Source organism: Cnephaeus nilssonii (genome assembly GCF_951640355.1).
Source record: "Cnephaeus nilssonii genome assembly, chromosome: 18".
NCBI classification, from domain to species: domain Eukaryota; kingdom Metazoa; phylum Chordata; class Mammalia; order Chiroptera; family Vespertilionidae; genus Cnephaeus; species Cnephaeus nilssonii.
Genome location: NC_137089.1, coordinates 51,030,303 through 51,249,954, shown reverse-complemented (window position 1 = coordinate 51,249,954; position 219,652 = coordinate 51,030,303). Strand labels below are relative to the sequence as shown.

The following is a 219,652-nucleotide window of genomic DNA, read 5'->3' as shown; positions in this document are numbered from 1 at the left end:
GATTTCTGCTTAATTTTAAAAAAATATTTTTTTATTGATTTCAGAGAGGAAGAGAGAGATAGAAACATCAGTGATGAGAAAGAACCATTCATCAGCTGCCTCCTGCACACCCCACATCAGGCATTGAGCCAGCAACCCAGGCATGTGCCCTGACCAGGAATTGAACCATGACCACCTGGTTCATGGGTTGACTCTCAACCACTGAGCCACACTGGCCGGGCTCTGCTTAATTTTTAAAGAAACTTCCAAACCGTTTGCACTCCCACCAACAGTGTATGGGAGTTCCAGTTCCACATCTTCACTAACTAGTGGGTGTGTAGTACTATCTGGGTCCCTGATGGCCAATAATGTTGAGCTTCTTTTCATGTGTTTATTGGCCATTTATATATCTTCTTTCTCAAGTACCTATATAAATTGTCCATTTTAAAGTTTATTTTCTTTTTAGTGTGCTGCAAGAGTTCCTTGTACTCTAGATACAAGACCTTAATCAAATATGAGTTGCAAATATTATCTCTGTGGTTTTTCTTTTCACTTTTTAAATGGTGTTTTTTAAGCATGAAATGTTTAATTTTGGTGAAGTTCAATTAATGAAGTTTCTTCTTTTATTGCTTGTGCTTTTTTCATGGTATCTGTGAAGATGCTAAGAGTTTATAATTTTTGCTTTTACATTTAGATAGATGATTCATTTGGAGTTAAACTTGATTGTGATGGGAGAGAAGAATTTAAAGATATCTTTTTGCAAATGGATATCCAATTATCCCAGCACCTTTTGTTGAAGACTATCCTCTCCCTACTGAATTGCCTTGGCACCTTTGTTGAAATTCAATTGAGCATAAATGTAAGAGCCTTTAATATGTTAACGATGTTGTGACTCTCCAACAGGGAGGATACAGAATGTTTCCCAAAATGTTTTTAACAAGGAATCCTACTCTCCCCTCCCCCTCCCCGCCCCCTTTAAAACAGAGGTTCTCCCTGAGCACACTTAGGGAAAGCTTCTCTAACTGCTCAGGACTCTAACCCTTGATTGCAACTTTACTGCTTGCTTTTAGAGCCTGAGCGGCTGAGTGTTGTATTTGAAACTGCAACACCAAAGACATAATTTCTAATAATATGCTTATAATCAACAGAATAAGAAATGCATGTAAGGGCTGTGGAAAATATTTGTTATCGAATTAGGTCTCTCTCTCTCTCTCTCTCTCTCTCTCTCTCTCTCTCTCTCTCACACACACACACACACACACACACACACACACACGGAAGTTTTCTTATGGGCTTAGTGGGTGAAACTTTGGAAGTATGGAGAATTCTGCAATGGTGTTTTTTAAATTTTTAGGGCAATGTGTCTTGCTTGATCATGACATCTGAAAGTATCAGTAGTAAGGTGTTACAATAAAGAATACTTACTTGCACACACTTTATCACATATATGCACACACATATATATACATATATACACGTGTTGGTGATATAGTTTTCGTTTTTAAAGGATTTTGTCTTAATATTCTTATTTAACCAAATATAATGCAAAATGCTGGATAACTGCTTAAACGACCTTGCAAAAATGACAATACTCTGCCTTTAGCATATTACAACAGAAAAAAACTCAGTACAAAAACAAAAAGCGAAATCAAAATGAGTGTCTCTTTATCACAGTATTTATCTGCAGAGGACGAAAAATATAAAGGTCCATGATGGGGGGGGGGGGAGCGGAGACAGCAAAAGTGCATTGTCTGCGCGGAGCCTGGTGCCTGGGTGACCCAATGACAGGCACAGGAGGTCCTAGAAAACAACAAAAAAACAACGCGTAATGCTGCTTTCTGAATATTTCAGGTGGCACTCTCCCACCTTACCTATGAGAAGTGACGGCAGCCCTGGCCGGGCAGCTCAGTTGGTTGGAGCATCCTCCCTGAACCCCAAGGTTGTGGGCTCCATCCAGGTCAGGGCACATACACGAAGCCACTAGTGAATGCCCGAATAGGTGGAACAACAAGTCCATGTTTCTCTCTCTCCAAAGTCCATAAATAACAAAATTTAAAAAGAGAAGTGACTGCATACACAAGTTCCCAAACAGAAAACGACAGTCTTTTGATTTCGACGCCAAACAGACTGTGGAGCGGGAATTGTATTTCCCTGAGAAACGTCAGCGTGTTTAGGGCAGGATTTGGGATGTAAGGTCCCCCTGCCCCATACACACCTTGGTCAGTGTTGGCATTCCTCTAGTTTGAGGCCAGGGCCCTCGTCCATCTCTAGCCTCGCCATACTTTTTAAGGGCCTGGAGTGCTCATCCGAGTTTAAATCGCAACCCTTTTTCGCGAATGGGCTGCAGTAATTAGCTAGTTTAGGAAAATGTACTCGTCCCCTCGGGCCTCGTCTATCGTTCGTTACCTGAAACCAGGCTGGAGGTGCGCTCAGCACCGAGGGCTGTTTCCCCAGGATGGCTGGGTGCTCCGGGCCACTCCCCGCAGAAAGGCCGTTTGCAGAGGTGGTTTCTGACGGTTTGTCTTTGGCCTGCGTGCGTGGGCTCGTGTTTTCTCCCCGGGGCCTGTCACGCTTCCCTGCAAGGCCCGTTCCTCGAGGCAGAGGCGCGAGGCGAGGCCCGCACCTAGTTAAACAGCCGCCGCGCGGCCCCCGTGACCCTGGCAACCGCGCGGTGGGCGGGGCCGGTGACGTCACGGCCAGCTGCGCTGCCGGCCGACCTCCGGGTCTCGCGAGGGCTGGCGGGTTGCGGAGGGATGGAGAGGGCCTGCGTGCCGCGCCAATACCGGGCACCCACGTTACTGTCCCGCGCGCGGGTGGCGGGAGCCTCTCTCTCCAGCCCCGCGCAGTTGTGCGCCGCTGGACAGTTGCAGGATGGATGGGGCAGGGGGCCGATGGAGCCGGATGCAAACGGGAAGCCGCTCCCGCGAGGGCCCGGGACGCACAGCTTTCCCAGGAGAATCCGGGTCTGGCAGAGCCTCCGCCGCCCTAAATGGAACTAGGGAGGCTCCCTCCCGGAGCGGCCCGCCATCTGGAGAGCTCGGAGGGCAGGGGAAGAGGAACCCGTGCAGTGGTGGGACGATGCAGTTGTCCACCGGGCTCAGCTTATTCCAGGCGAGAAGACCGATAGGAAAGCAACGTATTTGCAGTCATACGGAAACCAGCTGTTGGGAGACGCTTTTTGTAAAACCGCAGCGTCGGTTCCAGCATCGGCACACCAGTTCCTCCTTTTGTCTGTAAAGCTCTGATGCAAACCACCTACGGGGTGGTTACAGATAAACTCCCACATCACTGCCAGTGACCACTAGGCTGTTTCTCAGCCTGTTAACCTCAGGGCTGCTACACCTTGCACATGAAATAACAAATGTAGTTGGTGAGGGATGACATGGGTAGGAAATGACCCGCAAATCTGGAAATTCCAGCCAAGTGATTATATATCCCTACTTAATGACTTGCATTCTTCACATGTCCATTCCTTCTATTGACTTTGCAAAGACAAACGCCCTTTGAACCCAAACATTTATTGACCCCAGTCCCAGACAAGTCACGGAAGAGGCCAGAAGGGATGCAAACCATCTACTTCCAGCCCAAGTACAATTGCAGGGACTGGCTGCTCAGTTTGCCGCCCCTCCCTCCCCGCCCCCAAACCCTAGTCAGATCTGATTGAAAACCGTCTTCATACAGCCATTCCAACTATAAGTACAGATATATTTACCAAAGTGAATGTGATTTTTCAGCTGCTCACACCACTGCTTCCTGTAGGTTGACTTTAATTACCTTAATACATTCATTCATTTTGATTAAATTAAAAAGAGGGGAGAAGAGGTAGGTTGTGAAATGACCCGAAATAGACACCTATCCTCAAAGTGTCCATATACTCTGGGAAATTTTCCAGAGGAAGACAGTGTTAGTTAAAGCAGGAAAGGTTCCCATGCTGGGTTAACTTAGACTATGTTGTTCATTTGCTTAGAGATATCAGAGGTGGGACACATTTCCCCCATTTATTTAAAACCAACTTCTAGATACTTCTTGTGAATTATAACCTGTTCTTTTTTTAAACATTTTTTTTCAGAAGTGTGGACAGAAACACCTTTACTGTTTAGAAAATGAATTTTATTTTCTAGGAAAGTAGAGAATGTGAGAGCACTTACAAAGGAAGGTTCATTGTCATAAAACTTGGATGTCAGAGTGTTGTTTGAAGGGCAATATTGCCATGTACCCACGTGTCCATCATTTTAGAATCACTGGCAGTCTGTCTGAACCAGCTCTTCCCCTCAGTGTTGCACTGCTTTGGGGAAACATCACACTTTTTATACTCCAGGAACGTAAGTTTATTTCAGAGAATGGTAAACAGGGTTTGAAACCCTGCACAGAAACTAAAAGGAACTCGTGTGTGGTGTGTGAGAAACTGTGGCGGATCAAGGATGGCTGCAAATTCTTTGTCACCACCTCCCCCTGCGTCCCCCCGACTTTCCCAAGGTGGAATTTATTTCCTCTCCCCTTGAATATGGGTGGCTCTGGGCCTGCTGAATTAGTAGAAAGCCTGGGAGGTGGTGGGGTGCCCCTCAGGGTCTAAGGCTTAAGACGGCCTGGAGGTTTTCATTTTCTGTCTTTTGGGGAGCCCCAAACTCCCACACCGAGGGGCCCCCTGCCCTGCCTGGAGGGGGAGGAGTGGGCTGCAGCCCAGCCACCCTGTGGAAGGCACCAGGGGAAACCAGCAGCGCCACCGGCTGAGCTGTCAACCCACAGAAGCTAGAAAGCAAACAAAGTGGTTGTCATCGTAAGCCACTAAGTTTGGGGTAATTTGTTTCTTAGCAAGAAATAACCAAAATAGAAAGCAAACCACTCACTGGCACCATCTCTTGGTTAACAGGGAATAGCTTTGCTTTATTGGAAAGACAGCTAGACTGCTTCTATGGATTGAGTTTTGGCTGATGATTTCTTGTGAGTTACAGAGGGTTCAGGCAAGGGTTCCTGTAATTAGCAGGGGGTGGGGAGGAGAGATGGACTGAGAAAAGACCGAGGGAGTAGGGGGCAAGGAGTGACCGTGGGGCCTGGGCTGCTGGTGGCAGAAAGGAGGAACCAAATGAATGCTGTGAATAAAACCAGTGACCCCGAGGCAGTGTTGAGAGGAGTGGGGAGGAGTGATAAAAATAAATGCATGCTTATTCAAATACACATGTTTCTTCGTATGCCACATCAAATTACCTTCTCCACTGCATTGTGGGAAATGCTGCCTAGAAGGAACACCCTTTTTATACCTCCTGGCTCCTTTTAAGAAGTCCTTCCGAAGAAAGTAAGTACATAGGGATTTTCTCATTAAAAAACCCCCAAACTGGGACATGTTTTCTTGCACAATGGAATTCAGATCTTTCTTCATTGCTCCATGTGACATCTGGCCCCATCAACACGATTACACAGACACATTCACACAGAGAAACACACACACACACACACACACACACACACACACACACACACACACTCTCACAGACCCACACTCTAACAGGATGTTGTTCAAACTGGCAAACATGAAGAAAAATTTTCAACTTTTATATTTACGGAGTTTATTTGATACAAATGTTTTGGTATATTTGAAGGAAATTATTTTATTCACGTTTTCCAACATGTAAGAATAAAACCATAAAATTAAAATTACATCTTTGATTTGTATAATTATCTTCGCATTTAACTATAAAATTGAGATTTTTGTTATTAACCTTTCTTTAAAAATCAAAAAGAAAGTATGCTCCTTGGGTAAAAGTAAAGCTTCTCTTGATTTTGAAAAATTCCAGTTTTTCCACCTCTGGGAGGCTTGGGTTATGGCCCCGTGAGCACGAATTTCCGTCCCCGGGTCTTCCTTCATAAAAGGACGGATCCCTGTATGGAGCTTCCGAAGCTGCAGAGGGGGGATCGCTCGGCTGTGTCTTAAAGGTGGAATAGGTTGAGTTGCACATAATTTTAAAAATAACTTATTGTTGCAATTGTTTCTTTCCTTACCCAGGAGTTACAAAAGCACTTTCTTTCTTTTTTAAAAAGATTATATTTTATTGATGTCAGAGAGGAAGGTAGAGGGAGAGAGCAATAGGAACATCAATGATGAGAGAGAATCATCGATTGACTGCCTCCTGCACACCCCCTGCACACACTGGCCCAGCACAAAAGCATTTTCTTAAAATTCCTAAGCAGTTAATTATTTGGGCTATTTTTTAAAATGCCTGGATTTTAAAAAATTGCATTTAGTTAGAGGACTTCCTAGATACCCCTTGTGGTTTATTTTTTATTGAGAAACATTGATCCATTGCCTCCGACTAGAGATTGAACCTGAAACCTGGGCTTGTGCCCTGACCAGGAATTGAACTATGACCTTTCAGTGCAGGGGACGATGCCCAGCCAGCTGAGCCACACTGGCCAGGTGCCCCTTTTGTGTTTTAGAGAGAGCAAAAGGGAAGGGGGAAAGAGAGAAACATTGATGTGATAGAGACATATCAATTAGTTTCCTCCCATAGGCACCCCGACTAGGGCTAGGATCAAATCTGCAACCCAGGTATGTGCCCTTGATCAGGAGTCAAACCCAAGACCCTTCGGTGCATGGGATGATACTCTAACCACTGGGCCACCGACCAGGGCCATTTAGTGTTATTTTTAAAGGAACGGGGTTGAATAGCAGTTACCATGGGACAAGGAAAGAAGCTTGTTAGGGAATCTGGAAGCCAAGGTGTGCGGGGTTAGAATGTGATGGGGAGACTGCCTGCCTAGCCCACATCAGGCCCTTTCCCCGGGAGGGACCTGGCTTCCCATTTAAATCAGCTTCTGACGCAGATGACTGGCTCAGGGACACCACGTTGAGTGACATCAGGCCCATTTTCACCCTGTGTCTGGAGAGGAGGTCAGAGATGGCCAGTGTGTGGTGCTCCCTGTGTAAGGTGATCTGAACCACGCCCTTCTGTGACCTCGCCGGCCACGTGTCCAGAGGAGCCGCAGAGCTGGTCACAGAGGTGACAAGGTAGGCGGCTTCAGGAAGGGAAATAGAGGCAAAAGGCAGAAATGGGGGGGGGGGGGGCTGCCTTGCTCCTGGGGCCAGGCTGCACGCAGCGTGCTCACCTCCAGGGCCCCTCCAGTAAACGGGTGAGCATCCTGAGGCATCCAACCGAAAGCGGCAGGAACATGCTCGCCTAGTGGCGGCTAACGAGGAGGCTCAGTAAAGAAAATGTCCTTGGCCCAGAAGTTGGGTTCTTAGGCAGCAGAAGGAAGGTGAACCCCGACTCTGGCAGCCGCACAGGGTCCTTGCACAAGCTGGCCCACGCCTGCTCCCCCTCCCCTCTCGGCTCCTCCAGGTTGGCTCCGTAACCAGCATCCCCGGTCCCAGGCCCTCATCCCTGACTTTTCCTTCAGGCTATAAAGAAACTCACTAATGATTTCAAATCAGCACACTTCATAAAACACGGATTTTCAAGTAGATTTCATAGTAACAGTACCCTTTATCTTTATTTCAAGATTCCACTAGTCAATTAGCTAAGAAATGTTCTCTCCTTTCTCCTTCACTTCACCTGCTGAGCCAGGATCACCCCAGCTCCACCAGGCTCACACTTCTGGTTCCGAGCCGAAAGCTGCAGCCAGTCCTGGAAGTTCTGAGCGTCCAGAGCCTAGGAGTCAGCCTCTGCTGTCTCCCGATCCAGGTGCGAGAGGCGGGTCTCCAGGGGTTCCCCCCCCCCCGCCCCCCAGCAGGAAAAGCCGCCGCGCCCAGCTGCAGGCCTCTTCCAGTGACCCTGGTATCAGAGCAGCAGGCAGGGCGCTCCATCTGGCTGAAATGGGGTGTCCATGGGCACTGGTGTTTGGGAGTTGGGGGGGTTCCCCTCCACCCCACTCATGGATCACCATGATGGAAGGATGAAGAGGAAGAATGGAGAGGGAATCCCACCTTCACCCTTTATGATCTGGGGTCAGTCCTTCGGCCTCTCCACTTCCCCCACTACAGGTGGGCCTCGCAGGGCTGTGTGCGGAGTGCGGAGGGTGTGTCTAACCCTACCGCCCGCAGAACATCAGCTGGTCTTCGTATCCAGGCAGAAGGCCTGTTGGACACCTCAGCCTGTCACTCTTGTCCCCGTTCAGCTTCTCTGCCAGCATCGCCCTCATCCCAAGTCCTGTCTCCTCTTCCACTAAATGACGTGTCCTGCGGACACTTGTTTTCTCACGTGGCAGTCAGGAGTCCTGCTTTATACGGCCCCTTTTTCTTTTTTTTTTTAAAAAAATATTTTATTGATTTTTTACAGAGAGGAAGGGAGAGGGAAAGAGAGTTAGAAACATCGATCAGCTGCCTCCTGTACATCCCCTACTGGGGATGTGCCCGTAACCAAGGTACATGCCCTTGACCGGAATCGAACCCGGGACCCTTGAGTCTGCAGGCCGACGCTCTACTCACTGAGCCAAACTGGTCGGGCGGCCCCTTTTTCTGTTCCTAATGCTAATGAGGTCCAGATATAGTGTTGCAGCTTTTATTTTTCTAAGAAGATATATTGCTTCCTTTCTGTGTAAACAGTACACGTGCTTAGAATTATTTGGTGATCAATACTAATTAGGTATTCTGTTCAGTGGATGCTTAAAGTTTTCATTCCAGACTTCCACCTAGTCACTTTGGATTAGTTAACCCAAACTCTGTATTGATTAAATTGTCATCTTCTTGTTTGACCTCCTTTGTAAGAAAAAACAAAAGCATTCAGTTGTATTCCTTTAAATGTCAGACTTAAAAATCAAACTGTGGGCATAAAAAAGAAAAAGCAAGGCATGCAATTATGTTACAGCAAAATGCTGCTTATAAATTCAATTAAAATGAACTTTTGTTGAGACCAAAACTAGAATCCTATGAAAAATAGTTAGAGCCTCTCTTTATCTTTCTCTCTCTCTCTCCCTCCCCCCATTCCTTCATTCTTATTTTCTAATAAATCTTACTCAGACTGGGACCCCACTGGGAAATTTTACTTTTAGTTTGGGGAAATGTCAAATACCAGTGGTGGGAATATCAGCATGATTAAGTAACATTGTGAATGATCGCTTCTCTGTCACATGTGTTAAAAATAGTCCAGGGTATTTTTCCCCCTCTAAATTCTGTAAAAGGAAAAAAACTACCTTTGGACTAAAGTAAGGAGGGAGTGCTTTCCTAAGGGGAAACGCAGGGCGGTGAGCCTCAGCAGGCAGGGCACGTGCCCCTCCCCCAGCTCTCGGGGCCTTGGGACCCGCACACAGGCCGCCAGGGACAGTGGCTCTGGAGGGGCAAAGGCCCTTCGGTTTTCAGTGGGAGAGTAAGTCCTGCTCTCTGGAACTTTCTGGGGGCCTCGCCTCTGGGGCAGGGGTCTCACCCTGTCCCCAGTAAGGCAGCTGAAATTCAAACTTGACCCCTCAGCCGAGTCTGAAAAAACAGCTCTTCGCTTTAGTTCTCAGCCTAAAAGATGGGTCTCATCACCCGTAGTGGTTCCCGCCCATCTTCCCATCTGCCCCCCTCCCTGAGCACCCTGACCTGCAGCCCAGCACTGGGGACCCTGCATAGGGAAACAGTAGCCTGTTGCCCACTTTGGTCCCAAAAGCTCCACTCTTGTGTTTTCAGCACTCCTTCCGCCCCGAGCTGAGTCAGCGGAAGGACTATAGGACTGATTCAGACAGAACAGCGGGGAAAGATGCAGGCCAAAGATTTCCGGGCAGGGTGATTCTAATGATCTATTCCTAGAGGCCAAATTCAGCAGGAAACTCTCAGCCCTCACTTGACTTGGCAGGTGCAAACCGACAGCAGGTGCTGCTTAGTCTGTGCCTCCTAACTTGCAGGTGCCCAAGACTTAAAGGTAATAAAGAAACTAGTCAAAATATAAGCAACAGGACAACCCCAACCCCAGGAGGCAACGGATCGATGTTCCTCTCCCTCTCGCTCTCCTTTCCTCTCTCTCTCAAATAACATAACATAACATATCCTCAGGTGAGGATTAAAAAAAAAAAGGTATATACAAGTTAAAAAGTAAGATGGGTTATCACTGAATTCAGAATATGTATTTTTAAATATTGCCAGAACTCTAAATACTCATGTGAACATACAGGAACAACTTGTGCTGAGTAGATTTGGGCCTGGCAGGTTGCTGTTTTCTGTATTTCTAAAGTTTACAATATTGCATAAAAATTTATTATGGGAAAACTGAAAAAATAGGAAAGTAATGACTCATACATAAATTCACGTCTACACAATGCCACAAAAACTGGAGGATATCGAGAAATTCAGTTAATCTGTAAGCGTATTTGACCCACAGTTAATTCAGAGCTATTCTAGGTAAGACATAAGGGAGGCCCCATCCTGTGGGAGGTGAGGTCACGGAGCAAAGGACCTTGCTCAGTGATGGCTGCTTTGGGGTCTTCATTCCTGCAGCCCTGCCCGCTGACTGCTGCTGTGCGAATCTGGGCAGGTTGTAGGTCCTCTCTAAGCCTCGGTTTCTTCATCCATAAAATGGGATAATACTGTATTAGTATTTGCCTTCTAAGTTGAGTAAATTTAAGTAAAATGCTAATATCTATAAATTTGCCGAGAATAATGCCTGGAATGCCGTGAGCCCTCAAGAAGTCCCACATCAGCTGGCCGGGCGGCAGAGACTGGGCCATTCATTTCGTGTCCAAGCAAGGGAGCATTTACAGCTTTATAGATGCAGTGGGACCTTCACCTACGTTTTCCATCTTTTCTCTTCTTTTTGGTCAACGATAGAGTTGAAACCAGATGGGATGTCATATAATTACAAACCTACAGCTTTCCTGTTGCTTTTAGATTGGTACCTAATTTGGGAGTGTGTGGGTAGATGAGACCAAAAAGCATTCCTTTGAGTAATACCTGCAAACAGGAATTAGAGATTACAATTTTCAGAACAAAAGACAAAGCGAAAGCCCTGGTTCTACACAGAGAAATCCTGCTTTAAAACTTAGAGGATGCTTTGACCTTTACTTTATGAAAAACGGACGGACAATCTTACATTCGTTTGGCCTATTTTCTGCTGGGTGTGTGTGTGTTTTTTTAAACCAAGTCCCCGGCCTGAAAGCTTAGCCTATTTATGGCGAGCACTGTTTTTTCAATTAGGTTTATTTCCATTTTCCCATAGGCCATGTGAGCTGAGAACGTCCACAAGTTTATTTTTCTTTCCCTTTTCCTTGCTGTAATAATTTTAAAATAAAATATACAGCACTTAAATCTACTGGCTTTCTTTTGAAACCCTAAGTGTGAAATTGTTTGTTCTCACACATTTAGGGGTGTGGTCTCGTCCAAGTTTGTGGGGAGCCCGCCCAGTGCCACCATCACCCCGTTTTGCCCACTTCGTGAGGTGCCCTGTGAGCCGATGCCAAGCAGATGGCCCCGCAGAACCACGATGAGTTTGTTAGTTGGCTTTTCCCAGAAACTTCTGGACATCAGATAATATTGCTTCAGTTCCCAAGCTCAGAGTGGGCAAAACGTCTTCTCCACGGCCCCTCATTTTTGGGGGGAGAGGGTGGGATTAAGACCAAAACCCTCACCCCCTTTCCGAGAGTCCGGCCACAGAAGGGAGGCTCTGGCCGGAGTGGAGCGGGCGCGGGTCCGGCCGGCAGTCGGGGCCCGGAGCCCGCGGGGGCGGGCGGCGCGCAGCTGCAGAGCGGACTCCAGTCCCCGCGCGCCCGCGGCTCCGCCCAGCGGCGGTCACCCGCGGGCCACCGCGTCCCCGCCCGGCCGCCGGCTCCCGCGCCGCCTCCCTCCCCGGGGACCTGGGGCCGGATGGCCGCCCACTCCCGCCGGGGGCGCGGTGCCCCGGAGGGCGGAGCAGGGCGGAGCAGGGCGGAGCCGGGCGGCCGGCGCGCCCTCCTCCAGATCGCGCCCTCCGCCCAGCCTCCCGTCCCTCGCGTCCCTGCCGGCCCTCCTCCCTCCCGCTCAGGCTCCCTGCCCCCCACCTACGCTCCCGCCCGCTTCCCTCCTTCCTCCCGGTCCCCCTCCTCCCTCCAGGTCCCTTCCTTTCCTCCTCCGGGTTCCTCCAGACCCCCTCCTCCCGCAGCCCCCTCCGCCAGGCCCCTCCTTCCCGCCTCCGCACACCCCTCCCCCCTCGCCCCTGGGCCCCGCCTCCCCTCCCCCCGGCTCCCCGGCTCGCGGGGCTCCCACGCGGTTGCTATGGAGGCGCCCGCGGCCGCCTGGCGGGAGCTGCCCTGGGGCCCGGGGACAGCGGTGGCTCTGTCCGCGGCCGCCGCCTCGCCCCCTCGGGCCCGGGAACAAAGCGCGCCCTCCCCCGCTCGGGAGCGTCTGTGGGCCGCCTGCGCCCCGGCCCGCGGCTGAAGGCCGCCGCGAATCGCCGGCCCCAACCCCTGTGCGCAGGACCCCTGGGGTCGGGGTGGCAGCTGCGCGCCACCGAGCTACCTTCCCGGCCCCCCAAGGTCGCCCCCGCTTCTCCCCATCCCCACCCCCATCCCGGAGGTGCCACTGGGGCCGGGGACGGCCAGACGGTCCCCTTTAACGGGACTGTCCCTTTCTGTTGGGGGCTGGAGCCACGTCCCGGCCCATTTGCGGAGGAAAATGGGGTTTGTGTCCCCAGTTCAGTGCCGTGCCCCACAGCTGACGGCTCTCCTGTCCGGACCCCGCAGCGTCCGTCTAAGCGGCTTTCTGTGTGCGGCCGTGCGCGTGCGGTGGGATTGGTGGGACCGGGCAGCTCTGAGGTCGGGCTCGGAGAAACGCCGCGTGCGCACCGGCAACGATCCGCCCGGGGCCGCGCCTCGCCCCGCCCCGGGAGCCGTCTGCCCTGGACCTGGGCCGCTCGGTTTCGGGACGCAGAGCTTATCACTGAACCAGAGCGCCACGCAGCCTGGATCGGAGGGCGGTTCCGAGATCCTTACCGTGCACACTTGGATCTTTGGTCTGCTTGTAAAAATGGGGAGGCTACACGTAAAAAGAGGCAATAAAGAGGGCCGGTGGGACTTAAAAACTATTGATGAAAGATCTGATCTAGTTCTTGTGATTAAACCCTTTAACTCGGCCGGTGTGAGTCCGCAGCTGGCAGAAAGCGGTCGTCAGTTTAAAATCAGTAGCTTAAGGCGTGTATTTAAATGACAGTGTCAGGACAGGGAGGAACTTCATTCCAGAGAGGAGGTTCAGTGATCTCCCCAAGATCAGACGCTCTGGAATTTATGATCCCCATTGTGCGGATCCATGAAAGGTGGGCGCTTTCCAACACTAGATTCAGGAGCCTGGGAAATACCTTAACCAGGAAGGTCTGTACCCGCTCCACCAGCCGCTGGAGCCACCAGCAGGTCACTCCCTAGAAGACAGGGAGGGAGAGGAATTTTTCTCCTCAGCCTTTATATGTACGTTCATTAACTTTAGCTCTATCGGAGCCAGTTCTGGCCCCTAGAATCTTCCAGAACCCTGAACTGGAACTGGTGACTTTGTGTCCAACAGAGCAGGTGCTGTGTGACAAGATGGAAAACGCATGGTTAGGATTTGTGGGAAACAGGAAATCAAAGCTGGGCTGGAACCCTGTCATGTCGTGTGTGTGTGTGTGTGTGTGTGTGTTTTGTGTGTGTGTTTTGTTTGCTTTTTTTTTCTTTTCAGGTGAGAGGACAAGTGAGTATGACGGAACCTGCACTCACCTTTTAGAAGGTAGGGTGGCTAATTTGGAAAGGCTTTGAGCTCCACAAAACACCTCTGGCTATCTTTATCGCCAATGAAAAGAATCCTTTCCTGCTCAGTGCTTGAGTGTTGACCTATGAACCAGGAGGTCACAGTTTGATTCCCCGGTCAGGGCACATGCCCAGGGTGCGGGTTGCGGGCTCAATCCTCAGTGGGGGGTGTGCAGGAGGCAGCCGATCAATGATTCTCTCCCATCATTGATGTTTTTATCTCTCTCTCCTTCTCCCTTCCTCTCTGAAATCAATTAATAAATATATATATATATTTTAAAAATCCTTGAAATGGGTCTCCTTCCTGGGAGTGTGTTGCAAGAATTCTATTGGCTAAACCCTCGGCCTTTAAGCCCTAAGCGAGTTTGTGGTAAATTAGGGAGGATTTGTGAGAGCTGGAGCAGCCACAGGGTGCCACCCTGAAAGAGAATGAGAACTCACACACAGGACCTCAAACATGAGAAAGAGCAAGAATGTAAACTGGACAGGAAGTGGAAATAGGGTTCATTTCAGTTCTGCCTCTCAAACCAGATAAACTCAGTGAGTTTTTTCTGCCCCCCACTTTGCTTGGACTCATAGAACTAGGATAACAGTGCCAACTGGGTGATGAGGGCGTTAGGTAATCAACACAGAAACTTGCAATTCTTGGAAAGGAGAGTTTTTAGAAGCACTAATAATGTGTTACATATTTAAAATAACTGTATACAAGGAAATTATTCTAAACTAGAGGCCCAGGGCACGAATTTGTGCACCAATGGGGTCCCTGGGCCTGGCCTTCGAGATTAGGCCGAAACTGCTCTCTGACATCCCCCAAGGGGTCCTGGATTGCAAGAGGGTGCAGGCCAGGCTGAGGGACCCCAACGGTGCAGGGCCAGGGAGGGGCACAGGAGGTTGGCCAGCCAAGGAGGGACTGCAGAAGGGCTCCAGGGCGTGTCTGGCCCATCTCGCTCAGTCCCGATGGGCCAGACCCCAGCAGCAAGCTAACCTACCGGTCGAAACGTCTGCCCCCTGGTGGTCAGTGCACATGATAGCCAGCGGTTGAGTGGCCTTAGTATATCATTAGCATATTATGCTTTGATTAGTTGAATGGCCGACCAGTCGACCGGACACTTACCATATTAGGCTTTTATTATATAGGATGGACTCCCCACCACTACCACACACACATACTGCTTTCTCCCCCTTTACTGCTCTTTAGCTCTTGTATTGGTGAGTTATTGAGGTGTTACAAGCAACCCCAAATCTCAACACCAAGACAAGTCATCTATTATAGCTCATGCATCTGGGGTCAGCAGGTCAGCTGACCTCAGCGGGGCACCTGGCTGACAGCTTATTCGGGCATCTCAGGGGCTCCTGAGGCGCTGCCTTGGACTGAGCTGGCCGGGAAGCTCGGCTGGCACCTCTCTCCACGTCTTCTCTCCTCCTCCTGGGACCAGAGGACCAGCCGGGGCACAGTCTCCTCGCGGCAGCAAGAGGGGCATCGGCATCACCCAGCTCTGAGGTGTATGTGTCAATCAATAGTCAGGAGCTGACACACTGGCATCTCGACCTCATGCTGTTGGCTGAACTGGGTCACGTGGCTGAGCTCCAAGTCAAGGAGAAGAGATGAAGCCCAGCTCCCATAAAAAACAAAAACAAAAAACAAAAAACATGGAAGAGGAGTGGGTAGAGGGGCCATTGATGCCATCAAGCACAGCCTTATTTTCCTTGGAAGTTCCCTCTCCGCCTGCTAGGCCGGGAGCTCTGTGTGGGGAGGGGTTCTGGGGGTTGCTTACTGCTCTCCTCAGGATCCAGACGGCAGCACACGATAAATGCTTCCTAAACACTGACGAGTCCTGTAGGGGGATCACATCAGTTATGTTTAAAGCCCGAATTCCCTGCCATAGAACATAGTTTCATTAGTTCATCTTCGTCATCTGATTGAAAGAGCATTGTTCACGTTTGCTGACTGCAGACACTGCTGCTGTTTAGGATAAACATTACTTCTCAGACTTTAAAAACTTGCTAGATTTCAAAATAGCTGACCATTCCTCTAGAACATATCAACAGGTACCATGTAAATGTAGATTATTCGATAAGCAGAAATCAGCAGGAGGGAGAGATGGGTTTCACATATATTTTGGCAGAGAATATATTGCTTCTTATTGGGGGATAATATGGATATAAATCTCAAATTTCCAAAATTTGACTCTAAGAAGTTCTGAAGACCTTTGGATTTGAACTGTTCCAGGCAGTACCGACCCAAACTACCGTTATTTGGCTTTGGGTCCACAGACACACAACCGTTTCTCTCCCCTCCACCCCACTGAATCCTGAAGACCAAGGGCAAAGGGGTTTTATTGAGGTCAGGCTTGTAAGGGGAACTCCTGTGCTGTCTCTGTTATTTAATCCCTTGAAGTTCAAATTTGGGCTGCTAGTTCCTGACGGTGACGGATGACGAGGTGGGAGATAAAGTAGGCGTAATGCCCAGTTGCACAGGGAACTTTGCATCTGTCCCTCCCAGCAGCAGGCTGATCCGGGACTCAGGAGGCAGCCAGGGCGTGGACACTGCAGTGAGTACCGGAGGTTTCATCATCCAAGCGACTAACTCCAGATGGGCAGCTTGATTCCAGGTGGATATCTTATTTTGGATAGAGAGGAATCTGGAAAGTTAGAAGCCTAGAGACATCCTGAATTATTGTCATCTTCTCTCTCTCTCTCTCTCTCTCTCTCTCTCTCTCTCTCTCTCTCTCTCACACACACACACACACACACACACACACACACACACACAAAATGACTATTACAAGTTATAAATGTAAAATGTTGCAAACATTCCTCAGAAAGGTTTCATCTACAAATGTATACAAACACGTTTGCCTTATTATTAGTGAGACCCTAAAAGCGCTCAGTGAGTCTAGTTGAACTCTCAGTCTATTGTGTTGGGAGTTTGGAGGTTTAGAGGGTCTGCGGGGTGCAAACCCTTGGCTCTAGGGAGCTTGACATCTGGGGGGGGGATGACCTGCATGTTGGACAATTTCAGCACAGGGGGATAGAGGGTGTGATTGGGAAAAGGGGGGGGGGTTCTGAGGAGGGGTACCAAGGACAATGAGGGGACACCGCAAAAGCAAACTAACCTTGGTAATTGCATCATGCCTTCCCATTGGCAGGAGTCCTTTGACATTCATTGTCCCTTCCCCACCTGTCAGTTTCCCTACCTGCAGGCTCAGGCCGGCATTATTTCCCTGATAACCAGCAGAGGAGACAGCTGAAGGGTGTACAGCATCAAGGTCAAGCACACTTTGTGGCATGGACCCTGCATCCCCCGTGGGTCTCTCTGCAGGGCTGATCCTTCCTGGTCTCATCACCTCTCCCTTTCTGGGCCAGGCTTGGGTGACTTTCAGCTGAGTGGATGGTCCAGGCTCCCGGGCCTTCGTTTCTCAAGTGTAAAATGAGGACATTGTCCAGGGGACCCTAAGATCGGAGCCTCTGATGGTCTATGATTCCAAGAATCCCAGCTTCTCCAGTCCGTATGAGGAAGTGGGGTGTGAACGCAGAGTCCGTTTTTATTCATGTTTTGTAGAACCCTGTGGCAGGCCGGTCTTCAGTTCTTACAAATGTCTGTTTCAAGATGAAGAATTGAGGAACCAGGGTCCCGCCACGTCTCTGAGGCCCCAGTCTCCGGGCAGGGTCCGCACGTACACTTCTGCCTCCTGAGTTGCTGATTCTTGTTCCTCTGTGTGAAATGTCTTTCCGAGGACCTTTCTCTTTCTCTTTTAAATATAAGTTTCAGGTGTACAACATTATAATTACACATTTGTACACACTACAAAGTAATCACCCCCCAAAGTTTAGTTACTATCCATCGCCTACCCCCACCCACCTTCCCATCTGGTAACCATGATCTGTTCTCCGTATCTGAGTTTGATTTTGTTTTGTTTGCTCATTTAAAAAAAATTTTAAAATTTTTTGTTAATCCTCACCCAAGGATATTTTCTCATTGATTTTTAGGGAGAGTGGAAGAGAGAGGGAAAGACAGAAAGAAATATTGATGGGAGAGAAACACATCGATTGGTTGCCTTCTGCACGAGCCCCTACCAGAGGAGGATTCTGCAACCAAGATACGTGCCCTTGACGGGAATCAAACCCGGGACCCATTGTTTCACAGGCTGATGCTCTATCCACCTAGCAAAACTGGCTAGGGCCTTTTGTTGGGGGGTAATATTCCACATGAGTGAAATCAAACAATTTTTGTCTTTCTCCTGACTCATTTCACTCAGGTCCATCCATGTTGTCACAAATGGCAAGATTTTATTCTTTCCTGTGGCCGAGCAGCATTCCATTGTATATATGCACCACTTCTTCTTTATACAGTCATCCATCGCTGGACATTCAGGTTGTTTTCATATCTGGGCTATTTTATTTTATTTATTTAATTTTTGTTATAGCTTTATTTTATTATTATTATTGAAAAATCTTTATTGTTGAAAGTATTACGTATGTACCTTTTCCCCCCCCATTGACCCCCTCCAGCCTGGTGCCCCCCCGCTCCCCCCCGTCTCAGGCTTTCACCACCCTGTGTCCATGGGTCATGCATATATGCATACAAGGTCTTTGGTTGATCACCTCCCACCACCCACCTCCCACCTCCCCTGCCTTCCCTCTGAGACTCCACACTCTATTCCATGCTTCCAAGTCTCTGGATCCACTCTGTTCATCAGTTTATTTTGTTACTTAGATTCCACCTATGAGTGAGATCATGTGATAACTGACTTTCTCATTTCACTTAGCATGATACTCTCCAGGTCCCTCCATGCTGTCTCTAAGAGATCCTTCTTTTTTACTGCTGCATAGTATTCCATGGTATAAATGTACCACAGCTTTTTTATCTACTCACTAGAGGTCCAGTGCATGATTCAATCATGCACGTGTAGGCTGTCTGTCCGCTGGTCAGGACCCGGTGTGGCCGGCAGCTCCGAAGTCCCTGGGCCCCTAGGGCGAGGCGGGGCGGGGGCATGGTCCTCCTGCGGCCGAAGCCCAGGCCGGGGTCTTGCCTTCGCCTCCCACCCAGAAATGCTGGGGCCGCCGCCGCCTCCTCTGCGGACACCGGGACACCAGGACACCGCCGCTTGCTCCTGCGGCCCAACTGCTGCCAGACTCCTCCCCCTGGAGCCGTGCAGCCCGCCCACCCGCGCCGCCTCCAAACCTCCAAAACGCCGGCTCGCTGCCCCAGAGGCCCGTCTGTGCTGCAGCACAGCCATGGTGCAGACACTGAGCTCGCGTCGCCGCTGGCAACGCGAGCTCAGCGTTCTGCCGGCCCAATCACCACCCCAGCCACCCCGAGTCCCGCCCCCTGTGTCTCCTGCTGGCCCAATCGTGGGCGTAGCAGAGTGATGGTAATTTGCATATTACCATTTTATTAGGTATGATCTACTTACTGATGGGCACTTGGGCTGTTTCCAGATCTTAGCTATTGTTAATTGTGCTGCTATGAACATAGAGATGCATACATTCTCTCCAATTGGTGCTTCCAGTTTCTTAGGATATATTCCTAGAAGTGGGATCACAGTGTCAAATGGCAATTCCATATTTAATTTTTTGAGGAAATGCCATACTGTTTTCCATAATGGCTGCACCAGTCTGCATTCCCACCAGCAGTGTACTAGGGTTCCCTTTTCTCCACATCCTCACCAGCACTTTCATTTGTTGATTTCTTGATGGTAGTCATTCTGACAGGTGTGAGGTGAAACCTCATTGTCATTATAATTTGCATCTCTCTGATGATCAATGAGTTTGAGCATCTTTTCATATGTCTCTTGGTCATCTGTGTGTCCTCGTTGGAGAAATGTCTATTTGGGTCCTTTGCCCACTTTTTGATTGGATTGGTTGTCTTCCTTTAGTTACATTGTATGAGTTCCTTATATATTTTGGATATTAATCCTTTATCAAATGTATCATTGCCAAATATATCCTCCCATACAGTGGGCTCTGTTTTCGTTTTGTTGATGGTTTCTATTGCTGTGCAGAAACTTTTTATTTTGATGTAGTCCCATTTGTTTATTTTCTCCTTTGTTGTTTTTGCCCTAGGAGATGTATCCATAAACATATTGCTACCAGAGATGTGGCTAGGACTTCCAGTACTATCTATGCTAATAATAGCCTAGGTGGTCATCACGCCCTCACGACATGATGCCCTCACGCCGTCACAAGGAGGCTGCGCGTGCAGCCGGTGCACACAGGTGGGCGGGGCCCGGCGGCTCTGCGTGGTGAGGCCTGGGGGGTGGGGGAGGACAGTGGTCTTGGGAACGCAAGTGCTGCCCTTGCAGCTGGTAGCCAATAGAATAGGACAGGCTCCATGGGAGGGAACGCAGAGCGGAGCTGGTCACAGTCAGGCGCAGCAGCTCCTCTGCAGGTGTGACAGGCTTCAGCGGCCTGGCTGAGAGGGAAGGGGTGAGCGTGGTGCTCTGAGTGCAGTCACCATGGACCGCCCGGAAGAGGGGCCTCTGCCAAGGCCTGCCGCCTAAGCAGCTTGGAGCCCTCTTAAGACGACATGGCACCGCTGCCACCTCTGCCACCACCACCACCGCACGTGTGACCGCTCCTGCCTCCACCGGAGCAGCGCCCAAGGCTCCGGGAGGAAACGGAGGCGGCACAGGTGCTGGCTGACACGAGGGGGTGGGATTGGGCCCCACTCTGCCCCTGCTGCCTCCTCGATGTCATTCTGGAGGAGGGGGAGTGCGCTCGTACTTCACCCTGGGTGCCGGGTGTTCCTACTGGGATCCTGATTTCGGGTCTGGGTATGGGAGGCGCCCCTCCCACGGAGAGCCTGGAAACTCTCTCCTGAGGAGGTGGCTGGGGGAAGCCTGGAGATCGACATTCCGGTTACCAAGCCCGAGCCGGAGCCGGAGCCGAGCAGCTTTGGTGGAGAGGCCCTAGATACCTGTAGCATAGGGGGACGGGAGTACCAGGTGTTAGCCGGTCTACAGGGGAAGGAAGAGGCCATTATCGTAGTGGAAAATGATGAGGAGGAGGTGAAGGAGAATGTGAGGAAGAAGAGAAGGAGGTGGAGGAGGAAGCAGAGGAAGAGGCCTGGAGGGCCCAAGGCTCCTGTGGCACAGAGGTGGGGCCTGCGACTCTGGTCTACCTCTTTGGGGCAATCCATCAAGGATCCCCGGGGTCCCGGGTCTTGTGCGATTTCACGTACTGGGTCACTGGTCTATATATATAAAAGCCTAAGCGACCTTTACGTCTGATTGACTGGTCGACCGGTCGCTATAGCACACACTGGCCACCAAGGGGCAGATGCTCAATGGTGGTCAGTGCGCTCCCATAGCCAACCTCCCTGGCTGGCCAACCTCCCGCAGCCCCGATCAGCCCCGATCAGGACTGGGTGAGACGGCCCTGATCACTGGTCAGGCTGAGGGACCCCACCAGTGCACGAATTCATGTGCCAGAACTCTAGTGTTGAATAAGAGTCGGGAGAGCAGACATCTATATTTTGTTCCTGTTCTTATGGGAAATGGTTTTAGTTTTTGTCCATTGAGTATGATGTTCACTGTAGGTTTGACATATATGGCCTTTATCATGTTGAGATATGCTCCCTCCATTCCCACTTTGCTGAGAATTTTTTATCAAAAATGCATGTTGGATTTTATCAAATGCTTTTTCTGAGTCTATTGGTATGATCATGTGATTTTTGTCTTTCAATTTGTATATGTGATATGTCACGTTTATTGATTTGCGAATATTGTACCAGCCTTGCATTCCTGGAATAAATCTTGAGGATTTTAGCATCTGTGTTCATCAGGGATATTGGCCTGTAATTCTTCCTTTGTAGTGTCTGTATCTGGTTTTGGAATTCGGGTGATGCTGGCTTCATAAACAGAGCTTGGAGGTGCTCCTTTCTCTTGGAAGCCCATCGCTGAGCCTCTGCCAACCCCGTCCCGTCCTCATCACTCGCATCCTGATCGTCCCCTAATTCCCGGGGCCCTGCAGACATGTGTGTTCGCACCGCTCACCTCAAGTGCTTGCACACTAGATGTCCGGCCCCCACAGCAGGCAGCTGCTGGACCCGGTGGAGGAAGGCATCTCACCTGCAGCGTGAGGGTGAAGGTGGGTGGAGTCAGACAACCTGAGGCCTGAGCAGAAAACACCAGCCAGGAGAGAGGCTTGGCAGTGGCTGGGCTATTTGTTTTCTGGACAACAAACAACAAATAAAACAGGGGAACCAGAGCAGATGCAGAAGAGGTAGAACAAGAGGGCTTCTTGTAGGACAGAGGCACAGAGGTGGCAAACGGAAGAAAGACATGAAATGGAGAAGATGAGCAAATCCCTGATTTGTGTCTGTCAGGGGGTTAGCTTGCTCGAGAGCGGTGGCGGGGAGAGGCCATCCAACCCAAGACCCCACCGCACTGCCTGGCCGGGGCGGAGCTGAATGTGGGTGTGGCTGCTCAGCACACGCTCCTGGGAGCACAAAGCATATCACTTCTTTCTGGGTATAATTGTAGTGTTTTAATGGAACGTGTGCCCCTGGGTATTGAAAAGCAGTTTGCGAGTATAGCAGCATTTCTTTCCCGTTTCCTGTGGGCCTCCTGGTCCCACAGCAGTTATGGGAGGACTGCAGAGTGGGCACCGGAACAGAGGGGTCACTGCTCTCGCCTCCCAGGTGCAGGGGTCACTGCTCTCATAATCGCAGCGTGTGGTCTGGGCTTGGAGCTTGGCTGCGTGCGCGCCTAGCAGAGGGTGAGCATCTGTTTGAACAGGTTTCTTGGAGGCATCGGCAGAGCACACCATTCTGGCCCCCTCCTCCAAGCCTGAGGGAAGATTGCACTTGCCGTTGCGTGGAGTTCAGGTGCGCCCTGGGACCCTGGGACTTCCTTTGATGAAACGGTTTAGAGGAGATTTGAGTCGCATCGAGAAGCTGCTGGGCGACGGAAGCCAGGGGGAGCATGTTGAGTTAACTTGGCCTGTCGAGCTTGGTGTCCTGGGTGACTCGGATGAGCAGACACACCCTCCTGCCCTTTCCCGCCCCCCCCCCGCTCCCCCGCCCCCCGCCCCCCCCCCCCCCCCCCCCCCCCCCGCCGCCAATCTGCACAGAATGCACAAGGAGTGACCCTCTGTGTGCTCGGGCGCTCTTGCCGCTGTGACTGCTGCTAGCCTCCCTGTCCTGACTATTCCAGGGGCAAGGACAGTGGAAGGACTGGCTGCTCTCCATCGGAGCCCAGGTCTAGACGGGAGCCCCGTGGAGAGAGAAGTTGAGCTGGAAGCTGAAGAGAACTCAGCGTGGGTGACTGTCAGAGCGGCTTGTCCTAAGTGACAAAGAGGTGCTGAAATCAGGAGGGGACCGTGCCCCCCGCCCCCCTTCTCTCGGGCCGCAGCTGTGGCGTCTCCGGCCTGGGGTGAGGAGAGGATTTTTCCAGGCCTGGGTATTTCCACTCCGTGAGCAGCGGGGGCAGGTACGACACCCGGCAGAGAGCGCAGGAGCAGAGAACAAGGGTGGGTTTGTGACGGGCAGCGGGACATCACCCTGGAGACGCCCAGAAATAGCCGAGCCGGGCAGAGCGGCTGAGGCCTGACGTTACCCCCGCGGCCAGGAGCCACTGTCACTTGGAATTAATGTTAATGGGACCTCGTGTGTATGTAAGGACAGGCTTGGGAGGTGTGGGGACAGTGAGTCAGAAAAGGAGTCAGCTGCTTTGGTTCTGTCGGGCCTGCAGCTCGGCTGCAAATGGTTGCTCTCGACCCGACAGCTCTTTCCGACCCAGTACCAACCCCTCTCACCTGGCCCTGAGGATCAGGTACAGTCTCTCCTGCGGTCACACTGAGCGTATGAGCTATTCATTCTTGAGGAAGAAAATAGAAATATAATATTTTAAAAAATAGTGTTGTTTAAACCACTTTGATCTCTAGACTTCATTACAGGACCAATTTGCTTTGTTCTTTTTTTGTTGTTGTTTTCTTAATCCTCACATGAGGATAGTTTTTCCATTGCTTTTCAGAGTGTGGAAGGGAAGGAGGAGGGGAAACGAGAGAAACATAGATGTGAGAGAGACACATCCACTGGTTACCCCCTCATGCACCCTGACTCGGGGCAGGGAGCAAACCTACAACCCAGGTAAGTGCCCGTGACCGGGAATCGAACCCATGACACTGGTGTGCCGGCCAACACGCCAACCACTGGGCAGCACCGGCTAAGGGCCTTTGTTCTTTTTATGAAATAACTTTCCTTTGATTTTGAGGAGAGAGCCACACCGCACCGACCTTGTCTGAAATGACTGACGAAGCCACACGCCTCCCAAGTAGGGTTCATGGGGGTGAGAGCTTTTCCAAGGAAGAAATACGAGCCGAGCCGCGTGAAGCACCGCACTCAGCTCCCGGTGTGAGTCTCAATACACAGAGACCATTTTATTATAATTAAACCTAAATGGGGTTGGAGGAGTTCCATTTTTAAAAAAATATATATATTTTATTGATTTCTTACAGAGAAGAAGGTAGAGAGATAGAGAGCTAGAAACATCGATGAGAGAGAACCATCGATCAGCTGCCTCCTGCACACCCCCCACTGGGGATGTGCCCGCAACCAAGGTACATGCCTTTGACCGGAATCGAACCTGGGACCCTTCAGTCTGCAGGCCGACGCTCTATCCACTGAGCCAAACCGGTTTCGGCCAGGTGTTCCATTTTAACACCCCTTACAAACCACAGCTTCAGTCCCACTCACTAGGGAATGTTACTAAAATCCTGCATTCACCTCAGGGCATCTGACTCCAGAGGCACCCCGAGAGAATTCTCTCTCTCTCTCTCTCTCTCTCTCTCTCTCTCTCTCTCTCTCCTGTCTTCAGGCAGTGCTGTGGAATTTCCTGGGCATACCTGTAGGGAGTACCTGGCTTTGAGGATCTTTCATTTTCTGTATCTTCCTCTCCCCCCCCCCCTCCCCACTAGTGTACACAGCAGAGCCACCTTCCTCTTGTCCTATATTGTGCACTTCTGGGACAATGACAATGTGGAAAATAGCATTTATTCTCTTCGCTAGAGGCCCAATGCACGAAATTCATGCAAGGGGCTCTGCCCTCGAAGCCCCGGCTGCCTCACAGCCCTGCCCGCTGGTCCTTCCGGAGGGTGGTTCCGTCGTCTGGTCTAATTAGCATATTAGCTCTTTATTGTATAGGATAGTCAATGGCGGATTGTTATCTTTGTTAATAATGTCACATTTCTTTCAAATATTCTAACATAAAACTTCGAACGGCCTTTCTAATAAGTCAACACAATTCCTCACCCCCACATGGTGAAGTAAGTCCTGGCTCCAGGTCACCAATTGGTAGCAGTGCTGGAACTCAGCTCAGGACTTCACGCTCCCTGCCCGGCCCCGCGCCCTCACCTGGGGGCATTGCTAACTAATGAGGGGGCTGGAAAGAACTTAGATCCAAGCAGATATCTGGGCTCTGACAATTCAGGATAAAAAAAAAATTAAAAGAAAGTAAACAGTTGCCTGCACATTACTTAACCCAAACCTCTCCTGGTTGCTTCTAGAGAGAATTACGGTGATAAGCTACCGGCAGCACCGTCTCCTGGGCGGCTGTGCTGGGCCCCCTGGCTGTGAGGAGCTGCGCCGAGCAGGCGGCCAGCCCAGGGCGGGCAGCACGCGGCGGCTGCGCCTCCACGGGACACCACTGACTCCGCTCATCCCCGAGGAAACCTCATTTCCAAAAAAGATTCTCCACAAATTGAAAAACATCTCACCCAACCCAGGAGCAAGCTGAAGAAGCCGAGAGAGCCATGCCTCAGCCCCGCTCTGTTTATCGGAGCCTGGCTTCCGTGGGGACGTGTCCATTTTATCCGTTTCCCCGGAAAGTTAGTTTGCTTTGCAGCAAGGCCTCGGAGTGTGTGTGCGAGGCCCGGCCTGCCTTCAGCCAGGCATTCGCACGATGTAGAGGGAACCACGGCGGGTTAAGACGCAGCGCTATGGAGAAAAGCTCGCCATTTAATCCATTATCTTTCCAGCTTCAGGGTCCTGACCCCTGGGGTTGCTGAAAGGAGTGGCAGGATTGATAGAGGAAAGGGGAGGCAGCAGCCCGGAGAGTCACTGGCGCTCTGATGCCTCCCGACTGCCCCTGCCAACGGGAGATTCATTAAAGGAAACTCTTAGCGAAATGGAAGCTCTCCTGGCCGTCTCCCCCTCCAGATGTCCACATGACGGCCAGGTTGTGGGTGATCAGGGGAAACGTGTCTCATAGGGGGATGGCCAGAGCACTGGGAAATATTTTATTTACTTTTAACTCAAAATGACAGAAACAGCTGGCAGATGGATGATGCTGTGTCAGGACCCTCAAGGAGACACAGTGCTTTCCCAGTGGAGCCAGCACTCAGCAGGTCAGATGGGATGTTCCTGAAGCCACAGGAGGCTGCGGTCCCTGGGGGAGGGGCCAAGAGAATGGCAGCAGGGACAGGGGGAGGGGCCTAGAGAGTGGCAGCAGGGACAGGGGAGGGGCCTAGAGAGTGGCAGCAGGGACAGGGGGAGGGGCCTAGAGAGTGGCAGCAGGGACAGGGGGAGGGGCCTAGAGAGTGGCAGCAGGGACAGGGGGAGGGGCCTAGAGAGTGGCAGCAGGGACAGGGGGAGGGGCCTAGAGAGTGGCAGCAGGGACAGGGGGAGGGGCCTAGAGAGTGGCAGCAGGGACAGGGGGAGGGGCCTAGAGAGTGGCAGCAGGGACAGGGGGAGGGGCCTAGAGAGTGGCAGCTGGGACAGTGGGAGGGGCCTAGAGAGTGGCAGCAGGGACAGTGGGAGGGGCCTAGAGAATGGCAGCAGGGACAGGGGGAGGGGCCTAGAGAATGGCAGCAGGGACAGGGGGAGGGGCCTAGAGAGTGGCAGCAGGGACAGTGGGAGGGGCCTAGAGAATGGCAGCAGGGACAGGGGGAGGGGCCTAGAGAATGGCAGCAGGGACAGGGGGAGGGGCCTAGAGAGTGGCAGCAGGGACAGTGGGAGGGGCCTAGAGAGTGGCAGCAGGGACAGTGGGAGGGGCCTAGAGAATGGCAGCAGGGACAGGGGGAGGGGCCTAGAGAATGGCAGCAGGGACAGGGGGAGGGGCCTAGAGGGTGGCAGCAGGGACAGGGGGAGGGGCCTAGAGGGTGGCAGCAGGGACAGGGGGAGGGGCCTAGAGGGTGGCAGCAGGGACAGTGGGAGGGGCCTAGGAAGTGGCAGCAGGGACAGTGGGAGGGGCCTAGAGAATGGCAGCAGGGACAGGGGGAGGGGCCTAGAGGGTGGCAGCAGGGACAGTGGGAGGGGCCTAGAGGGTGGCAGCAGGGACAGGGGGAGGGGCCTAGAGAGTGGCAGCAGGGACAGTGGGAGGGGCCTAGGAAGTGGCAGCAGGGACAGTGGGAGGGGCCTAGAGAATGGCAGCAGGGACAGGGGGAGGGGCCTAGAGGGTGGCAGCAGGGACAGGGGGAGGGGCCTAGAGGGTGGCAGCAGGGACAGGGGGAGGGGCCTAGAGGGTGGCAGCAGGGACAGGGGGAGGGGCCTAGAGGGTGGCAGCAGGGACAGGGGGAGGGGCCTAGAGGGTGGCAGCAGGGACAGTGGGAGGGGCCTAGAGGGTGGCAGCAGGGACAGTGGGAGGGGCCTAGAGGGTGGCAGCAGGGACAGGGGGAGGGGCCTAGAGGGTGGCAGCAGGGACAGGGGGAGGGGCCTAGAGGGTGGCAGCAGGGACAGGGGGAGGGGCCTAGAGGGTGGCAGCAGGGACAGGGGGAGGGGCCTAGAGAGTGGCTGCTCAGACAGGTCACGCCCCTTGGTGAAAGGCAGCTTTTTCTAGACTGAAGGTCCTGGTGCAGCAGCCCCTCCCCTGGGCCCCTCAGCTTCCGGAAGGTGGCAGGAGACACACTCCTGTCTTCTTGCTTGCTGCCCTTTGAGAGCTTCAGAGGATGCGAATGGTCAGGGGCTGAGTGACAGCCCCCAGCTGGCAGGCGGGGCTGTGTCTGCAGGGAGACAGCGTGGGTGTCCCGCCTGGTGTTTGGCTCTAATTCTGAGGTGAGTTTAGAGCGTCACCTAAACCCTGGGAGTCAAAGTAGCATTGAGTTGCTTCAATTTTTTACTGGATCATAAGCTCGGAAAAGCAGGGATGGGACTCGGTTAACTAATCCCCGACTTCTAGTGCGGGACTTGGCCCATGAGAAGAACGTAAATATTTGAATGAGTGAATAAATGAACGTGGTGAGGCCTGATGTGAACATGGAAGAGGCCCCCGTTTTTACGTTCTTTGAGGGGCTGCAGTCAGACAGGGGACGAGTCCTCACTCTTAGGGACCAAGTGTGTCCCGGGGTGCTCAGGGGGAGGGACGTGGAGGGCAGCTTGCTCCCCAGCTCAGGGCTGGGGGCACATGGTTCTTGCAGTGTTAAATTTGTCTTACAGCTGACCTGGGGCTGATACTCCAACTCAGAGCTCTCAACCTTCGCTGCACCTTGCAGACTACTGGGAGTATTTAACAATTCTCGGCTCTGGGACGTGTTAGGATCATGCGTGAACGTTCAAATGTGTAAATACCTGGCTCCACTTCCAGGGTCCAGGTTAGGCTCACACTTCTGTATTGACACGGGGTTTTACTGTAAAAAAATACATTTTTTATTGATGAGAGAGAGAGAAGAAGGGATATATATATATATATATATATATATATATATATATAGAGAGAGAGAGAGAGAGAGAGAGAGAGAGAGAGAGAAACATCAATGATGAGAGAGAATCATCGATCGGCTGCCTCCTGCACACCTCCTACTAGGGATCGAGGTCGAAACCCCGGGCATATGCCCTGACTAGGAATCAAACCGTGACCTTCTGGTTCATGGTAGATGCTCAACCACAAAGCCACACTGGCTGGGCGTTGACATGAGGGTTTTAAAGAATATCAAGGATGGAGAGAACTCTTTGGCTCAGGGCTTCGTCTTTCAAAGAACAATCTGGGTGCTTGCTAAGAACACAGATTCCTGAGTCCTCCTGCACCTTCTGAGCGGACGCTCTGAGAGGGGCGTGGGGACTCGCAGTTTAAAAGTGCTCCAGGTGATTCCCAAACATGGGCCAGACCAGAGTGTGTGGAACACGCAGAATCTCAGGCCACGCCCAGACCTAAGAAGTCAGAATCTGCATTTTAAAAGAATCCCGGCTCATTTTTCTGCCCATTAAAGTTTGGGGATCCCTGCTTATTGCCCCAACCCATATCCCTTTGCTTCGGAAATAGATAAATGAAAAGCTCTTTTAATGAGAAGCAGAATCCAAAGTCAGTCATGTGTCTCCCTTTAAAAACAGAAGTAGCTTTAGCTAAAGAGAACCTATGAATTACCCTAATATAATTATGCTGGAGTAAAGGATTCAAGTAAATCAAATGTAAAGATCTTCTCACCCTCTCCTGTATTCCTTTTTCTGTCCATAGTGTTTCCTAAGCGTCTGTCAAATTTTCATGGAATCTGTCAAATTACTTTACTCCAGAGCCTGATTTTACTTCTTTGGAATAGAAATTTGTGTTGTGTTGCCGAAACCGGTTTGGCTCAGTGGATAGAGCATTGGTCTTCGGACTGAAAGGTCCCAGGTTTGATTCCGGTCAAGGGCATGTACCTTGGTTGCGGGCACATCCCCAGTAGGGGGTGTGCAAGAGGCAGCTGATTGATGTTTCTCTCTCATCGATGTTTCTAACTCTCTATCCCTCTCCCTTCTTCTCTGTAAAAAATCAATAAAATATATTAAAAAAAAGAAATTTGTGTTGTGTATATATTACATGTACATATACATACACATATATACATGTGATGGTATAAGCCAGGGTTCTCCAGAGATTCTATCTATCTATCTATCTATCTATATCTATCTATCTATCTATCCATCCATCCACCCATCTATCTGTCTATCCACCTATTCATCCATCTATCCATCCATCTACCTCCCTAGAGGACGGGTACTTTAAGGGCCTGGTGGACACAATCCGAGGCTGGCAAGTCCAAATTCTGCAGGGCAGTCTGGCAGCAAGAGTTGATGTAACAGACTTGACTTTGAAGGGAGCCTGGGGGTTGAACTCCCTCCTTCCTGGAGGAGGGTTTGGGAGGATTGCTTAAGGCTGTGCACTGGTTGGTAAGGCCCACCCACATCATGGAGGGAATCTGCTTTGCTCAGAGTCCACTGATGTAGCTGCTCAGAAACAGCCAGACAGTGTTTGGTGAAACAACTGGGCAACATAGTCAAGCCAAGTTGACGAAATTAACCATTTATAATTATGAAACAGATATTTGAAAGTTCCAGGAAGTCAGAGAATAGGATCAGAATCAGAGCTGGTGATAATTTATAAAGTGCATCTATTATTACTTATGTAATTGAATTCTTTGAGTTTTTTCTTTTGTCGCTTCCTCTCCCAACTCCCGCCTCCTAAGGTCACACTGATACTCGCTACTCCATGGGGTTCAAGCTGGCTCCAGTGTCCTTAAAGTAGCTACTTATTTGACCAATCTCCCATCACCTCTCTGTCTCCTCCCAGCAGGACACCTCCTCCTCCGGCCAGTCAGTCTTCCCACCCTTGGCGCTGCCTCTGTCCCCCTGAAGGGACGCCCTCTCCACTCTGCTTGGGCTCTAAAACTCCTCTGAATGCGGCCCTAACCCTACGCAGGGTGTCCTTTGACCTTTCCTAGGTTCTGACCTCACTTTCTGGGAAATCCTTTTGCATGGACAGAAGGTTTCTTTTAAGCAAGAAAACAAGTGGTTTTAGAAAGACCTGCTTCCTGGGCCTTTTGTCTTAAGAGCAATCATCATGAAGCATGGGCCAGCACAGGGCCACCGGGACCTGCAGGGGGGCACGCTAGACAGCTCTGCAGCCACGAGACCACCGGAGAGCGAACGCCAAGCACCGCACAATTTCTATGCAAATGAGCTTCTGGTGGCTATTTTGTTCCTGGAGACCAAGGCCTAAGCGGGCTGCTTGTGCAACACGCCTTTGATGTGGTCTGTGAGAGCACAGCCCCCTCTCCCAGGTGGGTCTCGCTGTGTCAAGGCCCACGTGTGGGGTAGACAAAGTCAGAGATGGCTGCTTAGCTGCGCTGAAAAGGCCGTGAGCGGAAGCCCCGCACACAGCTTCCCGACAGACCCCAGGAGGCTTCTGTGACGCCCAGGCTCGCAGAGGTGCTGGGAGCACAGGGCAGGCCACAGCCGGGCTGCTGAGCTCCGGGGCCGTGACCTTACTCCTAGGACTGGTTGTGAGGGCTGGGGCCGGGATGCCCAGATGGCCAGTTAAATATTATTGGGGGGGTGCCTGTGAGGTGTGTCTGGAGGAAACATTTGAACTGGTAGCCTGAATGGAGAAGAAGCCCTCCCCAGTGTGGGTGGGCCTCACTGAATCTGCTGAAGGGCTCCATGGACAAAGAGGGAGGGAGCTGGACTCTCCCTGCCTGACTGCTGGGCCGGCCGAACGCTGGGCTTCTCCACCGTCAGCTCCCCCGGGGCTCAGCTTGCAGATAGACTGTGGACTTCTCAGCCGCCATGATCATGTGCGCCAGTGTTTTATAAGAAATCTTATAGTACATTTAAATGCATCTAGGAGACTACACATAAATGATGAACATATAATCTATTGGTTCTCTTTCTCTGGAAATTCCCGATGAATGCACATGGTGTTCCATGAGCGAGTTTTGACTGGATTTGAGGATCCATGTGAGACGTGGAAGAATAATTAAGCCAGATATTTGGAGGGGAAGATGTTACTGAGGGCAAGGGGGCAGCATGGGACAGACACACGTCCAGGGCAGCCCGAGACGGAGGACAGGGCTGCGTTTGGGGCTTCCGGACAAGCCAGGGAAGGGGTAGGAGTGAGCTGGCACCGGCCCGGGAGGAAGCGCTTTCTTCTGAGGAAGAGTACAGGCGCGGCCTAAGCACAGACAGGATTCAGTGTCCTGAGAGGCAGCTCATTTTTTAAATAAAATTATTTTTAAAAAATCCCTAAAACACTTTAACACTTTGTTGCAGTTCAGAAACAAATACTGTGTGTGTGTATGTGTGTGTATGTGTATGTGTGTATGTGTGTATATGTGTGTGTGAGTGTGTATGTATGTGCGTATATATGTGTGTATGTGTGTGTGTGAGTTAGTGTATGTGTATGTGAGTGTGTGTGTGTGAGTGTGTGTATGTATGTGCGTATATGTGTGTGTGAGTATGTGTGTGTGTGAGTTAGTGTATGTGTGTGTGTGTGTATATGTGTATGTGTGTGTGAGTGTGTGTGTGTGAGTGTGTGTGTGAGTGTGTGTGTGTATATGTGTATGTGTGTGTGTGAGTGTGTGTGTGAGTGTGTGTGTGTGAGTATGTGTGTGTGAGTGTGTGTATGTGTGTGTGTATATGTGTATGTGTGTGTGTGTGAGTGTGTGTGTGAGTGTGTGTATGTGTGTATATGTGTGTGTGTGTGAGTGTGTGTGTGTGATTGTGTGCATGTGTGTATATGTGTATGTGTGTGTGTGAGTGTGTGTGTGTGTGTGTGAGTGTGTGTGAGTGTGTGTGTGTATATGTGTGTGTGTATGTGTATGTGTGTGTGAGTGTGTGTGAGTGTGTGTGTGTGAGTGTTGGGTGGAGGCGGTGGAGGTGGCACCTGCCAGAACAGATCCTGGGAGAAGAGAGGCCAGAGGGTCAGGCGAGGCGCCCGGCTGCGGGGCTGGTGCTCCTGGGGACCCACGTCACTTCAGGGGAGTGGGCGCAGGCGATGTCAGACAACAAGTGGAAGGGAGGGTTTTAAACGAAAGGACAGTGGCCTGTTAGTTTGGAACTGACATAAAGGACAATGAGAAGGTATGGCTACCAGACAGCCAGAAACTTTGTTTTACAAACTTTGTTTAAAAATTACTAATATTTTTGCTGAAGAAGTACAGAGTAAAAATCTTAATTACAGATTCCAGTTACAACCCCTTCATTGCAATTAAGCGCTGACAGCTAAAGATACAGGAGATGTCGAAGTGTTTGTTCTCAGAGAACATCCTGGCGAGTGGGTGCAACAAGGTCGTTTGAACGGCTGAAGGGCGCGCCCGATGAACAGAGCCGCCAAGGAGGCCACGCGTGAGCCGGGCACCAAGAATTAGGGATTTTAGATGCGATGGGCAGCCTTCACCCTCTCACAAAGCCCTATCTGGCAGGAGGCTATGTTTGTTTTCTTTTCCCCATTTCGCACGGTTATTTTTTCTGCAGCAGAGATGCTGATGTTTGATTGTGGGCGGCCTCTGAGCTGCTCTCCAGACGTTGTGTTGTCTGCGCCTTAGAAACAGCCTTTCAAGATTCTCCTTAACATCTCTTCCCCCTGGCCCTCAATTCTGGCCGAAAGCAGGCGTTTCTGCTCTCTCAGGATTGCGCTCCAAGACGGGGTGCGGACGGAGCCTGCCTGGGAATGAGCAGAAACCCAGGGTAGCGTGCCGTGTGCCTCCCCGTTCCCTCCTGCCCGCTTTTAGGATTCTGCTCCTTTGTCTTCGTTTAGAGCTCAGTGGCGAACTCCCCAGTGAGAAAAAGAATTCTTTCCCATCCAGAAAACTTTCCCATCCAGAAATAGGAAATCCTTTTAGACGTCTATTAATACAGCGGCTGGCGCTGGCCCAGCTCCCGCTGCTCCCCCCGGGCCTGCTGCCACCTGGGGCCGCACCTGCCTGTGTCTCGGCGTGGCCATCCGGGGCCGTCCTGTGAGGCCTCTAGCACACGCCATGTAAGACGGGAACGCAATAGGGTATCCTATTCTATAGGGAGCATGCACTGAGTGACCTTGTACATGATACAGTGAGTGAGGTAAAATAACCCACTTCCTGGCATTCTTTTAAAACTTCGTAACCCTGCACGACAACGGTGATGGTGGTCATTGTCAAAGACCCGGAACCTCCAGGTGACCTTGCCATTGCCCTGTGCTCATTTCCCTCCCAGGGACCCTGGGCAGGTTTGTGCTCTCTGCTGCTGGGTGCGGGGCCACGCCAGTGGGGCTCCCCATTCTCCTGGAGCCCCCAGAGCAGGCCCATGTCCCGCATCTCCGGGTCTTACCTGGTGGCATCCGCATCCAGGTGAGCGGCACAGCGCCTCCCTGGGCTGACCATCTCACAGCAGCGTGGAGGGAGCAGGCCTCGGACTCACCCGGCAGAGTGCACGTTCCTCTCCACAGATTGCCTCTTACCTCTTCTCTCTCCCAACAAATCCAAACTCCGAGAACACCCACATGCTCAAATTTGGCTGCCGCTTGACCTCCCAAGAGCAAATTCAGAAGATGAGAAACCTTTGTTCTCCCGGGAAACTTTGTAAAACCTATGAATTATTTAGTCTTTAACCCATATAGAGTCTTCAGACATTTTATTTATTATTACTTTAAAAATATATTTTATTGATTTCAGAGAGGAAGGGAGAGGTAGATAGAGATAGAAACATCAATAATGAGAGAGAATCATTGATCGGCTTCCTCCTGTACCCCCCCTACTGGGGATCGAGCCTGCAACATGAGCATGTATCCTGGACTGGAATCGAACCTAGGACCCTCCAGTCCGCAGGCTGATGCTCTATCCACTGAACCAAACCGACGAGGGTTTATTTTTTATTATTATATAACTAGAGGCCCCGTGCAGTGCACTGGTGGGGTCCTTCAGCCTGGCCTGCACCCTCTTGCAATCCGGGACCCCCAAGGGATGTAGTAGTGCCCGAAGCAGCAGGTGGCTGGGAGGAGCCCGAGCCCCAGCTGGGCGCCGGCCTCTCCCACTCATCCTGGCCCCGCTGCTGTGCCTGCCTGCTGCTGCCTGCCCGGCTGTGACAGAAGCAGGAGAGGCTAGAGCCACTACAGCTGCGCTTGCCAGCCACGAGCCTGGCGTCTGGTGTCCGTCGGTTAGCTGAGTGGCACTCCCACTGTGGGAGCACGCTGACCACCAGGGGCAGTTCCTGTGTTGAGCGTCTGCCCCTTGGTGGTCAGTGCGCATCATAGCGACCAGTGGACCGGTTGTTCGGTTATTCAGTTGTTGGGTTGCTTAGGCTTTTATATGTATAGATAACCAATGTTTATTGCAGATGAATTAGGAAAAATGTGTGAGTTCCCGTAAGTGAAATAAAACCCTAATAAATAATTTCAATATCCAGGATTTGTCCTGTTGGCATATTAATGCATGGACTTCTGTATTTTCTCACACAGTCCAGTTTTGTGGGTGGGATATGGTACATCTGACATATTTTAACCTGAATTTTTAAAGATTAATTGAACATATTTTGAAAATCTTTGCTTGTTAAGCAACAAAATCAGATGGAATCCTGACCTTGAGGTTCATTCATAGATGGGAGGGCTCCAGGTAGAACCTTAAATACACAAACCACCGCAGGGGAGAGGCCACGCCCTGGTTAGCCCCTGCCTTTCTCTCCATAACCTGATCATCACTTGACTATTTTTACTGGTGTGTATTGCTTGTGGTTGTCCCACCTCCCCACCCGAACATAAGCTTCGTGAGAGCAGAGATGTTAGTTTATTGTTATACTAGAGGCCCAGTGCACGAAATTCGTGCACGGAGGGGGGTTGTCCCTCAGCCCAGCCTGTAACCTCTCCAATCTGGGACCCCTCAAGGGATGTCCGACTGCCCGTTTAGGCCCGATCCCGGTGGGCAGTCGGATCCCTAAACGGGCAGTCAGACATCCCTCTCACAATCCAGGACTGCTGGCTCCCAACTGCTTGCCTGCCTGCCTTCCTGATTGCCCCTAACCGCTTCTGCCTGCCAGCCTGATCACCCCCTAACCACTCTGCTGCCAGCCTGTTTGCCCCCAACTTCCCTCCTCTGTCGGCCTGGTTACCCCTAACTGCCCTCTCCTGCAGGGTTGATCACCTCCAACTGCCCTCCCTTGCAGGCCTGGTCCCTCTCAACTGCCCTCCCTTGCAGGCCGGGTGCCTCCCAACTGCCCTCTCCTGCTGGCCATCTTGTGGTGGCCATCTTGTGTCCACATGGGGGCAGGATCTTTGACCACATGGGGGCAGCTATATTGTGTGTTGCAGTGATGATCAATCTGCATATTACTCTTTTATTAGATAGGATAGAGGCCTGGTACAGGGGTGGGGGCCAGCTGGTTTGCCCTGAAGGGTGTCCCTGATCAGGGTGGGGTTCCCTTGGGGCGTGGGGCGGCCTGAGCGAGGGGCCTGTGGTGGTTTGCAGGCGGGCCACGCCCCCTGGCAACGCAAGCGGAGGCCCTGGTATCTGGAATTTATTTTCCTTCTACAATTGAAACTTTGTAGCCTGGAGTGGAGCCAAGCCTAGGGCTCCCTCCGAGGCCGGTAGCCATTTGTGTTGGGGCTATAATTGAAACTTTGTTGCCTTAAGCGGGTGGGCCCAGCCAGGGTGTGCGGAAAGCTTCGCTTCCCCTGTTGCCGGCGGCAACCCTGGCCTGCTCTCTCAAGCTCCATTCTGCCGCCATTTGTTTGAATTTGTTTACCTTCTATAATTGAAACTTTGTAGCTTGAGTGGAGGCTTAGGCCTGCAATGGCTGGCGGAAAGCTTGGCTTCCTCTGTTACCTAGGAAACCTTGCTCTCTGTGGCTGTAGCCATCTTGGTTTGGGTTAATTTGCATACTCGCTCTGATTGGATGGTGGGCGTGGCTTGTGGGCGTGGGGCTTGTTGGTGTGTCGGAGGTATGGTCAATTTGCATATTTGTCTATTATTAGATAGGATCTCTGGCATTAGAACTCCATTGGATACAAAGCCAGCACACAGCTCACATTCACTGAATGAATTAATGAATAATTCACACCATAGCCTGTGATTATCTTCTTGTTCATTTATTTGCTGTCATGTTTATTGTTCCTCATTCTCCTCCAAGATTGGTTTGCTTGAGTCAATCATTTACCTATTTCAGAGGTTCTTAACTTTCTTGGTTCCTGGTTATGGTAAACTCAGACATTAAACCTTAGATTATTAAGTAGTTAGGTTACACAAACTGACTGGCAGTAATTTGTATGGCATTGTCGTATTTCCTTCAAAAATGGAAAACATCCCTCAGGGCTCACCTGGTTCGCTGTGTTGAGTTGGCATCTGTGCACACATAGTTAGAAAACTGTAGACCTTTGATTTAATACTTGTGAGGACTTGAGGAACATTATCTTCTCAGATCTTTTGAGAAGTTCATAGCCTTTCAAGAGCTTCTGTCTCGTAGCGACATCAGAACATCTACTGCCAACAGAGCAAAAGCTGTAAATGGAGTTTCATGTGAAATTTGGAGCATTGTGACCATCGTTCTGCATATTTCACTTTCATTAAAAGAAGCAGTCACCCACCTCAAAGGAGCCAGAAACGCAGAAGTGGGTAAAGAAAGCCTCTTCAGTAAAGGGCGCTGGGAAACTGGGAAGCCACACGCAAAAGAATGAGACTGGGTGAGAGCTGGTCCCCGTGTAAAAAGTTAATTCAAACCGGATCAAAGACCTACACATAAGACCGGAACAATAGTTACACAGAAGAAAACACAGGCCTCAACCCTATGGACCTTCGCTGCAGAGGACATTTTATGGCCTTGACCCCAAAGGCACGGGGAGTAAAGGCAGAAATAAACGAATGGGACTATATCAAACGAAAAGAATTCCGCCCAGCCAAAGAGACTGACAACAACACAAAGAGGCAGCCGGCCGAATGGGAGATGATATTTGCAAACAATAGCTCTGACAGAGATTTTAATTTCCAAAATATATAAAGAACTCATAAAACTCAACACCCAACAAACAAGCACCCCAATAAAAACAATGGGCAGAGGACCTGAAAATACACCTCTCCCAAGAAGACAAACAGCCAACAGATCTATGGAAAGATGTTCAACCTCACTAGCAATTAGGGAAATGCAAGACTACAATGGGATACCACCTCACACCTGTTAGAGTGCCTATTATCAACACGGCAAGTAATAAAGGTTGGAGAGGTTGTGGAGAAAAGAAAACCCTTATTCACTGCTGGTGGGAATGCAGACTGGTACAGCCACTGTGGAAAACAGGCTGGCGATTCCTCAAAAATTTAAGAACAGGCCCGAACCGGTTTGGCTCAGTGGATAGAGTGTCGGCCTATAGACTGAAGGGTCCCAGGTTCGATTCTGGTTAAGGGCATGTACCTTGGTTTCGGGCACATCCCCAGTAGGGGGTGTGCAGGAGGCAGCTGATTGATGTTTCTCTTTTATCGATGTTTCTAGCTCTCTATCCCTCTCCCTTCCTCTCTGTAAAAAATCAATAAAATATATATTAAAAATTTAAGAATAGAATTACCATATGACCCAGCAATCCCTCTCCTGAGCATATATCTGAAAAACTAGAAAACATGTATTCCCAGAGATATATGCACCCCAAGGTTTATTGTAGCATTATTCATGGTGGTCACGACATCAAAACAACCAAAGTGTCCTTTGATAGATGGTTGGATAAAGATGTGTACATATATACAATGGAATACTGCTCAGCCATAGAAAGGATGAAATATTGCCAATTGTGACAACATAGATGGATCTTGAGATTTATGCTAAGTGAAATAAGTCAGGCAGAAAAAGCTAAGAACCATATAATTTCATTCATATGTGGGATATAACATCGAAACTCATGCCCACAAACAGCAGTGCGGTGGCCGTCAGAGTTTTGATGTTTTCCTTGTGAAATCTCCCCCAGCCCTTCAATAAAATGAAACCAACCTCCCAGCATCCGGGGCGGTGGCTCCAGAGAAACTTCTACTCACCCACAGCGTCTCCGTCAGGGCTCTTCACCCCAGATGCTCAGGAGAGTCACCCAGGGAGGCCTTTGGGTGCCAGAGCCCGGCCCTGACCAATCAAATCAGCTTTAGGAGGAGGGGCCTGAGCATCAGGAATTTAAAAATCTCCTGAGGGGACAGGATGAGTAGCCAGGGCTGGGCACCCTTGGCTAGAGGAGGCTGATCTGAGAAACGAGTGGGGGTGAGGGCGGGGGGACTGAACTCGGACCTCTGCCTGGCCCACCAGCAGGTTCAGGGACTAGAGCCCTGGGCCTGGGGCCCTCTTACCACGAAGCATAGAAATAAAGCCAATGTGAGCTGCCAGCTGAGACATGAGAAGACTCCAAGCCGATGGCATCACCTGAGCTTCCCCTGTGTTTCCCACCTCTTTTTGCTTCTGCCAGGATGGCGTGGGTTTTTCCTTTGCAAAGGGATTGAGCGGAGGGCTATGCGCACGGCTATGACTTCTTACCCGCTCTGTTCCGCCAAAGCCTGGGGCCCTGTGTAAGGGACCTGGTTTTCGTTTTGGTTGGCAGGGCGGCTCATTGCGTCCCAGTATCTGCTCTTGCTCTCCTCTGTGTAATATCTAGCTGAGCTGCCTAGGAAAACAAAGACGACAATTCTTAACTTCCGTTGTAGCCGTGGCCGTAAGATGAGTGTTGACCAGTAAGGTACAAGCAGAAAGAGAATGGGGTAGCATCGAGAATCCTTAAAGGACAGCAAGAACTGGCCCTCTTCTCCATCCTCCCTCGATTTGGCCATCCGAAACGTGGGTATCATCATCTTCGACTCGAGGACGAGGTCACACCTGGGGAATGGGGTGGGTGGGGAGCTTGGGTCCCGGGAATTGGGGGCAGCAGAGCCAGCACACTGGCCGTGGCTGGCACTTCCAGACTTCACTTCTGGGAATGAGAATGCATTGCCCTCTGTCTGAGCCAATGCTATTTTGGGTTTCTCGTCACTAGAAGCTGAATTAATCCTAATGACTGTCGCCTATAAAGTTTCCTGTTGATAGGTTTGGGCTCTCACTCTGGTCTTCGGGCACCGATGTCCCCACCCAGTGCCTCTGCCCGTCAGCCCTCCGTCATTGGTTAACGAGATGAGATCGGTGTGCCATCCGTGCCTCCCTCCCTCCCTCCCTCCCTCCCTCCCTCCCTCCCTCCCTCCCAGCCTTTACTAAGCACAGAGCCAGGAGAGGGAGACAGCAGCCTGCTGCCTGGACGCAGAGCTCTCTCTCTCTCTCTCTCTCTCTCTCTCTCTCTCTCTCTCTCTCTCTCGGGTCCTGACGCTCTGCCCGTCTTGCCTTCGGACACGGGTGCGGGTTGGTGTGGAGGGAAAATGAGGAGCGTCAGGCACAGATCAGTGGGGCTCTAACTTTCAGGAGTATCTGGGCCCCCAGAGGGCTGTGGAGACAGGTGGCTGGGCCTCATTGCTGGTTCAGTACTGGGGTGAGGCCAGGCATTGGCGTCCCTAACAAATCCCAGGTGATGCTGGGACCGACGTCTCCAGTGTGTTCCCGGATGTGGGGTGTGCCCAGCTGGCTCATGGTTTCTTCTTGCTCCACTAACATCTGTGCTGCAGGTAGGGTTCTTGCATATTCTTCACCAAGAAAGTAGAAGCCACTGGACAGGCCCCCCTCCCCCTCCTCAGGCACAGGGGCCGTCTGCCTCCCCCGCGCCGACCTGGCCGGTCTCATCCTGGAGGCCGCACTGGGTGCCCCTCCTCTTGGAGCCCCTCACTCCTCCCCACAGGGACTTGCTTTCCGTAGCCAACGTGCTTTTTTAAATGTATTTTATTGATTTTCTACAGAGAGGAAGAGAGAGGGATAGAGAGCTAGAAACATCGATCAGCTGCCTCCTGCACACCCCCCACCGGAGACGCGCCCGCAACCAAGGTACATGCCCTGGACAGGAATCGAACCTGGGACCCTTGAGTCCGCAGGCCGATGCTCTATCCACTGAGCCAAACCGGTCTCGGCACCAACGTGCTTTTCAATATGCTTCCTCCTGCATAGTTCACCTTCCGGGAAAAAGCTTGCCTGGAGTCGCCACAGCCTTGGGCTCAGAGGCCCACGCTCGGCACAATGTCCTGCTGTGGGCAGTTGAGCGTCCTGGTGACTTTGGAGAGAGGGCTCCCCATTCCCTTCGTGCCGGTCTGTTTCTGTTTTTGTTTGTTTGTTTGTTTGTTTGTTTTCCTCTCTCCTTTCGGGTTAAGCAGAAACCGTGTGAAGTAGTCTTCACCCACGAATTCTCTAAAAGGCCACGCTGTCTAATCACACACGTTAGTGTATGAAACAGTAAGGTTGCTGGCACGAGGCACCCCCCCACACACAAACACACACCACCAGGTGAGATTCTCCCAGCGAGGAGACGTGAGCAGGAGAAGGAGCGGATCGGGTATTTGGAAAAGTCTGACCCAGTGAGGTAGACATTCCGGCCAAGGCGCCTCCCTGAGATCGGGGGAGAAGCCGGGAAGGTGACGGGGTGGGGAGAAGGTGACGGGGTGGGGAGAAGGTGACGGGGTGGGGAGAAGGTGACGGGTGGGGAGAAGGTGACGGGGTGGGGAGAAGGTGACGGGTGGGGAGAAGGTGACGGGTGGGGAGAAGGTGACGGGTGGGGAGAAGGTGACGGTTGGGGAGAAGGTGACGGGGTGGGGAGAAGGTGACGGGTGGGGAGAAGGTGACGGGGTGGGGAGCGTAAGCGGAGAGAGAGCTTAGGAGAGAGGCGATACTCCGGAGACTGAGTGTGAAACTGCTGGAAGCCCAGGCTGGGGAGGTGGGTGATGGGGTGGAGCCGGGAACTTCAATTCTCTCCAAGTGACTCCTGCTTTAACTCTAGGATGTGCAAACCAAGCTCTCCAAACAGCAGGGGTTTCCTGTGGTATTTACTCTGCTTTTGTCCTTTTAAATGGGCCCCCTGGGGAGCGCGGAGGGCCGGCTGCGAGAGGGAGAGGAGAAGCCGGGTAGCTGAGCTGGGCGCGAGGTTGTCAAGGTGACCTTGGGGAACCGGCTGAGCTCAGCTGGGTTCTCACCCCCAACCCGGACCCCGAGGGCCGCTCCGCGAGGGTGACCTCATCAGCCCGCCCTGCCCAGCAAAGGGACAGTCAGGCCGGCTGTTGGGGCAGCAGGGCTCGGGTACGGCGCTTGCAAAGGTCGGCGGAGTCGGGCCTGCTGTGAGAACCGCAGGTGCTGAGAGTTTAAATGTATTTTTCTAACCGTCGTCTTTGATGGGTGGATGTCAAAGCCCGGTGACAGATGACAGGGCACAGCGGGGCCCGGGGCAGGATTCGGCCCAGGCCCTGGAAGGGTGCTGGTGCCTGCTGTTTCTCTCCCCCATTTGCAGGGACCAGGCTGAGAATTGCCCTGTGGATGTCTGAGCAAAGCCTCCCACTTCTCAAGGGGGGAGTTATACTGTGGACGCAGATGTGACCTGGCTGGGGAAGGGGAATTTTTAAAGCTCAGAGAACTTGGCAGCGTGTGGTGCGTGTGTGCGTGTGTGTGTGTGTGTGTGTGTGTGTGTGTGCGTGTGTGTGTCCTGGGTTCTGTTGAACTAAGTGATGAATGGCTTCAGCGGATGAGGCAGAGGCTTGCAAGAGGGAGCCCGTGTGTCCGGAGCAAGGACCCCCAGCCCCGGCGGGCCACTGCTTTCTTGCTAAAATGCCCGTACACTGTGAAAGTTACTCCTCTTTTAAGCTCTGCCTTAACCATCCTAAAACCCAGAGCAGGGCTGCTGACATCTGATTTTTAAATGATTGTACAGATCTACACCGTTCTAGAATCAACTTCTATGAATTAGTATGCATTTAAACATTTCGGGGGGTATTTGCATGATTTTTTGGAGAGGTGTTTGTGGGAATCAAACCAGCAACCTTTCAGTGCACGGATGATATTCAACCAACTAAGCCACACCAGGGAGACTGGAAATCTATTTTTAACAGGTCTTTCTGAATAGTCCACTAGAGGCAGCATTTGATAAGGGTTAGATAGAAATCTACATCAACAGTGTAATTTGTAGACATCACAGCCGTTTAATTTGTTTTATTAACAATGAAAACAGTCAGAAGTCCTTATCTCGCTTCCATCAGCCCAACTAAAGGAAGCTCCGCAGGCCCGGCCTCCTACCTGGGGCAAATCGCTCTGAAAGCAGGTATCCTACCTTGGAAAGGGCGTGCTTGTTTACAGCTTTCAAGATGAAAAAAGCCATCAAAGGCGCTGAAGCAATGTAGGCAGTTCTTTACAACCCCGGGCTGATCCCACTGGTTTGCTAGAAAGGAGTCTGGTTGTTTTATCTCAGTTTCCAACACACCGTGTTCCCCCTGAAACTGTCCCCATTTGGCTGCATTCCGCCCAGCAGGACCGCGCCGGGTCAGGGCCGGCTGAGGTTTGCCTGAGGTGGGCCAACAGCAGGAAGCCAGGCTGCAGGCTGGTGTCCTGGGGCAGCAACGTCACAGCCACACGTGGGCGCAGCGGGGGGAGGTAGCAGGACAGACACCTGCCCGCCTCAGACGGAGTCTGTAAACGTTGGTTTCTCCTTTGTTTACTTGCTATGCAATTATCTCCAGACTTGTGGTGTTGCTAATCCTTTATCTGTTGTATCTACAACCTAAAACATTAAGGAAATACATGCATGTGGCAAACAGACCATGTAAGACATGCACGATCAAAACGGCTTTCCGACCCCTGGTATTAGCAATACCAGGCTCTCCAGAGGTAACCAGCGACGACGTCTCACCCACACATTTTCATTCAAACAGGAGCGTGCTATCCAGGCACTAGTCTATGTCATGATTGCTTATTTATTTATCTATCCATTTATTTATTTTTCCTAATATATTTATTGGATTGAGAGAGAGACATCAATTTGTTGTTCTACTTATTTAGGCATTCATTGTTTGATTTTGAAAAAAAATTTTTTTGTTGATTTCAGAGAGGGAGGGAGAGGGACAAAGAGATAGAACCATCAATGATGAGAGAGAATCATTGATCGGCTGCCTCCTGCACGCCCCCTACTGGGGATCAACCTGGGCATGTGCCTTTGACCAAAATAGAACCTGTGACTCTTCAGTCCACAGGCCGACATTCTATCCACTAAGCCAAGCCGGCTAGGGCTATATCATGCTTTTTAAAATTGTTGTTGTTCAACAATGCATCTTGGAAATCTTTCACATCTTATTGCTTAACTTTTCAATGGTAGCAAATTCACTTTTTTTCTTTCTCCTTTGCCTCAGTGTCAGAGAGAGAGAGAGAGAGAGAGAGAGAGAGAGAGAGAGAGAGCGCATAATCAACACACTACGTGTTTCATGGCCGTTCTTGGATTCGTTGGCTGCCATGCCAGCCTGCTGCTGGCCAGGTGGGGCATGGAAGGAGGGAGGGGCAGGGTCCATTGAGGAATTTGTTTTGTTCATCCCCCCAAAACCAAGAACTGGGAAGAGCACATTGGGTCCGTGGGTCTAGTGCTTTTCTTAGCCCCGGGGACTTGAAATTCACTGCAAAAGCCGGGCATCCTTCCGCCTGTGGTTATCCCCGCTCCGTTGACTTGTCGTCAGCAGTGAGCTGTGCCTTTGGGTTGGCAGGTGTTGATAAGGCCATTATTATTATTTTTAAATATATTTTTATTGATTTCAGAGAGGAAGGAAGAGGGAGAGAGAGACAGAAACATCCATGATGATGTTTCTTGCAAGTCCCCCACTCGGGATCGAGCCCACAACCTGGGCATGTGCCCTTGACTGGAATCGAACCTGGGACCTTTCAGTTCACAAGCTGACGCTCTATCCACTGAGCACACCTGCTAGGGCCCCTAAAGCCATTATTGCTGACGGGCTGCTCTGTGACGGCAGGCCCGCAGGGACCTGCAGAAGCCGAAGACGGGGTTCACAGAGGCTCGAGCTCCACGCAGCGATGGCGGCCTTCCTCCCTGTCCTCGCCCCAGGCCTTCATGGAAGGTTGTGTATTAGGAGAGTTGGACTCACAGACAACGCTGTGGGTACTTGTAACCGTGGCCTGTGAGAGTGACAAATGTCCGGTCTAACGGGGAGGCACGTGTGGAAGGGGCTGGAGGAACGTGACCGTCTAGAGTCCCCAGACTGACTGTCCTGGGGTGGAAAGCCATGGAGGAGGGCCGTGCCGGGACGATCGGAGCATGGCGACCGTGTGGATCCAGACAGGAGTGGAAGGCATCCGGGAGGGGCGGGGCCGGGGAAGAGTGACGTGGGTCTTGCACATCCTGGGTTAGGGGGCATCCCAGGTCGCTCACTGGGGACTTCGGATAAGCTTTCGGGAGGTCAGAGGGGTCAGGAATGGGGTGTGTGAGTGAAAGTTAACAAAGCATTTTGTCCTGCTTTCTGTAACACACACACACACACACACACACACACACACACACACACACGCAGACCTTGAGTTAACTCTCTAGCTCTGTGGTCTGGAAAGCGGACCGAGTGAATGCTGGCTGGGTTACCAGGCAACGCAGCGTCCGGGAGGCCTGACCCGTGATGGCGGGCTGCAGGTGGGCTGGGAGAACCAGGCATGGCCATGGCTGCCTGGTGAGAAGGCACAGTTTGGGCTTGCTGAGTGGGTGACATCCGGGCGCCCCTGCTGGGACCCGGCAGCCCTGCTGGGACTGTGACAGTGAAGGCGGTTCTTGATGTTTGGGGCATCGCACCCACCTGTCTGTCCTCAGGCTCTCCTCTCTGCCCTGCGGTGGAGACCTCCCATCTGAGCAGGTTCACCGCGTACTTAGGTGGTGGCTGGTGTGCAACCCTGGGGTAGAGCTTTTTCCTTCGGCAAAGCTCCCTGGCTCTTGTCCTTGGATTAAGGACTGATGTAGTGAAAACGCCCAGTTCTCATTGGCAGACCTGCTCAGTGAGAAATCAGTCGAGTCCCAGGTGGGACTTAAACACACACACACACACACACACACACACACACACACACACACACACACGAAACAAACATCCTTCCCCTCCTCCTCTGTCCCTTGATAATCCGATTTAAAAATGAGCAAAGGACCTGATTAGACATTTTCCCAAAGAAGTCATACCAAAGGTCAGCAGGGGTACGAAAGGTGCTCAACACCCCAAATCACCAGGGACATGCCAATCAAGCCACAGTGACCTCACCTCACACTCTGGGGTGGCTGTTGTGAAAAAGCCAGGAGACAGCACGGCTGGTGGGCGGGGGGGTGGGGGGGGTGGGGGTGGAGTGCTGCTGGGAATGTTAGTTGGTGAAGCTGCCATGGAACACGGAAGGGAGTTTTCCAAACAACTACAAATAGAATTACCATGTGATCTATCGACTCCACTTTTGAGTGTAATTCCAAAGGATGTGAAATCAGTGCCACGAAGAGATAGCTGCCCTCCCATGTTCATGCAGCAGGATCCACCGTAGACAATACGGGGAAGCAGCCTCGTGTCTGGTGCGGGCTGAGTGGATAAAGAAGGCATGCTACATCCACACAGTGGGATCGTACCAACCAGGAGAAAGAAAGCAGGCCTGCCACTGTGACAACATGGATGGAGGGCATCGTGCTAAGGAAGAGAAGCCGGACAGAAAGACAAATACTGTGTGATCTCCCTTACATGAGGGATGTTAAAAAAACAGGTGAGCTATAGAAACAGAAGGTGGAGAGGAGAATGGTGGGCGCAGGGCCAGTAGGAGGAGGAAATGGGGAGGCACTACTGTGTTGTTAGATACTTGAAATTTGGTAAGAGAGCAGATCTTAAGCAATCTCACCACCACCCCCCGAAAAAGAGGTAAAAACACACAAACAATCCAAATGCGGGACCTGAAGTTGGAAATGAGTGCCTACTATATTTCAGGTAACACTCGGCTGGGTGACTCTTTAGGGGAAGACTTTGTAAACTATGTAAATGCCTAACCACTGTGCTGCACACCTGCAACTAATATAATCTTGAATGTCAACTGTAATTGAAAAATTTATAGAAGGAAAAAAAAAAGAGTGGACAATGGGGTGATAGTGGCGGGAAGTGCAAAGGCCAGATGGAATGACGCTGACCTCAGCCGAAGACAGCATGGGGCTTTGTGGGCCCACGGACTGTGCTCCCGTCCCCTGGCCGACCAGGGCCCAGAGCCCACCGGAAAAGGAGGGAGAGATAACTGGGAAGAATGAGCTTAATCTGGAACGAAGGACTTTGAGCAGATGCTACTATCCCAACAATTCAGTGATGAATGGCCTTGCAGACCTGGAAGACTGGCTGAGGTCAGCAGTAGGGAGACTGGGACAATTAGCCAGATATTTGGGGAGGAAAAGTACATTCCAGCTTTTCCTATGCCAACATGTTCTGGATAGTAAGAAAAAAAATAGTGTAAATAAAAGCAGAAAGAAAATACAAGGGAATGTTTTCTGATTGAATGTGAGGAGTGTAAGATGTGACATTTTAAAGGAAAACGTGGACAGATTTAATGATACAAAGATGAAAAGATCTGCATGCAAAAATGTCCATGACTGAATTTAAGATGCACATCGGTTGGGAAAACTATTCCAGCAAGTGAGACAGAAGCTGGCAAATAAAGAACTCCTAATACATGAGAACATACCGCCATTGTTATTTTTTAAATATATTTTTATTGACTTTTATTGATTTCAGAGAGGAAGAAAGAGGGAGAGAGAGATAGAAGCATCCATGATGAGAGAGAATCATGGTGGATCGGCTGCCTCCTGCAAGTCCCCCACTGGGGATCGAGCCCACAAGAGTTAATATCTCAAAAGATAAGTAAGCTAAGGACAGGAATAGATGGGGTCTAAGTAGAAAGTATCAGTGGTTGACAGAAAAATGCTTGATATCATTAGCTAGTATTCAGAAAATAGAAACAAGCCGGGAATGCCTATCAACTTAGGGAAGAGTTAAAAAATGATAAAACTCATTTCAGGTGAACACACAGCAAGACACTCATTCACTTTGTTGTTAGGAGAGCAAACTGAGTCGAATTATTTGGACAGTAATTTGGAAACCTCTAGCAAGTGTTTAAAAGCGTTTAAAATCGGACACAGCCTCTGTTTTCCAGAGAGGGGACCGTTTCAGGAAATCATGTTTACCCACAAACTGTTATTATACAGGCACTGAGATGGAGGCATTCAGAAATATTTACGCATATGCTATGATGTTAAGTGGCTAAAAGCAACATGCCTCCCATGTGACCTTTGACCCACCCCTCCCCACAGCCTGGCTGATGGAGCAGGAGCTGCGTTTGGAGTCAGTGTGCCCAGATTCTAACCCTCCCTTGACCGCCCGCGCTGAGTTCAACGTGGGCCTCTCTGGCCATTGTCCACGGGCTGGGAAGCAGGGGCAGCTCCGCGGAGGGGGCAGGAAAACGACTCATGGGGCGCAGAGGACCTGGCCCGCAGCCTGGGAGGCGGCTGGGGGGCGGGGCTGGGCAGAGGGTGAGCAATTGTCTTATTTCCAGATCTTGGTTCTAGAACTCCACAAGGCCCGGCAACATTATCTGACCCGGGGTCCCGCAAGACACCCGTGCTTTCAATAACTCCTCACGTGCGTTTGCTTTATCTAGCTTGAGTGGGACTATTACTTGCTACCAACCGTGCAAGACTCGAGCTGCTGTGGGTCTGAATGAGATGATCCAGCCCAGGGCACCGCCTAGCCCCTGGGAACAAAGGTAATCTGTCCTCCGTCCCACTGTGTCTCAGGAAGGGTCAAAGGGCTCCAGGTCCCCTGTGCTGAACAGAAGGCGGTCATGGAGGTGGGCCCGCCGGGGCTGGCTGGGCTGGGGTGGGTGGGAGGAGGCTGTGGGTGCCACTGCATCAGCCTCCAGTTCCCACACAGGCTGAGCTCTACACCGTCCCCGCTGCTCGGTCTGTTAGTGGATGATATCACTGTGGCCAGGAGTCACCAAGAAAACATTCGGGTGTGTGTGCAAGCGGCAGGCCATCCTTATTACAGAGAATCCTCTCATAAAGCTGAAGGGAGAACGTTCTGCGATTTGAAGGCCTGCATTCTGGACATCGGAGGGTCCCAGTGGTTGAGTGGTTTGGCTTTCGTTTGGGAGTCCTTCTCTGTGCATTTCCAGTCATCCCCACAACAGCCCTGGGCACAGGGAGGTCTCTGACCCAGGCAATAGGTCGAGTCCGCGAGCTCCCCACCCCTGCTGAGGCGGATTGACGAGGACTAAAGACACTGTCCAAGCCAGACTAATGAGCTCCCCTCTCTCCTGACCATTCCCGTTATAAAGACAAGATTTATCAAGGTTGGACCACTTGCCCAGCTACCTATCTCGCCAGAGGCAAAGCTTGGTGTGTGCCCGAGTCTGCCTGCTGCCATGCTGCGCAGACCGCTGGGCTCTGGCCGGTGCCGGTGGACGTCGCCTTGGCCTCGGGCCGGTCTCCAGGCCGGCTTGACACCTGGATGGACATTGCCTTCTCTCTGCCAGGTGTGTTACGCACCTGGGGCCACAGGACCAGCAGCACAGCGTGACCAGGGAATGGGCTTGAGCTGGGACCACCCGGCTGACCTCGACGGCCTTGCAGTTGACAGGGGAAGACCTGGCTGTGAATGATTTTTACCACTCCAGGTAACAACCTCACCCCCTCAACCCCAGGGGGCTCTCTTGGGTGTACCGTACGTTAGTTGCCCTTTACTTAAATAAACAGCCCCCAAGAGAAGCAGGTACACAAAAACGTTTATTAAGGAGAAGTCAGGCCTCCTGGAGTTAACCAGTTACAAGTGCATTTAAATTCGTGTGTGTGGACGCCGCGGCCATCAGGCTGGTCTGGTGGCAGCCGGGCTCTGGCTCAGCGTGCCCGCAGCCAACAGGCTCAGACCAGCCTGGCAACACCAGCTCCTCGTTCCACGAGGGGCTGCAGACATGAGACTCCGAAGACCAGACGACTATTACTAACGTGATTCTTGCTACAAACCTTTACTTCTACTTAAATGCTTCCACAGGACCGTCCTCGCCGAGGGGACAGCACGCAAAGGGGCCACCGAAGCTGTAAACACGCATGGCCGCCCGCTGTGCCCCGGGGGCACGCCGCTTAGTTTAACAGGCGCGAACACTTGTACAGCCTCACTCTGCCATCTCCCTTCTGTTTCAATTAGCACCAGTTTATTTGAAATATTTTTCCTGGTGTTAAGTATTTAGGAAACAAATTTTAAAAAACCCACACACAAAGTCCCAAACAATGGAAAGCAAAAAACATTCAAAAAAGTTGTAGAGAACAGCATTTAGAAAAACAACGTCATTAAACATTCAACAAATCTATGTACAGTGTACCAAAGCTGGCGAGGAGCGTGGCTGGAACGGCCACGGAAGGTGTACAAACTCCACAGGCTGTGTGGACAGTCGGCTAGGCATTCAGAAATGTAGCATCAGAGCTTCTGCATTTGGCTAAAAACCACGTAAAAAGACACATCCCCCCAGGACTTCTGCACAGGTAGCACACGTGTCCAGGCCGACAGCCGTGAGGACAGGTTACAGCGCGTTTCCCCGCCGTTTACATACAAACGGCGGCCACTGAAGGGAAGCGGGGGTGGGGGGTGGGGGGAGGGGGGTGGGGAGAGAAAGGGGCTTCTGTGCTCAGGCCGAGTACCAGGGCAAAGCCTTGATTAAGGACCAAGGCCAGTCATTGGTGGAAGAGTTTTCATGAAAATGCAAAATAACAAGAGGGCTGAAAAAACGAGCATATTCTATGTGAACTTCCCCAAAATAGAAGTAGTCATCTCCATTTGATTTTGAAAAAAGATCAGTGATTTGCTTTGCAGGGCAATGTTTTATTTTTTATATAATTTATTGGGGTGACATTGGTTTAATTATGTAGGTTTTAGGTGTACCATTCCACAGTACACCATCTGTGTATTGTATTGTGTGTTCACCACACCAAGGGACAATGTTTTTTATATTCCACTCGTTGAAACTGTACACCCTAAACCCTTTGATGAATATTTTTTTCTTAGATGGAGAATGAAACACACCAGACTCAACCCACACTGTAATTATCCACCGCGACCCTCATGAACTCCATGCAATGCTGATGGAGCGTTAATCCGTGTGACCGGGACGCATGCCTTCCAAGACCGGGGCCCGGCATGTGATAACCAACGTGCCCCTTTTCTGTTTGAGCCTAGAGTACCAGCCCTTTCCTGGTCAGTCACCGAGTGGCTGGGCTTGTTACAGCCTCAGGTGTCAATGCACCGTCTTAAAACACACCAGCTGGAGAATGCCGACGGGCGTCCCACCGCCCCTAGCAACACGCGCTCCAGTTCACCTTGAATACTTTGTGGTTGTGGTGAGCCTCTATGAAAAGGGTTTACTTGGATTTAACACAAAATAAACATTACTCTTTGAAAATGCATAGTTTGTAACTTTCATACATCCATTCACTAACATGAACGACGTCCGTAAGCACGCACTCACCTCCAATTGGTGCTAACGTTGTGTTTGAAAAGATCTCCAGAATCGGAGGGCCACGCCACTGCTGTGGAACCCGTGCCGGCGCAGGTCCCCCCACGCAGGCGGCTCCGCGGACCCCGCCTCCTCGCCTGGTTTCACAAGCACCAGAGCCACGCTTTCTACGCACAGGTTCCCACCGACCACCCCATACCAGCGCGTTCGGGTTTCAGCCCAATAGTCCGGATTTGATGTAGAAGACGATTGGAAAGATGGCTTAGTTTTTTCTAGCGCAGACTTTTAAAACCTGCTCGTGGACCAAGGACACGGAGGCTCTGTGATAGCTGCGGCGCCTGACTGCGCAGCCTCTCATCGGAAGGTGCCCGCAGGCCGCGCCCTGTGCCCTCGCTGGCCACGGACCCTTTGGACGTAGTGATCGCTTCTCTCCCGAGTCCTCCTCCTAAGGACGTAGATTTGGAAACTTCCCTAGTGCCTGCTTACTCCAGAGAGCACATGTTTAAGTGGCTGACCATCGCCCAACCATTAATGACAAAAATAGGAATTTTAGGGCGCATTGTAGGAAAATACTGATAAATGGCATTTTTAATATATATCACCCACATTCCTAGGTTCTTTACGCCCAGGGCATTTGCAGTTATTTAAGTCACAAGTATATTTGGGGGTGTTGAGCTCTTCCCTAAAAATCGAATTCTATTCTAAGCTTCCCACCAGCGGTGACCAGGCTCCCCAGACACAGGGGAGACTCCGGAGAAGGGACTTTCCTATCGTCAGAGGCTTGGCCAAGTCTCAGTCACTGATGTCCACTCAGCAGTCTAGGAAAAAGGTTTAAAGAGCAAAGCCAGGGTTGTCACCTGCAGGAGGTGCATCCTTATCTCGGGGGCGGGAGTTGGATGAAGCCACACGGCTGACCTGAGGGGTCAGGCCAACGCTGGCAGCGGCCACTGGCCCAGAGTTCTTCCTCTTCCCTCTCCGTCTGTCCCTCCATCTGGGCTCCAAACCGGCAGGGACAAGGGCTTCGTGGATGGAGCTGGTGCTTTCTACATCCACGGACATGAAGTTAAAACAATGACACACGGCAGGAGCCACTTCCTTTCACATTTTAGAAACCATTGTTTCCATGCTGGGGGATGTGGGCAGAGGTCGCCTGGGTAGTCAGGCGAAGCCCTCTCCCCTGCCCTCCCTCCATGCTCAGTCCACGCGGGAGGGCTGAGGCGGGGCCTGGGGGCAGAGGGAGAGGATGCCCACCTGCCTGTCCTTTGCCAGGGCCGAGCCCGTCCTTTGTGGTGAGTGTGGCGGGCTGTGCGCGGCCAGGCCGCTCTCCGCGGCAGCTCCCCACGCTGCCCACTGGGAATTCTTCCCCGGACAGAGCCTCACTGTCACGCGAGCTTTGTTGCTGGGACCTTGGTGCGAGGGAGAAGCCGCAGCCCAGAGGCCCAGGGTGCAGCCGGGACATGGGGAGGGAACGCACAGAGCAGCGGTGTGGCGGGGGGGGGGGGGGGGGGGGGGGGCGGCTCTGTCCTGCAGCTCAGACCCCCCTCGGGCAGGTGCAGAACAGGAGAAAGCAGATGAGCAACCTTTTACAATTTATTTAAAGGTCAGTTTTAATGACAGCGCGCTTCCCTCCTCCAGGAGAGAGCTTTCTGAATGAAAAGTTTGGGGAAGCGACCCCGCTTTCGAGGGTGCCCCCGGCCACCGGCTTTCCCGAAAGCCTGCGCTGGAAGGAGCGCGAGGAGGACCCGCTTCCACGGAAAAGCCTTTACCTTAGGGGCGGAGGCCTCCGAGCTGCCGTCGGTTTACAGGCTTCTTAAGACCACTCCGCCTTCGGATCGCGGGGGAGCCTGTCAACTGGCCTTGAGATTTTTAATGTTTTCACATACAAACGAAGGCCGTCTTTTCTTTGGAAGGTGGCAGTGAATTACATGGATGGCGCCCGAGAGGAAAGAACATGTTTTAAAAACAGGGACTACAATTTAAGCTTTGAGTTCACCGTCTCCACCTTCTCTCAAAACCCGCCCCCACCCCCCTTTGGAGGGGCTGCTTTCTCCTCGCCCCTCCAGCGCGCCCCAGCTCCTGCCACAGGCCGGCGATGGCCCCAAGCTCAGCACCGGGGCGCCCCCAGCCGAGGAGGAAAGACCCCAGACCCCCACCCGCCCCCATGTGCTGCTACTTTAGAAACATTTACCAAAAGGCCTGTCCATCCAAATGAAGGAAGCGGCGTCCCATTCCCCCGACACTTTCATCCGTTTTGTCTTTGTCCTCAGGTAAAGCTGCCGGGATGTTCTGTGTGGACAAATTCCACTCTGAGTTCAGTGACCACCAAAACACCCAGGTCCCTACGGTTTTTTAAGCGAGGATTCTGCCATCTGAGAGGCGAAACCACGGAATAGTACCCCGGGGCCAAAGGCACGAGGCAGGAGGAGGGACAGGAGCGCGCAGGGGCTGGCAAAGGGCTTCGGCTCGCGGAGGCCACGTGCGCCGTCTCAGCCTGCGGGGCCCCCGCTGCCCTCCGAAGGCACGAGGCTGCTTTGCCAACCCCTCAGCACAGTGGTCACGGCGGCGAGACAGGAAGGAGGTCAGGGTGACAGTTGTTGGATGGCCTGGGGCGCGGCCTGCCGGGGAGCAGAGGGAGAGCTGGGGAATACTTTGATCAGGCGCAGAGCTAGTCTAGGGACAGCATGTCTCCATATCCAAGGCTTCCGTGAGAACGGACCTCTTTCCCTCCTTCCTTTAGCTGCCCACTTAGTGCCGGGGGTGGGGGGGTGACGGAGGACCTGGACCGAGGGCCTGGGATCCGGGGCCAAAGGCGGCCTCTGCTTCCCACAGGCTCTCTGGTCTGCACAGGGTCGGCCAAGAGCCTGAGCTCGGCGTGTCCGGGAAAGCCCTACTTCCAGGTCAGAAGGCCTAGCCGCCCGGGCCTGATTTCTGCCCGTCCCGATTGTCTGCAGCTGGGCCCCCTCCAAGGGGGGTGTTTTCCCTCATTGGCCACGATCGCCACTACTCTCCAGTGTCCGTCCTCTGCCAGATCTGAATCACTGTTCACTCACAACCGGCCTGGCCCTTCGGAAACATCTGCTCTACACCTTTAAGAAGCTTCTCCTTAGAGACGAGGCCGACTTGCTTGGTTCAAAACCATTCATCAGCAAATGCTTCTTGGGGACTTTGATGCTGACCACGGAGACGCTCCAAGCAAGGGAGAGAGACGTGCAGACCACCGCAGCCCGGCAGCAGCAGGCGGACCGTCCACGTGGCGCCCTCTCTGCGCGCGAGTCGTACAGGTTCTAAAGCCCCTTTGAAAGCAGGGCCCGAGTGGCCCTCTGGCCACCCCACAGAAGTTGCCCAACGGGTGCATGATGTTCTACCCCAGCCTCTCTGTTGATGTTATCTGCATAGTTGGCTGATCAGTCTAGCTTCTGGATGACTAAAATCTTAGAAAGAAACGATGCTTTATTGCTTCAGCAGTGAGTGGGCTAGAAACACTGCACAGCCCTAGGAGTGGATTGGCGACGCTCAGAACTACGTGTGAGGTAAGAGCTCTCCGCGCTTCCTTCCGCACTGCCCGGCTCTTGGGAACACAGTGCCTTTCTGATCTCAACCTGGCGTGTCTGCGAATTCTCACAATCAACCACTTGTTCTGATCAGGAAATGAAAGGTATGGAGTAGGTGCTGAGGGCAACATTATCTTAAACACCTCGGACGACCTAAGCATTCTACCTTTGGGCTTGCATCCATGATTTTAGAAATTCCTGCCAAATGATACCAGCTAGTTAAATGCAGGTTTGTGATTCTGGAAGGTGGATTGGTAAGCTTGTCTTTGTGGCAGAATCTATCCTTTTACACTAAAAAAAATGACAAGAATCTCTCTCCCATGGCCTATAGGCATATCTATACCATTTTTTAGATTTAAGATACATAGGGTGATTCCTAGTGTCCCCCTCCCCCCCCCGCCCCCACTCCCCCCCCCACCCCAAACCTTTGAAAACACACGGGAAATGATCGAAGGAGTCGCTGTTGCCATCCTCGTCCTCTGGTACTAATCTCTCCATCTGATGTACATTTCTGCCCTGTCGCAGAGGGTTAGCTAAAAAAACATGCATCAAAACGCTTGCTTCAAAGAGGCATAGCCCTTAGTTCAGAGACAGGAACGGCTTATAATATTAACACTTCCTGTCCAGTAAAATATTGTATTTTAAAAAAGAAGCTACAGTGTATAAAACCGGGGTCATTTCCCACAAAATGTTCATGTTCTTTGTGATTACAAAACACTGCATCTTGGAAAATATCTCCGGTTCTGTTAACTTGAGACGTTAAGTACGAGTGCTTGCTACAAACGTGGTCTGTCTCCTAGGATTATAGAGGCCTGAGCAGCAGAGTTCTTGTCTTATTTGGAAAATCAAGTAACAATTGCCATCGTATTTCCCATTACATTCTGACACAACACACTAGCATTGTGATTCTCAGACCCACAAGAGAAGTTATAAAATAGGAGATTGTCTTAAAAAAAAGAAAGGAACTATTTACAGATCAGGACCTACTTTGATGGCTGGTCCTGTGACAGATACGCCTTCTAAAGCACCCAGACCAGCGATTTCCAACCAGTGAGCGGCGGCGATTGTTAGAACGTGCAGCACCTGGCGGTGCAGTCAGGCCACTGGCCTCCTTTCCCTCAGATTGTCAGATAAAAAACGACAACAGCCAGCACAATAGCCATCTGGTGTCAATGAATTAAAATTATACTTACTTTTTTGGTCAAATCAACAACAAACATATTGGGCGTGCTGCAGAATTTTCATAATTAGTTGATGTGCCGCGAGGTGAAGAAGGTTGAAGATCGCTGCTCTAGACCATGGACGACGGGCTTTTTTCCAAGTCAGTCACAATGGAACACGCTGTATATTTTCATTGCTGGGTTGGTGATACGGTTGGTACCCAGCGTGCTAATCTCATTGATTTCCTGGCTCGCGGTTTGACTAGTCACAATGGAACAGACACAAGGAAACAGTTCCCACAGGGAGGACCCCCAGGCCTGAGGAGCGGGCAGGAGCAGGGAGACCTGTGGGGCCGGGAGGGTAGTTTTCTTAGAGAAACAGAATTTTCAGTTGCCCGGTGTGCCCGGGGCATTTTCCAAAATGGTCCCCACACCCACTCCCACTAGAGAAGCTGGTGTTGGCACCATTTGCGCGCTAGGACCCCTCCTCCCACCACTCCCCTCGTGCGGCGGTGACGTGGTGACAGGGTCAGAGGAAAAGCCGCGCCTTGTCCAGGAAAGTCCGGGAAGGTCGCTCCTTGCCTTCCAGCGCAGCAATGTGCCCAGCTTTCCCGCGGCTTCGGCTCAGCCCAGAGCCGGCCTTCCGGGTGGAGGGACACCAAGGCTGCTCTCACCGTGGCCCTGGGAGGAGGCCGCCGGGGACACCGCCGGGGACGCTGCGGCCCACCGGCCGGCCTCCACGCAGCTCAGCCGCTGAGAAACGCTCCCTCCTCCCCCAGTGTCCCCTCTCCAAAAGGGCAGTCATGTAAGTTTGTCTTGAAACGATATCATGTCCCTAAGACACCCCAGCTTTTCTGACTAGGAGACGCTAGCGGTAACAAGTCTTTCCAGCCTTCAGCTCCTCCAGTTCTATCTCACACGCCCTTGCCCTGTCCCTGAGGAATGAACGTTAGTGGAGTATTTTGCTGCTGCTCTCAGGACGCCGCTCTAGCCGTGCCAGTCTGCCCCTCTCCCCTAAGCTCCTCCAGCGAAAGCTGCGTGCCCTTTCCCTACCGAGTCTGGGAAGGAGGCCACGGGCTGGTTCAGAGGCGGGACCCCTGGCTCGGAAGGAGGGCGCTCTCTGCTCGCTGCAGGTGGCCGCGCCCTCCAGGGGCCAGGGACAGCGCGGGGGAGGGCTGAGCAGCACTTCGGAGTGGGAGCCACAGGCCTCCCGTTTCCTCTTGGGGCCCCAAGAGGGGGCCCCTTGCTTCTTCCTCCACGTTGTCCCGCTGCCCCCCAACGTGGTGCATGTCCTCGTCCTCGGGGAGTCCCGCCCAGCGAGAGCCTCTTTCTGTGCAGCCCCGGAGAGCGCCTGTCCGTCACTGCGCACCGCCTTCTCTGGGGAGATGAGAAACCTCCGGGAGGAGGGGGACTCAGAGAGAGGAAAGTCAAGGCAAAGACGAGCCTTACTTAGAAACACGTTGGGACCAGCGTCCCCGCACTGCATGCCTCGTACAGACAGGCCTCTGCGGTCCCCATGATGGATGGGGCCCTGGGACACCCCTTCCCACCCACCTCCCTCCGCCCTCCGCCAATGAGGACAGAGAGGAACGTGGTGCCCCGGAGATGGCGTAAATGAATGTCGGGCTTAATTTGGCACTTCGTTTAGTTCCAAAGTATAACAAAATAGCTCTACATTTTAAAAATTTAGCTTTTACAATCAGTGTTGTATATTGCAACTCATAGCTTTTTGGGTGGCCTGCAAGAAATTGAATTCCTTGTTTTCAAGGCCAGCCAGGCAAAGATGGGTGGTCCCCTAGTTACCAGGTGCCTGGGTACAGGGAAGGGGTGTCCGCGTGTGCAGGGCGGTACTGAGGCTCTGTGCACGCCTGGCTGGAGCAAGGAGCCCCCGGGGGCGGGAGACGTGTGTAAAGAAGGTGCCAGAAAGGCAAAGATCTCCTAGGGAAGGGCCCTCCGCTCCACCTCCTGCTGTGCCTGTGGTTTGGCTAACAGCCAGGCCAGAGCCCAGAACCACGCGTGCCCTGTGTCTCCAGGAGCTGGTGCAGGGATGCCCTCAGCACCGTGTCTCCCTCGCGTCCCAAAGCTCTGTGTGGGTGGGTGGGTGATGGTGGATTAAGCCCCTCATCACTTTAATCATTTGTGATTAGTGACTTAGCCCCAGGATCAAGAGCCAGGGGTGCCGAGGGGAAGCCTCTGCACCAGGTAGTACCCCCACCACCTCAGTGTGTGGGAACCTGATCAGATGTTGTCTAGCCCTGGATCACGGGGGCCTCCCTACCCCAGCCCAGGCGCCGGCACCAGCCAGAGCACCGGCTCACAGCGAGGGCGCCTCGGGGAAGCGGCAGGCCGGGGAGGAGTAAAGGCCGCCCGGGCAGGGCGTGCAAAGCCACGTCTGCACTGAAAACACGCCCTTTCTCGGCCGACCCCGTCTGCGCGGAGCTCACGTTCCAGCTGATGCCCTGTGCGCGCGGAGGGAGCTTCCTGACGTGATGTTAAATGAAGCTCTGCTCCTGCTCTCTTGAAATAAGTGTTTTTAAAGAAAAAAACATAAACGAAGGGGAAAAACAGGACTTCTTCTACGGAATAATGCTTACAAAGTCATATGAGAACTTAAAAAATCAAATTGCCAAAATATAAGAATGCAGATTGTGGATGTCACACCACAGAACCTCCTCATGTATAAAAAGAGTAACTATTATTCTACACGACTTCTTTCTACTCTTTACAAAAGGCGTATGTCAATCTCTAGACATATATTAAACTTTCCTCTGTGCAATTTCCTTTCACATTCCTACGCTGATCCCAGGCTCCCGGCTCACACTCATCCGTAAGGTGCTCGTACCTCTTTGCATAGGGAGAGGGGAAGTAACTCCTTCCAGGGCCATCGAGAGGGGGAGGCATCTATAGGGCGCAACGACTCCCCTCTCCCCACACCACCACCACCACCACCACCACCACCACCACCACCACCACCACCAACCACCACCACCACCACCACCACCACCCACCCACCCAACCCACCGCCAGGCCAGAGAGCCTGGAAACCGAACACAGTGCAAGCCGCCCTACGAAACGAGAGCGCCTACAGTGCACGTTCCTTTGGTGTCTCTAGGTTCCCTTCTGAGTCAATTCCTGACGAACAGCTCCACTATTTTTACAAGCAAAACCAAGGTTTGGATCTTCCCTTTTACCCATAAAGCGCTTAGGCTGCTCATGAACCCGCCCCCCAGACACGCTAAAGCATAAACCCTACCAAAGTGCACTCAGAACCGGTCGGCCCGGAGGCTGTGCTCTGCCGTCCAGAGCAAACCGCGGGGCCCGCTCGAGTTCTGGACCTTTTCTCAGACAGACAGTGCGAACGGTGGCCCGCAGCCCCAGCCGCACATCCTGGAAGGAGCGCCAGGCTCCCGGGCCTCCCCGCCGCCGGGTCGGGCTGAGCTGAGCCGTAGGGGAGCCGGAAAGGGCCCTCCAGGTCCCCGGAAGACTTCCAGGTGTCCCCTTGGTGACAGCTGCGGTCAGCTGGTGATCCCACCCGCCATCGGGCCTGCGGGCCCACACTCCACCAAGCGGGGCCATTCTTCAAAACAAAACAAACAGGAAAGACACGGAAAAGATGCCGGAGCTGCCCAGGAAGTCCAGTGGGAATGGGGAAGACCCAGGAAAGCAAGTCTTGACCTTTACACAAATGCCACAGAGTCACCTGCAGCTTTCCCCGGGCCTCACCCCACCCGCAACGGCATTTTTCAGGAAGCTCATCAAAACATGCCTCCTGCTAGGGACATGGCTCCGTGGTCCCAGTGCTACGGAGACCCCAGCTCCAGACCTGACACCGGCAGAGGAAGGGGCTCCCTCTCGCGCACGGGAAGCGCGGGGCCGGCGCCAGGCGGCTCTGAGCGCACCGGGGACCGTGTGGCCTTTGTTCTTCTGAAATTCCACCAAGGCTCCTGGACGCGCTTTTCCTGGGCTCCAGGTGCGTCTGTTGAAGGAAGAGTGCTTTCCCAAAGCTGCCCTGGAGGCAAGGGCGGGTGGCCCCGTGGCCGCAGCCGCACCCCTCACTCCAGGAGGCGCTGGCAGGCCTTCTTCCAGCGGCAGGCCCTGCACCACAGTCCCGGTGGCCGCGACCTGGTGGCCATGACCTGGTGGCTGTGACCTGATGGCCATGACCCAGTGGCTGCGACCTGATGGCTGAGCCCCTCAGTCCAGGAAGCGCTGGCACGCCTTCTTCCAGCGGCAGGCGGTGCACCACAGGTCCCGGTTCTCCATGCCGTACACCTTCCGGCACTTCTTGCCCTCTCCCCGAGGCTTCCTGCAGAAGGGAGGGGGCGTGGTCAGCGGGAGGGACTCAAGGGGCACCGCTCGGAGGGCTGGACACCCTTCGGAAGATGGAGAAGAGCCAGGAAACAGCAGGGCTCTCTGCGGGTCGGGCCTTCCCGTGTGCTGGGTGGCTCCGTGGCCACTGCCCGCATCCCTAAGGTCCTATCTGCCCGCCTGCGGACATGACATTGGCCATCTGCAGAGCACCGAGGCAAACACGTGCAGAGAAATGCCAGCAGAGAGCATTCCTCTTCTGAGGTTGGAAAGAGGTACTTTCAAGTGCTCTCCTGTTCTCAAGTGTGTGGCATCCTGGTTAAGGGGCTCCTGGCTCTGGGCAGAAAGTCTACCCTGTGGTTCATTCACTACAGGGGTCAGTGCACCGGGCGCTGGGTGACCCAGGCGTCCCCTCGGCCTGTTCTGTAGGAGAACTGACGGTGAACTGTCACAACAATAACAACAACAAGGCAACGTGTTCTCACTCAAAGTGAATGGGCGGGGAGAGCCCTGGGAATAAAAGAAAGGGCGAGTCATCCACTACGGGGACATTCCACGGGAGACCCTGTCTCTGGTTTCTCTGTTTCTCGCGGTTCTTCTGCGTTTCAGTTACTCCCTGGAGGCGAGGCGTGTGGGCATCCTACCTCAGGCCGACCGTCCCCCTGGGTGGGGAGGACAAGACCGCGGGGCCGTGCTGTCGCTGCTCTCCTGCGCCCCCGGGGTGGTGGTGTGTCGGCGACACCTGGAAGGACAGGAGGACAGAGCTGATGGCCAGGTTCTCCGTGCCCCCCCTTTGGGAGCCTCTGCGGGGCGGGCCGTGGTCCCCGATCGGTAGACGTGGAGGTGAAGTGCCCGTCACTGAGACCACGCCTTAGAACGGATGGGGTGGTGCTCACGGCAGAAGGTAAATGCCTCTCCCTCAGAAAGACCAGCAGCAATGCCTTCCACCCCCTCCCGGCTTCGCCTTGGGCGTCCCACTTGGCCCTGGGTCACATGTTTTCTTTTGAATCATGTTTTAATGTCTATTGCCAGTCCGCGCCTCATGGTCTCCCTTTTTAAGGAAGAGAAAAGCTAGTCAGTGGCCACGACACCACGTGGGGCTCGGCCTCTGTGACCTGCAGAAGGGGTCCAGCCGGCCCTGGGCCCCGGCTCCCAGTGATGCCAGCGCCCTGCCCCTGCTCCTGCTCCACGCACGACAACAATGTGGGCCCTCTCCCCACCCGTGTCCATCCATGAAGCCCAGCCAAGCACTCCTTTGTCCATTTCTCCCAACAGTCTCCACTTTTCCATTTTCATTGGCTTTATCTCGTAACCGTTTCTAAGTTCTATTGTGGGGCATGTTTTATAAAGTGTGTCAGGCTGCCTGGTGCTGTTTCTAAACAGATGGAGCTATTGGGTGATAGGCTTGTAATCTGTCTGCTCATTAGGCGGAGGCCCAGAAGCTGACCGGGCAGGGAGAGACCATGATCACAAACTACAGCCCGATAGTTCTCCCGCCGGCTGAGGGGAGCTGGTCCCACGAGTCACTCCCAAATAGGGGGGCTCACGTTCCCTGAGACACGTCACAGGTGCCGCGATGGCGCGTGCTCCGCCATGGCAGTGCCAGGCTGTGCTCATCGTGGCGACTCTGCTGGGCTGCGCTGGAGGTGAGGGCGCTGCTTAGCAGGCCGTGACCTGCGCGAGGGCACGGTGCAGCCCCGGAGCCGGAGTCAGGAGCCTGCGTCTGAGCCTCGCACCAGGGCAGAAGCAGGGGGTTGTGGCAGTTAAAGACCCTTGTCTTGGTTTTAACCTTTTATACTATTTCTCTTTCCAGGTGTGAAAAACAAAACCAGCGAAACCGTGAACCAGCACGTAGGACAGCATCAGGCCTGGGCCTCCGGGCCGGCCCCAGGACAGCAGGCTGGTCGGCTCCTAATGCTTGCCTGGGCTTTTTATAGACTGAATGTTTGTGTTTCCCCAGATGTGTATGTTAAAACCCAAATTCCCAGGACTGGGAGATGGCCTTTAAGGAAGTAATTAAGGCTAAATGAGGCCCAAAGGGTAGAGCCCTGGTCCTCTAGGGTTGGTGTCCTTTTAAGGAGAGACACCTGCCCGGCCGGCATGGCTCAATGGTTGAGGGTCAACCTACGAACCAGGAGGTCACAGTTTGATAGTCAGTCAGGGCACATGCTGGGTTTTGGGCTTGATTCCCAGTGGGGGGTGTGCTGGAGGCAGCCAATCAATGATTCTCTCTCATCATTGATAATTCTCTCTCCGTCTCTCTTCCTCTCTGAAATCAATAAAAAATATATTTTTAAAAAAAGAAGAGACACCAAATCTCTCATTTCTCCCCAAACCCTTTAAGAGAAAAGGCCGTGCGAGGACACAGCGAGAAGGGGCTCTCACCAGTAAGCGGCCCTCGCCAGGAGCGAATCGGCCAGCACCTCGGTCTGGGACTTCCAGCTTCCAGAACCATGAGAACATAATTTCAGCTGGTAAAAGCGCCCCCCCCCCCACCGTCTATGGCATTCTGTTAGTGCCATCTGAGTAGACTTGTGTCATGAAAAGACAGAAAGAGGAATGGAGATAATAATAAGAAAAGGCGAGTCACTTGGGGAAAAACAGGTCAAAGAAAGCTGTCATTAATAAAGATCCTCTCCCCACCCCGTGTCTGTCAATGAAGGTCCTCTCCCCACCCTGTGTCTATCAATGAAGGTCTTCTCACCCATGTCCATTCATGAAGGTCCTCTCCCCACCTGTGTCCATTCATGAAGGGCCTCTCCCCATCCGTGTCCATTCATGAAGATCCTCTCTCCACCCCCTTGTCCATTCATAAGGTCCTCTTCCCACCCCCTTGTCCATTCATGAAGGTCCTCTCCCCACCCCCGTGTCCATTCATGAAGGTCCTCTCCCCACCTGTGTCCATTCATGAAGGGCCTCTCCCCACCCCCGTGTCCATTCATGAAGGGCCTCTCCCCACCTGTGTCCATTCATGAAGGTCCTCTCCCCACCCCCGTGTCCATTCATGAAGGGCCTCTCCCCATCCGTGTCCATTCATGAAGATCCTCTCCCCACCCCCGTGTCCATTCATGAAGGTCCTCTCCCCACCCCCGTGTCCATTCATGAAGGTCCTCTCCACCCCCGTGTCCATTCATGAAGGTCCTCTCCCCACCTGTGTCTGTCAATGAAGGTCCTCCCCCAGCCCCCCGTGTCTATTCATGAAGGTCCTCTACCCACCCCTGTGTCTATCAATGAAGGTCCGCTCCTCACCCATGTCCATTCATGAAGGTCCTCTCCCCACCTGTGTCCATTCATGAAGGGCCTCTCCCCATCCGTGTCCATTCATGAAGATCCTCTCTCCACCCCCTTGTCCATTCATAAGGTCCTCTCCCCACCCCCTTGTCCATTCATGAAGGTCCTCTCCCCACCCCTGTGTAAGACGTGGAGAAACTTGGGAGAGCATATCCCTCAGAGTTATCTCTGTACTTCAGAAGGAAGTGCTTTAATCGGAGGGACAAAGGGGGAGGAAGGGGGAGATCTGCAATACTCTAACAATAAAATCCTATATAATAAAAGGCTAATATGCAAATTGACCGAATGGTAAAACGACTGGTAGCTATGACATGCACTGACCACCAGGGGCAGACGCTCAACGCAGGAGTGCTCCCACAGGGGGAGCGCTGCTCAGCCAGAAGCCGGGCTCACGGCTGGAGAGCACAGTGGCGGTGGCAGGAGCCTATCCTGCCCCCACAGCAGCGCTAAGGATGTCCGAATAACGACTTAGGCCCGCTCCCCACGGACATCCCCTGAGGGCTCCTGGACTGTGAGAGGGTGTAGGTTGGGCTGAGGGATCACCTTCCCCACACCCACCGAGTTCACCAATTTCATGCACTGGGCCTCTAGTAAATAAATAAAACGTAGGGGGAAATTCCATTTGAAAGTGGTCTGGACTGGGCAGTTCCTTCTACATGCTATGCGTGGTTTTACACAAGCTGAACAAGAGGGTATCTGCCCTTGAAAATCCTCCTCAAGTCAAAGACAAGATGGACAGATGAGCATAACAGGTCTCCGGAATGCCGACATGGTAGCGGCCTTTCCAGGTTAGAAGAGTTGTTGTGAGTGTGACACAGAGACACTCTGGGCCCTTTTAGTGTCTAACAAAAACAGTCACCAACAGGACTGATTGCTAACCTCGACACCCACCTTAGCAGATCACAGTTCTTGCCAGAAAGGACTCTAACACCTGATGTCTAAGTCGTTTTCTCCCGCCTGCTCGCTCGTCCCTGGTGGCCGTCCGGCCTCTCAGAGCGACCAGCAGTGCTCACCCTTCCATGAAGCAGGCAGCTTTCAGGATTACTCCAGATCCACACTATTGTCTAAACGTGGAATCCAGGGGCATTTTCTGGAAGCCACAAATTCCCAAACTGTTGCCAGCAGTTTGCTTTTTATCCTTGGCTAGTCCTCCAGAGATTCAATACGTATTCATTGGCCAGAGCAGCAGCACTGATTGAGCCACTTTCGTTAGTATGCACTCTGCAGGAGGTCTTAGTATTTGCTGGCAACCTCTGGGAGTTTCCAGGGGTTGGTAATAAGAATCTTTTGGGAGGTCCTTGGGGAGAGAGGTGGAAAGGAGAAAATATGAATATCCATTATCATAAGCTACTCTCTGGATCTTACTAGGAGGCAGAGACCGCTGTGAGCGCCAGTGGTATGGGGGTCTATGGATGTTCTGTATAACCTATAAAGACCCAATATGTATTTTATTTGTTTATTTATTATTTAAAAAATATATATTTTTATTGATTTTAGAGAGGAAGGGAAAGGGAGAGACCGAAACATCAATGATGAGACAGAATCACTGATCGGCTGCCTCCTATTGGGGATCGAGCCTGCAACCTAGGTATGTGCCCTTGACCGGAATCGAACCTGGGACTCTTCAGTCTGCAGGCCGACACTCTATCCACTGAGCCAAACGAGGAAGGGCCCAATATATTTTTAAGTGAATGCTTAGGAATCAGGTTAATTCATGGCAATTTATCAGACAGGAATCATATAATATGTCAAATCAATTCTTATATAATGCTTAAACCTGATGGCATATTTTAGCATTCATTTATTTTCAAATTACACATCCATATGGATGGATTATTCAGGCTTTGGGTGCAAAAAGTGACTTTAATTTTTTTTTATTTTTTTTGAACCATCAAGATGACATACTGGCAAACAATAATTTTGAAGTCATAAATATTATGAATGTATTCATAATGATAAATGTCACTTATGTACAAGGTGTTTTTTTAATGCTCAGGATCTGAGCTCAGAGATGATTTTATAAAGCCTTTTGGAAACATGTAAATATCCCACCAACAGAAAACCTTGATCTACATCTGACATGTTTATCAACAGCTGAAACGCTCTTCTATCTGACAGAGCGGCCGGCCTGTCGGAGCCACAGAAGCCTTGCTCAGGAGTTTACAAAATCCACGCAAGAAGCAGGGGCTTCCATCTTTCTGGTCTATGTTTTTCTGTTGCACGTGTGTAAATGTGTTCTCTAACTTACATGTGTAAATGTGTTCTCTAACTTACGTGTGTAAATGTGTTCTCTAACTTACATGTCTACAGCTTGTTCTCTAACTTACGTGTGTAAATGTGTTCTCTAACTTACGTGTCTACAGCTTGTTCTCTAACTTCACGTTTGGCGTTTTGTATTTTACTCACTGGAATGCCTGTGAAGGTAACTGGAGGAGACTGCCAGGAGACACTGAAGCTGCTGCCATTGGGGGTGAACTTGGCCGATCCTGGGATGGTCACGGGGGGCGTGGCCTGTTACGGAGCAAACAGAGATGGTCAGGGGGCGTGGCACAGTACAGAGAACACTAAGAAAGGTTTCTCCTCAATCTTAGCTGTCATTTATCAAGGCGGGCCTCAGAAATGATCTCAGCTGTATTAATAATTAGACTAATTATCTGATAGGAAGAGATGAAACATGGTCAAAGAGTAGTGGAAAGAAACTCTTTATATATCTAAGCAATCTATCTAATGTATCTAAGGAGATGGTTTTTGACTAGTGATTTCTGAATTTTACGACAGCTGTGAGATATAATTTCTCACTAACAAATTTGGAAATAAACACTTTTATACAGGGGTGGTGGGGCGTAATTGGTACAACATTTGGGAGGGTAATTAGGCAATATATATGTAAACATTTTTAGAATTCTGTATATTAGCTATTCTACTGCTAGAATTCATTCTAAGGAATGGATACAAGGATGTTCATTGTATTATATTTTAAAACATTGGAAACACAAATATCTAGTAATGGGGAAATGGGGAAATAAATCATGATATACCAACTGAGCCATTACAAATGATGTTGTTGAAGAATACTCAATGACATGCAAAGACATTCATGAGCCCTGGCCCATGTGACTAAGCAGTTATAGCATCTGCATGGAAGGGTCTCGAGTTCAACTCAAGGTCAAGGCCACATACCTGGGTTACAGGTTTGCTTCTGGGCCCTGGTCTGGGTGCATTCGGGAGGCAACCAATCAATGTATATCTCTTACACTGATGTTTCTTCCTCTCTTCCCCTCTCTCCTCTCCCTTCCCCTCCCCCCAGCTTCTACTCTTTCTAAAAACCAATGGAAAAAATATCCTTGGGTGAGGATTTAACAGAAAAACACCACATTCATGATATATTCAGTGGAAAAAAAACAAAGCATAGTAAAAACAGTACTTCAATACTATTATTATTATATGTATACGTATATGTATTAGTTTTTTATACATATACACATAGGAGAAAGTCTTGAAAGACATACCAAAAATATTAACCAAGAGGCTTTCTTGTCATTGGGATTAAGGATACATTTTCTCTCTCTGCTTTGGTTTTTAGCATTTTCTATGATTAACATTTATAATATCTACAGACAGAGAAATCCCAAATATTATGAATACAGGGTTCAGGAAGATCGAGTATGTGTTCCAACCCACTTTACAGATTAACAAAATAATTTCATTAAGTTGGTTCAAGCTCATGATTTTGGACCTAAATGCAATCATGAACAAAGGAATGAGTTACTCTTTTTGACCCACATAACGAGTCAGGAGTAAAACTTATTGCACATCCAATCTAATAATTTGCTCTTGAGCTTCAGTCTGCTAAATAAGTGGTGTAGCTTTTCGAAGGATAAGTGTAGTTGTGATGGCGGTGGCTTTGTTTGGCACCACGGAAGCATTTGGGCAATGCTTAGCAGCAGTATCCTGTTCAGGCTGCATCCTCTGACTCAATAATTACTCTTCTGTGCCTTCAAAGGGAAAAAAGCTACAGGCACAGAGATGTTCATAGTAGTTATTAATGAAGAAACTGGGTAGACTAGTACCTAACAATGAGAGAATATTGGAGACAATTTGATTGAACTTCATGATGAAAATGAACTCAGCTATGGGGTTACTGTGTGGGATGCTGTTTTTCTATTCCTAGGTCAGAACGCACTGCTTTAGGTCAGGGGCAAAGTGTCATCCAGGGTCGTGCACGGCACCTGGTAAGCGTGGTCGGTGTGCACGAGGTAGAGGGTGGTCGGGGCCGAGCGGCTCAAGGGCGTCATCAGTTTCGTCTCGGCTTTGGCACCAGGGCTTTCTGTTCTGCTTGAATCCGGGATGGGGAAGGTGGGAGGTGAAGCCAGGGACTGGGAGGGCGAAGCCGGGGCCAGGCTGCCCAGCCCGTCGGCCACCGCGTCTGTGTTGAGCTTGATCTCCGTGTAGTAGAAGTCCTCTTCACCGTCGCTGTAATCAGAGTCCCCAACACGCCTAATGCAAAGGACAGCAAAACAGTCAGATGGTGCCTCGCGCGCAGGCTGTGCCCTCTGTCTGGAATGCTCTTCCTTCTCGTGTCTGCCTGGAAAACGCTTACTCATCCTGCAACACCCAACTGTCCACTTCCAGGGAAGACCTCCTGACCTCTTAGAGGACTTTATTCAAACAATCAACCGAGCAATTACTTATTCAACAATGATTTGAGAATCTGCTCTGTGTAGGCACTCTCCTAGGGTCTCATGGTATCATGGTGACCAAGTCGTGGATGGATTCTGCCCTGATGGAAGTTACAGCTAGTGGGAGAGGCACAAATAAACAGGTATTTATTGCATCGGGGAGAAATGAGTCCCAGAAAGAAAAATTAAGCGGCATAAGAGTGCCCGTAGCAGGTCAGTGAAGAGGGTGTATTTTAAACTGAGCTCAGGGGAGGTGATGTGAACAAGACCTGGATGAGGTGAGGGGAACCGAAGCCTGGCCACGGGAAGAATACACAGTGAGGAGCAGCAGGGCCGGGTGGGGTGGGGGTGCTTGGTGTCTTCCACCAAGGGCAGAGGGGAGGGCGGGAGGCAGGGTCAGAGGGCGGAGGCAGGGTCAGAGGGCGGAGGCAGGGTCAGAGGGCTCTGCAGCCGCAGGAACGCTCTGAATGTGACGGAAGCCGCGGAGGCTTTGAGGAGTCTCAGTGTTTTTGTTTCTTCTTTTTTTTACATTTTGAAATTGTCATTTTATTTTTATTTATCTTATTGTTGAAAGTATTTCAGATGTCCCCCTTTCCTCCCCCATGGACCCTGGCCCCCAGGCCTTCACCACACTATTGTCTGTGTCTATGGGTATGCGTACATGCATGTAAGGTCTTTGGTTACCACCCCCGCCCCCGCCCCCGAGATTAAAGGGATCGCTCAACATGGACGACCCCATGAGCCCCGACAGTGGGAGGGGAGGGGAGTGAGGTGAACCCGATCTGGGATGTATGCTGATTATCAGGATAAGGACTTCACTCCTCAATGTGCCCCCTGGCGGGGTTCACTTTATTTAATTCGCGTTATTAAATTACTTCGCACATTTCTGTAAGTTTTTACCTCTGCTGCCTCCTGACAACATTCTCTAGGGCTTTGCTGTCCACAACCAACACCCACTGTCCCACTGTCCTATCGTCACGACAGGTCACTCAGCTCAGGGTCTAAGGCAAAGGCGTCCTCTCCCCAGTGAACCCCGGGGTCCTGGGGGTGCCGGCAGGCTGCGAAGCCCAGTCCCAGGGCCTCCGTAGAGCACAGAGCACCAAGGGAGCCCGGGAAGCAATGAACTTCGCCGCCGTGAGGGCGCCCGGGGCTCAAAGGGAACGGCTGGCGCCACCTACTCCGCAGGCTCCAACGGGCGGACGGGCCCGGCTTCTGCCCGGCGCTGGACAGGGTGCGATTCTCTGGGCAGGTGGGCTTGACAACAGACGCCTACATCCTGAGCGTGGCTTCGGGAGGTTCTCTCTGGACCTTTAAAGACGCTGAGCTATTCCCGTCGAGGTCGTCCTGACATGAGGTCAGGGAGACACGCCCGACTTCCTCCCTGGCATTCTCAGGAGCAGGACTGGGCGGCTGCCCAGAGGGTGCGGGCGACCCTGAGCCACGCCCACTGGGTGACCTGCACGCTGTGCTCTGGGAGGGATGGGCTACGTCGCAGACATCAGCCCCATGATGGGGAGGAGGTCCCTTCTCCTCCTCACCCACGCAGGTCAGCAAAATCCCGCTAGAGCCCTGGCTATTTCCTTCTTGTACCGCTGCTGGGGTGCTGCACGTCCCCCACTGGTGCCTTGCTGGGCAGAGCGACTGGTGTCCATCTCTCATCTTGTGGAGAGGACTCCTCTGGCCCAGGCACCTGGGGCTCGGCATGTGTCTGGGTTTGCCATCCGCACCCCGGTCAGCACGTGCAGCTTCTCAAGGGCCCCTTTCAGTCCCAGGTCCCTGGACAAGAGGGGCCCAGAGCCCCCAGGCCAAGACGGGGAACCACCGCTGCCTGGGAGGGGCCTCACCGATGGGCCCCAAGCTTTGGTTTATTTTCCTGAGGAAGGTTTTTATAAAACACAAGGGAAACAGAGAGGCAGGTCGCCAGAGATCACGGCCACAGCAAGAGCAGCTCTGATGGGCACAGTGGTGCCTTAACCCTTTTCAGGCTCAAAGTCACAAATACTCTCCATCAGGAAAAAAAGTACATTTACATTTACAGACATCCTCAGGGGGTGCGACCCTGCCCTGGTGCTGTATTTTTACACATGGCTCTCACCACGTGTTATTTTTCACCGTCACATGTGACCCCTGCAGGGCTGACTGTATTGTTAACCTCATCTTCAGAGGGAACCGGGGCGCAGAGCAGTCACTAACACCCCTCAGTGCAGTGCAACTTGCGGTAAAGGCCTCTGTTATCTGCCCCCCTCCCCTCCTCCCCCCCCCCCCCCCCCCCGTGCCCAGGCCCTGCCTGCACTCAGCCCGGGCACTTCTGAGGCACAGGTGCTGGCTGGGGCCCGAGGGCAGGCGGCCCGGCGGCACGGAGCCCGCGCCCAGCGGGAGGGTGGGGCCTCACCCGAGGTGGACGCCGCGGATGTGCTTCTGGATGCCGGCCGCGGTGCTCAGCACCTTCCCGCAGTTCTTCCAGAGGCACTTGAACATCACCTTCATGGAGTTCTGCAGAGGGGAGGGCGGGAGAGTAAAGGGAAATGAGCCTGCCAATGCTGTCGGCCAACACGCTGCGTCCTTCCTCCTCACTCGAAGCTCATCCCGACCTCACAGCACGGGGGGCAGATCCCACGCCCGCGAGGAGGCTCTCTGCCTGTGTCTCAACAAGGAAGCCATGCTGCTCAAATCTACCTCCACCTGCTGTGCCCGAGGCTGACCTCGTGTGCCCGAGGCCCTGCCCGTGGTCTCAGGCTGGGCCTGGCCCCGGCAGGCAGGGGGCCATGGACTCCCAGCCCCTTTCTGCCTGGCCAGCTGGGCGTGGCTGCCTTCCTCCTCCGAAAACCACCTCTTCCGTTGGTATTTCAGAGTTCTGGTAACTTTACGGGTTCTGGAAACTCCTCTCTTTACTTGTCCCTTCAGGCTTAGGGCTGGTGAGGGCCTTGCCCTATAGTTAGCTCTTGGGATCCTGGGCTACCACCCCACCCCAACCCTGTCTACACCTTTGCAAAGAGCCCCTTCAAACTCTTTTTAAATTTTTAAACAAAGTTATTGATTTGAGAGAGAGAGGAAAGGAGAGGAGAGAGAGAGAGTTCCTGTTCCACCGTCCATACATTAATTGGTTGATTCTTGTATGTGCCCCAGCCCAGCAATCGAATCCACCACCTTGGTGTGTCAGGACAACGCTCTCACCACCTGCGCCACCTGGCCAGGGCCGCCCAGCTCTGTTTACCCGCTGAGCACATCACCCACTTCCAGCCAGGACCTGGAGGGTGCGGGAAAAGTAGGGTATGAAGGAATATGAGCGCCGTGATCTTTTTGGGGGTGGTATGAGATGCAAACACACATGCCTTCCTGCGTGGTGAAGTGCTGGGGAGGGGCCGCTTACTCAGACATGAGTTTCCAAATACAAAAATCACCCTGTTTTTAATGTTAAAAAGGTATTTCTTTGTAAGTGGAGGTCCCCCTATAATATCTGCAGGACTAACTTTGGAGAATAAGAGCACATCAGTGGATGAGCTCAACTTTAATAGAATCAGCGGTCTCTGTTCATAGGCGAGGCGTTCCTCGTCACCAGAAGGCCCCTTGCCAATGTCCCGACTACACCCACGGAACAATCCTCCCGTGCGACAGAGCCACTCATTTAAAAAATAAAAATAAAAATATTTTAACTGATTTCAGAGAGGGCGAGATAGAAACATGAGAGAGAATCATCGATAAGCTGCCTCCTGCATGCCTCTCACTGGGGATCGAGCCCACAACCCGGGCATGTGCCCTTGACCGGAATTAAAGCCAGGACCCTTCAGTATGCAAGCTGATGCTCTATCCACTGAGCCAAACCGGCCAGGGCCAGAGAGCCACTCTTACACGGCAGGAAAGCAAGCCCTGCAGGAGGAGACCGGATACAATGCTTAACATGGCCCAGCCCGCCCCACGGGCCCCAGCTCTGCCAGGGCAGCCAAACCAAGCCCAGCTGCAGGCACAAGCGCAGCCGCCGATCTGACCAGGACCATCTGCGCTCGAACCCTGGCTTCTTCTGGCAGCTGCACCGACATTCACGAGGCTGAAGGCCCTGTGGGCCAGGCCACATGGGCTGGGACCGCCCCTGTGCCCACAGGCGTGCCTGGTCTGACACGGCCACGCCCGGGGCAGCTGGTTGGGAGGGATCAGCAGGCCCTGCAGACCCACCAGCTCGGGCTGTACCCGGGACCGGGAGGGTCTCCGTCCCTGACGCTGCCGTGTGGGCTGAGGGGCCAGGCTGCCTCGCTCTCTCCCCTGAAGCCTCCGCCTGGTGTGAGCTGTCACCCACGCGGGATTCCTGGAGTGGCTTCCACTTCCCGACAGAACCCCGGCTAACACACAGGCCTGGCAAAGGCCAAGGTCCCTCCAGTTCCCAGGGGGTGGGCCCACCTGCATCCTGACGGTCCAGACTCATCCCTGGGCCAGTCCGCTCAGAGCGGCCAGGATCACCCGCCCCGGCCCATCCCCAGGTGCCTTTCCCTCAGGTGTGTGCACACGGTGATGAGGGTGTGTGTGCGTGTGTGTACGTGTGAACATGTGTGCTGGGGCGGAGGCTCGGACAGGAGGACCCGGGCTCGGAGGAAGGAGCACAGGGGAGCTCACGGCACCGTCCTCAGCGGCTCGGGCGGGAGGCCCGCCCTGTGGGCAGAGGCTCAGTGGCCGCCCTCTCCTTTCTCCTCCGGCTCTGGCTGGCGGGCGGTCATCACCGGACACCGACCAGGAGGGACGGAGCTGCCTTCTTGGCAGCCGCCTGGTCCTGCCTGACGGGCCCATTCCCGGGCAGCGGGTTTTCCTGCCCACGCGCTGCACTCAGCGGGCGTTAGGAGCGCAGTCAGCCGACAGGTGCTCGCTCGTGCGCGGGCCTCGCCGTCTCTCCCACTTCAGAGCGAGTCCTGCTTTCCGGGTGTGAAGACTGAGCGTGATTCGCTCACCGATTGCTCCTGAGCAGCGGCAGTTAACGTGGCGCTCTTCCCTGACTCCAGGACCTCCCGAGTGCACGGGTGAAGCGGCCCACGGCCACGACGCCTGCGAGGGGGGTGGAAGGAAGCGTCATCGTCAGACCAGGGATGCGCCTCCCCTCTGTGAGGGGCCTGACGTGTCATTACCACGTGTCCGCTCCGGGGGCGGGTTTCAGGGCCTACAGTGACCTGTGTACGCATGGTCACTGGATCTTCATGCTGTCCCGGGCGAGGGAGGTAACTGCCGTTTGCTTGTGTTGCAGATGAAGAAGCCGATGGTCAGAGAAGGGAGATGATTTTCTGAAGTTTGCAGGGTAGCAAAGCTGAGCTGAGCCTGGGGCTCCTGTGACTTCTGATCAGGGCCCCTTCCTGTCCCACGGCTCGAGCTCTCTCCCCACGCTTTTTGCCCACGGGCCACAGTCGCTGCCTAGGCACAGCACGTACGCGAGTGAACAAGCGAGACAGAAGCGCCGAGAAACAAGGCCCCGATCGCGCACGACGCACCGGATTCTGTCCAGTTCAAGAACCAAGTGCTACCTATTCTCAGCTCATTAAGCTGCTTTCAGCAGGGCACTGCGCAAGCACGGGTCCCTGCGCTGAGTCCCGGCCACCACGCCGCCACCTCTGATGGCAGCCGGGGACACACACTCATGACCCCGGAGAAAACGTGCGCAGCCTGACGCACCAGGATGGCCCTTCAGTCCCCACCGCTGTCCGGTAGTTCACCGACTGGTCAGGAGAACACGGATGCCTTGCAAGCCCAGCCCCTGCCCGCAGCATCTTCATGCCCCGCCTCCGGAAGGCAGGAGCTCCTTTCTCCCCAGCTCTCTGGGTAGCGAGCCCGCAGCCTCCACAGCGGCACATGCAGCGGATGGAGCGGAGACGGAGGGAAGGGCAGGGCTGGGTCAAGGCAGGCTGCGAGTTTTCCTCTTTGAAATCAATCGGGGGGAAGAGGTTGCATGGCAGTCCTCAGGGTTTTGCTTTGTGAATAGTGATTCCTAATGAAGCTACTGAGAACAACTTAAAGGACCAACATATACAGTAGCAGCCTCACATGGACATGGCCATCAAAACCAACGTGAAAAGCCGAAACCGGTTTGGCTCAGTGGATAGAGCGTCGGCCTTCGGACTCAAGGGTCCCAGGTTCGATTCCGGTCAAGGGCATGTACCTTGGTTGCGGGCACATCCCCAGTAGGGGGTGTGCAAGAGGCAGCTGGTCGATGTTTCTCTCTCATCGATGTTTCTAACTCTCTATCCCTCTCTCTTCCTCTCTGTAAGAAATCAATAAAATATATATTAAAAAAAAACAAAAAACCAACGTGAAAAGGTACTCGAGATGCAGCAGCAGATTGCTTCATCCTACAAAGGGAAACCCTCTGGGAAAAGTGTGAGTGGCCACGACAGTGTGAATACACACACAGAGGAAGGAAGGAATAGGAGCTTCAGGTTCGGGTCTGGCCCTTCCATCCTCAGGACAGGGCAAGCTCAACGTCGAATCTCCCCCATCCTCCATGGCCTCATATCAAGTTGGGAGAATGATGCCTACCGGCTCTGGCAGGTTTGCTCAGTGGTTAGAGTGTCGGCCCTCGCGCCGAAGGGTCTTGGGTTCAATTCCCAGTCAAGGGCACGTACCTGGGTTGCAGGTTCTGCAGCCCTGGTCGGGGCACATGTGGGAGGCAACCAACTGATGTGTCTTTCTCACATCAATGTTTCTCTCTCTCTCCCTCCATTCCACTCTCTCTAGAAATCAATGGAAAAAACATTCTCTGGTGAGAATGAAAAAAAATAAATAAATAAGATACTTACCAGACAGGACAACTGTGAAGATTAAATAAATGTGTTATCAATGTATTAAATCAATTTATTAGAGCCCCCTTTTCAGTTTTAGTTTAGCAAACCTACAGTTTTTGGTCTGTAAGTACATACATGCGTTTATGTGTCAGCTTTCTTCTTTTTTTTTTTTATCCTCACCTGAGGACATGCTTAGAGAAACATCGATGTGAGAGAGAAACAGCTATCAGCTGCCTTCCGAATGCTCCCCTATCGGGGATCAAACCCCTACCCCAGGCATGTGCCCTGACTGGGAATGGAACCAGCAACCTTCAGTGCATGGGAGGAGCATACCAACCTGGCCGGGCTGGGCCAGCTTTCTGCATGTGTCACAGCCGCTTTTATAAAAATAAGATGCAAAAATTCTTCCAATATGTTTTTGAAGCAGAAAATAGGAAAGGGTGTTTGTTTTTATTTTACAGGTGAAAAAGTGGAGTCCCAGGAAGAGAGTGAGTTGGGCACCAACCCAAGCCTGACATGCACTTTTGTAGCTTCCAAACCCGGGTCAACGCTGGGCACCTCTGTCCACGCGGCACCAGGCGGCAGAGGGTGTGAGCTCACACTGGCTGGCTCTGCCCTGATCAGGCCCTGGGTGTCTGCTGAACCCTCAAAGAAGGAGCGGGAGGAGAGGCTGACCTTTCTCTTCCTGGGGATGGGCTCGTCGAAGAGCAGGCTGCCGGCCTCGGCCTCGTCGATGCCGTCGTCGGGCGCGGGGCTGCGGAAGGGCTTGGCGCAGTCGGCGGACAGCGGCGGCGACGGTGTGGACGGGTTGGACTGGTCGCTGGGGGCGCTCCAGCTCCAGTAGCCGCTGCTGCAGCTGCTGGACGGGGCACCGCCCTCCTTCCAGGATCCGCTCATGTTCTCTGCGAGCCAGACAACCAGCGTCAGTGCGGCGGGGTGCAGGGGCCGGGGACGCGGACACAGGGCGGGCCTGGACCCTACTAAGCACATGCAGTCAACCTCCTCCCTCCCCCACCCAGAAATGTGCAACAGCTGGGAGTGCACTATGCATGCCTCGGGAAAAGAGTTGCATTACTCTTTATGAACACTGAGCTATTTTAGCCACACGACAGGCTTTCCTAACAGCTTTCTGATGTGGGTGGTTTGGGGCACGTCGTGCCTTGGGATGACAGTGGAGGGGCACGGGAACAAGAAAGAAAAGATGCCCTTGTTCACTAAGTTTGGGGCGCTCCGAGTTTACTGGTGTTTCTAAGAGGGAAGTCATTTGCAATATTGTCCCTCTCCCCCACCCCGTATTTCTCACGGGTCTGAGACCTTTGGAACAGGTTTACGGAAAAAGTGAGTCCCAGATGTAAGCGTCTAAGAGAAAGAATGATTTCCGGATAGTTATCCAAGGCCACTGACATGATGAGAAGTAACAGTGCCTTGCATTTGTTGTTTTCCATCTCACAAAACTCATTCACACAGTCCCCTGCATTCTCACATCTGTCTCTCGGAGCAAGGACTCCATGTGGGTTTTACAGACGAGGACCTGAGGCACAGGGAGTCGTGACTCGCCAGGTAGCCAGGAGTGGACCAGGCCCAAACCCTGGTCTACCAGTTGGCTTCTTTCTCCTTCATGGCATGGGTCTCGTGTGGTAGGAATCCTCCTCTCTTTCCAACCACGCTGAGATCAGAGGAGAATTTATGGGCAACGTTTACTGATAAGATGGCTGTTGAGTTCTTCCTTTGCACTTGTGGGGAAACAGGAAGTGTTTGCTGAGGTGGATAGATCTTTGTCCAGTTAGAACGCCTTGGGAGGCTCCTTAGAGACTTGACCTTCTTTTTGGATAATTTCTCCTCCATATTTATGTGCATTTTGAATACATTAAAACTATATTTTAAGTTCAAGGGGCGGGATCCCAAAATGTCTCCTTATGCTGTTAACATTGGTGTAATTAGTAACGAAGTGAAGACACGCAATGGACCAGCATTCGTGGGAAAATGACGACCTTCACCCAATCACAGATTTCCAGCATATTCCTCAACCGTGTCAAGCACAACATTCAGTTAGAGGAATGAAGTTGTTTTTTTTAAAATATATTTTATTGATTTTTTACAGAGAGAAAGGGAGAAGGATAGAGAGTTAGAAACATCGATGGGAGAGAAACAGCGATCAGCTGCCTCCTGCACACCTCCCACAGGGGATGTGCCCGCAACCAAGGTACATGCCCCTGACTGGAATCGAACCCGGGACCTTTCAGTCCGCAGGCCGACGCTCTATCCACCGAGCCAAACCAGTTAGGGCTGAAGTTTTAAGTTGAAATCGTGGAAGAAAGTTACCCATCTCATTAAGACAAAGCTCTACCCAATCAAGTGGTCATTTCTGCAGGATCAAGCCTTTCTGGTACCAACAAAACCAAATTAGCATCTCACTCCCTGCAGTCCACCGGACAGTGCTCACCTGAGAGCCTTTCTGAACGAGACAGCTGCGTTCTGCAGGTCCTTTGGGGGGGCGTCCGGGGGCATGCTCGGTGGGACACACTCCTTGGCAGGTTCAGGAGGCTTATGATACAGCACAGCACAGCTCGTAAAGTAAGTGTGTGGTGCCAGCGGGGTGATCAGGGTAAGTGACTACGCGGAGCAGGGGAGGTGATTGGGGCCTGAATTGATTTTGAAAAGCAACAACTTATTTCGAAAAGCAGTGAGTCGCATTGCCTCATGTCAATGCCCAAAGTTCAGTTGTTGACTTGGGAATGACATTTCCTTTAAGAAACACTATTCAATGAGAAGGACAATGTGACATAGAAATGAATTTTTCAGAAAAAGTCAGAACCAATTGGAGATACATACACTGAGTGGCCAGATTATTATGATCTCTGAACGCATAATAATCTGGCTACTCAGTGTGTGTGTGTGTGTGTGTGTGTGTGTGTGTGTGTGTGTGTATATATATATATATATATATATATATATATATATATATATATATATTAGAGGCCTGGTGCATGAATCATGCATGGGTGGGGTCTAGCCAGCCTGGCCAGGGGGAGGGGACATGGGCTGTTGGCCGGCCTGCCTGCTGGTCGAACTCCTGGTCGAGGGGACAATTTGCATACTAGCCTTTTATTAGATAGAATATACACTGAGTGGCCAGATTATTATGCGTTCAGAGATCATAATAATCTGGCCACTCAGTGTATATAGCCATGTCTCCTTCCCTGACGCACGCATTTGGTAAAATGCACACAGGCCTTGCTGGAAGCTCACCCTCTTTGCAGACCCACTTCCTGACAAAATGATCCTTTCTGGGCACAAAAAGAATCACAACAGTTTAAAAAAATTCACTGATAGACAATAATTCTGGACATAAATTAACCAACACCTTCATTATCATTAACTGCTTTCCCTGCCTGTTGCAGACTTAACGAGCTAGCAGACAATTTGGGATTATAAACCGGGTAGTTATTTTTTGAAATCATAACCAACAGTGAATTCCTTTCTGTATAACTATGCTAATAACGGTTTGTGTTGCAGAAGCAAACGGTTTATTTTGATTCTAACCTTTCAAGACAAAGGAGCATTAAAAATGTCCTCAATTAAAGAAGAAGGCATGTAAAATACCGATTGCGTTAAAATGTACTTTCTTCTCTGAGGATTCTTTGACATTCTGTAGTTCCTTTTTTTTCCTTTTCTGTAAAACAATGAGAATCTACAATTTATTTGCATTTGGTGGCCCAGCGTGGGACAAGCACTTGTCTGTAACCTTGAGGAATCTTTTCTCTATGAACTCTTCAACCTTTTATGCAACTCCTTTCCCCTGGGATTAGTTTGGGGGTGTCTTCAGTTTTGCCTTCAATACAGTCTTCCTCAGGGGCCTCGCCACACTGAGCAGCGGGAGCCGGGAGGCCGGTTAGAGGCCCGGCAGAGAGGGTGTCCCTCAGCAGCAATGCCAGGCTCCCTCCCAGCACCGCCCCGCTCCGTGGGCTGCGGTGGCAACACCGCGTGTGGTGGTCGTGACGGGGTGGGGCACTACTGTGGACGGTATGGATTTGACTTCCCGGCACCTCAGTCGTTCTTCGCACCGGCAACTGGAGTGGAGTGCGTTTTGGTGAGGACTCACTGGATGTTCAACAAATTTATTTTCACACCTGGTGCTTGCCTCCAACTTATGTGTGGGCCATAGCTCAGTCTCCTAACCGGCCAGGCTGGCTTTTGAGAGAAGGGGTCCCCTTGCAGTAACTTCCACTCCGGGGTCTCATGTTCATTTCAGCCCACTCCCGCCCCGGTTGTCCACCGTGCGCTCTTGCCAGAAATCAGTGCCTTCGTCTGGATGCGGAACTCAGCCTGTTTCATGCTTGAGCTTCTGAAGCATCAGACGTCTGTCCTTGAACATCGCTTTTCCCTCGGCTTCCAGGAACCCACGTTCTCCCCCTCTCCTCACTGCTGGTCCCCCTCAGGCTCTTCCCTCTGGGTCCCCGAAGTCCCCTCCCGTCTTCGTTCCCCGCCTCCACACGACTCTCAGTGATCTCACCTACCCTCATGGCTTCTGCACGGCAGCCCAGACCTCCCCAGCCGCTGCCCTTGAATGAGCCTCAGTACTGCCCATGACACACGCTTCCTCCTGGGCCTGTCGTCGTCTTCAGTGACCCCAGCTCCTGCCCAAACACTCACTGACAGACGTGCTCCCCCAACTTACTGGTATGTGTGGACCATCTCAGGGGCAGGCCTCCGTGCTGAGGCCCCCGACTGCCCGGAGGGCACCCTGGCACTCCTCCTCCTCCTCCCCTTTTGTCCATCACCACGTCCTGTTGACTCCTCCTTCCTCACATTTCTCGGTTAATGTCCTATCCGTCCCCTCTGGGACCACCAAGGTTCAGGACAGCCGTAGGGTTTGTTGTTGTTGCTGTTTCTTTTTGTTTTTGTCTGTAAGCCCAGCTGAAACTGTCCAGTGCCGAAGCCACGTCGTAGCTCTCCTGCAGCCTCAGACTAACGTCCGTGCTCCTGGCCAGCCTCCGTCACCGCCTACTGCTTTCCTGATTCCTCACAGTGAGTGAGTGAGCCCTCAGTAGCCATGACCAAGATGGCAGACCCGGGGCCGGAGGATGCAGGGGAGAATTTCAGCTTTGCTATTTACAAGTCAATTAATCCCATGTGCCTCCGTCCACTCATCTGTAAAATAGCGACGATGACAGCCACAGGGCTGTGAGAACGACGTGAGATCGAGGGAGCACGGGCTCAGGAAGTGCTGCCCTGGACGAGGCTGTGACTGGGAGCCTTTCCCCACGACACCGAGCACTGCACGGGAATATGGGCACTGCTCGCCACGACGCACCCACACCACCTAGCACAGCACCTACTAAGTCCACACTGAGCGGTGAACGGACTGACTCATGGTGTTTGACTGAGGAGTCTGGGATAATGCCTTTGCAAACGTCTTCAGAGTCTTTGACCCAACTACCTCTCCTGTGGAACAGAAGCGATGCTGGGAAAGAGCTCCATTTACCTGGGAAGGGACAGGGCGCTGCGGGCAGGTGCCCTGGACACGGGATGTGCGGGGAGCGGATGGAGGGGTGACTGTGGCGTCTGGGAAGATGAGGAAGCTGGCCCTGGGGTCTCCATTTCTCCCACATTGCCCCTGCTCCTGCTCGCGGTGAGGCTCAATCGCTCATTTCATTTGACAGGAATGAGACCCCCCAAAGGGGGCTGTGCTCATGGTGCCCTCCCTACGCCCATCCCGCCCGCGCTCCCCTCACCCCCAGCTCACCATTCGGCCGCACAGGAGGGCTTCGAACCAAAGGGCTCGTGGACAGGCTGGTGAGTACCATTGCTGCTGTCACCTTGTCCATGTCCAGTTCCTCCGAGGATTTCCTGGAAAACAGGAGGGCCACTGTCAGGGGTGCTCGCTCGGCATGGCCTGGGGCCCTGCCGCCTGCCATCACAGACGGACGGGAGAGGCGGGAGGCGCGCCCCCAGCACTCTGCAGGGGGGACAGGACGGAGCAGCGATTCCCAGTGGCGGAGTGGAGACTGCCATCCCTCACCGAGACGGACACGCACGGAGACGGACAGGTCACGCTGGCTCGTGAATTTTGCCCGGTTAACCCCACATAAAGGCTCATACGACCATGGCCGTTGTGGACAGCAGTCAGCTTACCTGGGCTGGTTTCCATAAAGGAGTTGATATCGAAAATGCATGCAGTACACCGGCGTCAGATAACCGGCACCGCCTCCCGGCACGAGCATTCCCGAGGGGCAGTGCCGGGGCACGCAGGGGTGAACACCGTGTGCGCGGTGAGCGGTCACACTGACAAACGCGGCTTTCATCCCAGCCGCGCCGGCTGACTCGTAAAAGCAATGAAGTAGCAGAGAAAAGTCAAATTGTTCCCGGTCCTGGGGGTGGGGCTGCTCAGTTAATTTCACGACAAACTTATGAAAAGTTCACGATTTGGCTCTCCAGCGTGCACCAGGACGCTCAATCACAAAGCAAAGCTGCTCGTCCAGTCCTAGCGGGGAACTGGCGATCTCCGTCTGTAGCTCTCCTCAAAGCTCCTTGCTCTCTTTCTTGGAAAACTGTTCGAGTCCAAGACTAATTCCTTTTTTCAGAGACTGGCAATGAAAGATGCTTCCAGAAGGCGAGTTTGCGGGCACACAGCGAAATGTACTCTGCAGGGGTTCTCAGGACAACCTGGCACAGCGGGGAAAGCTGCTCGGTCCCATGGCACACCCTGGGAAGGCCACAGCACCCACAGGTCACGAGGTCTTGGACTTGGGAGCAAAGGTGAGGCCAGCTTCCTGCAGAAACGGGAGCAGCGCGGAAAGGACTTAGAGCACCTTCAGGTCACTGGTGCTCACGTCCCCCACCCCACCCCATGCAGGCGTGTGGGTGTCACGAGGGCCGCCCAGGAGAAAGGCTTGCTGGACACACTGCGTCCGCTGGCTGCCGCCAGAGCCCAGCCGTCACCATGGCTCCCCACGCGGTGGGGACAGGCGCAGGCCACGGTCATCTGTCCCAGACGGAATTACTGCAGCTGCTGGCTGCTCTTTCCCACTCCGTCTTCTCTTTTTAACAAAAGGGCTGAGAGCCGGGATCAGGGGCCCGGGAGCTGGGCACTGGGCAATGGCAGGTCCCCAATTCCTACAGGGACACACTCTGCGGCCACACTTTTTCCTGGTCCTTGGTTTCAGGGGCCTCCATTTCCCCTCCTGTAATCTGCTTTGTATCATTTAAAATTTTTCACATCTAAGGTCTGTTTTAGAGGTCTAGTTGATAATTAACTTAAAAGCTGGTCTATGTGTTTTTTTTTTTAATATGAAGATCAATAGCCAGGCCGGTGCTGACAAGACTGTTGTTTCTGTCACTATAAAATAGGCATTTTTTGCATTGCCAAGGTCTGCCACGACCTTTCGGCATCATGATCAGAAAGCAGGTTCCCAACGAAGAGCAGAAAGCGGAACAGACGTCAGCATCATCGGCGTTTTGTGTTTGGCCACCTTTAGCTTCCTGCGGGCACGGAGGTCACGAGGACGCCCCACGGCCCGCTGCTCACCCTCGGCGAGCTGTGGTCTCGGGCAGTGTATCACGCCGCCTGGAACACGGAGGCGCGGCCCTGGGCTGAGCTGTGTTTCTGTTTTTTTATCCTTGTTTATTTTGTTTCTGTTTTTTTATCCTTGTTTATTTCTTTTGGTACATTGCTATCTAATTACTGATTAATTGGTTCTGCAAATGCAAATCCTTGTAATTAAATGCGAAGAGATGATGCGCCACGTGGGACTTGTTACACTTAGAGAAAGCGTTGCTGAAGCCGACTGGTAGACGTGGGGCTGTTGGAGGAAAAGACCACTCACCAGGTGATACTGAGAGTTTTCTCTGATGGGAAAGGGATTTGGACCCCCTGGGGAGGGCGGCCCAATCCCACGTTCACAACAGGCGGAGAGCTTGTCCAAACAACCTTTCTTCCCAGACCTGGTTGAGTATTACGGAACTTTAGAATCAGTTCTTAAAAATAGTCCTACGCCTTGTCATTCTGTAGGCGCTTTGTCGCTCAGCTGAGCGGGCTTTGATGGATGAGCAGGATTTCCAGATGTGAGAGTCACATTTCAGGCGAGGAAGCAGGCGAGTCCGTGGCTGGCAAACTGCTTGGGCTTCCTGGTTGGAGGATGTGGTGGGAGAGGAGAGGGCACGGGCCTGGCTGGGTCTCGGGCCTCACGGGCCAGGCCAGGTGGATTTTCATGTTCTCATAAGCAGAGAGAGAGAGCCACTGAACATACATGAACCTGGGAGAGAGGTAGCTCATCAACCTGGATTTTAGAAACAGATTAAAACACCAACAGGAACGGAAAGGGAGACCGGAGGCGTGCTCTGTAGCTATTTTAGTTAACTCTCCATTCAAACGCAAAGTGCTGGCCTAAGACCACTGCTCCTCCCTGCACAGGCGGTAACCAGCCTGCACGCACAGAGCTCCCTCGATGCGGCCAAGGATCGGTCGCTGGGAGAAAAGAGAGTGCAGGCTCCGCAATGAGTTACATCGTGCGGCTTCAAATCCGCTCTTCGCCACGACTGGCTGTGTGACTCTGGGGAAATTACTTAACCTCTCTGAGTCTCTGTTTCTTCATTTGTAAAAGGAGGATAAATATAGATCTGTTGAGATGATTCAACGAGAAAACACATGTGAGCACCAGCAGAGCCTCACCCACAGCCAGGATTCCACGGACGTGAGCTCTTACCTTCATGTTCACGGACCCACCCATTACATGTGTCCCACACGCGAGAGGGGCCCAGTCGGGGACTCTCCTCGCTCTTCTGACGGGCACCAGCACTAGCAGGTGTTGCTTTCCATTTTGGGGGAGGGGCGCTGCCAGTGGTGTTTTTCATAAAGAACCAAACTGTTCCAATTCCACAGGCGTTGCCCGGTGAGAGGTGACAATCGGCACAGGAAGTGGCAGCTGCTGAGCCCTCCCTGGGCTCGCGGTGCCCGGGCCAGGATCCAGCGCGTGACGTGGTGGCCCTGGGGCACGGGCCACACAGCCAGAGCCCGGGGCGGGTCTGGGTTATGCCCCGAGTTCCTGGTTTCAGCCCTCTCTTGAGGACCAGCTCTGAGCCGGGGCGCTGCTGGACACTGCAGAGAGAGCCTCAGAGAAAACCCGTGGGCCTGGCCACCCGAATCCCCCCCCCCCCCCAAAACCGGAAACCTACGCATGTCACAAAGCCAGGAGGTGGCACGGCCTTGGGGAGGACCTACGTAGGTGCCCAGCTAAGGGAGCCTGGCGGTGGGCACTGGCCTTGTTGGGTGAGGCGGGGGGCGAGGGGAGGGGAGGCTGGGGCGGGCAGTGCCGGCGTGGCCAGACTGCCCTGAGACGGCACAGGACGCTCAGCGCGGTGTGCCGGGCAGGGGGACAGGGACAGGCCCCGGAGCACGGAGGTGTTTCGTGTGGACAGGCTTCAGAGGTCAGGTCCGGTTAGGGAGATGCCCTCAGACTGGCTTTTCAAAACGTTCAGTCTGGCTGCCGGGTGGAAAATGAGTTTCTTGGGTTTGACAAGTGATCTTTTATCGGCCAAACTGACTGCTTGGGGGCTGTGGCAGCGGGTGGAGGGTGACGTCATCTGTGACAGCGAGGTCCTCAGGCGTGCCACGGTGTCGGCAGGCACAGCACCGACAGGCGTGGCGGGCACGGCAGGCACAGCGTCGGCACGAGGCGGGCACGGCCGCAGCCCCGGTGGGCGGTGGCGCCGCAGGTCTGGCCCCCTTGGCTGTGGCCGGTGCTGAAAGGCTGTGTTTCTGTCACAGAAGCTCTTTCTTCTTTTGAGCCACTTCACGCCTGAAGGCCATCTGCTGGGCGCACGTGTCCACACACTGTCCCCGCTAACCTAGCAGCCAGGAGACACGCGCTTACGGCCGAGAGCCGCGAAGGACATTTACCTGCAACTAGCGTGCTGCAGTAACAGATGGAAATGAAAAGGCAGAGCACGCCCTGGGTCAGCACTAATCCTCTCCTCAGCAACTACTGGAATCGGCGGTCTAGACCAAGTCCAATCCCTTTGAAGACGGACAGTGACCCTCAAACCAGGAAAAGGCCTGGCAGTGAGCTCTTCCCTGGAAAGACACAGCCACACCCCAGGCTTGAATGTGGGGACAGCCTTCGCTAAGAGTGGGCACACGGATCCGGTGACTCCACAGTGGCCACGCAGAAGGAGCACTCTGCTTCCTTTCTGAAGGAATCTCGTGGCAAAGGCGGTCACTGTTAGCGCTCCACAGTCATTCGAGGTGTGGCCTTTTTTAAGGCCACAGGGAAGATGTGTGTTTGTGCATGGAGAAGGACAGGAGGGCGTTGGAGGGGACCGTGCCCCGGGCCCCGTGTTCTGCCCATGGTGGCCAGCCTCTGTCCGGGTCGGCCACGTCCTTGCTGACGTCTCCAGCCCTCGAAGGAGCTCCCGCGCCTCCGCAGTGGCCGAAGCAATGGTCACACCGTCGGGAAGAGCTCGCTGTTTCCGCTGGACTCCTGGGGGCGCGGTCGGGCAGGGCCGGCGTGTGTGCGGGGCAGGGCGGGGGCCAGGCGGGCGGGTGGAGGTGCCCTGAGTGGCAGTCAGTCTGCCGGTTAACAGGGCACCTGGTAAGTGCCACCGCTGTCCTCGGGCAGAAAACTGTAATCAAACTGCATCTCTCACTCTGACATTGATTTGTGTCCAACTCGGGCCACTGCAGGCTGTGTGTGTGTGTGTGTGTGTGTGTGTGTGTGTGTGTGTGTGAATGACCTCAGTGCCCAGAGGCCTCGAAGCCACATAATGGAAAGAACCTCCAGCCACATTCTGTGGTGATAACAGCGATCTCCTGAGGGCGCTGGGAAAAGATGAGTCCAGTGTTTTCTGGTTTGCCAATTAAAGAAAAACAAGGGGGCTTTTGCGTAGATTTAAAAACCAGGCAGAGAAGACTGTGTTACTTATCCCCGTGACCTCCTTTTCCTGAAATAACAACATTCTATGTTGGCACAGACCTACAGGTGGGCTCGCAGCTGTAGCCATTGTATGTCATTGTTTCTGCAGAGAGAGGACTCCTACTGCTCCGCCAGGCTGCCCAGGAGTGAGAGGGCACAGGTGACAGAGAGGGAGCAGCTGGCACGGCACCAGTCCCTGCTCTGAGAGCCAGGCCTGCCCTCCGGGGCGGCCACTCGCTGGTGGAGGTGTTGGCTTCGTCCTGTGCTAATTCGCTCTCGCTCTAGGCTGGGGAGTGGGGGTTGGGGAGGGGGATAGGGACTTTTATTCTAGTTGTAAGTTTTGGTTTAGTTCATGCTGAGTTGTCTGGGACCCGTCTGCTGATTTCAGCTCGCTGGGGGCAGAGCACAGTGGACGAAGCCCCTGCCTCACCTGGCTTGTGCTCTGAAGAGGGGACCCACGGGTACGCGTTGTAGACAGAATTAATCCCTTTTAAATCTGTTTAAGTTTCAGATTTGGTTTTAGAAAATGTAATCTTTCCCCCCCAAAAAAAAACTGCATCTTCTTTCTCATAACAACTAATATTTACTTAGCATTCCCAGTGCCGGAGGCTTTACACATGCTGTTTAAATGCCACCGTGGCCTGATGTTACTAACACCCCATTTACAAATGCCTTCCGAGGGCGCTGGGCCGCCAGCCAGGCCTGCTTAATTCTAGCGGCCCCAGGGGGGTCTTCAAACCACACACCAATGCTGTTTGCACGACCACCTCCATAACCTTGATTTAAATTTGAGATGTACTTGTCCTCTTCTCTCATTGAACTATATTTGTGAACTAAATGCAACCTGTGTACACATTTTTCCTGTGCTACATTTACAAACATCTTATCATGAAAAGGATTTCTTTTATACACATGGGTGATTGATTCCACATTCACAGGAACATAGCATGTACATGTTCAAGTTGACCCAATGGATTAAATTATAGGCTCTTACTCCTATTGAAAAAGTGTTTTGCTTTTAAAAGGATTCTTTAAATAGAATTTAAATTAAATAAATTTTCTTTAAATAGAATTCTTATAATGTGATTAAAATGTTGTGATTAGATTTCAATTCAGCTAATTTACCCAAATTTTAACCTCTACATCAATACCTGTTTTATTGGTTGAACCACATGAAATTGCTAATACTCACTATTTTTTACCTGCAGAAGTGGCAGTTTCATACGGTTTGTATGACATGTACTTTTATGAAACATTTATCTTCAGTTTCACCGGCTTTTATTGAAGATAATCTCCTACAGTATAGTTCACACAAGCTTCAATTCAACATCTACTACGTGCAAAGTATTGCTCTGGGAGGAATGCCTGGCCCCCCAGCTTGTCCGAGGCCACGTGAGGCCTGGGGACACGAGCTCCTGAGCGGGGGTGGAGGCATCCATGTGCCCCCGGCGGATCCTCACCCACAACATGACTGCTCAGTTGCCTGAGTTCTTTCAGTACATGTCACCATGTTACCGGCATGTGTCCGTCAGTTCATACAGCCATGGTTGGACGACCGATCAACTCAAACCGTCGAATGGGATCCTGTCCGTGGAAAATGGTAATCCATCGTGCTCAAACCTGCGCACCACTCTACCATCTCAGGGCTATGAAACCACGCCTGTGTGCTGAGCACCCAGCGGCTGGCAACTGCACAGTGCGTGTGTCTGCTCAGTGCAGGGAACATGACCTCCCTGAGGGACAGCGGGAGGAAGCGACAGAGTCAGGAACACAATGCAAAGTTACTGCTGGGCATGGCGGGTCAGGGCCGGCGGCGTGGCTCCTGGCCAGGGCACCTCCGGTTTCCTGCCACAAGAGGCGGTGAACAGCGGCCAGCAATGCCACGCGGGGCGTGGCTGCAGCAGGGACAGCCTGCAGTCCAGGGAAGCAGAGCACAGGCACTGCTGTTTCACACTCCTGAAAACAACACCTCCGGCTCAGAGCTGGGATACGGCGTTCGTATCTAAGGTAAAGCGTATCACCTGACACGGGAGTGCGCTCGGGCATGAACAACAATTCCCACCTCTGCCTGCAATACTTCCTTTATTTAGGTTGTCACACGAGTGTGGTCCCGGCTTATAGGTGCACTTACCATAATGGCTCGCTGATTGAACTGTGGTGGGATGACCCATGCAATCTACCTTCCAATTCTGTGCTATGAAGAAATTCTAAATATTTCAAATGCAAATGGCTTCTATTAGTCAACAGCTCACCGGTTACCGGTCTTCCTTTTCCTTTTGAGTCATTATCACCTGCCTTTCTACAGACTGAAAGGAGCCCAGGAGCTTCTGGTAAGGAATTCACAAGCATACAGGCACACAGGGTTTACTGGAGACCTGAGGAGAAGGTGAGCCACTTAAACACAGCTACAGAAGTCTGGAGAAGAAAGCCCTTTCGGGATGGCCCCGCACTGACTCCATGGAGAGGGCTCTTCCCCGTGGTGTGCTGTGTCCAGGAAGCGTCACGCAGCACAGGGAGAAACGAGCACCTGCTGTCACGGGTCGGCGGGCGGAGGTTTCAGGAGTTGAGAGGGTAGTCACAGCGGCTGTGTCGGTCTGACACCTCCATGGAGCAGCCACTGAGACAAGAGCCACGCTGTACGTGACGTCCTGGGGAGGACGTCTGGGGAGGAGGAGGGGGAGGGGGAGGGGGAGCCCCGGGGTGGGCGAGCCTGCGTGCCCCCAGGCGGCGAGGCGGCTGCAGACGAGCGAGGGAAGCAGCACGGGGTAGGAAGGGCTTGGGAGCGGTTCCAAGAGTCTCAGCACAAGCTGCTGGGGCGTCCTGAGCAGGTGCCTGTGAAGAGTCCCGGGTCAGACATAACGGCCACTCGCCCAGCCCTGCCGCGTGGGGTTCGAGGAGGGGAGGGTCCTGTCACCAGAGCCATCTGCAGAGCACTCCGATATTTGCCCTAGAGTCACCTTTATTATAACGCCTTCAGGTCACAGTCCTTCGGGCCAAACCCTGGGTACCAGCCACCTCCTTAGATACATCGTAACAGTTAACACTCACGCAGCATTTGCGCCCTCTACCCCCGCCACTGCTTAGCCGTGACTTCCATGAACTCAGTGGGTCCTCAGGATACGGCTAGAGGTCAACGCTGTTCCGAGTCCTACTCTCAGGGCTGAGAGAACGGAGGGACCGAGAGGCAGAGCCACGTGGTGGAGGCTGGATCCCCACCCAGGCAGGCGGACTCCACAGCAGTGTGTGCGGACTGGATGTGTGTGTCCTCCTAAAATCCACACGTGAAGGCCACCCACCACGCGATGGCACTAGGAGGTAAGCAGGCTCAGGTGAGGTGGCGAGGGTGGAGGCCCAGGATGGGGTTGGTGCCCTTATGAGAAGAGGCGACACCAGACGAGAGGGCAGCGCCTGCCAGGGAAGAGGGCCCTCCGAGAACCCAACCGCTGGCCCCTGCGTCTCCGACTCCAGCCCCCAGGACTGTGCGCGAGAAAGGCCTGTTGTGAGGCCGCCCGTCCGATCCTTTATAACGGCAGCGGAGCCGAGGCTGTCCCCGGGGCCAGGGAGAGAGGTGGCGGGAGCCAGGCAGGTGGGTGGGGCCGGCCCAGCCCTGTGAGTGCGGCTTCCCCACGGAGGCCAGGGCGCCCCCGGGGGACCAGCTGGGCCAGCTTCTGCCAGGGAGGGCCGGGCTCACCTCACTGCGGGGCCCAGGCCCGTCCAACTCTTCAGACAACACCCGGGGAGGCGGGAGGCGGGGTGCGGGGGGGATTCTGGTGCATTGCGGCCACCGCCCGAACTGCTTCCACAGCCGGGCACGCCCCAGGCTGCTAGCCACAGGTGCCAGGGACGACCTCTGAGCAGCAACGGGAAAGAGGACCGTGACAGCTGTGAGGGCAGCGGGGGCGGTGGACGCGAAGGGCAGCAAACTGCGACCGTCACGCGGACACGGGACCAGGGGCCACAGACAGGAGACTAGAGAAACACTGTGAATGGCATGGGCATGCAGGTGCAGCCTCTGAGTCCAGAGAGAAACATGGACACACCCTGCACACGGATGTTGTGAACTGTTTCAGTGGGGGGGTGGATTCCTTGACACAGATCCGCAGCCTCTGGCAGATCAAACACTCGGTGTTTTATTTATTTTTTAAAATTAATTTATTTATTTTAAAGGTGAGTTTCCTTCTTTTTAAAATCTTTTTAAAAATATATTTTTATTGATTTCAGAGAGGATGAGAGAGGGAGATAGAGATAGAAACATCAATGAAGAGAGAATCATTGATCAGCTGCCTCCTGCACGCCCCTTACTGGGGATCAAGCCCGAAACCCGAGCATGTGCCCTTGACTGGAATAGAACCCAGGACTCTCCAGTCCACAGGCCAATGCTCTATCCACTGAGCCACACCAGCTAGGGCAACACTCGGTGTTTTAAAGAAACCTCAGGGGAGCCTGGGCGCGCCAGCTGCAGGCCCACCTCCAGGCGCCCCGTGTGGCGGGCAGACACCCCGGAAGCGGTTGTACAAGCCGCTTCAGCCTCCCACCACAGCGAGGCTCAGAGTCTTGCCTTGTACGCTGGTGAATGAGAAGTGACACAAAGGGCACTGACCCATTGGTCCCAGCCTTTCAGGGGAGACAGGTCCGCCTCCACCCCCGACCACGTGCAGGTGCGGCACGCGGCCCCACCAGGTCCCGTGGTGGCAGACGGGGCGGGGCGCTGAAGATGTCCCCTTTAGTCTCTGCAAACACCCCTAATAACCACTTTACAGACAGACAGAACCGGCGGAAATGAATGGGCTCTTGTCTGGATGGAGACAGCCAGCCACCGAGTCCCCATGAAACTGCGGCCTGGGACCATTTTACAAAGGATCGAAACACGTTCAGATCTGCTGACGGTCCGACTTCCAGGTGATAAAGATGGACTGATTTCAGGAGCTATCTTAAGAATCTACTAAGTGAGCAGAAATGTTGTTCCGTGTTCATGTGAGAGTGTGCAAGGTGACAAGTCATTAGGAAGAGAAAGGATCACTCTCTCCCAGCATAGGAGACCTGGGGGATGGGTTACGACCCAGGAGCGCTTCCTGCGTAAGTGATAGGACCCACTAACAGGAAAGCCAGCTCGGGGTCGGCCAGGGCACCCGTCACCCGTCATCCGAAGCCGCTGCCCTCCCACTGCCGCCTTCCCACATGCTCACGGACCCCGCGCTCCCACGGGACACACGCCCCACCCTCAGAGGCAGCCCGCCTCCCTCACACATTTCAGAGTTAGAAGTTCTCCTCCGTCTTGAGGCCCAGGCCGCCACTTCCACATGGAGCTCAGTGTTTCAGGACAACAGAGGGCAGTTCTCATCCCTCTTCACAGGAATGTCACCCATATTTCAAAAACTTGAATGTTCCCTGTAAGTCCTCAAAATTTTTTTAAATTGATTTTTAAAGAGAGAGGGAGAAGGCGAGAGAGAGAGAAACATCGATCCTCCTGCACATCCCCTACCAGGGACGGAGCCCACATGTGCCCTGACTGGGAATCGAACCTACAACCACTCTGTGCATGGGACAGCACTCAATCAACTGAGCCACACTGGCCAGGGCAAGTCTTTTCCTTTTAAAATACACTGAGTGGCCAGATTATTATGACCACCTGACGTTTGTAGGCAAATTAGCCGTACACTGCATCGTATGGGATATGGAAGCCAAAGGCCTGTTCAAACACCTTTGCTGTCTGCAGTTACCAAGATAAAACGTCTCCAATTCACACAGGAACACAAGGATTGGACAGTCGAGCATTGGAAAAAAGTCATGTGGTCCAATGAATCACGTTTCCAGTTGCATCATGCAGATGCAGAGTGAGAATTTCGCGGAAACAGCATGAAAGCATGCACTCCACATGCATGAGTACGACCCTTCAAGCTGGTGGGGGCAGTGTTATGGTTTGGGGCATGTTTTCCTGGCATGATTTGGGCCCTTTAATTCCTGTGGAACAACGTCTGAATAGCACAACATACCTAAGTATCGTTGCTGATCAAGTTCATCCTATCATGTTGATGGCGTATCCCAATGGAGATGGCTTCTTCCAACAAGACAATGTGCCATGCCATGGTGCTCGTATTGCAGGAGTGGGTTCAAGAACATGAGGGAGACTTTACCTTGCTTAGGTGGCCCCCACAATCACCAGATTTCAATCCAATTGAGCATTTGTGGGACGAAGTTAAAAGAGCCATCAGGCAGCTGGTTCCACAACCATCAAATCTCACAGAACTGGACAGTGCTATTCATCAGGCATGGTGTCAGATTCCTCGCATCACCTTTCAACATCTCGTGGAGTCAATGCCAAGAAGAATCGCCGCAGTATTGAAGGCAAAAGGTGGCCCAACGAAGTACTGGTGGGGTGGTCATAATAATCTGGCCACTCAGTGTAGATTAAACATCACACACGTATTCGATGTTTTGCTCCAAACAGTCCAAATGTCCTAATTTCCATGGTGAGATAAGCTCGCACTTCCATCTGTCCCAGGCCCAGGGCTGAATTCAGCATTTCAGGCCTGATGTGGCCAGTGCTCTGTGAAGGGGGACCTAGTTCTGGGAACTCATTTTTTTTCTTTTAAATAAGCTTCATTAAGTTATAGTTCATATACCTCCCTCCCCCCAATCATGCTTTTAAAGTATGTAGCCATTGGGTGTGAGTATGTTTACAGAGATGAGCAGCCATCAGCACTTCTGGAACATTTCATGCTCCCCAAAGAAATCCCATCACCATTAACAGTCATACCTTCTCACCAGCTCCTGCCAACATTCATCTACTTTCTGTCTCCAGAGATTTGTCTGTTCTGGACATTTCACATAAAATGGATCAGGCGACATGTGTCATTTTGTGACTGGCTTCTTTCACTTGCATGTTTTCAAGATTCATCCACATTGTAGCATGCATCAGGATTTTATTTCTCTTTGTTGCTGAATAATATTCCATTGTAAGACTAATCCCATTTTATTTATCCATTCATCAGCTGATGGACTTTTATGTTGATTCTATCCTTTTGGCGATTATGAATAATGTTTTTTTGAATATTCACATGCAGGTTTTTGTGTGGCTGTGTATTTGCAATTCTCTTTGGGATATACTTAGGAGCGGAATTGCTCTGGCTCACATGGTAACTCTGTGTTTAACCTTTTGAGGAACTGGCAAACTCTTTTCCATGGTGGCTGCATCATGTGACAATTCTACTAGTAATGCATGAAGGCTCCGAGTCCTTCGAGACCTCGCCAACACTTGAATTGTTCATCTTGTTGATAACAGCCGTCATACTGGGTGTGAAATCACTTTGACTGGCATTGCCCTACGAACTAATGATGTTGCATATCTTTGCCTGTGCTTGTTTTCTGTTTGTATATCTTCTTTAGAAAAAGGTCTGTTCAAGTCCTTTGCCCCTTTTCATTGGGTTAGTTGTCCTTTTATTATTGGGTTGTAAGAGTTTTTGTATATTCTGCATATTAGACCAATACCAGATATATGACTTGCAAACATTTTCTCCCATTCTGTGGGCTTTCTTTTGACGAAGCCCAATTTAGCTCTTTTCCCTTTCCTCACTTGTCCTTTTGTTGTCAGATCTAAGAAACCACTGCCTAACCCAAGGTCATGGGCTCCATTCCTGTTTTCTTCTAAGCGTTTTATAGTTTTACCCTTTGAACTTATGTCTTTGATATATTTTGAGTTGATTTTTTTGTATGGTTGAGGTAGAGGACTAACTTCATTCTTTCGCACACCGATATTCCAATAGTCTTAGCACCATTTGTTAGCAAGACAATTCTTGAGTTGAGTTGGTCCCCTCATTGAAAATCAATTGACTACGACGGAGGACTCACTTCTCATAACGATACTGGACATTTGCATTTCATAGTGCTGACTCATACTGAGTTTATTACCAACTGTTGGGTCCGAGTCCCTCTGCCAGAGCCTGGACCTCCTTGGACACTGGGCATTAGAAGATGGAGAAGACATGAGAAGTTGTGGGTATATAAGAGAGCCCTTATTGGAGTCCAAGTAGCCATTGCTAATAGGGTAGTCCACAAAGCAGCTCTTGATAATATAGTAGCAAACACAGGAGCCATTGCTAACAAAGTAGCCTGACCAGGCAGCCAAGCACTGGCTGGTCAGTAACACATCTTCTCCATAATGCAGCCCCATACTGGCTGGTTAGTGGCAACTTATATATAAGCTCAAACAAGCTCAAACAGAAGAGGCTTTATGCCAAATAGTGACCTCAGTATTTGGGCTACAGAAAGGCATGCCTGCCTGCGCAGTGTATAGCTTGCCGCATCCTTGTTTTTGCACCTGTGTATAGCAAATTAGCCTTGAACACCCTGATTAGGATTCCCACACTCAGAGTGGCCTTGAGCATCTGGCATACTCTGAACAGGGTACCTACACCAACCAAGTCCTCAAAGTGTTTTATAGGCCTTGCTGTTAAGCCAAATCTCCCCCATCCTGCCCTTGTGCAAATGGAAACGGGGGCCCCAGAGAACAGACCTCATCTTTATTGCTCTTAAATGCCAGCTGGTCATTGCACTAAGTTGAGAGCTTTGGGATGCGAAATCCGATGTCTCTCTAGTTTTGTATTATCTAGATCATCAGTTTTTCAGATCAGTCATGAAACATTTAGTAAGCTTCATATCAGGCAACTGGTCTAAGTATTGGTGAATAAGATGAGGTCCCTCCCTTATGGAGGAGGCATAGAGAAGACAGATAATACAGAAGTCAGCTAGTACACAGATAATTCCAAATCGTGAGCTTCTTTAGTAAGAGGTCATTTAGGGAAATCCCTTTTCTCTATAACTGGAGGCCGATGCACGAAAATTCATGCAAGAGTAGGCCTTCCTTCCCCCGGCTGCCGGCACCGACTTCCCCTCTGGCACCCAGGACCCAGGCTGCCCGCAGGCACCCGGGACCCGGGCTGGCTTCCCTCTGGCCCCAGCTTCATCAGGAAGGACATCCGGAAGACGTCCAGTCTAATTAGCATATTACCCTTTTATTACGTATAGATTGTTTCTAATTGCAATTATGTCATTACTATCATCTAAGAAACCAGGCATGTCTCAATGTCGTTGCTAAGATTCAGTTCAGTGAGTGGTGGGCTTTGAGAAGCAGCCTCCTTGTATCTGATGCTGACATTAAGGAGAACACCCTGTTTGGTACCACTCAGGGGGGTTCCCCACAGGGATGGCTGGGCTACGGCCCTCACCCAACAGAGTCTTGCTTTCGGTTCTAGAAGAATATATCGCCATCCTAAAAAGGACTCCTTCCGTTTGGTCCATCAGAGGCTGGACAACACCGCTGCCACTTTCCCTGGATGAATCACACAGTCGTTTGGAGTACAGGCCAGACCCCCTCACCAGCGGCCACAGCCCTAGGCAGACGCGTGTTCTTCCTCTCTGTGAAGACTGCCATCGGGCAGGAAGTTTGGAGGGTCCAAGGAGGATAATAAAGGAGAAAGTCCAACGGAAGCTCATGGAAACGAAACGTACCAAACCTCCATCACCTCCGAGATGAAAGTCCATCCGTGTGGGTGAAAAACATCCTTATCCCCCGAGCCGAACACAGTGCCAGGCATGCCCAACAAATACTGAACGAATGAGCGACACGAGGAAAAATTCGGCACCAGTCAAAACGTCAGTCAGCCTCTTCTGCAGGTCCTCTTGTTCCTGAGGCTTTTCAAGTTCATCTGAGTATCAAACGTCTGGGTTTGGTTTTGTTTGTTCAACTTTGGTTTTTAATTCCTTCTTGATCGATGAACCATCGAGGACTCCCAAGGCTCTGAGGAGGGACTGCTGGCTGCCTGGAAGCTCCTGGCTCCTGGAGGGGCTACTGGGCGCCGCCAGTGACCTCAGCTCACCGGCTCCTCCACCGGCCTTTGACCTCTTCCTTCCTGGCCTCACATATTTAGATCAGCAGTTTCTTCAACAAAAAAGTGCTCCACGATGGAGTTTCTCCTAGCAACCACTGGTTCCCGTTTGATCGCTAAGTCATCTGGAGTTGCATTGAGTGCAACTGTGAGTGACGTATAGGTCCCGTTACAGGTTGTGTAGAGGGGCGGCGGCAGGAGGTGACAGGGCCAGGACTGGGCTGTTTCAGCATAAACATTTTGCCCAGCACACAATCCCTCTACTGTCACTGATCTTTCTTTTCTGCCATTTTGCCTCCATGCACACAAGGAGAACTCAGATTTAATATTCATCGATTCAACTGATTCCATGGAAACAATAGTGATTTCTAAGATGAAAAAGAATTATGGATGCATGCGAATCATATTCTTGGCTGCAAAAAAAAAATCAAAATTCTGACTCATCAAATGAAATGACTCATTAAAACACAGGCCATCAAAGGACACTCGGCATTCAGGTCCTGCCGGCTATCAGATGAGCCAGGGAATGAGGTAATACTGCGAAACAGTAATCGGCTCCCCGGTTCTCGTGGGCAGAAATCTGGGGCGCATTTCTAGGATCGCTGTGAGTTTATGAAGCCCACACAGGATGTGCGCCAAACTGCCCTTGGGCTGTGTTTTCAGCAAGACTATCTGAGCTGCGTTTCTTTCTTCTCCCAAAGGAAGCCGCTTCTTCTTTTTCCCACGAGAGGTTCAGAACAGGGCCCAGCACTCGGGCGGCCACTCATTTGTGGCTGTGCTTTTGCTATTCGGATGAGACCTGCACTGTGGCTTCCGACTTCTGATTTGGGGATGTGGGGGATAGAGGGGAGCATGAGGCCCGAGTTGGGGGTTGGTGAGGGCAGGGTGCCTCCACACACATCTTTCAGAGATCTGCTTGAAAGATTGGTCTAATCCTGCATTCCCCACACCTTCCTGCACCTTGGACTCCTTTGAAGACCAGTTAAAAATAATACAGATGCCCCGCTGGGCCCCGGACGGATGAACTCAGAATCTCTGGGGTGGGCCTGGGACACTGATATTTTAGGAACTTCCCAGGAGGCTGCACAACGACTGGGTCTGGTCCAGAGGTTGGCAGGAGGGGACGCCCTCATGACAAGGCCTGGAGACTCCGACCAACTCCTTCAGGGGTTCTCCTGATGTCATTCAATTTCTTTCATCTTTCATTTTAAACACGGGACAGGAACCTTAAAGCAGGTCACATGGCAGGCAGGGTTACGGGAGTTTGACTTCAAAGGCTTGATGTTTACAGTCAGGAGACTTTAGGATTCTCTCCAGTACTTAACAGGATCCGTGTCCACGAACCCGGCCCGCCTTCTAGAACACTTCTTTCCCAGTCAGGGTCAGAAGCCAGATCACTTAGAAGGCAATCAGCAGCCCACAGACAGAAACTAGGTTCACCTGAGTCCTCTGTCCGCAGACATCATTCCTCAGCCTCCCAGCACCCGGAGTGTTGGGGCGACACGCCGGCTCAGTGGCCGCAACTGATCCTGGCTGCTCACGGGAGACATATCATGTCAGGACTGGCCCACAGGAGGAGTTTTTGGACAGATGTCTAACTTTCCAGAAAACTCCAACTAACCCCTTTGAGTCATTTAAACTGCTTTTTTGTTTTTGTTCATAATTTAGCCATTTCAAGCAAAATGGTTACATTTTTGGCACGTTCTGTATCTTTAAGATTGCATGTTTATTCCTAAACTCTGACAACAAGACCCCAGGAGTCTATTCAAACTGGGATCACAATTTCATCAGCCGTGTCTACTGAGGAGCCTCGAACTAAATTCTCCACGAAGCTTGTGCGGTCAGGAGCAGACCGATCAGCAAGCCCCGTTCCTTGCCGCCGCTCGCTGTCAGCTTCCTCCCCGGCTGGGCTTCCCGCGGCAGGGGGACCAGGCCAGGCCAGCGACAGCACCGCTCACATTCCCACACTCCATTTGTAAGTGGCAAAGGCATTGCGTACTCTTTAAATAACTGTGGTGGTTAAAGCCTCGCCGTCCCTTTTAGCTAATGTAAGAGCCTCCTGGGCAGGAATATTTTAAGGCGAAAAAATGTGTGAAATGTCTTCTAGTCCAGCGGTCGCCAACCTTTCGGACCTCACGGACCACCACTAGAATCTAGTCCACCCACCACTCCCTAAATCTTGTCCGCTGTGTCTTGTCACTGTGAGGAGACTCTCAAGTATCCCACTGCCCGTCACAAGCCCACGCGTGCACCGAGCAGCCTCGCTTGCACATGGAGTGACTTCTTGGGAAATTGTTCACTGGTTCCTGCTCTGAGGTTTGTGCCAGGCATGAGATCACAATGGGAAACCGGACAGCTGAACTCTCGAGGCTCCAACATGAGCAGGGATGGAGGGCACAGGGACTCCGCAGCCCACAAGACTGGGTTAAAGGTTTTGTTTTCTCCGTAGCAGTGAACAGATCCATAGCAATGAACTAGCAATACCTGCTCCGTGGGACCTTGTGAGACTTGCGAGATACTGTGCACAACACCGCCGCCTTGCCCTCTTCCTCTCTTAGCCTGGGCCCCATCCAGCTTCTTTTGATTCTATTTCTGCAGATCCTAACGCATTCCTTCTTTTTAGACCCTCTTTCTGAATTACTGTTTTCTTACTGGGATTATTACTGGTTGGCTGGCTGGTCTGTCTTCTACTCTAGCTTCTCTCTCCTCCCCTTTTGGCCTCCATCTTCCATCAAGTTTGTAAATGGCCTCTTAAGTGAGCTTGCTGAACTCTACTGATCATGACCTTGCCCCTTCTCCAAATCAGAACCCTCCAATGCCGCCACATGACCTGCTGAATGACAGCTCCCACCCATCCCCGCATGACATCCAAGGCCATTCACGAGCTGACTCCAATCTAGAACTGTCTCCTCACATATTTACGGACTGAACCTGCGTGAAAATATTTGTTTATGTCCGTGGTTCTAGGATAAAGCTTCAGAGCATTCAACAGATCCATCAAACAAACCCAAGATGTTGACGAGCTGACCAATGGTACCTGCCTGGTCTTTGCATCCACCTTCCAATGACCCGCTGCTCCGGGGCCCCAGCCACCCCAGATTTCAATGCCTTCCTAAAGTCAGTGCTGTCGAGAATTTTCTTTATGGAGTTTCCTGTCCCTGGAATGCCCAACCCCCAACTTGGCTTAAGTTCTACCCACTGTTTAAGGTTATCTCAAATTCAAGCAAGTGATAATGATTCCCTAGTTAGAATGAATTGCTCTCTTTATTACACCCCCAGTGCTGTGAACTTGGTTATATTACTATGGTAGTCACATCACGCTCCCCAGTCCCCACGCACACCGGTCACTGGATGAGTTGACACTGCAGTTCCTTTGTCTAGAGGTGGGGGCTCTCCTCACCCCATCGTTTTTGAGTGTGCTGTGGTACCTGCTTTGGCCAGGGAGCGGGGAGCCATAGTGGTGTGCCAGCTCTGGATCTGGGCCTCAGGGAGCATCATGGGCTTCTGCTTGTCCCTCTTGCCCCTTGGCCATCACCTTGAGGTGGACGTGCTCTGACTAGCTTGCCAACCCAATGAGAGCGAGCCACATGGAGTGAACTTGGACGCCCAGCCAGGCCACATCTAATCTAGATGGACTGGCCCCAAGCCAACCAGCCTGCAAATGAGCGAGAATGTAGAACGTGTCTTAGTCATCGACTACGGGATGGTCTGCTACTCAGCATGGCTGTGCCAATATCTACCTGGCACAATTTTTGTACAGTTTTGTATTTTAGCTTTCCTTGTACACAAGTCTATTCCTTCACAGTCTTCATCTTTCTTTTTTTCACCCTCACCTGAGGATATGTTTTTATTGATTTTAGAGAGAGAAGAGGGAGAGACAGAGAAACATCACTATGAGGGAGAAGCATCAATTGGTTGCCTCCCAAACACTCTCCGACTGGGGATCAAACCCTCAGCCTAGGTATGTGTCCTGACCGGGAACAGAACCTGCCACCTTTTGGTGCTTGGGACAACAGTCCAACCAACGGAGCCTCTGGCCGGGCGACAGTCTTCATCTTCATGTTCCTTAGTGACACAGTCCATTGTTTGCACAGTGGGCATGCCATACTTTTTGTTAGTTTTGATTGGATAACAAACTATTTACGAAGGTATAACATCAGCACAAGGAGTCCTTAGTTAGCCATGTCTTGGTTATCATGAGAGACTACCTAGTGAGCTGGGTACCAAACAATGGCAAGCTCCATGAATGCTCCCAGGGAAGATCAAAGTAGCAATGATCACTATTAGCTGCGGGGCCAATTAGGGCGGGGCTACCCTTTTCAACCCGTGACAGAGGCCAATCGTCACAAAGCTTTAAAGAGCGGACAGCAGGAGCTGCCTGGTCTTGCAGAGTAGATTTGGGATGTTTAACTTGCACTCACAAATCCTCCTGGGGGCATTTTCTTCTTTCTCACCGGACATTGCTAACTCATGGAGTTTAACTTAAAAGAGATTTGCTTATCACTCTGTTTTGGGGAGCTGAGGACCGATCCCAGTGCAGTTGGCAGAGGGGGGTCCTGAGTCCATCAGAGTGGGTGACTCCAAGAGACCAGGGTCAACCTTCAGCCCTGGACTGGCTTCCACGTGTCCCATGCGTGACCTCAGGGAATCCCTCAGGCTACGCGCATGATGTGGTGCGGTCGCTGGTCTGGGTTCATTTCGTCGTCACAGCAGCACCATGGGAGAAGGGAAGGGCCTTCAAGATGTTGATTTGCCCAAGGTCACACAGCTCTTCAAGGGCATAGCCGGGGTCTAAATGCAAGTCCTTCTGTCTGCCTCTCACCCAGCCTTTTCCCAGGACACCAGGCTGCCTTCACCGCCCAGGTGTGACTGCTTGATGTCAGCCCGAGTCTGAGGTGGGCAAGCTCTGCTATATTTGCATATCAACATACAGGGATTTCCATCCCTGTGCCCTGCCCCGAAGCCAGCTCTGCTCCTTCCTTGTCCCCACGTGCTCCCGAACCCGCAGCCAAGGTCATGCAGGTTATGAGAGAGCTTCTGGACTCTTCTTTCATCCACGTCTGAACGTAGGAAATGCTAAGTTATGAGGTGAATTTTCAAGACTGGTTTATGGAGCCGTCTTCATGTCGAAGCCACAGGAACTTCCTCTACAAACTTGCTGTCTTCCAGAATATTCCATTTCGGTAATTCAGCGTGGAGGAGGCTCAGCATCTGGTGAGGAAAGGACTCAGACTCCTGACGATGTCAGTCTTTTCCTTTTAACCAATAAGAGCTGCCGAAGCCCTGGGGCGGGGGTGGGGGGGGGAGGAGAGGAAGCTGTCGCCATCCTCGGGGGTGAGCAGAAAGCCTGGAGGAACCAAGTCCATGGGCCCCGCAGTGCATCCCAAGAGAGACCCGGAAGCTGCACCCAGCCCTGCCCTGAGCCATCCAGGAGGCTAAGGAGCCGCTGCCCTCCAGTAGTCCCATCCATGCCAGTCCGCAGCAGGGCCCTCCCAGGCGCTCCCCCGCTGTCGCTCACCCACGTGGTGTCACTCATCCTGGGGCAGAATCAGAGATTTGAAACGAAGTGCTGAATCCTGAGAAAAGGAACTGCATTTTGGAGGGAGTAACTTACGGAGGAGGCCGGAGGAGCCTATGTAAAAAGGAAGAACTATGTGGCGTCCGTCTTCACAGCTGCGATGCGCTCATGAGAGGGGATTGGGACGGTGCGGGGACCCACGGGGTCACAGGTTTGTATCAGAAGGTGCACGGGGCTTAATTGTCTGCCTAATGAAAATACTGATATTTACACGGTTAACCATACTCTGGCTTGCCACAGGTACTGTGAGAATTTTTCCCCTAAGGCACATGAAAAGGAGAGCGACAGATAACATATTTGGTTTGAAATGAGAACTTGTTCAGTTGTTTAAAACTTTTTAGTATCCATTTTCATCCTGTATTCAGTGATTATGTTTTAATACCAAACTGACTAAGCAGTTTCTGGACACTAAAGGCACCCGCCTCGCTCCTGACTTGCAGCTTCTAGAGCGATGACTGCCTAACGCTGATGGTCCAGTGAAGACCTCAACTCACTGGCTTGGTCAGTTCATCAAAAAAGTATTATCAAAGAGGAAAATCATAAAAAGGATACGTATGGGTCTTACATTTTATTTTTAATTCCAAATGGGAAGAAAAAGGAGGCCACATGGCAGGCCTGACTAGTTCAGTGGCCAAAAGTAGCCACGGATGCTCTGACCGCGGATTCCTCCCTGGGCAGGTCACGGCAGCTGTCACGTCGCAGGCATGCAGCTTCCTCAGCAAAGGTCAGTCTTTACCTGAAGGGGCTGGTCCCCGTGGTTACACATCTAAGATAACAAGCCTTTGAAAGGTCAGTCGTCTCCTTCTCCAGCCCCTGGGGGCACCCCGGCCACCCAGAGCAGAGACCACACAATCCTCATTGCTGTCCTGTTCCCACACACCACCTCTCTGTGCTGTGAATGTCAACTACCCTGTACCCACCACCAGAAAAGAGGTACGCGCCTGTTTCACTCTTTATCGGACCCTGGAGGTTTCCCCGCTCTGCTTTCTCCCGCCTCCCTCATTTACCACCAAGGGCTTTCATGCACTCCCTCTCCACCATGTTTTCTCCTTGGACTCTAAATGCATAAAATAAGCTACAAAACCGCCATTCGCCGGAGCATTTTCTCAGTCTATTGAGATCTTGCTTCTGGGCATGTCCTCAGTTTTTATTTGCTTGTTTTTTTTTTTTTTGTTTGTTTTGTTTTGTTTTTGTTTTTTTTGGCTCAAGTAAAATCTAGTAACATTTTTCTACAGGTCTGGATGTTCCTTTGTTGACAAGAATCAGATCTTAGAGTGGAGAGTTACTTATTAAGAACCCAGACTTGAGTACCACCACCTGGCGTGTCACTTAGCAGCTGTGTGACCTCCACCTGGTTACCGTCCCTGGTCTCAGTGTCCTCATCTGTGAAATGGGCGTGTAGGCGGCCTAACTCTCGGGGCTGCTGTGAGGTTTAATTAATGAATGCACACAGTTCATCAGGAAGACCCCGGCACACGGTGACCTCTCCATCAGTGCTCATGACTGTCACATAAATCACAAATTATATAAAATATTCAGCTGTGATGTAAAGGGGACAATAATTTAAAAACATTTATCAAGCAAGAGGAGTGCAGAGCTTAAAGAGTTTTCCAGTCTTCTGGAATGTTTTGTAGTAGCCACTGCGTCATCAATCTTCAAAGCAACTTGCCTTTTTCAAAGCAATCAACTTTGTTTGTATAGGAATAATTTATTACATGCTTCCACTTGTCCGTCCACTTTTAACAGTGTTCTCTCCTATAACCGATGGGAGGGCGTATCTTCGGTTGGAGAGAGTGGGTTCACATCCCCAGCCACCCTCTCCCACGTCATGGAGAAAGGCAACCTCCAATCCAGCCTCTGTAAACTGCCCAGTGAGGTCAGACCACCAGGTGGCACTGAGGAGTCCATGAGAGTTGGTGTCATAAAAAGTGGTGACCGTGAGTATTGGATACAAAAAAGTCCTTCTGCAATTCCATCAGTTTCCACTTCTTTGGTTTCAAGAAAAGTGAAGAAGAATCTAATGAAGTTAAACATAGTTGTTGAGCCCTGGCCGGAGTGGCTCATGGGCTGGGTGTGGTCCCATGCATGGAAAGGTTGCCAGTTCGATTCCGGGTCAGGGCACATGCCCGGTTGTGGACTCGATCCCCAGTAGGGAACGTGCAGGAGGCAGCTGATCGATGTTCTTTCTCCTCTCTTTCTTTCTCTCTTTCTCTCTATCCCTCTCTCTCTCTAAAAAAATTAAAAAATATTTAAGAGACTAGTTGTTGATGATATACCATGTAATATTTGGCATTTATCTCTCTTGAAAGAAGTTCAAGTAATTGTGACATTGATAATAACAAAACCCTTTCCTTTCCATCTTCCTATGTGAACATGTTTTTTTCCCATTGCTCACATTAAAAACAAACAAACAATAAAGGAATAAACTGATGTCAAATAGTGTCTGGTTCTCTATGTAATATCATCCAAAGATACATACATTTAAAACATCTATCTCATTAAGAGATGTGTTTTTTAATAAAATAAAATTTTTATATTTATTGCTTACCAATTTATTTACTTATTTTATCTTATTTTTTTTGTAATCCTCACCTGAGGACGTTTTTCCATTGATTTTCAGAAAGAGTGGAAGAGAGGGGGAGACAGAGAGAAACATCAATGTGAGAGAGACACATTGATTGGTTGCCTCCTGCACACACCTCAACCAGGGCCAGGGATCAAGGGGCCAAGGATTAAGCCTGCGACTGAGGACATGCCCTTGAGCAGAAATGATCCCGTGGACTGATGCTCTACCCACTGAGCCAAACCGGCTAGGGCTGCTTACCAAATTTTTGATGGCTATATGTTGTGTTGGTCAAATGTGCACGACTAAAAAATACAATAATATTCAGACCAGAAAAACACACACCTGTTAAGCACACAGAATACGATGGTCACAGAAATGTAAAATGTTTTAATTTAAATTTATAAATACGTTTTTATTGAAAAAACTATGGAGTAACCAATAAAACCTTTAATGCATTAATATATTACATTAGGATAAAGTTCTGTGGAGAAAGCAGAATGAAAAAGAGTTAAAAAGAAAAGCCAGACGTAAAATTTCTGCCAATTAAAAAAGAGTTTATGTATTTTAAAAAGTGGGTGGTCCTGGACGGTGTGGTTCAGTAGTTAGAGTATTGGCCCGGGCAGTGAAGGGTCTTGGGTTCGATTCCTGGTCAAGGGTACCTACCTGGGTTTCAGGTTCAATCCCTGGCCATGGTTGGGGCGAGTGCGGGAGGCAACTGATCGATGTGTCTCTCTCACATTGATGTATCTCTCTCTCTCTCTCTTCCTCTCTCTCTCTCTCTCTCTCTCTCTCTCTCTCTCTCTCTCTCTCTTTCTCTCCCTCCCTCCCCTTGACTCTCTCAAAAATCAACGGGAAAAGATATCCTTGGTGAGGATTAAAAAAAAAGTGGGTGATGGCAGGTATCAAATTTCTATGGCATTTAGATTCCATCGGATACTTTAAAAGTGATGCTATTTTTTAAAAATTAAAATATCACTCACTATTATTATTTAAATTTCTATTTAAATACAATATCACTATTGAAACCCATAATGTAAGATTTAAGAGGTCAACTTTAAAATGTGTGAGGGGGAGTATAGTTTGCAAAATTCCTGAAGAGAATTCATGAGCAAAAGTGTGAAGACCTGGCCCGGACCACAGCCTAGCAGCTCTGAGTTTCAAGCATCAGAATGAAGGCACTAGCTAACCAGGGGTCGGGCACAGTGCTCACTGTTCTGGTTCCCACAGCCGTTTATCGTCATCACTTCGTCATGCGTGAGGGACCAGCAGAGTGGAGTGATCGCTGGTGCCACCTGCTTCCCACCACCACACCATCACCAGCCTTTCGGGGGGCTGGCTTATATTCACGCACGTTCATCAAAGGGGCTGCTCCGGAGAGTCTTAGAAGGAATTACTTTTTTATAATATTTTATCATCATCAATAATTATTTTGCCATGCTGGAATTTTCATTTTTTTTCTGTCCCATGCAATTCAAAGTAGTTATGGACTGTTTTCGGTCGGTCTTTCACAGAGCCTGCTGAAACAGGCAGGCGGTGGCCAGGCAGGGCGGGGGCTCAGAGTGGGGTCAGCTCAGCCAGTAAGACCCCCGGCTGCACTTCTCTTCTAAGCTCAGGCTGATGTTTGGGCTCCGTCTACCACGTGGAAACTTGTACATTTACACATGTTCAGGACAGATATGCACATGCGCAAGTGACAGATGCAGATACATCTGCGTATGGCCCTTGTCAGGCCCCTCTACACGATTCCACACGCTCTGCCTGGCTGGCTTCCTCATCGTCACGGCCTGAATGTCAGTCCTCGCTGCTGCGTCCCCCAAGCCGCTCTCCAGCCCGGACCTCCAGACGCGGATCCCCGGCAGCCCCTGGGAGCCGTGGTCCAAACTGCTGTAAGAGCCAGGAGCCTGGCGTGTGCAGGCCGCATCCCTCTCCACCTCTGATGCACAACTGATCCGAAATTCAGTTGATTTTGCTCAGAAATAACCTAGAGCCCCCTCTCCCCTTCCCACCTGACCACCACGGCTAACTCCGGCCGGCTTCCTCTTGCTGAGCCCATCCTCCCAGGACAACAGCCTGGCGGTCCCTGCAGCCGCCTCCGGGCATGGCCGTCCTCACCGTCCAAGCGCCCTCTTCCCAGGGAGGGGAATCTCGCCACTGCGACCACCACACTCGTTTCCCAGTGTGGCTGGCAGCCTCCGCCTGCCCTCACCTCGGCCCCCCGGGTCCTGCTTTCCCCGACACGTGCACATCCACCCACCCAGCTCTCTGTCCAGCTTCGCAATGCCAGGCAGTCCACGCCCAGGACAGACTGTCCACGCCCGGGCAGATAGTCCACGCCCGGGCAGACAGTCCACTCCCGGGCAGACAGTCCACGCCCGGGCCAGGCAGTCCACGCCCGGGCCAGGCAGTCCACGCCCGGGCCAGGCAGTCCACGCCCGGGCCAGGCAGCCCACGCCCAGGACAGACAGTCCACGCCCGGGACAGGCAGCCCACGCCCAGGACAGACAGTCCACGCCCGGGCCAGGCAGTCCACGCCCGGGCCAGGCAGCCCACGCCCGGGCCAGGCAGTCCACGCCCGGGCCAGGCAGTCCACGCCCGGGCCAGGCAGTCCACGCCCGGGCCAGGCAGTCCACGCCCGGGCCAGGCAGCCCACGCCCGGGCCAGGCAGCCCACGCCCGGGCCAGGCAGTCCACGCCCGGGCAGACAGTCCCCGCCCGGGCCAGGCAGCCCACGCCCGGGCCAGGCAGCCCACGCCCGGGCAGACAGTCCACGCCCGGGCAGACAGTCCCCGCCCGGGCCAGGCAGCCCACGCCCGGGCCAGGCAGTCCACGCCCGGACCAGGCAGCCCACGCCCGGGCCAGGCAGTCCACGCCCGGACCAGGCAGTCCACGCCCGGGACAGGCAGCCCACGCCGGGCCAGGCAGCCCACGCCCGGGCAGATAGTCCACGCCCGGGCAGACAGTCCCCGCCCGGGCCAGGCAGTCCACGCCCGGGCCAGGCAGTCCACGCCCGGACCAGGCAGTCCACGCCCGGGCCAGGCAGTTCACGCCCGGGCAGACAGTCCACGCCCAGGCCAGGCAGTTCACGCCCGGGCAGGCAGTCCACGCCCGGGCCAGGCAGTCCACGCCCGGGCCAGGCAGTCCACGCCCGGGCAGACAGTCCACGCCCGGGCCAGGCAGTCCACGCCCGGGCAGACAGTCCACGCCCGGGCCAGGCAGCCCACGCCCGGGCCAGGCAGTCCACGCCCGGGCAGACAGTCCACCCCCAGGCCAGGCAGCCCACGCCCGGGCCAGGCAGCCCACGCCCGGGCCAGGCAGTCCACGCCCGGGCCAGGCAGTCCACGCCCGGGCCAGGCAGGTGAGGCAGTCTCTGCCTCCACAGGTCACCTCTGGGCTTGGCCACAGCCCGTTCCTCTGCGCCTGCCCTTTCCTGCCTGGAGTGCCGTTCCCACCCTCACCTGTCCGGCAAACCCACTCCACCTCAGCACTGGCCTGCTCCCCGACATCTTGTCCCTCACCGTGCAGCTGGCATTCCTTCCTTAGGAAACAAAGCCCAGGAGGCACCTTTCCCTGGGCCTGGCTGCACGCTCCGTGCCTAGAGCAGGGCCTGGCAGACGATGGGCTTTTAATAAATATTTATCAAGTAAGTCACACCTCCACAAATACCTACTCAGCTATGCTTCTATCTTCAGACCACGAGCTGAGTTCCTGATGGCCAGAAACTCGCCTCATGCCTCTCTCCACCTCCACACGTGCTGCATGCGGGGCTGGCAACCAAGTAAATCCTTCTGGCCTATATCCACGGAAAACCCAAACCACAGACCCACTAGGGAAACGGTGGTGATGGGTGAGCGTTAGCTGGCCCTGCAGGGGGATGGGGGAGTGGGCGCAAGTTCAGAACTCTAGGAATAAGATGTGGTGTTTGTGTTATTAGGCGGGGGTGGGGGAGCACATATTCATATGACTAACTTAAAAATATTGGGGTGCTTATGTATCTGATTAGAGGTTCCAGCAAAATGCCGTGGTAGCAGGGTGGGTGGAGGGAAGCCGGAGGGCTCCCTGGAAGAAGAGCCACGCCTTGGAGGTTTCATTGGCAGATAAGACCAGGGCTCCCAGTTAAATTGGCATTGCACATAAACTGAGAATAACGTTTTTGTGTAAGTATGACCCATGCAAGATTTGAGATATGCTGATACTAAATATGTATTCAGTGCTCATCTAAAATGCAAATTTAATTGGGCCTCCCGTATTTTTTACTTACCAAATTTGGGGGAAAGAGGAAATGAGGGCGGGGGGTGGGGGGTGCCTACTGGGAGGTAAGCAATGGGGCCCCGATCACAGAGGCTTTGAATGACCTTGACCTGTCAAAGAATGTGATGTCATCCTGGGAACTTACGTTCAGCAATGAAACAGAGACGCTATCCTTTATGAAAAATAGAGTGTACACGTAAGTTTTATGGACATAACTCAGACCCCCCTGGGACTTAGTGTAACACTGATTTGAGTGCTAAACACACTGGGAGCCATTCAGAGCTTGTCCTTAAGTAGGAAGATTGTTTTTTTTGAAAGTTAAAATGTTTACATGTAACCAGCAGATAAATAAGATTTTAAAATCATATGTTTAGATAATGAGCACACAAATATACTGTCCATCTGAATCAGATATGAAAGTAATGATAAAAAATAACACACTTATTACCCAGTTACCCTAGCCAGCACAAAACCTCTTACTTTAAAATAAATCATTCAGAATAGCAATTGACAAAAACAAATTAGCAATCTGTTTTTTTCTACTGCCTAAACATCAATATCTGTGTTTTGTAATGTTTAAAATTTTGCTCTGAAAAAGCAAGAATTGATATGGAATATTTAGAATTCCCCTTTTTAAAAAATGCTAAGCATTGGAAAATACTTTCTGCTATTTAAAAAAGTATAAAAAGTTATTATTGAAAAATTGGGGAAATTTGAGTATGGGCTGGAGGTTATAAGGAATTATTTTAATAAGGAATTATTTTAAAGATGGCCACTGCTTTTTTTTTTTTGTATTATACTGCTTGAATAGTTTTGTGTTTTATCATTGTTTTTATTTGCACAATTTATTTCAGCAGGATGCTCATTTGTACCCATTCTAACAGTGCTGCTGATCTCTACATAAAGGATTATTTACATCCCTGTGTAGAAGCAGGCACCCCCCAGGCAACGCCTCTAAGGTATTTTTTAAGGCTTTTATGTATCTGTATATGTTATACGGTACTAGTGGCCTGGTGCACAGATTCGTGCACATTGAAAGGAAATTAATTACAAGAAATATTTTAATATCACTCTTCGCCCTTTCTCTATAATAGAAGTGTCAACCATATTCACGATCGACAATGACAGATCAAAACACACACGTGCGACTGGCACTAGCAAGAGCTTCATATGATTCATGCATGCGTGAGTCAACTTAGCCTTTTATATATATAGGATAATAACTGTGGTTGAATTAAAAATAAAGTCCTTTTCGGTTTTAGGTACATACTGAGGATTGTGGTTGCAATGATGCAATGTCTGGAATTTGCCCCTAACTACTCCACGAAAAGGGGGTGGGGGGGTAGATGAAACAAAAGTTGCCCAAATGCTGATGATTGTTGAAGTGGGTGATGGGTATGTGGGGGCTTCAGTATATGATTCTACTTCAGTGTATGTTTGAAAATTTCCATAATAAAAAGTAAAACTCAAACAGGCCTTTTTCATGAGTAAATAATTTCCTCAAAGTATTTATCTATAATAATAAAAGCATAATATGCAAATCAACTGAATGACCGAACAGCAGAATGACCATCTGGACGAACTTCCGGATGACCATGCTATGACACGCATTGGCGGCAGACCAGCCAAGGTGGGTGAGATGCGATTGGTCAGGGGACCTCGCCATCGCCCCATGATCGCCCCGCAGAGGGAGGCCCGGGCCACCGGCCAGGATGCTGTGGTGGGTGTATGGGGCCGGCCAGTGATCGCCCCGCAGAGGGAGGCACAGGCCACCGGCCAGGATGCTGTGGTGGGTGTATGGGGCCGGCCAGCGATTGCCCCGCAGAGGGAGGCCCAGGCTAGCCAAGCGATCACACCCCAAGCCTGTCGTCCGCAGAGGGAGGCGGCCAGTGGTGGGGGAGGGGCAATGGTGCCCCACAGATGGCCAGCAGTGGTAGCGGCGGGGGCGGTGCCAGCTGCTGGAAGCCAGGGGAAGGAAAACCCCGATAGGCCTTGATTGATGGCCAGGCCTAGGAACCCTACCTGAGGGGTCCCAGATTGTGAGAGGACACAGACCAGGCCGAGGGACCCCACCAGTGCGTGAATCCGTGCACCAGGCCTCTGATATTATATATAACATACATCCTCCATCCAATTCACATTTGAAAATACATATATATTGACATCTACATTTGACCCATATTCTCTTGCTGTGACTGGTTCACGAAGCAGTTGAGTGTGTATCTTCCATGATCGCTCACATTTATGGGCCAGGCATGTGCCTAGCATTACATCCAATACTGATTTAATGTCTGCAACTCTTTTTCGATCTGGGCTGCCCACCCCCACTTTACAGCTGGGAAACAGGCCTTAGGGTGCAATTCTCAGCGTCATGAAGACCGCACACGTGTCTGCGTCAGGACCCAGACTCTTAAAGTCCGTGTGTTTAACCATTTCCGATCCGGCCAGGTAGACAACACAGACTATCAGGAAAAGAATGTGGGGGCCGTCACACTCTCTCTCTTGCCCCAGCCCCGGCTCAGGGCCAGCCCGAGGTCAGCTCAGACCCGCTGGGTCAGGCCCACCCACCGGGTCAGGCCATGGAGCTGTGGTCCGAGCAGGAAAGGGGAAGCTGCTCTCAGACAAGGACGGCAGCGAGCTGAAGGCTTCTCAGTGGCCACGGGGGCTGTGCGCTGCCTACCGACTTCTTAGCAACCCCAGCACTAGCATGCATGGGGGCCTCCTCACGCTGCTTTCCAGTCATTCATGCGCAGAGCTCAGCGGGGTGCAGGGCTGCGGCGGGTGGGGGATAGGGTCAGGGGAGCTGGAGGACGCACAGCTCCCGGGAGGGGCTGGCGCAGCTGCAGCCGCCCCGCCCCATGAGCTCACCCCTGGCAGTGCACCCAGGGTGACATCATGCGGCCCTGCAGCCCTGCAGTGAGCAGGGACAATCAGCCTGGCTATTTCTAGCTGCTCCCGAATCGTGCGTGCTATTCACAGGGGCTGGAATGGAACACCGTGCCTGCCCGCTATCAGCTGCTGCGGGAGAGGCAAACAGAGCTTATCAGTGAATAGTCACTGATTACCGCCCTTATCAACAGGCCCTTTAGAATGGCAGGAGCTGGTGTGTGTGTGTGTGTGTGTGTGTGTGTGTGTGTGTGTGTGACTTCAAAGTAGTTTAGCCCAAGAATATATAAAAGACCCACCGTGACAACAATTACTATTATTTCTTTAGCTCTTACTGTGTGCTAGGAAATATACATTATCTAATGGAATCCCTATTACAACCTTGCAAAATAGGCATCACCTCTCCCCCGACACACACACTCATACATACACACTCTTCCGGTGAGGAAGCTGAGGCCTGAGAGAGAGGTACTTTGCAAGGTCAGACAGCAGCAAAGCCCACACTGGCAGGCACTGGTCTGCGGCCAGAGGGATGGCCAGCTCAGTAAGGACTCAACGGAACACCAACAAGGGCTGTTTCCACCAAGAAACCTCAGCACCAAAGCTGGGCTACTGGCCACGCCTGGCGTCTCTCACCTCACTAGACCCCGATCTTGTAAAGGGAAAGGGTGTGGAGAGCAGTATTTATGAAGAACCTGTGGTGAAATGATAGAGAAGCTGCAGACTGGTTTCTGCCCCAGTTCCTGCAGCGGGCACTTCCTAGGGCAGGGGTCGGCAAACTGCGGCTCTGTTGACTAATGAGTTTGCCGACCACTGGGATAGGGGCTTAATCACAAGGAACAACAACAGCCTGTAATTATTCGAATCGAGAGTCTAGGTCAGTGGTCGGCAAACTCATTAGTCAACAGAGCGGCACACCGCGGCTCGCGAGTTGCAGTTTGCCGACCACTGTCCTAGGTGATAGGAGCAGCGTTTGTTCTAATATTTGGTCTTTGATCCTGGCACCCCTGGAATTTCCTTCCCGACAGTCCACGCGCCACACCAGCTCAGTGGTGCTGCCCCAGGACTCGGTCTGCCAAGGGGACGATCACCAAGGCCGTGCTCGACGATGCCCATCAAACTCGGTCACTCCGGAGTCCAAAGTCAGGCACCGACCTTCGGCGGACGGTGCTGGGCCCGCTGCGCCCGGGATGGCAGGCCGCGCCAGAGCCCACCCGGGGAGAGGCCGGCTCCGGAGGTTAAAGCCTGCCCTGGGTCACGCAGGACAGGACAGCGCCTCCACGCTCATCACAGGCTCGGTGCTGTCAGCATGAAGTAGGCAGACCTTTCTTTTGGTGAAATAAAGCTTATTGAAACAAATGGGGCCCTAGCCATGTGGCTCAGTGGATAGAGCGCCGGCCTGCGGACTGAAGGGTCCCAGGTTCGATTCCAGCCAAGGGCACATGCCTGGGTTTCAGGCTCAATCCCCAGTGGGGGGCGTGCAGGAGGCAGCCGATGGATGATTCTCTCTCATCATTGATGTTTCTATCTCTCCCTTCCTCTCTGAAATCAATAAAAACATATATTTTTTAAAAAGGGTAGTTTATTTCACCTAGATGCTAATTCTCTTGGTGCATATGCAGCACCGCTGCTTCGGTGCTTACACTTGCCGGAGAACAGGAGACACAACAGGAAGGAGGGCCCAGCTCAGCCCGTGCACCAGGGAAGCGTCAGCCGCCCCGGGACCGCAGTCCATGCAGAGCTTGCTTGCTGCCATGTGGCTGGCGGCCAGGCTGATAAACCAGCTCCTGTGGGTGGAAGATGGACTCGGTCCCTCCGGAGGAGGCTACATAATCCTGTGCTACTTCACTGAACAGTTTTTGAACCTTTTTTTTTCCCAACACATTTTCCCCAAGACATAAAGTCAGTCCTTTCTTGCATGGCCGACACCCAGATGGCTGGGGCGGGGGTGGGGGTCCCGCACTCTGCTTTAACTGGAACACTCAGGCGCGGCCTGAGAGGAACGCCTCACGCCCGCTCTCCACCCTCCGACCTGTCCTGTTTGCTGTGGGGATGGACGCAGGCAGCAAGCAGTTCAAAGGCAAGAGCTGGCTCGGATACGGTCCACGTGCCAACAGACTCTACAAGACGCTACTCCATCAGATCGGCTCCTGCAGAACATGGCCCTTCTTCAGCCTTTAGCTGGAGGGGATGTCAGGAACTCGCCTGCTTTCCCTCCCCTCGTTCACAGCTCCGCCCCGGAGCAGCTCAGAAGGGGGAGGTTTGTCCCTCACCATGTGGGCAGCTGGCAGACCCGGGCCCAGATCCTGACTCAGCCTCCCCATCAAACCCTCTGGGGAGCACGGACCCAGGAGTTACAAACACGCTTACGGATGTCTCTGTGACGTTAGCGGGTAAGTATCCTCACACGTCCCCACTGAATACATATGAACTGATGCTCCGCCTGGAGTCTCCAGTGCCCCGAGGGTGCGACAGGGGTGGGGGTGGGGAGGTCCAGCCTGCTCCCCACAAGGCCTCACACGGGTGAGCCAATCTCTCCGTATCTCCATTCCCATGGGTAACAGAGCTGCCATGCCTACCTGCTCAGGGTCGTGGGCGTTCATGAGATGAGTTAGTGGAACATGCTTGTCAGCACAGCGGATGTTTGGCACGTACTGGCTTTTCTAATGACCAAACTCCCCTTTCCAATAATCTGAAGACCGGAGGACAGTGAAATGTCACTCCCAGTTAAGAAAAACAGTCAAGAATCTTCATGACAAAATCACGTGAGGGGTCTCCGCGCTTGAGATAGGGAGACACCTGGAGACTTGGAGGGTGGCTCGTCTGAGTTGAATGTGTTGTAAGCGTAAAAGGCATGCCGGATTTGGGATACTTATTTTGAAAAAAAGAATCTAAAATATCTCATTAATAATGTTAAAATATTGATTATATACTTGTTGATATAACACCTTGGGTATGTTGGGTTGGATAAAATGTATTATTAAAGTTAACGTCACCTGCCTCGTCTCCCCTTTTAAAATGTGGCTCCTGAAAACAACACTATTTAGATGTCTTGCTCTGTATTTTTTTGGACCATGCTATTCTAGAACACAGGTCACAGGGAGAAGTTCACTGAGCTCCATCCTGGGGCCAGGACAGAGGTAAGGTGTCTCCCTAAGGTGCTGCATGACAGTAACTGGATCGCCCTGACCGGTTTGGCTCAGTGGATAGAGCGTCAGCCTGCGGACTGAAAGGTCCCAGGTTCGATTCTGGTCAACGGCATGTACCTTGGTTACGGAAACATCCCCAGTAGGAGGTGTGCAGGAGGCAGCTGATCGATGTTTCTCTCTCATTGATGTTTCTAGCTCTCTATCCCTCTCCCTTCCTCTCTGTAAAAAATCAATAAAATATATTTTTTAAAAAAGAAAAAAAAGTAACTGGACCACAAGGGAAGAACACAGCCAAAGATGTCACAGACCGCTAACCGCACGGTTACCCAGTCTCCCTGCTGCCCTGTGCAGTCACATGGAAAGCTCAAATGTCCATTCAGCGATCTCCACATCCTCCCTGCCACGTGCCATGTCTGTCACAGCCTCCTCCGGCTGCAGGTTAGTGCGTGACATTTTTCTCACCATCCACAAATACACTGACTGATGCACAGAGCCTGGGGAAGGGTGAGCTCTGCTTAAAATCATGTGCTTAGCTCATGGGCCGACCCTTTCCATTGGGGAGGCCACAAGTAATGGGAAGACATCCCTGAACCAACCAATAGTCCAACAGCTCATTACACGGTTTATTTAAACCGGGACAGCGATTTCCACTTAAAACAGGCGACATCTGACTATTTAGTCAGGGGCACTGACCTCTTCCCCCTTGGATTATCAAATAATAAAATGACGAGCCAACACAATAAGAGCTGTCTGGTGTGAATGAATCAGAATTCTACCTACTTTCCTTTTTTGTCAGATCGCAAAAAAGGTATTTCTTGGTGTGTCAGATGATCAGAATTTTAGTGATTAGTTAATGTGTGCCATGGGGTGAAAGGGTTTAAAGGCAACCGAACCAGAGGATAAGCAGTGAGAGGAGACCCATCCCTCCATGCCAGCCACATCACGCAGCATTCCGTAGCATTTCCTTAGTTTTCCATAATAGGTACCATCTCAATATACTTGACAGAAAAAAACCTGGAATTCCCAAATGCATAGTTAAGAAATTAAGTAATTTTACTTCTTTTTGAGGACCTATGGAGTTTCAAAGCTATGCTGGGGTATATTTCTTATGGCAGCCCCTACCTCTGCAATGCTATTATATACCTTATTAGCCTTTAAAGATAGTCAAGGAGAGAGAAAGATGGCGACCGGCTGGAAGGTAGGGAGAGAGTGCGAGTGAGGAACCCATAGAGGTGAGTGTAGACGTGTGTGGTGTGTGTGTGTGTGTGAGCTAGGGTCAGTTAGATTCTGCACGTCTTCCAAGGGGCTCCCTAACTGGGCAGTCCTAGACAGCGCAGCCCCGCGCACAAAGCGGACACTTCTCAGCGGCTGGTGCGGACGCGGAGACCACGCCATCTTGGGAAACAGAGCTGCCTGAGACGCGGATCCTGGCTTCTGACACAAACCAGGACCCTGCAGCCACTGGGGACAGAGAACTGCTATCACAGCTTCAGACCAACAAACAAGAATCCAGACTTCTCAGCAGAATTCCGTGAGTCAAAGAGCCTACCCCACTCCCAGCAGGCGCGCGAGCGCCATAGTAACTGATAGACCCGCCCCTCCCCCAAGCTGCTGAACGCTCACAGGCGCGCCGAGAGCACAGTAACTGATAGACCCGCCCCTCGCCCAAGCTGCTGAGCTTTGCGCAGGGACACGCTCCCCACTAGGGAATTTGGCGCGGCACGGGACAGAAGCAGCTCCCGGTCGGGGAAATCTGTCAGTGCGCACAGAGGGCTCCCCTTTGGGGAATTTGGCTTGCGGGTCACAGCTCCCCCTTCTGGGAATCTTAGGGCGTGCACAGAAGGGCTTCCCTTCAGGGAAGTTGGCGCGCAGGACGGACTCCGCCCCCCTTCCGGGACTTTGGGAGAGTGCACCACAGAATCAGCTCACCTTCAGGATTTTAAGAATGTGCGCTCTAGCCGGTTTGGCTCAGTAGAGAGAGCACACACAGGACGCAGCTCCACTTCAGGGAATTTGGCACGCCGGACACAGCTGCCGGGGATCCCTGACTCACAGCGCATTCACACTAAGAGCCAGCGACCCCAATTGTTGGTGCATGCACACACAGGGACCCTGATTCTCAACGAGAAACCTCACAAGGCAACAGAGACTTTGACACTCGAGTCTTGGTGCAGACACAGGGAAACTCTGACTCCTGGCACATCCTAAGGATCTCATTTTCGGCGCATACCAACAGTGTGGTGCAGACAGGGCCCCTGATTCCAAGTGTGCACACGAGACCACACAGAACACTGGGGACACTGACCCTGGGCAAATCTGGTTCCCACCAACCAAAGGCAGCCACACGTCCTAGTGTCAGAGCACTCCAGTGAAACTCGGGTGGAGCGAAGTCCCCACAGCACACGGCCCAGGTCCACACAAACGGAAACTTGAGCTTTCTGGTAATAGCCAGAATGGGGAAACGAAATATCTCACAGAGGAAAGAAAATGTGGAGTCACCAAGAAAGGAAATTAGTGAAACTGAAGCTTGCAACATGACCGAAAAGGAGTTCAGAGTAATGGTCGTGGAATTTATACAACGGATGGATGAGAAAATCAACAACTTATGCAAGAATCAGGAAGAAATGAAGAGTGATATAGCTACAATCAAAAACACCATGGAAAGTTTCAACAGTAGACTACAAGAAGCAGAGGACCGAATTAGTGAGTTAGAAGATCAGGTACAGAAACAAGCTCAAGCTGAACAGCAATTGGAGAAAAAAATTAAAAAGCAGGAGGAAAGCCTAAGGGAGCTTCGGGACAACATGAAACGAAGTAACATGCGTATAATAGGGCTGCCAGAAGGACAAGAAGAGCAGCAGGGTTTAGAAAATCTATTTGAAGAAATAATGACAGAAAACTTCCCGGATATGGGAAAGATAAAAGTTACGCAAGTAAAGAGAGTCCCAAGCAGGATCAACCCCAAAAGACCCACACCAAGACATGTCATAATTTCAATGGCAAATATAAATGATAAAGAGAGAATCCTAAAGGCGGCAAGAGAGAGACAGAGAGTTACCTACAAAGGAACACCCATCAGATTGTCAAATGATTACTCATCAGAAACACAACAAGCTAGAAGTGAATGGAAGGAGGTATACAAAGTGTTGCAAAGCAAAGGACTGAATCCAAGAATACTATATCCAGCAAGACTATCAATCAAAATTGAAGGGGAAATCAGGAGCTTTGCAGACAAAAAAAGCCTCAGGGAGTTTATCACCACCAAACCAGCAATGCAAGAATTGCTAAAGGGAATACTGTAAAAGGAAGAAATAAACAGGTAAGAAGGAATACAGACACAAAAATAGATATGACTGCAAACAAATACCTTTCAGTAATAACTTTAAATGTAAACGGACTAAATGCTCCAATCAAAAGACATCGAGTAGCTGAATGGATAAAAAAACACGACCCATGTATATGCTGTCTACAAGAGACCCACCTCAGAACAAGAGACTCACACAGATTGAAAGTGAAGGGATGGAAAAATATCTTTCAGGCAAACGGAAATGAAAAAAAAGCAGGGGTAGCAATACTTATATCTGACAAAATAGACCTCAAAGTAAATGCCATAACAAGAGATAAGGAAGGCCACTTCATAATACTAAAGGGAGAAATCCAACAAGAAGAAATAATTCTGGTAAACATATACGCTCCCAATATAGGAGCACCCAAATACATAAAAAAACTCCTGGAGGATATCAAGGGAGAGATTAATAGCAATACAATCATAGTAGGAGACTTTAATACCCCACTATCACCACTGGACAAATCCTCTAAACAAAAAATCAGCAAAGAAACAGCAATCTTAAATGACTCACTAGACCAGATGGAATTAATTGACATCTTCAGAACATTTCACCCCAAAGCCACAGAATATACATTCTTCTCAAGTGCACATGGGTCATTTTCAAAGATAGACCATATGCTGGGTCACAGGCAAAATCTCTTCAAATTCAAGAAGATAGAAATTATATCAAGCATCTTCTCAGATCACAGTGGCATAAAACTGGAAATCAACTACAATAAATACAATCCAAAGAAATCAAACACATGGAGACTAAACAGCATGCTATTAAACAAGGACTGGGTCACCAGAGAGATCAAGGAAGAAATAAAAAACATCATGGCAACAAATGACAATGAAAACACAACAATCCAAAATCTATGGGACACAGCGAAAGCAGTCTTGAGAGGGAAGTTCATAGCTCTACAAGCCTATTGCAAAAAACAAGAAACAATGGTAACAAATTACTTAACCCTACAACTCAAAGAGCTAGAAAAAGCGCAGCAAGAAAAGCCCAGTGTAACCAGAAGGAAGGAAATAACAAAGATCAGAGCGGAGATAAATGACATAGAGACCAAAGAAACAATACATAAGATCAACAAAACCAAGAGCTGGTTCTTTGAAAGGATAAACAAGATTGATGGACCTCTAGCCAGGCTCACCAAGAAGCAAAGAGAGAGGACCCAAATAAACAAAATCAGAAATGAAAGAGGTGAAATAACAACAGACCCTGCTGAGATACAAAGGATTGTTACAAAATACTACGAACAACTCTATCCCAACAAACTGGACAACCTGGAGGAAATGGACATATTCCTAGAAAAATATAACCTTCCAAAAATCAATCAAGAAGAATCTAAACAGCTCAATAGGCCAATAACTATGGACGAAATTGAAGCAGTCATCAAAAAGCTTCCGGCAAACAAAAGCCCGGGGCCTGATGGCTTCACAGGAGAGTTTTACCAAACATTCAAGGAAGAACTAAAACCTATCCTCCTCAGACTATTCCAAAAAATTCAAGTGGAAGGAACACTTCCAAGCTCCTTCTATGAAGCCAGCATCACCCTAATACCAAAACCAGATAAAGACAACACAATGAAAGAGAATTACAGACCAATATCCCTCATGAACATAGATGCCAAAATCCTCAACACAATTCTAGCAAATCGGCTCCAGCAGTACATCAGAAAGATCATACACCATGACCAAGTAGGATTTATCCCAGGAATGCAAGGATGGTACAATATCCGCAAATCAATAAACGTGATACATCACATAAACAAATTGAAAGATAAAAATCACATAGTCATATCAATTGATGCAGAAAAAGCATTTGACAAAATCCAACACCCTTTCTTGATAAAAACTCTCAACAAGGTGGGAATAGATGGCTCATACCTCAACATAATAAAAGCTATATATGATAAACCCACAGCAAACATCATACTCAATGGACAAAAACTAAAAACATTTCCCCTAAGAACAGGAACAAGACAGGGATGCCCACTCTCACCACTCCTGTTTGACATAGTACTGGAAGTATTAGCCATTGCAATTAGACAAGAAGAAGAAATAAAAGGCATCCAAATTGGAAAAGAACAAGTAAAGCTGTCTTTATTTGCAGACGACATGATATTGTACATAAAAAATCCGAAAGACTCCGTCAAAAAACTAATAGACTTAATAAATGAATTCGGCAAAGTAGCAGGATACAAAATTAACGCCAAGAAATCTATGGCCTTTCTATACACCAATAGTGAACTTACAGACAGAGAGACTAAAAAGGCAATCCCATTTACCATCGCGCCAAAAAAATTAAGATACCTAGGAATAAACTTAACTAAGGAGGTAAAAGACCTATACACGGAAAACTACAGGACACTGAAAAAAGAGATAGAGGAAGACGTAAACAGATGGAAGAACATACCATGTTCATGGATTGGTAGAATCAACATCATTAAAATGTCCATACTACCCAAAGCAATCTATAGATTCAATGCACTCCCCATTAAAATACCAACGGCATATTTCACAGACCTTGACAGAACTCTCCAAAAATTCATCTGGAATAAAAAAAGACCCCGAATAGCCACAGCAATCCTGAGAAAGAAGAATAAAGTAGGAGGGATCTCAATACCAGATTTCAAGCTGTATTACAAAGCCACTGTTCTCAAAACAGCCTGGTACTGGCACAAGAACAGACATATAGATCAATGGAACAGAATAGAGAATCCAGATATCGACCCAAACCACTATGCTCAATTAATATTTGACAAAGGAGGCATGAACATACAATGGAATAAAGACAGTCTCTTTAATAAATGGTGTTGGGAAAATTGGTCAGATACATGCAAAAAAATGAAGCTTGATCACCAACTTACGCCATACACAAAAATAAACTCAAAATGGATACAGGACTTAAACATAAGACGGGAAACCATAAAAATACTAGAGCAATCCACAGGCAGCAAAATCTCAGACATATGCCAAAAGAAATTCTTCACTGACACTGCTCCTAGGGCAGTGGAAGCTAAAGAGAAAATTAACAAATGGGACTACATAAAAATAAAAAGCTTTTTCACAGCAAAAGAAACCATCAACAAAACAACAAGAAGGCCCACTACATGGGAGAACATATTTGCAAATGGCATCACTGATAAAGGTTTAATCTCCAACATCTACAGGCAGCTTATGCAACTTAATAAAAGGAAGATAAATGATCCAATAAAAAAATGGGCAACAGACCTAAATAGAATCTTTTCAAAAGAAGACAGAAGGAAGGCCAAGAGACACATGAAAACATGCTCAACGTCACTAATTATCCGAGAGATGCAAATCAAAACAACAATGCGGTACCATCTTACACCTGTCAGAATGGCTATCATCAACAAATCAACAAACGACAAGTGTTGGCGAGGATGCGGAGAAAAAGGAACCCTCGTGCACTGCTGGTGGGAATGCAGATTGGTGCAGCCACTGTGGAGAACAGTATGGAGTTTCCTCAAAAAACTGAAAATGGAACTCCCATTTGACCCAGTAATCCCACTCCTGGGAATATATCCGAAGAAACTAGAAACACCAATCAGAAAGGATATATGCACCCCTATGTTCATAGCAGCACAATTCACCATAGCTAAGATTTGGAAACAGCCTAGGTGCCCGTCAGCAGATGACTGGATCAGAAAACTGTGGTACATCTACACAATGGAATACTATGCTGCCATAAAAAAGAAGGAATTCTCATCATTTGCAGCAACCTGGATGGAATTGGAGAACATTATGTTAAGTGAAATAAGTCAGTCAATGAAAGAAAAATACCACATGATCTCACTCATTTATGGATAATAAAGAACATTATAAAATTGAACAAAAAGATAGATACAGAGACAGTAAAGCATCAAACAGACTGTCAAATTACAGGGGGAAGGTTAGGGAGAGATGGGGGAGATAAGAGATCAATCAAAGGACTTGTATGCATGCATATAAGCATAACCAATGGACGCAAAACTCTGGGGGGTGAGGGCATATATGGGAGTGGGGTGGGGGGGGCAATGGCAAGATATGTACACATATAATACCTTAATAAAAAAAATTGGGAAAAAAAAAATAAATAAAGATAGTCAAGACAGGACCTTGGCAATTATGCAGCTAAGTTCCAGAAAAAATGCTCTAAAGGAAAATTTTACGACAGGAAGGAGTGATGTTTTCCAGGAGAAATAACACGGTGTGTTGAACATGTACAGTATCTTAAGACCTCTATCCCCCAATCTATATATAAAAAAAGGCAGTGACCGTGACAACTGAAACAACCGGTCAACCGAACAGCAGGCTGCATGGGGCGACCAGGCCGGTAGGGAGGGCAGTGAGGGGTGACCAAGCTGGTGGGGAGGCAGTTGGAAGCAACCAGGCCAGCAGGGGGGGCAGTTAGGGGCAATCAAGCCAGCAGGGGGGGCAGTTAGGGATGATCAGGCCAGTGGGGAAGCAGTTGGGGGCAACCAGGACAGTGGGGGGGCAGTTAGGGGCAACCAGGCCGGCAGGGGGGTCAGTTAGGGGCAACAAGGTCAGCAGGGGGGGCAGTTAGGGATGACCAGGCTGGTAGGCAGAGGCGGTTAGGGGTGACCAGGCCGGCAGGGGGGGCAGTTAGGGGCAACCAGGTCAGCAGGGGGGGCAGTTAGGGGTGACCAGGTCGGCAGCGGGGGGCAGTTAGGGACAATCATGCTGGCAGGCAGAAGCGGTTAGGAGTGATCAGGCTGGCGCGGGGGGGGGGGGGGGGCAGTTAGGGGTGATCAGGCAGGCAGGCAGATGAGCGGTTAGGAGCCAGCAGTCCAGGATCGGGCCTAAACCGGCAGTCAGACATCCCCCAAGGGGTCCAGGATTGGAGAGTGTGCATGCTGACCTGAGGGGACCCCCTCCCCCTATGCATGAATTTTGTGCACCGGGCCTCTAGTTTTTACATAAGGGAGATATCTTAAACTTATAGTAGATAGACTACATACTCTATAGAATTTACAATCTATTTTGCTAGAGAGTGTGTAGATCACAGCAGGAAGGACTCCTGTACATCAGTGTGTCTATTAACAAATCACGTTGCAGGTACACACTTGTAATAAGAAGCACCATGAAAATCTAAAGTACAGACTAATGAATATAGACAGTAACACTGTAGTATAATGTAATGTGACAAATACTGCTTCATGGGCAATCGCATTATAATATATAAATAAATGTATCAAAGGAAATGCTTCAACTTGATAGGCTTAAATTTGATACCCAAATGCATCGAAGTATCCCTTAACCTTATACAGTGTGACACGCCGAATTTATTCAATAAAATTACTTGCAATTCCTCTCTATAATATTGGAAGTGCTTTCGCATCCTAGAACACCAGTCGCTGTTCACGAGCCAAATCCCATCACAGGGCACAGCTGAGAAAACAGCGGCCTCAGAGTGAAGTGGCAGGGCTGTGGGGAGCAGGCAGGGGCTGGGGGGAGGGGGCACGCCCGGGAAAAGCAGGCCGGGCAGGAGAGGGCAGCGCCCCCTCCGCCTCCCGTACGCTGAGCGGACGGCACAGTCCTGTCGAGGGAAAGGTTCGATTTCCCCGCACAACCCGGACTTCGCAGGACTGCTGTGAGGACTGCAAAACGGTGCCATCTTTTTGGAGAGCTGCTGATGGTTTCTTATAAGATTAAACAAGTATCTCCCCTCTCCTTGTAGGTATTTACCCAGGAGCAACGCAGCCTCCTGCAGAAGGAGCCCAAATGTCGCGGAGATGAAGGAGATCGTGTGCGTGGAAGTGACTCGCACACAGCCAGGCGCGAGGTAGGAGCTTGTTAAATAACATTTCTGCCTCCTTTCGTTTTCGCACATAGAAAGACAGAAAGAGTGCGCGGTTTATAAGGCGGAGCAGTCCCATTCCCATTTGAGAGTCACGGCGGGACGTTGCTGGGCGGCCCTGCACCCAGGTGAGACGCTGACGATGTGTTGACCTCCGAGCAGCTGCTGGCTCTGGGCTCTCCTGCCTCCCAGCTCCCAGCACGCCCAGCTCTCTGCCTGAGAAACCGGGTCACCGAGGAAACTGAGTGTCACCCACAGGCCGGTCTGGCCTCCAGTCCGGTTTCTGGGTTTGCTATCGGCGCAGTCCGTGCTGTGGCTCGTGGCCTTGACGCTCGAGCGAGGCTTCCGGACCAGCTGAGATCCCGAATCTTCTGGGACCCACCGAGCACTTAATAATTCTTTGCAATTTAATTGAAAGGCCCTGTTTATGGGACTTACATACAGTTTACGCCATAACCACTCCACACTATCACGTGGTGGCAAACCCACCGACTCTGCTGGAAAGCCTGCTCCCGCTCGCTGCTTGCTTTATGTGCTACACGAACGTCCGACGAAAGGAAGCAGGAAGCAGGACTGAGGCAAGGGCCTAGGAAACGACTTTCGCCGAGCAGCGTGGCACGAACATGAACGTGGATGAAGGAGCCACGGCTGAAACGCCTGCGCCCTGCATTCTCGCTGCACGCGTGCGCCCCGGTGGGCGCGGCCTTCGGACTGCAGCAGCATGAGGTGAAGACCACTCCACGCGTGAACCCGGACCATTGAAGTAGGTTTTTAAAAAATGCTTACAGCACCTCTTTTTCCTATCGGGAGCTGGCCAAGTAGCTACAAAGAGCAATATTCCTATTCATGACAAGGTTTGTGCCATTATTGTAATCTGCCTTCAGAGACATACGCTGGATGTCGGAGATGCTTTGTGGGTTGTTGGAAAAGAGAAGTGGTGACATAGAGATGCCCCTTCCAGAAACAACAGCAAGTGTGCACCCAGAAACGCAGTCAAGTGGCAGCCTGCCCCCAGCGGGGCACACTCCACAGCCCTCTCCCGTGAGCAGGGCAAGTACGGATGATGACATAAGAATGAGAGAAGGACAGGCTGGCCAACAACAGAGGTGCCCACGGCTCTGGGTTAGGCCACCACCAGGCCTGGTACTTGCAGCAAAAGGCTGCTGCCCTGGGGTCTCACCAGGTCCCCTCAGAGCCTGCGGCCCAAACCAGGGCTCCAGCCACACGCCGGTCGTGCTTAAGCCGCCCACAACAGCCTCATCCTCAGGGCGGGGGCCTTGTCTCTGCCCAGGGCCAGTCGGGCATTTGTAACATCATTCGCGGGCCACACAGAACGACCAGCTTGAACATTAGCCTGCTCTATCTGGTCAAACATTGACGTCACCCCGAATGCCTGGGCAGGGCCAGGCCAAATGCCATCGAGGGCCTTCTACGGAGGCCGGACGTCCCCCGTCCCTGTAATCAGGGAAACAGTGAGGAAGGGCGGTGACCGCAGGAACCGGCAGGAGAAAAGCGACTTGGCTTTGGTGGGAAGAGGAAAGAGGGGGAGAAAGCCTGGGAAAGAGAAAGGCCGATTTGGGCAGGGAGGCCTGGCTTCGCGTCAGAAAAGGCACCAACTTTTGGAAGGAAGTTAAGGAAAGAAGAGGGAGGGAGGTGGAGAGGGAGGAAGCTGACTTAGTGTGGAGACATCTTCTCCACCTTCCAGGCCTCCTGGGCCTGTCTTCCCGAGAGGAACGGGCGTTCACGCATCCATGGTTCACTCTAGTTATTCACTCAGCACCGCATGTGCCCGCCATTGCCTTGGTGCCGGGAGTCAGCAGTGAACAAAGAGAAACGGAGACCTGCTCCATGGACTTGGATCCCAGGGGAAGATCTGAAGCCGCCGGAGGCCACGGCCACTCCCCGTGGGCGAGGGGGGTGTTCAGACCCTCTGCCCGTCCACTGCTAAGAAACATCCGATTTTAACTACGTGCAAAGGACAACCAGCCTTCACCGGCTAGTAGCTGCCCATCCCCCGAGGCCAGGGGCCATACCTTACTTTCTTATTTCCTCTTTTAATGCACAGACAAAAGCCCAGTGCCTGATTGACAGTTGGCATTTAGTAAGTGTGCAATTTGCATCCAGTACGTACCGCCTGAGGTCCCTGTAGACAGCAGCAAACGCGGGCACGTGTGACCCCACCCCTGAGTGTCAGCATCCTGTCCAGCACGAGCCCCCTCCCTCCTGCCTTCCCCTTTGCCGGAGCGATGCCGGAGCTGAGCCCGGCCAGGCTGAGTGCTCCCTCCTGCACGGTGGCCACCCCCTGTTCCCACAGAACCACCGTCACTCTGGCTTGAGTTGGGTGCAGTGCCCTGGAAGCTTCTACTCAACTGTCCCTTAAGCCCATCAAGAACTCCTGGGCGGGAGCACGGTGAGGGGGAGTTTGGGGCGCTGTTCCCCACTCAGCCCGGGCTGCCTGCATTCCTTCTCAACGCCCCCCGCCCCCAGGCCTCTCGGACAACCCACTACTCCTGGGAGGGCAGTGTCCCTGCTGTGGAATCGGGCGGTGCCCCCGTCACTGCCACTGACTCTGAAGCGTGGGGTCTCCGAGTCTAAGGCAGCACAGTCCCGGGAAATACCAGGCACGCTACACGTGTCGTTCTGAATTTTCTAGCAGCCACGTTACAACAAAGAAAAGGAGATATTAATTTTAATAATCTGTGCCATTCAGCACAACATGAAAATATTATCATTTCAACATGTAATCAACATGAACATTACTAAGGAGATATTTTACACCCTTTTTCTCATACAAAGTCTCCCAAACCACTCTGGCCAGTCTCGCCCAGTGGATAGAGCATCGGCCTGCAGACTGAAGAGTCCCGGGTTCGATTCTGGTCAAGGGCACGTATCTAGGTTGCAGGCTCGATCCCGGGCCCCGGTGGAGGCACATGCGAGAGGCAACCAATCGATGTGTCTCTCTCACATCGATGTTTCTCTCTGTCTCTCCCCCTCCTACTCTCTCTAAAAAAAAAATCAATGGGAAAAATATCTTCGGGTGAGGATTAACGGAAAACAAACAAAAAAAGACTTCCAAACCCACTGTGCACTTCACACTGAGCGCGCACGTCAGCGCCGACCAGCCTGGGCGCAGGCGCTCAGCAGCCACGCGGCTCGGGCGCTGCTCCGGAGGGCGAGGCTCTGAGCCTCCTGAAACCTCGAGGACACCGTGGAGTTGCTGTGTCAGGATAAGTCTTTTGGCACGAAAATCAATTCAGGAAAAATCAAATATGCCTGCAAACTAAGAGCGCCGATCAGTTCCGCGTGGGAAATGTTTCTCCGTGCAGCCTGGGTTACCATCTTGTAACAGAAGGTTGTTAACGAGAGAGTGCTGCCCCTCTTTGGCCACTAGAACCCTAAAACCGGGACACACTCGCGCCGTGAGGACGTTTTTTAAATCGCAGCCGCAACCACAGGAATGCGTCACCACAGGGGGGAGTGGGCGGCGAGACGCTTTTCGAGGTCGGGGCGTCCTGCCGTGACCACAGAAGACTGGGGGTCAGCCGCTGCTTCTAAACGGGCCCATTTACAGCGGGAAGACAAGGACCCTAGAAAGAGGCCGGACAAGACGCCCCTTCGCTTCCCACCTGTGGGCCTGAAGGTTCTGTCGGTCTGCGTGGACGCCCACACTGTCCGTGGACGGCAGGCTTACTTCTCCGGGGTCACGACCTGTGGGCTGCTAATGATGAGGCAGCAGTTTCAGGGGCTGCATCTGTCTCCCACATATTTGCACTGTTCCCAAATAGGCATGGACGGTATCCCAATGAGCAAAATGAAAGTTAATGTAAAAACATGGACGAATGACTAGTAGTTATCTCCCTGCATTTTCCCAATCGGTGGGAAAGCACACACGGAGGGGGGGGGGGAAGAGTTGCTGGATGCGGATGTGGCTCCCTCCGTATCACAGCCACTAGTGCCCAGCTGGGCACCGCGGTCACCAGTGTGTCTCCGCAGCGCTGGCCGCTGTCAGCCAGGACGCTCCCGACCACCTGAGCGCCTCCCCCCTTTACTGCGTGCACGTCTCCACTGCGCACTGCAGCCACCGTTCACGGACACACACCCAGCACCCCGACCACCCGAGCGCCTCCCCCCTTTACTGCGTGCACGTCTCCACTGCGCACCGCAGCCACCGTTCACGGACACACACCCAGCACACGGACTGAGCTATGCGACACGCCCGGCTCCGTTACAGTGTCTCCTTGGGCTTCCCCACAAAACCCACATCAACGTTTATCTACAACGCCATCGATTTATGTCTGCTGCCAAGACAAAAAGAAAAACCAGTGAGGTGAAGGAAACCTTTACTAAGGAATTGGACCCAAAGGCCAGTCACACCCGTCCTCAATTCGGGGGCAATCTCCCGCCAGCCTGGGTCCCTAAGGATGTCCTATTTAACTGCTGAGGGCAAGAGATGGGCGGGCGGTTTGGAGCTAAGCTCTTTAAGTGCTGGCCAGCTCTGCTTTTGGGGAGAACGGACAGATGACCTGTTAAAGTTAGTCATTTCCAGCTGGTCTACTAATCTAGCTTTGTCTCCTTTGAATGGTATCAAGAGTGAGCGGGTAGGAGAGAAAAAAAAAAAACACGCCCGGAGAACAAGGGATGAGCAATCAGGTTCCAAATCTGGCCGGGAGACTGGACCCAGCCACGTCCTGGATCTCCGAGCGAGCAGGCAGGCAGGGGGGCAGGCGGGCAGGCAAGCTGCTCCACCTCTTATAAACACCGCGTGTGCACAGGACGCGTGCGCAAGGCTGGCTCCCGGTCTCTAAGCTGGCTGTAACGTTTCACTTCATTCCGAAATCCTAAAGCGAAAAGCAGCCAGCCCTGTACCCGCGGTTTGAGCCGCGTATCTCGGCAGGAGACGGGGCGTGCAGCGCCGGCCCAGCTCTGTTTCTGCGCCTCCCGCTGAGCGCCTGGGGCTGAGGCTGGCGGAGCCCAGCACGCCCTTCCCTCCACAGGGTGGCCGCCAGTGCCTGCACACAGCAGTTTCCCTCCTGAGCAAGCCTTCCTGCCCACCGAGCACTATATTTAGAGCCATCTCTTGGCATGCTAGCTTATATTTCTGGGCTTCCTGCCACTCAGACAAAAAAAAAAGGGGGGGGGGGGCGGGTAAGAAAAGCGGGTTGGGTCCCAGTGCTGACCCAAACAGCAAGCGTGCGGCGTGGCCTCCCCACGCACTTCGGTCAGCGGTCACTCCTGCTTTCGAGCAGCCGCCCGGACGCAGCTCTGCAGGACGCTCCCCCTGCTTCTCTAGGGGCAACACGTCCCCCTAGAGGGCATTTAAAAAAATATATATTTTATTGATTTTTTTACAGAGAGGAAGGGAGAGGAATAGAGAGCCAGAAACATCGATGAGAGAGAAACATCGATCAGCTGCCTCCTGTACACCCCCTACTGAGTATGTGCCCCCAACCAAGGTACATGCCCTTGACCGGAATCGAACCTGGGACCCTTGAGTCCGCAGGCCGACACTCTATCCACTGAGCCAAACCGGTTAGGGCTAAAGAGCATTTTGTAACGAAGGAAGCAGTGAAGCAAATTTCTAGGGAAAGACCAGGATGTTTTGAAACGTTAAAGTAGCACCAGCCACGCTGGGACCGTCGACCACCCCTGAGAAAGTTACTCCAAAACCGTGCGGTGGCTGGACGGGACCGCACAGGGCTGGATGGCCCACCTCGCCACCCCGCACCGCAGGACCAGGAGAAACACTGGGCATTTGGGAACATCAGGCTCTGCACCAGGAAGGGAAGCAACAGGGGCAGAGCCCTGGACACAGACGCGCTGAGCCAGCGCTCTGGTGCCAAGCGCTGGACTGGGGGAAGGACACCCCCCGCCCGCCCCCGAAGCGGAAGGGTCCGACTCGTGTTGCCAGCGTGCTCTTTCCTGCATCCCGTGCACCGAGGCAAGCTCACCATTTCTTTCAGGTCAAGTCCCAGCTGGACGTGACACATAAGCCAGAACTAAACCTTTGTCATTTAAACGTCTGAATCCAAGGAGGCAGGGGGTTGCTTGTCACCACAGCAGACTGAGCCTGGCCTGACCATTGCAGGCACTTAGCAAACAATGACCAGGACTAGCAGATGGTGGTTGTGACAGTCCCTCAGGGTCCTGGGACCAAGAAGGCCCTCAGGACGGTCCTCACATAGTGCCCATCCCATCCCACCCAGCACAAGGTTTGGGTCAACTTCCAGCTCCACCAACACCCACTTGCTAGGCGTCCTGTGGAGTGTCACCCGTGCTGGGTGTCTGTGGAGTGTCACCCGTGCTGGATGTCTGTGGAGTGTCACCCGTGCTGGGTGTCTGTGGAGTGTCACCCGTGCTGGGTGTCTGTGGAGTGTCACCCGTGCTGGGTGTCTGTGGAGTGTCACCCGTGCTGGGTGTCTGTGGAGTGTCACCCGTGCTGGGTGTCCTGTGGAGTGTCACCCGTGCTGGGTGTCCTGTGGAGTGTCACCCGTGCTGGGTGTCCTGTGGAGTGTCACCCGTGCTGGGTGTCTGTGGAGTGTCACCCGTGCTGGGTGTCCTGTGGAGTATCACCCGTGCTGGGTGTCTGTGGAGTGTCACCCGTGCTGGGTGTTCTGTGGAGTGTCACCCGTGCTGGGTGTCTGTGGAGTGTCACCCGTGCTGGGTGTCTGTGGAGTGTCACCCGTGCTGGATGTCCTGTGAAGTGTCACCCGTGCTGGGTGTCTGTGGAGTGTCACATGTGCTGGGTGTTCTGTGGAGTGTCACCCGTGCTGGGTGTTCTGTGGAATGTCACCCGTGCTGGGTGTCCTGTGGAGTGTCACCCGTGCTGGGTGTCCTGTGGAGTATCACCCGTGCTGGGTGTTCTGTGGACTGTCACCCATGCTGGGTGTTCTGTGGACTGTCACATGTGCTGGGTGTCTGTGGAGTGTCACCCGTGCTGGGTGTCTGTGGAGTGTCACCCGTGCTGGGTGTCTGTGGAGTGTCACCCGTGCTGGGTGTCTGTGGAGTGTCACCCGTGCTGGGTGTCTGTGGAGTGTCACCCGTGCTGGGTGTCTGTGGAGTGTCACCCGTGCTGGGTGTCTGTGGAGTGTCACATGTGCTGGGTGTCTGTGGAGTATCACCCGTGCTGGGTGTCTGTGGAGTGTCATCTGTGCTGGGTGTCTGTGAAGTGTCACCCGTGCTGGGTGTCTGTGGAGTGTCACCCGTGCTGGGTGTTCTGTGGAGTGTCACCCGTGCTGGGTGTCCTGTGGAGTGTCACCCGTGCTGGGTGTCCTGTGGAGTGTCACCCGTGCTGGGTGTCCTGTGGAGTGTCACCCGTGCTGGGTGTCCTGTGGAGTGTCACCCGTGCTGGGTGTCCTGTGGAGTATCACCCGTGCTGGGTGTTCTGTGGACTGTCACATGTGCTGGGTGTTCTGTGGACTGTCACATGTGCTGGGTGTCTGTGGAGTGTCACCCGTGCTGGGTGTCTGTGGAGTGTCACCCGTGCTGGGTGTCTGTGGAGTGTCACCCGTGCTGGGTGTCTGTGGAGTGTCACCCGTGCTGGGTGTCTGTGGAGTGTCACCCGTGCTGGGTGTCTGTGGAGTGTCACATGTGCTGGGTGTCTGTGGAGTATCACCCGTGCTGGGTGTCTGTGGAGTGTCATCTGTGCTGGGTGTCTGTGAAGTGTCACCCGTGCTGGGTGTCTGTGGAGTGTCACCCGTGCTGGGTGTTCTGTGGAGTGTCACCCGTGCTGGGTGTCCTGTGGAGTGTCACCCGTGCTGGGTGTCCTGTGGAGTGTCACCCGTGCTGGGTGTCCTGTGGAGTGTCACCCGTGCTGGGTGTCCTGTGGAGTGTCACCCGTGCTGGGTGTCCTGTGGAGTGTCACCCGTGCTGGGTATCTGTGGAGTGTCACCCGTGCTGGGTGTCCTGTGGAGTATCACCCGTGCTGGGTGTCTGTGGAGTGTCACCCGTGCTGGGTGTTCTGTGGAGTGTCACCCGTGCTGGGTGTCTGTGGAGTGTCACCCGTGCTGGGTGTCTGTGGAGTGTCACCCGTGCTGGGTGTCCTGTGGAGTGTCACCCGTGCTGGGTGTCCTGTGGAGTGTCACCCGTGCTGGGTGTCTGTGGAGTGTCACCCGTGCTGGATGTCCTGTGAAGTGTCACCCGTGCTGGGTGTCTGTGGAGTGTCACATGTGCTGGGTGTTCTGTGGAGTGTCACCCGTGCTGGGTGTTCTGTGGAGTGTCACCCGTGCTGGGTGTCCTGTGGAGTGTCACCCGTGCTGGGTGTCCTGTGGAGTATCACCCGTGCTGGGTGTTCTGTGGACTGTCACCCATGCTGGGTGTTCTGTGGACTGTCACATGTGCTGGGTGTCTGTGGAGTGTCACCCGTGCTGGGTGTTCTGTGGACTGTCACCCGTGCTGGGTGGTCTGTGGACTGTCACCCGTGTTGGGCCTTCTGTGGAGTGTCACACTTGCTGAGCGTTTTGGACAGAACCACAGGCTGACACAGCCATTTTGCTAACATCCACACCTTATTTGCAAAACTGGCTTTGTAACTGTGTTCTCCAACTCAATTTCAGATATTAAAATGATTTGTTTAGGATTGTAAGAAGACCGTAATCGCTTACAATAATGAAATAGTTAATACTTATTAGGCTCTTACTGTATGAAAGGTACTGTTTGATAAGTTTTATGCATGCTACCTCACTTACACTTCATAAAAACCTTAGAAGGCCTGGCCGGCGTGGTTCAGTGGTTGAGCATCAACCTATGAACCAGGAGGTCATGGTCTGATTTCTCGTCAGGGCACATGCCTGAGTTGCAGGCTCGAACCCCAGTGTGGGGCGTGCAGGGGGAGTTGATCAATGATTCTCTCTCTCCCTCTCCTTTCCTCTCGGAATTCAATAAGAATATACTAGAAAACAACAACATCAATTCCAAAGCACACAGTTCTGTCCACATTCTAAGATGTTTGAAACCAGGGTACATCTTACAATCAAGTTATGCAGTTTAATTGAGAGCAATTTTTCTTTGTGAGTTACTCATAAAATAAAGTTGTATTCTAAAATGCATGCTGCCTCAGATGCAATAAAATATGGTATCATTAGCCCCATTTCACAGACGTAGAAACTGAGACCTGGAGAATTTGAGTAACTTGCCCAAGGTCACACAGCAAGTAAAGGACAGAGCAAGGATGTGAGCCCAGGTTTTTCTGGCTCCAGAGTTCACAGTCTGAACTGGTAAGTACTCTGCCGGAAGCCACAGGTTTTAGAAACACTCGTTCACTCAGCGCTCAGCCTCTATGGCGAGCCCCCGACGGCAAAGGCAGGGCCGCCGGGGCCCCCAGAGGAGACAGCTCTTCCTCCGTCCGGCCCCGGTCTGTGGTGCAGCTTCCACTTTGACGGCTCAGAGCAGCAGCAGCTCTGGGTCCGGCTTCCTTTTCCTCACCGAGAGCTGTTTTGTTCAACAGCTAAGGATCGCACTCCCACTCCTGCCTTCCAGGGGTGAGTCCTACTTAAGTCAACATTTCGGTGTAACAGACAGACTCCTCCTCCCAGTCACACCCTCGTGTGCTGCCCTTCCCGCGTGTGGGAGGCCTGGGACTTGCTTGTAACCAACAGGCTGGCAGAAGGGACGGTGGCACCGCGGTTAGGCCGCAGGCTGTGGCTTCCATCTTGCCAGCAGACTGTCGTGCGGCCTCTGATGAAGCAAGTTGCCACGCTGGGGCGGCCACGTGGGAGGGAACCGAGGGCTGTCCCTGAACGTCAGCCGGGTGGGAGCTGGGGCCCGCAGTCCGATGCCCCAGGGAGGGGACTCCTGTCAATACCCACCATGTGAGCTTGAGAGGATCCCTCCCCACCGAGGCCCAGAGGAGCCGAGCCGGCCGGCCTCTTACATGCAGCCTCAGGAGACAGACCGGGGCATCTGCCCAGCGAATGCCCGGACCCCTGACCCTCAGACACGATGAGATCAACGTGGGTTCCTTCACGACGCTGCCCACGCTGCAGTCGCCTGTCACGCGTTAACAGAACCAATACAGCTGGGGCGAAGGCACATCCCTTCGTGTCGGGGCCTCCGTGATGTTCTCCGACAGCTGACGCCGCAGCTGCAACAGGCGAGATGGTGAAGCCACAGCGGCGCTCCCGGGCACTGGGCCCGGCCGCACCGGCTGGGTGCCTCTGAGGCGAGGGCCGCACTCACCAGCAGGAGCTCCCCGTCCGGTTGCTGCCCCGAGAGACACTCCAGGTAACACTTTGGAAGGCGAGTGGACTTCCCACTGCCCTGTCTCGGAAGTGCTCTGGTGCAAGCGTGTTCCAAAGACACCCTCCCCTTCTCTCCCGGGAGCGCCTTCTGTGTTCAGAGCCGCCTCCCCGAGGTGCGCCCCGCTCCGCCAGGGCTTCCCTTGCGCACAGCCACGCAGGGAACGCAGCCAGCACTGTTGTGAAACGGAGTCTGCTGCCAGACGGCACTAGCCTTATCGGGCGATCACTGGGTAAGGTTTTTAAATGTCTCATCTCCATGTTGTACACCGGAAACTAATGTAACTGTGCATGTCAACTACAAGTGAAAAATAAAACTTAAAAAAGAACACCTGGGTCTCCTAAGCACCCTGGGCTTCCAAAGAATCGAACCTGGCTTTCCCGACACTTATTTGGCGTCCAGCTCCCTGGAAATCTCTATAGCAACCGCCCACCACACTCAGACAGCTTGGGGCTAAATACAGCCGGTGAGCCGGTGAGCCGCAGCCCCAGGGCAAGCCTGATGCCACAGAAAGCTTTCCGGTAGCATAGAGCTGTGGAGGACAGAGCCTGTAGGATAGAGCTGTGGAGGATAGAGCCGGTAGGATAGAGCTGTGGAGGATAGAGCCGGTAGGATAGAGCTGTGGAGGATAGAGCCGGTAGGATAGAGCTGTGGAGGACAGAGCCGGTAGGATAGAGCTGCGGAGGGGGAGCCCTGGAGGACAGAGCCGGTAGGATAGAGCTGTGGAGGAGGAGCCCTGGAGGACAGAGCCGGTAGGATAGAGCTGTGGAGGAGGAGCCCTGGAGGACAGAGCCGGTAGGATAGAGCTGTGGAGGAGGAGCCGTGGAGGACAGAGCCGGTAGGATAGAGCTGTGGAGGGGGAGCCCTGGAGGACAGAGCCTGTAGGATAGAGCTGTGGAGGATAGAGCCGGTAGGATAGAGCTGTGGAGGAGGAGCCCTGGAGGACAGAGCCAGTAGGATAGAGCTGTGGAGGAGGAGCCGTGGAGGACAGAGCCGGTAGGATAGAGCTGTGGAGGAGGAGCCCTGGAGGACAGAGCCGGTAGGATAGAGCTGTGGAGGGGGAGCCCTGGAGGACAGAGCCGGTAGGATAGAGCTGTGGAGGGGGAGCCCTGGAGGACAGAGCCGGTAGGATAGAGCTGTGGAGGAGGAGCCGTGGAGGACAGAGCCGGTAGGATAGAGCTGTGGAGGGGGAGCCCTGGAGGACAGAGCCGGTAGGATAGAGCTGTGGAGGAGGAGCCCTGGAGGATAGAGCCGGTAGGATAGAGCTGTGGAGGACAGAGCCGGTAGGATAGAGCTGTGGAGGACAGAGCTGGTAGGATAGAGCTGTGGAGGACAGAGCCGGTAGGATAGAGCTGTGGAGGGGAAGCCGTGGAGGACAGAGCCGGTAGGATAGAGCTGTGGAGGAGGAGCCCTGGAGGACAGAGCCGGTAGGATAGAGCTGTGGAGGAGGAGCCGTGGAGGACAGAGCCGGTAAGATAGAGCTGTGGAGGAGGGAGCCGTGGAGGACAGAGCCGGTAGGATAGAGCTGTGGAGGGGGAGCCCTGGAGGACAGAGCCGGTAGGATAGAGCTGTGGAGGGGGAGCCCTGGAGGACAGAGCCGGTAGGATAGAGCTGTGGATGGGGAGCTGTGGAGGACAGAGCCGGTAGGATAGAGCTGTGGAGGGGGAGCCCTGGAGGACAGAGCCGGTAGGATAGAGCTGTGGAGGAGGAGCCCTGGAGGATAGAGCCGGTAGGATAGAGCTGTGGAGGACAGAGCCGGTAGGATAAAGCTGTGGAGGACAGAGCCGGTAGGATAGAGCTGTGGAGGAGGAGCCCTGGAGGACAGAGCCGGTAGGATAGAGCTGTGGAGGAGGAGCCCTGTAGGACAGAGCCGGTAGGATAGAGCTGTGGAGGAGGAGCCCTGTAGGACAGAGCCGGTAGGATAGAGCTGTGGAGGAGGAGCCCTGGAGGACAGAGCCGGTAGGATAGAGCTGTGGAGGGGGAGCCCTGGAGGACAGAGCCGGTAGGATAGAGCTGTGGAGGAGGAGCCCTGGAGGACAGAGCCGGTAGGATAGAGCTGTGGAGGAGGAGCCGTGGAGGACAGAGCCGGTAGGATAGAGCTGTGGAGGGGGAGCCCTGGAGGACAGAGGCGGTAGGATAGAGCTGTGGAGGAGGAGCCCTGGAGGATAGAGCCGGTAGGATAGAGCTGTGGAGGAGGAGCCCTGGAGGATAGAGCCGGTAGGATAGAGCTGTGGAGGAGGAGCCCTGGAGGATAGAGCCGGTAGGATAGAGCTGTGGAGGACAGAGCCGGTAGGATAAAGCTGTGGAGGACAGAGCCGGTAGGATAGAGCTGTGGAGGAGGAGCCCTGGAGGACAGAGCCGGTAGGATAGAGCTGTGGAGGAGGAGCCCTGTAGGACAGAGCCGGTAGGATAGAGCTGTGGAGGAGGAGCCGTGGAGGACAGAGCCGGTAGGATAGAGCTGTGGAGGGGGAGCCCTGGAGGACAGAGCCGGTAGGATAGAGCTGTGGAGGAGGAGCCGTGGAGGATAGCCGGTAGGATAGAGCTGTGGAGGGGGACCCCTGGAGGACAGAGCCGGTAGGATAGAGCTGTGGAGGAGGAGCCCTGGAGGACAGAGCCGGTAGGATAGAGCTGTGGAGGAGGAGCCGTGGAGGACAGAGCCGGAAGGATAGAGCTGTGGAGGAGGGAGCCGTGGAGGACAGAGCCGGTAGGATAGAGCTGTGGAGGATAGAGCCGGTAGGATAGAGCTGTGGAGGAGGAGCCCTGGAGGACAGAGCCGGTAGGATAGAGCTGTGGAGGAGGAGCTGTGGAGGACATAGCCGGTAGGATAGAGCTGTGGAGGAGGAGCCCTGGAGGACAGAGCCGGTAGGATAGAGCTGTGGAGGAGGAGCCCTGGAGGACAGAGCCGGTAGGATAGAGCTGTGGAGGGGGAGCCCTGGAGGACAGAGCCGGTAGGATAGAGCTGTGGAGGAGGAGCCCTGGAGGATAGAGCCGGTAGGATAGAGCTGTGGAGGACAGAGCCTGTAGGATAGAGCTGTGGAGGACAGAGACGGTAGGATAGAGCTGTGGAGGACAGAGCCGGTAGGATAGAGCTGTGGAGGGGGAGCCGTGGAGGACAGAGCCAGTAGGATAGAGCTGTGGAGGAGGAGCCTTGGAGGACAGAGCCGGTAGGATAGAGCTGTGGAGGAGGAGCCGTGGAGGACAGAGCCGGTAGGATAGAGCTGTGGAGGAGGGAGCCGTGGAGGACAGAGCCGGTAGGATAGAGCTGTGGAGGGGGAGCCCTGGAGGACAGAGCCGGTAGGATAGAGCTGTGGAGGGGGAGCCCTGGAGGACAGAGCCGGTAGGATAGAGCTGTGGAGGGGGAGCCGTGGAGGACAAGCCGGTAGGATAGAGCTGTGGAGGGGGAGCCCTGGAGGACAGAGCCGGTAGGATAGAGCTGTGGAGGAGGAGCCCTGGAGGACAGAGCCGGTAGGATAGAGCTGTGGAGGGGGAGCCCTGGAGGACAGAGCCGGTAGGATAGAGCTGTGGATGGGGAGCCCTGGAGGACAGAGCCGGTAGGATAGAGCTGTGGAGGGGGAGCCCTGGAGGACAGAGCCGGTAGGATAGAGCTGTGGAGGGGGAGCCCTGGAGGACAGAGCCGGTAGGATAGAGCTGTGGAGGAGGAGCCGTGGAGGACAGAGCCGGTAGGATAGAGCTGTGGAGGGGGAGCCCTGGAGGACAGAGGCGGTAGGATAGAGCTGTGGAGGAGGAGCCCTGGAGGATAGACCCGGTAGGATAGAGCTGTGGAGGACAGAGCCGGTAGGATAGAGCTGTGGAGGACAGAGCCTGTAGGATAGAGCTGTGGAGGACAGAGCCGGTAGGATAGAGCTGTGGAGGGGGAGCCCTGGAGGACAGAGCCGGTAGGATAGAGCTGTGGAGGAGGAGCCTTGGAGGACAGAGCCGGTAGGATAGAGCTGTGGAGGAGGAGCCGTGGAGGACAGAGCCGGTAGGATAGAGCTGTGGAGGAGGGAGCCGTGGAGGACAGAGCCGGTAGGATAGAGCTGTGGATGGGGAGCCCTGGAGGACAGAGCCGGTAGGATAGAGCTGTGGAGGGGGAGCCCTGGAGGACAGAGCCGGTAGGATAGAGCTGTGGAGGGGGAGCCGTGGAGGACAGAGCCGGTAGGATAGAGCTGTGGAGGGGGAGCCCTGGAAGACAGAGCCGGTAGGATAGAGCTGTGGAGGAGGAGCCCTGGAGGACAGAGCCGGTAGGATAGAGCTGTGGAGGGGGAGCCCTGGAGGACAGAGCCGGTAGGATAGAGCTGTGGAGGGGGAGCCCTGGAGGACAGAGCCGGTAGGATAGAGCTGTGGAGGGGGAGACCTGGAGAATAGAGCCGGTAGGATAGAGCTGTGGAGGGGGAGCCCTGGAGGACAGAGCCGGTAGGATAGAGCTGTGGAGGAGGAGCCCTGGAGGACAGAGCCGGTAGGATAGAGCTGTGGAGGAGGAGCCGTGGAGGACAGAGCTGGTAGGATAGAGCTGTGGAGGGGGAGCCCTGGAGGACAGAGGCGGTAGGATAGAGCAGTGGAGGAGGAGCCCTGGAGGACAGAGCCGGTAGGATAGAGCTGTGGAGGAGGAGCCCTGGAGGACAGAGCCGGTAGGATAGAGCTGTGGAGGAGGAGCCCTGGAGGACAGAGGCGGTAGGATAGAGCTGTGGAGGAGGAGCCCTGGAGGATAGAGCCGGTAGGATAGAGCTGTGGAGGAGGAGCCCTGGAGGATAGAGCCGGTAGGATAGAGCTGTGGAGGAGGAGCCCTGGAGGATAGAGCCGGTAGGATAGAGCTGTGGAGGACAGAGCCGGTAGGATAAAGCTGTGGAGGACAGAGCCGGTAGGATAGAGCTGTGGAGGAGGAGCCCTGGAGGACAGAGCCGGTAGGATAGAGCTGTGGAGGAGGAGCCCTGTAAGACAGAGCCGGTAGGATAGAGCTGTGGAGGAGGAGCCGTGGAGGACAGAGCCGGTAGGATAGAGCTGTGGAGGGGGAGCCCTGGAGGACAGAGCCGGTAGGATAGAGCTGTGGAGGAGGAGCCGTGGAGGATAGCCGGTAGGATAGAGCTGTGGAGGGGGAGCCCTGGAGGACAGAGCCGGTAGGATAGAGCTGTGGAGGAGGAGCCCTGGAGGACAGAGCCGGTAGGATAGAGCTGTGGAGGAGGAGCCGTGGAGGACAGAGCCGGAAGGATAGAGCTGTGGAGGAGGGAGCCGTGGAGGACAGAGCCGGTAGGATAGAGCTGTGGAGGATAGAGCCGGTAGGATAGAGCTGTGGAGGAGGAGCCCTGGAGGACAGAGCCGGTAGGATAGAGCTGTGGAGGAGGAGCTGTGGAGGACATAGCCGGTAGGATAGAGCTGTGGAGGAGGAGCCCTGGAGGACAGAGCCGGTAGGATAGAGCTGTGGAGGAGGAGCCCTGGAGGACAGAGCCGGTAGGATAGAGCTGTGGAGGGGGAGCCCTGGAGGACAGAGCCGGTAGGATAGAGCTGTGGAGGAGGAGCCCTGGAGGATAGAGCCGGTAGGATAGAGCTGTGGAGGACAGAGCCTGTAGGATAGAGCTGTGGAGGACAGAGACGGTAGGATAGAGCTGTGGAGGACAGAGCCGGTAGGATAGAGCTATGGAGGGGGAGCCGTGGAGGACAGAGCCGGTAGGATAGAGCTGTGGAGGAGGAGCCTTGGAGGACAGAGCCGGTAGGATAGAGCTGTGGAGGAGGAGCCGTGGAGGACAGAGCCGGTAGGATAGAGCTGTGGAGGAGGGAGCCGTGGAGGACAGAGCCGGTAGGATAGAGCTGTGGAGGGGGAGCCCTGGAGGACAGAGCCGGTAGGATAGAGCTGTGGAGGGGGAGCCCTGGAGGACAGAGCCGGTAGGATAGAGCTGTGGAGGGGGAGCCGTGGAGGACAGAGCCGGTAGGATAGAGCTGTGGAGGGGGAGCCCTGGAGGACAGAGCCGGTAGGATAGAGCTGTGGAGGGGGAGCCCTGGAGGACAGAGCCGGTAGGATAGAGCTGTGGAGGGGGAGCCCTGGAGGACAGAGCCAGTAGGATAGAGCTGTGGATGGGGAGCCCTGGAGGACAGAGCCGGTAGGATAGAGCTGTGGAGGGGGAGCCCTGGAGGACAGAGCCGGTAGGATAGAGCTGTGGAGGGGGAGCCCTGGAGGACAGAGCCGGTAGGATAGAGCTGTGGAGGAGGAGCCGTGGAGGACAGAGCCGGTAGGATAGAGCTGTGGAGGGGGAGCCCTGGAGGACAGAGGCGGTAGGATAGAGCTGTGGAGGAGGAGCCCTGGAGGATAGACCCGGTAGGATAGAGCTGTGGAGGACAGAGCCGGTAGGATAGAGCTGTGGAGGACAGAGCCTGTAGGATAGAGCTGTGGAGGACAGAGCCGGTAGGATAGAGCTGTGGAGGGGGAGCCCTGGAGGACAGAGCCGGTAGGATAGAGCTGTGGAGGAGGAGCCTTGGAGGACAGAGCCGGTAGGATAGAGCTGTGGAGGAGGAGCCGTGGAGGACAGAGCCGGTAGGATAGAGCTGTGGAGGAGGGAGCCGTGGAGGACAGAGCCGGTAGGATAGAGCTGTGGATGGGGAGCCCTGGAGGACAGAGCCGGTAGGATAGAGCTGTGGAGGGGGAGCCCTGGAGGACAGAGCCGGTAGGATAGAGCTGTGGAGGGGGAGCCGTGGAGGACAGAGCCGGTAGGATAGAGCTGTGGAGGGGGAGCCCTGGAGGACAGAGCCGGTAGGATAGAGCTGTGGAGGAGGAGCCCTGGAGGACAGAGCCGGTAGGATAGAGCTGTGGAGGGGGAGCCCTGGAGGACAGAGCCGGTAGGATAGAGCTGTGGAGGGGGAGCCCTGGAGGACAGAGCCGGTAGGATAGAGCTGTGGAGGGGGAGCCCTGGAGGATAGAGCCGGTAGGATAGAGCTGTGGAGGGGGAGCCCTGGAGGACAGAGCCGGTAGGATAGAGCTGTGGAGGAGGAGCCCTGGAGGACAGAGCCGGTAGGATAGAGCTGTGGAGGAGGAGCCGTGGAGGACAGAGCCGGTAGGATAGAGCTGTGGAGGGGGAGCCCTGGAGGACAGAGGCGGTAGGATAGAGCAGTGGAGGAGGAGCCCTGGAGGATAGAGCCGGTAGGATAGAGCTGTGGAGGACAGATCCGGTAGGATAAAGCTGTGGAGGACAGAGCCGGTAGGATAGAGCTGTGGAGAGGGAGCCCTGGAGGACAGAGCCGGTAGGATAGAGCTGTGGAGGAGGAGCCCTGGAGGACAGAGCCGGTAGGATAGAGCTGTGGAGGAGGAGCCGTGGAGGACAGAGCCGGTAGGATAGAGCTGTGGAGGGGGAGCCCTGGAGGACAGAGCCGGTAGGATAGAGCTGTGGAGGAGGAGCCCTGGAGGACAGAGCCGGTAGGATAGAGCTGTGGAGGGGGAGCCCTGGAGGACAGAGCCGGTAGGATAGAGCTATGGAGGGGGAGCCGTGGAGGACAGAGCCGGTAGGATAGAGCTGTGGAGGGGGACCCCTGGAGGACAGAGCCGGTAGGATAGAGCTGTGGAGGAGGAGCCCTGGAGGACAGAGCCCGTAGGATAGAGCCGTGGAGGGGGAGCCCTGGAGGACAGAGCCGGTAGGATAGAGCTGTGGAGGGGGAGCCCTGGAGGACAGAGCCGGTAGGATAGAGCTGTGGAGGGGGAGCCCTGGAGGATAGAGCCGGTAGGATAGAGCTGTGGAGGGGGAGCCCTGGAGGACAGAGCCGGTAGGATAGAGCTGTGGAGGAGGAGCCCTGGAGGACAGAGCCGGTAGGATAGAGCTGTGGAGGAGGAGCCGTGGAGGACAGAGCCGGTAGGATAGAGCTGTGGAGGGGGAGCCCTGGAGGACAGAGGCGGTAGGATAGAGCAGTGGAGGAGGAGCCCTGGAGGATAGAGCCGGTAGGATAGAGCTGTGGAGGACAGATCCGGTAGGATAAAGCTGTGGAGGACAGAGCCGGTAGGATAGAGCTGTGGAGAGGGAGCCCTGGAGGACAGAGCCGGTAGGATAGAGCTGTGGAGGAGGAGCCCTGGAGGACAGAGCCGGTAGGATAGAGCTGTGGAGGAGGAGCCCTGGAGGACAAAGCCGGTAGGATAGAGCTGTGGAGGGGGAGCCCTGGAGGACAGAGCCGGTAGGATAGAGCTGTGGAGGACAGATCCGGTAGGATAAAGCTGTGGAGGACAGAGCCGGTAGGATAGAGCTGTGGAGAGGGAGCCCTGGAGGACAGAGCCGGTAGGATAGAGCTGTGGAGGAGGAGCCCTGGAGGACAGAGCCGGTAGGATAGAGCTGTGGAGGGGGAGCCCTGGAGGACAGAGCCGGTAGGATAGAGCTGTGGAGGAGGAGCCCTGGAGGACAGAGCCGGTAGGATAGAGCTGTGGAGGGGGAGCCCTGGAGGACAGAGCCGGTAGGATAGAGCTGTGGAGGGGGAGCCGTGGAGGACAGAGCCGGTAGGATAGAGCTGTGGAGGGGGAGCCCTGGAGGACAGAGCCGGTAGGATAGAGCTGTGGAGGAGGAGCCCTGGAGGACAGAGCCGGTAGGATAGAGCTGTGGAGGGGGAGCCCTGGAGGACAGAGCCGGTAGGATAGAGCTGTGGAGGAGGAGCCCTGGAGGACAGAGCCGGTAGGATAGAGCTGTGGAGGGGGAGCCCTGGAGGACAGAGCCGGTAGGATAGAGCTATGGAGGGGGAGCCGTGGAGGACAGAGCCGGTAGGATAGAGCTGTGGAGGGGGACCCCTGGAGGACAGAGCCGGTAGGATAGAGCTGTGGAGGAGGAGCCCTGGAGGACAGAGCCCGTAGGATAGAGCCGTGGAGGGGGAGCCCTGGAGGACAGAGCCGGTAGGATAGAGCTGTGGAGGGGGAGCCCTGGAGGACAGAGCCGGTAGGATAGAGCTGTGGAGGGGGAGCCCTGGAGGATAGAGCCGGTAGGATAGAGCTGTGGAGGGGGAGCCCTGGAGGACAGAGCCGGTAGGATAGAGCTGTGGAGGAGGAGCCCTGGAGGACAGAGCCGGTAGGATAGAGCTGTGGAGGAGGAGCCGTGGAGGACAGAGCCGGTAGGATAGAGCTGTGGAGGGGGAGCCCTGGAGGACAGAGGCGGTAGGATAGACCAGTGGAGGAGGAGCCCTGGAGGATAGAGCCGGTAGGATAGAGCTGTGGAGGACAGATCCGGTAGGATAAAGCTGTGGAGGACAGAGCCGGTAGGATAGAGCTGTGGAGAGGGAGCCCTGGAGGACAGAGCCGGTAGGATAGAGCTGTGGAGGAGGAGCCCTGGAGGACAGAGCCGGTAGGATAGAGCTGTGGAGGAGGAGCCCTGGAGGACAGAGCCGGTAGGATAGAGCTGTGGAGGGGGAGCCCTGGAGGACAGAGCCGGTAGGATAGAGCTGTGGAGGACAGATCCGGTAGGATAAAGCTGTGGAGGACAGAGCCGGTAGGATAGAGCTGTGGAGAGGGAGCCCTGGAGGACAGAGCCGGTAGGATAGAGCTGTGGAGGAGGAGCCCTGGAGGACAGAGCCGGTAGGATAGAGCTGTGGAGGAGGAGCCGTGGAGGACAGAGCCGGTAGGATAGAGCTGTGGAGGGGGAGCCCTGGAGGACAGAGCCGGTAGGATAGAGCTGTGGAGGAGGAGCCCTGGAGGACAGAGCCGGTAGGATAGAGCTGTGGAGGGGGAGCCCTGGAGGACAGAGCCGGTAGGATAGAGCTGTGGAGGGGGAGCCGTGGAGGACAGAGCCGGTAGGATAGAGCTGTGGAGGGGGAGCCCTGGAGGACAGAGCCGGTAGGATAGAGCTGTGGAGGAGGAGCCCTGGAGGACAGAGCCGGTAGGATAGAGCTGTGGAGGGGGAGCCCTGGAGGACAGAGCCGGTAGGATAGAGCTGTGGAGGGGGAGCCCTGGAGGACAGAGCCGGTAGGATAGAGCTGTGGAGGGGGAGCCCTGGAGAATAGAGCCGGTAGGATAGAGCTGTGGAGGGGGAGCCCTGGAGGACAGAGTCGGTAGGATAGAGCTGTGGAGGAGGAGCCCTGGAGGACAGAGCCGGTAGGATAGAGCTGTGGAGGAGGAGCCGTGGAGGACAGAGCCGGTAGGATAGAGCTGTGGAGGACAGATCCGGTAGGATAAAGCTGTGGAGGACAGAGCCGGTAGGATAGAGCTGTGGAGAGGGAGCCCTGGAGGACAGAGCCGGTAGGATAGAGCTGTGGAGGAGGAGCCCTGGAGGACAGAGCCGGTAGGATAGAGCTGTGGAGGAGGAGCCATGGAGGACAGAGCCGGTAGGATAGAGCTGTGGAGGGGGAGCCCTGGAGGACAGAGCCGGTAGGATAGAGCTGTGGAGGAGGAGCCCTGGAGGACAGAGCCGGTAGGATAGAGCTGTGGAGGGGGAGCCCTGGAGGACAGAGCCGGTAGGATAGAGCTGTGGAGGAGGAGCTGTGGAGGACAGAGCCGGTAGGATAGAGCTGTGGAGAGGGAGCCCTGGAGGACAGAGCCGGTAGGATAGAGCTGTGGAGGAGGAGCCCTGGAGGACAGAGCCGGTAGGATAGAGCTGTGGAGGAGGAGCCGTGGAGGACAGAGCCGGTAGGATAGAGCTGTGGAGGGGGAGCCCTGGAGGATAGAGCCGTGGAGGAGGCAGCTGTGGAGGGGGAGCCGTGGAGGAGGCAGCTGTGGAGGAGGGAGTCGCTGCAGGACAGGGGGAGTAAACACTGCGTCTGAGACAGATCGCAGAGACAGGGAACAGACTGAACCCAGCAGAGAGTGAGTGCCAGTTACTCATTGTGGGGAGTGAGGCTCTCACCCCGGGACACCAGCCCATTGCACAAGCCAACGGGACTTCTCCTTGAAGATGCCTGATAAAAACCAACCTCGAGGTCTGTGTCCTTTTAAGTGATCGCCTTCAAGAAGAACTAGAGGCTGGAGGAGTCTGCCCCATCCCTGTGCTCACAGCTCTCAGCGCGCATGCGCACACCCGCCCAGCACAGAGAGGTCTGCTCGCCCACAGTAAGCACGTTCTTGCGTATTTTTCTGTCTAGTTGGAAGGCACTGGCTTGCTCGGAGCCAACTACTGACAGATTCCCACTGGATCGATCTCTTAAATGAATAGAACATCTTCAATAATCCACGTGGAAGGACTAGGCGACAGCCCGAGGCCCAGTTTTCTTGGTGTTTTTAACTGGATGCAGAAGGTGGACATCAGACATGAGGGCAGTTAGCATCACCCTCTGCACCCTCTCCAGCAAGTCACTGTTTTTATTATTTTTAAAATGTGTTTTCATTGATTTTAGAGGCAGGTAGGGAGAGGGAGAGAGAGAGAAACATTGATGAGAGAGAAACATCATCAATCGGCTGCCTCCTGCACGCTCCCTACCAGGGATCAAGCACAAAACCTGGCATGTGCCCCGACGGAATTGAACTGGCAACCTTGCAGCGCACAGGATGACGCTCAACCATTTCTTTTGTGAAATGTCTGTGGTTGACATCTGCCATGCATTTCCCGGGATTTGGGATTAAAAAAAAATCAATTTGAATGAACTGTTTACAATAATAAAAATGTTAAACTGCGAATTGTTTTCCAAATTGGTCTTTTAATATCCTTTAATGTAATAAGGTTTTCACTTTTAGATAGTTAAGATTTCTGATTCTTTGTGATTTGTTCAGTTTATTATAGTATTAGAATGCCATTTGCTATAATTCTATTTTTCTTTGTATTTTTTACTTAATAACCAATGTAGTTTAGTTCAGTGTCGAAGAGGAAGGGTAGAGTTGATTTTTGATTCCCCCCCAGAATTGCTAAGAATCTACCCCGATATGAGTTCATTAGCAGTCCCCCTCCCCTGCTGGCCATCCTGTGAGGAACTCGTGGTCCCCAGGCGTGTGGCCTGTCCCCGCACCGGGCCCTAGCCCCCGGCCAGGACGGTGCCCACCGCTGTGGTCAGACGGGGCGCTGCCCCCCGACTCCCGGAGACGGCAGTGCTGGTGGCCCCCAGGGCTCATTTTTTGGAAATTTCCTTAATATTCTTTCTCATGTTTGTTATCCTCCCCGCCGCCCCCGAATTTTATTTCGAACGATTTCACGTCTACTTTTATACTTGGATTTCTCTGCCGGCTCCCCACTTGTGTGTTATTCTGGATACATTGTGGACCGCTCTCAGGCCCAGGCTCAGCTTCCTTCCCTGACTTTCAGGGTCTGGGCTGACACTGGGACAGACCGCCTGGGGGGGGGCGGGGTGGTCCTGGGTCTCTCTCCTTCCTTCCTTCCTTCCTTCCTTCCTTCCTTCCTTCCTTCCTTCCTTCCTTCCTTCCTTCCTTTTTTTAAAAAATATACACATTTTATTTTATTATTTTTTTAATCAAAGAGTTTTCAGTTACAGTTTACATTCAATATTACTCTATTAGTTTCAGGTGTGCAGCATAGTGGTTAGGTAACCACATACTTTACAGAGTGTTCCCCTGATATTTCCCGGCCCCCCTGGCCCGAACATGGATATTACAGTATTAGTGACTATGTTCCTTATGCTGTACTTCACACCCCGTGACTGTTCGTAACTACCAATCTGTCCTACTTGGTCCCTTCACCTTGTCCCCCAGCCCCCCAAGGCCCTTCGTCCCCCCGGCAACCATCAGTGTGTTCTTTGTGTCTTTCTCTCTTTGGTTTGTTCATTTATGTTGTTCATTAGATTCCAGGTATCAGTGAAACCCTACGGTATTTGTCTTTCTCCGTCTTAACCCCTCCAGTGCTTCAGTTTCCCTTCCTGGGAAATGGTGATAACTCATCTGCTGGCTTGCTGGACAGATGAAATAAAGTCCTATAAATATGAAGCCTGGAACGCTGCTCCGTGTACTAGTATAGTAAGTGCTGTGTATGCCATAGTTATCGCTAAAATCTTTAAAGTCATAACTCCACAGGCACCAGAGAGGCCCCGTGTGGACTGAATGAGTAACTCCATATGCGAGAGACGTGGGCACAAACCTGGCCCCTTGCGCAGGAGACTGCCCGCTGACAGAGCCCGTAAAGCCAGACGCTTCAGCCCGCAGCCAGCCGACGCCCCGCACCTGCGTCCCGGAGAGCCTGGGAGAGAGCTGAGCCTCAGCTGTGCTCCGCTGCTCCTTCGAGGAAAGGTGTTCTGCGGGGGAGGGGGTTGTTCTGGGGGGGGGCTGGGGGCAGAGATGGGTAACCCGTAGGTTTTTAAGAATACTTTTCTCATTGCTAATGTATTACATTTGCAAACAGCATAGGTTACATTTGCTTTAAAAACATTATCCTTTGAAGCCAACTTTCTAACGTGGCTTCCACAGGAAACATGCACAGCGACTCCTGGGATAAAGGAGCACAAAGAGGCACGCGCTTGGGGACGCGGTGCGCCCTGGAAGAGGCGCGCCAATACCCGAGCTGCCTGCACGGGCCGCGGGCCGATCCCATGGGACTGCCACAGGGCCGGAGCCTGGGACCCGGACGGCCGGGCAGCAGAGCCAGCGGCCAGCACAGGCCGCCCTCGGAAACGCGGCCGCTGCGTGGGGCAGAGCCATCTGCACTGCGACCCCCGGTGCGGCCAGGCTCCTCCGAGTTGGCCCGACACGTGCCTCTGACCCTGAGCTCTGCTCACCCTCCTTGACTGCCTCCTGCCGTGACCGGCCCTGCAGCCCTAAAGCCTGTAAATGTGGGTGCTGCCCAGTTCACCCACTGGGCTACGAAGCTGCCCGACCACCGTCTGCTACACCGTCCCGGCTCAGGGCCGCCCGAGCGGGGCCCCGGGAGCCCTGAGCGTGATTTCTGCCTGGATGCTCAGCCCCACAGCGCAGTCTGTTAGGCCAGGAACCCTGAAGAGCGCAGTCTCCCGGGCTCGCGTGGGAAGCTCCTCCTTAGGAGCGTCCCTGTGGCCTGAAAGGGACCCACAGGCTACTGCTCCGGGCAGGTGGCCGGGCCCGTGGCCTGCCGTCCAGGCACTTGCTTCTATCAGTGGACTTCATCGCAATGAAAGACTTCCCTCTTTGGCACTTCGGGTTACTGGGGATTTGGCTACAAGCCATGTCGTATGGTAGAAATCACTAAAAAATGAAAACATATTTAACCACCAACACTCCACTTGATGAAAATAAATACCGTAGTATAAAAAATATTAGGACGTGATTTCTAACATTACTCACACCCAGCAAAGGGGAAACGTTGGTTTATTTATGTTGGTTCTGGCTGAAGATATGTCATACCTAGAACTGACAGACATGGGTCCAAACAGAACTCAGGCCCCGCTTCTGGGCTCCGTACTGAGCTGATGATTTAGTGCCTACTTCTCAAAGTCCTATATTAGCCATCAGGAAATAGATGAGAATAAATCTTCATTGTTGAGAATATTACAGATGCCCCTTCTTGTTCCCCCCATTGCCGCCTCCACCTGGTTCCTACCCCACCCAGGCCTTCACCTCCCACTGTCTGTGTCCATAGGTAATGCATATATGCATGTAAGTTCTTTGGCTAATCTCTTCCTGTTCGCCCCGCCCCCCCTCCTCTGAGATTCCTCAGTCTGTTCCATGTTTTCATGTCTGGTTCTATTTTATTCATCAGCTTATTTTGTTCATTAGATTCCTTGTTCATTTATTTTGATTTTTAGATTCAACTGTTGATAAATATGTATTCATTGCCATTTTATTGTTCATATTTTTTCTTCTTCTTCCTCTTCTTAGAGAATACCCTTCAACATTTCATGTAATCCTGGTTTGGTGGTGATGAACTCCTTTAACTTTTTCTTGTCTGTGAAACTCTTTATCTGACTTTCAATTCTAAATGATAAGCTTTGCTGGATACCACAATCTTAGTTATAGGCTCTTGCTATTCTTCACTTTGAATTTTTCTTGCCACTCCTTTCTGGCCTGAAAAGTTTCTGTTGAGAAATCAGCTGACAGTCGTATGGGTGCTCCCTTGTAAGTAACTGTTTTTCTCTTGCAGCTTGTAAGATCCTCTCTCTGTCTTTTGCTCTTGGCATTTTAATTACGATCTGTCTTGGTGTGGTCCTCTTTGGGTGCCTCTTGTTTGGGACTCTCTGTACTTCCTTTTCTTGTAAGTCTATTTCTTTCACCAGGTCAGTGTCACTTACACCACGTGTAGGGAATCACTGCTCAGCATGAAAAGAGCATGCTGGGCAGAAGCAGCTGGGAGGACCCCATCCTGCCCATCTCCTGGGCTCATCGATGTCGTTTTTGTCTGAGTGTCCAGGTGTGAGCCACAGGAGCTGAAACGCACAGACTCCAGTTCCTGTGGCCGGGGATGGGCTCAGGAATCCACCCTCGGAAGCATCCCCGGTCAGTCTGATCCAAGCGGACCTTTAACATGAGGGTTGGCAAACTTTTTCTATAAAGGGCCAGAGAGTCCATATCTGAGGTTTCTGCAGTAAAATTTTACTATGTATCCTAAAATTTGAACTTCATGCGTCATTTCACGTGTCATGAAATATTATTCTTTTTTTATATATATCTTATTGATTTTAGAGAAGAAGGAAGAGGGAGAGATAGAAACATCAATGATGAGAGAGAATCATTGATTGGCCGCCTCCTGCACGCCCCATACTGGGGATTGAGCCCGCAACGCAGGCATGTGCCCTTGGCTGGAATTGAACCTGGGACCCTTCAGTCCGCAGGCCAATGCTCTATCCATTGAGCCAAACCAGCTAGGGCTATTCCTTTTAAGAACACTTTTTCCCTTCAACCATTTAACAATGTACAAGAACAGGTGGCGAGCCAGATTTGGTCCGCGGCCATCTGGTTTACCAGCCCCGCTTCGACTCCAGGCCGTGTGCACATGGCTGCTTTAAGTGCTGGTGCTGAGACTTTTGAAGCCAGTGGCGTGGAGACTTTTGAAGCGGCGGGAGGGAGGTGTCGGGACATCTGACGCACCAGAACATTCCCGGCAGGTGGCAGCCCCGCCCGGAGCAGCGGCTGCAATGCGACCAAGCAGCCGAAAGGGAGGCGCTTTCGGGAACACGATCTGCCGGTCTGAGGTCGGCTTAATGGACAGGGGGCCTGGGTGGAGCAGTGATGGGCAGGCCCGGTGCAGGCTGCAGCCTCCTCGACAAACCTGGTTTCTAGTGTCATTCCACCCGACGTCTCCGCTGAAGAACGTCTCAGAGCGTGGGTGGTGGGAGGGTGATATAGTCTCACATTCACCCATTTGTGAGTCCTCTATCCTTTCCATGTGTTCAATGCAACTGGAAACAATGACTTTCAATGTATTGCCCAGTGCTGGATGGTGAGCAGCCACCACCACGTCACAGAGCTGCTGCCGGGCCAGAGACTAGCCTCCTCCTGGGGCAGGCGCCGCCACCTCCTGTCTGCGCCTCGGGCTCGGCCTGGCCAGCAGGGAGGGCAGGTGCAGCTTCCTCTGCCTGGGCCAGACACGAGTGCATCACAGAGACCCACGGCAGGCCAGGTCAACAGCATCTCCACCAGCTGACCCCGGGGCTCAAACCACGTGAAGTGTGAGCGGGACGGACCACACTGTCTGCATGTACCTGGGCAGAGACTGGGTTATAAAGGCCCTCGGGGAGCTTCCTCCACCGTCTCAGGCTGGTGAGATGGGGCTGCTCACGGCCTTCATGTGATTTTAGCCGCATTAATGCCATCACGACGTCCAGATAAACACAAGAGCCCCCGTGCGCTGAACCGTCAGAGGATGTGTGGGCTGGCAGGAGTGGGCTGCAGGCGAGAGAAGGGACCTTCAGACAAGGTGGGAGGAAAGGCCTGCAGTAAACCGGTGATCGGAGGAAGACCAGGATGGATGGAAAAATCTATTTTACTGAGAATACTTGAAGGCGCTGGTGTTGTCAGCAATATTTTTGAGGAAGCACTTGGAAATGAGAGACTAAACTACACAATGAACGCACAGTGGGCCAAGGCCTTACATGTTTCCGCGCTCGGGCTCCTAGGAAGCAGACCTCAGGTGACCGTGCCCGCACCACGGGGGTCTGGTCTGGGGAAGCGAGCGCGCAGGAAGGATGCGGTGCCGCCATCACGCCTCCCGTACCTGTCACCGCCTCCCGTACCTGTCACCGGGAAGAGCCGGCTGGGGCTGCCCCGCAGGGCAGAGCCGTACCGACACGCCAGCTATTCGACGTTCACATGAAGAAAAAGGATGTAAAGACCAGGACTTTCTTTTGAAAAGGAATGGGCTGGCGCGGACACGTCATAAACCCCATCCACACGTGTGCTGGGCGCCCAGGCTCGGCTGGCCCGGTGGCGGGAGGAGGCTGCCCTGGGCGGGAGGCGGGCGGGAGGCGGGCGGGGGGGGGGGGGGGGCGGGGCTGCCCACTCGCAGGTCCCCTCGGCAGGAAGCCGAACCTGCAGTCAGAGCCGCTTTAACAAAACTTGTCGGCTAAACCCATGTGCTTGTAGCCCAAAGATGGGGATTTAGTATCCAGAAACGAATAAATGAGACTCCTGGCTAGTAGCACACAAAAGAAATAGGGACGTAAACATACTACAGAACCGAAGAGGCCTGCTCTCCCTGAGTGAGGGTGGCGGGGCAGAGTCGAGAGCGTGCACCAGACTCGCTAAGATTACGGCAAATACTTGAGCCACCGTGAAACCTCCGCAGGGGGGCTCCCTCGGCTGACGAGGAGGTCTGGGATGGATCCCAAGGAAACCAGACGATTCCGGACACCTTTTCCAGAAATGCTGCCAGATCTTCCTCTCTACCTCTCCTTTTCCTCAAAAATTACGCACACGGGGCACACCCCCGTGCACGTGTGCACGCACACACAGGCACCTTCATTCTCCTTCAATACGTGAGAAAGGTCTAATCTTGTCCCCAGCCTGTCGCCAGCCACCCAGACATGCCTATGCAGGAAACGAGCAACACCAACCCCCCCTCCCGCCGCCCTTCCAGGAGGTAGGAGCCGGGACAGCGAGGCCAGGCTCAGCAGCAGAGCCTGGTGCCGTGGAGGCAGCGCGGCCTCACACCTCGCAGAATGACCGTCAGAAATCGACATGAAAAAGGTGCATTTCAATGCAGTCCCTGGGGATGGCCGATTCCTCTCTCTTTCTTTCTTTTTTTTGTTTTGATAGCCAGGCGAATTTCATTGCCTCAAGGTCACCCCCCCCCCCCCCAGTGTATTTTCTGGTGACATCATCGCGGCCCAGACCCCCCCCTCCCACAGCTTTCTGGGGCCTGTGGCTCATGCTGGAGCTTGTGACTAATGACCAGGTACCACCAGCGTGTTGTGAAGAGAGAAGAAAACAATTACAAAGGCACCAACTTGAAAAGCTTGTCTCATATCAAACCTGAGTTACAATGTATTTCCACCTCAGCGCGCCGCTCGGTGAGCAGGGAAGAGTGTCTTTGCCATAGCGCCTCCTCAGGTTCCCATTTTCCCATGTGAGCAGGATTGCACGTCTGTTTTCAAATTCCAAAACCGAAACAACCAGGCAGCATGAATTTATGATACATTTCACTTTTCTCATTAAAACCCCATGCCTGACAACGATCGGAACTGTGTCCAAATGCAGTGACCTGGTTTTTAAAACGTGGTGAGCGGAGGAAGCAGCTGGACGCTTCCATAAACATGACAAAGGAAAACCAACAGAGTAAAGCCGACTCGGTGGAACCCAACTCATCACCATAAAAGTCCAGCCAAGGTGGTCTTGAGTTAACGACTGTTGTCTTTCAGGGCCATGAAATTCACAACTTTTAACAAGACACGAAGGAAAAGGAAAATAACGACATGGAGAGGTGCCAGCTGCCCCCTCTACCCCCGCGCCCCTCTTTCCTGCTACCAGCAGGGCTGCTGGCTTGGGGACAGCAATGCTGTCGGCTAGAAATCACATTCCCAGGCGCAGAGGCGGCCGGGTGACAATCTGTCCAATGAGGTGTAATGGAAGGCGCCGGGCGGGCGGCCTTCGGGGACAGGAGACCAGGGAAAGGCCTTCAAAGGGCAGCCCCACTCCGCACCGGCCGCTCTTTGCCTCCCGAGGCTCTGCCTGCGGGGGAGGGCGGCTGGGAGCTGGAGAGCATCTCAGTCCCGGAGGGCGGCGGGGAGGAGGGCGGCGGGGAGGGGGGCGGCGGGGAGGGGGCGGCACAGGCTCCGGGGCCCAGGGTGCGGGCGCAGCTCCGCAGAGGTGTCCGGAGGACTCTGCTTGCGTGGAGGGAAACTCACCGGGGTCGGCCGCCCTCGGTGAGGTCCCTGCGACACGCTGCCCAACTCATTGTAACAAACAAACAGAATGTCCAGCACCCTTAGGGGATTTTAAAACACCCGCTTAAAAACAAGTGATGTGCTAAGCAGCATCCATTTTTAACTCTTCCTTTTTAAAATTTATCTTTATTGTTGAAAGTGTTCTAGACATCCCCTTCCCCCTCCCTTGACCCCTCCCCACTGTTTACTCCCCTCGGCGCCCCCCAGGCCTTCACTGCACCCTAACCAGGCCTCCGAAGGATCTCTCCTCGAAAAGCAGTCCTGGCCGACTGAGCAAACATACGGCCCTGAAAGCAGCTCAGTGTGCCCACTAAGGAAGGTGAAAACGAGCATCGTCACCATTTGGGGGACGATGTACATCGAAGCTCACGAGTGACACCCTGGATTGCTCGGGTCCCGGGGGCCCTGGTGGCTGCAGCTGCAGTGACAGACAGGAAGCTCCTAGAGCAGGCGTGCCCTCCCGTCAGAAACGCCTCCCCTCAGGTTCATCTGGAAGAGGCAGAAGGTGCGCAGGTGCATGCATCAGAGGGCCCCCCGTGACCTCTGCCCCTGGCATTCTCCCTTGAGTGCGGATGCTCCAGGGGCCTGCTTCTGACAAACAAGGTGACGACGGGCTGGCGCGCCTGCGATTGGGCCCCAGCACCTGGTGACTCCTGCCGCGCTGGCACTCGGCCCCTGGCACAGGAAAGGCACAGCATTCTCCCAAATGCTGGAGGTGAAGAAGGCTCCTCTTGCTGAGGCTGGCGTTGCTGAAGCAAGCTGGCACGTTGGGGGGGCCCCTCGCAAGGAACTGAGAGCCACCTCCAGCCACAGCCACCACGGACCGAGTCTCTCCATCCAACCAAGTGAATTCTGCCTCCGCCACGCGAACTGGGAAGCGTGTGTCCCTGGCTGAGCCCTCACAGGCGACGCAGCCCGCTAACACCCTGACTGCGGACGGGAGAGCCTGCAGCGAGCCTAGCGAAGCCGCGGATCCGGACCCAGAAACCGATGTGTGTTCTCTTACATGCAGAGGCCGGGGGTCATTGGTTAGGTGGGAATTGGTAAACAATTCAGTTAACTACAGGGCTATTTGTAATAATAAATCAATGGGAACAGCCAGAATGCCCACGAGGACTGGCTGAGTAAAAATAGTACACACGTGTGATATAATGCAATTCATCCATTAAAATCAGGCTCTAGATCAGTGGTCGGCAAACTCATTAGTCAACGGAGCCAAATATCAACAGTACAACGATTGAAATTTCTTTTGAGAGCCAAATTTTTTAAACTTAAACTTCTTCTAACGCCACTTCTTCAAAATAGACTCGCCCAGGCTGTGGTATTTTGTGGAAGAGCCACACTCAAGGGGCCAAAGAGCCGCATGTGGCTCGCAAGCCGCAGTTTGCCGACCACGGCTCTAGATGAATAGACAAGTATTTGTAAATCATTCTGCATTGTATTGGTTACAATATATTTTTAAAGTTCACATCCTTCTGTGCCATATAAAACCATTATCTGGAATAAATATGCTTTATATATGCAAATGTAGAGAAGGGAGTAGAATCATACAGAGCAAGGTGTTAGTAGTTACCACCACCTTGCTGGTGTTTTTTATTTTATTTCTTTGCTTATCTATACTTACAAATTGTTAGAGTGATTGTGCGCCGCATTATAATAAAACACAGCTATATGCACAGAGACGAGGACGAGAACAATAAACAAAAAAGGAATCCGCAGCAATACAGAAGCCGCAATACACCAAGGAGGCTTCACGCGTTCTTTTGGTCGATTGCCTTCTATGTGCCAACGTAAAACTGAGACGTTATCTGACTGTCCTGGCAGGCCAAGGCAGCGAGGCCGCCAGCCATGTGCATCAGGGGAGAAGGTGAGTGATCCGTTCCCACTTGCTAACTGCCCTGGATGGAACACAACATAAAGAAAGAAATGAAAGGAGTCATGTTGCAGAGACAGCATAATTGTTGCAAATGGATAGGAAGCATTACATAGACAACATCTGGAAAAGAAGAAAATTGACATCAATTGGACAAAACTGAGAGGTAACAAAGTAACAAAAACGAGAGGCCAGTGGTTCCCAGCCTTTTTCTGGCCACGCCCCACCTACGCGTCTCTAAAATCCTGATGCCCCCCCCCCCCCCCCACCGTGACATAGAATTCCTGTTATTCAAAAAGTGACTCCTATTCACGCGGAGAAAGCCTAGAAGGCCAGAGAACATGGCATCCACGAAAGAGAAAAATAAAAGAGCGAAAGGACAGTTGAAGTACTGAGGAAATATCACTAAGAAATTATTTTAAAAAATAACAGTATGAAGTGATATGAAAAAACAGCAAATAAAGTTTCAAACATATACTAGAGAACAGAAATGCATAAATATGTCACAATATATATTTATATAGTGTATATGAGGCCCCAGTGCAAAGAAGTCACTGTTAATACCTCATTCTCGAATCGCCCCCCTGTGGGGCGTGGGCCCACGTGGGAGCCACTGGTGCGGGCAGTGCAGCGCAGAGCGAGATGCAGACACATCAGGGAGGGAGAGGCTGCGTCACTGCTAAGGAAACCTTCACGTTGGATTGATGAGTTTTGACTTTTTTGCCTGGCTGACCTGTTTCTGTAGAATACAAGTAATTTTAGGGCAAAAGCTCAAGTTTCTCCCATTCTATTTATTGGTCTTATGAAGAAATACACGCATGCAGGATCGTTTAGCGTTTGATTCTGGTGATAATTATCTAAGAAAAATACTAGATCACGCTGATTACCAACAAAAACTGCTATTCATTTTGAAGCTCAACATTTCAAAACTCTTTCCAGGAAACAGCCACAGAGAAAACCACCACCCAATAGCCAACCACTCTTCAGCAGACAAGTCAGCTCTTTGGGGCTGCAAGATGTCGCACCCACAGACACTGAAAAGTGACTGCAATTTCCCAGCACGTCTCCGAGTCCCGGGGGCGGGGGGCGGGGCCAGGCCCCGTGACCCCCAGAGCCCCTGGAGGAGGACACGGAACAGGGACACGCGAGGGCTTTGCACACAAGCCCACAGGCCCTGAGAGACCCGCTTCTGTCTGGACGCACCATGTGGTGCCTGTGCGAGCCAACAAGTGGGTGTGACTGAGCTTTGAAAAAGCAAACTATTCAGGTAAACGTGTAAGAGGATTAAACTACAACGGAACTTGAACCTCAGGGTGGGAGGGAAAACTTGAGGATTATTTTCCCTGCCTGGTCCGGCTATGGCCCAAGGAGCAGAATTCCAAGGAACTTCTTCACGTGAGTTTGTGGAAACAGACGTGAAGAGCCACGGCATACGTATAGTGGACAGACGTGTGGAGGGTGGACGCGGAACTGGGCGAGCCTGGGCTCACCACCGGGGATGAGTGACAGCTCGCGTCGGGAATGCAGAGAGGACCTGCACGAATCTAGCAGAGATATCTGGGGGGCGGGGGGAGGGGGGCAGGCCAGAAGCCCCAGCACCCAGAGATGTGGAGACAATGCAAATGAATGACCTTGGGTTTCTGAATGGAACTTGCCTTTTTTTTCTTAAAAAGGAAAAATGCTGTTCCCTCTGCTTCAATGGTACCGTAACGTGTAATTTTTGAGATATAAAGTGTGAAACATAAGGCAAGGGGTTCTAAATCAGCGGGAGACCAATTAAAAGACTTAGACTGTCATTCAGAAGCATCCCACAGAAGGCAATAAAATGAGGGGGTGGTGGGTTCTATTTCAATAACAGAGGCTGCAGAAGGATTTTATTTCTTCCAACCGTCAGCCAAATATATCCAGCACTGATCAGAACATGGGAAGTACACTCTTACACTGTGTTAAGCTAAGAGAACGAAATCCATGCTTCACAAGACTGCACCTGAACAGAGCTCTGATTCTCAGGGAGGCTGTGCGAGGTTCCCTACCCTATCTCCAGTGGTTTACAACGCTATTAATAAACACTAAGTGTGCAGTTAACGTAATAATCAAGTTATGTTCAGCTGTGATCCTACCATTTTATCATAAACTAGAGGCCCAGTGCACAAAATTTGTGCACAGGTAGGGTCCCTAGTCCTGGCCGGCGATCAGGGCCAATCGGGGCCTTCCTTCCCTGGCTGCCAGCTGTCGGCTGGGGCCTTCCTTTGTTCCGTGCCACCCCCTGGTGGTCAGCGCATGTCATAGAGAGCAGTCAAACTCCCAAGGGGACAATTTGCATATTAGCCTTTTATTATATAGAATAGGAAACCCACCCACATTTCTTAGCGAGGGCGAACTGGCGTTTGGGGCAGGAGATATTCACTGCGCAGGACTATTTTGTGCAACCGAAATTGTCCCCCTGGACATCTGCAAATGCCTCTTGTGAGTAGAATGGGACTCGGTGGTGGTGACACGAATCACCCATAGGAAACAACTGGATTTGACTGATGCAGAATTTATGTCCTTTAAATGGGGTAACCACTTGCCTCCTTGAAAAAAAAATGGATATTTATCCAGAAACTAAATAAAGCCTGGAAGTGCTGTTAACATCCCAAATTGTAGGATTCTGTCTGAGAATACATATAAAAAGTTGCAAGGAATAATTATAATAATGCGTTAGGCTGACGTATTAAATCAAATCACAAATTGCTTCAGAGTTGAGTTGGATGTTTGGTGTAACTGGGAGGCCCGACTCGAAGGTGGGTGCTGACCCCTGAGACCAGGCGTGTTGATGATGAAGCCTGATGTTCTTGGTGTCCCTGCTGGATGGGACAGAAGAGCTAAACTGGTCCAAGTGCCTGAAACATCTGTGAAAACATGACCAATGGAGGTTTTTGTGTCCAGGGCGTGCGGCCAGCGGAATGGAAGCGTCAGGGGACAGGCCTTTCAAACTCTAGCTTGCACATTTGGGATTTCATGAGCCCACGATATTAAAACACACTCTTCAAGAATTCTCCTCTTGCTTAAAACTGTATTCCCGAAGTGATCGGAAATGTTTCTCGAAGGCACACCTAACATAAAAATCAACTCCCAAGGCTTTCCAAGTGAAGCCTTAACCCAACTCTTCCCCACCTACCAGCAGAACTCTCGTCATAGAAGGGAAGAAAACAGGAGTTAAAGTTTAAAAGGATCAGTAACATTTTAAGCCAACAACAAAGTAACAAAGTAAACCTTTCCTACTTAGGAGTCTTTAAAAAAAACGTGACACATTTCCAAGTTTGCCTGCGGCATGCATCGATCAGCTGTTCCTTATGGGAAGAAGCATACGTACACGCATGCAGGGTGGGGGCCCAGCCGAGCCCCGCCCGCTGGCTGGTGTGCACCGCGCTCTGGCTGCCCGCTGCCCGCTGCCCGCTGGGGAAGTCACAGCATCCGGGGACCGGAAACAGGCGCTTGCCCCCCCTCACCCCCCCCACCCCCCCACGGAAGCTGCTTTTATGCTTTTAAAGAACTAGAACTGTGACGCTATCATTTAACCCGCCTTGGACTTAGATGGGACTTAAACATTTTAAGAATTATGATTGCACAAAGCATAGTCACGCACAGCTGGGAGTCACTCTCTAGGGGACACAGTGGAATCATGCTGCCGAGTTTTCCCGTGAAATACCTCCTGAGCCAGACGCTGACCCGTCTCTCCTCACGGGGACCGCACCGGGGGACCTCGGCCGCAGAGCGCCCGCTCCACGCCCACCAGTCTGAGTAGGAAAAGAGCCCAGCCACTGTCTCAGGGTAAGCGACAAGTTGCGCTGAGCTGCACAGTGAGCTGGTGTTACCCCGAAGCGGCACTGCCCGGCACAGTGGCCACTTGCCGCACGCGGCTCTCCAGCTCGTGACGCGCCCGTTCAAGGTGAGATGAGCCGTAGCCGTAAAAGGTACACAACTTCGAGGGCCTGGCATGCGGAAGAGCATGCAGAGTGTCTCACTAATGCCCTTTTATACTGATCATAGAAAACAACGGTGTTTGGATATATTAGGTAAAATAATGTAGTTTTACCCTAATTATTTTCACCTATTTCTTTTCCCTGTTTTTTAAAAATGTGTTTTTATTGATTTGAGAGAAAGGGAGCAAGGGAGAGGGAGAAAGAGAGAAACACCAATAAAAGAAGAGACCCATTGATTGGCTGCCTCCTGCACACCCCCTAGTGTGGACAGAGCCTGAACCCTGGGCATGTACCCTGACCAGGAATCGAACCAGTGACCTCTCAGTGCCTGGGATGACGCCCAGCCAACTGAGCCAGCCCAGCCAGCACTCTCTTTCCTGTTTTTAATGTAGCTGTTAGAGATTTGAAATTGACACATGGAGCTCACATTAAATTTCTATTGGACAGTGCTGCTCCAATATTATTCTTTTAAAATAAACAAGCGATCAACATCTTTGAATTATTCATCTGCCTCTAATGATTGTTTGCCATTCTGTAATAAAAACAGGACCCAGGCTCCGTACTGGCAGAGGGAGGTGGGTGGTGGGAGGCACTGGAGTCCCATTATTTCCACACCTGATTGATGGTTGAAATTATGAACAGGTACAGGGAGGAAAAAAGATGCTGAGTCAAATGTAAATGCAAACCCAGTCTGAGAGGTGACCTATGGCACGATGCCACAGACATCGAATGACAGCTCTCCGGAACATTCTGGAACATTCCCACGTACGCAGCCTTGGGCACGGAGCCGAGGTCCCTCTAACACAGCAGTGCGGCAGGTCCCCCTGAGGTCTCAGTGGTTAAACATTGTCTAGTTTACTGACCGAAAGGATTCACATGAAAGAACATTTACGAACGGCCTCAGGACTCTGCAGGTGATCCCTGAAAATGTGGGCATGTCACACGTTTAGCATTTCACTTCATAACTACCCAACTGGTCCAGGAAGCATATCCCTTGAAAATGGCAGTGCCTTAAATTATTATTTTAAAAATTTGCATTAATGACCCAAATTCTAAGTTCACAATACAATTCTGAAAGGTGACACATTCTAATTTGACATGATTTTGTGCTTATAATAAAAGGATATAAAACACATTAATTAGAAATTAATGAATCTTGAATGACAACAAGTCAACAAAATACGTGTGGAGAGTTTTCTTTAAAACACACACACATACACATATCCGTACCGAGCCAAATGTATGTCATAGGACACCCGCTTTCCCCAGGTGCCGTTAGACAGCATCGGCCCCTGGTGGCCGCAGCAGCACAGGAGAGAGGCCTGGGGGCTCAGAAGGCGCCCTGTCTTAGCTTGCTAACTCCCCCAGGTTTCCGTGGGGCATTGGGAAAGTGGGTTGCAGTATATGTGCATTTTAATCATAGAAATTCACCCACAGGCACGTGGCTGGAAGGAAGAGCTATTTTTAAAAACAACAGACAGGAACCCCACCATTCCACCCCATTCGATGCAACGCTGCCCCAGCATAGGAAGGGAGAGAAGACGTGTCTTTTTAAACTGGTTTCAGCTCCCAAGTCTTTCATGTAGCTCTGGCCTCCCGAGTGACTGAAGGCATCGTAAAGAATACCCGTGGCTTATGTGTTGACTTAGGCGGTAAATCCCTGCCTGGAGGGCCTGGTAGTGTGCTGATGGCACAGTGTGCTCATTAGGCCGTAATGTCCACTACACTGGTCCCGGCACTCTCCTGGCTCCATCCTTCTGCCCACCGCCTCTGCCTGAGCTTTGGAAAGATCACTTGGCGGCTGCGTCACACAGACCGCCTGTAGCCAGGAGGCAGGAACAGCAGTTACCTGGTGACCTGAGTCACTAACGTGGTGGAGAAGGACAAAAGTGGACAGAGGTTTCCCAGGAAGGGTGCCGGGATGGCTGCTCCGTGGAGGACTTCGGTTGCTAACAGGACTCCACAAATTGCACAGCATCAGTATTCTCCATCATGGTACTCTCTCCCAATGCACACCTTTTTAATGTTGACTGAGATAAGCTTAGAGTGACCTTTTTACGCCCCCTCCTGCTGTAGCTTCGCGCTGGTTACAGAGTGCAGCCCCAGGCCTTGTTCATGCAGTTAAACATTTGCTCGGGGAACGGCTGGGCTTCTGGAGATTCAGAAAAAATGACCCCCATCTTGCCCAATCTCTCATTCAATCCCAAAACTGAGACAGGAGACTTGTCTATAGGTGCACAGTATATACAGACCAAGGAAAAAGTGTAGGTAACACCACTGAACACGTGGAGTCACAATTCCCCATATTGCTTGCAGCTCAGGTAATTTTCTAATTTCGAACGCAAAGTTGCGAGTTTCTGAAATTCAGACTATACAATTCCCAGAAGGATCCCATAAGGCAAACATGATCTCATTTTATCCAGCGAGTGATAAATATGACATCACTGTCTTTTTAAACCCTGCAAACAAACAGTGCCGTGTGGTGCATTTTTCTTCTTTCCAACAGCAAACCAACAACCTGGCGTCTTCTAATAAACGGCTGTTAGGTCTGGGGGTCCCTGGGGCCAAATGTTCTTTATCCCCATTGCTACTGGTTTGCTAGTAATTTCTTTAGCCTCAGAGTTATAATTAGAAGACAGTCACTACTTGGCATAATCAAACTGTAATTGCTATTTGGGTGAAATCCAACCAATTTAAGTATCAGTACTTAAAAACACACACACACACACAAAACCCCAATATCTGGCAAAAGAGAATAACAAACACCATGCTCCAAGGAACAGGCTGTCTAATAAGGTGTGCCTAACGTTTGAGCTGTTTTCTTTTGGAGGTTGGAGAGCAAGTGATATTAAAAATATCCATGTGTTTTCAGGCATCGCGGTGTGTCAATGGCAACAAATGAAGGCTCTTCCATAACACGAACGACGGCAACAAGGATGAAAACCTCACTTGGGGTTACAAACGTACCCGGGCCTCGGGCCTCCGGTTACATGTGCGCTCCTGGGTGGTCACCTCACTTTTCTGAGTCTGTTTACTCATTTGTAAACCGGAATTATAATACCTTACTATGATAGACACGCCAACTTTTTGACGCCCCCAAATCTAGGTGAGATAAACGATAAGCAGGAAAATAAGCAAAAAGGTCTCTCTGTGCCATTGTCATCCTGCCATAATGTTGGTCCAAAGGCACCGATGTGGCGTAAGTAAAATTATAATGTGACAAAAGCTTTTGGTATTTCAGATCAAACCTCCGGCCCAGTTCCAAGGTAGATCTGAGTTTAAAGAATTACCCTGATATAAACCACGGCAAACCTCTTCTGTAACGAGTCACACATAAATATGTTAGGCTTTGCGGGCCACCTCTGATTTATGTCGCATAGGCTTCATTTTTTCAACCCTTTAAAAAACATGAAACCACCCTTACCTCAAAGGCCACACACAAAAGGCCAGGGGCAGACTGCAGCCGGCCCGAGACTGCGTCCTTGCTGCTAAGCTATGCTCAGTCTACATCCCATGTCTTCAATGCCCAACCCCCCTTTTTTTCTCTTTACTATTCATTTGTCAAAAATCTAATAAAATTTTCTTTTCTAGCACGACAGGAGTTCCAACTACCGAGGCCTCAGGCTCGGTTCTGAAAAGCTCCATTTCACACAAGCACCAGAACCGAGTTCTTGGAGAAAACCTTTCCTAGGTTTCTCTACTTCACACTGAGCTCCCGCGGGCCTTACCTTGCCGGGGGAACGTCGATGCTGGAGGAGACCACTTTTCGCTTCTGCTCAAGGAGGCAGACGGAGCGGGCGTTTTCCCTGTCATGGTCCGGGGCTCGGCTGGCCGGCCTGGAGTCGGCGGTTTTCACGTCCTCCTCCATGGCCAAGGGGAACCAGGGCTGATGAGACAGTTTTTTACTCGAGTCCCGTTTTAGGTCCTCCGGGTGAAACGTGAAGGTCATGTCCCGCTTAATGCTCCCCACCTGTGAAATGAACACAAATTCTCACTCACACACCTGGGAGTTCTGCAGGACCACGTGCAGGGGCCGCCAGGGGAGACCACAGACACTACCCTCCCCGGTCAGCTTGAAGGTTGTATAGTTTAAGTGGGAAAAATGCAGCATACAAATAAAATACCTGACACCACAGAGTAGCGTATGATTAATGCGTCTTCTGTCCTCTGCAGACAAAAGCACAAAACACAAGAGAAGCCTTCTGGGAGAACAGAAACTTCGGAGGCTCGAAAGCGTAAGACTTGTCAACAAAATCCAAAAATTTAAAACATTGCTTTCTACAACTGAGAAATCTCAATTAAATCAATAAATTCCCTTATTTATTTTAAGCCTTTATTGTTAGAGTATTATAGATATACCTCTTCTATTGCCCCTCCACCTGGTTCCTGCCCCGCCCCAGGCCCTCACCACCATATTGTCGGTGTCCACAGGTAATGCATACATGCATCTAGGTTCTTTGGTTAATCTCTTCCCACCCCCCACTCCCCTTCCCTCTGAGATTGGTCAGTCTGTTGCATGTTTCCATGCCTCTGGTTCTACTTTATTCATCAGTTGATGCTGTTCATTAGATTCTTGTTCATTTATTTTGATTTTTAGGTTCAATTATTGATAGGTACACATTTATTGCCATTCTATTGTTCATATTTTTAATCTTTTCTTTCTTTCTTCACCTTCCCCTTCTCCTTCTTCTTCAACACTCTTTAACATTTCATGTAATACTGGTTTGGTGGTGGTGAACTCCTTTAGCTTTTTCTTGTCTGTGAAGCTCTTTATCTGACTTTCAATTCTAAATGATAGCTTTGCTAATCTTGGTTGTAGGTTCTTGCTTTTCATCACTTTGAATATTTCTTGCCACTCCCTTCTGGCCTTTAAAGTTTCTGTTAAGAAATCAGCTGACAGTCATATGGTTGCTCCCTTGTAGGTAGCTAACTGCTTTTCTCTTGCTGCTTTTAAGATTCTCTCTTTGTCTCTATCCCTTGGCATTTTAATTATGATGTGTCTTGGTGTGGTCCTCTTTGGATTCCTCTTGTTTGGGACTCTCTGCGCTTCCTGGACTTGTAAGTCTATTTCTCTCACCAGGTGGGGAAGTTTTCTGTTACTATTTTTTCAAATAGATTTTCAATGTCTTGTTCCCTCTCTTCTCCTTCTGGTACTCTCATGATGTGAATGTTGTTACCTGAAACTGCCCCAGATGCTCCTTACACTATCTTCATATTTTTTTATTCTTTTTTCTTTTTGCTCTTCTGATTGGGTGTTTTTTGCTTCCTTATATTTCATTCTCACCATCCTCTACTCTATTGTTGATGCCCTGTAAATTATTCTTTATTTCAGTTAGTGTATGCTTAATTTCTGACTTTTTTTTTTTAATGTTGTTGATGTTCTCATGAATTTCGTTGAAATTCTAAGTTCCTTGAAGTTCTCATTATGTTCCTTGAGCAGCCTTATAACCACTGTTTTGAACTCTGTATCTGCTAATTTTCTTGCTTCCATTTCACTTAGTTCTTTTTCTGTTCTTTCATTTGTGACATGTTTGTCTTCGCATTTTGGCTACTTCCCTGTATTTGTTTCTATGTATTAGGTAGAACTGCTATGTCTCCCAGACTTGGTAGAGTGGCCATAGTAATAGGTGTCCTGTAGGGCCCAGTGGCTCAGCCTCCCCAGTCACCTGAGCTGGGCACTCCAGGTATACCCCTGTGTGAGCTGTGTGCACAGTCCTATTGCAGTTGAGCCTTGATTGATGTTGGCATCATTGGGAGGGATTGACACCAGGCTAATTGGTTGTGAGGACCAGCTGCAATTACAGCTGAAAAGTTTCTATGAAGGAGACACTCGTATGGAGCAGGACTTGCTTCAGTGGGGCTTTGGTGCTCACTGAGTCTGCCCCTTGAGTGTGTCACTCGTGGATGTGTAGAGTTGTAATCGGGCGTGGTGTGAAGCTGTTCACCAGGTGCACTGGCTCTGGGGCCTCCTGGGAGGTACAAAGTCAGCCTATGCCTATGCCCTGCCCAGGGCAACCCAGCATGAGCTACAAAGCAATCTGCAAATGGCTGCTATTTGTGTTGAGTTTGGTGGTGCCCAGGAGAGGCCAAGCTGTGAACCAGAGTGAGCTGCAACTAGTGCCGGGCCTGGGGCCACTTATTAAGAGGTACAGGGCATGCTGAGGCCAGCTGCTGCTTGTTTGAGAGATTTTAGGAAAGTCCAAAGGATGAGACAAGAGAGGCCAGTTGAATGGAAAAGCCACTGGAAATGGCTTGGATGAGCCTGCAAGCAGGGAGGGGTGGGATCTCAGGGAATCACTAGGGCAGGGATAAAAGTGTGAGCCAGGTTGATGGAGATTCAGATATGGTGCAGCCTGTCAGCTCTGTGGCAGGGAGGGCTCAGCAAAGGAACAATGGCCCCTGCCAGGCCTCTGTCTTGGAGAAAGCTGCCCCTCCAGCTCTTCTCCTGATTCCAGACAAGTTAGTTCCTCCCTGATTATCCCAGGTTCCTTTCAAGCTCAGAGGGAGTGAGTCTGAGTAAGTCATGCACAGGCCCTTTAAGAGAACTGCCTGGGACTCCCACAGCCTCCGTGTCACTCTGCCCAAATCCCTGCTGGATTTTACAGCCCAAAGTTACGGGGACTTCTCTTCCCAGCACTGGAAACCTGGGTTGGCGGCCTGGTGTGAGGCAGGGACCCCTGTTCCTCAGGGAGACCTCCACAGCCTAGATATCCCTTCCGATTAAAAAAACACTGCACGTGGGTGTCAGTCCCGCCGGTTCTGCAATTCCACCCCGTGTCTCTGCCCCTCCTATGAGTCTCTGTGTGCTTCTTCTCTAATTCCCTAGTTGTAGGACTTCCGTTCAGCTAGATTTCAGGTGGTTTTGAATGATGGTTGTTCTGTATTCAGTTGTAAATTTTTATATGGTTGTGGGAGGTGGTGAGTACTGTGTTTACCTACACTGCCATCTTGACCGGAAGCCTCTAAAGTTTTCAAAGTCAATAAATTCTTAAATATTTCATGCTGATTATGTTTCACAGAAGACAGTGATGACTAAAAACACCAAGGCTACCTGTGACCGTGAATACTGGTCTTCACCATACTCGTATGCTCATAAAGAATTGGATTTTATCCTTTATTTGCAGCAGTGAATATCTTCAGGAAATCCCTCCATTGATATGACAATAAAAAAGATATTAACTTTCCTTATTGTTGACTAAATACAACGATGCTTAAGGCGTAAGACAAATATAAAATGAAACCGCAGGGAACTGACTCCGGCTATTTCAGAATCTGGGAAGAGTGAAAAGGAGACGGACGTTACCGAAAGGTTGGGGTGAGGTGATGGGGATTGGAGATGAGGTTTGGAGCGAACCTGGTCCAGTCTTAAGTGTGTGAAGAGAGCCGGTACCCTGGGTCCTCACCCTCAGGGATTTCAAAACACGCCTGTACGACATGTCACAGGTCCACACCACAGTGCAGCCCTCAGGACGCAGTTCCTGGGGTGAACACATCTCCGCCCGCCCACTCGCGTAGAAGCTCTGCTCGCTTGTTTCTTCTTAAGTTCAGGCAGGAGGAGAAGCACAAAGAAGGTGAGCAGATAGATTTAGAACTTTAAAAGCTAAGGCCACAAACAAAGACTTTTTCAGAATAACATGAGACTAGGATGCATGTTCAGCGAAAGCGGAGACTTGGCCAAGTATGATATCGATGGCCAGAGATTCTCAGACGGAAGGCAAGCTCAGAGGTGTGTGTGTGCTGAGTCACAGGCCGCCCCCAGACGAGGGCGCCAACGCCCAGGGAGACCCGCGTCGTGGCGGGGACTGGGCCGTCTCGCCGGCTGCGTGTCAGGCAGGAGGCCTCCCTGCACTCCCGAGGCAGAGCCAGCTCCACAGCAGAGCCGCCAGCCACGCCTGCCCACTTGTAACTCACTAACAAGTGACCACGTTCCTCGGAGCGCCTTCACAACATAAAAGGCCAAGAAAAATGAGTGTTTTTAAGAGCTGTTTTAATGACACCAATACATTATACAGAGGAATAAGAAAATACTTCAAACTTCCAATAATGCAACGAGTGTTCAATAACAATGCAGTTTATTCATTATTATTATGATTATTATTTCTTAATACTCACCTGAGGATGTTTTTCCATTGATTTTTAGGGAGAGTGGAAGAGAGAGGGAAAGACAGAAGAAATATCGATGTGAGAGAAACACGAGTCCTCACCATGGCCCGGGCTGGGGACGAGCCTGCAAACGAGGTACATGCCCTTGACTGGAATCGAACCCGGGGATCCTTGGGTCCACAGGCTGACACTCTATCCACTGAGCCAAACCGGCTAGGGCAGTGGTCGGCAAACCGCGGCTCGCGAGCCACATGCGGCTCTTTGGCCCCTTGAGTGTGGCTCTTCCACAAAATACCATGGCCTGGGCGAGTCTATTTTGAAGAAGTTTAAGTTTAAAAAATGTGGCTCTCAAAAGAAATTTCAATCGTTGTCCTGTTGATATTGGGCTAGGGCAACAACAATGTAGTTTATCTAATCACTTTCCGTCCCATGTTTCCTGCCTGGAGCAGCTCAGTCCCAACCGATGTCACAGCGGAAACATGCTAAGCACCAGGCATAAAAGGAAAGCAAAGCCTCGTTCTGATGGTTACCAACCATCTCTCCCTACGTGCCAAGTACATTAATTAAATATTTAAGGAGTCATTAATATTCATCTGCAGCAATAACTGACATCCATACCTCCCTGGGGCCAACAGAGCTGGTGAAATGATCAGTCCAAAGAGAGGTGGGCAGGGAGACGTGACAGCAAGCTCAGCTGTTAGCTCGCAAACGGAGGGACAAGCCCAAGCATCTACAGCCAATGGATGGAGACGTGATGCTACAACTGTGTGTCACGCTCTTAGCCAAGACTTCATAATAAATACATTACAGTAATATTCAACAATGTAGGCTATTAATCTCTTACACTACATTCCCAAAAAAACCCGTGTCTCTGTAGAAGTCAGGGAATTTTCACAATGCAACGGGCTTCAAAGACACTTCAGCCCAGACTCCTTGTTTACAAGTGGAGTCAGATGCGTTAGAAACGACCAAAGAAACCAAAATGCAGAGCGAGGAAGAGATGAGGAGACTTGGAGCCCTAGGCTGGAGAGGATGCGGGACAGGGAGCGTCTCGCCGGCGATGACACAGGCACGGTGGACCAGCAGCTCCCCTCCTGGTGACTCCCCAAGGAAGCGGGAGCACAGGCGCACACAGACTCGTGTAAGGACTGTTCACACGGCGCTGTCACGAGAGCCAGAAAGTGGGAAACCACCCCCGTGTTTATCAAAAATGGGTGCGTGCGCACCGCTGGCCCTGAGAGCATCCGCAGGTGGCAGGAGGCAGACGCTCGAGATGCACACGGCAGTACTGATGTGTGGAAAGTGGTCCAAACCGGTCAGTCCCAGGAAGATGGAGTACATTTGGGTTTGCCTAGCACTTAGGACGCACGGGGAGTCTGACTGTCTCCTCAGGAGTAAGGTATTTCTTGGGGAAGGTGGGGAGCGGGGAGACGGATGCTTCTAGACCGGATCGTGGCGCTGCTGCACAATCCTGTGAATGTACTAAAAACTCCGAATTCACACCCTGAAGTGTGACTGGTAATGTGCATCAGTTGTATCTCAATAGAGTTGTTACAGTAAAAAACGGGGGGGGGGGTGGATAGAGGGTGTCAGAATGCCGCTGAGCGGCTATATCCTCCCCCTACCCCCACCCCCGCTCCCTGGTGGGCTGGGCCAACATCCAGCCCATCGCCCAGCAGGGACACTTGGAATTCCCCCGCCCGGAGAGAACGCCGTCCGTCCCTGCCCGAGAGGGACCTCCTTTCTCCGGCCCCTGGTGTGCACAGGCCCCGGTGTGCACAGGCCCCGGTGTGCACAGGCCCCGGTGTGCACAGGCCCCGGTGTGCACAGGCCCCGGTGACGGGGGACTGCCAGGTGATGCTGCCGGCTGCTTACAGCTGCTGCCCACGGGGAGGCTCCTTAGGCCGAGCGGACGTGGTGTGCGTGCAACAGCGACGCACCTGGGACTGCTGCTCCCAGGGAGGCCGGCTCAGCAGAGAACCAGCCAGAAGGACAGGAAACCCCACAGCATGGGGGGAGCCCGACAGCGACTTCAACGCAGGGACGCGCTAACGGAGAGCGACAGGGCCCACGGAGCTAAGTGGACATGAGGACGCTCGTTCCTGGGGACACAGCCCTGAGGAAGGGGGTGTCCCTGGGCTGTGGACTCTGCAGAAGTGCCGGGGAGCGAGCAGGACAGGCAAGAAAGAGGCGCCGCCAGGGCCACGCCAGGAGGCGGCAGAGCGGCTGCGGCTCTCCCAGAGGCTCCCAGCCTCCCCGCCCCCCGCCCCCATTCACTGACCCTCAGCTGTGAGTGCACCCCAGGACCCGAGGTCCACCAGGGGAGGGAGAGACAGGCGTCCCAGCAGGCGTCTGGCTGCGTGTCCGCCCAGAGCTTCGGAAGGTGAAGGAGACCGGCAGGCCGGTGCCTGGCTGCACGAACAGCAGAGAAGCCTCCGGCTCTGCCCGGAGGGACGGACCTTGGCCTTGGCAAGGCCACTGGGGCCCGGGGGGGGGGGGGTGCGGGGGAGGGCCGAGAATTTCCTTGTCGGAGCGTCACTGATGGACACACGCTTTCCCTGACATGTGAGGAGGCGGAAGGGAGCCGCCAGAGCGAAGGCCCACGCTCGAAGCCTGACACACCAAAGGCTCAGGGATCATCTCAGTCCAGAATTTTAAAATACTATCTCGTGGGCAAGGAAGGAATCCCTGACTGCACCCACCCCGGCGAGGCTGGAGGCTGGTGGGCGGCAGGACTGGGTCCTGCTTGTCCGTTTCGGGGTGGACACTGGCCAATGGGAACCCGGGACTCGTGGGGCGGCCAAGGCTCTCCTGGGAGGAGCTGGGGTGCTGCGTGTGGAGACAGGTTTCTGGTCCCCGAGGCTGATCTTCACTGCGCGGCGCTCACACGGGGAGGGGCTGGAGCTCTGGGACCGGGGCCCCGTCCCTCCGGCCTCAGGACCCCTCTCTGCCTCTGACCTCCTCACTCCCCCTCCACTCTGCGAGGGAGACACTTAGTTCCTACAAGAAATGCCACTTTCTACTTAAGTTTTCCCACGGACTCAGAAGCTGGTAAGCGGGGGAGTCTCAGAGACTTCCCACTCTCACTTAAACATTTTAATGATTCTTTTTGTAGAGTTTAGACGCACTTTTCATTTTTTTTTAAAGTTTACTTATTACAAAACACATGTTTGTCAAAATTTCAGTAAAAAAGTGTGTAAAATAAAAGAGAGAAAGCTGCCTATTCCTCCCCACCGCACCCCGAACCGGCCAGACAGGCCCGCCCGGCCGGGAGAGCGCCTCGCAGCGCACGGAACCGGAGGCTGCCTAACCCACGGGCCCTCGGCGCTGCGGTGCTCAGACACGCGTGTGACGGCGCGGTACGTGTTTTCTGCAGTGTGCCTTTCCACCGCACAGTAAGCCGTGGGCAGCTTTTCATGTTAGAAGCAGATCTACATTTAACCATGTTGACGACTGTAACATTTCACAAGATCATATTTATAAACCCATCTCTTCTCCACAGACACTGAGATACTTCCAATGTTTCACGACTGAAAGGAACGCCACAGCCCTGGCCGCATGGCTTCGTGGTTAGAGCGTCAGCCCACACAGGGGAGGGTCTCGGGTTCGATTCTTGGTCAGGAGCATGTACCTGGGTTGCAGGTTCAATCCCTGGCCCTGGTCGGGGTGTGTGTGGGAGGCAACCAATCAATGTTTCTCTCTTTCCTCCCCTCCCTCCCCGCCTCCCTACCTCCCACCCTCCCTCCATGTCCCTCTCTCTCTAAAAATCTTCTACTCTCTCTAAAAATCAATGGAAAAAATATCCTTGGGTGAGGATTAAAACAAACAAATAATAATAATGCCACAGTGAACTTCCTTATGGGTGCATGCTTAGACCTTTATGCACTTAAGCACACATTTTGTAGGAAAAATTCCTGAGGGTGGAAGTGCTGAATCAAACAACCACCATTTTGTTCATGGGGAAGCACAGTGCGAACGGCCCCCGACGGACAAGGCATAAGCCACTAAAAGGGCATCAGGACACAGCCATGCTCTGCGAGGAGGACAACATCTGCCCGTGAGTTATGAGGAGAAACAGGCAAATGGCACGCGAATATGTCAGGCTCGACATTCAGAAGACAGGGTAGCCCCGCGGTGGCTCGGCTGGTTGGGGCGTCGTCCTGTCACCAAACAGATTGCCGGTTCGATTCCCAGTCCCGGTGCGCACCGGAGGCAGCTGATCGATGTTTCTCTCTCACATGGATGTTCCTCTTGCCCCTCCCCCCAATCCCTTCCCCTCTCTCTAAAATCAATAAAGCATATCCTCGGGTGAGGAAGAAGGAAGAAGAAGAAGGAAGAAGGAAGAAGAAGAAGAAGAAGAAGAAGAAGAAGAAGAAGAAGAAGAAGAAGAAGGGAGGAGGAGGGGGAGGAGGAGGAGGAGGAGGGGGAGGAGGAGGAGGAGGAGGAGGAAGACTGCTAAGGAGCTGCACCCCTTAGAGAACAGAGGCCTGAGGGGCCAAGAGGGCGCCGTCCTTTCTCTTCTTACATCGTTAGACCCCATGTCCACACAATGTGTAAGTGAGGAAATCATGGGAAATGTTTACTTTCTTTAAGGCTTTCAAATTTGTAAAAATTAAAATAAAGAGGCAACTTTAAAATGAGATTCAGAAAAGGTATGAGGACTAATCTCTGAGCTGGTTGCCAGGGGAGGGGGCGGGCGGGAGGCGGGGCCAGGAGAAAGGAGCCAATGTCACAGTGCCCTGCACCCCTTGGTGCTGGCATCCAAGGGGATAAACAAAATGCACAAAAGGGCGTGTACCCCAGATTTCTTATAATACTAAAAAAATGCACATTCCCTAAACACCCATCAATAACTTTAGGGTTAAATACGCACCAATAAAATGTATGGTGAAAAACAAAGACATATTTCTATATTTATTGACATGGAAAAGCATTTAACACATTAATTGAAAACAAGGAAATAGAAATGAGTCTATGTAACATGATCTCTGAGAGGAGGGATGTGTATCTATAAAGAGAGAAAAAAATCTGGAAAAACTTTCCAAAATGTTAAGAATGGTTTTCTTGGGAGCAGAATTATAGGCCAATTTTACTTCCTATTTTGTTTGTAATTTGTATAATGTTTGTGTATAATTTTATATTTCAAACCCTATGAAATTATTCTATTATGAAAAATAAACATCATTTTTTATGTAATTAATTTTCTTAAGAACCTGATATCTAATACTTTTTATTCTACCAGCTTTCACTTCTGTGTCTATTAAAGAGGGAAATGAATTACTTAAAACAATACATCCATTTACACTATGACTTTTCACGGATTATTGGCTCCCCTCAGCATAAGAAACCACAGTAGCTTCAACTGAAACCTCCTGCCCACCCAACACAGACGCCTTCGTCAACTTCACACACACACTTGCCATCCATGTCCTTTCCTGCAAGAAAACAAAGCTTCCTGTTCAATTATCCGAGAATTACTGAGTTAGCGGACACATAAAACGCAACATTTTTATTCCAACGAACAGCTTTTGTTTCCCTAGGAGAAGATAAATAGCATATCTATGACCATGATATACTTGGGAAATTGGCAATATCTTAAACAAGAAGTTTAAACGGCATCTATTTAAATCCTGAATTTCGCTAAATGGCGTCCTTTGTAAATTGGATGCTACTTTCTAAGACGGTGACTGAGCTCACCAGCTTTTCTCAATACAAAGCCACCCGGTTTCCCCGGGAGGACCCTAAGGGCGCACCAGGAGAGAGGGTGGCTTCTACCTCAGCCACTGGCTTGACCAATCCCTCCCTCTGCCTACACTCAAGTGCATCCCAGGACACCAACACCCTCCCTGCGCATTTGCCTAGTGAGATGCCAGCAAGCATGCGTCAACACTCACTCTTGGAAATTGTATTCACTCATCTCAACCCAATAAGATTTGAGGAGTTGGCCCTGGAGAGTCACTGAACTTCCAGGAATCATCTGCAGAAAGCCAACACATTTGCCTTTGGCGGCTTCTGAACAGCAAGAAATTCTGGAAGAGAGAATGAAATCCAGGCCACAGCAACAACCAACCACCATTGGAGAACAAGCTGTGGGAGGCAATGCTCAGAGAATCTTCCATTCGAAAGTACATGCGCACACCAGACAAACCTTATAAGAGAAGTTTTCCTACTTCAGACAGCTTTTTCTCACATTAGCATTTATTTTAAAACTTGCTTTCAAAGCGCATAAATTCCATACGCAGTGACTAACGTGTGAACTGCAGTGTGGAAACGGAATCAGACCCGCAGTTGTTAAAACATGTCACGAAAGAAGCCAAGGTTATATGAATAATAGGGACTATTGGTTTTTTAATTAATTAAAACTATTACCACTCAAGGTCATGCTCCAAGAAAGATCAGACTCTTTCGCTGATTGATAAAACTGTGTCCAAAAATAGTCCACAGAACTCTATTCACTTCGGATTAAATTCTCCACAGGTCATGCTAGGCACCCAAAACACCATTGGGCTGGCCAGCTACCCAGTCCTGAGGCAGGAAGCAGAAACACTGAACACCGCTGCTTCCCATTGGTGGCCTCTTGACTCTATCATCCCCTGAGCCCTCGGAACCAACCCAGGTTTTCGTTGACTACTCCATCCGCAAGCGTATTGCTTCTCTATTCCCAGACAGAGCAGTTGGCGATGGGATGTTGGGGCAGCAAATAAAACACAGCACATCGGAGCTGAGCCCTGTGTTGGGTTGGGGCATCATGCCCACCCACCTTCCCACTTCACCATCTCAGCCAGGAGTGCTGTTCAGGCTGGGTTTACGACAGCACGTTCTAAATTAATGTCTTCACAAGTTACTATCCAACAGAGCATGACCTGGTTTGACTGATGCCGATGACTCATCAGCTAGCTCGGAGAGCGCCTGCAAAGCTCCTTGGTGGAAGGCAACTTGGCCGGGGTTCCAGGCCTTCTATTAACTTTCTGCAAGTGAGAGCACGCGCTCAGGTATTTTTAAAAAGCCTTTCTGACAAGTCCCGAGGGGAAATATCCGTTTCTGTAAAGCCAACAGTCAATTCAAGCTCAGCAGAGTTCTTGTATATTTCTTCCAGCCGAATGTAAAAAACCGAGGGAAAGTGAGTGTGAGGCCAGTGTTATTGGGTCTAACTTCAGTATGGAGAATTTTGAACCTAGCACATTTGTTTTATATAAATTGAAGTTTAATTCGAGCAGTCACATCCAACCCCTGGGGAAATCCTGTGGGCTTTACCTTCAAGAATATACCCAGAATCCAGTCCGTCTCAACACCGCCATCCACAGCGGACACCTTGTTAGGCCACCGTCAACCCTGGCTGCATCTGAACAAGCCTCCTCCCTGGACCCGTTACCATCCCTGCCCCACCTTCCCAGCCCCAGTTCCTCTTTTTTTCTTTAATTTTTTAAAATCCTCATCTGAGCATAAATTTTTATGGATTTTATAGAGAGAGGGAGTGGGAGAGAGAAGAATCAATGTGAGAGAGAAACATCAGTCGGTTGCCTCCTGTACACACCCTGACCAGGGATTGAACCCGCAACTTAGGTATGTGCCTGACAAGGAATCAAACCCCCAACCTTTTGGTGCATGGGATGATACCCCAACCAACTGAGCCACTGGGCCAGGGCCCCTCAGTTCCTCTTGGTAACAGCAGCTGGCCTGCCCTGGTGACACCAGGCTCAGCTCGTGTCCCTCTGCAGCACAGACCGCCCAGAGATTTTCAAATTCAGCAGCAGCAGCCACAGTCTCACAGCCTTTCGCTCACAGAGCAGATTAAGAAGCAGATTTTAAGTAGAAAAGAATATCGGTTGCCAAGGGTTCATCCTTAAACATACATTTCATTTAAAATACAACTTATCATTCTTTTGAGCAGGAAACAAGTGAAATGAAAAACAAAAGCTGAAAACGAATGAATTTGCACGTTAGCTTGGGTTGTGATCCTAGTTTGCAGGGAGCCAATTAATTCCACTAGCAGCACAGATGACCAAATAAAATCTGTTAATAAATGCAGCTAGTGCATATCCAAGGAAGTAAGCAGGACATACTAGAATAAGTGTGTACATCTGCTTATCGTAATTTTATTTTTTTTATTTTTTCTCTTTTTTTGCTTATCGTAATTTTAATTATTTAAAATAAAGGTCCAACTGGTGTATAAGAGAGTGGATGGCAATGTGAGGAAGAAAAACCTGCCGCTTCAACATCCTCTTTCAGACGCAAGTAGACCGCGCAGCGGAAAACGGGGCCAGCCCACGAGAGATGAGTGTAGACCTTCAGGTAAAACGGTGCCCCTGACCTTTCAACCCACTCAGGATCCCTCCATCCTGCTTGCTGCCTGTGGGCACCAGGCTTGCTTAGCCAGCCATAATAAACATACGTGTGTGTGTGTGTGTGTGTGTGTGTGTGTGTGTGTGTTAACACCCGTCTCCTAGCGTTCCTGCGCCTGCCAGGCCCTGACACAACACAGCACCCGTATAAAGTATTTATGCTTCACCCATCTCTCCTCTCTGTGGTCCACAAGCTGCTTGGAGGCAGAGAGTAATTTTGCTCAGTTTCGTATCCCAGGCACCTGATGGGCACTTGATGAGTGGTCACTTAATTAACGTATGAAGCGATGATAAGGTGTCGATGGGGCCAGCCTGTAAGTGCCGAAGGGGGAGGGGTCTGTGAACCCGGAGAGGGGAGTGATGGCTGTTCCGTATTCACAGTACTCTCGAGTATACCGAGGCAACCGCGGGGACCGTCGTGGGAGTAATAATGATGGCTATGAAGTACAAGACCCCGATTAAAAGCTCTTCCTACACGTTATTTCACTCCAATCCTCCCCCCAGGTCCTAAGAGGACCATCTTCTTACCCAAGCCGTGTAGGTAAGCAAATAAGGCAGAGACGTTAAACACCTGACACCAGGTCTCACAGATTTCCCCCGCCCGCCTACCCTGTGTCCCCCTCTCGGCTGCATCCCTTCCAATGGCAATCAGACACGCACCGATATCCTAATCTTAAACAAGACCCTTTCTGGACCTCTGATCCTGCTCCCCTATTGCTGCCGTGAGAGTCAACTTATAAGCAAGACGTGTCTCCACTTCCCACCTATTCCCTCTTCTACTTCAGGTTGGAACCTCCCACCGCCTCCCACCACTCGGAACCAGCGACAGGTCCTGAAAGCCAGACTTTCCCCACGGCTGCCGGCAGCACCAGAACCGTGGGCGTGGGCTTGCCAGCACGTGCTCTGCACGCTGCTGTCCCTCACTGGCTCACTCGTGCCTCCGTCACATGCCTTGTGGGTCAGGAGTTTGGCAGAACCTAAGTCACACACGGGATTCTAGCTGCAAGCGATTCGGGACATTCTGGCCACAGCTGCACGGGAGATGATGTGGAAGGGATGGTGGAGGTGTAGGGAGGGTGTCTCTGCAGCCTCCTCTCCGCTACCCACACAGATGTTTGAAATCTATAAACGTCTCTCCACTTCTATGGCCACCACCCTTTCTCACTTGGAATACCACAGCAGCTTCTGGTCTACTCTACCCACTTCCACCCTTAACTCCCAAGAATCCACACGTTATTAGGGAATCAAATAAGAATGAAGAAGAATATTTATTCTGTAACTTCAATAGACCGTGTAAAAAGACTATTAGTAATAAACTATTGTTCTTAGTTATAACTATTAAACCTTCGAAAACATCATTTAAGTTGGCAGCTACCTATGTGACATGCCTGGAAGGTGCCAGGAAGATGCCTGGTGCAGATATGAAACCCAATGCCTAGGAACAAAGCCAGAAAGTCGATCAACAGGGTTCAAGCATGCTTATATTTCTAAGCCCGCATTCCTGATGAAACACTAAATATCCCAAAAAAGGAGTCAAACAGAACTGGAATCAAATCCTAGCTCTGTCACTTGCTGGGGGTGACGGTCAAGGGCTGGCCCTCGTCTATGAAGCAGGCATGACGGGTGGTAGAAGGAGCACCCCAGTACCAAGTCTGTAACAGTGCTCCCACTACAGTGCCTGATGCAGGTCATGCGGGCAGTGAGCTCCGGCCCCTTCTCTCAGGCAAGACCTCACGGAGGGAGGGTTAACATCGGCGTGATGGTTAACGAAAGACAAATGCTGTAGCCATGGGACACGGGCTTAGTGCATACAGGGGACCCTCACCGAAAGGGAGGCGCTGGTGGGAAGCCTGTGGCAGCCAGAGGCAGAAAAGGAGTTGCCTGGAGTGGGACGGGGTTATCCAAGAAACAGACACAGCAATAAAACCAGGATGAGATCGTGAAACCCTGCTCACTGTCTAAAAGCTTTCGCCTGCCCTAGCCGGTTTGGCTCAGTGGGTAGCGCGTCGGCCTGTGGACTGAAGGGTCCGGGGTTCGATTCCAGCCAAGGGCACGTACCTCAAGCTGCAGGCTCCCAGCCCTAGTCAGGGGTATGCAGGAGGCAACCAATCGATGTGTCTCTCTGTCTCTCCCTCTCCCTCCACTCCCTCTAAAAATCAATGGAAAAAATGTCCTCGAGTGAGGTTTAAAATAATAATAACAACAACAATAATAAAAGCTTTTGCCTGACGTGAGCCCAATGGGGTGGTATCACTGTCTGGGCCACTGCCCACTCACCCCACTTCCTGAGCTCTAACCGCCTGCAGGAAACAGGAGCCACAGTGGGGCCGCGGGCAGCGGGAGGAAGGAATGTCCGCAGCGGCACCCGCCCTGCTGGACCCCACGTCCCAGAACTGGGACGCCAGCCATCTCCCTCAAATCCACGGGTGCTGCGCGCATCTCCCTCACAGGGCAGAGGGCAAGCCTCAGCCAGAGCTCACCCCTCCTCCACCTGCTCCCACCTGCTCCCACCTCAGCGGGGAAGCCGCCAGGCAGCCCTGCTTGCTGTATGTACTTACAGCTGTGGACCAGCGCACACCATGTAGACGACATGGCTTTCCACCAATATTTCTTACGTATTGGGCCTGTAGACTCAATCTGTAGCTTTTTAAAACAAATAGAGGCCAGCCAGCATGGCTCAGTGGTTGAGCGTCGACCGATGAACCAGGAGGTCACGGTTCGATTCCTGATTGGGGCTCGTGCCTGGGTTGTGGGCTGGATCCCTGGTGTGGGGGGTGCAGGAGGCAGCCGATCAATGATTCTCTCTCATCATTGATGTTTCTATCTCTTTCTCCTTCTCCCTTCCTCTCTGACATCAGTAAAAATATATTTTAAAACATAGAAACTTTGGGTAAAAGGGGGATAAATAGTGATGGAAGGAGACGTGGCTTGGGGTGGTGAACACACAATACAGTGTACAGACGATGTGTTGTGGAATTGTGCACCTAAAACATGTATGAGTTTAACCAGTGTCACCCCAATAAATTCAATAAAAATAAAAAAAACCCAGGAGCCTTGTATTAGTGTAAACATCACTAATTTAGTAAAGGAGGAACTTGGCACTGGTTTGTATATTCTAGAATGGCACCACTTAATTTAGCACCGAAAGACAGAATTTGTAGGTGAGGTTGTGTAAGTAGTTTTACGGGCTTTGTATACGCACGTTCTCCGTAGGAGCCAGCCAGTCCTGGCTGACAGTGAGGGCTGGCTGGCGGCCAGGAGTGCTTATCCCAGGACCCCGCACAGAAAACGGTTACGTGTATGTGGATGTCAAGTCACACATGCGGTTTTTTAACAGTTGAAATCTTGTGCTCATGTGTTAGCTGCGTTGAGGATATTTTACAAAGAGAAGGTATAGTATGAAAAACCACTCTGTATTCTCCAACTTCAAGAGGCAAATCCGTTGTTTACAGCCAGAAACATGTACATTCTTCCCGTAAAACAGCAGACAGTGACAGACACAATATAAACACCTCTGCGTCCGTGCAACACACGGTTTAAATCTGTGGCAAGACATCAATTCCCAACTAAAACACCTCTTACCTTATTATTTAAAGATCATTTTTATGGAAAACTTTACCAAAGAAATGGTATAAAAGATTTCAAAGATACAAATTTTAAAGCTTGAATCTTTATTTCGACCCACACATACACCACTGTCCTTTCTCCTTGGGATAACAAGAAATAAAGATGTTTTAGTAGACCTTTGAAAAGAGTGTTTGCTTGAAAAGTAATCATTCATTCAACAAATAATTTTACTAGGTATTGTAGTCACAAGAGGTCATAGGGACATATACATATGTACATATGTACGTGTGTGTGTATATATGTGTGTACTAAAAGGGTATAAGGTCCCTGCACCCATGGAGCTTGCAGGGAGAAGGGGCATAGATCAATGAAACCCACAAGCACAATCCCACAATCCCACAAACACTGCTGGGGAGGAACATGGAGGGGCTAGGAGCACATGAGAGGGAGAAAGCAGAGCTGTCTGGGGAGGGCTGGGCTGTGACGTTGGAACTATCACAAACAGCATTTATTCTGCCCAGTTCTGGAGGCTGGGATCCAAGGTCAGCATCTGGGTCTGGTGAGGGCCGGGTTCAGTTCATGGAGACCTGTACCCTCACGTGGCAGAGAGTGAGCTCAGAACTCTTCATTCCTTTGTAACCCTGGGACCTGGGACTGTACCCTTAGACGGCAGAGGTTACTCTGCAGATGTGACTAAGTTAAGGACCTTGAGGCAGGGAGAGCCTCCTGAATTACCCAGACGGGCCCCGGATCTAATCACCAGTGTTGTATAAGAGGGAGGCAGAGGGAGAGTTCACAGAGGGGACGGGTATGCAAGGACGGAAACAGAGCAGATGAAGTGTTTTCTGGAAAGGGGAAGGGCCTACAAAACGAGGAACACAGGTGGCCACCAGACGCTGGAAGAGGACACGGCCCTGCCTGCACCTTGACCTCAGCCCGCAGAGAACCATATGCACCTCTGACCTCCAAAAACTGTTAAGAGAGTAAATCTGTGTTGCTTTACACCACTAAATCTGGGGTCCTTTGTGGCAACAAGAACCTAATACACAGGGATCCGCTAGGAGGCTGCAAGCACTGGCCTAGTGGAGAGATGCTCAGATGGGGAGGTAGAGAGGGTGGGAAGGAGCCATTCACAGGAATGGGTGCCCGACTCGATGTGGGGGGAGGTGAAGAAGATGGAGCCAGTATGAAGCGTCGTGTGCTCCACTTCTCCACCACAACCCGACGGGCAGGGCCATCTCTACCATCCCACATGACAGTCAGGGCACTGCTGAGTGCTTGAAGGCTTGAAGGCAGGAAACAAAAGCTGTTTTTCTCATCTCACTTCTTCTTGGAGTTTTTACATTTTAAAAAATCTACCTCCAAACAAAGTAGGCTATTAAATTAAGAGAACCAAGGATGGTGATGTAGGTAAAACTGGTTCTCGCCACCTCCCACAACCACATCAAAATTACAACTAAAATACAGAACAACCACCATTCAGATCCGCCTGAAAGCTGGCTGAATGGAAGTCCTACAACTAGAGTAGTAAAGAAAGTACATTGAGACTGGTAGGAGGGGTGGAGGCACAGACCCAGCTGGTCAGACACCCACGTGTGGCATTTTCATAATTGGGCAGGATATCTCCATTGCGGAGGCATCCTGTGAGAAGCAAAGGGTCCCAGTCCCCACACCAGACCCCCAGCCCAGGGTTCCAGAGCTGGGAAGAGAAGCCCTCATAACTTTGGGCTATAAAAACCAGCGGGGATTATAACTGAGTGAAATGGACCCTGCTGGAAACCCAGGCAGTTCCTCTTAAAGGGCCAGAGCACAGACTTACAAGGACTCACTCGCTCTGAGCTCCAGCCCTAGGGCAACGGCTTGGGGGAATCCAGGGGCATATGGAGAAGAACTGTATTGCTTGGCATCTGAGCAAGAACTTGGGGCTGGCTTTCTCCCAGACAAGAGTGCTCACAGGGGTCACTGTTCCTATGCTGAGACCTCTCCCATTGCAGAGCTGACTAGCAGCCAAACCTGAGCTTCCATCAGCCTGGCTCACATTGTTTGCTCTGCCCTGATGATTCCCTGAGACTCTGCCCCATCCAATTTGCAGCCCCACCAAGCTGTTTGCAGTGGCTTTTCCATTTGATTGTCCTGTTCCTGGCTCAGGCTTCAGATGAAATTTCCTAAAATCTCTCAAACAAGCAGCATCTGGCATCAGTGTGCTATCAATAAGAGGCAAAGAGAGCTAGGCCTCGCCTGGACACTTCCAAGCCCAACACAAGTAGCAGCAATCTGAAGATCACTCTGTAGCTCTGCTGGGTGGCCTCCGGCAGTGGTTGACTTTGCACCTCCCTTGAGGTCCCAGAGCCAGTACACCTGGTGGACAGCTTCAGACCATACCAGATTACAACTCTACACATTCACAAGCACCACACTCAAGGGGCAGACTCAGTGAGCACCAAAGCCCCACTGAAGCAAGCCCTCCTCCACAGGGGTGTCTCCTGCACAGAAGCTCTTCCACTATAGTCGCAGCTGGTCCTCACAGCCAATTGGCCTGGAGGTCAAATTCCTCCCAGGGATGCCAACAGCAATCAAGGCTCAACTACAATAAGACTGTGCACACAGCCCACACAGGGGCACACCTAGAGTGTGCAGCTCAGGTGACTGGGGAGGCTGAGCCACTGGGCTTGACACGACATCTACTATACAAGGCCACTCTACCAATCCCAAGAGACATAGCAGCTCTACCTAATACATAGAAACAAACACAGGGAAGTAGCCAAAATGCAGAAACAAAGAAATAGGTCACAAATGAAAGGACAGAAGAAATCTTCAGAAAAAGAACTAAATAAATGGAAGCAAACAAACTACTAGATAGAGTTCAAAACAATGGTTTTAAAGTTGCTCAAAGATCTTAATGAGAGCTTCAAAGGACTTACTGAGACTTTCAAGAATCTTAGTGAAAATATCAAAAATATGAAAAAGGACCAGTCAGAAATTAAGCATGCACTAAGTGAAATAAAGAATGTTTTATAGGGAATCAACAGTAGAGTGGAGGATTCTGAGAATCAAATCAATGATTTGGAATATGAGGAAGCAAAAAACACCCAATCAGAAGAGCAAGAAAAGAAAGAATCCAAACACTATATGAAGATAGTATAAGGAGCCCCTGGGACAACTCCAAGTGTCCCAACATTCACATTATGGGGGTGCCAGAAGGAGAAGAGAGAGAGCAAGAAATAATGACAGAAAATTCCTCTACCTGGTGAAAGAAATAAATTTACAAGTCCAAGAAGCACAGCGAGTCCCAAACAAGAGGAACCCAAAGAGGCCCACACCAAGACACATCATAATTAAAATGCCAAAGGTTAAAGACAAAGAGAAAATCTTAAAAGCAGCAAGAGAAAAGCAGTTAGAAGAAGAATAAAAAAATATATAAACAATAAAATGGTAATAAATACATATCTATCAACAATTGAATTTAAAAATCAAAATAAACAAACAAGAAATCTAATGAACAAAATAATCTGATGAATGAAATAGAATCAGAGATATGGAAACATGGAACAGACTGATGAATCTCAGAGGGAAGGGGGGAAGGGGCGGGAAGAGATTAACCAAAGAATTTATATGCATCTATGCATTACATATGGACACAAATAACAGGGTGTTGATGCCTTGGGGCAGAGCGGGAACTGGGTGGAGGGAAAAAGAGGGACAACTGCAATACTCTTAACAATAAAGATTAATAAAATTTTATTTGGAGACAATCAAAACTCTTAGTTTCAAAAATGTTTCCAAATGTGGAATATTTCTTGACTTTGATTTAGAAGCTTCTGGAGCCCTTGAGCAGTAAGCATGAATATCTCTGAATGGACTTTATAGAGGACCTTTTAATTCTGTTCTGTTCTGTTCTGTTCTGTTCTGTTCTGTTCCATCCCATTCTGTTCTGTTCTACTTCATTCCATTCTATTCCATTTATTTAAGATATGCTCCCTTCCATAAATGTTTAGCTTCTCAACACCACCAAAAACACGGAAGAACGTTATTTAGAACAATATACCCCATAGCACCTATGCCAATCCCTCCTCACTTCTTTGGTGACTGATGAGAGGGCCTGAGCCACTGCAGACCACGTCCTGCACCTGCATTCCACTTCCTCCCTCCGGACGCTGACCCCGCTGATAAGAGTTTTGGCTGCGTTGAGGAAGTTCAAGCCTTTGATTAAAAGCGATGTTCCTGTGACCTGTGCTACTTTCCTTTCTCACACTCATTGCCTGGCTGAAAAAAAAGAGCTGGCATGCTCCCAGGCTCCACATTCCTCTGTCAGGGACAGAAAGACTCCACGCGTCCAGATACAAACCTCTGCAACCATTGCTGAGAATTTGGAGGGCCTCCAGCGGTGAGGAAGGGGATGTCTTCAAGACTGTGGGCTGCGCTGTTAGTCAACTGGTGAAGGAGCTATCCCAGAACCATGGACTTAGACTTGCTTACAAGTAAGCTTTCAAACAGAAGAGGCATCCCTGAATTTTCTGAAACAGGAAAAACACAAAAAACCTGCAAAATGAAGGCAAGCTAGGGCCGTCTTACTCAGGTGTTAATGGCCCTGAATGGCATGGGTTTCACTCTAATCGTGGCTAGCACTGCGATTCGCTTTATAACCACAGCCCCATTGTTTGCTTTATATCACAGGCCTGGTGTGGGAGTCAGTTCACCAGCCTTGTCTTTTCTGTTAGCGATCAGTGTTCTCTAACAGAGAAATGGAGCTGCTTGCATGTGTGGCTGTTTCTTCCAGAATGGGCAAATGTTTGTTATTTCTGTATTGATCGGAATACCACTTAAAAATCCTGTGTGACACACACATGGGACAAAAAATACTTCTTAATCCCTCTCTCCAAAAACACTTTCCCTATGCAACTGAAATGCATTTTATGTGACGGCATGGCACCAAGGCCCACCTACACCACAGCCATAACCACAGCCACTGCACCAGCTACCAACACGGCCTCCACCATGGCCTTCACCACAGCTTCCACCATGGCCTCCACCATGACCTCCACCACAGCCTCCACAATGGCTTCCACCACAGCTTCCACCATGGCCTCCACCACGACCTCCACCATGGCCTCCACCACGCCTCCACCACAGCCTCCACCATGTCCTCCACCACAGCCACCACCAAGGCCTCCATCATGGCTTCTACCACGGCCACACCATGGCCTCCACCATGACTTCCACTATAGCCACCACCACGGCTTCCACCACCATCACAGTCTCCACTATGGCCACCACCATGGCTTCTGCCATGGCCACCACCATGGCCTCCGCCGCCACCATGGCCTCCGCCACCATGCCCGGACTTGCTGTAATTTTTGTGTTGTTCTGCTTTTGCCTAGAGAGCCATTCACGTCCCTCTCCACTTGACCTCTCCATTCAGCCTTCAGACTTCGTGCCAACATCATTTACCCCAAAGCCTTCACGGACTCGCCTACATAGTTAATGTCCCCTTTCCTGGGTTCCCAGAACACTTGAGCTCATTACACACAGAACTCAAAGGCTGTGCTGCAAACATCTGCCAACATGATTGTTCCCTGTAATTGACAGGTGGGGACCACGGGAAGGTGCTGACAAAGAGCAAGCTACCACAGAGCAGGCTCGCTTCCTGACCGTCCCCAGCCATCAGCCTGCCGGGCCCGGCTATTGTTTGTTTTTGGAAAGCGGGCAGGTTTATTCCCAAGATGTAGGCAGAATGCATGGGCCAACCATCAGGCTGGACACTTGTTTTCCAGCTGACCCTGGCGGGACCTCTCAGGACTTCATTGAGAGCGCGGGGCTGAGAGAGAGCACACCTGCTCGGTCAGGGTTGTGCGTGTGAGCAGCCACATGGGGACAGCACTTCCTTTGCTGGTAGGTGACTCATGAGGGCAAACCCCCTTGGAGAGCCATGGCTGAGAAGGGGGCCCAGTGCCCTCAGTATGGACCCCTTGGAAAACACACTATGTTAAATGCCCAACGTGCCTTCACACTGAGGTTAGAGTATCATTCCTTGGAGCTTTAAGATCTACAAACTAGGGGAGAAAAGCAACGTGGGGCTTCGCTGACAAGAATGCTGAAACTGCTAGAAATGAATAAAATTATTTGGGATGTACTTACATATGGCTGTACTTATGTAACCCTGTCAACGTTAGTGGGCATATGCCATGTAAATCAATCCTATATAATAAAAGGGTAATATTCAAGTAGACCGACCAGCAGAACAATTGAACAACCAATCAAAGCATAATATGCTAATGATATAAGAAGGCTGCTCAACCGCTAGCTATGATGTGCACTGACCACCAGGGGGCAGACAGTTGACTGGTTGACCAGTCACTATGACGTGCACTGACCATTACAGGGCAGATGCTCTAACCAGTAGGTTAGCTTGCTGCTGGGTTCCGGCCGATGAGGACTGAGCAAGATGGGCCAGACACACCCTGGAGCCCTCCTGCGGTCCCTCCCTGGCCCCAATTGTGCATCAGTGGTGTCCCTCACCCTGGCCTGCACCCTCTCGCAATCCAAGACCCCTCAGGGGATGACGAAGAGCCAGTTTCAGCCCGATCCCACAGGCCACTCCCCTTGAGAGGGAGCCAGACGCAGGGCTCATGGCTGGTGAGCGCTGCTGTGGCACCGTGAGCCTCTCCCAATTGAGCCTCTCCCAATCGGGACTGATTGGGCACGAGCCCGCGGCAGGCACAGTGGGGCCGGGATGAACGGGAGCAGCAGGTAGGAGCTGCAGGCTGCGCTGGACTGCACGTTTCAGCCCTATCCCTGCAGGCCACCCAGAGAGACCCCACCCATGCATGAATTTGTGCACCGAGCCTTTAATTTTTAATAAAAAATGTTGCTATCCGTGACTGATAAACCTTAGTAATTTTTGTAGCAAATTTATCTAAAATGTATTAGTTATATTCTTGCCTCTCTGTTGAGCATAACAAACCTTTACTGATGGTGCAAGGTCCTGGGAATATTATTAAACTGTAAGAGTGATATGCCTCCAGTAGCTCCTTCCCACCACATTCAACAGATCCGGAGAATTAAAATGTAGGGTGTCCCCCCCAAAATGTATACACACACTTTGAATAATTATAAAGGTGGTGTTCATTAAAATACACTGAATTTTAAAAACTGAGGTATCAGCTGTTAAAGTGTGTCTACATTTTGGGGGGGCCCCTTGTGTATTGTTCCCCATGCTCACTTGCACAGTGTTTTAAACACAGAGAACATTTCCTCCACCAGCACCCACTTCACACCTGCTGCTCCCAGCACATGGGATTTCTTTAAAGATCTACAATTCCATTTCTCTTTGTAGTAAACTGAAAACATAGATGCCATTTACTACTTGATCCTAGCCACTAAGCTTATGCTTAAAATGCCACTCCTTTCACTGAGAACAGCAGAAAGAAGAAGATGTGGGGGGGGGAGGGGCAGATAGGATTCAGCAAGCTCGCGCTTAGGCTAGCTTGGCGACTTAACAGATCATTAACCACGGACAGGGCTCTACATTTCTCAAGTGAAAGCTGTCTTATGAGTCCTTTACCTACACTGTCCTTGCATCTGTCATTCCATATCATTTGTCTGACTGTTCCTCCCACTAAAATGAATGCCTCATGAGGACCACAACATACTCTGCATCCGGCAAAGCGGCTGGCGCAGAGCAGGCACTGAAGGAATGAGAAGTCTGATGCTCCCAGACAAAAATGGTAGCAGAAGAAATTTATTTAATTACTAGAGGCCCGTTGCATGATATTCGTGCAAGAATAGGCCTTCCTTCCCCTGGCTTCACTCCCAGCCGCCCGGGAGCCGGCAAGTCCTCGCTCCCAGCCCAGCCTGGGAGCCAGCAAGCCGGAGCACCGCTCTTGTAGCCCCCTCCGCCGCCCCCCTCCCCCTCATAGCAGGCATCCCACCCCTCCCGGCCGCTCCATGCCTGCATATGCAAATTAACCCGCCATCTTTGTTGGGTTAATTTGCATACTCACTCCTGATTGGCTGTGGGTGTAGCGGAGGTACAGTCAATTTACATGTTTGTCTATTATTAGGTAAGATTCACCTATTCTATTAATCGTGTCTCTTGGTGGGCCTGCATCTTTAGTTTTAATAAAGTGTAATTTATCGATTTTTCCTCTTTTATAACTAGTGCTTTCTGATGTCTAAAATTCTTTGCCTTCCTAAGGTTGCCAAGATTTTTCTCCTCTATTTTCTTCAAGAAGCTTTATAACAGTTTCCGTTTTTACATTTATAACTATGATTCATTTTGAATTAATTTTTGTGTATGGCTGCAAGGTAGGGGGAGAATGTTTTTTTTTACTTTCTTCCTATGGGGATAGTCTTTCTAGGACTGTTGGTTGAAAGAAACTTTTCTGCTGAATTTATTTGGTGCCTTTCTTGAACCACATCTCAGTGTGAATTTACTTGGGGCCTCTATTCTGCTGCATGAATCCATCTGTGCATCTTGTAGCAAGCTTCCTAGATTGCTCTCGCCTCATAGCAAGTAGAGTAAATCCTCCAATTTTGTCCTTATTTTTTCATAAGTTTTCTATTACAGTTATTTTGCATTCCCATAGACATCTACACAAAGTCCTGCTGACATTTTGATTGGGATGGTGTTGAACCTATAAACCAGTTTGTGAAGAACTGACATCTTAATCATATTGAGTTTGCTAACTGAACATGGTCTATCAATTCATTTATTTAGTTCTTCGTTAATCATTCTCATCCATGTCAGAGATTTCACACATCTCTTTTGTATATTTTATTCCCAAGTGTTTGGGTTTTGATACCCTTGTAAACATATTTTTTAAATGTTATTTCCCAAATGCAGTGCATGCAATTGTTTTGTGGGGTTTTTGTTGTTGTTGTTTGTTTGTTTGTTTTTGTAAACTGATGGTATATACTGTGGCTTTGCTAAATTCACGGATCAGTTCTACTGGTTTTTTTGATCATTTAGGGTTTTCTCTGTAAGTGATTATATCACCTGCAAATAGAGACAGTGTGACTTTCTTTTTTCCTAATTTTTATGCCTTTCATTTATTTTTCTTGCCTTATCACACTGGCTAGCCCTCCAGCGCAATGCTGTCTAGAAGAGCACACATACCTCGGATGCATTAGAAATGCAGAGCACCCCTGCTCCCATCTATAAACCCTCCCTGGGCCCTTCAGACCTGCCAGTGGCAGCTCCTTTGTAGCCGACCACCTCTTCCCACTCTAAGATGCGAGAGCGTTCCGTACATCTTCCTCCCTTTTCTGAGATCACGTTACTGCTTCTAATATTTGATGAAACAAGACTACTTTTCTTTCAGATACTCTCACATACTTACTTGTATAAGTTCAAGAACTTTATTCTAATATTTCCACTATTTTTCTAATATTTTGTTAACCTACTTCTGTGCTGCAAGTATGTGAACCTGCTAATTGAAAACATTTTCAAAAGCTTACATTTTCAAAAAATTATCCTTTAAACTAAACCTTGGGTCCTAACCTAAATTAACAGAAATTCGTGAGGTATGGTCTTCAGGAGGCACTTGCATCTGATTTGTAAAGCATGTGCAAGCGACATGCAAGTATTTATGACAACCCATAAAAATTGTATTACAGCGCTCCTCTGTCCTTCAATTCCCATTGTTGGTTAGGTACCAATTCCAATTATTTTTAAAATCTGTTGTTCCAAATGTTCTCTAAAATGTTTGACAAATATCTATGTCATTTGGAATATAATTACCTCACTTTTTTTTCCCCCCCACAGAAACTGCCCTAAATCTTCCCTGGGGCTTATTTTCCTCATCTGTAGGATATTGATAACAATATCTACCTCCCAAATTACCAGGAGGGTCAAATAAAGTTGGTGACGAGGGCCCTCTATAAATACAATACATTAAATGGTGGGTAATACTGAAATAGGCATTGGACAATATCCAATAAAGGTATTCAGAGTTCCAAATGCTGAACCCTTTTATTTGCAGTAACTGTTGACAAAAAGTGTGTCCATCCTCGTATCCCAGTGAATCTATCCACTCTTTTCATTTAGAGTATTCTGATATTTTCAGTCTTCTTCCTTAATAATGGAAAACACATTAGTAAGCCCACTTTCCTGGGTATAAACACCTGTGAGTCTCACAGCTCCCATTCTCCCATTAGGCCTACCGATTTACTGAGAAAAGGTGTGTTTTCACCTGTTTTTAAACTCCATACATGATGTACAAGTGAAAATTTACTACATAACATACTCCTTTTAAAAAATGTTTTCTAAAATGTTTTTATTGTGTGTGTGTATGTGTGTGTGTGTGTGTGTGTGGGTGTGTGTGTTTTAGAGAGTGAGAAAGGAAGAGGGAGAGCGAAACATCCATGATCAAAAACATCAACATCGGTGTGCCTCCTGCACACCCCCGGCTGGAGATCAAGCCTAATCAACAGCGACCTCTTGGTGCACAGAACTACGTTCAGCAACGGGGCCACCCGGCCAGGCCTGAAACACTCCTTTTTAAAGGAAACTTGATAGTGAAGAACTTATCAGCTTATGAGGAAAAATATTTCCAAGCCTCCATGACCCACTAACAACATTTTAACTCTTTGCACGTGTGACAATGTATTTCTTTAATAATGCAGTTTTCATTGTTTATCCCAGTATAAACCACTTATCCACGGATTTCCCATTTGGAAAAGTAATTATAAGCCAGTATTTCCCAAAATGCATCCCAAGGGAATGCAGCTCTAGGAAAAAGCCTCCTTAGTACAATCAATAATGTTAAGTATGATCTACAGTCACCTCCGTGGAAACTCGGCAGGCTCTTGGCCTCTATGATCAGTGACTTTGTTTAGTTTCAATCCTCACCTGAAGATACGTTTTTATTTACTTTAGAGAGAGATGGAAGGAGGAAGGGAGGGAGGGAGGGAGGGAGGGAGATCAATGTGAGAGAGAACCATGGATTGGTTGCCTCCTGTACACACCCTGACCAGGTAGGGATCGAACCTGCAACCTAGGAATGTGCCCCGACAGGGACTCGAACTGGCAACCTTGTTGGTGCACAGGACAACGCTCCAGCTGAGCCCCCTGCCCAGGGCCGTCAGCGACCTCTTTAGGTGCACAGGTGCTGCCTCTCTCCAGTGGTTCTGTTGTCTAAGTTTAGAAATGTTGTCTAACTTTAGAAATCGGTCTCTCTCACTTAGTGGCATTTCCCGGGCCTTTCGCACAGAGCCCTCCCCTCCCCTGCCGCAGTCTCCCCGATGGTGGAGCCAGGGGGTGCCCAGTTCCAAGGAACTCTGTGCTCTGCACCCCGCCTACCCACAGGACCAAGATGACCCCTTCACCCAGCACAAGGTCAGCAGGCCCTCGCACCAGAGCAGAGTCGGCTGGGAAGGGCAGGCCCAGGCCTCGTCCCAGGGTGGAAGGTGCCGCCACCGTGCCGCCACGGCAGCTTTCAGGGACACGCATCGCGTGTGCGCTCCGTCTGTTCCGACTGGGAGGCAGCCAGGCGTGCTCACTGTGGGAGGTGCAGATCTGAGCAGCTGGTGGCCAAGTCCCCTTCACACAAGCGGGTCGGTGGCTTGCGGCCTCCTGAGCTGAAAGGGAAGCGCGGAGCTTCCCACCACGAGGCCCCCAGAGAGCTCAGGCTGGAAGCCACTCCCTGCCCTGCCCGGAGGGAGGAGGTTGGAACAGTCACAATGACTGTGGGATTCTGGATCCTCAAACAAAACTTCACAAAAGCTTTCCTTCCGAAACCACAAAGGAAACAAACTGCCAGCCAGCCAGGTGTAGTTCCAGGAGCCTCCGGCATACTCCATGGAGGGGGCTGAACTCATGGAGGGGATGAACTCCATGGAGGGGGCTGAACTCCAGGGAGGGGGCTGAACTCCAGGGAGGGGCTGAACTCCATGGAGGGGGCTGAACTCCATGGAGGGGGCTGAACTCCATGGAGGGGGCTGAACTCCATGGAGGGGGCTGAACTCCATGGAGGGGGCTGAACTCCAGGGAGGGGCTGAACTCCATGGAGGGGGCTGAACTCCATGAGGGGGCTGAACTCCATGGAGGGGGCTGAACTCCATGGAGGGGGCTGAACTCCATGGAGGGGGCTGAACTCCATGGAGGGGGCTGAACTCCATGGAGGGGGCTGAACTCATGGAGGGGATGAACTCATGGAGGGGGCTGAACTCCATGGAGGGGCTGAACTCCATGGAGGGGGCTGAACTCCATGGAGGGGGCTGAACTCCATGGAGAAGGCTGAACTCCAGGGAGGAGGCTGAACTCCATGGAGGGGGCTGAACTCCATGAGGGGGCTGAACTCCATGGAGGGGGCTGAACTCCATGGAGGGGGCTGAACTCATGGAGGGGGCTGAACTCCATGGAGGGGCTGAACTCCATGGAGGGGGCTGAACTCCATGGAGGGGGCTGAACTCCATGGAGAAGGCTGAACTCCAGGGAGGAGGCTGAACTCCATGGAGGGGGCTGAACTCCATGAGGGGGCTGAACTCCATGGAGGGGGCTGAACTCCATGGAGGGGGCTGAACTCATGGAGGGGGCTGAACTCCATGGAGGGGCTGAACTCCATGGAGGGGATGAACTCCATGGAGGGGCTGAACTCCATGGAGAAGGCTGAACTCCATGGAGGGGGCTGAACTCCATGGAGAAGGCTGAACTCCAGGGAGGAGGCTGAACTCCATGGAGGGGGCTGAACTCCATGGAGGGGGCTGAACTCATGGAGGGGGCTGAACTCCATGGAGGGGCTGAACTCCATGGAGGGGGCTGAACTCCATGGAGGGGGCTGAACTCCATGGAGGGGGCTGAACTCCAGGGAGGGGGCTGAACTCCAGGGAGGGGGCTGAACTCCATGGAGGGGGCTGAACTCCATGGAGGGGGCTGAACTCCATGGAGGGGCTGAACTCCATGGAGGGGCTGAACTCCATGGAGGGGGCTGAACTCCATGGAGGGGGCTGAACTCCATGGAGAAGGCTGAACTCCAGGGAGGAGGCTGAACTCCAGGGAGGGGGCTGAACTCCATGAGGGGGCTGAACTCCATGGAGGGGGCTGAACTCCATGGAGGGGGCTGAACTCCATGGAGGGGGCTGAACTCCATGGAGGGGGCTGAACTCCATGAGGGGGCTGAACTCCATGGAGGGGGCTGAACTCCATGGAGGGGGCTGAACTCCATGAGGGGGCTGAACTCCATGGAGGGGGCTGAACTCCATGGAGGGGGCTGAACTCCATGGAGGGGGCTGAACTCATGGAGGGGCTGAACTCCATGGAGGGGGCTGAACTCCATGGAGGGGGCTGAACTCCATGGAGGGGGCTGAACTCCATGGAGGGGGCTGAACTCCATGGAGGGGGCTGAACTCCATGGAGGGGGCTGAACTCCATGGAGGGGGCTGAACTCCATGGAGGGGGCTGAACTCCATGGAGGGGGCTGAACTCATGGAGGGGATGAACTCATGGAGGGGGCTGAACTCCATGGAGGGGCTGAACTCCATGGAGGGGGCTGAACTCCATGGAGGGGGCTGAACTCCATGGAGGGGCTGAACTCCATGGAGGGGGCTGAACTCCATGGAGGGGGCTGAACTCCATGGAGAAGGCTGAACTCCAGGGAGGAGGCTGAACTCCATGGAGGGGGCTGAACTCCATGAGGGGGCTGAACTCCATGGAGGGGGCTGAACTCCATGGAGGGGGCTGAACTCATGGAGGGGGCTGAACTCCATGGAGGGGCTGAACTCCATGGAGGGGGCTGAACTCCATGGAGGGGGCTGAACTCCATGGAGGGGGCTGAACTCCATGAGGGGGCTGAACTCCATGGAGGGGGCTGAACTCCATGGAGGGGGCTGAACTCCATGAGGGGGCTGAACTCCATGGAGGGGGCTGAACTCCATGGAGGGGGCTGAACTCCATGGAGGGGGCTGAACTCATGGAGGGGATGAACTCCATGGAGGGGGCTGAACTCCATGGAGGGGGCTGAACTCCATGGAGGGGGCTGAACTCCATGGAGGGGGCTGAACTCCATGGAGGGGGCTGAACTCCAGGGAGGGGGCTGAACTCCATGAGGGGGCTGAACTCCATGGAGGGGGCTGAACTCCATGGAGGGGGCTGAACTCCATGGAGGGGGCTGAACTCCAGGGAGGGGCTGAACTCCATGAGGGGGCTGAACTCCATGAGGGGGCTGAACTCCATGGAGGGGCAGAACTCCATGGAGGGGGCTGAACTCCATGGAGGGGGCAGAACTCCATGGAGGGGGCTGAACTCCATGGAGGGGGCTGAACTCCATGGAGGGGGCTGAACTCCAGGGAGGGGCTGAACTCCATGAGGGGGCTGAACTCCATGGAGGGGCTGAACTCCATGGAGGGGGCTGAACTCCAGGGAGGGGCTGAACTCCAGGGAGGGGGCTGAACTCCAGGGAGGGGGCTGAACTCCATGGAGGGGGCTGAACTCCATGGAGGGGGCTGAACTCCATGGAGGGGGCTGAACGCCCACCCCAGTTGTATTTGACGGCACTGGAGCCTGACGTCAGGGAGCCTGAGGAGGCCCCAGCAGCAGGCGGAGAAGCCGGCCCTGGACCCAGAGCCTGTGCTCCTGTTCCCTGATCCACGCAGCGGCGGCCGTGGCTGGGGGGCCGCGGTCACTGCTGTGCTCAGGCCTGCTCTGTCCTTCTCTCTCAGGAGCCCACAACCAAGGGCAGATCAATGAACTAACATGACACCATCTGTGGGGTTTTTCACATGGTATTTCAAGGCACACAGACTTCTTTAGAAAATGGACTGAATTTAGAATGTAGGTGCACTTCTGATGTTCACTAGCTCTGACTGGCCATGCCAATTAGTCCCAAGTCAGGGGAGCATGCCAGGTGCAGCTGGGGCATCACGGAGCCGCCCTCACGGAGCAGCTCCCAGCCGGGCCCGGCAGCGCTGGGCACCTCCAGGCTCCCAGCGTCCTGCCCAATGAGGGAAACCCCCTCGTCCGTTACCGCAAAGTTCTTAGCCCAGAACGACAGCCTCTCCTTCAAGACTGGAGCTCAGCCTGTTTGCCCTCGGACCGTAACACTGGAGTTTCCAAAACAGTATCTTCAACAGTGTTAGGATTTAATCACTCTGATTCTGCTCAATGAATCTCGGTGTTATGTCATACTAGTGGCCTGGTGGACGGATTCGTGCACATTGAAAGAAAATTAATTAGAAGGTGGCCAGTGGGGCAGGGTTGGGCAAGATGGGCTGGACACGCCCTGGAGCCAACCTCCCGTGGTCCCACCCCAGCCGGCTGCACCTGAGGTGGCGCAGCAGCTCAACAGGGTCTGCGGTCATCACAGCTCGGCAGTAGATGAGATTCAGGCCGACAGTGGCCCAGCAACAACAATACCCACGGCCGAAGGTGGAATCACGTGGCCCTGTGAGGAATCAGGCTCCCTCCTCTCTGGTTCCAGAGTGCATCACCCGAGAACCACCACTGCCAAGTCACCACAGCTCAGCAGCTCCTGTGTTGAGCTTCTGCCCCCTGGTGGTCAGTGTGCGTTATACCTACTGGCTGATCAGACGGTTGGATAGTCAGACGGTCGCTTAGCCTTTTATATATATAGACTAGAGGCCCGGTGCACGAGATTCGTGCACTTGTGGGGGGGGGGGGGTTCCTCAGCCTGGCTTGCACCATCTCACAGTCCATGAGCCCTCATGGGATGTCCAGGAGCCCGTGGGGAAAGAGCCGGACATCCTTAGCGCTGCCGTGGAGGCAGGAGAGGCTCCCACCAACGCCGCTGCGCTCGCCAGCCGTGAGCCAGCTTCTGGCTGAGTGGCTCTCCCCCTGTGGGAGTGCACTGACCATCAGGGGACAGCTCCTGCGTTGAACGTCTTCCCCCTGGTGGTCAGTGCGTGTCATAGCGACCGGTCATTCTGCCGTTTGGCCGATTTGCATATTCGCCTTTTATTATGTAGGATTCCCTCCGATCCAGTAAATGAGGGCAACCATTTGCCAGCTTCAGGGGTTGAGGCTCATCCCTGACCTGCCATGCAGGAACCACCTCCTGGCCAGGCTGCACCACCTGCTTCACACAGGGTGTTTGGCTACAGTTGTTTTGGGGACATCTCACAATTACATCCCAAATTGTGGGAACCAACTCACTCTCGGCAGAGCTCATCTTGATGGGGCGGGGGAGGGAGGGAGGGATAAAGAGAAAGGGAACTCGGAACCTCTTTCTAGACAACGTGTCAGGAATTCCTTAGGCTGGGCCCCCTGAGGGGGAGGTCGGCCTTATCACTGCTTCTCCCCCGAGTCTCAGGGCCCACCCTGCACATCTACCGAGGGCACGGACAGAAACACAACAGCAAACCCCGAGAAAACCATCCCGTGTCCACGACTTGGATTTGGCTGGGCCGGAAGGTGGTTGTGAGGCCTCCAATATGCCCGCAGGCTTCAGGACGTCTACCGAACACCATGCACTGGCCTCACTGTGAGATGGTGCAGGGCACGGAGGGCACGACTCCCTGACCTCCGACATCATTTCACGTCCCTGTGACCAGGCTGGCTGCTCCACACAGGCGAGAAGCTCTGACAGCTCACAGCGTGGCGGGGAGGGACGCTCCCACCCCACCCCCACCTCCTCGAGCGGAGGACACAGTAATCCGGTGGGTACAGGCTCAGTAAGGGCGAGGCCGAGCGGTGAAGGGTCAAGCACACACGGCACTATGGCTCCCTCCGGCCGCATCTCACCAGAGGCGGGAACACAGATGCAGAGACCCCACGGCAACCTCGCTCTCCTGCCCTAACGCTTGTGTGACAGAGCGGCCCACAGCCAGCCAGCAGGGAAGCCAGGGGAAGGGGCTGGTTAGGGGCCGAGTACACATCTCGTCCGCTCGGCCAGCTCACCAGAGGCACAAGGACACGGGGCCCATTTCCATGAGGATCCCCCTCTGAACGTGCACATCCCGTAGGAACTGCGCAAGGCGGGGAGCCCTGGCCGGGGCAGGGGTCACCGAAGGTCCCGCCCATCTGACCGCCATCAGGGGAGCCGCCTCTATCTGAGGTGCTTTACGAAGGAAGAACTTTCCAAACATAGAAGCTGATTAGCACTGGTAGATCATTTGAGAAAATGGTGATTTTTTTATTATTTTTTTTTTCCTGAAAATCTGAGGTAGTGGAGTGCAGGTCATGCCGGACCCAGGGAGCTAACCCAGTGAGGAGGGTGATCCCTTGGGGTTGGCAGACCAGGGCACTAACCCTGCCCCCCCCCCCTTGCTGGTCAGCAGCCCCGGCTGGACGGCATTCTCCTTCAGTGTCTCCAATGAGGGTACTGGATTGCTAGATCATCTCTGTTTCCCTGCCAGCTCGGCGGTGAATGACAACTTTGTCTGGTATCTTAAGCACATGCTTTTCTCCGCAGCCAACACAGACCGTTTGCAAGACACATGCTTGTTAGCAAATTGGAATTCAGTGTTTGCTGCACAGTCCCTGCCAAAGGCGCCGTGCAGTCATCTGCTCTTCAAGAGCCGGTCTAACAGCTGGGCTAGCCATCCCCGAGGAGCGGGCACGCAGGGAGCGGATCCCATTCCATTAAGATTTACTGAGCATCGACGGTGGGAACTTTGGCATCTAGTATCTCATTTAAAAGCCTTTCTTCCCAGTTTTTCTCTAGAGGGAATCTTGACAGACTGCCTAGCCATCTTTCATGTCGGGTTTTTCCTAAACTTGTATTATCCCAGTAAATGATTAATCCCTTCAGATGCTCTGATTCTGATTCCTGAACGAATCCACAGCATCGCAGAGCGCAGTCCTGGCCCATTATCTCAGCCCGCACTGCTTGGCCTTCGCTGAGTAGGTGTGTATGAGAGAACCCTTCCTCCCTTTGACACGGTCCTTTTTAAAATTAAACTCTGGTTGAAGATTTGTTTACTCTGCCACTCAGTGTTTCTTACACAGGCCCAGGAGGTTAGTTAGTTTTCCCCTTTGGTGGGTAAGGGGAGGGAGCTTACCACTGAGGATCAATATGTAAATTTTCTTTGGTCAGAAACTGAAAACCACACTACACAGCATTTCTCCTGTTGTCTCATTATAGCTCTCAGGCAAACATCTCAGCTACTTACTAGCATTTATTCCTCGATTTCCTTAGCAATCCCAAATCCTCCTGGAAATAAATGGGCATATAAATCCCACATAAATATGGGGAGAGAGCAGAGATCCCAGTGCAGTGATTGAAAGCACAGGCTGTGGATGGACATTCGCCGCCGTGGCCACGCAGTGGGTCCCTCAGCTGGAGAATGGGGCCACAGGCTCCCCGGGCATGCTGTCTCGTGAGCTCCTCCTGCATGCACGCCACTTAGCACAGCTCCTGGCTCAAGTAGTCAGCAAACATTCATTTGCAATAACGTCACTTTGGAACCCAAACTGTCCTACATTTCATTTCCATTCTTCTATGGATTTTATCGGTTTACTCTGTTTTCTCCGATTCACTGACCCAAGCATGACTTTGTCACCATCCCTCACCCCTTCCTGTCCTCACTTTTCTTAGATCCACGTCTATGGTTATAGTCACAGCTGGGCCACTGCTCACGCACCTGGCTAAGCCCCATCCCTGCTGAATCCAGCTGTCTGCTTTGTCTATGAGACAGCGATGCAAGCATGCTCTGCAGTTACCCTTCTCAGGCTCAGCCCCGTTCTGCCGCTCAGCACCTGTGTCTTTAAGAGAACTGCTCATCACTTCTGCAAAATGAGGATGATGATAATGATGCTGATGACTCATGGGTGTGTAATCAAGTTTAAGCGAGAATATACACTTAGACTTGAGCTGACCATACTAGGTATGTGATGCCTTCAGCTCTACTTCAGGTCTCCCTCACCCTCAGCCAACGACCTTCCTCCCTGCTGTGTGGAGGAAACAGAGGCACCGGCCCAGTACCACTTCATCCGACCATCATCTGACATATGACCACCCACACCTGGGCTCCCTGTCTCCACCTTCTCTCTAATTCAATGAGCAAAGGGCTCCTGCTTCCATCAAAGACCAACCCCTGTCCATGGGGTCCAGGTCCCCTCCCCTGTGGCTTTTCCAAGGACTGTCATCCTGAAGTTATCCCTCTTCTCTCTGCATCTTTGGTTCCTCCCTAAGGTGACCCCCGAGGATCCTCCACTCCTGGTATTCGTGCCTTGTGTATCCCTTCCCCCTACGTGTGAGTGGAACCCAGGAGTCACTTCTAGCCAATAGCAAAGATGATGATCGTTTCATTGCTCCTGTGAGTATAGCGCAGTACTTGAGCCTCCAGCTCTCCAGCAGACAGGAGGCTTGATGAAGTAGGCGGCTGTGTGGAGGAAGGCCACATGAAACAGCACTGTGGGGTGGGAAGAGGGGGTCTAGAAGCTGAAGGCAGCCTCCAGGTGACAGCCAGCAAGAAACTCGACCTTCAGACCCACAGATGCAAGGGACTGAATTCTGCTGACAACCTGAGTGAGTTCACAGGGGAGCTCCTCCCCAGCCCAGCCTCCTGATGAGAACACAGCCCACCTAGCATCCAGACTACAGCCTCTGACACAGCATAGACCCAGGGAAGCTGAGCCTGGACTCCTAACCCTAGACACCGTGACCACTGTTGTAATTCAAAAAGTTTGTGGTACTTTGTTACACTGCAATAGGAAACAAATACACTTGCTCTGGACCAGACTTTCCCATCATGCACTAGCATCTACTGTATCCTGTGAAAATAAATCTGGACCATATGCCCTCCAAATGCTCAGCTTCTCTCTGCTCTCCTTTCCAGCAAAACTTGTAAACAGTTTTCCATATGTGTCCTCACCTCCATTCACTGCTCAGCCCACGCTAGTCACATCACTGACTTCACATTTTTTTGGTCAAGGACACCAAGTTCTGCATTATCGAATCGGAACGAACATGGCTCCGTCCTTATCTTATTCACTATCCCAGCAGAATTCGGCACCACTCAGCATACCCCATTTTCAGAGCTATTTCACTTGGCTGACTGGCTTTCACATTTCCCAGTTCCCATCACTCATGGTTTCTGCCTCCTCCTCCTACTCCCAGACCTGCTTCCCGAGCAGTGCTGAGCCGCAGGGTCTGGCCCAGGCTCCCTCTCTAAGCCTGTCTCACTTCCTCTCTAACTAGTTTCAAGCGACATCAACATGCTGGCGGCTCCCAAATATTTCTCTCCAGCCCTGACCTCTCCCCTCCGCCCCACATCCTGCAGCCAACCGCCCCATTGCAGCTTCCACATGGATGTCTAACTGTCATCTCGGAAGTAATGTGTCCGAAACAGGACTCTTTTCCCTTCCAAAAATCTGCTGTTCTCCCAATCACAGCAAACAGTACATCTAACCAGCTTCACATCAGGGCGTCACCCTGATTCTCTTCCCTCCTCTCACACTCATCAGCAAGTTCTTGAGAGTCGTCTGTCACAATGGACCCTGACTCCGTCCACTCCTCTCACTCCCTCTGCCAACCTGGAGCACTACCCTCACATCCCGCTTGGACGATGGCCACCTGGCTGGTCTCTCCCTGCTGTCCACACGGCATGGCCTTTTAAAAACACAAGTCACCTCGTATGCCGTTACTGCTTAAAACGTTCCAAAGTCTTCACACTCTATTTCAAAAGGCCCACTGGGCTCTAAGCTGCTGCCCCAACCTGCCTCCCTGGCGCATCTCCAACCCACCAAGTCTCACCACCTTTCCTCCTTCCCACATTAAGACTTTTGCCATTGCCACTCCTTCCTTCTGGAAAGATCTTCTCCAGCTGTGGCTCGGATCTCAGATCAAAATCCCCTCCTCAGGGAAGTCTTCCCCATAACAGTGTTCTCCTCTTCCTCCTAGTTTCTGAGGTACCACCATTTCCCTCTCATTGTGCAGCACACTCCACTCTCAAGCACCCTGCTTAGCATCTTTGTTTGATTGTTGCTATGATTCCTCTAATCAGATGTGAGTATATGAAGGTGCTTACTTCTGTGTTCTAGAGTAGCACCTGGCACATCGTACGTGTTCAATAAATATTTGAATAAACAAGTGCATATGTATATATGTATGCATATATATATATACACTGAGTGGCCAGATTATTATGATCTCTGAGCGCATAATAATCTGGACACTCAGTGTGTGTATATATATTAGAGGCCTGGTGCATGAATTCGTGCATGGGTGGGGTCCGGCCAGCCTGGCCAGGGGGAGGGGACATGGGCGGTTGGCCGGCCTGCCTGCTGGTCGAACTCCTGGTCAAGGGGACAATTTGCATATTAGCCTTTTATTATATAGGATATACACTGAGTGGCCAGATTATTATGTGTTCAGAGGTCATAATAATCTGGCCACTCAGTGTGTATATCTACACGAATAAAAGAGAAACATGCAAATTAACCATCACTCTGTTACATCCACAAGCCACGCCCACCAGCCAATCAGGAGCGAGTATGCAAATTAACCCAACCAAGATGGCGGCCGGCCACGGAGTGAGCAGGAGGCTTGGGTTTCCTCAGCGATGGAGGAAGCCAAACTTCCTGGCCTGCCCTGGCCTCTGCTCAAGGATACAAAGTTTCAATTATAAAAGATAAATAAATCCCAGATCCCAGGGCCTCCGCTTGGGTCGCCGGGGTGTGTGGCTGGCCTGCAAACCACCACAGGCCCCTTGCTCAGGCCACCTCACACCCCAAGGGAACCCCCACCCTGATCTGGGACACCCTTCAGGGCAAACCAGCCGGCCCCCACCTGTGCACCAGGCCTCTATCCTATCTAATAAAAGAGTAATATGCAAATTGACCATCACTCCAACACACAAGATGGCTGCCCCTGTGTGGTCAAAAATCCTGCCCCCATGTGGACACAAGATGGCCACCACAAGATGGCCAGCAGGGGAGGGCAGTTGGGAGGGACCAGGCCTGCAAGGGAGGGCAGTTGGGGGCAATCAAGCCTTCAGGGGAGGGCAGTTAGGGGTGACCAGGCCAGCAGAGGAGGGAAGTTGGGGGGGACCCAGGCCTGCAGGGGAGAGCAGTTGGGCAGACCAGGCCTGCAGGGGAGGGCAGTTAGGGGCAATCAGGCTGGGAGGGGAGGGCAGTTAGGGGAGACCAGGCCTGCAGGGGAGGGCAGTTAGGGGTGACCAGGACTGCAGAGGAGGGCAGATAGGGGCAATCAGGCTGGCAGGGGAGCAGTTAGGCATCAATCAGGCTGGCAGGGAAGTGGTTGGGGGGTGATCAGGCTGGTAGGCAGAAGTGGTTAGGGGCAATCAGGAAGGCAGGCAGGCGAGCAGTTGGGAGCCAGCAGTCCTGGATTGTGAGAGGGATGTCCGACTGCCCGTTTAGGCCCGATCCTAGCAGGATCGGGTCTAAACCGGCAGTCGGACATCCCTCAAGGGGTCCCCAATTGGAGAGGGTGCAGGCTGGGCTGAGGGACACCCGCCCCCCCCAGTGCATCAATTTCGTGCACCAGGCCTCTAGTATATATACAGTATATATATACAGGGGTGGGCAAAAGTAGGTATATAGTCCCAATAGCAAAACAGAGTTAATAAAGCTATTGCAATCATCATAACCTGCGTCTTTTTCCATGCTAATGAATGTAAACCTACTTTTGCCCACCCCTGCAGATATACATATCTATGATATTGACATTGTTATATGCATCCTCTCTAATGGTAATATGCAAATTAACCATCACTCCGCTACATAAGCCACGCCCACCAGCCAAGCCATGCCCACCAGCCAATCAGGGTGAGTATGCAAATTAACCCCAATCCAAGATGGCTACAGCCACAGAGAGCAAGGTTTCCCAGGTAACAGAGGAAGCCAAGCTTTCCATAGCCGTTGCAGGCCTAAGCCTGCACTCAAGCTACAAAGTTTCAGTTATAGAAGGTAAACAAATTCAAACAAATGGCGGCAGAATGGAGCTTGAGAGAGCAGGCCAGGGTTGCTGGTGGCAACAGGGGAAGCAAAGCTTTCCGCACACCCTGGCCAGGCTCACCGGCTTAAGGCTACAAAGTTTCAATTATAGAAGGTGAATTAACTGCCACAGAAATGGCTGCCGCCCCGGAGGGAGCAGCAGGCTTGGCTCCGCTCCAGGCTACAAAGTTTCAATTGTAGAAGGAAAATAAATCCCAGATACCAGGGCCTCTGCTTGGGTTGCCAGGGGGTGTGGCCGGCCTGCAAACCACCACAGGCCCCTCACTCAGGCCGCCCCACGCCCCAAGGAAACCCCACCCTGATCTGGGACACCCTTCAGGGCAAACCAGCTGGCCCCGACCCGTGCACCAGGCCTCTATCCTATCTAATAAAAGAGTAATATACAGATTGATCATCACTGCAACACACAATATAGCTGCCCCCATGTGGTCAAAGATCCTGCCCCCATGTGGACACAAGATGGCCACTACAAGATGGCCAGCAGGAGAGGGCAGTTGGGAGGCACCCGGCCTGCAAGGGAGGGCAGTTGAGAGGGACCAGGCTTGCAAGGGAGGGCAGTTGGAGGTGATCAACCCTGCAGGAGAGAGCAGTTAGGGGTGACCAGGCTGGCAGAGGAGAGAAGTTGGGGGCAAACAGGCTAGCAGGGGAGCAGTTAAGCATCAACCAGGCTGGCAGTGGAGTGGTTAGGGGGTGATCAGGCTGGCAGGCAGAAGCGGTTAGGGGCAATCAGGAAGGCAGGCAAGCAGTTGGGAGCCAGCAGTCCTGGATTGTGAGAGGGATGTCCGACTGCCCGTTTAGGCCCGATCCCACTAGGATCGGGCCTAAACGGGCAGTCGGACATCCCTCCAGGAGTCCCAGATTGGCGAGGGTACAGGCTGGGCTGAGGGACAACCCCCTGCCGTGCACGAATTTCGTGCACCGGGCTTCTAGTTTATAATAAAACTAGGAGCCCATTTGCAGGAAGATTCCTGCAAGTGGCAGCTGCCATCCGCCGCCTCCACTGCAGTTGCGGCTGCAGCGGCCACGCGTGCCACCACCGCTGCCGCCCGCCTGGCCCGCCGCCACTGCCACCCGCCCCGCCCCGCCCCGCCCATGCTTTCCCTCTGGCAGCCACCTTGCTTGCTTTTCCTCCCTCTTCTTTCTAAGTTGTCTTCAGTCTTCACTCCTCCCTCCCTCCGTGTATGCAAATTAACCGCCATCTTTGCTGGGTTAATTTGCATGCCCACCCTGATTGGCTGGTGGGCGTGTCTTTGGTTGGTGGGTGTGGCTTGGTCCTAGCAAAGGTGCGGTCAATTTGCATATTACTCTTTTATTAGGTAGGATGTCCCATTATATTCCACTGGAAAATCTCTTCAGATGCAATGTCAAGATGGCTGAAAAGCAGTAAAAACTTATACAAATTATACCTCAAACATCTCAACTATTCTAACCAAGACATCTAGAATAATAAAAGGGTAATATGCTAATTAGACCAGACGTCCTTCTGGACATCATTCCGACCGTCCTTCCTGATGAAGCCAGGGCCGGAGGGAAACCAGCTGGGGTCCCAGGTGCCAGAGGGAAGGAAGGGCTACTCTTGCACGAATTTTTATGCATTGAGCCTCTAGTTATAAAATAAAACCCATTTTGATATAATGTAACAGAAATTTGTTAGATGTGAAAAATCTTTTTTGATAATGTAAATTACCACACTACAGTTATTCTGTTTTTATAAATTTGATTTTTGCCCCTACACTGCATTCGCTTAGAAGACAGACCATGAATTACAATTGTTTTCTATCACAAATTGTGCAAAGCACTGTTCAAACCACAAGGCATATTTTCAGGATTTCTGGAAGAAAATACTAAATATTCACTACTCCTGCTCCTCGAGGTCCTGGTGTCACGTGGCTGATGTCCACGCCCAGCCGGGTCCCATAGCCGTCAGTGCAGGAACAGCTGTGGTAAAGAGTGTGGTCATGGTCTGGGTTCCAACAAGCAACTGTCAAAACTCTTCCCACATGACTACTTGCTGGAAATCTCTCACTCCCAGAGAGATGCTTGCGGGTGGTCTCGGAAAGAAATCTGTGGCATGCCAACACTGGGGCTGTTCTAATGCTCCTGTCTAAGGTTCCTTTGCAACTACAATTTCATGCTTTGAGGAGCTGACTTTTTACGCAAGCCCCTGCAAAAATAAAAATATATAGTCTCTATCTATTAAACTCGCTAGTTTATGTATGTTTCCTCCCTCGAGGGTCGACTGCCACAATAGATTCCGACTCTGTCCACGGTCACCTTCTGCAACCTCCAGTGAGCAGTCCTGCAGGTGGCTTTCAGGGCCAGTGTGGAGAAGAAGCCCTCCCTCCTTCCCACTTGCTGCCTCCCAAACTTCTTAGCAACACACACTGTGCATGAACCGCGGCGCGGCCTGCCTGGTCCAATCGCACGCCTGGGAGCCCGGCCAGTCAGTTGTGTAATAATCAACCCCTTATCTCCCGGAGGTACACAAACCCAGCGATCCCCGCTCCAGTGCACAGGGACTTCGCTGGAATCCTCAGCACACACTCACATGCGTTTCCAGTGCCAAAGCCACCCTACCCCCAATTTTCCCCGTTTCCTCCTTTTTGCTCGTTTGCAGTTTTGAGGAGGGAAAGAAGCCAAAATGCTAAACAATGTCGAGTTTAAACAGGGAGGGCAGGGGGCACTGCCAAGGCTGCCAGCAAAATGCACGTAGAAACCGCAGGCTCGGTGGTGGCCGCCCGGCTCGCCGCTCCCTCCCGGCGCCTGCGATGGAAACTCGGCAGCAATTGTTCTCGCAAGAGCCGGGCTGATGGGCAGGACGGGCTGCGGGCTGGTAGCCATGAGCCAGACTGGCCTTCAAATCCCTGACCAGGGGCCACCCTGCTTCCTCAAAAGAACGCCGTCCCCCCTCCTGCCTCGCCGTCCCCGCCTGCACAAACCCGCGCCCATCTGTCCCGGCGCCAAGTTCGCAACCGCACAGGGACAGGTGGCCTTTCCCGCGCCGCGCGAGACCCGCCCTGGAGGGAAGGGCAGCGCCGCGCCCGGAGCCGGGCCAGGCTGAGCGACCCCCGCCCGCGGCCCGCGCGACACGCCCCTCCCGTCCCCGCCCCGCCCCGCCCCGCCCGCACGCACCTTCCCCGCGCCCCGCGCCAGGCCCCTGGGGACCGCGCGGCCAGGGCCCAGCGGCGGGAAGCGCTCCTCGCCGTCCTCGTCCTCGTCGCCGTCCACCTCGATGACTCCCTCCTCGTCCTCGTCCTCGTCCTCGTCCCCGTCCTCCGCGCCCCCGCGGGGCCTCTCCAGCAGCCGTCCGCGCCCCCGCCGCCGGCCCGCGCCCTCCTCCTCCTCGTCCTCCTCGCCGAGCAGCAGCAGCGCGGGCGACAGGGCGGCCCCGGCGGCCCGAAGGGGGCCGGTCCCCGCGCTCCGGGGCGGCGGGGGCAGCAGCGGCCTCCCGCTCTCGGGCGCCGGGCCCGGCGGGTGCAGCGCGGGGCCCCCGCGGCGGCCGCCCAGGCTGGAGCGCTTGGCCAGGCGGCGCGCCTGCATGCCTGCCGCGGGTCCTCCGCACCCGCCGGGTGCACGGGGCTGCGGCGGGGCTACGGCGGGAAGGGGGTTGGTGTGAGCGAGCCGCGCGCCGCCGCCTCCAACGCCGCTGCCGCCCCGGAGCCGCGGGCCGCGCTGCGCCCCATGCGGCCGGCGGCCGGGCCGCGCCTCTCGGGCCTACAGCGGCCGCCTGGGCGCGAGCTGTGGGCGCCGCCGCCGCCCGCCACGCGCCCTGGGCCCCCGAGCCCGCAAAACCCGGACTGGATTTCTCCCGGACCCGCGACCTCCAGATCCGGGGCCTCCTCGCGCTGCGCCTCCGCCTTCCTTCCCCCCCGCCCCCCGCCCGCGTCCCCGCCCGGAGTCGGGGACTCCCTGTGGACAGAGGACCGCGCGCTCCACTACAACTCGGGTTGTGGGTCCAAGTCAGACTCTGAAGGAAGAGATTGCCCCCGCCAAGTTCATTTGAATGGTCTCTGCTGTGCGGGGACAGATCCAGAGCTTCTGTGACATCGGGAATGGTGTCCCCATCCGAGATTGGGGGTCAGCCCCTAAGAGGGGTTCTTGAAGCACTTCCGTGGCGTGGCCTGCCCACAGGCCAGGCTCTGCGCGCACCGCGAGGCCTGACTCCAGCTCCCTCCTGCCCCTCCAGTGAGCGGCCCTGGCACTGTCCACGCCTGTGCAGAAAGAAGCAGGATGGCCCGTCTCAAACTGCTTGACTGTTATTTTTTAAAAATTAGTATGAAGAGAGATCAAGTCTGGAGACCAAGCACATAACCAGTTTGCCATGTAACTAACGGCACTCACTTCCTAAGGGTTTTAGGTGTGGCACAGAAAAGTCACTTGTCACTGTGAGGTGAGGCTATTTGGGAAGCCATACTCTTTATATTCACAGCAGATGCCAAATTCCACCTCTGTGGGTGAGGGATGGGGCACCGACCTCCCCCGCACTCCGCAGGCGCCTCCAGAAGACGGCCTGGCCCTCCGCTCTCAGCCCTTTCCTGTAATTACTGGAGATTTAACACCGCACACCCTGGAGACCCTGGAAGGAACTCCTTACATAGGCTCACGCGTGGCGTCTCCCAGCTGTGGAACGGGGGTGATGGCAAGGATTCTAAAAATGAGTTTGTTCTCCCTGAGTCAGATGAGCTTCCTGATAGGCCTATTTCAGATAATGACACTCTCATTTTACCCATTCAGCCCAAAATAGCGGGATCATTTTAACTGCCTTCCCTTAGGTATCCCCAGAGGCAGCTGCCCACCCACCCTTCCCTTCCATTTCCAAACCTCCCACAGTGTCCGCGGCTACCGAGTGGAAGTTTTGGACCAGCTCTCTCCACCCACTTCCTCAAGCACGCCCTCCCTCGACCTCTCCACATGCCAGCACTAGGCTCATCTTCCTGCGACCAGTCAGCTCATGGCGTTTTCCAGTTGAGCTCTTCATTCCTAAATATTGCATTTAAGACTTCAGAGAGTGAGGAGGGCTCCCGGACTGCTAACGGGCGCAGGCCGGGCTGAGGGGACCCTACCCCCGCCCCCGAGTGCACCAATGTCATGCACCAGGCCTCTAGTCAATAAATAAAAACTGAAGAACAAAGAATGGCCACCTTCCCAATTGCAAGAAATTGGCCTTGGTCAGTTTGGGAGGTGATTTTAGAGATGGGCAGCAGGTCTTTCTCTGACCAGAGAAACAGAGATCACCAGGGCTTGGCTGCTGGGTGCAGCAGTGGCGGAGCACAAAGGTGTGAGATGAGTGGGGGCGGGCCGGGCTCCCAGTCCCTGCTCAGGTACTTACCAGCTCTACGTACTTACTCATCCTTCCTCTGTGCCTCAGTTTCCTCATCGGTGAAATACAGATAATAGCAGTCCTTACGTAATAGTAAAGTTGTTTTGTAGGACAATGGGTTAATATGTGTAGTCAGCTTAGAAGAGTACCTGGTACGGGTGGGTCTGTATAAAGGCTCATTATATTCGGTGTGTTGCTAGCGGTATATGAACAAGGTAGCTTGGGATACTCTCAAAGAATAACAAGTAAGCTCAGAACTGTCAATAAATAGCAACAATGTGCTTGTAAAGCCCAACTGTATCTTATCCAGGGCTGTGGTCAGGCCAAGGATAAAGCTTTTTATGCCTGAAATTGTCATAGATGAAAGAAAGTAAATGTTTTCTCAAGAACCGACAGGGAAGACAAGATTAAGTGAGTTCATGGTTGGGATTTGTGGTTGAATGGAAGAAGTACTAATTTATACCATTGTTTTCTTTCAAAATTGCTGTATATGTGAGGGGGCCCTGACCAGAGTATGCCGGAGGTTCAAGGCCTACTCCCCACTTGCCATACGCATGCGTGCAGGCAAGGACACAGCAGTGTTACTACGTTAAAGGCCCTTTTGCCCTATGCATGCGCAAGGGCAATGACTCAGCAGTAGCAATATATGTACTGCACAAGCGCACCCTTCCTCTCTAATAAAATGGTAATATGCAAATTAACCACCACTCCGCGACATAAGCCACGCCCACCAGCCAAGCCATGCCCACCAGCCAATCAGGGCGAGTATGCAAATTAACCCCAATCCATGATGGCTACAGCCACAGAGAGCAAGGTTTCCCAGGTAACAGAGGAAGCCAAGCTTTCCATAGCCGTTGCAGGCCTAAGCCTCCACTCAAACTACAAAGTTTCCATTATAGAAGGTAAACAAATTCAAACAAATGGCGGCAGAATGGAGCTTGAGAGAGCAGGCCAGGGTTGCCGGCGGCAACAGGGGAAGCAAAGCTTTCCGCACACCCTGGCCAGGCTCACCCGCTTAAGGCTAAAAAGTTTCAATTGTAGAAGGTGAATTAACTGCCACAGAAATGGCTGCCGCCCCAGAGGGAACAGCAGGCTTGGCTCCGCTCCAGGCTACAAAGTTTCAATTGTAGAAGGAAAATAAATTCCAGATACCAGGGCCTCCCCTTGGGTTGCCAGGGGGCATGGCCAGCCTGCAAACCACCACAGGCCCCTCACTCAGGCCGCCCCACACCGCAAGGGAACCCCCACCCTTATCTGTGACACCCTTCAGGGCAAACCAGCTGGCCCCCACCCATGCACCAGGCCTCTATCCTATCTAATAAAAGAGTAATATACAGATTGATCATCAATCCAACACACAATATAGCTGCCCCCATGTGGTCAAAGATCCTGCCCCCATGTGGACACAAGATGGCCACCACAAGATGGCCAGCAGGAGAGGGCAGTTGGGAGGCACCCGGCCTGCAAGGGAGGGCAGTTGTGAGGGACCAGGCCTGCAAGGGAGGGCAGTTGAGAGGGACCAGGCTTGCAAGGGAGGGCAGTTGGAGGTGATCAACCCTGCAGGAGAGGGCAGTTAGGGGTGACCAGGCTGGCAGAGGAGGGAAGTTGGGGGCAAACAGGCTGGCAGCAGAGTGGTTAGGGGGTGATCAGGCTGGCAGGCAGAAGCGGTTAGGGGCAATCAGGAAGGCAGGCAGGCAAGCAGTTGGGAGCCAGCAGTACTGGATTGTGAGAGGGATGTCCGACTGCCCGTTTAGGCCCGATCCGGGATCGGGCCTAAACGGGCAGTCGGACATCCCTTGAGGGGTCCCAGATTGGAGAGGGTACAGGCTGGGCTGAGGGACAACCCCCCTCCGTGCATGAATTTCATGCACCGGGCCTCTAGTATATAATAACCTGCTTATGTTAATATAGCTGGATCATCACTAATTGGCACGAGGCCTCTTTCATTTGGGTATGTATATAAGTTGCCACCAACCAGCCAGTTTTTGGTTGCTTTGTTCGTAATAAAGCATGCCCCACCTACCTACGGCCACCCATGTGTTCTTCCTACACCCAGAGGGATCCAGTTCCTAGCTGAGGAATTTGCTCCCAACACTTGGTGTAGTCGGCAGGATTCTGGGGTAAGTACCCCGTCCACCACGTCGGAGGGCATGTGGCCTCCAACCAGGTGTGGTATCCGGGAGCGTGGTCCTTCCTGATACCTTAAACCGCCCCCACCCCCCGGAGGACTGGGAGCTGGTTGAGGTAATGCCAGAGGCATTAGAGAAGGCTTTGTCGTCCCTGATGGATTCCCAAAGACCAGTGGAGGCTGCCAGGAAGGTAGGCTGGTGGCTCCTAACGGCCTTGAAATGCAACACCGCGGGACGCTGGCTGGGGAAGCCAAGATACCTGAGTTACAGAACCTGGAGGAGGCACTGGAGGCCCCGGCGTGTGTGCTAGAGCAGGTGGTGGCCTCCCTGGACGGGAGGGACCGGGAGAACCAGAGCCAGACAACAGCTGGGAGGAAGTGTTACCGCTGGTGCCGCGGCCTCTGTCTTGCAGGCGTGACCGATCATAAAAAGGCATCTGGAGCATGATCAGCTCGTGGCCCCAGGAGGTGGGGCTCCAGGGCCGCCCACGGTTACTGAATTAACCACATACACCACTCTACCCCCGCAGAACTGAGAGGATTAGGACAACAGAGCAGGCAGGGCCCGGGGAGCGGATTCCGGCGTGGCTCCTAGGGTTGTGAGATGATGGCACCGCTAGCTTGCAGCTGTCTCCGCCCAAGATGGAGCAGTTACCTCCATAACGACCCATCCTTCCTGGTGGCAGCGACTGCAAGATCAGTCGCTGGTTGGGAACCGGGCAGGGAGACCACTCCCTGATGGACGGCTAATGGCGGCGTCTCGAAGCATTTGGCAGGATGCTGGAGAGTTGCCAGAAACCACGAGTAAAGGGGCTATGTATGTAGATTTAGTGCAAGTGACGCGGGAAATGGGCTTGAGACAAGCCATGTCTAATTTGAATACTCATGGTCCTAAAGATGAGCGTTTAATGACGCATATGAAAGACTTGATTCTCGCTGCAGCTCCCACCCCAGCGGCGTTCGGCTCCCTGGCAGCCACTTTGACCCCTTTCGTAGATCGCCGTCTGCATGAAGTGACTACGGCCGTGCTGGCCTGGGGGACGTAGAAGTCAACCAGCGAGACCTGTGACTGTGCCGAAGCCTAAGGTACGTAAAGCGATGCCCAAGACCACGAGCCGGATGACGGCAGGGACAGAGCCCGTGGAAGTCTCCTGCACGCCAGGGTGGGTGGGCCTGCTGGCCGCGGGGCTTAAGAAAGAGAAGAGAGCAGCAGCCCACGGCCCTGTGGCGGCAGTGACCAGCAGGACAGCGTTTCCAGAAGCTGCCAAGGGAAGGCGGGTCCCTGACGGGTGGCCTCCAGGACTATTAGACTCCCCTGAGGAGGGGGGTTGAATCTCCTAGACTGAGGAGCAGGCGAGGCACCCGGTTAGGAGGGACCCCGGGGACCGGAGGCTGCATGTTGAACTCACCATATGTTGTCCCCCTGCAACTTGCAACGTGTGTTGGCGCTGGTGGGGACCGTGTGGACTGCAGTTTGCTCCGTGGTAACCCGGACAGATATACGGGCCCAGTGGCCCATATAGACGGGTCCGGAGGCAGAACTGTCCCTGTGTGGCAGGCAACCTTGACCCTGGGTGTTGGCCGCCTTCCCTGCAGGCCTATCCCGCGTGTGTTTCTCCCTACAGACTACATCTTGGGGTGGATAGGCAGAAGGGTTAACGCTTGCAATGACGCAGGGTGAGTTCCGCTTGCTGGCGTGTGGTAAGGCCCATCACACGAGGGGGCACCCACACCATGCGGTCGGTCGTGACACTGCCTAGCCCCCGCCAGGTAGTGTGGGCGCGGCAGAGAAGCCTCCCAGGAGGCCATGAGGAAACTGGACAGACAATCGTGCGGCTGGAGAAGGCGAAGACATCAGCCACGCGCAGCCCGCACAGTTCTCAGGGTGGCCGGTGAGCAAGCCCGAGAGCAGCTGGCGAAGGGCTGGATGACAGGGACCTGGAGAAAGTGACTCCCCACACTCGGCGGTGCCGGCTGTAACGGAGCTCATGGGCCTCCCGCCTCTCGCTGGGGCGGGGCCGCCATGGGCGGATGTGGCTAATGCTTTCTTTTCCATGGACAGAGCCCGGAGAGTCCGGAACAGTTTGCTTCCACGTGGGACGGTCCACAGGGACTTGTCGCTCTCCCGCAAGGATGCTCGCACAGCCCTACCATCTGTCGTGGTTGGTGGCACAAGATTTAGCCACCTGGGCAAGCCTCCCACAGTGACCATGTTCCAGACATTGATGACGGCGTGCTGGCCCCTCATTCTCTTGCAGAGTTGGACGCAGCTGCCGGAAGTCTGCGGCAGGCTTTGGATGCAGGGGGATAGGAGGCGGGGAATGACTCCCGGGTCCAAGGCCCTGGCTTACCTGCCAGATTCTTAGGAGTTGTCTGGTCAGGTGAGGCAGTTGCTACCCGGGGCAGGCATTGACCAAGTGCGGCTAATCCCCGACCTGCGACGGCGAATGGGTTACAGACCGATGCTGTCTTTGGGATGTTGGCGAGTGTTCACCCCCACCTGGCGCGTTGTTGCGGTCACTGTATCAGGAGTCCCGGAAGGGGGCGACGTGGGACTGGACTCCAGAGGTTGAGGAGGCCTTTCTAGCTGCCAACAGGACGCTCGCCCAAGCCCAAACCTTGCAGGCCGTAGACCCGACACAACCATCCCAGTTGGACGTAACTGTTACTCCACGGGGGCTCCGTGGGGTCTGTGGCGACAGCACGGGCGGAGAAGGGCACCCATGGGGGTCTGGTCCCAGCTGTGGAAGGGGGCGGAGAGTCGGCACCCCCTCATCGAGCAGTAGTTGGCAGCCACTGACGCGGCCTTGCAGGCCTGTAAGGCGGCCGTGACACGGAGGGAGGTGCTGTGGAGACTGCCTAGCCCACAGCCGTTGGCTTAGGTCTGGGGTGACCACGCCCACGTCGGGAGTGGCACAGCGGGGGTCTGTTTGGAGCCCAGGGCAGCGGTGAGGACCCGCCCTCTGTCACAGGAAGTGCAAACCCTGTTGGGTCCTGTGACGCATGAGACCCTGTCCAGGGGTGAAACTCCTGTGGAGGCGGCACTCCCTATCCATTCCGAGAGGGTACGCCCCCTCCCGGAGACCATGTGGCCCACGGACGGGTCAAGTAGGGGGAGTCCTGCCACCGTGGCTGCCCGTTTGGATACAGATGAACTGTGGTTCGGGGCAAAGGAGCCAATGGGCGGAACTGCGAGCCGTCTGGATGGTGTGGACCCAGGAGCCTGGCCCTGTGGCCATTGGAACAGACAGCGGGGCCGTCTTTAAGGGCTTGCCTTGGTTGTTGCCGAAAAGGCACAAGCAGCAGTGGACGATAGGCCATCGCCCCGTGCGGGGACAGGAAATGGGGGAGGAGATACAGGAAGTAGGGACTTCCAAAGAGGCACCAACATACCATTGAGTGGCCATCGACCTCTGCCAGCCCCGGGGAGTGATAAGGCAGATGCCTTAGCAAGGGTCCAGGAGGTAGCACCCTGGGCGGCTTCATCGGAAATTGGGGCACGTGGGACCAGGGACAGTGGTGCAGGTCGCTAAGCATTGTGGACCCTGTGCTCAAGGAGCTGGCATAGGGGCCAGGGTACCCCGCAGAAACCATCCGGCGTAAGGGGTGGAGTGTGGGGGCCCTGACCAGAGTATGCAGGCGGTTCAAGGCCTACAGGCCATACGCACGTGTGCAGGAGAGGACACAGCGCTGTTTCTATGTGAAAGGCCCCTTTGCCCTACGCATGCGCGAGGGCAATGACTCCGCAGTAGCAATATGCGTACTGCACAAGCGCACCGTTCTGGAACCTGCTTATGGTAATGTAACATGGGCGTCATGAATGGCACGAGGCCCCTTGTATTTGAGCGTGTATATAAGTTGCCACTGACCAGCCAGTTTTTGGCTGCTCTGTTCGTAATAACATGTCCCACCTACCTGTGGTCACCCGTGTGTTCTTCCAGTTTCCACGCTATGCTTTGAAGTGAGCTCATTCTCTCCCTCAGGTTCCTCGCAGAGCCCAGGCCCGGCCCCACTCCCTGGCCGCTGGGCCCGAGAGGCTGTGCTCTGAAAAGGAGCAAGACTGGCCTCGCATCAGGACCATTAGTGAAGGCCAGCGTCCCCGAGGAGGTTCGGCTGAGCGGGGCTGGGAGGGGTGAGAGGGATCTGGAAGGGCAGGGACCTGCAGGCTGCTGAAGACCCACCTCATGCCCTCAGGGGACACCAGTGAGAAGTAAATTCAAATAAACTAATTCATCAGGAACCTAGAAAGGTTTCCTGATAGGGGCTCAGGACACAGCGTGCTCACAATATGGGCTCTGAAGTCGAACAATAGCTCTCAGTGTGAAGTAGGTGGGGAGGAGTTACTGCTGCTACGTCCGGAAGCTCCCTAAACATCACACGTTGTTACCTCCCAAACCAGGGCCCCTCCACGGATGGTCCAATGTACCACCTCATCCCTGAAAACATTCGTCACTCATCCGACCCGTACCTGTCAGCCCGCCCCGTGCCGGGCCTGGTTTTCGGCACTGGTGTGCAGCTGTGAGCAAAATGAACAACACTCGCCTGGAGGGGAGGCGACCAGAACCCAAGAAAACAGGCCCCTCGCGGTGCCACAGAGGCAGTGGGTGCTGTGGTCTAGGCGCTGCCGTCCCAGCGCAAGGCCAAGAGGCGAAGGGTGAGAGTCCTCATCTCCCAAGCAGCCCTCAGGCCGAAGCCGTGCAAGTCCCGCATCAGCCGCACCCCAGGGGCGTTTCCTCCGAGAGCAGCGAGCTTCCCCTCTCTAACACACACGGCCCTCAGCACACGTCCTCGGAATACTTGCCTGAGGGCGGGAGTTTGTGTGTGTGAGTAAAAAAACGACTACACTTTCCTTTTTAGGGAACACATATTTGCTATTCTGGGGTGTGTGTGTGTGTGTGTGTGTGTGGGTGTGTGCGCACAGAAGGAGAGAGATTTTTGCCTTGTTGTTCCCTGGTCACTTTAATCTCACATTGGCGGATGGGGACACGGTCGCTGTTGCTTTGTCGCCCTGTAATCTCGGAGACTGTGTGCAGGAAGTCAGAAGTAACGTGCCGGGAAATTTCCTGCAGGAGCTGAGCACACACAAGCACAGCCTTTCCCTTTTCTCCCTGGGCGCCCGCCCACTCCGAGCACTCCACCTCCGGATTTTGCAGTGCCTGCCTCGGGCAAGTGCGATTGGTGGAGCACACACCCCCCCTCCTGGCTCCCCCCCCCCCTCCACTTCCCCAGGCCTGAGCTGTGGGAGACCTTACAGTGGGAGCCAGATTTGGGCGCCACAGCTGGGAGTGAGGCTTTTGTTCCTCAACAAAAACAAGTGCCTGGGTGGCCGCCAGCGCCCAGCCGCCAGGCAGGCATCACGGAGCCCTCCGGGGGTGTGTTTGTGACCTGTCATCAGAGACACTCCTGCTCCCAGATGATCCCAGGGAGACCGTGTGGCCACTCCTGTGCGCCAGCCGACCCTGCTCTGGCGAGGAGGAGAAGGTGCACAGGGGCTGTTAGCTGCTAACCACGGGTCCTCGCCAGCCAGCGCTGTCTGTCTTCTCTGTCCCAGAACTTGTTTGTCCTCTGCGACCACAGGCTGTCTTTCTGGCTGAAGCAAGTTAAAGGGTGGATTCATTTACTCCAGGAAGGGGAGCGAGGCGCTAACTGGCCTGAGGCGGCTCCTGGGAGGTGTGGTGTCTGGTGATAAAGGCTTAGGGACCTTCTGCTGCAGGACTTGTTTGATTTTTGCTAAGTTAGAACTCAGCAGCTCCAGGCCCTTATATACCCCAAGAAGACTCAGGAGCAAACCAGAGTCACAAGCCAGGTAGATTAGGCATGCCTAGTCTCATTTCAGAAAGGACTATGCGCAGTTCAAAAACCTCAGAAGATTTAAATACTCCCCGATCCGTCCTGGAAAAACCACTTCCGTCTGGTGCTGGTGTCTAAGGGCCACAATTAAAAACGTGTCCCTTCCGCGTTAGGCTCAGGCCTGTTGGCTTGCAGATGCTTTTGAGGAAATGGTGAGGTTCAAAGACAGTCGTGTTCACCTGAGTGTGAGTGAGTTTAATTACTTTCCTGAGAGCAGGATTCCAAGAAGGAAAGAGACCAGTTGCAACTGAATTCCTGAAAAGAGCTGCCGAGCAACATGAGTGGCAGTGAATGCAGAAAAAAGAGAGGCCAAAAATAGAGGCTTGTTGCCTCATCATCCGGGGAAAGCCAGCTTTGGAAAGAGAGGGGGTTTGTTTGTTTTGTTTTTGCAGTTCTGTAAAGTCAAAGTTTCCGTGGCGATGGAAATGTTCGCCGTCCTCACTGTCCAGCGTGGCAGCCAAGAGCCGCGGTGCTGACGGAGCCCTTGAAAGGGGGTTAGTGTGACGGAGGCGCGGAATTTTCATCTTATTTCCTTTCAGTCGCCCGTGTGGCTAACAGCTCCTGTGCCGGACAGTAGAGCACAGAATGCTTTGTTTCTCTCTGCTTTTCTTTTGAAAAGGACACATTAAAAGTAGCCACTGTGTAAAAATAACTTGGACATTAAAATAAAACGTCATGTGCAATTAAAAACTCTGTCATAGCCCCATCAAAAAGGAGAGAGAGAGAGAGAGAGAGAGAGAGAGAGAGAGAGAGAGAGAGAGAGAGATTCTTAAATCTCAATCTTCTATCCAGCCTGCCTGGTTAAATGCCACCTGATTAAAGGGAGTGATACTCATTTGTAAATGCATTTGGCAAATTTACCCTGTGATTGTTTCTATTATTTTACAAATTACAGACATTGAGACGAAGCCCTGTCATTTCCTAGCTTTCCTTTTATTCCTGCCCGGAGACTGTGCGGCCTGGCACCCTTCCACTGGGCTGTTTCCTTTGAATGCGGCATCTTCGTTATCGTGATTAACAAAGGCTTCTGCTCGGTCCCCTTGATTACCGTCTGCTCCGAGAGGAGCTGATTTCAGGCCTGCTGTCTCTTTGAATCCCTCTGCTTCGCTGATCTCAAAGATGTTCGCGACAGCAGACACCCAGCTATTCCTAAATGACATGTTTTTTTGTGTGTTCTTCCTTTGAATGTGTTATATGTTTAGTAATTTTATCATCGTCTGCAACTTTTTTCTCTTCTTTCCATTGTCTGATTCTAAATGCCTCCTTCACTCATTACTCAGAAGCCTGAATATATGCAAGCAGTTGGGTTTGGTAATTTGCTATTTTTAAGCTTCTTTCTGTTTTAACATTTCAGTGTTTCTTTTCCCTCTTGCTTATATCTCTTGAGGATTTACAATATTTTGTAAGCAGCCTTGATACTGTTACCAGCGAGATGATGAGACCTCGGTTCTTGTCTCCTTGAAGGAAAGATTTCCATCAAGAGACAAAGTGTAATGAAGTAAGAATTTATTGGCCGCAGCAAAAATACACTCAGGACAGTGAAACAAGGAAGGGCTCAGCATAGAAGAAGCAACAGGATTGCCAGGCCGGGCCGCTCTGGCCCACTGGGAAGTCAGAGAAAAGGGGGCGTGGAGACAGGTTCAGGGGTTAGCCTGGGACGAGCTGCCGCTGCCCACTGCTCCCCGGGTTGCAAGCCTCAGGGAGTCCCTTAGAGGGAAGAAGGGGGAGGGGAACGGTGTGGGTGTGCTCCCCAGGGGGAGAGCGTGAGCGGGGTCCTTCGTCCTGAGCCTGTTTCTCTCTCTTGCAGGTGGAAATCTTTGGGGAGCTCTCAGGGGAGGGTCTTAATAGACTATTCATCAGCTTTGAGGCCTGGCACTGAGGGCTTAGGAGGGGTCGCAGGGATGTGGGGGCCTGGAGAGGGTATGGGTGCTGAAGTGCAGACCTGTGCACCCTAATGACAGGGTGAGAGAAGCTTCCGTGTGGCTCTCAGCAATGGCCTGGTCTCCACAAACCGCCAGGAGGTCAGTGAGCTGTTCGTATTTGTGGGGAGAAGAAAGTCATTGGTTTCTTCCACACGCAGCTTTGCAACCTGCCCTGTGAAGTAACCCAGTGTCAGTGTGGACGAAAGGGGCCACATGCTAACCTGACAAGCTCAGGGATGGTCTGAAATTAAAGTTCAACTAAACGCAGTTATGGTGGGCAGTTACATTCTAGGCGGGTATCTTCCCTGACAAGGTCAGCCTCTACCTTAACTGAGCCTATCTGTCTATTTGCATCTATGATAACATACCCTTGAAATGCCCGGGTAACTTGTAACTTCCCTTTCTCTGGACCCCTTGGGGCACAACCTAATGTGCCTGGGCGCCAGGACAGAGACCATAAATTCCTTCATTATCATGTTAATTGTTCCTGCACCCACCTAAGTACGTGTCCATTCATTTTACTTTTTATCCAATCCCAGGGGTTTCCCCCACTTTGCTTTCTCCCGCCTCTCTAGTCCAGGCGTCCTCAAACTACGGCCCACGGGCCGCATGCGGGTGTTTTGCCATTTTGTTTTTTTTACTTTAAAATAAGATATGTGCAGTGTGCATAGGAATTTGTTCATAGTTGTTTTTTTAAAAAAAAAACTATAGTCCGGCCCTCCAACGGTCTGAGGGACAGTGAACTGGCCCCCTGTTTAAAGAGTTTGAGGACCCCTGCATCTATCACCAGTGGATTGCATGTAACCCACCTACCTCCCTTCCTTTGATGGCAATGTATAAACAGATGTAACCCGCCATTCTCCGGGGCATTATCCCAATCCATTGAGGTTCTGCTTCCCGGCAGTTGTTGACAGATTGGCTCAAATAAACTCACAAAAATTCTTTAAGGTTTGAATGTTCTTGTGTTAAATCAGTTTCAGAGAGAACGTTCCCATCTCGGGGCCTCGTGTTTTCACACGTGGTGGGGCACTGTGGTGAGGAAACATTTGTTAGAAGGCGAGACTTCAGCACAAGAGGATGGGCTATGTGGCCCAGCTCCGTCGAACTCCGATTCTAGAGACTTCTCTGAAGGGCCTGTGGCTCTTGTAATGAGAAGACACCTCCCTCCCACTTCCACACCCCGCAACCCTCCTGCTCCCGTGCCCCCGCGCTAGGCTGGCTGTGGGTGACAGGCAGCCTGTGCAGGAAAGGGCTGTCATTCTCAGGCCCAGACAGAGAAGGGAGAAGTGGGGTGGGGAGTGAGGTCCGGCCGCTCCAGGCCCTGGGACTCAGGGCTGCTTTGCTCCCTGCCCCTGCCCAGGCCTGATGCTCAGAACTTCCTGGCAGCATCCCTGGCGGGGAGGCCAAGGCAGACATGCTGGGGCTCCCGAGGCCTCAGGGGGCCTGCGATCTGGGCAAGTGTGGGATTCTGACTTGCCGGCTGTGTGGGCCCCGCTGTGTGGGTGACCCTGTCCAGCTCTCTCCCTCCCGGGCCTTCACCCACCCCTTCCAGGGACTGAATGGGAACCCAGCTGGGTTCCCCAAAAGTTCAGGCAAAACTGGGAGATGGGAAGAGGGAAGAGGGGAAATGGAAAGAGGGTGGGACCGAGAGACGCCTGGTGCGGCAGCGAGGAGCCGGGGACAGGCGGGCGGGGAGCCAGGGACAGGCGGGCGGGGCAGGAACCCAGTGGACGCGCTGCAGGGGTTGGGACTGGGCCTGGGAGAGGCTCTCCGTGTGGGAAGACGGGCTGTGGGGCCTCTTAACTAGACCCTTGAAGATGAAGATGAGGGTGCAAGTCCGGCCAGGTTGCTTTCAGCAGCCGCATTCAGAACGGGGAGATGAGACCAGAGGAGACGACAGTGCAGACGTGAAAGCCCTCAAAACGGGGAACGGGTGAAGGGGTCAAAGGCCCAACCTCCCAGTGGTAAACAAACAAGTGCTGGGCGTCAGGGACAGCCGGGCGGCCTTAGTTACTACCCCAGTGTACACGTGAGAGGAAAATGCAATAACCCAGCCTGGCACTGAAAGTCCTCAACCTGCCTCTCCCCTCCCGCCCTGAACTCTGAGGGACCTGATCAGGCCAGAGCAAAACGGGCTGTGTGCTCCTTCCCGGTTCACAAGTTCCAGGTCAGAGGGAACAGCTGAAAAGGCTTTACCCCAACAAACCTGCTCCTGCCCCCAGGAGGGGCTGGCGGGTGGAGGGGGTGAAGGTGGAGCTGGAAGGCTGCGTGGGGGGGGGGGACGCGGGGGGGCACTTATCTCCCCTCACTGCCTGCCCTGCTGACCCGGCAGGTTCCGCGCCCCAGGTCCACCCGTGCTGCCCAGGAGGAACAGTCCCGCTTGCTTCCACTCCGGCCTCGTGGGCGCGGTCCCGGCCTCTGGAGACGCTCCAGGGACAGAAAATTGGCAGGTTCCTCGCCATGATTCCTCCTGCTCTTGGGCGAGAGGGCTCTGCTCAGGACCTGGCTGAGCTCTTGGCTAGGCGCCCGGGCAGTTACTGAGTTCAAGGAGCTTGCCAGACAGAGGCCGTTTGTCCGGCCAGAGATGTGAAGGGGCCGGTGAGCCGGCGTGTCACCCCGGCGCCTTCTGTCCATCCTGGGGGCCTCCTTTCTGACCGCTCACGGGTGTGCTCCATGTGGGAGCCTGGCCCCCCAAGGGTGGCCTGGGACCTGCATCTCCCCCGTGTCGCATAGGCGCAAGGACAGTGTGCGTCTGTGTGTGCGCACCTGTGCGCGTGTGCGTGCATGTATATGTGTGTGTGTGTGCGTGCATGTGTGTGTGTGTCTTACTCAAACAGTTAAATAACAAGAGGCAGAGGCTGAGGCAGGTTTCCAGGAAACAGACCGTTAGTCTAGACAGTGAACCCAGCCAACATAACTTATGAAATTGTGATTATCATTTTGTATTCAACCCCCCTTAAAAAAGAGCAAAACTGTGGGAAAAGCTATGTATAGGCACTAAGCTTTCAAATGACCAACCAGTTTCAACTGCAGTGTTCTCACGGCATCAAGAGAGTTAAACGCCAAGGATTAGAGAGGATTCTTTCTATTTAAAAAAACCTTTGTGCCAGTCTTTTTAAAAACCTACTTTTTTTACAATAGCAAAATCAACACACGCCATGCACCCTCCCCGTCCCAGCACCCTCCCTGTCCCAGCACCCTCCCCCGTCCCAGCACCCTCCCCCTCCCAACACCCTCCCCATCCCAGCACCCTCCCCGTCCCAGCACCCTCCCTGTCCCAGCACCCTCCCCATCCCAGCACCCTCCCCCATCCCGTCCCAGCACCCTCCCCATCCCAGCACCCTCCCTGTCCCAGCACGGGCCATTTCTGCAGCGCGGAGGTGGGACCCTGACAGGACTGCGAGTGCAAACAGGTTCCCCCTTTCTCCTGGCAGCCGAGGGGCTGGGCATTGGTGGGTCCTCCTAATTCCATGGTGCTGGGGCACAGAGGCGGGGCTGAGCAAACCCCAT

General features: G+C 52.4%; 1 protein-coding gene and 1 long non-coding RNA gene across 2 annotated transcripts; one reads left to right on the top strand and one right to left on the bottom strand.

Annotated features, from left to right (window-relative positions):
• Positions 1–45,649: 45,649 nt before the first annotated feature.
• LOC307113936 lies at positions 45,650–52,782 on the top strand. Its single transcript, XR_013814920.1, has 4 exons — positions 45,650–45,904; positions 47,834–47,938; positions 48,710–48,850; positions 50,233–52,782. It is a non-coding gene; the product is annotated as an uncharacterized lncRNA (long non-coding RNA).
• Positions 52,783–59,423: 6,641 nt separating this feature from the next.
• Positions 59,424–204,686, bottom strand: ZNF704 (zinc finger protein 704). Its single transcript, XM_079796477.1, has 9 exons — positions 204,055–204,686; positions 161,769–162,010; positions 80,168–80,271; positions 75,097–75,323; positions 70,062–70,162; positions 67,220–67,487; positions 65,397–65,501; positions 60,344–60,441; positions 59,424–59,697 (listed from the first exon to the last, which is right to left on the bottom strand). Exons 1-9 carry the CDS (start codon positions 204,460–204,462, stop codon positions 59,586–59,588), a joined length of 1,665 nt encoding a protein of 554 aa, XP_079652603.1. The 5' UTR covers positions 204,463–204,686; the 3' UTR covers positions 59,424–59,585.
• Between the last annotated feature and the right edge of the window lie 14,966 nt (positions 204,687–219,652).

Excerpts from the sequence above, each read along its gene's own strand:
- ZNF704 (XM_079796477.1), bottom strand. The coding sequence starts at position 204,462 with ATGCAGGCGCGCCGCCTGGCCAAGCGCTCCAGCCTGGGCGGCCGCCGC. Across the intron at positions 75,324-80,167 it reads CCCTCCTGTGCGGCCGAATG|AGAACATGAGCGGATCCTGG; the intron begins GTGAGCTGGGGG and ends TCTGGCTCGCAG. Across the intron at positions 60,442-65,396 it reads TTACCTTCACAGGCATTCCA|GTGTCGCCGACACACCACCA; the intron begins GTGAGTAAAATA and ends CTGTCCTTCCAG.